The sequence below is a fragment of the Cynocephalus volans genome, chromosome 11 (genome assembly GCF_027409185.1).
Source record: "Cynocephalus volans isolate mCynVol1 chromosome 11, mCynVol1.pri, whole genome shotgun sequence".
Taxonomy (NCBI): Eukaryota; Metazoa; Chordata; class Mammalia; order Dermoptera; family Cynocephalidae; genus Cynocephalus; species Cynocephalus volans.
The window spans coordinates 93,869,679-94,158,036 of NC_084470.1; the positions used below are offsets into that span (position 1 = coordinate 93,869,679).

General features: G+C 40.8%; 2 protein-coding genes and 1 non-coding gene across 4 annotated transcripts; 2 read left to right on the forward strand and 1 right to left on the reverse strand.

The window, feature by feature from the left end:
* Positions 1-61,348: 61,348 nt before the first annotated feature.
* Positions 61,349-237,667, forward strand: SYN2 (synapsin II). The gene is made up of 13 exons (XM_063114500.1): positions 61,349-61,716; positions 186,692-186,749; positions 188,118-188,209; positions 190,437-190,593; positions 195,415-195,504; positions 213,228-213,290; positions 213,693-213,835; positions 216,869-216,943; positions 217,365-217,467; positions 218,686-218,835; positions 230,543-230,603; positions 234,637-234,889; positions 237,532-237,667. The coding sequence occupies exons 1-13, from the start codon at positions 61,349-61,351 to the stop codon at positions 237,665-237,667; spliced, it is 1,749 nt and encodes a 582-aa protein (XP_062970570.1).
* On the reverse strand, positions 197,093-202,943 carry TIMP4 (TIMP metallopeptidase inhibitor 4). Of its 2 annotated transcripts, none has more exons than XM_063115090.1 (5): positions 202,724-202,943; positions 201,415-201,512; positions 200,859-200,973; positions 198,454-198,578; positions 197,093-197,796 (listed from the first exon to the last, which is right to left on the reverse strand). In XM_063115090.1, exons 1-5 carry the CDS (start codon positions 202,860-202,862, stop codon positions 197,599-197,601), a joined length of 675 nt encoding a protein of 224 aa, XP_062971160.1. In that variant the 5' UTR covers positions 202,863-202,943; the 3' UTR covers positions 197,093-197,598. The 2 variants fall into 2 exon arrangements, with proteins under 2 accessions (XP_062971160.1, XP_062971161.1); XM_063115091.1 differs by having other exon boundaries at positions 197,709-197,796; positions 198,454-198,739.
* On the forward strand, positions 203,707-203,811 carry LOC134391449 (small nucleolar RNA U13). The gene has a single exon (XR_010024984.1). It is a non-coding gene; the product is annotated as a small nucleolar RNA U13 (small nucleolar RNA).
* Positions 237,668-288,358: the final 50,691 nt, after the last annotated feature.

Genomic DNA, 288,358 nt, shown 5'->3' on the forward strand with positions numbered 1-288,358 from the left:
TGATTCTTTGCAATGGAGAGAAGGAGAGAGACAGGGCATGAGGAGGTGGAGAGTTTATGGATTTGGATCTGAAGGGACCACATGGACAGGAGCTAAGCCAGCTTCTGCATGTCATTCAGCTTCTACCTGCACGATTACTGTTCCCACCTACAACCAAGAGAAAGGAGTCAGTGTTTGTGGGTTTCCTAGCCTGTTTTAAGGGCTCTGCTGTCCCCTCTTGTCGGTGAGAAGTGAGAACTTCCTTTGGCAGTACCCAGAAAAGTCCTTTGGAATTAATGCCCACCTGTACCCCAAGATAGCAAAGTGTCTGTCCAGTTGCATCATCCAGGGCACAGGGTAAATACACCAACAACTACCCTTTCTACATCCAAGACATCTATAATCCTTCTGAGACAAAGATCTAATCTTTGATCTGAGCACCCAACATCCGGATGTAACCCCATATATTTTTCTCCTTAGATTTCTTCTCCCCAGCCTTGAACATGGACAGGTGCTAAGATGATCTCACTCCAGTCCAAACACCTCAACAGGTGCTGCTGATTTGAACCCCCCATTGCAGATAAACAAGCATAAATATCATGACCACTTGCTCATGGGTGACTTGAGCTTTGGGGAGGCAGGTACTGTGAAATGGAAGGGAGAGAAAGGTTACATTTTATTGAGCATCTGCATGGACCTCCTTGTGCTAGGTGCTGCAGCATACGTAACTCATTAAATTCCTGCCACAGCTCCCACAGGCATGCATAATAAACCCCATCTAATAGAGGAGGGAACTGAGGTTCAAAAACTGGAAGTAACTCATTCAAGGTCGCACTCCAAATAATAGAAAAGCCTGCATTCTCTGAAGATTCTTTACCTGCCAGGATGCTTTTAAACTCCAGCCACCTCCTTACCCTCAGAGCAGTAATAGCACCTCCTCCTTTGCATGCTGACGTCACACCGTGTCACACCCAGCTTAGGCCTGGGAGAAAGGGTATGTGCCATGCTTGGCAACTTGACCTGGCCCAGTTAGCAGTGACAAGACTGGACTTCAGCTGTAGGAGTTAGTCACTTAATAGCTTTGTGTGTCCTCAGGCAAGGGACAACTCCTCAGTTTCCACAACTTTAAAATGGGGGTAAAACTATGTGACTTACAGGGTTGTTGTGAAGGCCAAAGGAGGTAACATTGGGAAAACACAGTTTCTGACACCTGGGGAAGGAATGGGTGGACTCAGAAAAATGTGCAACCTGTCAACTCCTTTTCCTGGCTGGGAAACCTGATATTTCTGAGTCTCAGTTTCTCCATGGAGCTGTGAAGATTAAATGAGAAACTTTAAGTGGAAGTGTTTTCCACCGTACCAGTGGACACTGAGTAAAGTGAGTTTCCTGGTCTTTGCTTTAATCCCTAAGTGACAGCAGAGGATGGCTGGATAAAATGACACAACACCTACCCTATGGTTCTTCCCAAGACACTGTGCCTTCCTTTCTTTGTGTTATCTTTTTTATAATTTACAGAAAATTTCAGAAAGATGGATATGATTATCTCTAGTCTACAGATAAGGAAACCCAGAAACCAAGGCTCAGTGAGGCTGAGTGATTTGCCCAGGATTCGTTTGCTGGGAAGCAGCAGAGCAAGTTTCAAACCGAAATCTGTTTTAGTCTGAGAGAAGAGAGTGATAGATAACAGCCAGAAGAGCAAAAAAAATGACATTCTCAGTGGATTTCCAGAGGTAGAAAACAGAAATGAACAGAACTGAATTTACCATACATCACCCTCTGCATTCTTTACATTCACGTTATTGTTAAAGATTTCTGCATAGTACAAACTTTTTCATTAAAAAAAATTAAAGTATAATTTACATATAGTAAAATGCAATCTTTTTAGCTTATAGTTCAGCAAGTTTTGACAAATGTATAAGTACCATCACAATCAAGGTATAGAACAGTTCTGTCTTCTCCCCAAATTTCCCAACCCCTCAACCCTGGCAATTGCTAATCTGCTTTCTGACCATTTCTGCCTCTGCAAGAATGTCATGTAAATGGAATCATATGAAATTTGGCCTTTGGAGTCTGGCTTCTTTCACTTGGCATATCTTCAAATGTTTCCTAGGTACAAACCCTTGATTATAATTCTTTAAGCTCTTTCTTTTTCTCTTTGGGATGCAGGAAAAAAACAGTCTCTGTAATTTTCCAAAGGCAATTTCTCTTTAAACAGTGGACAAGAGGGGAGGAGGGAAAGGAAGATTTAAGTTGTTTCTCTTTAAATCCTCTATGCCCTAGGAAACACCGCAGAGCCTGGTTAACTTTCCATGATGTCAAAAATGAAAACCCACATAATCCTAGGTGGTCTGCCATTTCTGATTAAACCTTCAGGAGACTCTTCAGAGTTGGGGCAGCAAATTAAAGAGAAATGAGTCTTGATTTTAAGCAATGTACAGACTAATTCCCAGAGATAAGGCATTTGCTTAGAAGACAAGTGAGGTGGTGAATAGGTTAGAGGTGAGCAGATGGGAGATGACAAGGATAATGAATGATGTGGCCTTTCGTTGGCTGGCAGACATGGAGCCCAAGGAGCAACTTCTGAATACTTCTATCCACGTATCTATCCACCCATTTATCATCCATCCACAAATGCAACCAATATTTTCTGAGCACATATGTTATACAAGAGTGAACAATACACAGTCCTCCTGCTCCTCAAGGGGGTCACAGTTAGGGCTTCCTGTACAGTTGTGTGTGGTGCACACTGCATAACTCTAGAGACCACTCTTGACATCTCCCTTGTGAGTTGCGCAAGGTATAACCCATACTGTTATGCCACAGCCTAGAGAGGAAGACGAACAAGTAAACAGGCAATTATGGTACAGAATTTAAGTCAGGTAAGAAGGGAGACTGTGAGCAGAGAGGAGGGGACTTAATCAAGTTGTTGGACATGAGGGTGGATTTAAAATAAGGCTTCCTGGAGGAAGTGATACCTAAGCTGAGCCCTGTGGATAAATAGGAGTTAGCCAGGTGAAGATGTGGGGAAAAGAGCTACAAACAGAGGAAACAGCATTTGAAAAGCCCTGAAGGCAAGAAAAAAATTATTTGTGAGCAGTTTATATGATTAGAATGAGGAGGAAGGGGTGGGCGAGGACTAAGGCAAATGAGTCTTGAGAGCTCAGCAGGGGTCACATCATAAGGGGTCTTGCAGGCTAAGTTGCATGAACTATCCTGAGGCTGAGGGCCAATTAAAGGGTCTTAAGGAGGGATGTGACATGGTCAGAATTGCTCTTTAGAAAGTTCACTTTGGCTGCTGTGCCAAAGTGGAAAGAGATGTATTGGAAGAGGACCAGATGGGAAGCATGGAGTTTAGTTAGGAGGCTGAGGCAATAATCCAGGTGCAAGATGAGAGTGGTCCAGAGCAATAATGGCAGTGGGTTTGGAAAAATGGGGTTGGAGATGAAATATATTAGGAGGTAGAATTGTCAAGATTTGGTGATTGGTTAGATGCTAGAGGCAATAGGGAGACTAGGAAAGAAGGGTGACCCCCAGGTTGCTGGCTTGACCCTTGGGTAGATAGCGGGGGCATTCACTGAGCTGAACAATGGAGGTGAGGTTTGTGGGTAAGGTGATGAGCTCTGTTTGGGATATGTTGAGTTCAAGGTGCCCACGGTACCCACGGTCGGAGATGAAAGTTGCGTATATAGCTCTGACACTCAGGGGGTGACATGGAGGTCCTCATATGCCCACAGTCATGGGAGGTGATCACCCAGAGACCTTGTGAGTAGACGAAAAGAACACCTGGAGTAGATCTCCAGGAAGCATCAACACTTAAGGGACAGGCTGAGGTCAAGGAGAGGAGATTGAGAAGGAGAGCTATACCATATTCTTTCTGTGGTTTCTCGGTTGCCAAGTTTGGCCTTGGCCAAAGTGGAACAGGGTCAGGTTGATCTATGAGCTCTTAAAATATTCATCTCTGCACTCCCAGCTATTGGCATAGAGCCTGGCAAATAGAGGTACTCGTCAGATATTGGTTGAAAACAAAAAAGATTAAATGAATAAATTTAAAAGTGTGAACATAAAGCACCGAGACTTTAAAAACAATATACCCGTGTTTATACATCTAAAAATATGTTGTTCCCTGCAAAGCAGTCACCTTAGGGAATATTTAACTCCATGTAGGAAAGGCCTTTTAAAGTATACAAGCAAAGACAGTTACCATAAAAAAAAGATCGGTATATCTGACTTCATGAAAGTAAAAAAATACAGTTTTTAAAAAATCATTAATGATTGAAAATCAAATAACAAAACTAGGGAAAGCAAAATATATGACATGTAAAGATTTGGTTTCTTTAGTATATAAGCAGTCCTTACAAAAAAAAATTAAAGAGATAAAGACTTCAATATGAAAATAAGCAAAAGTCATGAATAGGCAACCCATACACAAACAAATTCAAATAACAAACATATAAAAAAAGTTCCATCTTATTAACAGCCAAAAAAATCTCTTTAAAATAAGATAATATTTTTCATTTATCAACTTGGCAATGAATTTTAAAAGCTTAAAAAATATATGAACTCTTTGACCCAAAATACTAATTTTAGAAATTTGCATTAAGGAAATAATCAGTCATGTGCAAAAAATGTATAAATACAAAAATATTCATTTTGGCATAATTTTAATAGCAACAAAATTGGAAACAACAAAAACAATGACAGGAGATTACAAATTGGTGTTTTGGCGTTTTCTATTTTCTCCTTTCTGTAGTAAAGATAAATAGCCTTTGCAACTCAGTAAACAAACAAATCCTGCTTTTTTTTTTAAAGGAAAAAAAATCATTTTAACTACAAATATTCTCCTGGAGGGCTGTTACTGTTCAAAATCTTCCAGGACCCCCTCTTTAGCAGTCTTAAGAGCTAGTTTTTGAGGCGTGTAGGAAATTGGTCTCATTACTCTGCAACCATCGTTACATAAATACAGCCATGATTCAGGTCCATTGCCCATCTTATTCATCTGCTTCTGTTACAAAACGACTTTAGGGTCTTGTGAAAAATAACTCTCTCAAAGAATGAAAATTTCTCCTTCGCTGAAGAACTGCGAAAGAATTCTGTTTGATTTTTAGTGTATACATATACAGTATATGCTTATCATGGTGCACAGCATATGGAGCTCAATAAATAGTAGCAGTTGTTATTCTCATTTTCTTATTTGGTTTTATTTATTTCTGCAGTTGTGAGGAGGCCAGATTGCTGAAGCCAGATGGGTGAATTCTCCAGCCAATGGTTCTGATAAAATACGGACTCATTTCATCAGTTATTTTGGGTGGACACTCTGTAGCCTCCCACCTTAAAACGTCAAGATTCCAGGACCTAGGGAGGCAGATGAATCCTGTCAATGAAATGCCTTAGCAACACTTACGGACTGGGAGAGTGGACAGTGTAATTCTCAATGCACATCAATACGAGTATATGATCTTCCAGGTTGAAGACTGAGTTTGGGGATAAGCCCTGGCCTGCCCTCCACCGCCATCTAGGGGTGGGGAGGAGAAAAGCGCCTGTCCTGTCTGGTAGCACCATCTGGAGAGGACGGACTGTGGATTGCACAGTGTCACCTCTAGAGGGAGCTCAGGCTTGTCATTCCCACCTGTAACGCTGCGTCTGGATGCAGATGAGAAGATAAAGCGAATCAAAGGACAGACCTTGGAATACGACGACAGGCCTCCGTTTAAATACAAGCTCCATCCCTTACAGCCGCATGACCTTGAGCAGTTATTTTTCCTCTCTGAGTTTCATCCTCTGTTAAAAGGGGGTTATAATAATGGCTGTTTCATAGGGGAGTTATGTGATGAATTGAGATAGCAAAAATAATCACCTAAAATAAGGCCTGGTACCTCGCAAGTGCTTCACAGATGGTATCTCTTCTAAAAGATTCAAAGCATATGATGAGAGCCATACTGCTAGGGGGATGTTAAGAGATCATAAATAGAACTGGATGGGGGAAATGTCTCTCAGCCTTTTCTTTCCTTGAAATTCCAGAATTGCACTTCTCTCTCTTCTCTCCAATGAATCTACTGCTGGGGCTACCTTCCCCATAGGCAGGCTCTGGTCTCTTGGAAGACAGATCCAGTTTGGATGAGTGGGACGGATGGCCCAGGTCAGAGGTTCTACACTGTCAGAAGAGCCAGGATCAGAGAGTGGGGCTGGACAAAAGGAACCAGGGATACCAAATAGTTTTCACATGCATACCTAGTCTGATTTGTGGCCTGGCAAAGTGCTGTTCAATCGTGGTCTGTGGACCAGTGCTGGTTTGTAAACCATTTGAAACTTGTCTGTGACAAGGTAAGGGCTGAAACTGAGTGTTTAGAAATTTTTATGGCAATTTGACAGAGTAATCTGATGTCTATTGAATCTAATAATAAAAGCTTTGGGCTTCTTTTCTTATTTTCTTCTCATAAATTTTCATTTATCAGTCCATGACAAATTGGAAAAAAAAAAATTGTCCTTTACTAGAGACTTTAAGGAGCACTGGCTGAGAGCTTAGGCAAGAAGGGCAAAAGAAGTCTTTTCTACTCCAACATGGACCATCAAGCTTATTAGAATAGGAGATGAGGGCTGGCTGGTTAGCTCAGTTGGTTAGCACGTGGTGCTGATGACACCAAGGTCAAGGGTTCAGATCCCTATACTGGCCAGCTGCCCAAAACAAAAAAAGAAAACAGGAGATGAGAAAGTTGGGTAGTGCTTGTATTTCTATAAATTTCCCTCAGGAACCCACAGTAGTCAGTGACGGGGGAGAGTTTAGAATTCTGTGATCTTGGTTGCCTTTTCCTCAGAGAATGGCCAATAAACTGAATACTCTCATATGTCTTTTGTCTTTGTCCTCCCAAAGGCTGATCGCTTTTGGGAAAACTGAGGCAGCTCAACAAATAAGATGTAAATTCTCACAGAAAGGTTCCAAGTGTAAATGTTAATGTCAGGATGTGCATGTAATCTCCCTTGGAGACTATGGGAAGAGAATGTACAGACTTGGGTCTGTGTATAGGCCTGCTTTGTGGCAGGCTCTGAATGAATGATGCAGAGGGCAAGCGTGGTGGGCACCTTCTATCTCAGTTCTGATGCTTAGAGTAGGGGTACTCATCCTTCCTCTATTCAATTCAGCTGTAGATTTGAGCAATCTGCTTTCTATAGCAGGATGAGCAGTCTAGGGAATGACAATTCCCATAAATTATTTATATTGAAATCATAAAATAACTGTTTCACACACACACAAAAAATATGAAGTGCATGACAGGGAAAAGCAGAAAAAAGATGAAGGCTTAGCAGAAAATTGTAATCTTGTAGGCAGACAATCCACAGGAAGGATGGGAGGGTGGATGACAGCCCTGCCCCTCACCTGGGAGCTCTTTCAACTCTATACAGAAGTAAGAACATCTCTGCAGCTGAGGCTCTGCATGGCTAGCTTCAGGAGCTGCATTCTCAGGGAGTGTGGGACCAGTATTGTAGAGGCCACATGTCATGGTAGTCCATAAGCTGGGTTGGAGTCAGACAGACCTGGGTTCAACTCCTGGACCCACTGCTTACTAGCTATGCCACCTTAGGCAAGTTGATTTACCTTTCTAACTCATAGTTTCCTTACCTTTAATATAAGGATAATATTAGGACCTCCTCCTAGGGTACTCAGGATCTAAGCTGACAAATACTGAGGGCCTACTTGGGCATTTCCTCAGCACGTTTTCAAGGGGCGTGCTCTAAAAAGAGTTGAGCTGAGTTGAGCATGACAGACAATCTAGTCCAACTCTCTGAAGTCAAGTAAAGGGAGTTCAGTGACCTTAGATTAATTAGCCAGTTAGTGCCAGTATTGGGTCTAGACCCCACGTTTCTTGATTTGCCAGCTAGCTAAAAAATTCAAAACTGCTTTGTCATCCAAGTCCGAAAGTACTCTGAAACCAAGATTTTTTTTAGTTTTTAGCTTGCTTATGTTTGAGTGGGGATTCAGATCAGAATCCCAGCTCCCTAGAACAACAGTGCCTCCTGGGCAAGAAGTCATCCTAAGGAAAGATGGTGCTTTTCATAGCTAGCTTGACTCAGTAATAATTCTGGTCTTCAGAGAGAGCAGTGCATGCACAGGGTGGAGGTTCTCACTTGGCTCTGGGCTCAGCTCCAGACACTTTTGTAGAGGTCCTAGCAAAGGAGAGGACTGTCAGTGAACTGTTTTACAAGAAAATCTATAATGTTGGAGCACAAGCAGCACCGTTATGTGACAATTCTAACAGAGGGTAGCAGAAAAGGAGGTGGGAACCATTTGCTCATTTTGGCCACTACATCACAGGGCAACTTGACCACCTGGAGGCTCCTCCAGCTGTGGCAGAGGTGGTATGTTCCAAGGGGTACACAGAGACACCCATCGATGCAAGAGAGTATGCAGAGCCTGTTGGGGCGGAGGTATTTGACTTGTTGTAGGCAAAGCTAGTTGCCTACCCAATGCCATTCCCCCTTCTTTGCTAACTGAACTACCATCTTGTTCAAAGAGGCAATGTGTCTGGCCCAGATTATGGGTCTCTGAGCCAATTGGGATAATTCCACACCCTACTTTTCCAGTCTCCCTTAAAGCTAGGAGAGACCATGTGACCTAGTTCTAGTCACATGATCTGCAGTCCACTCTAGGGACTTCTAGGAAATATTCAGGGCATAAACTTGGGGGTCCTTGCTTCCTTCCTTTTCCTTCCTGCCTTGAATGTAGATGGGATGTCTGGAGCTGCCACAGCCATTTATTTGGACTCTCCTTTAGGTGACTCCTCAGGCAAACAAACCAACAAACAGAAACTTCTTATTTGTTCACACCACTATAGTCAGATTTTCTGCTCTTTGGAAAAGAAAGGCTTCCTAATTTGATAATGAACATTTGTAAAGAATACCTGCTGCAGGATCCCAGGAATTGTTGGCCTTGGGAGGGGAGAGGGTTCTACAGAGAGCTCTGATGTTCTGCATAGCAATTTGGATTATAGCACAATATTCAAGAAAAGAGCTGCAAAGCAAAAAAGGTTAATAAAAGGCATAGTTATTGGAAAGGGAGCAACACACATTTTATCATTTATAGGTATTATGATTATGTATGTAAAAAATCCAAAAGAATCTACACAAAAACTATTAATAAGTGAATTTAGTAACATCACTGGATACAAGGAAAAAAAGAAAAGAAAAACCCTGTTAATCAGCCACAATGTATATCGACAAAATAAAATTAAAAAACAAACAAACAAACAAACAAACAAACAAAAAACCCTGTAAAACATTATTGAAAAAAATTAAAGAAGGTCTGAAAAAGAGGGGGAAATTCCATTTCAAAGACCTACCGTTATAAAGGTGACAACTTTCACTGAATTTAGTCATTGTTTTAATTCAATCTCAATTTTAAAAATCCCAGCAGGTATTTTGGTGGAGATTGACAAGCCTGGCAAAGAGCTAAGAATAGCCAAAGCAATCCTGAAAAAGAACAAGGCTGGAAGAATGGCACTATTGGATATGAAGATATAACATAAAGCTATAGTAGTTAAGACAGTGTAGTACTTGTCTAAGGATGGACAGTCCAATGGAATGTGATAGAGAGGCCAAAAACAGACCTTTGTATATACAGTCCACTTGATTTATTTTCAAGTGACATTATCTGATTATGGGCCAATTGGATATCCACAAAAGTTAACTTCAGATGGATTATAGATCTAAATGTGAGAGCTAAGGGGCAGGCCATTTACTCAGTTGGTTAGAGTGTGGTGCTGATAACACCAAGGTCCACGGTACAATCCCTGTACCAGCCGTCCACCAAAAAAAAAAAAAAAAAAACCCACAAAAAGAAACAAAAAAATTAAATGAGAGGTAAAATCATGATAGTCTTATAAGAAAACATAAGAGAATATCTTCATGACCTTGGAGAAAGCAAAGATTTTAAAAATAGATCACAAAATGTACTAACTCTAAGGGAAAAAATTAATATTATACTACATTAACAAAAAAACCTGAGACAGAAAGTAGATTAGGGTTGGCCGGAGGGGACTGGAGGGAAAGGGAAATTGACTGCTAATGGGAATGGAATTTCTTTTTGGAGTGATGAAAATATTCTAAAATTGTGGTGATGATTGCACACTATGATCACACTAAAGCCGTTGAGTTGTACAATTTACATGGGTGATTTATATAGTATGTGAATTATATCTCAATAAAGCTGTCAAAAAAAAACACTCTTCAGTTCATTAAAAACCAACATTAGGGGGCTGACTGGTTAGCTCATAACACCAAGGTCAAGGGTTCAGATCGCCATACCAGCCAGCTGCCAAAAATTAATTAATTAATTAAAAAAATAATAATAACCACCATTAACAGAGTGAAAAGGCCATCCACAAAGTAGAAGAAGATGGTCGCAACACATATATCCAATGAAGGATTTGTACCCAGAGTATTTAAAGCATTTCTACAAATCCATTTAAAAAAAGCACAAAACTCAACAGAAAAATGAGGAAAAGTCTTGAACAAAAACTTTACCAAAGAAGATATGAAATTGAGCAATAACCTCAAAAGAAGATGCTCAACCTCATTAGTCTTTGGGGGAACAAAGTTAAAAAGTCCAATATAATGCTACTTTCCACTTTACTTGCATGGCTTAAATTAAAAAAAAAAAAAAAAAAAAACCAGACAGCTAAGAGTTGGCAAAGACATGGAGCAATTGGAATCCTTACATACTGTTGGTGGAAAATTGGCAGTATTTCCTAAAGTTGAACATATTGAAAATAAACCTGGTGGAGCTAATTCCTTGAGATTGATCCTGAGTGACTAATTGGGTCTAATTTTGAGTGGAGTCAAGTAGTCATTTGCTGACTAGAGGTTACACACATACCTTGTCTGAAGTTTTTCATGAGTTGCCTTCCTCCTGCCTGTGCCTCCAGTAACTGCTGTGAGGGAGTTTTACTCTGTCACCTGTACTTAATCAACAGACTGAAACCTGGCAAGTGTTAACTGGCCAGGACACAGCAAGGCAGAATCCCCTCTTTTGCATAATGGACCAAACCAATCAGAACCGAACGAGCTTGGACCCTTCTTCTGTATAGATAAACCAAAATGGGAACCTGGGGGGACCTTTTGGTATATAAGACAATCACTCTCTTTGTTCTGGGAAAGAGTAATTGAAGGCCGTGTCTTCCAGGTTTGCAAACTGTTTTCCAAATGAAGTCTCTATCCCCAAATTCCTTTTCAGTGAAACTCTGTTAATAATACATATAACATATAACCCAGCAATTCTGCTCCTGGGTATATGCCCAATGGAAATGCACATGTATATTCACAAAAAGGCAAATAACAGTACTATTTGAAACAGTGCCCAGCAGGAAATAACCCAAATGTCCATCAAAAGTAGAGTGGAGAAAGTGTGGGATAGTCATACAATGGAATACTGTACAGCAATAAGAAAGTACATTACCGCTACTTGCAACTACATGGGTGAATCTCACAAACATTATGAGGGGTGAAAGAAGCTAGACACAGAAGGCTACACATTATATGATTAGATTTTACATAGAGTTCAAAAAAGGGCAAAGTGATCTGTGGTATTAGAAGTCATGAGAGAATCACTGTGCAGTATATGCATGTATTGAAAAAACACACTGTCCCCCACAAAAATATATATAAATAAAAATTGAAAAAGAAGAAGACATGACAGTGTTACCCTGGATGGGGGCTAGGAACTGCAACTGAGCAGGAGGGGACTTCTGGGGTTTGATAATGCTGTTTCTTGGTATGAGCCCGGGTACCAGGTTATGTTCACTTTGTGAAGATTCTTTGAGCTCTACACTTATGACTTGTGCATATTTTTGTATGTTTGTTATCATTCCACTAGATATTTATAATGAAAATTTATAAAGAGTGTGGGCTCTGGAATCAGACTCCTTGGGTTCAAATCCTGAGATGGCCTCTTATTGTCTGTCTCGGTTTCTTCATATGTAAATTGGGAAGGAAAATAGTCCCTACTTCATAGAACTGTTGCAAGGAGCAAATGAGTTAATACATGTAAAACCCTTAAAACTGTCAAATACTAAGCACTCTATCAAGTTTGGCTATTATTCCTCTTACCTGACTGCAGCGCTATGCTAATATCGGAATCCTGCCAACATTGCCAGTTGTCGGGATCTTTTATCTGCCCACAATCCTGCACCAACTGGGCCAATTGTCGAGCTAGGGCTGAGTCTGGCGCTCACAGACCCCTCAAGCCCATTGTCCAGACTCGGTCACAAACCCTTCACACACAGGTCTATGAGCTAGGTAACCAGCCAAAAGGTCCTCGGAGTCATAGGTCCGAGAGCATGGCTGTGCAGGCGGCTGCCCAAGGCACTAGATGCCAGCCAGGGTGGCGGCGCTGAGCAGGTGCACTAACTCCACCCGCACACAACTTATTTAAAAGGATGTGCTGCACCACCCCCAACTGGACCGAGGCGGGGGGTGGGGTGGGGGGGGCTTATTAAACTATTCTATTTTCCCAACACTGACCAATCTGCAACCCAATCTTGGTAAGAAACAAAGTTTATACCTGATACTTAGGGCAAAACTGGGAAGAGATTAGTGTCTGGGTTTTGTAGCCAACATGATAAAAAAACAAAAACTAAAATAACTAACAAAAAAACAAGATGGTCTCCCAAATGATCTGCTTGTAAGTTTGCTAGCTAAATAGCTTCCAGACCAAGATGGGTTCAAGCCAACAAAAGAGCTTCAAGTGTACCTCGGAGTCCAGTTATTAACCAGCTTTTTAGCTAGCTCTGAACTTGAGAGAAGAGATTTCCTTGTTAGCATGCAAGTTAAAAAAAAAAAAGGAACTTCAAATTCTTGGCTCACTAATTTTTTAGCTAGCTAAAAACCTGAAATCGAAGAATGCTCTCAGCTTCTTGCTTACTGTTGTCCTGGCTGAGACATTCCTAGTTGTGAGTTGTTAAAGGGCAGACTTAGGATTCATGATGATTCTGGGTCTTTGCTGACTCATAGGCTGGGAAGACCTCCCCATGCCTTCCTGGTGGCTATTTGCCTTCAAGCATTGTCTCTAATTATGGAATGAAACCTTTTGTCCTCTCATGAAAGGGTTTTCAGGCTTCAGAGATCAGGTGGGGGAGACAGACAATGTTGGATACTTGGAGTCACCTTGGCGGAGCACACAGAACCACAGTATGCCCTGGGGTGGAGGGATAAAATAAGAACTAGTGACAATCCTGCTGTTTAGAACAAAAATCTGCCAGCTGGTCCAAAATGTCACCTGTTCCTTTTTTTTTTTTTTAAGATAGGAAATGAAATGTCCACACCTGTAGTTGTTTCTGCATGAATCCTTTGGAACAGAGGGCTTGTCTTTCCAAATCCCTGAGGCAAATTAAAACAGCATAAAGCTCTGATGAAAAACCAAAGACAAGCAGTTCAGAACAACTCACCCTCCCTGGTGTTGAACCCTTCAAAGCTGAGTATATTCATTAATTTCTTTCTTTGGGGCCCTCCAGCCACCTCAAAGTTAGTCCCTCTCGTGGCCGCAAAGCAGGAACTTGGAGAAACGGATGTGAGTACCGAGCTGTGCTGTTTCTCCTCAACTCAGCAGGAGCAGATCATCACACTCCATAGTCAGAGGAAGAATATTTCTTTCTTTTTTTAAAGGCCAAAGTAAGCAGAGATGTATGAAGCTTGGCTACACAGAGCAAGAAGCAAAATATAAAGTGGTTAAAAGCTAGGGCTGAGTTCAAACCCCAGCTCTGCCACTTTCTAGCTCTGTGACCTTTAGACTTCTCCCATGAACTTGAATCCCCTCACCTATTCAGAGGGGCTAAGAGCACCCACTTCATAGGGTGTGGTGAGAACTAAATGAGGTAATGCATGGAAAGTACTTAGCGTGGAGGCTGGCCCATGGCAGGCTCTCGATAAATGACAGCTTTTATTTTTATTATTTGTGCTAGGCAGTGCCACTCTGGCTTAAATTACAGCCTGTCCTCTTTGATATCCCTTTTCTGCTTTGAATCTTCCAGATGAATTTTGTGGTTGAAATGTTCGTCTGTCTCCGGAGGTCTGGTGTTTTACTTAATCAGGCCACAGACCTCGTCCCTTGGAGACATTTCTCCGGGATAATTGCTAAGAAATTGAGTTAGGGGCTGCTACAGTTTTCTTAAGGTTGTCCAATTGTGCTTCTCTCATTTCGGGGCTGGGACGGCCTGGCTTTTGTCTCTATCTTCAAAAAGCTGTAAGCATGGGTGTGAGGTGAGCTCAGGCCTCAGCAGCTGCTCATGCTGTTTGGAGAGTTGCCAGTGGCACACCCACGTCTGTCTGCTTTTGTCTGCTTTTGTCTGCCTGCAGCTAGGAGAGACTGGGGATCTCTCCTAGACTGTATCCTTCCTGGACTGCTGGCCCGGCCCAGTTCATGCTGGCCAATTCCAGATTCCGACCCCAGTCTTATGTACATTTTGCATTATTTATGAAGTCTCCCCCTGCCCTTCCTCATCAATAATGATAATACTAGTGATACAGGAGGTGCTCAGTTTACCTGGGTTCCAGTTTCAGGACATGTCTCTGGGTTCCAAGCCACTCCCTGAGGTCTCCCCTGGAGAAAAGTTACTGTTGCCAGTTAGACCTATTTTTAGCACCAACATGGGGAAAATGAGACCACAGGGGGCTGGCTTATGCAATCCAGTGACTGGGCATGCTCAATAGAGAGTACAGAACATTCTGGTGCATACAACTGGGAACCACCCCCTTAATTGAATATTCATGAGATAGAGAAACTATAAAAGTGCATTCCAACTGAAGGTAGGGTTGTTGCTCACTTTCCTGGGGCCGACCTGTACTTTCCTGGCTGAGGTGTGTATATTTTACTTTGTATCTAACTTACTTTCAGGGAGCAGCTGCTCATTCTCTTGCTTTTGTGTTAGATTTGATGTCTGTGCTGAACTTAGTTTTGTGTTAAACTTGGAGTAGGCCTTGCTCAGTCTCTGGAGCATGCTGCATTCTCTGTGGAACCTGTATTATCTATTAAACTTATTCTCACTTTCTCTTGTGACTCTGCTCTTGAATTCTTTCCTGTGGCACAGTCAAGAACCTGGTAAGAGAACTGGGTAGGTTGAGGCCAACTGTCAGGCCCCCTGGGCCCTACCTCTGACATCACTAGTAATAATATCAGTATATACTCTCACAAGAATCTTAGCTATGGGGTCAGATAAGGATAGTTTTAAATCCTGGTGTGGCCATTTATCAGCTATATGAATTGGACTACATGACTTTGACCTAAAATAGTGGTTCTCAAACTTTGCTGTACAGTAGCATTATTAGAGTGAGCAGGACTGAAGCCCTGTTGGGACCCAAAATCTCAGGAGCTCTAAAAGATTTTAAAAGGACACTATTTTTTTTTTTTTTTTTTTGGTGCCCTGTAACAGAATCACCTGGGGAGATTTTAAAAGTTCAATGCCCAAGCCATACCCCTACTAATTACATCAGAATCTCTGGGGGTAGGACTCTGGCATCAGCATCTGTAGCTGACACCAATGTGCAACTACCTGAGGACCAGTGAACTAACTCTTAAAGCTAGCCCCATGGCTCAGTGTGCTCCTCAGACCAGCTGCATTGACATCACCTAGGAGCTTGTTAGAAATTCTGACCTCAGGCCCCACCACAGATTACCGAATCAGAATGTCCCAGTGATTCTCCTGCACATTAATGTGCATGGGAGAAGCATTGGTCTAAGAATCGCTCTCCTTATCAGTAAAGTAGGATAATAATAGTGCCCAAACTTACCTGCTCATAAGGTGAACTCAAACATGATACCAGGGGCACTCAGCTCCTGGCTGAGGCTCTCCAAAATTTGTTACCAGGTACAGGTCCAGCTATGTGCCCCCTTTCAAAAACAAACCACTAGGTCAACTAACCATTGGGTTAATCCATCCCTCTGGTAAACCTGAAGGAACATGGCCAGGCTAAAGCCATTTCAAAGACTCAGATTTACTGAGGGGGGTTTTGAAAGGAAAAGCCCTGGCCTGAGCATGAAAATGAAACACACCAGGAGACAAGGACTCAACCAAAGTGTATTAGGCAGACAAAATGAACAAGCCGGCTGCCCTCTGGAGAGTGGGAGCAGCAGCAGGGAGAGTCGGGGTGGGCCTTTTATATCCAGTTAGGCTGAGCTGGACTGTTCCTATTGGCTAAGAAGGAAGGGGAGGGAAGTGAGCGGGGTTTAAGCTGAGTTGGGACTTTTCTATAGGTGGAGAAATTCGAGCACACGGGAAGGGGATGTGGTGGTGAGGAAGAAGGGGGATGAGTTTTTTTGTGATTCTTGGAAAACGTGCTGTTCTAGGGACCTGAAAGTCTCTGCAGCCATTTTGGGTGTTCCTCCCGTCCACCCACCGCCATCTTAGACATTGGCTAAAACATAATTGCCTAACAGGTTTTACAGAGGGGGCTGAGGGAAATGAATGGGGGAAATGACGAGGAGGGAGGGGGACATGCGGGGGGCCAGGTGCAAAGTCTCACCAAGACTCATTTCTGCTCCCGTCCTTGTGTTGTTAGAGTCTTGCTGGAGGGGGTTTCCCAGGGTCTGGATAGTAAGAGCACATCTGCAAGTTTACAGCTGCAGGTTGGCTGGGGAAAACAACTTTACATTCATGTACGTATGTCATCTTGCCCCATAAGCAAGGTTCACAATATCAAATAACCATTGGTGATAGAGTTTGGATATGTTGTCCCCACCAAAACTCATGTGGAAATCTGATCACCAAGAGGCAGTGTTGGGAGCTGTTTGAGTCATGGGGGCGGATCCCTCATGAATGGATTAATGCTCTCCCTGGGGGAGGGGGACCTGAGTGCGTTCTCACTCTATTAGTTCGTGCTCTCTCTCTCCCCCCCACCCCTCCCCATCCCTCTTGCCAGGAGATCTGCTCATGCCCACCAGCTGCTTGCTACTTTCCGCCATGAGTAGAAGCAGCCTGAAACCCACACCAGCTGCAGCTGTCCCAGAATCATAAGCCAAATAAACCTCTACTCTTTATAAATTACCCAGTCTCAGATATTCTGTTACAGCAACACAAAATGGACTAATAAACATGGGAAAAGAGGGAACTCTGTAGGGAAAGTGAAGATAAATGGTGAGGGTCCCTCGGGGGGGTTTGGAGTCTTGCCGAGCATTTTATGTAAATATGTACATGCACCCAGATGTTCCTTGGTTATTGTCTAATGTAATCGTGCATGGCATGTGCACCCAGATGGTGTTTGGTTGTCTGACTCGCACCCAGGTGTCCTGGGTTATTGGACTTGAGTATAAAGGACAAATGGCTCTGATCCACAGTGCCCACCTCCATGGCCTGGGGGGGTGGGCACAGGGAGGCCCCTACTGCTGCTGGAGGCTGTTGCTGCCAAAGCCCCCAGGATGTTCTGGGAGGCTGCCACCACCACTGCTGCTGGAGACTATTGCTGTAAGCTGCTGCTGCTGAGGAAGCTGAGGACTGAGCTTGTGTTCTCTGCTAACGGCTCCCAGGATCTTTCCCCATTACCTAGCTTGTGGACCTGTGTGTAAGGGGTCTGGGTGACCCAGTCTGTACAACGGGTTTGAAGGGTGTGTGGGCCCTAACCCTAACAATACAATTGGCTACGTCAGCAGGATTCCAACAATTGTCATAACTTTAGTGGAGCCAAACTCAGAGAAATGCATGCCAAGCAAAAAACTGTGTCATTTAAAAATCTTTTAGAGCCCGTGCACTTTTAGGTCCCAACACAGCTTCAGTCCTGCTCACTCCAACAAACTTACCTGCTCAGTAAGAGTCACCTGGAATGCCTGATGAAACAATGGATTCTTTAGGCCTCAGCCCAGTCCTGCTGAATTGAGATGTCCAGGGTGAGTATTTGGAATCTGTATTTATACTATGTTCCCCCAGGTGATTCTTATAAACAGGCAAATTTGGGAAACTGAGTTATAATCCTCAAATGATTATTGTTCAGATTAAATGGGAAAATAGAGCTCTTATTTTTGTTATCGTCATATTGAGGGTTTACTATTGTGTGATACAATGCTAGCTGCTTTGTGTACACTCTGAGATAAATATTGTCTCCATTTTACAGAGAAACTGAGTTTCAGAGGAGGAAAGTGACATGCTCAAGGTTGCACAGCTGGGGCATGACTGGGCCAGGCTGATTTCAAAGCATGTGCTCTTAAAAATTCCTGCTATCATGGAAGTTTGGTTCATGCTTTTCTTTGCCTTCAGAAGAAATTCCACCGTTAAGCCAGCTATTAAAATCCCAAATTAAGGGCTGGCTGGTTAGCTTATTTGGTTAGAGTGTGGTTTTGATAACACCAAGGTCCAGAGTTTGATCCCTGTTACTGGCCAGCCGCCAAAAATTTTAAAAAATCCCAGATTCATATACCAATTCACCTACCCACCCACTTGGCATATATTCATTAAATGTTTATTGAGCACCTGCGATGGGCCAGACACTGCTAGGCAGTGAGGATGCAGCAGCGAACAAGACAATCACGGGTCTTCAGAGCTTACAGTGCAGTGAGGGAGACAGACAATGCATGAGGCATCTTGCCAGTGGTTAATTAAGTACACTCGTCTCCCCTCATCCTCGGGGGACATGTATCAAGACCCCAGCAGATGCCTGAAATCAAGGATGGTACTGAACCCTATTATAATATATTTTTCTTACACATATGTACATATGACATAGGTTAATTCACAAATTAGGCACAGGAAGAGATGAACGATAACTAATAATGAAATGGAACAATTGTAACAATATGCTAGCATCACTCCTCTTGTGCTTTGGGGCCATTATCAAGTAAAATAAGGGTGAACTTGAACGTAAGCACTGTGATCCCCCAATAGTCAATCTGATAACCCAGACTGGTGCTAAGTAACTACAATTGGGAAGGTAGACAGTGTGAATAAGCTGGATGAGAGTTCACCACTGGGGGACGCAGTGGAACAGCTTGAGGTTTCATCACACCACTCAGAACAGGGCACAACCTAAAACTTATGGATTGGAGGAGGAGCCTGAGACGTTGGGGAGTGGCTTGAAACTCAGAGGGGTGTCCTGAAACCCAAACCCATGGAAACTGAGCACCTCCTATCTCACATGCATGCATCCACCCATCCATCACTTTCTGGGGAGAAGGGAGCTGTTCTGTTCATTATCCAGTGCAGAGCTCAAATGTTACTTCTTCCACCATTCACCAGGCGGGGTTAGTTGACCCCTGATCTGTGCTCCCACAGTATCTAGTATCTTATTTATGCTTTATTATAGGCAAGGCTATGTGGATATATAGGCACCTTGGGCAGCATTTTATCTAGGATAGACCAGATAATACTACAGTAGTAACAAATTAGCCCTGAAATCTCAGTGGCTGAACACAACAAAAATTTATTTTTTTTAATCACTATGTTAGGTAAAATTCACATATCATAAAATTCACTCATTGAAATTGCACAATTCAATGGCTTTTAGTATATTCACAGAGTTGTGCAACCATCACCACTATCTAATTTTAGAATATTTTCATCTTCCAAAAAAGAAACCCTGTACCCATTAGCAGTCATCCCCTATTATTTCTCCCATCCCAGCCCTAGGCAATCTCTAATCTTTTCTGTCTCTGCCTTTGCTTATTCTGGATATTTCTTGTAAATTGAATCATATAATATATGGTCCTTTGAGTCTGGCTTCTTTTCTTATCATAATGTTTTCAAGGTTTATCCATGGTATAGTAAGTACCAGTAGTTCTTTCCTTTTTATGATGAATAATATTCCATTGTATGTATATACCACATTTTGTTTGTTCACTTATCAGTTGATGGACAACATTTGTGTTACTTTTAGGCAATTATATAAATGTTATTTCTTGAGTGGTTAAAGTCCACTGAGGCCCCCATCTGACACTCTGAGGCAGCAGTCCTCCATGTACTGACACGCGGGGACCTAGGCTGCTCCAGTTTTGTGGGTTCACCATCTCAACACAAGACTCCACATTCCCCATGGCAGGGAATAGAGAACTCACATTTGCTCTTGACTTCCTACTCCTGGAAGTGAAATAAGTCACCTCTGCTTACATCCTGTTGGCCAGAACTAGCCACAAAGTCTTGTAATTTGCAAGAGGGCTGGGTAGTGTACTCTTCCTATGTGGAAAGAGGAAAAGGAGAACCAGATATTAAAAAGCACAAGTAATTATCCCAGGCAGCCTAATAATTTGGCATCCCTTCAAATCATTATTCTTCAAATATTTGTTAAAATGGTATTTGGAGAAGAGGATGAATGTTGTTGGGTGTTAAGAATGAAAACAAACAGGACTCTTGGCGGTATTTAGTCTCTCTGTTGTCCAAGCAAAACAGCTCTGGATTCAAATTTATATCTCCATTCAGCAACACAAAAGGCCTGCAGCTATTGGAGCCCTCCTCCCTAAAAGAAGACTTAGGGTCCCATAAATCTTGGACCATGCTTCTAGGGTGCCTTGTCTTCTACCCGAGTGGTTCCTCAAAGAATTCTTCCCAACTACACACAGCGCTCTCTTCAGAAGAAATTCTAAGGACGGTGTAGTAGAGGCAGCTTGCTGCCCACCCAACATCCATTCTCCTTTTCTTCTTTCTGAAGGTGGTATAGTAAAAAGAGCTAGCAGCTTACCCAGTAGCCATTCCCCTTCTTTTACCTTAATAACAGTACTCTGATTTTAGTTGGGTGTAACAATGTGCCCACATGAAAAACTATATTTCTCAACTATATTTCCAGTAAAGCTCTTAAATAGCACCAGCTATGCAGATCGCCTCTTGTAAAATTGCTCCTTCCTACTACCTGGAATGTAGACGTGATGGCTAGAAATGCAGCATCAATCTTGTCACCATGAGGTGACTTTGGGGATAGAAGCCATGATATAAGCAAGACTGCTTGATGATGAGGCTACCACACCTGCCCTGAACTATCCACTTCTAGACTTCTTTTATGTAAGAGGAAAATAAAATAAAATAAAATAAAATAAAAATGTGTTTAAGCCATTGTAGTTGGGTCTCTGATATAACTGGTGTTACAGTCAGTCCTTAGCTCCAGGGTCATGGCAGAGGTGAAAAGATAGAGAAGAAGTGAAGAGAAAGGATGGACAAGGATGAAACAAGGAAGTGCATTGCAGGAACATGAAGGAGGGGTTGGGTTTTTAAGTGGAGGGGAAGCAACTGGAGGGGAGAAGGTAGTTAGAGATGATGGATGAAGGCAGGTTGGTGGTTAGGAGTGCTGATTTAGAATTAGCAGTGTTGAGTTTAACTCCTGGCTGTACCCATTACTAGCTTTATGACCTTGGGCATGTATCAGGTGTTTCAATACCATAATTAACAGTAATAATAATGCAGAGTTATGTAAAACGTCTGATATGTCAGGCCCTGTCCTAAGGGCTTTACATATATTAACTTAAGCCTCACAGTTATTATCCCCATTTTCTAAATAAACAAATTGTGACATAGATTTTAAGTAACCTAGGTCACAGCTAATGTGTCAGAGCCATGATTTCAACCATTCATGCTCAAAACTACATGCTGTTATATACTTGGCAAACTGATTAGGTTTTCTAAGTCTATTTGTAAATTCACTTGCTTTGAGTCCACAGTGACACTGTACATTGCTCTGTTGACAGAGGGCAGAGTTGTGACCTTCTGCTCTGGCTTATTGTTTGCCTGAGTTCACAATAATGCAAGGTTATAGGTTGGAATCTTACAAGTTGTTGAGTTTCTGTACTATGATAGTAATTACTATTATTGTGATTAATTGAGCATATACTAAGCATTGGATACCATATAAGAAGCTTTCACTTATGCTTGTTTGCAAATTACTAAGTTAGTTTTGTGAGGTAAGTCACAGTATTTTCATTTCACAGATGAAGAGTTTGAGGCCCAGAGAGTTGAAGCAACTTGTTGAAATTATCATGGATTGTAAGCGGTACAATCAGAAATCATTCTCCAGTGTAAGTGAAGAAAAAGCTGAAGCTCTTTCCACTGAGTGACACTTTCCTGGGGACAGCAAGAGGGAAAAGCTGGGCAGAGAGTGTGAGGAGGGTGGACAGAAGAGACTGGAGGGACACAGAGAGGTATGGACAGTTAGTATAGGCTTAATGAACTTAACTCAATGTTGTTTGAAACATGGGAATTGGGTCTTTTGTATTTGTGTTTAATTAACCTTTGCTAACCTCTCTATCCACATAACTGAAATTTTATTTATGTTTCCTGATATTTAACACCAAATCAATATAGTAGAAAAATTAGGGGATTTTTTGTTCAGCATTGTCAATAATTTGCCATGTGTTCTTGGAAAAGTCATTTGACGGGCCGGCCCGTGGCTCACTCAGGAGAGTGTGGTGCTGATAACACCAAGGCCACGGGTTCGGATCCCATATAGGGATGGCCGGTTAGCTCACTGGGTGAGTGTGGTGCTGACAACACCAAGTCAAGGTTAAGATCCCCTTACCGGTCATCTTTAAAAAAAAAAGAAAGAAAGGAAAGGAAAAGTCATTTGACTTCTGAGCTTTACCTTCTCTTAATACAAGGGTGAGATCATAGAGGGCAAGGAGTTGGGAGAATCAAATGAGGCAGTGTATTTGATTTCTAAGTAGTATTTATTTGTATTTAATTAAATACAGCACTTATAAATAAAACTTGTCAATAGTGGAAAAATTAGAAGATACAGAGAAACAAGAAGAAAACAATGTAAATATCCTTTGTGGTGGGCACCATTGGCTATCTAACCCAAGGCCAACCTGCCCCCTGGTTTTCCCAGCCTTCCTTGCAGCTGGGGTGGCCATGTGACCCAATTCTGGCCAATGAAATGGAAGTGTAAGGCTTTTGCCTTTCTGGATCAAATGAAGAGATGGGGTTTATGCTATTCCTTCTCCGTCAAATGTGGGATGTAATGTGTGGGGTCGCAGCCATCCTGAAACCACAGGGAAAGGCCAACTGCACTGTGCAGATGCTGGCCCTGACAACGTTGTACTGCTGAGCCAGTGCCAGCAGCTGCCTGCCTCAAGACTTCTTATTTTGTGAGAATAAACCCTTGTTATTTTAAGCCCCTGCTAGTTGTGCCCTCTGTAACTTCCACCTTAACTATTACACTAACTATCCCATCATCCAGGGATTGTTAACTACTAACACTTCAGCATGTATTTGTTCAGGTCTTTTCCAATGCACACACATCAGGAAAATATTTTGAATTATTAAGAGGTTGTTCTCTCCTAACACATGTTACCTTCTGTCTTTTGTGTTTAATGCACCATCCAGGCCTTTTACAGGTATTACCCATGAGGGACAATAAGTAGTCTAGAAAAACAAAAACCCAAATTCTTGGTTACTCATAAAGTGACTTAAATTTATAGCAGGGATATTTCAAACTTTTTTTTCAAAAGTTTGAAAGCCAAAGTACTTTTTATTCACAAGATCCAGGATTTTTTTTGACAGAAAAAAATGTTTATCTCCAGATTTACAACAGCTTGATTTTGTATATAAAAGAGCAAACATGGAAAACTCAGGGCACAGTGTTTGTAAGGTAAACCCCAGAATGAAGAAGAATGCAGGTCCAAAAAAAGAGATAAGAGTTGGAATATCTGGAGAGAAAAGGGAGGATTAGATGAGACCAGAGCTGACACATTGTGTAGGTTCTGAGTAGGTCCCCGCACCACTGAGATTGGGAGTAGACATTAGAATCCTAATTAGAAATCCTAGATTTAGTGAGAATATGAAAGCAGAAGGCACTTGAACCTCTCTTCCCAGGATGCAAGTTGTTAAAGCCTCTCTGTGTCAAACTTGGCACCTTGAAGGGTAAAGTAGTTATTGCTTGGGTAAGTCTGAGAGCATCCTTTCAGATGTGGGAAAGCATCTAAGAATTTCCTGTGGGCCCCTGTGATGGATGCCAAATGGGCTGAGAATAAATTGCAACAGGGTAAACCAGGAGTGCATAGACCTCCCTCTGAACTGGCAGCCTGAGCAGGACCACAGACATTAGCTTCATGATGGGGACTAGATAAGATGAACTTCAGAAGCCAGGGACAAACAGAGGGTAATATGGAGACCAGATGCTGCTCCTCTGGATTCCAGGACAATGCATCTATCTATTGAAGAATTAAAATCACCCCCGGAAAGCAGAGAATAGGAGCAATCTTGAACTGATCACTTTAAATCAGAAATTGTCTGAATTAGTTTAAATTGCAAGATTAAATTTTCTACAATCGTCAGGAATGCAGGATAGTAGCCTAAGATTGAGTTCAGTTTAAAGAAATAAATAAAGCTGTTTTTTTTTTTTTTTTGGACACCGAAGTATGTATTCTGTAAATTTTAGTTTACTACCACATATGCATGTATTTATAACATATATTCAACTTTTCCAATATGGAAGAATATTGCACGAATTGTTTTGTAAATTTCTGTTCCCCCAATATATTGTGAACATCTTTCTGTGTCTACAAATATTAAGTTCTAATAATGATTCTTAAACCTTGTTTGAAACCCTTGTGAATCTGATAAGAATTATATGCCTAGAAAAAGTCACATATGTACTCACACAAAATTGTCTGTATGTAATTTAAGGACACTTATTTAAGAACACAAGGTTAAGAATCCCTTTTATGCCATACAGTTTTCAATAATTGAATGGTGTGCGATATATGGCCACCCCACAATGTATTTCACCAACCTCTTATTGTTGGACATTTAGACTGTTTATAGTTTTCCTTTATTATAGATGGTCTCTATGATAAATTCCTAGAACTAGAATTGCGAGTTGTTTTAGGAATGTTTCCACTATGGGTAGCAAGATACCCAAATAACAGTGGTTTATATTTCTCATATAACAAAAAATTTAGAGGAAGCAGCCCAGTGCAAACTCAATAATACCATCAAGGACCTATACGTTTGCTGTCTTTTATCATGTCGCCTCATGGTTACAAAATAGTTGCTGTCACACCAGGTATCACATCCTTGTTTAAGGCATCCTTGTTTAATGGAGGGAAAGGCAGTACTTTTTATCAAAAAAGCAGACTTTTGCTTAAGTTTCAATAGCTAGAATTAGATCACATGTCTGTTGGTCGATAAGGGAGTCTGCAAAAGTTCAGTTTTTCCAGGTTAAATATTCTGTTTTTCCAGGTTATTTTAGTGGAAACAATTAAGGGAAAACAGTGTTGGTGTTGGGTTTTGGATTAATCAGTCTGCCATACAGGGACCAAGTTTCTAAGCATTTTAAAGGAGTTAATCTACTGAGGCGACATACTTGTTAGGCCTTTATAAACAAAACAATTCTGTACAAATTGGAGGTATATAATTTATTAGAGACAATGCTGTGTTTTCTCAGCAGATCAAATATGTAGTATTATTGCTAATCCCTAGGCAACTGCCTTGCTAATTGGCCACCTCTGTTCAGAAAGACATTGTTAAAACACTCTTTTTACAGAAACAGCTTTTCCATACCCAGTGACCAAATTGCTTGTTTACACCCTGTTTTGGTATTCCAGTCATCTCCCACAGGCTGTCAGGGAAACAACATCAGGCATGGGGTCCAAAGACCTGAGTTTATTTCTTAGCTCTGCCACCTGAGCAAAAGGAAGACATTTCTCTAGGCTTTGGATTTCTTACCTGCAGGATGTGAGCAATCATTCCTACTTCACAGTATTGCTGGAGGGGCAAGATGAGATTATGAATGAGAAAGTGCTATGAAGTAGAGTATAGATATCGGTGGTAGTTGTTTAGCAGTCATTCTTGCTGGCCATTTTGGGACCTGTTGAACCAAGGTCAGGGTCCATGATTTTATGGTAAACTGACTCTCCAGTGGGGGGGAAAATGCCTTGATCTGTAGTGTTAGGCACTGTACTCTGGGCCACTGATGCATGGGACCAGCTTGTACTAGCTAATAAGATAATTTGTTAAATTTTGTGATTTTTGTGGCTTGTTGTTAAACCATTGGTAGCTTTAAATCAGTCACAGTCAGAGTATTTATACCATGGATATTGCCTAACACTACAGAATCAGCATCAGAATATACCTGGCAGGTGGAGTTATCAGTCAAACCTCATTTTGTCTCCTCCCTACCTCCAATATCTATTTCTCACACCTACCCCCTCCCCCAGTTCGTGAAAGGGATCCACAAACTCCACAGGGCCATACTCATGCAAGTTGTTTGATGAATGAATTGATATTTAGTAGTGAATATTTCTAGGTCCACGTAGAAAGCATTAGACCCACATGTGGAGAAAAGTCATGGAGAACTAATCCCATAGGTGCTATTTGTTTGGCTGTAAGTGACAGAAAACCCAACTCAAACCTATATAAGACATAGGAAGTTTTATTGGCTCACATAACCAAGATGTTCAGGGCTAGGTCTAGCTTCATGCAAGGCTGGATCCAGGTGCTCAAACAACATAACTAGAAACTCAGGCATGCTTTCCTCTCACAGTGGCAAAATGGCCACTAGTAGTTCCAGTTTAGCAACCATGGTGAAAAAAAAAAAGCACTTCTTTCCTGATGGTGCTAGTAAAACGCCAAGAAATTGCTCTGATTGGCTCAGCTGGTATCATATGCTAATCTCTGAGCCAACCATAGTAAACCCAAAATATAGTGCTCACCATGACCAGGTCTGAGCTATGTGCTCATTCCTGGAGCTGGAGTCATGGTCTGCCCAGCTAAATCACATGGGCCAAGAATGAATGAGGCTGGTTCCCCAATGAGTGGGATTCTGTTACTAGAAGAAGGGAGATTGGCACATTAATCTTATATGTCAACTTGACTGGGCCAGGGGATGCTCAGATAGCTGGTAAAACATTATTTTTGGGTGTGTCTGTGAGGGTATTAATGGAAGAGATTAGCATTTGAATTGGTAGACTGGATATGGGCGAGCATCTTCTAATCCATTGAGGGCCTGAATGGAACAAAAAGGCAGAAGAAGGGCAATTTTGTTCTCTGTCTCTCTGCTTGGGCTGAGACATCCATCTTCTTCTGCCCTCAGACATCAGTGCTCTTGGTCCTCGGGCTTTCAAACTCAGACTGGGACTTATACAACTGGCCCCCCATTCTCAGGCCTTCAGACTTGCACTGAGTCATACCATCAGTTTTTCTGGTTCTCCAGCTTTCAGACAACAGATTGTGGGCCTTCTTAACTACATAAGCATGTGAGCCAATTCCTGTAATAGATCTCCTTTTATGTATATCTATATTTATCCTATTGGTTCTGTTTCTCTGGAGAACCTTAGCTAATACAGGGATCAATGCTTCACAGATCAAAACAGCAGACGTCCACTACAAATCTGGGATTTGATGATCAGGTCTTCCCATTTTTAGTCTAGTACTCCTTTACATCTCCCTGTCTACCTTCTGGCCAGAATCAAATCTAATTCAATCTGGTATTGGCCCCAACCCTAAAACTGTCCTTCCTTCACAAGAGATGCTCAATTAAGTATGAATGTAAGAATCTGTACATGTTCCTCAGAGGGTCATTGGTCTGAAGGGGCCGAGTTCATTGGTGTAGGACAATATTATGGGCTGAACTGCGTTCCCCCAAAATTCATGTTGAAGTCCTAACCCCCAGTCCCTCAGTATTTGGAGATAGGGTCCTTAAAGAGATAATTAAGTTAAAATGAGGCCATTAGAGTAGACCCTAATCCAATAGGACTGGAGTCCTTATGAAAAGGAAATCTGGGTACGGGCACACACAGAAGGAAGGTGATATGAAGGTACAGGGAGAAGATGCTGTCTACAAGCCAAGAGAGTCCTCAGAAGGAACCAGCCCTGTTGACACTTTGATCTTGTACTTTTGGCCCCCAGAATTGTGAGAAAATAAATTTTTATTGTTTAAGTTACCCAGTCTGTGGTACTTTGTTATGGCAGCCCTAGCAAACTAATACAGCCAGGAAGTATTGGAGGAAGAATGTCTTTTGTTGAATTTAAGACCCACTGGGTATAACAAAGTAATGCATCCAAAAGGCATAAAGTCTCCCTCCTACTCTGCCCCACCCAGTTTCCCTCCCAGGAGGCAAATGGTTTCCTTCCCTAGATACGCATTCTTCCTCCACCAGCACAAATGTATATTTAAATTATTTTTCTCACCCTACACACACTGTTCTGCTCCTTGCTTTTTCATTTAATAAAACATCCTGAAGATTCTGCAAGAGTGACTTTACCAAAGCACGTTTGGAAAGTCAGAGAAGTACCCTGGTGAATCAGCAACACTATTGAAAAATAAAAGCAATGCATTAAAACACCACCACCAGCCTGTCAGATATTTTAAGCCTGCTGCATTCTGAAGAGCAGGGAGGAGAAGCATCACAAGGAGGTGAGATGGACATCGACTGACCGTTCACACACTGGAGAGGAGCCCGGCTCTCTCAGGAGCGCAAACGTTGGTTATTGGCTCCCTTCTCAGTGGCTGCTCTGCCCTTCTCTCCCCCACACAAAGTAGGTCAGTGTGAGAGATCTGCCTCCAGCAAGCAGGAGGGAGATGGTCCATGCTGAGTGGGAGGGCACGATTCTGGGCCCATATTGGGATGCCATCTGTAATTGCAGACTCTCAGAGCTGTAAAAGATCTTAAAGATCATCTTGTCTAATTCCCTCATTTTACAGATGGAGAAGCTAAGGTCATATAGCTGGGTGGGGACAGAGCTGGGAATAGAGTGTGGGCGTCCTACCTCTTGGCCAGTGCTCTTCTCATGATACCACAGTGTCTCTGCTGGTTCTGAAATCTTTGTCTAGTTGTCCACGTTTTTCTTGGACTTCTTTGTCAGGGCCCTGCATATCTCCCCTCTGCAGTTAAAAATAAGAACAGACCTGAAGTCAGATAGCCTGGGTTTCACTACTGGTTCTGCTCACTAGCTTTGTGATGTGGAGAAGTCAATTAGCCTCTCTGTGCCTCACTTTTCTTATTTATAAAATGAAGAATATGAGAATATCTACCCCTTAGGGTTGTTGACAGGCAGCTATGCTGTACGGCTCCAAGGGGCACCATTCACTGTACAATTTGTAATGTGGTTGATATATTATTAGTGGGGTCCCCTGGAGTTGTGCAGTGCACAGTGACTCCTCTGGCTGCAAAGAGTTAATGAGATCATACTTGTCAGTCCATTAACATGCTAAGAGCTCGTTAAATGCTGGCTATTATTATCATCATCGTTTTTATTGTCATCATGAAGAACCAATTGTCTTTAGAAGCTGCGAGGAATGAGAGAGCTGAGAAAAGTCATCTTTTCATGTTTCATCTCTACAATTAAAGGTAATAAGCATTCAGTACAGAAAACCTGGAAAACTCATATAATAACAAACAAAATAACAAAAATAACAACCCCACCAACCAGAAATAACCTCCTCTGACATATGGCGTATTCTTCCTGGCTTTTTTTTTTTTCCCCTTGCCTCCTTTTTTCATTACTAATACATCGGAAATGCTTTCCCATGTCAACAAATTTGTATCAGCTTCCATGAGAGGACTACAGCATAGTGATTAAGAATATGGACTTCGTGTCTAGGTGGCCTGGTTCCAAATGTCAGCTCTACCACTGGTAAGTTGTGTGACCTTTAGCAAGACATACCATTTCTGTGCTTCTGTTTCCCACCTGTAAAATGGGGTTAATAATAATATTTACCTTGTAGGATTGTTGTGAGGATTAAATGAGTTAAAATATATAAAGTTCCTACAGAAGTATTTGGTACGGTGTGGTTGGCATATTATTGTTACTAGATCACTCCATGTTTTGGATATGTTATCAGTTGTGAAGCTGGTCCCCTATTGTTGGCCCATTTTTGGCCCTTTAAGTGGTTTCCAGTTTTTCTCTATCATAAATAATGTGGCTGTAATTATTCTCAGCCATGTATTTTTGAGCACATGCATGGTTATTTTATTAAAATAAATAAAAATAGCAATTCCTAGAAATGGAATTGCTGGTTTATAAAAGATATATCTGCCAAATTACCCAAAGGTTGTGCCGGTTTACATTCTGGCAGCATTTGAAAGGATGGGAGAGCAGCAGAACAGGGGAGCATAGGGATGCAATTTAGGACTAGGAAATGTGTTTTACTTGATGGGAGATGTTATCCATGTCTCTACCCTTTGCAGCCTAACTGCAAATTTCAGTTGTTTGAATATCACCTTTGTGATTTTTATCCAAGAACCATCTATACCATAATATATTATTTTGAAATAGATTTACTTTTTAAAAACACAAATACGTTAACTTAAAAAAAAAAAAAAAGACACTTTAAATCACTGCCATAAATGGAAAGCCAGAATCACCTGCCATAAAAGGAAAGAAATTGTGAAAATAAACATAGCAAAAGCAAAATGTTATTAAATTGAAGCTAGATACTGTGACCTGGAGAAGCTCTGAGCTACCAGACCTGTGCTCTGCATTGTTGGAAGGGGGGATTAGCAAATTAGCAAGTGCCAGAGAGGTGTTAAAGACTTACTAGCACCAAGCTGACACTTTCTTCTTGGTATAGTCAGAAGGATCAGAAGAAAAATAAAGAGAATTTTTTTTTTTGAGGCAGGGGGAGGGTGAGGTGGAGGAGACATGTGATTTTACATTGAAGGATCTGTGAATTTACCTCCTAAAATTGTCCTTATAACCATTATTTTCCTTACTTTGGGAAACATCAGCCAGAGTTGCCTCACTGTAGGACAGCTTTGTAGGTATGAAAGAACCTTACTGCACAAGCTCATGTAATCTTCACAATTTGACCTTCCTTTGGCCTTGACCTTACTTTGTTACCTGGAGTAGTGACTTTGAGACTGAAACCCTCTGCTGGTACTGATGGCTGAAGGTCTTCTTGCACCAGGGATGCTCAGGTCTAGACGTGAGTATTACACTTGCATGAGGCTTATGGGGGCTACTATGGAAAGGGGAGTGACTTTGCCAAGGATTACAGAGTGAGTTACCATCAAAGTCTGGACTAGCACCCAGCTCTGCTGACTCCTCCTTGGATGCCCTGTCCATCATACCCTTGACCTTCATAACAATTGCTTTATTTGCTTTTTCCTGCAGTCTTGGGAGATTTATAGATATTATTGTGAGGGCTTTATAAATGAGGAAACTGAGGCTATGTCCAAGATCACCTAGCTAGTAAATAGCAGAACCTCTTGCAGATGTAACAGAGGAAATTCTGTCAGAAAGGGACATGATTAGCACCAGAACCCAGTCCTGTCCAACTTCTAGTCCACCTCTCTTCCCACAAAGTACCCCACATCCATTTCTGCCTTTTTGATTTCCTAGGTTTTAATGCTATCTTCCATTTCCTAGGACTTTTAACCTTACCTCTTTTGGGAAGGGATGGGGGAGTGGTGCCAAGCATGAGTGATGCGTACTAAGGTGTGAATGACTGTGCACAGCCTCATGTGTTTCCCTATCTGGGTCTGCTTGCATTTAGAGAGTTTTCTCTCTAGTGCAACTGAGGGATTCATTCTTGTATTAGTAAACTATTGCTACATAGCAAATCACCCCCAAAACTTAGTGGTTTGAAACAACAATAATCACTTATTTTCTCTCACAGTTTCTGTGAGTCTAACTCAGGGCAGAGAGGAGAAGTCATGACACTCCTCCACAGTGTCTTGGTCCTCCCCTGTGAGACTCGAAGACTGGATGCAGGACTCATCTGAAGGCTCACTCACTTGCACATCTGGTGGTGATGCTGGCTGTAGGCTGGAACACCCACTGTGGCATTCCCACGTGGCCTGAACTTCCTCTCAACCTGGTGACTGGGTTCCAAGGGCAAGTATTCCAACAGAGCCAGGCAGAACTCATGTTGCCTTTATGACCTAGTCTCTGAGTTTATGGAGTATCATTTCTGCCAGATCTCATTGGCTGAAGCAGTACCAAAGGTCCATCCAGTTTCGAGGGGAGGTAACAGAGACCCCCATCTCTCAGTGGGGGATGTTGATGTCACATTATGAGAAGAACATGTGGGATGGACATATATTTGTGTAGCCATCTTTGGAAAATACAATCCAGTGTGACTCTCTAATTATGGGATTTCATGCACAAGTCATGAACAGAGTTTTGGGCAGTGGGCGTCCTCTTTGTTTGGCTCTGATCAGATCCCATTGCTCCCAGGGTCAGGTTGCTTTGCTCCAGCTGCCTACATTCATGTTCTGTTTTTCTCTGCATTGATGCTACAGTTAGTTTATGTTCCATTTTTCTCAGAAGGCTCAAACAGCCCTCACCACTGATAGGCAGGGGCATGATCCTGCCTGCCAAGAGGACCTGACATTGACAATAAACAGAAATAGAAAGTGCTGATCTGCTTCTGTGCCATCAGATGGAGCCCAGCCAGCCATGATTAGAAAGTTTCCTTCATTTGAAGTAGGCCTTCCCTGGGCCCAAGAGGAAGCGTAAAGACAGAAGGTGGGTTAGGCACTGGGTCAGGGAGTGTGTGTTGGGGTGAGAAGATATCAAGATCTGTCTAGCAATGTAGTGGCAGTTCTGGAATTCCTGTGTGGTGCTTTATGGGCAGCGAACTGGTTGGAGGAAGGGATTGGAAGTTTCATTTACATAACACTTTACGCCCGCCCCCGGTGGCCTAATGGATAAGGCATTGGCCTCCTACATAACACTTTACATATGTTTGAGAAAGCATTTGTGTCTCTTTCAAAGATGTGGGAGTGTGGGCTCTCTTAATTTGGATTTGACCAGAAGACCCAGAGATAAAAGTTTAAGAGTGGGGAAGCAAGACACACAAGGGAAAGCAGGCAATGAAGGGCCCACTATTATGCCAGCTACCATTGTGGGAGTGAATCTCATTGCTCTGGGGAAGCTATGGGACCAGTGTAAAACTCTCACCTCAAAGTTATCCCACCCTAGAGGTGAAAGAGCTCAGGTATTTGTACTCCAGCTGCCGTCAGAGCTGCTCTTGTAAAGCTGGGTTAATTCCAGCCTGCTGTTCTGAGTAGAGAAGCCTTCTGTGGCTTTGGAGAAAGCCATTAGACAAAGAGATACAGGTGCTTGGTAGTGAGAAGGCCGATGGTACTCACCTAAGTGATAAGGAATATGGGCAGGGCATTGACAATGTATTCTACAGACAACAACTCTCTCAGCAGGCCCAGAACTAAGGGGGTTCCTGGGAAGTGGGACTTTTAGTTTTAAAACCAGAAAGGTCTAAGACAAACTAGGATGAGGTAGTCACTCTAAATACAAGAGCAAAGCAACTAAAGCCCATCCATCACCTTAAACTACTGTCTGAAAAGGAAGGATCAAAAAAATATTTATGGATGACAAAAATGTTCTGGGCTTAGATAGTGGTGATGGTTGCATGTTGCACGATTTTGTGATTATACTAAAAACCACTGAATTGTATACTTTAAAAGGATGAATTTTGTGGTATGTGAATTATATCTAAATAAAAATGATTCACATAAGGATAGACGTATAGGTCAATGGAGCAGAATTGGGAATCTAGAAATAAATCCTTGTGTTTATGGTCAATTGATTTTGACACTTGTCATTGGAATTAGGGCCTACTGGGAAATCCAGGATGATTCCATCCTAAAATCCTTAACTTAATTACACCTCTGAAAACCCCATTTTCAAATAAGATTACCTTCACAGATTCTGGGGATCAGGACATGGACATATCTTTTTGAGGGCCCAATTCGGTCCACTAGAGCACTCATTTCACAGGTGAGGAAACTAAGTAATTTGCTAAAGCAACACAGCTAGTAATAGAAGAGCACAGACGTAAATGTAGGGAGCCCATATTCTTAACCACTGAGAAATGAAGGGACAAGACCAGGTAAGATTCTCTAGCTGCATGGTGAAAAATGGATGGGAGAGGAGGAAACAGGTTGCACACAGACCAACTAGGATCCTAGAAGGACACTGAAGGAGGCCTGGACTAAGACCGTGACAAAATGAATGGAAAGCAGGGCAAGAAACTCTACATTCCATCCCAGTAATTGTCCACCCGGCCTTCCATGGGGTAGACCAAATGGTCTGTCCACCTGGGCTTCCGACCACAAAACTTGTTTCCTTGGGGGCTGGATCATGCCTTTCTTGCCCACCATGATGGAAATGGAATAGAGGGATATGACCTGACCCTAGAGATGCAGTAGCAAATCTCTTATCTTCTTGCCCCTCCCTATACACGCATTTAAGTAAACTGTAAAAATTAACCTCCAAAGATGGTCTGGGCTTGGGTATGTGTCTTAGTCAGCTCAGGCTGCCATAACAAAAATACCATAGATTGGGTGACTTAAACAACAGAAATTTATTTCTCACAGTTCTGGAGGCTGGAAGCCCAAGATCTGCAGTTGACAAGCTGGAGACCCAGAAGAGCTGATGATATAGTCCAACTCTAAAGGTCTGAGAATCAGGAGAATCAGTTGTAGTATAAGTCCAAGTCCAAAGGCAGGAGACTGATGTCCCAGCTAGAAGACAGTCAGGGAGAGAGAAAGAATTCTTTCTTAAGGTTTTATTCTATTTAGAGGCCCATTCACATTGGAGAGAGCAATCTGCTTTACTCAATGTACCCATTCAAATGTTAATCTCATCCAGAAATAACCTCACAGACCCCAGAAGTAACTTTTAACCAAGTATCTGGATACTCTGTGACCCAGTCAAGTTAACCCATAAAATTAACCATCACAAGTCAAAATCTGTCTTAGCTCAGGCTGCCATAACAAAATATCATGGATTTGGTGGCTTAAACAGCTAAAATTTATTTTCTCGCAGTTCTTGAACCTAGAAGTTCAAGATCATGATGCCACGTAGTCAGATTCTGGTGATGCTCTCTTCCTTGTTTGCAGATGGCCTCCTCCTTGCTGAGTCCTCACATGGTGGAGGGAGAGAGAGAGAGCTCTGGTGTCTCTTATAAGGGCACTAATTCCACTGTGAGGACCCTACCCTCATGACCTTATCTAAACCTAATTATCTCCCAAACGCCCCATTTTCAAATACCATCACATTGGGGGTTAAGGCTTCATCATATGAATTTTGGAGAGACACAATTCAGTCCATAGCAGTAGATAAGAAGGGAGAGTTGTCTTTTAGCATGACTCCCTTCCAAGCACTTCGGCAGCTCTGACTATACAGCCTAAAGGCCAACTCCTTGAATTCAATACCTGCCTACTTTCCTGAACTTATTTCCTGTTTCCAATTTCCTCATAATTACCCTCTGCTCCATCAGATGATCTGTGGCCTGTACCAGTTATTTGAGAAGGGAGACTAATGGCTATGGTCACAAAAGTAATGGATTTTGTTTAGACAGTGAGACTGATAGGTGAATCTTGAAACTGTAGAATTAGGCAAGGTATGACCCAATAGAAAACAAGTGGGATTGGAGTCCAGCAGATCTGGGTTCATATTACGGCTTTGCCACTTACTTGCTCTGAGACCTCGGCCAAGTTACTTAACTCTTTTGAGTCTCTGTGTTCTCATTTGTTTAAAAAAAAAAAAAAGGAAGAATAATAATACCTACATCTAAGGGGGTTGTTGCGAGGATTCAGTGAGATAGTGCTTCAGATACTACCATTATGAGTCTTTATGAATTCTCCGCTTGCTGGTTTAGCAAGCCTGAGGGAAAACCAGGTGATAGGGCTGAGCTTATTGATAATTTCTCTGAAAACAGCAACATCAGTTTGGGGGAGAAGAGCTTATTTCAAAGAGCCTCTCTTAGCCAGAGAGAGAAATGTTTTGGCCGAATATCAGACATTCTCTCTCTCTTTCAGTACACACAGAGGCTGCTTCCTGGGTGGAATCGTGTATCACTGCAACCACCTGCCTGGCTGCCTGCCTCTATATCCTTCTCCTAGCCATAGCTGAGAGCCCCTTCACTCATCCCCTGTAGCCTCAACACCACCCCCGACATCAGGCAGAATTTAAGGAGACCAAAGACAGAAGTATTTTTACCTTGCTCACATTTGTTTGGTATTTACTACACACCAGGTGCTATAAGAGTTTTATATGGACATTCTCCTTTAATCCTCCCAACAAACTTATAAGGGAGGTCCTATTATTCTCCACATTTTACTGATAAAGAAACTGAGATCCAAGAAAGTTATATAGACTGCCAAAGCTCCTACACCCTAGCTGAATGGGTCAAGATTGGACAGCTGACCCAAGCTAGATCACTCAGATTCTCTCTCCCAGAAATTTGGAATTGGATTTGAGAGACAGATAGTCTCTGCTGGTCACTCAAAAGGAAGACATAAACTTGGAAGCTGTGGGGGGGTCATTAATGGCATATACATACACAAAGGCAGAAAAGTCATTCTGTAGAGAGAACAGAATGAGGCAGACATGGGGAAAGAAACAGATGAATGGGCCTCTGGAGAAAGAGAATGTGAGAAAGAGACTGACTGAATTCCCCAGTTATACTTGTTGCCTCTATTAGTTGAGACCCTAGAAAGTAAATGATAGAAATAGAACTCCTACTGGCTTAAATGAAAGGGAACCCATTGGCTCTAAAAATAACACGGGCTTCAACCGTGGCTGGATCCAACGCTCAGTATTGTCAGGAACCTGTCTCTATTCCTTGGATATTCTGTGTTAGCATCAGCTTCAGGCTGGCTCTTCCTTCATGATAGAAAGATGGCTGCTGGAAGTCCCAGGCATAGATTTTCATACTTTCATCCCCAGCAGAAAGTATCTTTCCCAAAAGTTCCAAGAAAGGTCTGACCATCGAGCCCTTTGGCTGGCTTGGGTCACATGCCCAGCTCCGGCTATTACTGTGTTCAAGGAAATGGAATGCCTAACTGGCCTGATGAGATTCCAGAGGTTGAGATCAGTTCCACTCAAATCACATGAACTAAGAGTAGGGCAGGGTGGTTCCCCAAAGGAAAGCAATGGTGTTGTCATCAGAGAAAGGGGGCCTGGGTATAAGACTGTAAATACAATAGGTTTTCATCACACACTGCTCTAACAATAAATGTCCTTTCTTTTCTTTAGCTGGCTAAAGATGGTTTTGAGGGGGATTCTGTTATTTGTAACTTCAAGAATCCTTGACCGAGATAGCTAGATTTCTACCATATGCTTCTAGATCTCCTATCCTACCTTCTGAAATCATTTTCCACCCCGCAATCAGTCCCAACGACCTGTCCCACCTGTTCTTATACCTAATTGTAATCACAGTTAAATATTGCTACATTCTTTCCCCTTCCACCAACCTGGTGCACACCAGCATCTTGGAGGCTATACTGAAAATGGCAGAGCCTAGAGGTAGAAAGAGCTTGGGTTCTTGAACCACTACTTAAAGAAGAACCACCTGCAATGAGGAACACACATGTTGGATCAAATATACACAAGAAATAATCTTTTGTGTTAAACTTCTGAAATTTAAGAGTCATTATTTTAACTAATACAAAAATAAAGAGGGGCTTTGTAGGCAAGGTTAAGGAGTTTAGATGTTTTCATAGATAGTTAGCCTTACCGGTCAAGGGTCTTAGTTGCAATCAACAGAAACCGACTCTGGATTATATAAGCAATACAGGAATTAATTGAAAGGACATTGGGTAGCTCACTGAATTGCTAGCGAGGCTAGGGATTCAGGATTAGAAAACAGGCAGGAGTGAAAGGAAAATACAGAAACAAAGGTAAAAATCAACCTCAGAACAAGACTTTTGAGGATACCACCACTGTCACTGCTGAATGTTGGATGTTCCAATTTAGACAGCCTACATCTCCAGCCCTGGACACCTCTGTCACTACCATCCCTGGAAATTGGGTGTTGTGACTGTTCCTTTGTGGTTGTTTCTTTTCATCACTGACTACAGATTCAAAATCCCAAGAGAGTGCATCAGCTTAGCCAATCGTAGCTCAGTGTCCAGGCTCTGGTTGCCTGAAGATCTGAGAAAGAGAGTGTATCTGGGCTTTTCAGCTTCTACGTTGGGAGGCCACCTTTGCCCTCCATTAAGAGTTGGTGAGTGGGGGATTTCCTAAACTAGGAAGAGGGTCAACCAAACTGCCTCTCCAAAACAACGAAAACTCAAAGCAGCTGCAACAATAACAACAACAACAACTACTACGACTACTATTACCACTAGTAGTAAAACATATGCCCACCCCAGGGACAGCTGTAGGGTTTTAATCAGGGAAGAAACATTATAAAACATACTTTATTTTTTTGTTGGCAAATTGTAGATTGGATTGGAAGAAGGCTAGGCTGTTATCAGGGAAACAAACGGGAGCCACTCAAAACATGTCTGTAGAAGAGCCACATCAGTCATCACATGGAAGGTTGTTAGAAGTGCACAGTCTGGGGCCCCATTCCTGACCTGCAGTATATTTCAATCTTTAAGGTACATATGAATCACCCAGTGATCTTGTTAAAATGCAAATTCTGATTCAGCAGGTCTAGGGCAGGGCTTGCAATTTTGCATTACTAATAGATGCCAATGCTGCTGCTGGTCCATGGGTCACATTTTGAGTAGCAAGGATCTAGATCAGACAGGAGAAGAGCTTGACCTAGGTTAGTGGCCATGGGATAAAGAGATTCCAGATTCCAGTGCTATTAATAGCACTGGTGGAATTGCACTGGTGGAACTGACAAGACCAGGTGATTGCTCTGATATGCAGAGAAATCTGCATATCATGCCTTCCACATGTCTGGTTTGGGTAAATAGATGGCAGAGTTTGGGGGATTTTCTTTTCTTTGTGCTCGTCTGTATTTCTTATAAAGAACGCACATGTACTTGTGCATTAACGAAAGGGGATACAAAAGAAATCAATGACACTGTAAGAAACTCAAATGAGTGAAGACATGTTTTAAAATGAGAAAACATTTTAACTTTTGATGGACAAAGCATATGATTTTTATTTACTTTCTTGGGTGTGGTCCATGATGAACTGGGGGGGAGACTGGAATTGTCACAAACTATGGAACTGCTAGAATCCTCCTTCGTCAAGAAAGAAAACAGTAAAATATGGTTTTTCTCCTTGTTAATTTAAGAACTAATCATGTTATAATGCTGACCAGGTGTGACATACTTATTTCTCTTTTAAAATACCTTCCAGAAAGCTGATTTTGAAAACTTAAGGGGAATAATGTGCTTCTTTCAATATTAAACCCAGTTAATTTCAATGACTCATAAATGATAGGGTAAAAAATTAAATATTAAAGCTTCATTTGCTTAAGAAAGAAATCATCTTTTTTTCTCAAAAGACTTCCTGTTGTTTTGGACATAAATTTCTCTCTGAAGTTAGGTTAGAGAATCCAGTAAAACTAATGAAAGATTCATCCCCAAACTTTATGGAAATACTGTTCACCTAAGAGGTGACAGTCTACTGCTTGAGGAAGAGCTGATCACTTTTAACAGGAGGCAATAACTATAAGAAATACTTAATGAGCCTTTTTATGGACCACACATCTTGCTGAATTTCTTATAATACTCCATAGTAGGTACTTTTATTTCCCATTATACAGATGGGGAAGATAAGGCTTAGCAAGGGTCAGTGACTTGCCGAATTCTCCCTGATGGTAAGTGACAGATGTGGCACCCTAATCCAGATCTGACTGCTTGCAGAGTCATGCTCCTTAAAAATCCACCACCATTTTCTACACTGTTAAGTCTGAGATTGTAAAGTACACCCTCCGATGCTTACATATGAGGAAAACACACTTCAGATGATTCCTGGTCCAGTGTGGCTTCTGATGCACCACACTTTCCCTTACCCAAACTGATCCAGACCCATAAAGTTGGTGAAATTGATCTGGTGTTTTTTGTTGGTATGACTTTAGGAGCCCTAGGAAGATTTTGTTTTCCCAATATATGCTTTTCCCCCATTAAATAGTCTCTGGAATTCTACCATTAAATATTAACTCTTCTTAGTCCATTCTTATCTCCTCTTTAAAATGCAGTCGCTCAAGCATTCTGATTTGGATATGCACACCCTTCCCTGAGAGTGGGTTTTAATTGGAAGGAGAGAATGAAGGAAAACAGCAGATTGAGAGGAGTTTTAGGGCAGGAGGAAGAGGAAAAAGTAAAAAGGTGAAAAATGGGGGACCTGAGGACCTGAATGACAAATTACCTATTTAACTACTTTGCTGAAGAACTGATTTAGGCTAAAGGGAGACTCAGTGTTAATGATAATCTTTTGTTTTGAATTGAGAAAAAGATGACATCAAGCAGATCTGATTTATCTCTTTAAGATCACCTACAAATACCATCTGGATTTGGAGCATAGCTACAAACAACTTGGAGAATAAGCCCCAAACCTGTCACCTCCTTGTTCTGTGACCTTAAGCAAGTCATCTTTTATTCTTCCCTGGGTCTGAGCTTTTAACGTGAATTGCTGTCTGATGGGGCAAGACAGAAAGAGCTAGAACTGAGAATTGACTTGGGGCTGCTGGGCAGATGATATTTTTGAAACACTCTGAATCTCTCCTAGCTTTAAATCCTCCTAGAGCTTATCCAGGCTGCACATGCTTCACACAAGGTTGACATTAAACATCCTTCTGGAGTGGCTTTTCTGTTTCATATCCTTCTCCTGTTTGTCATTACAGGATGATCATTAGCGGAACAGCCTCGGTTGTCCATTTTAGCATTCTTGTTTGGCCAGAGAGGTCTCTGCCATGCTCCTTCTAAAGGGGTCTTTTCTCACCTCTGGAAGAAGCAGAAGGAGGAAGAAACAGCTTACATAATGGTGAGAGCTCAGGGATGCCTCAAACCCATTTTTTTTCTCCAATTACCACATTTTCTGACAGCTAGTTTAGAAGTTGTTACCAATCTTTTTTTTTTTTTTTTCAGCCAGGGAGCTTTCAGTTATATATCCAAGTTTATCAGAGCATAACTTTAAAGAACACATTTAAATAGAACTCCACGTTTTAAAGCAGAGGTGAGTGCTTTTTCACCCAATGGCACAGAATGGGAAGAGGGTAATTCCTCCTCTATGAAAACTAGTAAAAGATGTTAATATTTGGGAATTTCCCCAATTAATCTCATCAGTGAAATCCTTCTTAAAACAGCTTACGTTAGATTGTGGCTCAGCTTGGGGAGCAACAACAGATCTATCAACATAGTTGATCATGGAGAAAAACCTGCAAAAACAAGCAGGGCCCTGACTGTGAGCTGGTATTTGTGTAGATGGTGAAAATACAATCCCTCAAATCTTGGAGATAGCCAGCCCTTTGCCATCACATGGCCATGAATGATAGGAAAAAAGAATAAGTTGATTAAAATAAAAACTGGAGGGTTCAGTTGGTTAGAATATGGTGCTGATTACACCAAGGTCCTGAGGTCGATCCCTGTACCAACCACTCAAAAAATAAATAAAACTAATGTGAGAGAGAAGTAGTTTTCTGCTGTAAAATGAACATAGGTTTAAGAGTCAGAAACACCTGTATTAGAATCCTTGCTTTGCTACTAACTGGTCAAATGACCTTCAGCAAGACCTTGCCCTTCTCTGAGCTTCAGAATCCTCACATCTGATGGGATTGTAGACAGGGGACTGGACAAGAGGATGCGATAGAAGTGCTGAACACCAAGCCTGGTGTACAATAAGTCCTCCATATTTATGTGGGAGAGTGACTTTTAAGATCATTTCCTGCCATCTACCCCCAAACTCATTCCTGATGGATTTGGCCTCTCCCATTCAATGTTGTCATGTCACTCTGGCCATATCTCAGCTCACTTCTGAAACTCTGCCTACCAGAGAGGTGGAGAAAGGGGTCATAGATGCAGTGCCACTTGAGGGCGTCACACAGGTCCTAAATGGCTCTGATGGTTTCCCATGGCCTCAGAATCAAGTTAGTCCTCTTTAGCAAGGGAGGCAGTATTGTGGTCTGGAGCACCCTGCCTCTGGAATTAGCTATACCTGGATCTGAATTCCATCCTTCTTGTTGGACTTTGATGAAGCTTGCTGAGCAACAGTATTTTTCAGCTATAAAAACAAGGGATTATCTTAGTGCCTAACTCACAGGAATGTTGAAAGGATCAAATGAGATAATGCACGTAAAGTTTTCAGCACAGGCTGTGGCATACAGCAAGCACTTACTTAGTGTTTGCTATTGTTGATACTATTTATTATTATTATTATATTATTAATTTTAATTTTTAAAATTATTATCCCCATTTGGTTCTAACTTGTTCGTTCAGCCTGATCTCCCTTCCCTGTCTTCACACACCACCATGCTTCAGCTACTTTCTATTGAGAACCTACTATGTTCCAGGACCTTTGCTAAGTACTGGATACCCACTAAATAAGATTCAGTTTATAAGACATAGGAGCTCATGGTCTAGCTAAATTCTGTTTGCGGTTTCTGAGATTTCCTCATACTTTTACATCCTATCTTTATAGATGCTTTCTGCTGCTTAACAAGAATTTTTTTCTTCTGTCATTGGTATAGTCTTATTTTTCCCTTATAGTCCAACTTGGTTGTAAAAGATTTTCTGAACCCTCAAGGTAAAATTAAATGCACCTTGCTCTTTGATTCTACAGCACCCTGCATATAATTATATTATGGTGCTTACTGTATTGAGGTTTTTATACACCTGTTTCTGCTACTAGGCTGGGAGCTCACTGAGGGCAGAGACTCAGTCTTACTTATCCAGTACCTATTTATTGAGCCTTGTGTGCTAGGTAGGCACCATTACACATGCTGGAGATATGAGAGATACAATACATGGCTTCTGCTCTTAAGGAATTCATAGTTTGGTAAAGAAGCAGCCATTTATCCATCAAATTAAATTCAAATTGACTGCTGTTACAGGAAACACTCATATCAGTTCTCATTTGTCTGTGTATTCCTAGTACCTAGGTGTTGGGAAAATAGAACAATTTAATCAGGCCCTCTCACCTCAGGGCCGGTTGGGGGTGGTTCAGTAAACAAATTGTGTGTGGGGGTGGGTGGAGTTAGTGTACACATGTGGCACTGTGATTTAGCTGGTGAGTGTCTTGGGCAGCCGCCACTGTGCACAGTCAGGCTTTCCAACCTATGGCTTCCAAGGACCTGTTTGCTGGTCACCTATCTCATAGACCCGCATGTGGAAAGTCTAGTGACCCAGCCTAGTGTATGAAGGGTGTGTGACCCAGTCTAGTGAATGGGCTTGAGGGGTCTGTGAGCTACAGACCCAGCCCTAGCTTTACAATTGGCTATGTTGGCAGGATTCCGACATTAGCCTAGCATTACAATTGGCGTACTCGGCAGGATTATGGGCAGGCAAAAGAGGCCAACAACTGGCATAGTTGTGTAGCTTTACAATTGGTGCTGTGAGCAAGATTCCAACATTTGCCTTAGTGCCACAATTGGCGTAGCCTGTGACAGGATTCTGAGCAGGTATAGGAGCCAAAAAGCCCTTGGAAGAAGGAGGAAATGTGGCTACTTTTGAATATGCTCTGCCCTGTGGCCACCTTCTTGTTGACTGGGATCTGGTTGCTGCTCACTGTACTGCAAGGGAGCATAGACCACATACTACAACACAAAATCCCTTGAGAGGGGGAGGAAATGTGGCTATCCTTGAGCATGTGGTGCCCGGTGGCCACTTCTCTGCTGACCGGAGCCTGGCTGCTGATCAGTATGCTGCAAACTGATCGAGATTTGTGGCAGAAAGCAGAGTTGTTGAAAGCATGGATAAATGTCCTGGAGGATGACCTGCAGCGACTGGCCACTCCTGCCTCTCACACCAGGGAAGACGACCAACCCAGTGGTGAGTTGGGGGAAACCGTGCATCTCCAGGCATGACCTGTTGTGCATGAGAAACTGAGGCACAAGCAGCCTATGGGATCAGATGGACAACTGGTGGGTGATTCACTGGTGACCCAGTTCACCACCTATGTCCTGTATACCCAGGCTGAACTGGTTGACTTGGGGAGACAGTAAAGGAGCAGAAACAGGGAGAGCCCCTCGCTGCTACAGTTATGGGACCTAGGGGTGGATGGTGTAACGTGCTGTAGAGACTATGTAGTAAATGCATGTTGCGTTTGTCTGAAGCCAAGAGACTCAGAGGGTGCCACTTAAACTCAATGGCCAGCTGGGTGCTGTATGAACCGAGAAAAGAGTGCCACATGCAGATGAGCAGATGACCCGAGGACTGGTGCCCCTGCAGAATTTCAAGTATGTTTTCACTTGGTGAAAAGGTGGAAAAGTTAGTCTCTGTTACTATGCACCTGTCTTGGTGGCAGCAGTGATAGGAGAGGCCCAGGGGCAGGGCAGCCACTCCTTGATGGACTAGGAAAATGCAGCTGTTTGAACTGTGGGCAAACACTGCAGAACTGCCTGAGACTGAGTGAATAGCCGGTGTAAGCCGAGCTGATTGAAGTCATTCAGAAGCTGGGGTTGGGGCAGCCAGATGCTAAGAACCAGGACAATGGGGAAAAAAGCCCTAAAGGTATTTGAGAAGTCTGGAAGGGTGCCCCACCCATCACAGACCTTGAGGGCTAGGAGAACTGAGTTTTTCTGGAGGGCAGACCTGAGGTGTCATTGCCGTTGGCAAATTGCTCCACACATCCCAGCCACTCTGGCTGGAGCAATCCTGCCTCAGCACCTCCAAAGAGCAAAAGCTGAAAACCTTGGTGGCATTCATATTGTGTTAAGGTTGCAGGCCAGCAGTATGTGAGAGCAGTGGAGGCGTGGCAGCCTCCACCTAGATTTCAGAAGATGTATGAAAAAGCCAAGGACTCAGGTGGAGACCTGCTGCAGGAGTGGAGCCGCTGCGGAGGTCATCCATGGAGCAATGTGGAGCAGAAAAGTGGGGCCGGAACCCTCACAAAGAACCCCACTGAGGAAAAGTCTAGTGGAGCCAGGTTGGTGGGACTGCCACCAGGAGCCCACAACTGTGGGGCTACTGGCAGTCCAGCCTGGAAAAGCCACAGACACAGGGCAGCTCAATGGGCTGCACTTGGCAGAGCTGTAGGAGCACGGTTGCCCAACATTTTAGGGGTCCAGGTGCCCCAGTGTACTTAACGTTTGCCCTGTTTGGGTTTTGGATTTGTTTGGGGCCTGTTTTTCCTTTCTATTCCTCTCTTCTGGAATGGGAATGTGTACCCAATGTCTGTCCCACTGTATCTTGGAAGTAGATAAACTTGTTCTGACTCTTTACAGCTTCACGGCTGGAAGGACTTTTGCCTTTGTCTCAGATGAGATTTTGGACTTTTGAGTTGGTGCTGCAACAAGCTAAAGACTTTTGGGACTGGGATGGTATGTGTAATATGTGAATGTGAGGGTCATTTATCCTCGCTGAGGGAACAACACGGAAGATTCTGAATGCATAGATTGTACAGTGAGAGACCCTGAAGGGGTGGATTGTTGGGAAAATAGAACAATTTTCATCAGGCCTCTCACCTCAGGGCCGGTTGGGGGTGGTTCAGTAAACAAATTGTGTGTGTGTGTGTGGGTGGAGTTAGTGCGCATGTGCAAGCGCCATGGTTTGGCTGGTGAGTGCCTCGGGCGGCTGCCGCTGCACACAGTCATACTTTCCAACCTACAGCTTCCAAGCACCTGTTTGCCGGTCACCTAGCTCATAGACGTGCATGTGGGAAGTCTGGTGAACCAGCCTAGCATATGAAGGGTGTGTGACCCAGTCTGGTAAATGGGCTTGAGGGGTCTATGAGCTCAAGACCCAGCCCTAGCTTTACAATTGGCATAGTTGTCAGGATTATGGGCAGGTAAAAGAGCCCGACAACTGGCGTAGTCATGTAGCTTTACAGTTGGTGCTATGAGCAAGATTCTGACATTTGCCGTAGTGCCACACTAGGACCTGTAAGTTGGCTTTTTTTTTCCCCCTGTAAGTTGATTTGATTTGAATTCCCAGACCAAAAATATTTCCCATGATGGCTGGCCACAATGCTGAAATTTCACCATTCAAGTTTGTTTCCTTTAGGTCTGTATTAATCAGGATTCTTTTGGTTGCAGGTGACAGAAACCCTACTCAAACTGGTATAAGCAGAATGAGGAATTCATTGGCTCAGCAAGGAAAATTTGAACAGCTAAATTATATGAAAGGCAGAGAAAGCTGGATTTCAGGAAGAGGTGGCATCAGGGGCTTAGTGCTCTATCCTTTCTCTCAGTATGTTGTCATCATTCTTAAGGCAGGCTTGCTTTCTCTCTGTATGATGATGTTGGAGGCTTATTTAAATGTACCACTCACATCTCCTTGAGGTGGCCATGAGAATGTGCTTGAAAGAACTGCAGCTACAGAGAGCTTCATTGACCCCCAGCTGCTGAGAGTCACTGCCTGTGTATGTTTCTGTAGCTAGACCCTTAAAAGATGTAACCTCCAACTACTCTAGGAGCTTGGGTTGGGCTGTGAGACTACCTTGCTCCTGGCTTGCCCAATCCAATAAACTCCTTTCTGTTAGAGGCTCAAATCACTGTCTTTGTGTTTGCATTGTCACACACAATAGACCCTGTGGGTGCTTACCCACAAGAACATAGTTATTCTTTATTCTAGTTAAAAAAAAAAAAAACACTCCCAGGGAAAGATTCTGATTGGCTTGGCCTGGCTCAGGTGAACCAACCAGCTGCAATCAAGAGAGTGAGCCATGTCAAAACATGGCAGCCATGTGGATGGAGTATGAGAGAAACTACCCAAGAAAAGGTTGGGGAGGAGAATGCTAGACAGATAATACAATAAAACTTTTCCACAGGGTCTTGGAAGCATCGCAGGCTCCCAGAACCCTTGGAAAATCCATAACTTTAAGAAGATCATTCTTAAACCTTATCAGCTGGTGCCTTAAGGGTAATGACGAGCATCAACTGGGAGCAAAGCACTGTGGGTAGTGCCCAGGGGAGAGCAGCAGCAGCAGGTCTGGGCCAGGAGCCCTGAAATGGGGTGGGAAGACAGTAGAGGCAAACTAGTGTCTTCTTCACAATTATATTGGGGGTTGGCTTTATCTGAGTCCCCTTTTATGGGAGAACAATTACATAGTACTTAACTACTACAATGGTTATGCAAATCAAAAGTTATTCAGAAGCCCTGAGCTCCAAATGCCAGGAAGAAAGACAAGATACAAAAATCCAGAAGGGGTCAGAGGTCAAAGTCAGGGAGTGGAGCCAGGAGTTCAACCAGGGAGAGGATCAATTGGGATGGGTTGGGATCAGATAGCAGTGGGGATCACTGGCCTTGAGGGATTGCCCAGGGTATCAGCAACCATTTATAGCTTGCTTTTAAGGTCCGGCAGAAATGTCATGAATGAACAGATTGGCCTTGTTGACAGGTCCAGGGGTGGATCAGCCATGGCACAATGCAAAATGCACACATTGAACTCTTACTGCAAGCCCAGTTGAGCCACAATTATAGATTAGTTTATCTGGAACCTTAATGGAATTTTCCAGGAGAATTCAGGGCTGGAGAGCCCTGTGCAAGTCAATAAAAATCTGTTAATTCTTGGATATTGGAAGCTTTGGGAAATAAAGAGAAAAACAGCAAAAAAGGATTTGAGGTATTTATTTCTTAGGGATCTTCTGAGATAAAGGAGATGCCTTTGTGGCTGCCAGAAAGGAAGTGCAGATGCAGCCTCACAGTCAAGCTGGGGAAGACAGCTAGGACCCTGTGTCTGTCCTGCACAGCCACTAAATTGTCATGCCCACTCTCTTATGAGCTCCTGCAAGGTGCCCTTCAAGTACTTACTACGTTTCAGACATTGTGTTAAGCACTTTTTGTGCATCACTGCTTTAACCTCAGAAAAGCCCTGTGAGGTTATTCCTATGATTATTCCCATTTCACAGATGAGGACATTGAGAGTCACAGAAGTGAAGACAATGGCCAAAGGCACACAGCTAGTGCAAAGTGGATCTGAAACTTGAACACCAAAGCCTGTGTGATTATTTCCCCACTTACATGCCCTCCTACCCCTCCTACCCCCACCCCCCACCTTTTAACTCTTTTAACTCTGTTACCAACTTTTACTACTTGTTTTTCCACATATGCCTTGGATGCGTACATTTGTCCTTCCTGCTAGTACCCTGCATCTTATTGATTATTATTAAAAATCATTTTTTGTTCTTTTTCTTTTTTTGAACTTTTTTTTTTTTAAAACTAGGTAGTATAGTCAAATGGTACAAAATTTAGAGATACAAAAGGGCTTACAGGAATTTCTCCCAGTCACCCAGTTTTCTTATTATGAGTGAGGTTATATGATTGTTGTTTTTTTCCTTCTTATTGATATGTAGAAGTGTTGGGAAAATAGAATAGTTTAATCAGGCCCCCTCGCCTTAGGTCCAGTTGGGTGTGGTGCAGCACATTCTTTGTAAACAAATTGTGTGTGTGGGTGGAGTTAGTGTGCATGCATGCCAATGTATCTTTTTAGTTTTGTTGCTAGTATGTGTTTGAGGGTGTGTGGAGCAGCAGCCCTGAACTGCTCATTTCTAAAAATAGAGCATGTTTACTTTGTTGGCAGCTGCTCAGTTTTTCTTGGGACTTTGCCAGTAGCAGTGGAGTTTCTGAGTTTCTCTTTGGACTGCCTAGCTCTCAGACATGTGTGTGCTGAATAAAGACTACTCTTTCTTCACCTATGGCTCCAAGGACCTTTTTCTTCCAGTTACCTTGCTCATAGACCTGCATGTGAAGGGATTGTGACCCAGTCTGGACAACGGGCTTGAGGAGTCTGTAAACTCCAGACCCAGCCCTAGCTTGATAAGAGGCTTCGAACTTATTAAGGAAATTTGTCCTATGACAGTGATAAGGATTGCAAGTATTTTTCCAATTTGTCTTTTGCCTTTTGAACTTGTGAAGGATTTTTCCATGGAGAAACTTCATAGTAAAAATTTATCAGTTTTTAAATTTTTTGACTTCTTAGTGATATGTCATTCTTAGACAGCTATTCCTTACTCCAGGATTATAAAACAAAATTCCTTATATCTTCTTCTGTTACTACTATTTTGGTTTTGATCCATCTGGAAGTTTTTTAATGTAATGTGTGAGATAAGGACCTAACTTAAGCATTCTTTCAAGAGTGATATATTACTTTTATTTATTCATTTTTGGCAGCTGGCTGGTACAGAAATCTGAACCCTTGACTTCGTGTTATTAGCACCATGCTCTAAATGGAGTGAGCTAACCTGCCAGCCATGGACCTAACTGACATTTTTCCCAAGATAACTATCCATTTATTCCAACATTCATTGATTGAATAATCTTTTTCCCTATGATTTGACATGCTTCATATTCTATACTAGATTTCTGGATACATTTAGGTTTATATCTGAGCTTTCTATTTATTGATCTACTGATCTCTTGATGCACAAGCACCACACTTTATTGCAGCTTAATGCAAGTTTTAATACTGGTAGAGTCAGTCTCTCTTTCTACTGTTCCTTTTCAGAATTCCCCTTGCTATTCCTGCTTATTTATTTTTCCATGTGGATTACATAGCCAATTTGTCTAGCTCCCCCCCTAAAATCTCTCGTTTTTTCTACTCGAATTGCATTACAGTTCCAGATTAATTTAGGGAGAGAGATGACATCTTTATGTTGCGTCTTCCTATCCAAGAACATTATATGCCTTTTTTTGGTTCAAGTGTTCTTTGGTATCCTTTAGTAATGTTTATTTTTTTTCAAAAAGAATCTGCACACATCTTGTTAAGTTGATTGATAGATAATCCATCTTTTTTATTGCTACTATAATTTTTTTCTGTCATATTTCCTAATTGGATGTTATTTTGGCAATAATTTAAAATCTCCACTTCTGGCTATCCTGCCTCAGGCTTTCTTGGGAAACTTCACATCTGATTTGACTTGGATTCCGGTTCCTGCCCCAGCTTTCAGGCAAGTCCCAGACCCCTTGAGACAGAGATGGCCTGGGAATGCCCTTTCTATATACCTCTAGGATGGCTGCATGGATACTAAAACAGGTTGATGATGATATATACATTATAAACAACTACAAATCTGTATGAATCTAATGCCTTTTAATCCATGGTGAGGTGTCTACAGTAGGGCAGAGATGGCAAATTAAATCTTATGTTGCTTCATTCACTCCAAGACTCTTTGAATAGACTTATCTTTGGTGTCCTGATGATTGATGACCTTGAAGAAATTGAAATAGCCTTCAATATCATACTTTTTAAAGATGTGACATTATTTTCTCCTCAAATCATGGAAGGCAATAAGGTGTTCAGTGTCCTCCCAGAAAAATGGAATCTTGGATCTCCAAGAAAGCCCTTCAAACTGCTTCTGCAGCCAGTATTAAGATTATTAGTCAATGTTTATTAGCGTTCTCAAACATCACTAATATTTAATGAGCGCCTACTAGCTATGTACCATCCTGTGCTGAGAGTAGAACACAGAAATGAATAAAGTCACACTTTCTCCCCTAGAGGAGTTCATGGTCCAGTGGAGAAGATAAGCAGAACGTCACTATGAGGGGTCTTCAAAAAGTTCACGGAAAGATTTGTATTACCTTTTAATTCCATTTTTCCACAAACTTCTTGAAATACCTTTGTAAAATGCACCAGGATAAATACTCTATAGAGTTGTGTTCAACATGCCCTGTGAATGCAGAGAAGGGGGCTGTGAAATTTGTTTGGGGTTAGAGGTATTGACTTTTGAGCTGAGACTTGAAAGATGAGGAGTAGTTAGCTAGATTGGCAAGGGTAGCAGATGGTAGTAGTGCCTTGTAACTCTCTAGCTGAGAATTTGTTCTGGTGAAGGGGTGTGCCTGGCTCTTGCACGGGGCAGCTGCTTGGGGGAGTTAACACTCCCAGGAACAGTATTCAATCAATCTCACATGGGATTTGGTGAATAAATGCCCTAGCTTTCCCACCCCTCGAGCGAGACATCTCTAAGATGTGTTCTATGGTGTCTACAAGAGTTCTTCAGTGGAATTGGATCCCAGTTGTCAAAGAAGTCACCTGCTTGCTAACGCACATTTTCCTGGCTTCCTTCCCTTGTCTCCCTTGCCTATGCCCCCACTGGTGATTCCTAGGATTGCCTCTTAATCAAACTATTTGTACTCAAATCCTAGTCTCAAGGTCTGCTTCTGGGAAATTGAACTTGGCACAGCAGTGCATGGGCAGATGCATCCCTGGAAGAGGGAACAGCATCACCAAAGGCACAGAGGCATGACAGAGCATGCCTTGTTTGGTGAACAGTTTAAGGAATGCTAGGAGATGAGCTAGAAAGGTAATATAAAGACTCATGAATGCCTTACAAGGAAGTGACTTTATCCTCTATGGAGGAAGGGTGGTGGATTAACATGGAATTTTTAAAATGTCCCTCAAATGGTTCAGTGATGGCAGAGGCACTATCTGGGGAGCTAGGAGGAAAAAGGCCTTTTTCTCCTCTTCCTCCTCCTCCTCGTGCTTTAGCCCAAGGTTCGGGGCTTCAAGCTCCAGCTCTGTAGAGCTCTGGGACTCAGGCCCCCACCTCAGCGAGCCACCTGCCTTCATCACCTGCCAAGCTGAGCTGTTGCTGGGGCTGCAGCCACAGTTGCTGGAGGTGGGCGGAGCTCGGTCGGCCAACAGCCTGCACACACTGTTACTAGGCCTGGGGCTGCAGTCTATCCCCATCGGCTGCACAGACGGAATTTTCCTTTCTGCAGCTGTGCCTACCACTCATCACTTGCCTGTTTTCACTCTGGGTGCAGGGCTCATCTGAGACTTCCTATTTGGGCGGTCATTGATATTCCTATCTTGTCGGCTCCTGTCAATGGAGGAATTGGGAGGCGTTTGCAGAGGAAGCTGGGCAAGGACCAGGTGCTTTTCCCGTTTGCCTGGATACAACAACGTGGTATTTTTTTGGATCAGGTTTTCATAAGCAGTTCTGTGTCTTGTTTTCTCTTCCTTCTGTCTTTTCTTTACTTTTATTCTTTCTTCTTTCTTTTTTCTTTCTCTCCTCCTTCCTCCTGTCAGGCCCTGGATGAGTCATTCAGGATTCAGAGATGAAAAATTCTCTGCCCTCAGACAGATCCCAGTATAAAGAGGGAAACAGAACACGATCCATTAATTACAACGTTGTGTGCTGAGTGCTACGATTGAGTTACTTATGTATTTTAAACATTTGCTAAATGAAGAAAGATAAAAATGAATGAATATCAGGTCACAGAGGAGGAAGGCACAATTAGGGAGGGCTTCACAGAGGTGATGGTATCTGAGCTGCTTTTGGCATGACGGTTATAATCATGAGCACCTGCTAGTTGTCAGGCAGCATGCTACACCCTTTGAGCTTGACTCCTCATGACAACACTGTGAGGTAGACAGCCCTATTTTACAAAGGAAGAAAACCTCAGGGAGATTAGATAAACGGCCTGAGATGATAAAGCTGCAGGTGGTACAATCAGGATTCCGAAACAGCTCTGTCTACCACAAAGCCTGCAGTTGTTCCACTGCACCGTGCTGCAAGGCATAGGGAAGGGCATCCTAAGCAGAGGGAACAGCCTGGGCAAAGGCACACTAGAGATGATATAGGGGCTAGTTTTCTGGGACTCTTGGCTCCCATGCTCTCTAAACACCAGTATGTTCCAAGAGCTCATCATGACCTGTAGAAAATGCAAGTGTCCAGAGAGTGTTCAGCTCTTCCTCCTAAAGTTGGAATCTTAGCCCTTTTATAACAGGTTGTGTGACCTTGGGGCAGTCTCTTTCCCTCTTTAAGCATCTGCTTCCTCCTTTGTTTAAATGAGAGTATGATTCCTACCTAGTAGAATTGATGTAAGACTTCAAGGCAACGTATATTACCATCATTACTGTCCATCTGTTCAAGGTGACATTAGGATACCCAGGACTGGCTCACAATGGAGCGGTTGGCTGAATCATCAGGCAAGGGGACTTTTAGATAATTGGATGGGGGATGCCTTCCATCCGCCAAGAAGTGAGGGTGCTGGCAGACAGCCTACTTCGAATGGACCAGATGCTATTTTGGAAATGAGAAAAGACATTCTCTTGACACTGGCAGTGTAGGGAGAAGATAAAAACCAGGAAATAGGAATACTGACTTACTCCTGATAAGGAAGTGGCAGGCAAGTCAGTCAGGTGTCTCCATCCCTCCATTGTGCGTGCTGGCAGATCTTGCAAACTTGCAGGGTAAAGGGGAGGGGATCTAGACAAAGTGCTGATGGGCTTTCAGGCAGAATCATACTCATTAAGACAACAGGCTAGTGTGAGACCTTGGACTATGACTCTGTTTTCTCAGATCCCTGGAGCTGGCTGTTTTCAAGAGAAGAAATGGGGCCATCTGCTCAGAGCTGGCCCTGGCACTAAGGAACCTTTCCCTGGGGACAGCCATGCAGGAACTCATACAATGTGGTGTCGTGGGGTGGCAGTGGAAGAAAATTTCTTCTCGATGTACAGATAGAGTAAGTGCTAGGTTAGGATTTGTTCATTTTTATTTTGCAACTTATGAACAGGTTGCCCATCTTCCTCTTCTACTGCAAATTTTCAGAAATGATTCCTGCCTCATCGGATTGTTGCCAGGATTAAATGAGAGAGTGAATGTATAGCATCTGTTACAGCATTTAGCACATAAACAGTGCTCAATAAAAGTGGCTATTATGATCTTATGCCATTTCACCAATAAAGAAGAGGGTGCCTTTTTCTTTTCTTTTTAGTTCACATCCTCAGATTCCCAGCAGAGATATTACAGCCATACATTCAAAATAAAATCTTCATATAGAATCTCACAGGTCATCCCAACCTCTTCATTTTATATATGAGGAAACTGAGATTCAAAAGAAAATGACTCTGGAATACTGCATAGCTATTAGACTATTAAATGACAAACCAGTGATTCACACAGATATCTGCCTATTTCCAAATCAGAACATATGTTTAATTATGTTTCTTTCTTTAAAATAATTGCTATCATGAATATGTGTCTACCATGTGTCAGGCTCTGTATTGGGAACTATTTATACATGATCTCATTTGATTTTCTTTGACAACTCTTCAAAGAATGATTACCCCCACTTTACAGATAAATAAACTGAGTCTCACTAAAGAAATTGCACAAGGTTGCCTTGCTAATAAGTGGCTGAGGCAGGAGATAAACCCAGATTGCTCTGATTCTAAAGATCTAGTTGGTCCATAATCTGGGAGTGGCCTAGCAGGACTGGAGTGATAGTGGCTGCCCATTGACTCTGTAAACACAACAGCTTATTCACTGGTATCTTGTGAGTATCTCTTCCTACCACTTGGAAAGCACTTCCCTGAACAGGAGCCGTTCCAGAAGTAGAGGAAGGGGGCTGCCTTCTGCAAGGATTTGGTACAGAAAGCTCAGCCCTGTCCTTAGGGTGGGTTGAATGTTACATGGAAGTGTTGCTCTTTCATGTATTCTTGAAGTGGTGTGAGGATGTGTTGCTAGAAAACAACCTCTGATGAATCCTCTGAGTTTCGCAGGCAGGGAAACCTACTCTGTGTTGCTCATGCGTTCATGACAGAGATGCTTCTCCATCACCATGGCAACAGCCAATACACCCGCATCCCCGTAACAGGCCAGAGCTTCTCTGTGGGGAGCTGTGGTCCTAGCTGGGTGGGAGTAGGAGGCGGGTATAATGAGGGGGAGAGATGTCTCATCTGCTAGATTCTTCTTGCTTGTTCCTTGGGCAGGAATGTTTATACGAGGTCCTTGCTGCATCAAGCCTCCTATGTCTGTGGGACACTGGGCAAAGGGAAATGGTAGGGAAGCTTTCAAGAAGAGTACATGTTATTTCTCCTACAGCTTCTGATAAATGTGTTTATTAGGCTGCCAATGGATGGCACCTTTCTTAAGCGCTCATCAATATATCCTAATGGGCAATCTCATGGACTTTGTAGGCAGCCAGACCTGCCTTCCAGCTCTGCAACTTTTTAGTCCAAAAATCTTATGCTAGTTGGTGTAACCTCTCTGGGTCGAAATTTCTTCAGTGGAAAAAGGGGATATTTAACACCTTCCTTGTGGGAGATTAAATAAGATAACACATGGGCAGTTTCTGGCATGTGGTCATCATCTGAGCAATGGTAGTTATTATTGTGTCCCCAACATTGTTGGAGACTTGGCAAGGGGACCATCTCTGACTCCCTTAAGTCAGGGCAGATTTGGAATTAGAATTCATGTTACCTGTGCTTCTTCCAGGAGCCCCACCCCTCTCTGTCTTCCTAAAACCATCTGCTAGTGTTCAGTGTTTGCTCCCCAGATCTGGTCCCTGTATTCCCTGGCTCAGCCTGGTGGCATCAGGTGCTCCTTTCATCCTATGGGGCTTCGCCCGGAGAATCTCACATTAGACCCTGGGGATCACCTAGCTCAGCTCCCTCTCCCTCATTTTCCAGGCCAGGAAATAAAAGCCTGTAGAGAAAAGTGAAGTGCTTTGTTAAAGGTCACCAGGAAGGTAGAAGCCATTAGTTGAAGCGGTTGTTGAGTTTATTTTAGCTGGTATTACTAAGCCTGAGAGTTGCTGCAAGAGGGACAACCTCACGCCTGCCTGAATTCTGAGTGTTTAACATTGAGATAAATACATGTGGGGAGAGTCCCTTTTTGTACAAGGGTACTTCAAAAAGTTCATAGAAAAATTCATATTATCTCTTAATTCTATTTTCCTACAAACTTTTTTTGGAAGTACACTTGTATTTGAGTTGTAGTGCTGGTGGGCTCTGTGGTTCCCCAGGCATTAGAAAAGTTAATAGCTAACATTTACACAGTGTTTTACAGCTTATAAAATATACTCATAACTGATCTTATTTAGTCCTCCGAATAGTCCTTCAAGGTAGTTATAATTGTCACCATTCTTTTACGGATGAGGAAACTGAGGCTGACAGTGACTTGCTCAAAGTTACATAGTTAACATAAGGCAGATTTAGGAATTTAACTTATATTTGTGTGATCCCTAATTATAGTAGACTGGTCCAGCTGACATGTCCACCTTTGGAGAATTTAATGTCAGGGGCATAGCTGTCCTCTACTGACTGGATGTAGAGGTAGAAGAGGAAGGCTTCCACAGGGCTGCTATCAGCATTGTAAAGAAGTCCCACTTGGACGGAGAAGATGAACTCTCATCATTGAAGACGAAGTCTCATCAGAACAGGTAACAAGATGGCATGGAAGGCAACAGTGATTCCTCTTCTGGTAAAATTTTGTCCCTTTCAAAGTGCTTCCCAGGTTATCTCATGAGGGTCCCAAAGCAGGCAGACACTATCACTCCTTGTGAATCTGAGGCCCAGAGACCTGAGTGGCTTGTCAGAAATCACAAAGCCAAACAGTAATGAAGCAAGACTAGTGTATTAGTCTGTTTCTGTTGCTTATAACAGAATACCTGAAACTGGGTAATTTATAAGAAAATGAAATTTATTGCTTGCAGTTTCAGAGGCTGGGAAGTCCAAAGTCCAGGGAACACATTTGGTGAAGGCCTTGGTGGTGGCAACAGTGATCCAGGGGTCTCATATGGCATAAAATGGCGGAGGAGAACGGAAGCAAGAGAGACAGAGGGGGGCGTATCAGGGTCCTTTAAACAACCTGCTCTCGCCAAGAGAACTCACTCACTACCCCCTCCCAGGGCATTAATCTATTTATGAGGGATCTGCCCCCATGACCCAAACTGCTCCCAACATGGCCAAGTTGGGGATCAGATTTTGACATGAGCTTTGGGGGGGACGACCTATCAACTCTGTCAACTAGGATGCACAATTTCTGAATCCCAAACTCTTTTTACTTCTCTTTAGAGCAGGTGGGTCTGAATGAGGTCTCTGATTCTGCAAAGTAAGCAAGAGCCAAGGATGGCATGGTTCCAGCAAACTTCCTTGTTTTGGGGGAAACCCAGACAACAAACATTTTGCAAAGTGGGTTGATGCACCAGGTTTTCCTATAAGCTAGGTTTTTGAGCTCTACCTGCAGAAGGCACTTCAGTTGCTCCTCAGTCATGTGCCCAGCCTTTCTCCCCATGAGCCTTCTCTGCTGCATTGTTGCTCAGGGGAAGAGAGAAATCAGAGAGGCAATAAAGCATTTAAATTGGTTCTTGATTTTAGCAGGATTTTTTCATCTGCCGTTGCCGTATGTTTACTTGTGTTTACAATTCAGTGGGGAGATAAAGATTACACAAGGAAGGACCTCGAAGAATCCAGGTCTTCTAGAACTGGAAGAGACCACTGAGATTCTGACAGTTGTCTTAATCAGTCACCGAGGGATTAAGAAAAGTGGAGAGACCCTTCCACCAATTGTTCCAGGAGAAATGCCTTCCACATGGAGATGGGGAAAGGTTGGTTGGACTCAGAGGGAGATAGAAAAGGTCCTAAATGTGAATTTTAAATTTTGTAGAATTCCCTAAATCTAAATCTGGTTCTCCTTTCAAATCCAGGTACAAGGTAGGACATAAGATAGACTAATAGTGCTATACCCTACCTGCATCTGGAACCTAGATCCAATGGTAAGGATAAAGGAAAGATTTTCATTACGGCTCATTAAAACCCAAGCCCATTTATAACAAATCTTGCAAGATGCAAAGACACTTCTTGGCAAGGACTCACTGGAACACGGAGGAGGATATCAGTTTAAGCAGTTATTTACAGTTACACTAACTAATGAAAAACTTCTGATCATGCACAACTGATTAATGACCATCCATGCCCAAAGATAAGAAAACAGTCTGTTCTTCCATAAGAATAATATTTTTATTAAAACCTACCAGAAAATAACATAACAAATTAATGGAATATTTGATAAACATTGTTTCATGATCTTGGAGGCCTTCATTATTTCAATGAACGAATCTAAAGTAAAGCAGTTTCCTGGGAACATTCTGATCTAGCTCCCACTATTGGGATACTTACTGTGTGTTAGTTGTTATATCAGGTTTCGTAGATCATTATGAGAGGAGTAGAAGACAGAATCTCTCACCTCGAAGTGCTTGCAATCTTAAGAGAAGCTGGATAGACTCTGACAACACAAACATAAACACAAGTGCAGCCTCTCAGAGCCTCCTCTACAAATACCGAAGTGCATACTATAAGCCAGGTGCTATGCCAAGGCTCAAGGAATATAGTGATAAACAACACAGACCAGGTTTTTGCCTTCGAGGAATAGATCTACACATTCATCAGTCCAGCCTCCCTGACTCTGCTCTTGCTATCAATTCTATCTTGGTTGCCTTCTCCACTCTTTCCTGCCAATCTGAATTCTACCCATTTTTACATGGCCGAACCCATAATCCCCTGTAGAATCTTCTTTCCCTGAGATCTCTTCTTTCTCTGGCTCTTTTAATACTCACTGCCTACCCCACTTTCTGGTCACTCATAGACTGCTCTGTATTGCTAGTTATGTGCTCACATGTTTATTATGAACTGTCTTCTTAAGGTAAGAACATGGGTTTTATTCATCCTCGAATCGCCTTGTCTTGCATGTATTAGGCACTCAAAAATGTGTCTGTTAATTGGTTGATTAAAAAAAATATTATACAGGGCTGGCTGGTTAGCTCAGTTAGTTAGAGTACAGCCTTATGACCCCAAGGTCACTGGTTTGGATCTCCGTACTGGCCATCCACTGAAAATTAAAACAAAAAGAAAACAAAATATTATACATATACCACAAGCTTAATAATTAAGGGGAAATACTTAGTGAAATTTTTTTTAAAAAGATAACCCAATCACCCCCAAAATTGAAGTGACACAGTGTCTGAAATGTCACCATTGGAGATACATGCCTATGGAAGAGACTCTGATTTTCTAAAAAAATACTTCTAGGAAGAAATTACATTAAGTTTATTTACATTATTAGTGACTTAGTTTTATTCTCCAGTAGACACAAGAACTGAGTTGGGAAAGAATACAGTTCAATTCTCAAATAACTGAGTCCTTACTGTGTGCCAGGTACTGTGCTTAGTCAAAGATGACTAAGACACAATCCTATCCTTGAAAAGCTTACGTTCTAGTCACCAGAATATATTATAATTTCTTTGGGGCCTATGGCAAAGCCAAGCACAAAATATGAACCACTTAGTCCACCCTTGAGGATTGAGGGAAGGCTTCCTGGAGGAGTCATCAACTAGCATACCTCTGTGCCTTCTCTGCCTGAATGCCTTCTCCACTTCTCTTCTGGTAAACACTTAGGGCTGCCTGAAGACCCATTTCAAATGTCACCCTCTCTGAGAGGCTTTTCTTAAGCCTCTCTTTGGTGCTTCTAAACCTCCTTGCCCAACTGTATATATAGCATTTCTCACATCTTATTGTGGTTAATTGTTCCTATGTCTATCCTCCCCCCAAGATCCCCCAGCCCACATAGATTGTGAACTTTCCACAGACGAGGGCCACTTCCCATTCATATTGGTCCTTCCAGCTTTTAACCACTGTTCCTGGCTCATGATAGATGTGAAGACCACTGAATTATTAGTTGACTGGAGACTTCTCTGATGTCACTGGCTCAGAGATGGATTGTGCATCTCCAGGCCCCAGGTTGAGTGCCAGCTGGGAAGTAGGAAGCAAGAACTGCCGGCACATATTAGTGACAATTCAGCCTGGTAAATACTGAGAACCAATTCAAATAAGAATTCAACCACTACTGGAATACCTACTGTGTACCAGATATTTTACATACATGATGTCATTTACCCTATGTAACAACTTCAAAAAGTGTTATTTATCCCATTTTATCAAAAGCTGAGGAAAGAGGTTTGTAGGAGTAATTTGTCCAAGGTTACATATCACCCAGGGTGGTCTGACTGCAAAGAATACCTGCTACATCCTGCTCCAGTACCACGGAAGGGATAAATACATCTCATGAGAGGTGAAAATGAAGGTCCAAGGGTCACACAAGATTTAGGGAGAGCACATGGGAAGGTGGCAATTAGAAAAGACTTTGGGGAGGTCAGGACAGGTCTGACCAATGAATGAACTGGAAAAACAAATACAGTTAAAAGGTCTTGAGGAGATGATGCAGCATTGGATGCACCAGTGCATGTCAGGGAAGCAAATACAGAAGGGGTGGGGGAGCCTCAGATATCCCTCTTGAGAGTCCCGCAGGGAAGTCTCCAGTCTTCACATGATTTCCTCTCTCTGGTCAGGGACAGAAGTAGGTGCAGTTAGGTGAGCCATCCTTGAAGTGCAGGTGCGGAAAATGTTCCCCACATCTCCTTCCAACACAGGATGGAGAGGACCTGTTTCTCCTCCTTCCACCCCAAAATAGAGTCAGCCCTTTAGTTCCCTGCTGTAGAATTGTCTCTGCGTCTTGGATGGGGTAGAGGGATGTCTTCCTCTCTCAGCATTGAGGAAGGGGCAGTGCCTTTTTGTTTTGCCACAGCATGTATGTGTGTGTGTGTGCGCGCGTGCCTCTCCCACACCTGTGGGCTGGGGTGTGTGTGTACGCACGTGCATGTCTCTTCCTCACCTGTAGGCTGGGGTGTGTGTGTGTGTGCATGTGCACCTCTCCCTCACCTGTGGGCTGGTGTGTGTGTGTGTGTGTGTGTGTACCTCTCCATCACCTGTGGGCTGGGGTGTGTGTGTGTGCACCTCTCCCTCACCTGTTGGCTGGGGTGTGTGTGTGTGTGTGTGTGTGTGTGTGTGTGTGTGTGTGTGTGTACCTCTCCATCACCTGTGGGCTGGGGTGTGTGTGTGCACACCTCTCCCTCACCTGTGGGCTGGGGTGTGTGTGTGTGTGCACCTCTCACCTGTGGGCTGGGGTGTGTGAATGTGTGTGTGCGTGTGCACCTCTCCCTCCACTTTGGGCTGGTGTGTGTGAGTGTGTGTGTGTGTGTGTGTGTGTGTGCGCGCACCTCTCCATCACCTGTGGGCTGGGGTGTGTGTGTGTGTGCACCTCTAACCTGTGGGCTGGGGTGTGTGAATGTGTTTGTGTGCGTGTGCACCTCTCCCTCCACTTTGGGCTGGTGTGTGTGAGTGTGTGTGTGTGTGTGTGTGTGTGTGTGTGTGTGCGCGCGCGCGCGCGCGCGCACCTCTCCATCACCTGTGGGCTGGGGTGTGAGTGTGTGTGCACGCACCTCTTCCTCACCTGTGGGTTGGGGTGGAAACTTTCTCCCCAGCTTTGGAAAAGAGGTGGTTCTTTTCTTTCTCACTACAGGGTGTGTGCGTGTGTGTGTTAATGGGGGCGTATTATGTACTCCTTTCTCTCTCACCTCGGTAGGGAGGCTGACATCTCTGTTCCCTCCTAACGGAGTGGGGATGGTTTCCTTCATCTGCGTCTCCATGACTCTTCTCTCCAACCAAAAAGGTGTTGGCGACTCTCAGCCCCCTCATGCCTCCCCTGGGGGAGTAGGATGAGCTTCCCCGCCCTCCCCGCCAGTCGCGCTCGGGTACAGGAGGTCGGCTTGCCCCGACCCCCGAGGGGGGGACCGGACTGGGCGGGGCGGCGGGGGCGGTGCTGGCTCTGCGGCGCGGGGCGGGGCTGTCCGTGGTCCCGCCCTTGCCCCCGCCCACTGCCTCGCGCCGCCGGGCCCGCCCGGCCCAGTCCGCCGCGGCTGTCCGCTGGGCTCGCGCGCCGCTCTCAGAACCTCGGTCCCTCAGCCGCCGCCTCAGCCTCTCCCTCCGTCCCTCGCCCGCCCTCAGCGCCGCCCGGCCGCGCCGCCCCGCGCGCCCCCAGCCCCTCAAGCCAGATGATGAACTTCTTGCGGCGCCGGCTGTCGGACAGCAGCTTCATCGCCAACCTGCCCAATGGCTACATGACCGACCTGCAGCGGCCCGAGCCCCAGCAGCCGCCGCCGCCGCCCCCCGGCCCGGGCGCGGCCTCGGCCTCGTCGGCGCCCCCGGCCGCCTCGCCCGGCCCCGAGCGGAGGCCGCCGGCCGCCCCCGCGCCGCAGCCCGCGGCGGCGCCGTCGGTGGGCAGCAGCTTCTTCAGCTCGCTGTCCCAAGCCGTGAAGCAGACGGCCGCCTCGGCCGGCCTGGTGGACGCGCCCACGCCCGCGCCCGCCGCCGCCAGGAAGGCCAAGGTGCTGCTGGTGGTCGACGAGCCGCACACCGACTGGTAGGTGCCTGGGCGCCGCCGCAGCTCGGGGCTCCGGGGGTCTGCTGCGGGCGGCTCCAGGCCGAGCCGAGGATGGTCCCAGGGCGCCGAGGAAGCATCCGAGACCAGTAAAAAGGAGGGTCCGCGCTGTCCCGCAGGGAGAGGGGGGATGAGCGTGTGCGTGCGCGCGGTGTGTGTGTGTGTTTGGGGGCGAGGGACGGCTTTGATCGGCCCGGAAAGGTGAGTCCTGAGGTAAAATACTTCCTCAATTGCCTCGAATCCCCCAGACACATACAAGAAGGAGCTACATTATGCAACAGGGAAGGGTTAGTGGGGGAAGGGGGGGAGGTTGAGGGGCGCAAGGAGAGGAGGCCGACTTGTCAGTTTAGACACATTAAACTGAAGTGAAAACGGTCCCAGACCGCCTAAGGGACATTTAGGGCCAATTAGAAAGATTATGCTTCATGAGGCTCAGCGTGAATTTGGAATGGAAATTGGTATTTGGGGGGCGAGGGTGATGGTGGGCTTTTTTTTTTAACCTGACCCGTGAAGGCTGATGTCAAGCATTACGGACATCAAGGTTGATGAGATCACAGATGTAATAGCCCAGATGTGTACACGGGCTTGTTCCCTCGGATCATGGCTGAACTCCATTTAAGAATAATAAAATTATTGTATTTTGTGCTGCAGGGAGGGGATTTGTGGATTTTTGTTTGTTTTTTTGATATGGGCGGGGGTGTATAGGAGTGGAAGCGATGGTGGCTTTTTCCAGCTGAAAGATGAAGACCTAGGTAAAATATTCTGGATCATTACAGGAGCAGAAATAAACAGATCTGCCTTAATGAAGCCGATGGGAAACTTAAGTAATCTTTTTCTTTCCTTTTTTTAAAAGGGCTGTGTGGCATTTTTCCAACTTAGAATGGTGAAAGCTGGGGGGAAATGTTACCTCTAGTTGGTAAAAGCATGAATGAGGTCCATTTAAGACAAATTAATTAAAAGAGGTTCTATTTTACGTAGCAGAAAGTTGACCTAGGGGATGGTGGGATGGCAGACTTGACTGGGGAAGGGCTTGAAGAAATGAAGAGGCCAGGAATCGGGGGTGCTTTTTCTTCAGTAATATGAGGAAGAGTTTTGTGTTGTTTTGTTTTGTTTTTTCTCACAGGGGTTAAGGTTGGAGACTGGACCTGAGTGTTCCTCCCAAGAGGGAGGCACAGACAGACCACAGAGCTGTTTATCTCCGTTTCCTCTTTTGGCTGCTTCACCGCTTTTCTCTATCATCCTTTCATTGGAAGACCCAAGGGAGGGAGTGCTGGCGTGGGTGTGATGGAAATGTGATGTAGATGTGGAGATGCTACTGGCCACTAATGTGACCATTCTGAGTAGTCGGTGGGGTGACTCGTGTGGGTGGCTTTTGCTCTTCAAGACAGATTACCCTAGTAGAAAATCTGAAGGGACCTTTGCCAGGAAATGACAAAGGCACATGCAATAGTGTGATGGGGAAAGTGCAAGAGAATATTATAGTGCCATTGGCAGCCCCCCAGGGAAAATTACTGTAATTCAGTTCAGATCAACGAGTGCTTATTAAGGGGAAAGGGAAGGTAACTAAACTTTATTGAGCATCCATTATGTGCCAAACTCTGTACTAAGTGCTCTCAATGTGATATCTCATTGAATTCTCACCATAAAAATGATACTTAGAAAAGGTAAGTAATGTGTTCTCAGCCATACAGCCAGCAAATTGTAGAAACAGCATATGAACTTAGGCCTGTTTGACTCCACTGTTGTAGCTCTGCTATGTTATGTTGCCTCACTTGTTATTATTATATGATTAGCAATATTAATAATAAACTCCCTCTAGGGGCCAGGCAGTGTGCAGGCCTTGCGGATAACTCACAGTCAAACTTGGGAGACAAAATGCGTACATGAAACAATTAACAAAAAGGAATCTAGAATTATTAGATAATACTAGTGTTTCAGGCGTTCAATAAATGGAGTGATTAGTGAGGGCCAGAGTTATTGCAAAAAGCTTCACAAAAGATGAGTCTTGAAGAAAGGCCAGGAAAAGGAGGGTGGGGGGAAGGAGAACAACATTGGTGCTTCATTTTCCTATGCAAGAATCTGACCCTCCTGCATCTTGTCCTGATCTCCCATCCTGTTGAAGGCCCTTGTTTTGGGTCTAATTACCAATTAGGTACCCACAGGTAGGTAGATACTCATTTGTATGGGTATGGTGAGGCTGCTGCAGATTTCTTGTTTAGTTATAAATGCTCCAGTGGCTTGATATTTGAAACTCTCCTTGGATAGAATTATTCTCTAGGAAGACTGTCTGGCATAAACCAGAGAATTTGCCTTGCCCCAGAGACTAGACTTTGATGGAAGTAATAGAAGCCACTTTTTTATGGGCTGACTCCCAACTGTTTTTTCATTTTCTGTGATGTAATAGCATTGACTTATTGAAAGTCATAAGCACAGTTTGAGTCTAGCGCTTGACAGCAGTTCTATGCTTCTGTGTTTCTGTGCTTAACAGCAATTCCCAGAATTGCAGCTTGTCTTCTTCTAATATGTGTCTAAATTTGTTAAAAACATCTCAGTTAAATATTGACAAGTGGTTTTATTGAAAGGACTCTATGAGTTAAGGACCAGGTGCCTGCTTATGACAAACAGTGACATACAAAGGTGTTTTTGCTATAAAGGCTGATTTTAGTAAGTTTGTCTCACAGTGTAAGCTACCTACATAGTATTCAGTGAGCAGGTGTCATATGTGCCCAATATTATTTTCCTGGTACTTGAATAGAAAGTCAGAGTATAGTCTCCCAGTAGAACTTAAGAATATTGGTCGCATCTGAATTATAGAATGCTAAAATAAAGGGGGTTTTAACAAGCATTTAAATAATTGGAGATTTAAAAGAAGGGCTTATAATAGTCACCCTCTCAGAGCATCCTTAATACACAGCAGATTCCTTTGAATTTCAACCAGTGAAATTGTGGGTGATGGAATTTGAAGACCTTACCACTGACCAAGTTGATGGGAAAATTGGAGGGTGTTTCTCTTTCTTTGGCTTGAACTCTTTTCATTGGTTTCCTGAGATCTTTAGATTGAACATTAAAGGATCATTGAAAAAAAATGTATCTGTGCCAATAAAAAAGTGAGATCAAGCTTATTATATACCTTGTTAGTTATTATAGTGTTTTTTTTTTTTAATATTCCAGGAAATGCATATCTTCTTTTAAGGTTCATACAACATAGCAAGGCATATCTCCTATTATCTGGAGACTGCAGATATATTGAGTCAACAGATGTTATATTGAGTGCCTTGTCTGTATAGAGTACATTTACCAAAAAAACGAGACATAGTATCTTCCTTCTAAGAGCTTACTGTCTAGCTAGGTAGATAAGATTAATAGATGTATTTTTAAAAGGCTTACTAAAGACTACCCCTTGTATTCAAAGTATGGTCCTTGGATCGACAGCATTGGCATCAACTAGGAGCTTTTTGAACTATAGAGTCTCAGGTCCCACCTCACACCGACTGAATCAGGATTTATGTTCATAATCACATTAAATTTGAGATGACTGAAGTAAATGACATATAATTAGTGCTAAAGGTGTGGGAACACCACCAACTACTGTCATTTATTGAGCAACTACTAAATGCCAGCTCTTTACAAATCTCATTAACTTTTTATAATGGCAATGTAGTATTATAGAAGTTTAAAAGAATGAGATATACTGACTGGCCAGCCACCAGGAAAAAAAAAAGGTGATATATGGATGTGGACTATAGTGGGAATGGAAGACTTCATGGAAGAAGTGAGATTTGAACTGAACCTTGAAGAATTTGAATCAAAAGAGGTAAGTTTGGCTCAATTCAGACAGTGCACAGTGTAAGGAAAGTATAGTGGCAGAAAAAAGGGAGACAGTGAAGAGACTGGATTGGTACGTTTTCTAGGTAGCATCCATTTACATTGCTTTCTGGCGAGCCTTTGGGCATTTCATCAAGAATAGGGGAATTCAAAATAGAGTAGTCCTGTTGGGCCAGTGCTTGCTTGTAAGTGGATCTAGAAAAATACTCAGATTGGAACTTGGGGAAAAGCTCAAATGAAGTTTGGGGCTTTTCTGCTAAATATTTATCTATGTGTCTTATTTCTGACTAGTACATGTATACTGATTTTGTAGAATTTCATTGTTCATAGAAGCAGTAGCCTGTACTTGAGAATTCTGGTGTGTAAGAGCTGAAAGATCATCTCTGTTACTTTACAAATGGGGAAATCTTGGTCTGAAGAGGGGAAGTGTCTTGTTCAAGATTACTTAGCTAGTTGGTGGCAGAACCAAAACTAGAATCTAGACCTTCAGTCTCTTTACCAAACTTTTTTGTACCTCTATACCACAGTATCCCTCCATTTTACTGTCTTTCTACCTTTCTGACTTTTCTTTTTTTCTATCCTGGACTCTCTCAAGGACTAATGGGGACTTTTGATCTTATAATTATAGCATTTAAACTTGAAGGAAATGGAATGATCCTCTAGCCCAGAGAAACGGTATGATTTGCCTAAGGTCAAATAAGAAGTTAGTGAGAGGATGCAACTGGAACTCACATATTCTGACTCCAACTCAGGTTTCTTTCTACTGTTAAGTCGCTCTTTGAGAAGATTCCCTCAAATTTAATCCTTTTTTTCTTTAATAATACTGTTTGTGTTTGTTTCTTTTAAAGACTCATTGTAGAGTTGTTAGTAAATGCTTAAAAAAGAACCATGGGAGCACATCACACTACAGCCACCGCAGCAATTACACTGTTTATTTGCGTTATTGTTGTTTCAGCATAAGTCATTGTAAAATGGTTGAAAGAGACTCTTGGAGACCTAGTTATCAAAATCTAACAATCTAAACAAGTTAGTAGAACCTATGCTATGATGATGGCCTTCCTTTCAGGAACTCATTTTTACCTTAGTGTCCCTGTCTACCTAAGATTGCTTACTGTCTTTCTCTCTTACTGAAATGTTCTTTAGTAGCATTATCCTTTATAATACCTTGCTAAGCAAAAAGGAATGGAAACCTAAATAGGAAGTTTTCCAGAAGTGTATACCTTCTCCTCAAATTTACCAATCAATTTTAACTGGGATATGGTTTGGTGCAGTGAAACATCCAACAGGCCAAGTGGTGGGGATATGAGGATTAGTTGAGCACAGACCTTGTCAATTGGGATCTTTCAGTCCATTGGGGAGAGGACAAGCATTTAAACAAGATTTTAATATCATATGGTAATTAGAATGCATAGGGTGCTATGGCAACAGAGATATGGGTTATCCTGGGGGATTAAAACTTGTGGTTAGAAATGTCCAATAAAAATGTGCCAACATGTGTTGTTAGGTAAATCACTTTGTGTCTCTAAAATCCATCGAATGAGGGTATTGAAACAGACATTCTCCAAGATCCTTTCCAGCCCTACATTATTTCTATGATACAGTTTTTGTGCCGTTTTCTTTCAAAAGCTTTAGCCCTGTGTTTTTTGTTTGTGCTGTGATACCTGTAAATCTTTGGAAGAAGAGGCATATGTCAATTAATGACTAAGCATTTTCTTGAATGAAAAGCTCACCTTTGAGTACTCTTCATTCAGTAACTCCTTCTTAGAGTATTGCTACAGTGTGGTTGCTTGGGAAAAAGGGGCTAATCCTGAAATGCCTGTTGTATGTGTTTCTTCATCAGTCATGGGAACTGGGGACTTGTGGTTGAATTCCCCTCTCTTTGATAGACCTAAGAACTTTTGGATACATACATTGAATTGTTGGCAAATGGTATTTATTTCTTGATCCTTGGCATGTGTGCTATGCTTTACAGTTTATACAACGTATTCACACCTCGTCTCATTTTTATCTTTACAGTGATCCTGAGCAGTAGGTAGAATATCCATTTCATGGCTGAACACTTTCAGAAAAGTAGTCACTTACCCAAGATTATATAGGTATTAAGCTAAAGTGCCCAGATCTAAACCCAGATTGATTGATCTACAAAAAAATGCCAAAATTTTCAGCAGAAAAATTAAGTGACAATTTTTTTCTCATAAAAAAGTTGTTCTCTTGCAAAAGTATTTACCACATGATTTATTTAAATAGTAAGCACCCCACTGCTTTTGAAATTAATCAGTTTGCAGAAACTTGATATACACAGTTTTTTCAGGATCATAACCATCCTATGGAGTGAGGGTGTGGTTGAACGTTGCATCCTGGGTTTTCTTGTGTGTGCTTAATGGCATTCCCATTGTACCTCTTGTGTACAAAGTGTACTTGTGTACCTCTAAATCTTGTGAGTGAAACCTTCTGCATGCTCTTTGGGTGGTATGACAGTACCTTTGTTTTAGTTTCCCACATATGACATCTTTTGTTTTAGCTTCCCAATTGGGTTTAATAATATCTCTTTAGAGAGAGGAGAGAATGATCTAGAGGGCTTTCCTGTTCTGCAGACCCTACTTCAGTACAACAGGAAGAAGTAGCTTAGAATAAGGCAAGCGACCAATGGACAGAATAAAGTGAGCAAGTGCCACAGGTCCCTGAGCTCTAAGGATGCTCTTGCAGCATGACTAAGAATAGGAGGAAGTGTACTGGCCTTAGTGTTTATTGCTTGAGAGCAGGCATTTCTGAAATTTTAACCAGTTCATATAAAATTCTAAAGTGGATTAAGGTTATATTTAATCACCCTTTTCTCCTCTTTTTTAAAAGCAGCATGAAACAATGTGAAGATATAGGATTGAGGGTCAAAAGACCTAGGATTGAGATCTGGCTCCACCATTAACCATATGACCTTATCAGAGTTACATAATTCTCTAAGCCTTTTTTCTCCCCTTTTGGCACATTTTCATTGGGGGTCTACTGTATGCCAGACACTGTTCTAGGTTCTGGAATAACAGACAAAAATTAGTTTCCTTACCTATAAAATGGAGATAACAATTTGTATATTCATACATATACTGTTATTTGAATAAAATAAAATAACTTTCTGAAAAAGCACTTTAAAAGCTAAAGAAATATACTAGTTATTTTTGCCTCCTTCCCTGCGGGTACCCAACTTATCTTGGACCTGTTTTTTTGTTTTTTTTTTGTTTTTTTTTGAGTTCCCCAAATTTTGTTGTGCAGGTGATTTTTATTCTGCACATTTCAAGGATGGGGAATTTTTTTTTAATATTATTTTTTAATTGGGTCACTGGCTGAAAGACAATATCATTGAAGACTTTCATATTTTTTAAAAGGTGATATAATTTAGGTTTGTTTGTTTGTTTTGTAAAAGAGAAACATTACCCATTTAACTCAGCTATATTTAACAATTAGAGACAGGACCACAGAAATCTTTAATTTATTTAATAAATTAAATGAATTCTAAAATAACTTTACTTCAGTTTTACTTGTGACTGGTTAAAGAAGGGTGGCTACAGAGGAAAATGAAGGAGGAGAGAAACATACAGAATGCCTTTAAAAGGTGGTATCTGTATTCTTTTATCTATCCAATCTGTCTATCACATTGCTTTCAGAGTATTTTTAAATAATGGACATAAAAAATGATTAAATTTTGCAATGGTGAATATGCAGTTATTCTGATTTGATTATCAAATATTGTACATAAATATTGATAGTCAACTCTGTACCCCACAAATATGTATAATCAGTTATGTTTCAAAAAAAAAAAACAATAAAAGCATTCACAGATCTTATGAGGTTAATTTCCTTCTTAAATTCTTCTCTAACACACAGTTGTTCATGATGTTTATTCACAAGCTCCAGCTTATCTTTTCACATTCATTTCTCACTGCTCCCTCAATCCAAAACTTCTGCTATATTCTGGATTACCCTCTCCCTGCACATATACTGGACTTTCAAGGTTCTGTGCTGTTATTGCACAGTTGCCTTTGTTGGGAATGCTCTTGTTCTGCTTCTCTCTTACCTTAACACTCGTTTTCTTTATTCCATCCTCAGAGTATGAGGGCACTGCCTATTGTTGAAAAAAGACCCATTCCCTCCTGCCTTCTTCATGACCTTGTTCCAAATTTCATCCCTTCTTTTTCCATCTGTTCATATTCTCATTTTCTTCTGGTTCCTTCTTCTTCTGGTTGGTCCATTTTTGTAAATAAACAAGCAAAAAATTGCTCTTCACCTTCTTACTCACTCTTCAAAACATGAAAGAGAAATCTCACTCATCTCTACTTTTGTTTCCCATATTTGCCATTGTCCACTGACATTGGGCTTCTGCCTTCTTTGTAATACTGAAATTGTTCTTGCTAGGGAACCTAATTGCTAAATCCAGAGGAAGGTGTCAATCTGTATCTTCACTGATGTGTTTGACACTGTTTACCTTCCCTTTTGAAGTCCCTTGGCTTCTGAATACTCCATTCTTTGTTCTCTGCATACCTGTCTTTTTGAAGTTTCTTCTCATTCTTCTTGTTTTCTTCTGTCACCCACCTCATTAAATGTAGATGTTCTTCGGAGCCCCATTTTCTGCCACTTCTTTTTTCATTCTACGTATTGTCCATGGCCCATCTACTCTCAAGATGTCAGTTACCTTCTACATGCAGTCAGTTCCCAAATCTTTACCTTTAGCCCAGAACTTTGTCCTGATCTTTAGATGTATGTTTAGTTGCCTGATGGACATATCCATATGGGTGGTTAAAGGAACTTAAGGTCATTTAATCCGATATTGAATTCTTTATTTTTCCTCCCTATTCCAGCTCTTTTTATGTGCTCTATCTCAATTGGGGACACTGATGGTCATCTATTTCAAGTTCTTGTGAGCTTTTATGTAGAACTTCTGTAAGTCTCTTTATGATTTCCACTCAATAACTGGAATGAACTACCTCTATTTAAAAATACAAATATGTTGGGCCTAGCTGGTTAGCTCACTTGGGAGAGCATGGTGCTGGTAACACCAAGATCACAGGCTCAGATCCCTCTACCAGCCAGCCGCCAAAAAAAAAAAAAAAAAAAATCAAATATGACCTTTTTACTCCTTTGCTTAAATCTTTTCAGTGGCTTCCTGTGTTCTATAGGTAAAGCTCATGACCCTCCTGTGATTTGACCCCTGCTTTCTTCCTCAGCCTCCTCCTAACCATTTCAGTGGCAGGGAGCTGGTGGCGGGTACAAGCAGATCACATGGTGAGAGGAAGCAAGAGAGAGAGAGGAGGTGCCAGGTCCTATAAACAACCAGCTCTCACAGGAACTAATAGAGTGAGATCTCACTTAGGACCCCCCCAACCCTCAGAGAGAGCATTAATCCATTCTTGAGGGATCTGCCCCCATGACTAAAACAGCTTCCAGCACTGCCACATTGGGGATCAGATTTCCACTTGAGTTTTGGGAAGACAACACATCCAAACTCTTATCAATCCCTAAACTTTATTTTTCAGAATACTAAACTGTTTGAGGTTTCATACACACATTATGGCATTCTTCCTCCTTTCTTGCTTATGCTGTCTACTATGACTGCAATTACCTTTCTACCTCTTTTCTTCCTTTTCCCAGCTAAACTCATATTCATCTTTTAAGACTGAGATGAGTACTTCCTTTTTCAGAAATCCTTCTGTAACTCCCTAGATTGTATTGGGCACCTGTGCCCTTCCATGCCCTCTTTCAATCCTGTGGATATCTTTATCTTTTGACTCAACACAATGATCTGTTTGTGTGTCTGCCTTCCCCTTCTAGATAGTTCTCTGAGGACTGGCTTAATGTTTTATTCATTTTTGCATCCTTAGCATTCAGCAGAGTTCCTGACACATAGTTTGAGGTCAGTAAATCTTTGCAATATTGAGTTGAGCAGAGAGATCTGGAGAATAAGAAAAGGGATAGAAAGGAAAGATGGAGAGAGAGAAGTATTCTAGGATTAGACGTAAATGTTATTCTGTGGGATGTCATCCTTGCTCTTTTCAAATACAAGGGTACTTCAAAAGGTTCATGGAAAATGGAATTAAAAGAATCTTTCCATGAACATTTTGAAGACCCCTTATATAAGCTTTAGAATATAAGCTTTCACTCATACTCATGTTCTATGAAATATAAATTAACATAATTACTAATTTTCAATCATTCCAAATCGTAAATCTTTAGAGATTTAGTTCTGAATGAGAGAGCATAGCAGCTCACAGTACAGGAAAGTGCTGCCTGGTCCACAGCTGCTCTCAGTAGAGCAGAGGCAAATGGAGTGCATCGAGGACCGAGTTTCTCCTCCCTAACCCACAGCAGCACTTGGCTCCACAGAACCATTTTTCTGAAGTTAATCCTACTTTCTTGGCATAGCCATTTAATTTTTTCTTCAGTGTAAAACTCAAGTCTTGGGCCACCCAGGCTACTTGTTTCTTTCTCTTAGTGAAAAAGTTCCTCTGCGTTATTGCTTTCCCCATATCCTTGTCAAAGTTTTGTGTGCTTTCTTCCACACAGCTGTTATGGGCTTACTGTTTCCTCAACTGCAAAGTGGGAATGTGGGAATGATTTAATTGCTGATCTCTAAGAAGGGCTCTTCAAAATGATCACAAACACTGTATTTGTTTTCTTGGAAAGAAAACAACTTTATCCATTGTAAACAGTATAATGGTAGAATAGAGTTTTGGAGAGCCAAAGCAGCATTGTGATTGAAAAATGTTGAAAGAAAGTACACAGCAATCCTTCATGATCTGTCGCTGCTTATCTCTGCAATCTTACCTTTCTTTGATTTCCCACCCACTTTGATATAGCCGTGACGGAGTTAACTGAATGCTACATGTGTCTGTCTTTATTTATGCTACCCCTACTACCTTAAAGGCTTTTCTTCTGTGTCTTTGCCTGGATAATTCTGGATAATCTTCAAGACTCAGTTCAGTGGTTGACTCTTTGAGTCAGGACTAGACTTAATCCTTCCTTAAATTCTTTCAGTTTATGTTAGAAACCATGATGCACTTGCTTACCTCTCATAGTGATTAACTCACTATATTATAATCAGGTTTTATTTGTCTGTCTTTCCCATCTCCCCACATTCAACAACTCTGAGATCCTCTTGAGGGAAATGACTGTAACTTATTTCAGTGTCCTCAGCATTTGGTAGGACAAAGAAGATTTTCAGTAATTATTTGTTGAACCAGTCAGTGACTCATGAGGGAAATTATGAAAATATCAATGGTAAGCAAAAGCAACTCTTCAGTTCCTTGTAAATATAAACAAGTGACAGCTGCATTAGACAAGAAGCTGCATTAGTCAACAAGAAGTGGTATGTATAAAAATTTTTTTATAAACTGTAAAGTGCAGCATTAATTATTGTTACTAGATTAGAATTTCGTACACCCTCCCTTATATGAGGCTGATGTGATGTATCTGCTACACCTCTCTCTAATTCACCCTTCTCTAATGTGCACAAACACCTCATGCTTTCTTGGTCCTTCTGGGGAACAGCTGCTGTGCTCTCTGTTTCTTCTTTCTCAGTCTAGGCACTGAGATGTCTTTACTTACTTGAGTCTTTCTCAGGTTTTAGGGGTTGTTCGTTCTTTTCTTCTTGTCTAGGACCATCCTTCCATTCCAGTCCTCCCAAGCACAGCTATAATTCTTTTTCCAGGATATATACCTCTTATCTATTTGTAAGAACCCAAATGCCCCAAGGGATCACACCGAGGAATGTAAGAACCCAAATGCCCCAAGGGATCACACCCTGATCACATAAGTCCTTCTCGGCCACACCCCATCATGGCGCTGGTTGCCCTTCTCTTCCGTACTCTCCTCCCTGCTGGCGCGAATCGCACACCAATCAGCTCACCCCAAGCCCCATGCGGTATGCTAAGTAGGGATTGTATTTTAAGCCAATCAGCCTTCCCTAAAAGCCCTATATATATGTGTGTGTGCCACCTAATAAACGAACTCTCTCCGGTGGATCGTCAACTGGTGTCAACTCGTCCTTTCATTTGGTGCCGAAACCCGGGAAACACTTTTCGGATCGCAGCGGCAGCACTTTCCAAGTCGCCCCTCGGGAACTCCGTCCCGCCAGGACCAGCCTCCCTTCCACCGGTCACCATTGACGGTCCACCCTCGTCCATTCTTTTTGGCACTGGCTCCTTCCACTCACCACCGGCTCATCATTAGGTAAGCCCCCTTTCCTAAAGGGCACCAGCCCTTTTTCAGGCTACCACAGGGAGTCTAGATCGTCTGGTAGCCCCTAACGCCCATACCCCACCCCACCACGGTCTTCACGACCACCATAAATTCCCAAACTATAACAAGTTCCAAAGCCCCGGTAAACTTTTACTTTCATTTTTGGGGATTAAGAGCCCCATTCTGTTCTCTCCTTCACCCTCCTGTCCACCACTCTCTTCTCTCCACTTCCCGGGTCCGGGACCGACCAGAAAATCCTGGCGCTAGGTTCCTTCAGGCACCGGGCTTTTGCCCTAGAGAAGTGGAGTTCTGAGTGACGACCCACACCTCCCTTCTCTCCTCCTGGTTCGTACATGAACCTGCCGGGACTGACGTGACCTACTGGGGAGGCCCTCTAGGATCCTGCCTTTCCCAGCCGGCTGAAGGATCTGTCCTATCACTAAATCTCTGTCCGATTTCTGTCTAAATTCCCATTAAGAGACCAGAATGGGCGCTTCCTCCTCCTCCCTAGGGGAGTCCTTCTGAAAAACCTCACCAACCTTTCCCTCAGGCCGGATATTGAGCCCAAACTCCTCACCAAATTCTGTACACAGATTGGCCTTATTATCCTTTAGATAATCAAAACACATGGCCCCCTGAGGGCACACTAGATCCTAACATTCTACGAGACCTCTTTAACTACTGCCAGTGCCTAAAATAATGGAAGGAGATCCCCTACATCGAGGCTTTTCGCCTCTTGGCTCAGAACCCCACCCTCTGCTCCTCCTGTGGTCCCTCTCAAGTCCTTTTAGCCTGTAAACCCTCTTCACAGTCACCCCTCGATTCTTCCACCTTCAACCCTGCTGATGAATCCCCACCCTACCGACCTCCTCCTCCCCCAGTGCCTCCGGCGTCCGCTCCTCCTCCCCCGTCATCCGCGTCACCTTCTGCACCTCCTGCGCCATCCACTCCCCTCTCTTTACCCTCACCTACTCCTGACCCACTAAGCCCCCCTTTCACCCGTTCCCGAGGACCTCCCCCCGCCCCTTTAACAATCGCCCCACTATGTGAGGTAGCTGGGGCTGAAGGAGTAGTTAGGGTCCATGTTCCCTTTTCCCTAGCTGACCTTACAGAATTAGAAAAAAGAATAGGCTCTTTCTCTACCGACCCTACCACCTACATTAAAGAATTCCAATGGATCCTGCAGGCCTACAGCCTCACACATCATGACATCTTCATGCTCCTAGCCAATACCCTCCTCCCCGAGGAACGCCACAGGGTCTGGGATACAGCCCAAACCCGTGCCACTGACACCCATCATACCAATCCGAATCACCTGCCAGGCCCCCAAGCAGTCCCAGAACAGGAACCTAATTGGGATTATAACACAGCCCAGGGAATCCAGGCTCGAGACTGTTTTGCCTCTTGCTTAATAACTGGCCTCAAAAAATCGGCTTGCAAGGTCGTCAATTTCCAAAATATTCAAGAAATTGTCCAAAAATAGGAGGAAACTCCCTCCGAGTTCCTCAATAGATTAACTCAGGCCTTTCAACAGTACACTAACTTAGACCCCAACTCAGAAGATGGCCAGCATGTCCTTATGACCTATTTCCTGGCCCAATCCTACCCCGACATTAAAACTAAACTTAAAAAATTAGAGCAGGGTCCTGCAACCCCTCAGACCAAAATCCTGTCAGTGGCCTTCAAGGTTTTTTATAATCGGGAGGAGGAAAAAGAATGTCGAAAACAAAAGGCCGACCACGCCAACTTCCAGATGTTGGCCCGGCTTATCAAACCCCCTGGGCGCACTCCCACAGCCTCCACCTCTAAGCCTCCACCTGGAGCCTGCTTTAAATGTGGAAAGGAAGGGCATTGGGCAAAGGCTTGCCCCACCCCCAGGCCACCCACCACTCCTTGTCCAAAATGCAAAAAGAAGGGACATTGGGGATCTGATTGCCCCCTTGCCCGAAGGGGTGAGGGACCAACTGCCCCACAGTCCCCCGAACCATGGACACCACCTATGGTGGGCCTCGCTGAGGAAGACTGAAGGAGCCTTGGGCCCTTCCCGACCATCTCTATAACAAAGCAAGAGCCCAGGGTATCCATGGTTGTGGACGGCCACCCAATATCTTTCCTCCTGGACACTGGAGCCACCTTTTTGGTCTTAAGGGAATATAAAGGCCCCACCACCTCCAGCAGCTCTCCTATAGTCGGGGTAGGAGGTAAACCTTTCCCCAAAAAAGCCCTCTTTTAACCTGCTGCCTTCAAGGCACTCAATCCGTTTTCTCCCATTCCTTTCTAGTCATGCCACAATGCCCCATCCCCTTGTTGGGTCGGGACATTCTATCACGGCTTCAAGTCTCCATTACTTTGCCCCTGTCCTCTTCCTCTTCCCCCGTTTCCTTCCTCCTAGCTCTAGTTCAAGCCCAAGATCCTACTAATTCCACCCCTCCAAAGAAGTCCTTACCCATCTTAACGCACCCTGTTAACCCCACAGTTTGGGACACTGCCAGTCCCGCTCTGGCCCAGTGTTCCCCTGTACACATAAAACTAAAAGACCCCTCCAAATATATTTGTCAGGCTCAGTATCCATTAACCACACAGCCCTCAGGACCTATTAAAAAAGGGGTATCTCCGTCCCACTCGCTCCCCTTTCAATACTCCCATACTCGCTGTAAAAAAACCTAATGGCGCCTTTCGTCTCGTCCAAGATCTCCGCCTTGTTAACGCCGCTGTCATTCCCATTCACCCCCTTGTACCTATCAAAACAGTTGGACCCCACTGTACGAGGCTGGGCACCCTGTCTAAGAGCCCTAGCAGCGGGGCAGTTACTGCATAAGGAGGCATCCAAATTAACATTTGGGGCACCTCTCACCATTCTCTCACCACATCACCTCAAAGATCTCCTTACCTATAAGGCTCTCCAATCCCTCCCACCTTCCAGAATCCTAACCCTCCTATCCTTGTTTCTGGAAAATCCTGCCCTATCCTTCAATACTTGCCCACCCCTAAACCCGGCTACCCTACTGCCTATACCAGATTCCCCCAACACCCCTTTGCACAGCTGCGTAGAAAGCCTTCAGAATTTCATACCTTACCGCTCTTCCATCACAGAGGGGCCCCTGTCTCACGCTGATCTCGCATGGTTCACGGATGGGTCCTCATTCAAGGAAGGAAACACTCATTACGCAGGTTATGCCATAGTCTCCCTTGATTCGGTTATAGAAGCCCAACCTTTACCCAAGGGTACTACCAACTAGCAGGCTGAACTTATCGCTGCCACGCGAGCCTGCGTTCTAGCTGAAGGAAAAACTCTTATCTTATACACTGACTCCAAATATGTCTTTCATATACTTCTCTCTCATGCCGCCATATGGAAAGAATGCAGTCTGCTTAACACCAAGGGTAGCACAATCACCAACTCAGCTTTAATCTCCACATTAATTGAGGCATCCCATTTACCTTGTAAATTAGGAGTCATTCATTGCAGATTCCACCAAAGGGACCAATCACTCGCAGAAATTGTAAGGCTGACCTCGCCGCACGCACTGCGGCAGTGCACCCACAGACACAAAACCAACTTCCTATTTTTCCATACGGCTCCCAAGGTTCACAGACACCCTCTCAGCCTCAACCGCCTAATGATGATAAGTCCTCTCTCTTTCACTTGCTCCATGACCTGTTTCATTCTAGCCCTCAAGCTTTATCCCAGTTTTTACAAGCCTTCTTCTCAGTCACCCCATCTGACAAAGCCCTCTTACAAAAAATTTCCTCCTCATGCACAATCTGCCAGCGTACCAATCCTAACACCCCTCTCAAACCTAGGCCATACCCCTCCCACCAGGCCAGAGGTCTCACACCCCCGGCCCACTGGCAAGTCGATTTTACACACATGCCTTCTGTCCGGCGCCTCAAATACCTCTTGGTGTTTGTTGATACCTTTTCAGGATGGGTAGAGGCATTCCCATCATCCAATAAAAAGGCCTCCACCGTAGCCCAGACTCTCCTTTCCCAAATCATCCCACGATTTGGGATGCCCACTTCCATTCAATCTGACAATGGACCTGAATTTACCACCCAGGTAATACAGAAACTCTCCCAGTCACTCTCTCTCCCCTGGCACTTATATTGCCCTTACCGACCTCAGGCATCCGGAAAGGTAGAGAGAACCAACAGAACCTTAAAGTACATACTAACTAAATTGTCTCTGGAATTACACCTTGATTGGGTCCGTCTTCTACCTCTCGCTCTACTCAAGACCAGGGCTCTCCCAAAAAGGCCCTCCAATCTTTTCCCTTTCGAAGTCATGTATGGTAGGCCCCTCCTACCCCCGGGGATCACAGTGACTGAAGGACCCATACCACCCACCATGGCCTTACCCTTGCTCTCCCACCTTCGCACCGAGCTATGGAAGTACCAGGATTGGGTACTTCCAGATCCGTCACTTTCCAAAAATAACCTTTCACTCAGCCCAGGCCAATTAGTATTCTACACTTCCCCGGAACCTAAAACCCCCCTAACCCCTAAGTGGGAAGGCCCATGTCCTGTCATCCTTGGCCTTCTCCTGTTCTTTTCATTTCACCCAGGGAGCTTTCAGGGCCCTCTGCTAGCTCCCCAGGGTCACCCATTTACACCTGGCAACAGATCTCTCATGCGACCGCTCCTGGCGGCCGTCCCCTTAAACGCTTCCCTTCCTCAACCATTTATAACCACACCTTCGCCCCACCAGGCTCTTTCTTCTGGTGCAATGGAACCCTCTCTACCTCCATCCTGTCCAATCTTACTGTCCCATGCCTTCTCGTCACCATCGTCCCTCAACTCACCCTGTACTCCAATTCAGAACTGTTCTTCACCCACCCTCAAGACAAAAAAGGGCCGCCTTCCTCCCAATCATGGTCGGTATTTCCCTAACAACATCAGCGGTCGGAGCCGGCCTGTCGGGAGGAGCCTTAGGATGGGCGGTCAAAGACATCAATGCTAAACTTGAAGGGGCTCTGCCACTGCCGAATCTCTTTCCTACAGAGACAGATCTCAGGTCACCCTCCAAAACCACAGAGCACTAGACCTCCTCACTGCAAAAAAAGGAGGTACTTGCATCTTCCTTAGGGAAGAATGCTGTTATTATATCAATGAATCTGGTCTAGTAGAAACAAACATCATCAAACTCACCGACTTAGCTTCCAGCCTACGGACCACATCCAGTTCTAACCCCTTTTCCTCCTTTATCTTAAACCCTATCCTAACTTGGATTTGGCCCATTTTGGGACCTCTAATCATTATCCTCATAACCTGCCTTTTCTTGCCCTGCATCATTAGGTTTCTTCAAACCCAAGTGGGAAAAATCTCTAATCAGGCCTTTAACCAGCTTTTGCTTAGAAACTACCAGCTTCTAGGTACCGATAAACCCCCCGCCTCATCTCGTGAGCGCCTCAGCCATGCTGAAGAGACACCACCTTACAGAGGAAACGCATTCCTACACGCCCTTGCCACTGACGCCTGGCTGCTCCCTCCAGTCTCCAACTACTAACAATGGAACCGGTGCATATTCGACTTGTGGCTTCAAGGAACGTTTATGGACTTTTCCCCTTTTGAAATTACTTGTTTCTCCACCCTCCTTTGGGGTTTCATAATGGGTATTTATGTACCTTCCTCCCTTTGCCCCCCCCCACAATGCCCCAGTTCAGCAGGAAGTAGCTCGATGACTTCAATGTCCCCTTTCCTAAAACAAGAAAAAGGGAGGAATGTAAGAACCCAAATGCCCCAAGGGATCACACCCTGATCACATAAGTCCTTCTCGGCCACACCCCATCATGGCGCTGGTTGCCCTTCTCTTCCGTACTCTCCTTCCCGCCGGCGCGAATCGCACACCAATCAGCTCACCCCAAGCCCCATGCGGTATGCTAAGTAGGGATTGTATTTTAAGCCAATCAGCCTTCCCTAAAAGCCCTATATATATGTGTGTGTGCCACCTAATAAACGAGCTCTCTCCGGTGGATCGTCAACTGGTGTCGACTCGTCCTTTCACTATTTCCCTGTTCGAGGGGCCTAACAACCTTGAGGTCCTCTTTTTCTATCATGGACTTGAATCCTGAGAGGATGCCCATATTAAAATAATGATAACACAGCTGAAAACTGTTTCTTTTCTACTTCTAGGTTTCAGTGACTGGAATGAGTTCTTTTTTTGTTGGACCTTGTGATATGAGTGGGGATACATATGAATATATTTCCCTCTTCTGTCCCTGTCTCCTCCTGATGAGTAGCTGATGGTGAGAATTTAAGTTCTAGAGTTCTGTGTTCATTAACATTTTCACTGTTAGATAAAACGGCACCAATCAGCAAACAGCTACTAACTCCAATGTGTTAGTTACCATGAAGGCTACAAAACCAGTGAAATACTTAGAATCAGATACTTATAGAATATGTGCTTTCAGTTTGGAGAACTCATATGGAATCTTAAGGAAGACAAAATTAGGATAGCATAGTGGAAAGAGCATTACGAACACTTAAATAATCTGGATTCAAGTCTCTAATCTGCCAACTAATTTTTTTATGTCTGTATTAGTTCATTTTGTGTTGCTATAACAATTCCTGAAACTGGGTGATTTATAAAGAAAAATGATATTTATTTCTTACAGTTTCTGAGGCTGGGAAGTCCAAAGGCCATCTGGTGGTGGCAACAGTGACTCAGAGATCTCACACTGCAAGATGGTGGAAGCAGAGAGATCAGAGAGAGGGAAAGACAGACTCTCCTCTTCTTTTTAAAGCCCTTAGAACCACACCCCTGACTACCATTTTAATCCATTCACTATTGGGTGGTCCTACAATCCAATCACCTCTTCAGGGCTCCACCTTTCAATTACCATAATAGAATTTCTCACCCTCTTAACAGTCACAGTGAGGGCTAAGTTTCTAATACATAAAACTTAAGGGACACAATTCAAGCTTAAATGAGTTTTGGGGGGACATAATTCACTACAGTGTCACTATAGGCAATTTAACTCTTTAAGCTTCAATTTCTGCTTCAAAAATTGGGGATATGAGCTAAATTATGTATCTTCAGAGGCCCTTATAAAATTAAGTGATTTCTAAGTATCAAGTGATTTCTACATGTTGGATTGTTTGACAGTATAAAGAGTTGTTCAGAATAGGAAGAAATCACTGTGGACTGGAGAAGTCAGAAAGTGCTTCACAGAAACGGTAGATCTCAGCTGTGCTTTGAACAATGAGTGGGATTTAGATTAGTGAGGAAGGAGAGAGGCATTTCAGTCAAAAGGAAGAGAAAGAGCTAAAGCTTAATAACAGTAACGACTAAGATGTGTGTAGAGCAGATTTAGGCTAGTTGGCATAAAGGCAAGGAAAAGAGGGAGAGAAATTTGGATAAAGAGGGTGAGAGATGGTGATGATATGTAATGTATTGGGTGACAGGTAGGCGCTGTTCCAAGTAGCTTTACTAGGTTATAAAGTAGATTACTATTATTAACATAATTTTAGAAATGAGGAAGCTAAAGCTCACAGTGAATCCAGGATTTGAACTCGGGGAGTCTGGCTCGAGAGTCGGTGCTCCTAATCATCATGCTCTGTAATCACCAGATAATAACATTCCAAATTTCTCCTTATCACTAAACACCTTGGTGTTTCTTTTCCTCAATGACACAGACACATGTTTGACCTTGGGCAATTTCTTATTCTCTCTGAACTTCAGTTTCTTCATCTATCAAGAGGAGAGATAGATTATAATTCAAAGGGTTCTTGTGAGAATCAATTGAAATAAACTTTGCAAATTATCATGATTGGCACATGAGAGATGTTCAGTAAATGTTCCTCCATGACAAGCAGATTTCCATGGCAGCTTTAAGACAACAGCTTACCAAGTGAGTATTATAGGATTTCAAGTCAAGTAAAATCATTTGTGAACAAGTTTCCATGATGCTTAAAAATAATTTTGAAAAATAGAACAAATCTACACAAATACTTCTTCATTTTGGTTGGAGTAGTTTGCACATAGTTTAGAAAACAGAGATTACCAGTGTTTTCAAATAGTCTCCAAGGAAGATGTTTTTGAGATGGCTTATTTGTGGAAACCTTATACTTTGGGCACTGTCACATCTGTCTCATTTAATCCTCCACACAATAGTATCCGTGGTGCAGTAATATTATTCTTATTTTACATATGAAAGAATTAAGATTTGAGGAGGTTAAGCTGATTACCCAAGCACAAGTAGCCAGGAAGTGATAGCATTAGGACTAGAAAGCAGGTCTTTGACTTTGGATCCTGTGTGCACTTCTACAGGCTTCCTAGACTGAATCTCAGGTGCCATAGAGCTAGGTGGTTAGCTAATCTGGTTGGAAATGTATTAAATGGGCAAAAATATCAATTTTTCCATCAGTTTAACAGACTTCTTTGTTTTCCAAGGGCATTGAGATTAATGATTTCTCTTTGATGATAGTTTGGAATTCTCTTGCAGAAGCTGCTAGATTCTGACACAAAAAGCCAGTGAACAGAACAGTGCCATGGAAGGTTGAGACCAGTTTAATTCAAGCCATAGTGAGTTGCTATTCTTCTTCTATGAATCTCAATTTCTTCATTCTTAAAATTGGAGTTATAGCACCTGCCCTACTTCCTTCATGAGATAATGTCTATGATAGGACTTTGCAAACTGTAACACACACACATAGATTTCAATATATGAGGGTACTTCAAAAAGTTTGTGGAAAGATTTGTATTATCTTTTAATTCTAATTTTCCACGAACTTTTTGAAGTAACGTGTATATGGATTGAAACTGTAGGAACAGATGGGATAGAGAGTAAATATGAGGAATAATTCTTTATTTGATTTCCTTTTGAGTATTGTCATGGGTAGTTTTTCTAGTCATTGGGAGTAAGAATTTAAGGGAGAAAATAGGTTTTCCTTGGTATCAGGGCTGCCGATTCTAGTCAGAATTGTGGAGGTAGTGAATTTTGTTTTCTTACTTTTGTCTTCTCTACCCACCAGTGCCTCTTATTCTCTGTCCCTGGACATATATCTATGACCTGGGATCCATTCCAGAGGTGAACATTTTTTCTGAACAAAATTGGGACATGAGGTCTTATTTTCCAATGCAAGAAATAGTCTGGGAGATTTTTAGATGCTGAAATTTGGGCATTTGGGGGAGATTTTTGGTGGTTTGAGATTATGAGACTGAAACCTTGAAATCAACAGTTTATTGGGAAATGTAGGCCAAATTGTTGTTAGCATCGCTATTTCCTAACCCTTAGTTTTCAGCAGGCTGAGTTAATCCTAGTTCAACTGTGAGTTGTTAATGGTTATTGGCAATCCTTTTTCAGGTTTTTGCATTTTCATAGAAGGGGCTGGAAAACAGAAAACTTCTCTAATACTAAGTCATGAATAGTGGAATTTTTAGCACTAAGATCAGGGGAAAAAGGGAATCATTCTTTATTGCCACCTACCTACGTGAAATGTCTACTCTTGAAAGAATGAACCATCAGTTGGCTTGGCAAAGTGGCATGAGACTGATTTTCCTGCAGCCTCCAGATGACTTATGCAGTCAGATTTGGTTAGGGAAAAAAAAAAAAAAACATGACCCTAGAAGGAAATTGTCGCGTTTGTGGTTCTGTTATAAGGTCATATATTTAAGTAAAACTTTACAATTTGTTATGTACTTGTACCTGTGAGTATCATCACATTTAATTGTCACCTTCACCTTCTGAGGTAAATTGGTATAACTTCCTGTTTAGATTAGGAAACCAAAGTTCAGAGAGATTGTGTTTTGTTTAAAGTCACAACACTGAAGTAGGTAGAGCTGCATCTAAAATCTAGACTCTTCTTACTCTGTATCCTTTTCTCCTTACTTAGTGCCCCTTTTCTCTGTGCAGCTAAACTCCTTTCTGAGCTCTGCATTAGTGAATTGACGATGCTTTTGCATAGAAGCACCAAGGATAGATAAAGAATTGCATAAGCTGGAAAGAGCCTGTATGGTTTGTGACAGGTGTTGCGTAGGTTGGTTGAAAAATAACTTAAAGATGGTCTCGTTTCCCTATGTGTTTTTGTTAATGCTTATAATACTTTTATGACTTAGAGTTCTTGTGGTGTCTCTGATATAGTTCAGACTGATTTTAAGTCATCAGGAAAGGGGATTTTCACTCCAGAGCTCAATTCCTTTAAAGCTTCTTATTTTTCTTTGTATCTGGAAATTTATTTCTTAGCCAGAGCTCAGGGTGGCGTCAGACATGTTTCTACTAAAGAGACTGTTCTCTGCTGATCTATTTTTTTCTGCCCTCCTTTTTCCACGTAATCAGTCCTTCTTATTACATCCTCCTCCTTTCCTGTCCCTCCAATTAATTTCAGCTATAGTTAAATGGAAGGTTCTGGGAGTCAAAGGTTAGTAGGTTTTGGAGTAGGGGAAGAATAGGAAGCTCCTATCTTTTCTGGTTTCCTGAAAATCTTGGTATTTCCCTGCAGATATGGCCACTTCCCAGGGTCTGTGCTTTTCTCAAGAACCTTTAGGAGCAAAGATCTGGGCAGTAGCTGTGATGGAAGACTCCCCAGAGAATCTTCAATGGGGTGATTTGGTTTTTCCCATAGTTAGATCTTAGAAACAGGCACATCAAGGTGAGCCTTTTGTTTGTTTTTAATGATCCCCTTCTCCCTTTCCTGGGGATATTTATTTTGAGGTTTCCCATGTACTTCATTCATTCTTTCATGAATTACTCAATAGGAACTGGTTCTGTAATGCTGAGAGTGAGAGACATTGTCCTGTCTCCACAAACCATATAGTTCATTGGGGAAGACAGGCAGTTAAATAAGCAATGTAATAAAGTGTGACTTGTTATATCAACATGATTAAAAGAAGTTTTAAATAGAAAATGTTTCTATCATAATTTCACCATAGCAATAGAACAGCTGCTTTCACATTTTTCTGTATTCTCTTCCAATATTTGTTCATATACAAACATTTTTACCTAATTGTGATTGTAGTCTAGATATAATTTCATATTTTTTCCACTTATAAATAATTTTTACATATTTTTACATAGTCTTAATAATTGTATTCTCCATGGTTGATGTACCATGATTTCTTCAATTATATTTCTATTAGAGAGCTGTGTTGACTTCCAGTTTTCACCATTATTACGTAGTACAATGATAGCATTCTCAATTTTCAGGAGATGAATTACTTGATCAAAGATTGTTATGATATGTGTAACATTTGATAGACGTTACTGTATTGAAATGTCTATAACAGGTTCTATAAAAGGTTTTTTCAATTTGCAGTTCATCAACTATTTTTACCTATCCTTCCAGCTCATGATATTATTATTTCAAATATTAATAAAATCTGTATAAAGCAGCATTTGACTATTTTAACATGTATTTTTATGAGTACAAGTAAGGTTGAATGTTTTTCCCAATGTTTGTTTAAAAATATGTGAAACGCCTTGTCTTTTGGTGCTTTACTTGATTTGTTTACAGAACAGGACTGTATTAGCCTGTTTCTGTTGCTTATAACAGAAATACCTGAAACTGGGTAATTTATAAAGAAACAATATTTATTGTTTACAGTTTTGGAGACTGGGAAGTCCAAAGTCCAGAAGATACATCTGGTGAAGGCCTTGGTGGTGACAGTGACACCGTGGTCTTGTGGCGGAATAGTGGAGCAGAGAGAGGGTTTCTCATGTGTTCTCCTTTTAAAGCCAACAGAACCATGCCCCTGACCACCATCAAACCATCATCTTAATCCATTTATTAGGGTATGGTCCTCACAATCCAATCACCTCTTCAAGGCCCCACGTTTCAATTACCATAATAGGATTTCCCACTCTCTCAGCACTGTCACAGTGGGGGTTAAGTTTCTAATTCATGGTCTTTGGGGGACACAATTCAGTCCACCCTAGGGACATTCATTGTCAGTGACCAGGAATGGATGGCAGTGGCTAGAGTGCCTTCTTGTGTATTTGTTCCAACTTGGCAAAACCATCTGTGATTGTGGAGTCAAGAACCAGATTCTTTAAAGTCAGTGCCATGTGTAGAACTGAAACCTGTGGGGTCTACACTATGCTGTGGGTTCCCTCAGGGCAAAGGCCATGTTTTATTCTTTGCCTCAGCATTTTGCAACCTGGGTGATAGTAGGCCTCAAAAAATTGTTGAAGGAATATGAAGTTTTTGGGGCACCAAATAGTCTCCTTTTCCAAATATCACTCCACATCTTCTTAAATTACCTAAAATTTCACTATTTAAGTTTCATTCTTTGGATCTTAAACACTTTCTAATCTTGGAGGGCTTTGGGAAATTATTGGTACCTGTGGGAGGAAGAGTACAGTGGTCTCAGGCAACATATTAGAGATTATAACCACAACATGAGAAGGATACTTTGCATGGGTGGAATATAGAATACACACCTAATGGTGGAAGAGTGGAGATCAGGTGAGAGAGATGTTCAGAAGAGTAATAGGAAGCTTTCAGAAATAAACTTTAGCTATTGCAGAGAATCCCAGGAATACGAGAATTGGCAAGTAATCTTAATGTCCACCTGAGCCTTGGTGTATTTAGGTGTGTACTTAAATGTGGATGAGAATGTCTATTTTCCAGGGTTATCATGAGACTTAATTAGAATAAAGTAGGTTATGAAAGTGCTCTGTAAACTCTAAAGTGCTATATAAATAAAAAATCATTGTTATCATCACCTTCATGTAGGAAACCAAGACATTAGAAGGGTAAAATTACTTTTATTATTTGTCAGAAGCTAGACTTATTGCATTTTGCGGCCAATCTTTATCATTTGAAAATGAAACTGAAGTTTCTAAAGTACTATTTCCTCCCCCCAAAAGGTCCCCACCCCCAAGGAAATAGTGAGGAAGGATGGAGGTTGGGGCGGTAGCTTTGGGGGCTGTACAGACTTCGTTAGCTTTTTATCACATTAGCAAATGAATAGCTTCTTTCTGCCCAAGTCCTTTTCCTATGGGACAGTGAGAAGAGGAAGACAAAGTGTGGGGGGTGTTCAGAAGCAGTAAGTGTGTGATTTGAAGGAGTGGTCAAGATAAGCAGGAATCATGAGCTGATCCTGGAATAGTAGACTGGGTCTAATTAGGAAAGCCTTGAATACAAAGCTCAGAGAGTGTTTGTTTATCTTGTAGTCAGTGGAAAGTAGTAAAGGTTTTGGTCAGGGGAGCAACTTGATCAGTGAGGTGCTTAGGAAGGTTTATCTGGAGACAGTGTAGAAAATGGGGAGGAGGAAGAACTTGTGCAGCCCTGGAGACCATTTAGGAGTGTGTTTTGGTTGTCCATCTATGAGGTACCAGAAGCTTGAAATAGAACTAATGCAGTGGAGAAGAAGGAATAGATACAAGGGCATCGGAGAGTGTAGTGATAGGCTAAAGGAGCTCTGGGACCTCATGACCCACAATCTGTTATCTCCACCAGAGGTTTGTTTTACCCGTAAAATTTTTAAAAATTGAAGTTTAAAACTAATATATGTGAAAGTGCACAAATAATAAGGATATAGCTCAATAAGTTTTTACAAATTATAAAGTATGACCCAAGTTAAGATATACAAAATTACCAGCACATTGTTAAGCTTCTATAATACCCCTTTCAATCATTACTTCTCTTCCCCCACCATATATTAATTTTGTCTGGTTTTGAGCTTTATATAAATAGAGTCATACAGTATTAACTCTTTTGTGTCTGGTGTCTTTTGTTTGACATTATGTTTATGAGATTTATCTGTTTTCTTTTATGTAGCATTTGTTCATTCTTTCTCATTGCTGGCTTGTATTCTGTTGTATAAATATATCACGATGTATTTATCCATTAAGCTGTCGATGGGCACTTTAGTTGTTCCTAGTTTAGGGCTATTACAGATAATGGTGCCATAAGCAAGTCTTGTACATGTCTTTTGGTGAATATAAGCTCTCATTTTTGTTGTGTAGGCACCCAGGAGTAGAATTTGCTGCGTTATAGGGCATATGTATGTTCGGCTTTAGTAGATACTACTAAACAATTTAACAGAGTGATTATACCAGTTTAAACTCCCATTAGCAGTGTATGAGAATTCCTTACCAACACTTTCTTAGTCAACATGGACTGCTACAACAAAGACCTAAGACTAGGTGGCTTAAACAACAGAAATTTATTTCTCCTAGTTCTGGAGGCTGGAAGTCTGAAATCAGAGCATCAGCATGATTGGGTGCTGGTGAGGGCCATCTTTCTGGTTTGTAGGCAGTGCTTTCTTGCTGTATCCTCACATGGTGGAGAGTGAGAGCTTTGGTCTCTTCATCCCCTTATAAGGGCACCCATCTCATCATGGGGGCTCTGCCTTCATGACTTCATCTAATAACTTACAAAAGACCCACCTCCAAGTATCATCACAACTGGGGATAGGGCCCTAATATATGTATTTGGGAGTGGCATAAACATTCAGTCCGTAGTAACTTGGTATTGTCAGTATTTAAAATTTTAAAGGCTTTTATTTATAAGAAACTTAAACAGAGAGGGCTGAACCTATCACAAAGGAAGAAGGGACTACTGGTTATTGAATGCCTGTTATAAACCAGGTACTGCCTAAGTGCTTTTACTTACATTGTCTCATTAAATCGAGATAATACTCATGTAAACTGTGAGATCAGTGTTATTGTGGGGATTTTATGGGCCAGAAAATTCAGACTATAGTTCAGTCAGGCAGTTTGTAATTGCTATCTAAAAGCTATCTAGATCTGCTTTATTCCAAACCAATCACATCACATAGAAACTGCAGTTGTCAGTGAGAGAGAGAGAGAGAGAGAGTGTGTGTGTGTATTTGTTTTTTGTTTTGGTGGGAGGAGGGGGCTCTTCCTGATGACCCTGAAAGCTCATCACATGAGTGATCCCTTTCTGAGACACAGTGCTTATCTGGCCCTGCAAACAGCAGCCTCCCAATCAGGCATCTCCTCCAACCCTGGCCCTCTCTCCCTCCCTACTGAATCTCTTAGCAGCCAGTTATTAAGACTATCTCAAGGTAGATATTATACTGACACATCCTCTGCTCCAGCTGGCAAGCTGACGGAAGAAGTTCTCATTGAATTTTTAAGACTAGCCAAGCCTCTTATTTCTTTCACCAGTTTTCTTCATGTAGCTCTTTTTTCTCCGAAGAGTAGGAAGGCGGGAATGACATGTGATAAAAAGAGCTACAAGACAGGAGACCTAGGTCCTGGCCCTATTATTAAATTGTTGTACAACCTTGAATACCACCTTTCCATTTGCTTGATCCAGGTTTCCTAGTTTATAAAATGAGGGTGTTGCATTGGGGTCATTGGTTCCATGCAACTTCCTCAGGGCCTACTGTGGGAAGACTCAAGTAGGAAATATTTGGATCCTCTGTATATTAGTGCAACCAGGGTAGCTCTAGTTTTATTTGTTATATATGTATTGAGCTTTCTCCAGTAGGTGGATTAAGAGATTGGGAGAATAAGGCATTTCAGGTAGAGGAACAAAAGGAAGGGATGAAAAGACATTGCTATTTTGGAAATATTATATTCTTAGTGTGTACATTGTGTATGATGGGAAGGAGAAGATTGAGGAATGCTAGGAGATGAGGTTGGGAGGGTCACTGGGTCACTTTGTGAGAAGGTCTTGAATGTTACAGTGCTGGGGACTAATAAAGAATTATAAATATCAATTGGATTAACACCGCCTAATGAATTTCAAGCTCCTATGGACTCAGGATCCCTGATCCATGCAGCAATATTTGGATGTTAACTAAGGCAGTGGCAATGCTCACAAACTCGAAAGTGATTCTGATTAGACAGAGCCTTGGTGACCTGAGTCTACACTAATTTCTTCTTCTTAATTGGCTCAGGGTATTGGGTATGTGTGTAATGGTCGTATAAAACAAAAGGGTAGGGAAGTGGGGGAGGCTCAGCTGATGGGCAGGAAGCATCACACTGTAATCAACTCGGTGTCCTTGCCATTTAAACTCATCATCAGAGGTGAAAATGGCAAGATTGTAATTTTACCTCCTATGTGAAAAATTAGAGTCAGCCTCCCTGCTCAGCCTTCCCAGCTCTTCCCCATAAAGGATCTCTGCATTCTGTCCCTGAAAACACATGGTTATTTGTAATGCATTCCATTTGTGGTAACTGGAGCAGCAAGCCTTTTCATTCTCCTGTTAAATACCCATCTCCCTCCCTGGAGAGCTTCAGAGCCTGATATAATGGGTCTGTGAGTTACATTAGGTTGGGAATCCTTCCCAATTAAACATGTATGAAAGATGTCTCACCTTTGCCTTATCATCTGTGATCTTGAGATGCCCCTAGATCCCAAGAGATTCCTGTCCTGGTTGAGGAAGTGTTTCAGATTGGGGCTCAGTACCTGGTTAGTTGGAGCCAATGTCGGCTTCATCCATTAAAACAGTGAGAAGGAATGAACTGATGTTGATTGAAAAGTTACTGAGACCAGGCACTTTACATACATTATCTCATTGAATCCTTATACATTCAAGGAGATATTATCACCATTTTACGTATGGGCACATGGTTGAGTAACTTCCCCAAAGTTGCATACAGCTAGGAAGTGGTGAGTGAAAATTTAAATTTTTGTTGGAATTCAAAACCTATGTTTCTTCCAATTCATCACTCTGAGAGCAGAATAATTGTGCTATCAAGAAGCAATTTCATAGCTCGTTGGAAAAAAGTTTAGGGGGAGGACTTTAGGCATCTATGTCAGAAAAGGTGTTTTGGAGAATTAACATTTAATTAGAAAAGTAACCTTCATGAAGTATTCAGAATAAAGAGTTATAAGCAATTCTAGAACTTTCTTCATTTTGGGATTGAAACAGACAATGCTGTGCCCATTGGTGAGTTTAGATAATTTCCAGGTGTGATGTAGAGTAGGGTGCAAGAGACTGATGTAATATGTAGCTGGGGCTTTTTAAAAAAAATTAAGATATTATTTGCATAACGTAAAACTCACCCTTTTAAGGTGTATAATTTATTGGTTTTAGTATATTCATGAGGTTGTATAACTATAACCACTATATAATTACAGAACATCTTCATCATCCCAGAAAGAAATTATGTACCCATGAGCAGTCATTTTTCATTTCCCCTTCCTCTAGTTTCAGGCTAATCTACTTTCTTATCTACTTCCTGTCTCGGTGGATTTACCTATTTTAGACATTTCATTTAAATGGAATCATACAATATGTGGCCTTTTATATTTGGCTTCTTTCACCTTAGTGTAACGTTTTCAAGTTTCACCCACATTGTAGCATGTATTAGTATGTTATTTCTTTGTATGGAATTTTATTCCTTTTAATACAATGTTCCGTTGAGTAGATGGTACCACATTTTACTTATCCATTCATCAGTTGATAGACATTTGGGTTGCTTCCACTTCTGTGCAATTATGAATAATGCAGCTATGAATATTTTTGTGCAAATTGTTGTGTGAACATGTTTTCAGTTCTCTTAGGTATATACCCAGGAGTGGAATTGCTGAGTCATATAGAAACTCTACATTTATCTTTTTGCGATACTGCCAGGCTTTTTTTCCGAAGTAGCTGCACCATTTTACATTCCCACCAGCAATTTCTGACTGTTCCACTTTCTTTCTTTTCTTTTCTTTTTTTTGGTGGCTGTCCGGTATGGGGATCAAACTGTTCTACTTTCTTAACATCCTTGATGACTCTTGTTATTGTCTGTTTTTTCTTTAATACTCATCCTAGTGTGTGTGAAGTGGTATCCCATTGTGGTTTTGGTTTGCCTTTCCCTAGTGATTAATGATATTGAGCAGCTTTTCATGTGCTTATTGACTGCAGTATCTTCTTTGGAGAAATGTCTATTCAATGTCTCTTCCCATTTTTCAGTAGGGCTAATTGGCTTGGTTTAATTGGGTCTTTTTGTTGTTGAGTTATGAATTTTTTATATGTTCTAGATACAAATACCTTACCATATATGTGATTTGCAAATATATTCTCCCATTCTGTGGGTTGTCTTTTCATTTTTAGTAGTGTTCTTTGAAGCACAAGTTTTTAATTTGGATGAAGTCCAATTTATGTTTTTTTCTTTTGTTGCTTGTGTTTTTCATGTATATCTAAGAAACCATTGCCTAATCCAAGATCACAAAGATTTACACCTATGTTTTCTTCTAAGAGTTTTATAGTTTTATCTCTTACATTTAGGTCTTTGATCCAATTTGCTTTGAGTTTTGTACTATATATGGTATGAAGTAGGAGTCCAACTTCATTCTTTAGCATGTGGATATCTATTTTTCCCAACCACCATTTGTAGACAAAAACTCTTCTTTCCCCATTAAAATGTCTTGACACCCTTGTCAAAAATCAATTTACCATAGTGTTATGGGCTCATTTTAAAATTCTCAATTCTGTTCCACTGATCCAATGGATTGCAATTATCCATTGTTATCCTTATATCAGTACCACACTGTCTTCATTACTGTTGCTTTGTAGTAAGTTTTTTTGTTTTTTTGTTTTTGTTTTTGGTCACTGGCTGGTTTAAGGATCAAACCCTGGACTTTGGTGTTATCAACACCACACTCTTACCAACTGAGCCAGTTGGCCAGCCCTGTAGTAAGTTTTGAAATTGCAAAGTGAGTCATCCGACTGTTGTTTTTCAAGATTTTTTTTTGCTATTGTGGGTCACTTAAATTTCATGTGGATTTTAGGACCAGCTTGTCAATTTGCAAAAAAGAAAGCAGCTAGAATTTTAATAAGGATTGCATATATAGATTAATTGAATATATAGATTAATTTGGAGATTATTGGCATCTGTTAAGTCTTCCAATCCATGAACTCAGGTTTTTTTCCACTTATTTTGGTCATCTTTAATTTCAACTATGTTTTGTAGTTTTCAGCATACAAGTCTTGTCCTTTTTAAAATTTTATTCCCAATAATTTTATTCTTTTTTATGCTATTGTAAATAGAATTGCTCTCTTAATTTTATTTTTGGATTATTCATTGTTAATACAGTCATCCCTTGGTATCCACGGGGGATTGGTTCCAGGACCCTCTGTGGATACCACATCCTTATATGGATGCTCAAATCCTTATATGAAATGGTGTAGTAGTTGCATATAACCTGCACTTATCCTCCTGTACACTTTAAGTCATCTCTAGATTACTTATAATACTTAATACAGTGTAAATGTTGTGTAAATACTGTAGTTGTTATACTGTATTTATTTGTTTATTTTTTTAACTGTTTTTTTCCTAAATATTTTTGATCTGTGGTAGGTTGAATCTATGGGTGAGAAACCTATATTGATTGTCTGTCCTGTAACCTTGATGAATTTGTTTATTAGCTCTACTAGCATGTGTGTGTATTCCTTACAATTTTCTGTATATGAGATCATGTCATCTACAAATAGAGATCGTACTTTTCCTTCCTTTCCAATTTGGATGCCTTTTGTTTCTTTCTCTTAACTAATTGTGCTGGCTAGAACTCCAGTACAATGTTGAGAAGAAGTGGAGGGAGCAGACATCCTTGTTTTATTCCTGATTTGGGGGGAAAACTTTCAGTCTTTCATTAGTATAATGTTAATTATGTTTTTTTCATAGATGCCCTTTATTAGCTTAAGGAAGTTCCCTTTGACTCCTAGGCTGCTGAGTGTTTTTGTGATGAAAGGGTATTGGATTTTGTCAGATGGTTTTCCTTTGCCTCTTGAGATGATCATATGGTTTCTGTCTTTTATTCTATTAATACGATATATTGCATTGACCAACATTCATATGTTGAACCAACCTTTTACTCCTGGGATGAATGGGACGAATCTTACTTAGTCATGGTATATAATCCTTTTTATGTACTGTCAGATTTTGTTTGCTAGCATTTTGTTTGTAGCTGGGGCTTTTTGTGAAGTGTGTATAGTAGATTTTCTGACATTATGCAAAGGGAAATGGAAGGTGCCCCATATTATTTCACCAACTGATATGTGCCACCAGCATGCTAAAGGCCTTACATATGTTATCTTATTTAAACTTTACCTTTGTGCTAGGTAGAGGTTACTTAATCTTTCACTGTACTAGATTGTGTTGTCCCCATCTTGCAGATGAGAAAATAAAGAAGCAAAGTTTTTTTTTTTGTTTTTTGTTTTTTGGTTGTTCAGCATTTATCCTGTTTCATATCCTGCACTTATGCAGGGATTGATGCTACAAGGAGAAGAAGGGAGATACAGCCAAATAAAGTAATGGAATTTTTGAAGGTGCAACATGAATTCTTTCTGATAAAGTTAGCTTTATGTATGCGTAATAGAACTGGTTCTGTCATGGGTATGATCATAGATTAGAGATCTTGTGTTAGGGCAGGGGTTGAGGATGGGGGCAAGAAACTCAATTTTTTCTTAGCTGTTTCAGCACGCTTTTTTGAGATAAGGTAGAATGAGGCTTTAATCCCTAACTCAGAGCCTCTTTAAGACATGTTCTTTGCCTTTAAGTAGTTGGTGGTCTAGCGTGAATGACATGCAAGCTGTACAGGGAGATTCTGGGCCTCTAGCAATGGCCCACATTAGCCAAGTGAGCACTGGTGTTGGGGGTGCCTGGAATACTCATTGTATACTTAGTAATAATAAAGTAGAGAGGGATTAGGTATAAAGTATGATGATTTGGGACACAAGTTTATGATTTATGTCCATGTTTGATGAGGAGAGACTGTGGGTGTTCAAAAGTTGTATTATCATGAAGTAGGATTTGGTGGGGATTTAGCTTCCCAAAGATGATGAGAATTTAATAAGAGAGGGACTGGCAAGGGTGTAGGTGCAGACAGAACAAGCAGTGAAAGTGTACTGTAGAGTGGAACAATAGGAGGTAGGAGGTCTTTGGATTAGCAAGTTAATCTAGTTCTGATGAATAGGAAAGAAGAGTGGAAAACACAAAGTAACCACATAGTCATTACTTCTGGTGGAAGCCTGGGTGAGGCAGGAGGGTATGGTGGAGAGCTTTAGTGGTATTGGCAAGTTCTTTTTTTTTTTTAATTTGCATAAATTCCATGAATGTTCTTTTTATTACTAGGCTTTATTACTTCCATATACATCACATTTAAAAAATATATTCAATATTTCATTCAAAAAAGAATGGGCTAAAAGAAAGAAAGGTGGAGGGATAAAGATGAGGAAAGATGGGGCCGAGCCCGTGGCGCACTCGGTAGAGTGCTGCGCTGGGAGCGCGGCGACGCTCCCGCCACGGTTCGGATCCTATATGGGAATGACTGGTGCACTCACTGGCTGAGTGCCGGTCACGAAAAAATGACAAAAAAAATAAAAAAATAAAAAGATGAGGAAAGATGGAGGAATCCAGTCTCAGCAAGGAACTAATGTGTTAGTGATAGAAAAGCCTTTGCTAAATGTAGGTTGTATTATAGTCATTTTGCCTGTTTGGAGTTATTAGAGGAATGTGTGCTTCTCCATTCTCATCTATTACCTGTAACTGAGAGGTAATTTCTTAAAGCTGGAGTTTGGGAAGAGAAAAAATGAAGCTTTGAAACAGATTTGTTTCTACTTCTCAGAGGAGAAAGGGGTGGGTGTGGGAGTGGGAGCTCATGTGTCCAGGCGTCAAACTTGGCAGACAGCTCCCTCAGAGCAGATGGAGTGAGGATTTCATTGCCTGACAGACTGACTCAGACCTGCCTCCCTGCAGTCAGCCACTACTGGGTGTGGCTTGAATCTCTGTCAAAAGCTGCAGGATCATGGTATCTCTCCTTCTACTCTAGCAGTATTGAACTCTATCCTTGCCAAAGGAAGAGCTGCCCAGGACCCAGGCAGACCAAGTATTCCCATAAGGAACTGATGTGTTTGATCCCAGTTGTTTGCAGAGATGGTGGCTTTCATGAAATGGGCATTTGTTAGGTTGCAGAGTTTAAGCAGAAGCTGTATGACTCCCCCAAATCTATGTTGATTTACAGAGAATTTTTATATTGGATTGGAGCTTGCCTATTTGTCTGTTTGTCCTCTAAGCTGTTCTTCTGCCCTGAGACTATGAAAAATGTGAAATGGAAGCTTCTATACAACCCAGTGATTGGTTTAGTGAGGTCAGCACACACACAAAAAAGACCCTGGGAAAGGCTTAGAATTATTGTCTAAGAAGTAAGCAGCTTCCAAAAACTACAGATCTTGCTGCCAGTCACGATTTTAGCAACCAATGAAGATGAGCGTGTTTTGGGTTAGAGCCACAGCCTTTTAGTTCGTGTCCTTGTCTTTAATCTCTCCCCTGCCACTCTAGGCTGCAAATGCTGCTAGGCTTTTTTCCTTAAAACTCTGCTTTCATCATGGCACTCTCCATTCAGGTACCTCTAGTAGCTACTGCTCTGCATCAAGTCTAGACCTGCTGTCTAGCTTTGAAATTTGTCTGGCCTTATGTCTTCATCTTCCTCCCCATCATTCACTATCTGCACCTAGTAAGCTGGTCTTCTCTCTGTCCCCCAAGACATAGTATTCATTTCCACTTATGTCCCTTTCTCAACACTTTCCTTTTTTCTCTAGCTAAATCCCATGTGTCCTGTAAGACTTAGCTCAATTTCTTCTTCCTTCAAGCTAGTATTGATCACTTTCTTTTCTGATCTATCAAACATATATAGTAATTCCCAAGTAATTTAGTGGTAAATTGTTTTATATATTTATTGTGTATTAGTATTGGACTGTAAGCCTTTTGAAGTCGTGGAACATGTTTCCTTCTCCTATCTCCCTGTGGTATTTAAGATGGTACCTGGCATATATCAGTACATTTTGTTAAATAATTAAACATTGAAAGTTTTGCAAATAATAACTAGTATTTCATATAATTTTAGAGTTCACAAAATACATTTACATTTATTCTTTCTTAATTTTCCCCCAAACTTTGTGACGGAAGAAATTGAATCTTAAAGAGTTTAAATAATTTACCCAAGGTCTTATAGTTGGTACCTGGTATCAATAGGACTGGAGCCCAAGTTTTGGATCTGCTGAAAATGCTTACTTGCCTTGGGTTTTCTTAAAATCCCAGTTTTTGTTAAAGGATTTGTAGATGTTGTTCAGTACCATAGAAATAACCTGGGCGCTCAGTGAAAAGGTAATGTTGACTTCCCGTCAAGGTAGCAGAATAGATGGTCTCCAGCATCACTCTCTCCCACAAATCAACCAATTTACAACTATAAAAAAGCAATGACAGCCAAGCTGGGGCCGCTAGAGCTCAGGGGAAGAGGAGGAGAGGCCTACAGAGTGCATGAAGGTGGGAGAAGCCATGATGAGAGAAAGAAAAAACCTCTCCAACCGTTTCAAATCCTGGCTGTTTCCAGGCTGCAGATGCTGAGTGCATGGAGCAGGAGCTGGCAAAAGCCTCTGCTGTGCCTTTCAGATGAAGTTGCTTGGAGGTGGTAGGGTGAGAAGAGGGCCTTGGTGGCCCCCAGGCCAGCAATACCACTAATAGGGTTCCTATGGACCCACATAAGACCAAGGAGCCACAACAACTGACAAAAAGGAGCCACTCAGAGGACGATGAGTCATCACAAGGGACCAGAGCATGGCCCATCCCATGGGAAGTGTTTTGAGCCTGGGCAGTGGGGGAGACGGGCCCACCAGGGGAACACTGGGGCAAAGTAAGGACAGCTGATCTGTCCCCCCAATCAGCATGGGACCACTCAGAGGACACTGGTCAGGAATATAGAATTGCATCGTTGCAGTTTGATGGAAGGACTCAGGCCCAGACCAGTGTTTCTACAAAATCCAGGTGCGCTGGATTTCATTAGAATTGGAAGTACCTATAAAGTCAACCATTAAAACCTGAGCTGCACAAAAAGGCTTTCTTAGGGAATCAGCAGCAAAGCAGCAATTTAGCCCAACCACAGAGCTCATATACTGGTTCTCACAGGAAGTTCCCCCATTTTAGAAGTAAGCAAAGGACAGCAAATTAGTTACAGCAGAGTTTGAGTGGTGGGAACAGCAAATAATTCAACACAAAAGTGAAAGAAGAGACAATACCCACAACCAGAGACAAAGTTTGATACTAACTGGTAAAGGTCTCATTTCACCGAAGAACACCTATAACACCTAGAATGACCAGAAGTCCCCTGGGCTACCAAACCAGAAAGGGGGGTAGGGCCGGGGGCCTCAACCATGCCCCCCGACACCTGCAACTAGTCCTGAGGGTGGGGGCCTCAGGCCTCAGCCACACAGCCCCCCCCACCACAAGTGCAACCACCCCAGCAATGACCACTGAGCCGCTGCTGGAAGTGCCCCAGGCTCTCCTGACCTGGGGTGGTGTGGGGCCAGGGGCCTCAACCACAGCCCCCCGACACCTGCAGCCAGCCCAGTGATGACCACTGAGCCACTGCAGGAAGTGCCCCAGGCTCTCCAGAGCTGGGGTGGTGGGGGGCCTCAGGCCTCAGGCCTTGGTCATGCCCCCCCCCAACACAAGCAACCAGCCCAGTGTTGAGCACCAAGCCGCCGCAGGAAGCGCCCTGGGTTCTCCTGAGCCAGAGCGCTGTGGGGCTGAGGGCCTTGGCCACACCCCTCCCACACCTGCAGCCAGCCCAGTGACTACCACCGAGCCACAGCAAGAAGGGCCCCAGATTCCTGAGCTGGGGTGGTGGGGGGCAAAGGCCTGTGCCAAACCCCCCTGAAATCTGCACCCAGCCCACAATGACCAACCCACCACTGGAAGCCCCCTGGTCTCCCCTGTGGGAATGAGGGGGACTCCACAGGCCTCATTCCCACTCCTCCTCCCTCCTTCTTCCATCACATTTCCTTCCCCTATCCCCTCTCCCCCTCCCTCCCAACTGCTCTGCAATAACATCATAGAATGTAAAAAAAAATAGTAATAAAAATTTTTTTAAAAAAAAGGTAATGTCTTCCTATGAACTATACAGTTATAAGAGGACTATGAATGTTTCAGGTGCAAAGGCATCTGAAGAACGAAGATGTAGTGGGTTGAATTGAGTCTCTTCCCCTATTCAGTCCACCCCTATGATAAGAATGTGACCTTATTTGGAAATAAGGTCTTTTGCAGATATAATTAGCTAAGGATCTTGAGATGAAGTCATCCTATATTTAAGATAGGCCCTAAATCCAATGACTAGTGTCCTTAGAAGAGGAAGATAGGACACAGAAACACAGAGAGGAGAAGGCCATGTGACAGTGGAGGCAGAGACTGCAGCTTTGCAGCCATGAGCCGGGGAATGGCAACGTTGCTGATAGCCACAAGAAGCTGGAAGAAGCAAGAAATGGATGGTTCCTTACAGCCTTCAGAGAGAATGTAGCCCTACCACACCGTAATTTCAGACTTCTGGCCTCCAAAACTTTAAGAGAATAAATACATTTCACTTGTTTTAAGCCACCAACTTTGTAATAATTTGTTATGGCAGGCTTAGGATACTAATATAGAGGGAAGAAAAATTAACATCTTCTAAAAGGTCTCCTATATGCTAGGCATATTCTAGGCACTTTAATATGTTCTTTCATTTTATATCCCAACAGCCCTATGTGGGTAGGGGTTATTTATCCATATTTTATGGGTCAGAAAAATAAAGCTCAGAAAGAGAATAGAAAGCTTGTGTTTTAGGAAGATGCTCTTATTCTGTTTTCAGCTGTGTACCTTCTTCTGCTGCTGATTGCTGAGGTATATGTGGCCCCCAGAGTGAATGGGCACTGAATTATGATGGTTCATAGCCTACAGTGTTGGTTAAAGATGTGAAAGGTAGATTAGTCAAAGAAGGACCAGAGGTGTCATGTGACCTTTCTTCTGTGGTTGTCGTTCAGCACATCTTCACCTATTCCTCACCCCCGACATAATCCACATAGTCACACCTCCTGCATGAAACTTTCCTAGATTCCTCTTTACGTAATATTCTCTCAGTCTCTGTTTCTCTATCTCTTGTCCGAAACTCCATGGCAGTTTATCTGGTTCAATTTTATTGCCTATCTTTTACTATGTGATTTCTGTCTTGTTTGCCCAGATATATTGTAGGTCTCTTGAGGATGGAGATCTTGTCTTGTTCATTTTTATATCTTCCATATTACCTACCAGGAATCCTTACTCATAACATGTGTTAATTAATTGTTGAGTTTCTATTTTCCTCTTCCCCTTCTTCCATGCTTTCGAGGTTCCAGTGCCAACGTTTAGAAGGCAAAGTTCATCTTTGGTTTCTTTCTATCTTCCTTTTTTAGTGACATCATTTTTCCTCATGGTGTACCCCACACCCTCTCTTGTACTCTGACTGTCCCTTAATTCTGTTCTGAAGTGTTTGCTATGCTCTATTCCATATCACTTAATAAGAGCTGTCATAGCTCTTTCACAATGCATTATGATCGTGTTACATGTCTGCCTCCCAAACTGCAAACTCCTCCAAAGGAAGGGTTCTTCTTGCTCATTTTTATACTTAAAATGCCTAGCTTTTTGCTTCACATTCATTAAATGTTGGTTGAATAAGTAGATTAAAGGTATTTTCTTCCTACGATGTCTGTATTTTTCTAGGAAAACTGGTAGCCCAATAGGTCTTCCAAATCTGATTGAAGTTGATGGTAGAGTTAAAAAATAAATTGACAAGTAGTGAGGTAGAGATCTCAGTTGGGAGCCTTTTGATTCCCCTAACATTCATCCTTATAGGTTACCCTCTATTTTGTATTCCTGGTCCTGCCAGTTATAGATAAGAAGTAGATCAGAAGCCCAAGATCACATCTTGAATAGTGATGCTGAAACTCTCCACATGGAGCAAAATTATTTCCTGGAGAGTTTTGTGAAGATGTCTTTTCATGAAAATTGCTTTTAAGAAGCAAAGCAAAACATTTTAAGCTTCAGAGAATTCAAGGCTTAGAGCTGATTGAGATCCTCTTTTACAGTTTGTTCCTCCAGGGAAGTAGCATGGTATAATAGAAACAACACTGAATTGGGAGTCAGAACACTGAATTGTTCCTTAACTTTCAATCCAGTGTCATTCCATGTACCACCACCAGGGGGCTGTATGTGTGGTGTTCCATGAAAGTGACGTTTACTACATTCAGTATTTTAGTGGTTTTTTTTTTTTTTAACTTCAGTGACTGCTTAATGACTGAGCTGTGATTATAAAAAATGAGAACTGTCAGACTTATAAGGTTCTTCTGATGCAATAAAAGGGAATGGATGAAAAGTAAAATACATAAATTGATTTGTCCTTTGCTGCACGTAATAATTTTGTTTGTAAAATGGGTTAAAATGGTGAGGATAAATATATTTCACTTTTTAAAAATGGGTTAAATAAGTAAATGGATCTACTGTTTTTCAATTTGAATAGATGATTTTTTGTCCTTGGGGGATTTCATTGCTTAAAGAGACCACCAGCACTACTGTTATCACTAATAAGTCATTTGAGTAGTGCCTTACACATTACAGAGTGCTTTCATTTATTTTATCGCCTCCAGACAATTAATCTTCTTAGTCCTCTGCACATACCCCTGCACTGTACTAAATTCCTACCCCACTACAATCTCCCAGAACAGAGTTCATTGTGAGCTGATTTGTGGGCCCTGTGGAGTTGGAGTACTGCAGTGTTGAGCGGTGGGAGTTCAGGAATGCCTCCCAGAAGCACAGGAGAAAAATACGTAGAATTTGGATCTGGTGGTGTTAAGAAGAAAAAGTTAAAACCAGTTATGTTTAGAAATAAAAATGAAGCTTGAATTTACAGCATAGAGTATTGGAGGAAAAGCATGGGATTTGGAGTCAGCAGACCTGAATTTGCATTACTTCCCATATTTACCAGACATTCATTCATTGTCAAAGCACCCTATACTTCTCCTCTGTAGTGTTTATTACAACTGTAGTTAAATGATTATTTGTTTAATGATTATACTTTCTACTAGGACATGAGTTGAATCGGGAAAGAGACTATATGTATTGTTCCCAGTTATATTCTCTGCACCAAGCACAGCAATTGGTACAGTTTAGGTGCTCAATAAGTATTTGTTGGATAAATTAATGAATGAATGTCTGATAAGTTGGGTGAGTGGTTGGGTGGAAATAAAATGAGATTGATTGAATCTGAGGGGTTGGAAAAGTTTTCACTGGTATTACATTTAAATTGAGACCTAAAGGATGAAGAGGAGTAGCTAGGCAAATGAGAACAACAATATTCTGGGGGAAAGAATATGAAGCTTCTGAAAGGGAAAGAGCATAGTTAGTTTGGAGAAATACATTCCTGTGGGACTGGAATGTAAAGAGTGGGAGAGTGACGAAAAAGAGGCTGGATTAAAGAGGTTAGATTGTGCAGATGCTGACAGGCTTTGCTAAGGATTGTGCACTTTATTCTAATAGAAGCAGGAAACTATCAGTTTGATAGAGGCCCCGATTGGATGTTCCTTTTGAGATAACTGCTCTGGCTGCAATCTGTTGGAGACTGGGGTGGAGGAGGGTAAGAGTGGATGCTGGAAATCATTAAAACGCTATTGCAGAAGCTGGGTGAGAAATGATGGTGGCCTGGGCAAAGATAATGAAAGTGGAGATGGAGAGAGGGGAATAATGTAAGAAATATTTAATAGAGAAGTTTGTTAGGACTTGATGGGAGATGTAGGTGAGGGGGAGTTATCACAGTATGTCAACTAGGTTTCTGACTGCACAGCTGGGTGGATGGAGGTGCCATTTACTGAGATGAGGAACATTGTGGCACTTGAAGGAACAGATTTTAGGGGGAGATGAATATCGTTTTAGACATGTTGTGTTTGAAGTGCCTATGAGACATTTAAGTTGAGGATGACTATGGGCAGTTAGATATATGGGACTGAACTTCAGGAGAGCATATTGTGCTCCATGACTGTTCCATATCAGGACAGAAAGAACTACCTTATTCTTTTTTTCATGACTGAATGGTATTTCTTTGTATATACTAAGGTACCAATTATATGCTATAATTAAGTAAAAGGTAAATGTGGAAAGAGAACAATAATTGATACTGTGAGTTTCCTTTAAGAGAAGGATATGAGATTTAGGTGGTATTGGCCTTAGATTAAAGGAAGGCCACCCGATTTATTATTTTAACAGAAGGTATGGAGGAGAATATGGGTGAAGATACAGAAGGTTGTATAGATTAGATGGTGGGAAATTGAGGACATATCCATCTGGTGGCTTCTATTTTCTCTGTTAAGTAGGAGGCTAGGTCATCTATTGAGAAGGAGGAAGGATGATGGAAGGGATGCTATCTGAAGGGAATGAATATGATTTGAAATCATCATTGTGTTTTTTTTTACCAAACACATGGTTTATTGTCAGTTGAAGGCCTTGTTGAAGTGACAATCTGCTCTATTGTGTTATTTTTTTCTGGCATTCTTCAGCAGCTTGGGGACACAGAAAGTGGATACTTGACCTCATCAAAGATTTTTGAGGTTTTTCTCAGATGATGAGGATGAGAGGGGAAGGAAATTTAGGTTACTGAAATACTAGATTATGGAATCTAAGTTGCATAGAGAGGCAAGTGATGGGCTAGAAGAGTGATTCTCAAACTTTAGTGCACTTCAGACTCATCTGGAGGGTTTATTGAAACAGATCACTTTCATTTGTAAAACAGGGGAAAAAGTTCTGAAGCCTTTCTCATTTGGTTGTTGTGGGTATTGAGGAGGCAGCCTGTGAATGTTCTCATCGATTTGAAGAAAGCAGTTAACATGCTTTTTGCTCTAAAACATTCAAATGGTGGTTCAATAAATTAGCAAGTTAACTCCAGTGTGAGAGTATTTTGGTTTCTTTGGTACCTGATTGTGAGACCCTCTGCGTGTTACTTACTTTATGTATTCCAACCTTTTGCTTCTGACTTACAGGCAAAATGCCCATTATTTGTTTCTAGTTGATTAAGCATTCTCTATAACCCCAAGTGTAAGATTTAGCATCTTTGTGCCCTTTTAACATGAGGTGATCCATGTTTGCTGCATTTTACTTTTCCAAGGGGATGTTGTGAGATTTATTTTTTTTTAAACTACAAAATTCTTTTAATTCTTTTGAGACTGGAAGTTATAAAATCTTCATTTTAGTGGTATACCCCAGTGATTTATTATAAAGTTGATGACAATAGCTAACATTTCCTGAGTACTTGTGTGCCAGACATTGTGCCAGGGACATAGTGGATAAGACAATCTAAGGAATGTGTACTAGTAAGTGCTTTTAGTGTAGTATCTCATTTAACCCTCTCTGCAGTCTTATGAGAGTATATACTATATTTTCCCCATTTAAAAAATATGTGAAGTGAGGCCTAGGAATGGTAAATATGCTCAAGTCATGCAGGTAGTAAACTTGGTTCAAATCCAGGTTTGTCCAATTCCAGACTGTCAAGGTACACAACTACGCCAGTTGTCAGGTTAGTGCAATAGCTACGCTAATTGTATTGTTAAATCACTTTTTACTGAGTTTCAATTTGTATAGTCAGGGCTAGGGCTCAGATCCTTCAAACCAATTGTACAGACAGGGTCACAAACCCCTCACATGGCAGGCTGGGTCATATGCCCCTCACATACAGGTCCACACTAGATAATTGGGAAAGATCCTGGGAGCCATTGGAAGACAACATGAGCTCAGTCCTAAGCAACAGCAGCAGCAGCTTGCAGGTCCAAAAGCTTACAGGTCTGGCGGTGGCGGCAGCCTCTCAGAGGGTCCCAGGGGCACTGGCAGCAACAGCTTGCAGCAACAGCAGTGGCCTCCCCATGGCCCCCCTGGGGGCACCCCGGGGGAGGGGGACCCCATGGATCAGAGCCATTCATCCTTTATACTTAATTCCATAACCCAGGACACCTGGGCACACACGCGCAATTACATTAGATAATAACCAAGGAACACCTGGGCACATGTACATATTTACATCAAATGCTCAGCAAGATTCTGAACATCTGAGGATCCCTGACCATTTTCCTATATTTTCCCAACATAGACCCCTGCTCATAATCACTATGCTGGATTTGCAGCAGTCAATATAGTAGTGTCTACTTTGGGCAATTATATCAGCTGGTTTATGAATTTTGCAATTACATGCAGACCTAAACCCTAGGAACCTGTGTGTCAGTCTTTTGAGTTCTGTGTGCGATAGGATTGTCCATGTTTTGTGAATATACAGGTGAGACATCGTGAAATTAGAGACAGTAGAGGTTTAGGAATCCGTACAGACCCATCCTTCTCATTCATTGAACAAACATTTATTGAATACTTAGGGAATGCCAGATCATCATGCTAGGTGTATAGTAAGTAAGACGGTCTGAATGCTTACTGATTTAGCATAACTTTGGTAAAGTTAACACAGTAAGTTTCTGTAAAATGGCTGGTACATGTTGAATGAAAACCATGGTTTGGAGCTTACTTTGTTTTGTAGTCTTATGATGTTTTCTGCTATGACATTCTTCTCTTTTGTTCATTCATATATTCATTAGGCGATGCATTATGATTGTGCCACATCTCTGCCTGTATGGTTGATAGATTTGGAAACATGCTTCCGCCCAAAGGAGCAGAAGGGCGGAAACCAGCAGGAGATGGAATCAGTACCCTGGAGAGCTCCAAAGCCTGCACTAGAACTGTGCAACACACACCAATCTCAGTAGTTCTTAGGCTGTTAAAGATAAATCTCCGCAAGAATCTTAGAATGTTAGGGTTTATCAGAGTAGATCCTTAAGTTAACCCCTTCATTTAGCATGGATTCCTTGACAGGGTTGGCTAGAGTTTCAAATGATTTTTATAGGCTCGTAGGCTTAGAACTTTATCTTATCTAATTTCTTCATTTTGAATACACAGAAAACAGAGACCTAGAGTAGAATAGCAAAAGGATAAGTACCTTGCCAAAGGAAGTACAGCAAGCCATTAGTGAAGTGTAGACAAGAATCCAAGTCTTTTGATTCACAGGCCAATACTTAGTGTATGACAATGGACCTACTGTTCTCTGATTCTTTTGCTGTCCTCTCAATAAAGGTGGTTCAGATTAGGAGGATAAAAAAACAAGTCCTGCACAATATTCCTAGCAAAAAATTATAGATGTCTGGATAAACAAGATTTCAAGATGACCTTATAAGACTTCGGCAAGGGAAAATATAGTGTCAATTTCTTTACGTCCTATTCGTGGCTTTCAGTGGAGAATATTCTTTATTATTCATAGATAAGCAGAGGATATTGTGCTCAGAGATGAGTTGCTATGGTGTTCTACATCTCTGTCAGGGCTGCAGGGACTGATAACTTCTCCAGAGCTACTGCTAGACTTCTAGTTTGGGGTGATAGTGGTCTGTTCCTCAAATTGCTGCTGCCCCAATAAGTTTTTGTAATACAGATGAGTCCTTAAATGTCAGAACTGTAAGCACTTAGAGATCCTGTGGTTTACCCCCTTCATTTTATGGAGTACTTTTAGTTCTGAGCTATTCTTCAAACATTAAATGGATCTCGGGTCTCTGAAACTAAACACTCAGGCTTGTTCCTGCATCAGCCCACTTGAAAGTGGCTTAACAAAATATCCATGGGTTCCACATCCATGGATTCAACTGACTGCAGATCAAAAACATTTGGGGAAAAAAATGGATGGTTGCATCTGTACTGAACATGTACACACCTTTTCTTGTCATTTTTTTCTTAACAATACAGTATAACAACTATTTACATAGCATTTACATTGATTGGGAATTATAATCTAGAGATGATTTAAGGAGGACATGTAAATTATGTGCAAATACTACATCATTTTATATATAGGACTTGAGCATCTGTGGATTTTGGTATCTGCGAGAGGCCCTGTAACCAATCCCCCGTGGATACCGAGGGATGACTGTATTCCTTAAAAGGGCGAATTGCAGAGAATGGCCTTTGGAGCATACTCTATAACAGCATCTGCTTTAAGGCCTTGTGTGTGCCTGAGGTGTTAGGATCTCACCCCTTTAGGCAAAAACTTTCTCAGGTATTCATTCTCAGAGGCCAGAAATCCTATTAAATGCACTGTATAGTTCCCATGTGGGTTACTGCTTCTGAGTTGGCTCCCGGCTAGTTTCCTCTTCCATTCTGTTTATTTTGTACTTTTTAATGACAATATTCACCTTAGACAAATGTTTTAGTTTTAGGGTATGTTGACACATCCTTATTAGTCCTCATACCAATTGCATGGGATATTATCTACATTTTAGTATTTAGATTTAACAAACATTTATTGAATGCTAGCTACATGCTCGCTGTGCTAGATTCATATATATCATTTTCTGAAGTCTCACAGTATTTTTATATAAGGTCCACATTTTACAGAAGAGAAATGAGAAGTTTGAAGAGGTTAAGTAACTTCTGTTCTATTCATTTGTTTTTTCATATGTACCACCTGATAGAACTGTGCTTAGCTCTTAGGAGAAGTAAAAGATAAGTTTGCTATTCTCTAGAATTCACGCAATGCATGAAGAAGTCAAGATTTGTAAATATAGGGTAGAATTTAACCAAGTGTTAAGACTTAATTGTTGGTTATACTCCCAAGGAGAAAAAGTTAAATTGACTGTTGGAAGAGGGTAAGAAGAATCCAAATTTGGATGGACCAGAAAAATTAATACAAATTTATAGAGAGGGGGTAGAACCTAAATTGAGGAATCTGGAGCCATTGTAGATCCCTGATCTGTGAATAATGTGATAAAGAGTTAGGTTAGGAATGTTAAGCTAGCCAGATGGATGGGTGGGAGGAGAGATTAGAGGCAGGAAAACAAGTTAGGAGTTTGTTGTAATCAAGATTACTCATAGGAGCCAGGTTTGGTTTCCTCCTTTGGGAAAAGATTTTTTTTTTTTTAAATGACAGAGGATTATAATATTCTTGAAATTCTTAGCATTGCCCCTGCAGTCTAGCCTTCATAGAAGTTGTAAGTCAGGGGATTTGAACTCACATCCTACTTCTCTTGCTTTGACCCAAAAATGCTACTTTGAACTTGCTGCTAGTTTCCATGTGTCTTCTGAAAGATAACCTTTCTGTTTTTCAACATACTTCCATGCACACTGGTTCATTTTACTTCTACAACAACCCTGCCACAAAAGGCATGGTACGTATTATTCCCATTTGATAAATGAGGAGACTGAGACAAAGGTAAATTAGACTTGTTTAAGATCATACATTGAATTACTTTAGAGCTGGGAATAAGATTCTGATTGAGTGATCCTTCCTTCTCATTACCTGGTAGATGTAAACTTAGCTCTCACACTTCTCTACATCCCATCCATCAAATTTAACTATTCCACAATTTATAGTTATATCAGTGTTTACATTATTATAATTATGAAAATATTGCTTTCTGCAGAGCTAGATGATACACTGTTCACAATGTTTACCTTACAGAACTTTTTTTCCTTGGAGTTAATAGCATTCTCATATATTTTATTTGAATAATTTTTGGGAACCTCAATTAAAATTTTTTGTACTGGTTCATCAGAATCCATTATACACCTGTGACATGGTCCATGTTCCCTAGATACAGTGCCTGAGGTAAGCATTAAATGCTAACCCTTTATTGGAAAGCACAATCCCAGGGCAGCAGGAACGATGGTGAGGGAACTGTGGCAGGAAAGATGGGAAGAAAATGCGTTACCACTTGGCCACTGCTTCACAATAGACCATGAAGAGGTAACAGTTGGTCATTTGACAGGTACACCTACTCACCGTTCAGGGCATTTCCACATGGCTGTACTGAAAACTGTTAGAATAGTCCATTGGAAAGAGGGAGAGGGACTTTATCTGTTGACTCCCTCCTATATTGGCTCCTACTGGTTAAAATTTGCCCATGAAGAATAACGTCTCTGTATATCGACAAAATAAAATTAAAAAAAAAAAAAAGAATAACGTCTCTCCTCGTGTTTCCCAGTTGCATCATCAAATTTGTCTTTGGCAGTTTTGAAGGAAGCAAGATCCTATGTTCTGCAGTGTGGCACTTCATCTGAATCCTGAAATTGAGGAGCCAGAGACTCAGGGTGTATAGCTGGTTGGCCTCAGGAGATGGCACTGTATGAGCTCACACAGAATCACTATGGCGGCACCTGAAGGCAGAGTGAGTGAAGCAGGGGAGCCCAAGGAGGAGCAAAAGATGTGTGTAATACAAGCAATTACTTACAGTATCTGAAAAATCTACCAATTCTTCCCTCTTCTACCCCCTTCCCAGAGATCTCCCTTCCAGAACCCTCTATTCTGTATCTATCTGGACAATTTGCTATCTAGGCCTACTGCATCTTGGGGTTTTTTTGGCTTTTTTAAACTACTTTCCTGGGGAGTAGCTACTGTTTCATGGATATCACTTTTTCTTTTTTTTTTTGCCTTACTTTAACTCCTTCATTCTACAAAAGCATATCTTTCAGGAGTTTTTCAAGAAAAGGTGCCTAAAAGAAGAATCTTCTGAGAAATTTTATGTTCAAAATTCTTCACCCATACCTTTGGTTGACAGTTTAATAGAATTCTAGGTTGAAAATAATGTGTTTCTTTAAAATTTGGAAAATTATTGCTTTTGTTTTCTAGCATTCAGTATTACTATTGAGAAATTTAATATTGATAGGTCAAGAAGGCAGAAAACCAACAATATAGAAGATCTGAACACCAAAATTGAAAAGCTTGATGCTTGACCTTTTGGACATACACATTTTTATAGTTAACAATTTATGAATACACATTTTCTCAAACATACATGGAACATTATTAAAAATTAATATAAATAAGTTATAGAGAACACTTAAGCAAATTTCAAAAAATAGATATTATAAAGAATGATCTTTGACTACAACGCCATGAACTTAGAAGTTAATACAAAAATATACATTTAAAAAATTCTCTATGTATTTTGAAAATTTAAAAACACACTGTTAAATAATAAGTGCAAATTTAAAATACCTAGAACTGAATGATAATAAAAACACTACATAGCAATAGTGGTGTTTTGAAGAAAATTTATATTTAAATACTTATACTGGATAAGAAAGCTTTAAAATAAATGAGCTAAGTGACCATTTTGTGAAGTAAAAAATGAAGAGAATAAACTCAAAGAAAAAAGAAATACATTTAAAAAAAAAAAAAAAGGATTTCCATGCACACAGAAAAGACCTGCTGGTATTTTGTGATTGTGTTGAGTCTATGGATAAATTTTGGAAGAAATGACATCTTTGCAATAATTAATTTTCTAGCTCATACCATGAGCATGGTATATTTTACCATTTATTTGATGCTTTTTAACTTTCTCTCAATTATGTTTTGTGGTTTATCAGTGTGGAAGTTCTTTCACGTATTTTATTGCCTTTATTCCTAGGTGTTTGGTGATTCTTTTGAAGCTATTACAAATGTTATTACTCTATGAATTTCATTTTCTATTTATTGGTTGCTGGCACATAGAAGTAAAATTTTTTTTGCGTAAAAATGATAAGAGTATTGCCTTTTTGCAACTCCAGGTAGACTAATGCATATAGGCATTGAACATCAACAGCTATTAATATCACAAAAAGAAAGACAAGCAGACATTATGAGCTCCCGATAAAAAAACATATAGGGATCTAACATGAGTCTCATCAAACCTCTGGATCCAGTCGTCCGTTTGTGGGAAACACAAAGGACCAAGAAACATGTTGATCTTCCCAGTGATAATGCAGTCAGCAAAACCCAGACTGTGGGCAATTCTACACATGGGTCAAATGCTCCAGGTTCTTCAGCAGATCAACTCTTGAGAAAAAGAAATGAATGGAGGGGGAGACCCTTTAAAAAAGTTATATGCTTTGTGTATATTCAAAATTCTATGCAAACATGTATATTAAATTCTCCCTCCTCCACCTGATCTACTATATTTGTATTACTTATTCTAACAGGAAAAAAACCTGATAGTTCTAAGAAAATAATATGAGATATGAAAATATAGTGGTATCTTTAAATTTAGGGAATTGTTTTTCTAATGAGGCATGGACAAAGACATTTGAAATGAATTTCAAATATAGTCCAGTAATTGAGCAGTACCAGAATAATCTTAAACACAGAAATATGATGCTGGCCAGTTGGCTCAATTGGTTAGAGGACAGTGTTATAACACCTAAAGGGTTCAGATCCCTGCCATCAAACAACAAAAAAATGGAAATATAGGCTACAGGGAGGGGTTTTACTTTCAGTTCTTTTATGTGGTATTGACTTTAGCCCTGAACACTATATAAACTTGGGTTAGTCATGTCTATAGGTTGACTAAGATATAAACTTATTTCTTTGGTTGCAGCTTGATTTTAGAAAGTTGCCTTTTTTTTTTTTTTTTTTTTTTTTTTTGTGGCTGGCCTGTATGAGGATTATGAACCCTTGACATTGGTGTTGTAACCCCATACTCTAAACAACTAAGCTAACCAGCCTGCCTATATTTAATAGTTTTAATTTTGACTTAAATTCATGTCTTGTAGCATTTTAACCAGTCTGATAACTTCACTTGTACTCTTAATTTACAAGGAACTGTCCTCTTCTGCTCTCTGTCTGACTTTCTCTTTTTCTACTCCCTTGGTGTGCTTTTACTATGAGACAGTCAGGGAAGATTTTATTTTATTTATTTATTATTATTATTATTTTTTTTTTTTTGTCTTTTTCGTGACCTGCACTCAGCCAGTGAGTGCACCGGCCATTCCTACATAGGATCTGAACCCGCAGCGGGAGCGTCGCTGCGCTCCCAGTGCTGCACTCTCCCGAGTGCGCCACGGGCTCGGCCCTGGTCAGGGAAGATTTTATGAAGAAATATAGTGAAAATACTTAAAATAAGTATGTAAGTTGAGTTGGTCCTATAATTTTAAAAGAGTGTTAAAACTAAAAAATAATTACTAGGCTGGCTGGTTAGCTCTGTTGGTTAGAGCATGGTGTTATAACACCAAGGTCAACGGTTCTGATCCCCAAACGAGCCAGCTGCCCCCCAACAAAAAAGCGTATTCTATAGGTCCCATCCAACCCTTCTGAATCAGGGTATCTACATTTTTTAATTAGTGCACATGCCTAGAATTTGATCTTTATTCCTTTTAAATTTTCCTGTTTCTTCACTTTTTTGAATTTCTTATCTACAGTATCTATAAGGACGTTGTAGACCTCACTAGGCCATCTGGAGGTTGATTTGGTAGACCATTTGCATGTTTGAGAGAACAAATTTCTGATGTAAGTTTGAGATTTTGACAGTTTAGCATGTATACATTTTCTTCCCCACGAATTAATGATCCCTTTAATGATAGTAAATGATTTCTGAATGATTCCCAGCTGCATTGTCAAAGACATTAAGCCATTCTTTTATGCTGTGAGTATATATAGGACTAAAAAAAGTAATCAGAACTTAGATTTTTTTTTTCCAGAATGAGTGTCATTTATTCCAGTCATTAACCTTTATACGTTTATGTGGTGTCAGATAATAGTAATTTACTTCTTTTCCTGACAAGTGATTGTTTGTTTCGTCTCTAAAAAAAGTGTTGCCTTCCAGTGCTGGACAATTTGCTTCTATTATTTCCTCTTATCCCAGTATCAGCCCTTCTGATAACAAGCACTAGCATATCAAAGTAGACCCAGTGGGTAAGTCAAGATAAAAGCATTGCAGAAGGGGATTATGAAGGCAGTGCTGGAAGACAGGAGAGACATAGGCAGAGAAAAATCCAGAAAGGAGCATGGGTGCTGGAGATGTATTTGATATTTTGCTTTTTTTGACCTAATCAGAGGATTCTGTTGGAATGTCACATCCGTGCTGAGAAGGGCTTCGAAAAGGAGAACTCACCCTTACCATTCCCTCCCCCTTCCCCATCTCCTGAGAATCCCGAAGGCCTGGAAAAAGAACCTGAGGCCCTGATAAAATATCAGACAGTTTATTTGAGCCAATATATGTAACTGCAGCCCAGGAAACACGGCCAAGTTGCCTTGGGTGTGCTCTGAAGGGCCAGTGGAGCATTAGCATTTTTTATAATCACAGAAAAGTGAAGAACAACAGGGAGGAAAGGGGACCACCCTTTAACCAGCATATCAGTTTTTCTGTTGGTTACATCGCATTACATAGGTTAGGGATTGGTTCTTTTTTATCAGATTTATAAGTAAGGGTCACAAGATGCATTCTTAGCATTCTTAATTTACAACTTTTTAAGGAATCAGCAAGTCTGATTTTATGTTAAATATAGTCTTGTGGAAATAGTTCTAGGATGTGTGGACATGACTTTTACTCCATTCCAAGTCTCCCAAGGCTTTTAAGAATTTAGTTTACCTCACTCAGAGCAGATTTGTGGCTTATCATTCCCTTCTCATTCCAGTTTAATGCTTGTTCCAACTACTTTCTCATATTAGAAAACTATCTTCTTGTGATAGCACTTGAGCCCCACATTTGTACTGTAGAGCTTGGGCTCACAAACTCCTTGAGCCCACTGCACAGACTGGTTCACAAACCCTCCATATGCAGTCTATGAGCTAGGTAATAGGAAAAGGCCCTGGGAGCCATGGGTAAAAAATTAATAGGCTTTATTCAGAGCTAGGGGCTTCTCGCAGTGTTCTGAGAAGCAGAATATAGCAGAGCTGTTAGTCCTTTATACTTAGATCCATAACCCAGGACACATGGGTGCCCATATGCAATTACATTTGTAAGACTGGCCTGAAAGTGTGAATCTTACTTGTTGGCAAGGCTCATCTCGCAAAGACCAGGAGATAGAGATCGTTGCAATCAAGCAAGAGGTTTTTTTATTCCAGCATGCTGGGGTCGCTCCGTCTTCAGGACAGAAGCGGCCCCGAGCCCTTAACACAGGTGCTTTTTATACAGTTTTTAGACAGACTTTGGCAACAGGATAAGTTGTACATAGCTTATTGGTCATCTGAGGTGACCTTTTAATTCATTGGTAGCTTTTTGGCGGGTTGGCACGCTAACAAGGAACAGTGTATTGCTTAATCATCTTCCCCTCTGGGTCAGACCTAGTGGCCCCTAGATAAGGAACTGGTCAGTCCTTCCTGGAACTGGGTGTACTTTTGGTGGTTACTCCCTTCCTGGAATCTACCATGCCTGGGCCTGCCTTGACTATGCTTATCCTCTACATGACCCCTTAGAAGCTGCCTTACTTAAAATGGCTGATGTACTTAAAATGGTGCTAATTATGTTCCCTGTCACAAGCAAGCAGTAGTACAGAAGCAAATTGCGTATGTTAGAGTAATAAAATTTCCTTTACACATTAAGTAGTAACCAAGGAACACCTGAGGATATTTACAGCAAATGCTCGGCAAGATTCTGACTATCTGAGGGGCCCTGACCATTTTCCTATATTTTCCCAACACGTACCAATTTGGATGAAGTATCCTTAGTATAGTATTTTTTTTTTTTTTTTTTTGTCTTTTTCGTGACCGGCACTCAGCCAGTGAGTGCACCGGCCATTCCTATATAGGATCCGAACCCGCGGCGGGAGCGTCGCCGCGCTCCCAGTGCCGCACTCTCCCGAGTGCGCCACGGGCTTGGCCCGTATCCTTAGTATTTGACCAAGAGCTGGATCCCACCACTGAAGCATATCTAAATCTACCTCCCTGGTTACATGCATCCCAAGCAATATGTTGCCAAAGTGATTCCTCAAGAGATCAACTGATTAAACCATAAGGATGAAAATGTAAGCAGCAGATTATTAGCTGGGATATTTAAAGAGTTTGGAAGTCACCATTCCTATCTTGATATAAGAAATAGCTGAACAAAACGAAAATCATTAACTCTTCTTGAACCCATCAGAGAACTAAGATTGCAGAACAAACTGCTACCCTGAAATATAGAAAGGCAAATCCAGAAAGTCACAGCTGAGATCTGCTTACTTGGAGCAGAAGCTGCTGGAGTCATAAACTGGTAGGAACACTTAAATGGTAATTTTGACGAATTGCTGGAGGCTGAGCATGGAATAGTTTGAAAGTGAGAAACTCCTGGGGCTGCATGCAATCTTAAGATCAGTCTCATGCTTTCATGGATTTATTTCCAGGAACTCGCACCAGGTTCTCACTGTGAAAAACCAGCAAAGATCCTATCTTGGTTCTGGCAGGAAGAGGGGAAGAGAAACCATTGTGAAATATACCCAGAGTCTTCTCCATAACAAAGACCTACTCTCCAGGGGAAAAGACTCTGGCAGAGCCTTGTCCCACCTGGGGAAAAGCATTTCTCTGTCAGCCGACTCTAGTCTTACAGTCTTACCTAAAGGGGGGAAGGGAAGAAACTGAAAAACAATTGTGAAGGTCATAGGCCAGGGACACAGACTTACTTAAAGACTGAGATTTAATTATAAGATTATAGAAGGCTTTCTTTCCCTAACAATTTTTTTTTTTTTTTTTTTTTTTTTTTGGTGGCTGGCCGGCACAGGGATTGAACCCTGGACCTTGGTGTTACCAGCATGCTCTAACCAACTGAGCTAACTGGCCAGCCCCTCCCTCACATCTTACCACCACACCAACAACACAGACTGTCTGAGGGGGAGTTCTCAGGGAAGCCCAAAGACAACAGGAAAGACACAAACAGGGACACTAGAGGAATTTGCCAGGGGAAGTGGGCGGGGAAGGGAGGGGACTTGAGTAAGGTGAAACAGAGGAGGTTTTGGGGTGGTGAAACTATTCTATATGATACTGAAATAGTGGATATATGACACTGTACATTTGTCAAAAATCTATAGAACTCAACAGCACCAAGAGTGAACCATAATGTATGCAAACTTAAAAAAATCATTTAGGAGGTCAGGTGATCCCAGGATGGAATGCAGAATGTGACATAATTACAAATATGTGAAACAACCTCATTAAAATGAGTGAGGGGGAAATGTGCTGACTTAATTGACTCTGGAAATGAGTAGCATCTGTAAGAATAAAGGTAAAAGAAATTATATAAGTACAGGACTCCAGTTAATAATGTTATGTCCCATGGGGGTGTGGATTAACAATTCTGGTATTTCTATACATATATACTGAAACTGAGCAATCAAGTTAATAAATGGCAGGTGGTGGGAACCAGATTTCTCACTGTTACAATGGGAGTTTACAGATAAGCATGGAAAAGAGGCTAGAACAATCCATGTAGTAATGAATTAGAATTGGAGACATCAGTATGAACTCATGTTTACCTTAGTATAAGTAGACATAGTTGCATATAGAAATGTTTATAGACATATATAAAAGGCATTGATGGGGCTGTGTCAAAGTAATACAGGAGCCAAGTGAAAGGGCTCCCAATGGCAAAAGCTGGAACAATTTGAGCAACAAAATAAAGTAGTAGTGGGTTATAATCCAAAACATTTAATAAATATCCATGAGTCCATACTGATATAAATAAATGATTAAATTATTAAATGGGGGAGAAGAGAAAAATCTCTCATGCAGAACAATTACCAATACTTTATGTAGATACTCTTCATCAAGAAGGTGGAACATAGGGCCGAGCCCGTGGCGCACTTGGTAGAGTGCGTCGCTGGGAGCGCTGCGACACTCCCGCCGTGGGTTCGGATCCTATATAGGACTGGCCGGTGCACTCACTGGCTGAGTGCCGGTCACGAAAAGGACAAAAAAAAAAAAAAAAAAAAAAAAAAAAGAAGGTGGAACATAAATCCCCACGCCTTAAGTGTGAGCTGTTTATAGTGACTTTCTTCCAATGAGTACAGTGTCAAAGTGGGGGGAGAAAAGGAGTAACTCTACAGTGGAGAAACCTGACAAACTACCTCAGTCAGGTGATTGAGGTCATCATCAACAGTGATAAGTCATGATGGTGGTATGTACCCTTAACACTATGTGACTAAAAGGGTACTTTACCTCTGTGGTTGGTCCTCCTTCCCCAAACCCATAACCCTAAGTCTAATCTTGAGAAAAATATTAGATAAAGCCCAGCTGAGAGACATTCTACAAAATACCTGGCCAGTATTCATCAACACTGTCAAGATTATCAAAAACAAGGAAAGTCTGAGAAACTATCAATAGGAGAGCTTAAGGAGACATTATGACTAAATGTAATGTGGTATGGGATCCAGAAACAGAAACTGGTCATTAGGTAAAAATGAAGGAAATCTACACTTAAACAACTAAAGAAAATATAAATAACTTGAACCTCACCAAAATGAAAAACAAGTGTTTCAAATGACACTGTAAATAAAGTGAATAGAATCCACAGAATGGGGGAGGGAGTAAATCTCATACCTGAGAAGGTTATCCAGAGTTTATAAAGATCTCTTACAATTCAACAATAAAAAGACAACCCGGTTTTTAAAAGAGCAAGATTTGAATAGACATTTTTCCAAAGAACATATACAAATGGTCAATAGTACACAAAAAGATGCTCAACATCATTAGTCATAAGGGAAATGTAAACCAAAGCCACAATGAGATACAACTTTAAATTCACTATGACGACTATGATCAAAAAGACAGACAAAACAAGTGTTGATGTGGAGAAATTGGAGCCCTCACACCTCTGGTAGGAATATAAAATGGTGCATTGGAAAAAAACTTTGGGAGTTTCTCAAAAGGTTAAACAGAGTTACCATATGAGCCAGGAATTCCACTCCCAGGTATACACAAGAAAATTTAAAACACATATTCACACAGCAACTTGTACACAAATGTTCATAACAGCATTATTCTTATAGCCAAAAAGTGGAAACAACTCAAATGTCCACCAGCTAATGAATGGATAAACAAAATGTGGTATAGTTATATAATGGCATGTTGTCTGAAGGTGGAGGCAAGGTGAAATAGTCTCTGAACTGAGAAGGAACTTAGAAAAAAGGAAGCAGGCAACCCATGCAGTTTAATAAAGAGTTTATTAATGGGTAACTTATATGCAGGAAGGATCCGGAAGGTAGCGATCCAGACATTAGCGTAGCTGCTCTCTGCACTGTCTGGAAGGGAGTAGGGGTTTATAGAGTAATTTAGAGACAAAATGCCTTAGAGTGCGGCGCTGGGAGTGCGGCGACGCTCCCGCCGCGGGTTCGGATCCTATATAGGACTGACCGGTGCACTCACTGGCTGAGTGCCGGTCACGAAAAAAACGACAAAAAAAAAAAAAAAAAAAAAGTTAGGTACAATAGAGACAAAATGCCTATAATATGTTGATGTGGTCAGCTTCTGGATGTCTTGTGCCTATGATATATCTAAAATCTTGTGATCAGTGAGTGTCTAACTAAGGGTACCACCTGCATCAACAGGAAAGCTTTAATTCTCATTTCAAGTTAGTCTAGCATTTCTGTCATTGTCAACTATGTTTGCCTTGCTTCAGAATGATGGATAACTTGCTAGTGAAAAGCTTATGAAGGGGGGTCATAAAAAGGGCAAATGGAGCTAACAGGACCTAAACACGGAATTGGTATGATCTGCATCCCCACAAATGTGATTCTGCAATAAGATAGAATGAAGTACTGACACATGCTACGACATGGATGAACCTTGAAATCATTATGTCAAGTAAAGGACACCAGTCACAAGAGATCACATATTGTATAATTTCATTTATATGAAGTGTCCAGAATAGGCAACTTTGTAGAGACAGAAAGCAGATTAGCGGTTGCCTAGGGCTGGAGGTGGGGATGGAGCATTGAGGGGTGACTGCTAATGGGTACATGGTTTCTGTTTTGGGTAACAAAAATGTTCTAGAATTAGATAATGGTGAATATACTGAAACCCACTGAACTGTATACTTTGAAAGGGTAAATTTTATGGTATATGAATTATATATCAATAAAGAAGAAAAAAACTAAGGAAATCTTGCTAAAGTATTCACTTTAGTTAATAGTAATGAATCAATACTGGTTCATTAATTTTAATAAATGTATCACACTAATGTAAGAAGTTAATAGGGGAAGCTGGGTTGGGGTTATGAAAACTCTCTGTGGTATCTTCACTATTTTTCTGTTAATCTAAAACTATCCTAAAAAATAAAGTTTAGTTTTTAAAAATGAAAGCAGCTGTTGCAACATAAGAAGTGAAAACAAAATCTCGTTTATGAAAACACAGGGGTAATTGGAGCCAGTTGTTTTAGAAAAGAGGTTCAGAGGAGAAAAAAAATTGAATCAAACTGCAAGGCATCAGTTGAATGTTCACCAAAACTCTTGGAGTCATTGGTAGAAAATCTGGCTGACTCTTATGAGAACTGGATATCAAATTTGCATAGCTACTGAGTTTTTCAGCCCAAGTAATTCCCCTTACCATCCTACCATCCCAACAACATTTGTGTACTTATGTTAGAATGTTTGTAGTATGTAGGATATGAGAATAAATATGCTGGAGTCCTACCATCACAGAGGGTGGCTTGGTAGTCACATTCAGAATGTAGAGCAGTTTCTGTTCAGGAATCTCTTCACAAGCTTTGTTAAAGTCTGTTTCATATCTCTCTCGGGAAGAAAAGACAGAAGCAGATTTTAGCAAGGAAAAAGAAACAGAATAAGTTTATATAAAGATTTTAACCCAAGTTTTTGGTAATAAAAAGGGAAGGTTATTTCTCTTATTGTTTCAACTGTATCTGACCTTTTCTGTCTTTGTGAAATTCCTCCAAGGCCAAGTCTTCTATGAAACCTCTGTTTCTCTCTAGCCCATATTATTTCCCTTGTTGGACTGCTCTAATAAAAAATGTACTTGGCCTTACAACACCAATTCTTAAAGACGAGTCTGTGTGGTTATAGCTGTTGTGATAAGAGTGGTAATTAGGAAGTCAGGAGACTTGGGTTCTAGTGTGAGCTGGGTCACTAACTAGCCATTTGCTTTTCCAAGCCTCAGTTTCCCCACTTGCAAAATGATGGAATTATCTTATATAATTTCTAACGTCTTTTTCTGACATAAAGTAAATATATGTGTCAGTTTTATCCCGTTAATTATTTGAAAACTCCCTAACAGCAGAAATTGTCCTCAGTTTCATATCTTGCAGAGCATTTTACACATGACTGAGTACCTGTTAGGATCTTAATTAATTTTCTTTTAATTGAATATTTTCCAGGCCCTTGTTCCTGTATGTGGATTTTTATTGAGATTTTCAAGTTGAGATCAGACTGTCATTTTTATCAAAAGATGGGAAGGTAGATTTATTTCTCATAACACTGAAGAATGTAGACTTTTCTATGCTGCGGGCATTGTGAGTTGTTTGCACATATCCTGGGACTTTCTGTAGGGCCTTGGCAAATAATTGACTGTGCTTGCGCCAAAATCATTGGAGTTTTATTTGGCCCACTTATCATCTGATTGACTGTAACCTCTATAGTATACAATGATATGGTAATATAGCATGTCAGGTGTTCATGGAAGAGGTAGCAAATGTAAAATGTGTTATCATTGATGAAAGGCAGGGTAGGACAAAATGCACAAGAACTGAATTTGGAGTTCTAAGTTCTGGTCTGACTCTGCCTCAGGGTGTTTTTGTTTTTGTTTTAAACAATAAAAGTATTGTTTTTAACAAATCTGATCTCAACAGTATTGATTCCAAACCCTTTAAACAGAAGTTATGATCTTTTTTAACCTCAGGAAAATCACTATGCCTCTCAGGTCTTTAGATTCTTTATCTTCACACTGAGAATTTTGGACAAGATGACTGGTACAGTCCTTTCCACAGCTAACATTTAAGAGTTTTTAGTAGGTTGAAGATGATAGGCTTTGCTTGGAGCACCTCATGTGTGATGAAAGTATCAAGAATCACAAACACATTCACAGCTTGAGCCTAGAGCACTTACAGAATCAATATTTCCCCCCAGACAATACTTCTGCAGTGATTGCCTCTTCTCTTAGCCCTTGGAGCCCTATCAACAGTATTACCTAGCAGATAGATTCACTTTCATGGTTTAGAACAGCAAAGTTCGTATGAAGTCACACAGATCCAGCCTAAGGACCTGATTGCAGTTGGTGCTGATGGTGTTCAGAAAATTGTCAAAGATTCAGTGGGTTTCTGCTTAGCTCCTTAGGAAGCTTTATGCTGCTATAAAAGAAGCCTGGCAGAGCTGATAGGGGTGGTATTCCAAGTAGCATCAGTCTCTCCTCTGCCGAATTATTCCTATCTGTATTTTATAAGCTCCAGACTCCTTTATCTTAGACAACCAAAAATAAATAAATATTTTAAAAGAAAATGCTTCCTTGACTCCCATAAAATCCCTCAATAGCTACCACCCAATTTCCTTGTTCCTTTCCTAGAAAAACTTCTCAAACTCTTTCTGTCTTCTGCTCTTCACCTCTCAAGCATTTTAAAATTTATTTTAAATTAAAATTTAAACTCACACGTAATAAGCATATTTAGTATGTACCTACCACTTCATAAATAAACATCTTTTTATATCGAAACATTTAAAGTTCTACCTTTCATGTCTGAAAATATCTTTATAGTACCCTTGAACTTAATTGAAAGTTTGCTGGCTTTAGCATTTTGGATTGGAATCATTTTCCCTTAGGATGTCAAAGGCATTTCTCAGTTTTCTGGCTTCCAGTGTCGCCCTGGGAAGTTGGAAGCCACTATGATTCCTTATCTTTTGAACGGGATCTGTTCCCACTCTCTTCCCCGAAAGCATTTAGAATTTTCTCTTTGGATTGCTCTTCTGAAATTAATAATGATAAACCTTGGTGATAATCTGTGTTCATTTGTTGTGCTCGGCTCTCTGGAGCCCTTTCAGTCTGGAAAACAAGTCCTTCAGTTCTAGGACATTTTCTTGAATTCTTTCATTACTGATTTCTAATCCATGTTTTTCTGTTCTCTCAGGAACTACTATTATTTGGATGTTGAGGCTTCTGAACTGATCAGCTAATTTTCTTCTTCTTCTTCTTCTTCTTTTTTTTCTCTCTTCTGTTTTCCATCTCTGAGTTTTTTCTGTATTTTTAGGAAGATTTCCTCAACTTTTCTTCCAACCATCCTATTGAGTTTTCTTTCCATGATATAATTTTTTCTCTTTAAAACTTTTTCCCATTTAAAGTGTACAATCCAATGATTTTTAATGTATCTGCAGAGTTGTGCAGCCACCACCACAATTGATTTTAGAATATTTTCATCACTCCAAAATAAAGTCCTATACCCATAAGCTACACCTACACCCCCAATTCCTCCCACCTTCTCTGCCTTAGGCAACTACTAATCTGCTTCCTGTCTATAGTTGCCTTCTGTATATGTCATATAAGTGGAATTATATAAGAGTACTTCAAAAAGCTCATAAAAAGAACTTTATAAGAAGTTCATAAAAGAAAGATTTGTATTACCTTTTAATTACATTTTTCCACCAACTTTTTGAGCTACCCTCATACAATATGTGGAATCTTGTTTATTACTGGCTTCTTTCACTTAGCATAATGTTTTCAGGGTTCATGTTATAGCATGTATCATTACTTCATTCCATTTTATTGCTGAATGACATTCCATTGTATGGCTAATACCACGTTTTTATCTATTCATCAGTTAATGGACATTTGGCTTGCTTCCACTTTTTGGCTATATGAATCTTGCTACTATGAACATTTATGTACAAGTTGTTGTGTGCACATGTGTTTTAAACTCTCTTGTGTATACCTAGGAGTGGAATTGCTGGCTCATATGGTAACTCTATGTTAACCTTTTGAGGAACTGCCGAACTGTTTCTCCAAGTGCACCATTTTATATTCCCACCAGCTGTGTATATAGGGGTTTCAATTTCTCAATGCCTTCACTGACATTTATTATCATCCATCTTTCTTGTTATATTTATCCCAGTGAGTGTGAATTGGTACCTCAGTTTTTATTTGTATTTCCTTGATGGTTGATGATGTTGAATATTTTTTCATGTGATATTGGCTTTTTGTATATGTTTGGAGACATGTCTTTTCAAATCTTTTGACCATTTTTAATTGGGTTATTTGTCTTTTCACTATTGAATTATGGTGGATCCTAAGATGGCGGTGGCTGTGGCGGTTGGCGCGGAGTAGCTGAGGTGGAAAAGGCGGCCACTGGACCTTAGGCAGCCGGGAAACTTGTGGACCTTCCTCTTGCTGTCTCTTAAGGGAGGATCGCTGCTGGTGGCCGGTCGTGGGGGCTGACCGCCACCTTGCCCTTGGCAGGAGAGGCTGCCTCATCTACAGGCAACAGCTTTGAAGTATGGAGCAGGAAAAGAACTGTTTCTTAGCTGCAAAAGTGAGTCTCTAAACAGGGAACACAGCGCCGGGGATGCTGTTGACGCTGCCAGGATCCCGGAGGCCGGGGCCACGCTGAAGGCAGCCAGCTGCCCTATTCAGGATTCAAGGTTTCAGGCCGGCATAAAAGAAGATTCCTGGGAGCGCCCAAGCCGTGCCGCGGGACCGAGTGAGCAGCCCGAGGCAGCGGCAGCCGAGAACGGGGACGGTGACGTTGCAGAGGCAGAGAGGGAGGCGCCCAACCCGGCACAGCCCTGTGAGTGACCCCCGGCCTGGCCCTGCTCGGAGGGCGGATGCTGCCCGGCTTCCGCCTGCCCCACCGGGCCACTCACCGGCCCTGGGGCTGCTTCCATTTTCTCAGGTGGTGGCGGCTCCAGCCCGGCTTGGCCAAGCCTGTCCTCCTTGCCCGGCTTGGCTCCTCACTGAGCCTTCCCACTTGCTTGCCCCGGTGCGGGGCTTCCTGGGGTCTGCCGGCCGGCCTCCCCTCCCACTCGCTCCACGGTTCTCTGGCGGGGCTGGTGGCGTGGGGCGTCCCGGCCAGCGTCAGGAGGGCAAGGAAGTACGGGCTGGGCCGACTGTCACTCCACCGCACCCTGGGCTCCGGCCCCCAGTAAACTTCCTGTTACCGGGAGGCAGATACCATCTCTGCGGCCACCAGTTTGGAAAAACGCCTAACCGATTTCTGGTTAGGAATAGGGTGGTCGGAGAGTTCCCGAGTTCGCTTGAACCTGCTGGAGAGCTGACTGCAGGCAGGCACCGGACTCGGTCTGCGCCGGGGGGATTCAAAGGTGAACTGTGTGCTACAGGCTCCTCCCCCAAGGAGCTCATGCTCTGGTGTGGGAGATAAGACAAGTACACAAATAACCGTGATACCAGGAGGAAGGTGATAAGTCCCGAGAAAGATCTACACAGTGCTACAAAGGCACCCAGAGCGACCGGTCATCTGCGCCTAGCAGAAACCTGGTAGACTTCCTGGGCGAGGCGGTGCTGAGCAGGGTCTTGAAGGCCCAGCTGATAGACGAGGGCTGCAGAAGACACGTCCCAGGCCAGCCCAGTGCGCACAGAGTGGGGAGACGTCCGGCTAGGGAGGCGGAGACTCGACAGAAACCACACACCCTGTGGGGTCGCCACGGCATGATCCAACAGCCCGGGCCAGAGCGCACGGAACAGGGAGAAGTCCTGCACAGGAAGTGGAAGCTCAGCAGAGACCACACACCCTGCAGTACCGCCCTGTGATCCAGCAGCCCGGCAGAGTCCAAGCTGACCAGAGAGGTGGCTCCCCAGAGAGGCCCAAGACCTAAGGCAACCACACACACAAGGCACTAGAGGCCAACTGAGCAGTCATGGAGGTAGCCATACCAAATTGGCAACCACAGCAACATCTTAGTTAGTCAATAGTCTCAAACTGGTGGACTGTGAAACCCCCTGCCACAATGAATAAACATCAAAAAAAAGATACCAGAAATACAAAAAATCAAGAAAGTACACCACCAAAAATTAAAAATCTCAAACTCTAGATCCTATAGAACAAGAAGCCCTTGAAATGACTGACAAGGAATTTCGAGTGATAATTCTAAGGAAACTGAATGAGATACAAGAAAACTCAGCTAGACATCATGATGAAACGAGGAAAAGTATACAGGACCTGAAAGAGGAAATGTACAAGGAAATCAATGTCCTGAAAAAAAACGTAGCAGAACTTGCTGAACTGAAGAAATTATTCAGCGAAATAAAAAACACAACAGAGAGTTTAACCAGCAGGCTTGTCGAAGTTGAAGAGAGAATCTCTGAACTTGAAGATGGGCTGTTTGAAATAACACAAGCAGACTATTGAATTATAAGAGTTCTTTATATATTCTGGATACTAAACCTGTATCAGATATCTGATTCAAAAATATTTCTGCCATTCTATGAGTTGAAATTTCACTTTATTGATAGTGTCTTTTAAAGCATAAAAGTTTTTAATTTTGATAAAGTCCAATTTATTTTTTCTCCTTGTTAATTGTGGTCTTGAGATCATATCTGTTGTCCAATGCAAAGTCACAAAGATTTATGACTATGTTTTCTTTAAAGAATTTTACTGATTTAGCTCTTACGTTTAGGATTTGATCCACTTTGAGTTTATTTCTGTATACAGTATGAAGTAGTGGTCTAAATTCATTCTCTTGTATATGAATATATAGTTGTCCCAGTACCATTTGTTGAAAATACTCTTTTTTCTTCATTGTCTTGTCTTGGCATCCTTGTCAAAAATCAGTTGACCATAAATGTGAGGGTGTATTTCTGGGCTTCTCTTGTTACTGGCAGCCAGGCTTGGCTTGCCTTCTCACATTAAACAGATGACCCAAAAATCCAAAAGTTAGTGCAAAGACTGGAAGCTTTATTCAGATAACCAGCATCTGGGGGATGACGAGGCTAAAATCATCCTGCCTTCTGATGCCTGTTCTAGGGTTTATAAAGGAGAAGAGGCAGGAAGGTGAGGTAACGGTTTTGTCCTGCAGGAAAAGGAAGAGGATGGTCACAGGTTCAGCAGACGGTCTGAGTTGGATATTAGGGTCCCATGATGGACTGGGTGCCTTGGTGTCATGTAGTCTGCAGCTGGTGGATTGGTTAGCTTCAAGACCTTGATGTTATTATGGGATTGGAATCCTTATAGGGAGAGCTCAAAGACAATAACTTCAGTGAAGCATCAGTGGAACATAAAAATACCTGACTTGTACTTCTAACTAATGTGGATGCAATTTTCCTTTAAGTGAGATTGTGAGTTAATCATCAGCTAGGGAGCTTTGCCTTTCTCTTTGATTTTCTCTGTTTGCAGTTGATTAGGGAGGTAAGAAAAACAAGAAAACTTAGTTTCAATCAGTAATCATAGGTGTACAACATCTAGAGTAAATCAGCATAAGAGGGTGTAATGGGAGATAAACAGAAGTAAACTTTTTAGAAGGATCCTTTTGGGGCATGATTTCATCTCCAGGCAGTTTCAGCCACATGGTCAGTTTTTCATTTCCTCTGCTAACCTCAAGGAATTGCCAATTATCAGTTCCCAAGTTAATGGCTAACTGAAATTTTCTGCTTGGTCCTATTTACCGCAAAGTTGGCCATGTTCTGGCTAAGGTCCCTTTCACTCCTATTTATATTTTTAACTTGCAAGAACCCTTTATGTTTCTCTGATTGTTTCCCTATTAATGGGTTTGATCTGTGTGTTTCTTTTTGTAGTGTCCACTAAAATGTATATTATTCCCAATTGTCTGCTCAAGTGTAAAGTCAGGGCTCTAAAGGCCAATTGAAAGTTCTGTGCATTTGCTTGGAGCTTATCTATAGTGGGCCTCACTGGTGATCCAGTAGACGTTATCAATATGTCAATATCTTAATTTTTTTTTTCTTCAACAGCTCAGAAGGCTCTCTCACTTCTCTTCATGGGAGGGTATAATCGTGGCTCCCCACATTCTAGAATTTCAATGTGGTACAGGCTGGGGCTTCCCAACAGTTAGAAAGTGAACTTTCCCTTAGTCCCCCCTTTTTTTCAGCTGAATAGCCCTACCCTCGAATGTGCCTAGTGGCTCCTAGGCCAAAAAACTCTTTAAACTCTTCAGAGAATAAACTATGGTTTCTTGCATGGATTAAGGGCTGGGGGGCCAGGGAAATGAGTACCCAACCAAGTGCAGCAGTGGAGAGGATATTCTTAATATGCAATTGACCTGCTTGCCTGTGCCTGTAACACCACTCCAAACATTTTTGGGTGTTCCATAGTATAAGTCAGACTACTTCTCTACTTTCCTCATTCCAGTTTAGGATTCAGCTTTCTCCAATTTGCTATCAGTCATCACTCCATCTTCTATTTTTTCAGTATCCACAACTTTGTGGCTGTCATTCCTTCTTCTATTCTTTGTCCTTGGAATTTATTCCTTAAAAAGAAGACCAAAAATAAACAACCCTTTACATTTATTACAGTTGGATTTCTGGAGGTAACAGAGTTAAATATTTGTGTTAATTCTGTCATCTTTAATCAAAAGACAAAATATTAAACAATATTTTTGTTATTGACTTCTAATTTAGTGCATTGGAGCCAAGGATTGAATCTTTGAAATTTGTTAAGGCTTGCTTTATAGCCTTAGATAGATTGATTTTTAGAAATGTTCCACATGAGCTTAAGAAGAATGTATTCTTTAATTGTTGGTATCTAAATCATTTGTTGGATCAAGCTTGCTAATTATCATATAAATATTCATGTTCTCATTAATTTTCTTCTTCTTAATCTGTCAATTATCTAGGGAGATTTGTTAAGATCAGCCACTTCAATTGTAGATTTGTCAGATTCTCCTTGCCAGTCTGTCAAATTTTGCTTCATATATTTAGAAGCTATGAATTAGGGCCATACATGTTTCCAAGTAGTTACATAGTCTTGCTAGATTGCTCCTATTAATTATATATAATGAGCCTATTTATTCCTCCATCAATGCCTTTTTTTTTGCCTTTAGTTCTGTTTTATCTATTATATAATTTTGTCTAATATATATATAGCCAATATATCTTTTTCCATCCCTTTACTTTCAAACTTTCTGTGTTTAAATATTTTAGGTGTGTCTCTTGTAAATAGCATATAAATGAATTAAAAAATCAATCTGACAATATTTGTCTTATTTTGAAATTTTAACATTTATTATAATTACTGATATGTTGCATTGATTTCTACCATTTGTATAATGTTCTTTCCTGCCTCCTGCCAGATTGCAAGCTCCCTTCCCCCCACCTTCTCTTTTTTTAATCCATTAGCTTGGAAGTTAAACATTCTGTTTGCATACATTTAGTGAATACCCTTAACATTTTAAAGTTGTAGTTGACTTAAAGTCTAAATTCAATTCAATCAATTTCTCTATCCTCCTCCAGAACAATTCCAACGTCTTGTTCTGATCACTCTCTTCCAACTTATGTGTTATTGTCATCCACTTTTTATACTTCACTTGCTTTTATATTCAAATTAGTCACTATTATTATTATTTTTGTTCTGTGGCCTGGCTTTATATAGGAGTCTTAGTTCCAGTGTCTTCTTCGTGCAGGCCTAAGGTTTATTTCTGGCTCTTGGTTGGGCATCAACGTCCAAGTTCATATTATTTGTAATACTGACACATCCAATAAAGCCCCAAATATCCATTATAATGATACATCCATCCACTGGTATGCTATACAATCATGAAAAGGTATGAGGACTTATCTCCCAGATATAAGAAGTGAAAAAAGCAAGGTACAGAATGGTGTATATATTGTGCTTTTATTTAAGAAATGGAAGAATATGAATAGGAATTTATGTTTTCAAAAAGAAACACTGGAAGGATAAATGAAAAATTAATAAAAATGATCAACTGTGGGGGATGTGGTTGGTAGAAAATAGTATGAACATGACAGGACTGAACATAAGACTTCTTTGAATATACCTGTACTTTTTTATTCAGGACCAGTCCATGAGGAACTCTAATGTTTAGGGACTGGACAAAAGTGACTGAGAAGGAGCAAAAGTGACTGAGACAGATAGGAAGAAAGGCACTGTCCTGGTGAGGGGTCCTGCATTTCTCATCTTCTCTCTTTATTCCTTCTCTAGTTAATCTCACACCATCCATGCTTGGCAAAGCTTGTTTCCTTCATAGCACTTATCAGTATCAGCAATTATTTATTTGTGTATTTGTTTATTCTTTCTCTTTCTCTACTAGAGTAGAGTATAAACTCCATGAGGGCTTCTGTAGTGATTAGAATAATGTTTGGGACACAGTAGGTGCTCAAGTAATATTTGTTGAATGAATGAGTAAAGAAAAAGGTGTAAGAACATGAAAATGCATGACATATTTGGGGCACATAAGCAGTTCAATGGGATGGAATAAAATTAGTGTGTATTGGAAGGAGGGCAGGTAGTTGGGTAAGACAAGGCTGGGAATTACTTAATGTTCAGAGTCCTAAGCTTTAAAATCTGGATTCATCTCTTCTACTCTTAGGATAGTAAGAGGGTTAGACTAGGCTTAAATTAATGGTATAAATAATTTGCCTTTAAATATGCTTACATTTCCCTTACTCCCACCTACTTTGTTCATACTACAATAATGATCTTGAACCTGGAAGAAAAATGTATATAAATCCTTGCCCTTGGGTTTTACTGTTTAAACTCTTTCTTATTTGCCTATGGTAGAAAACTTCGAGGTGTTTGTCTAGCTCATGATGCTCTTCTCTTTCTGATAAGTATTCCTATTTCCTCTACTCATTTAACTGGCCCAGCGGTGGACCCTGGAACCAAGCTAGGCTGATCCCTGGAAACCTGAAATTGGGCCTAGGAGACACCCGTCTGAAGCAGAGAAAAGCCAGAGACAAGAGAGAGAATTTGGTTCCTGATTATTTTGCAGTTTCTGATTCCAGTTCCTGAAAAGGTGCAGCTCTTGAGTTCTCTGAGATATTCCTGTATCCTTACAATAAATTCTCCTATTTTGTTAAAGTAATTTACAGCAGGTTTCTTTCTTGTCACCAAAAAAACTTGAAGATGCCATTCTCCTTTCCAGATTTACTCATTTTAAATTAATTATATTACTACACATCCATTTAATACTTCATGGTTTACTATGTACTGTCATTAATTATTCCATTCTTCTTATGATGCAAAGGTTAGATAATGTTGTCTCAATTTGACAAATGAGGAAAATGAAGCCTAGACTGATGAAGTGACTTCCCCAGGTTCTCGAAGATATGGTTGATGAGCTCAGATAAAAGCCCAGTTCTTATTTTTAGTCCAGTAGTTTTCTATGCATCATCCTACATCTAAATTAGCCTAAGGATGTCACAAAGGTTGTTTTCACAATGTAGAGTTTTATCTCCTCCAAAGAAGTAGAATTGAGATCACAGGGAAAAGTTTTTACATTAAATGATTAGATAATATAGTGATAAGTCTGTTATTCTATTCGGAGGAAAATTACTTTGGGTACTATTGATGTGATGTCATTGACGTGATATATGTTTTTATACCTAACACAGGTGGAGGCTTATAATGGAAGAAAGCCTTACCATTGTAATAGGAGAGTGAAATAACCTGCAGTCTGCAGTTACCTGTGGATGCTGCTCAGTTTCTTTTCTTCTTAGCCTTGCAGTCTTCTTTAAATTAAAAAATTAATTCTTCCTGGTCACTATTTGAAAAGATATTCTGTTCTTCCTTTTTTCCCTGACAACAGATTTCTTATATACTAAGGATTACTGAGGCAATATTTTCCCCTGTATTTGGGCAGTTATTTAAAGAGATGCTTTCTTTCTTTTTTTTAAGAGATGACTGGTAAGGGGATCTTAACCCTTGACTTGGTGTTGTCAGCACCACGCTCTCTCAATTGAGCTAACTGGCCATCCCCTATACATAGGGATCCAAACCTGTGGCCTTGGTGTTATCAGCACCACACTCTCCCAAGTGAGCCACGGGCTGGCCCTAAAGAGATGCTTTCCATTTCTGAAATTTCAATGGGAGTAAGTAAATGCTTTTCAAAAGTTATTCATTTATTAAGAAAAGCAAGTATAATGCCTGTTATTTGCAACACTAGGTCACATGAGATTTTTAAAACAATGAGTTAGTCAGTCACTGTCTTTAAAGAGCCTATAGCTGAAAATGTTAATAGCCAGCATTCCTTAAGTACTTAGTATTTGCCAGGCACTGTTGTAAACACTTTCAAACATGTATGTATTCATTTAATCTTCATAACAATCCTATGAGGTAGGTACTGTTATTAGTCCCATTTTATAGATGAGGATATTGAGGTACAGAGGGGTGTGTAACAAGCTCAAGTCACATAGCTAGTAAGTTGTGCATCCAGGACTAGAATACATGTCTGACTCTCTTCAGAGTTCTTGCTTTTCTCATTATGCCGTGCTGCCTGTAGAGGTAGGGGAGAAAGAGGGATAGTAAGGGGGCTAGTGGAATAATGCGTTTGAGGTATGAGCTTGGACTAAGTACAGTTGTGTTACCACATTTCTTGAATTTTCTCAGTACTGATTTCAAATAGTCTCCTTGTCCCCATGCACCATGAAAATGTTAGGCAAATTCAGTGTTTTGGTATGTGAAGTATTTCTCCCAGGTTGCTTTTTGAGCCTAGAAGTAAAAATATCTTTTTAATCAGATCATGTGTACTAAATTTTGATTATAGTAACATGATCACCATGGGAAGTGAGACTGGAGAAAAATATAATTTCTAGGGAGTAATGCTAATAATACCTACCCTTTCTATCCATCATTACTAGGTGCCAGACACTATGCCAAGTGTTTCACCTGTTTATTCCTCACAACAGTCCTATTAAGTAAGTATTATTACCCACCAAAGCTAAGAAAGGTTAAGTAGCTTGTCTAATATTTCATGGCTTGTCAGGTGGTAAAACTGTGCTTTGAACACAGGTCTGTGTCATTACAAAGCTCTTGAACCTCCTGTTACACTGCTCTGGAAACAAACTGGTGTCACCATTATAGCCCAGAGATGCTAAGATTACAACATGTCACATGCATGTTTAGTTGCAGATTGCTTGAAGAAACAAAATTGATCAAAGTTAACTGACCTAGGAAATTGTGTGGTTTTAGACGGTAAGACAAAGGAGGAAGGGGCATTGAGGGAAGGCTGAGCTGAGCCAGCTGCTGACCAATGGAATGGAATTTGATAGAGAGAGGTGTTGGAAGTAGAGTTATGGTTTCATCTCTGATTTTTTTCCTGATTAATTTTACTGCATAATGCAGGTTTGCAAACAGGGGACAATCTTCTTACAATATCTCATCCATAATCTGGTCTGCAGAGCTGCATAGGTTAGTAGGTAAAATTAAATATTGAGCTTGATGCCAGTGACCCAATTAAGATGGATTCACCCCCATGAAATTTCATGTAAGAATAACTCTAAGCCTGGCCAAAGATTTCAATTAAACCTCACATAGAATTTTTTAGAGTATTTGTTGTTCCAGTTGTGGTGGAAGAAAAATTTTCATCTTTAAGAATCTGAAGGCAGATAGTTTAGAAAATAGATAATTTTGTTATGTAGTATGAAGAAAGTAAGTAGCATCATCTATTAATGTATTTTCACTGATAAGAGGATTTTAGCACATCTGAATTTTAGATTTCAGAGCTTTTTTAGACCACAAGCAACTAATTCTAGTCAAGGGTTAATCTGCACTGTTAGCCTGCTAAAGTACTTGGCATGTAAATGCTTGAAAAATGCTTATTGAGTAAACAAGTGAAAATCTGCCTTTTATTTATGCACACACAATTGTCTTTTCTAAAACAATGCAATATGTCCATAATATCAAATCATAAAGAAAGCTACTTTAAAGGAAAATAGAATATGTAATATTACCTTCTGTTGGTTTTTGAAGGAGCTATTGTTCCAGATATTTTGCATTTCTACAGTAAAAAGGTAGCTGAAAGATGATTTGCCTTTTTGGCATTCCTTATTTAGTGCACATTATTAGGTTGTTCATTTTAGACATCTGTGCTTTTAGCTCCTTCCCTTTTCTTTTCTTTTCTTTTCTTTTCTTTTTTTTTTTTTTTGTTACCAATGCAAATTGCAAATGTTCCAGAAGAATACTTGAGAAGGCAATTCAGACAGAGATCAGTCCTCTCTAGTAGACCCAGAGAATATGTTCTGTACATTTCTGGGATTAGAAAGATTCTGTAATTGAATTGATGATTTCTAACTGTGCTTGAAAATTAGAGAATCAGGATCTCAGAAGTATTTTTCTCTTAGTCGTTTAATCCATCCTTCTGCCACATATGTTCCCTCTCCCACCAATTCCCAGCTTTTTTTTAATGTTCAAACTGCTATACTTGAATATCTAAATGGATTACTTTATAATCTCTTTTTCCACTTGTCTGTATGCCACTCTTTCTTCAAGGCCCAACTCAAGTATGATTTCCTCTAGTGAGCTTTCCTATAGCTCACACTGTTCTTTCTTCATGTACTTACTGGTTTGTCATTAACTTAGCATTTTTTCTAAAGTATAGAATTGAAGGACCAATGGGCAGAAGCCAAGGAAGACAGAATTGGGCTCAGTATGTGTGTTGGGGATCCCTAAGACCACCCCCAGGTTTAATGATTCACTAGGAGGACATCCAGGACTCAGCATATAGTCATACTCATAACTAAGATTTTTTATAGTGAAAGGAGATACAAAACAAAATTAGCAAAGGGAAGAGGCACACTGTGAAGTCTAAAGGAAACCAAGCCTGAGCTTCCAAGAGTACTCTTCTGGTGGAGTCACACAGGATGTACTTAATTCCTCCAGCACCAAGTTGTGACAAGTGTGAAATGTTGTCTACCAGGAAAGCTCATTAGAGACACAGTGCCCAGAGTTTTTACTGGTACCCTCTGCCTACACATACCAAAATCCCCCAGAACTAAAAACAGGTGTTCACCATAAACCACATTGTTTGTTTAAACAGTTTAGGCACAGTGAACCACTGTGAGTTCTAAGAATGGTAAACCCTCTTGAAATCCAAGTTCCCAGATGCCAGCCAAGGGCCAACTTTCTAAGCAGGACTTTCGTAGTCTCAGGCCTGCTATGTTAACTCTTTTCCACAAACTATGGTATTAGGAAGACCTTTCTGAAGTGCTATCAGAAGGTGAAATAGGCTAACTTAGGAAGTAAATATTACTTTGTTACTAAACGGTAGCTATAAATAAATTGGACAAAAACCTGTGTGAGAAGTTTTAGAAGAGATATATCCATTGCTACTATCCAACTCTGGAACTTTTATAGTCCTGTGATTTTTTAAAAAATAATTTATCTTTTCACGTGTTAGTCCTTTATTATGCAGGAGAATGACACTGGGTTAGAAGTCAGGATACCTGAGTTTTGACTTAGTGCTGTCACTCTTCACCTATCTGCTTAATTTCTCTTATCCTTTTATAAAGGACTTGAACTTTCTTTAATCTCAAAGGTTCTTCCTAGCTCTCATATTTCTGCCTCTTGAGAGAGTCCATTGGTTTACCTGGATTGTTAAAAAGTTTTAATGATAGTGAGGTAAAAATCTAATTTCCTGTAATGTCTAACCATTTCTATTGTTCTTAATTATATCTTTTGGACAAATGTACATTTTTCACGTAGGATGCCTGTGACTAAAGTCCCATTACTCTTAGAGTTGGTGCTAACAAATTTTGCAGACTAAAATTTGAGTTTAGCTTCTTATCCTAGGTTGGTGGAACTGGGGCAGTAAGGAATGGGAAAACTCTAGGGGAGATCTAAGGACAATAGAAATGTTTATTCCTTCCTCCTAAAATTCCCTCTTAGACCTAGACTTCTCCCTATAGGTTCAGGAAAATATTTAGAAAATATTAGAAGTTCTTGAATGTTCCTAAAACTCATTGTGATTCTCTAGAGAATAAAGAGCCTACACTGCTCCCACTGAAAATGGCCCTTTATTATCTCTTCCACCCAGTAGTCTCTGGGGAGGATGGTGCAGAGACCAACCCTCTGCTACCATTAATCTTTCTGGAAACAGGAGCCCACTGGGGTTGAAGAAAACATAATCCCTCCATCTACACAGCAGAATCACCACCACATCTCCATTTCCCCCACTATGCCAGCACTCTACCAAGTAGAAAATGACCAAAAACTAGGGAGAAGAGAAATCTTTAGAGCCCATGTAATGTGTCTCACAGGTTGGAATAGCGAGAGGGGAATGCTGAGATAGTCCCTTGTCTGGACATGTCCCTCCTCATTCATATAATTAAGAAATCCTGTTTATAACATCCCTGTTAAGTAGCCATCTAGGTTTTAATTAAAACTCTTCATTGATCATGAGTTTATTTCTGCCCCTTGAATTAATCCATTAGATCACTTTGAATATTCTTTATAATGTGGAGGTGAAAATGGCTTCCCTATAATATCTAACCATTTCTAATTTTTCTAATTATATCCTTTGGTGCCATTCAAACTGCTCCATTTTTCTCTGAGGAGAATTAGAGTATTAGAGAGTTTTATTTTCTTTTTGTTAAACGGTATTTTCTTATACCCTGCAGATACCCTGGGAAGTCCATTAAATCCATGTACAAATTAGTTAATCAGGTTCTTTCCTCCTGGACAGTGGATCAGCTAAGACTCTTGAAGGAAAACTATACCTAGCAATATTGTCCTTCAAAAATGAAGGGGAGATAAATGCTATCTCAGACAAACAAAAGTTGAGGGAATTTATTACCACTCAACCTGCCTTACAAGAAATGCTAATAGGAGCACTTCAAACTAAAGAAAAAGACTGCTAAGTAGTAACATGAAAGTATACGAAAATATAAAACTCACTAATAAAAGTAAATACATAGTCAAATTTAGAGTAATATTGTAATAGTAGTGTGAAAATCAATTATATCTCTACTATGAAGGTTGAAAGACAAAACTATTAAAAATAACTAGCTGCAATAATTTATTAAGGAATATGAATTATAAAAAGATGTAAAATATGACACCAAAAACATGAAATAGGGGGGGTTAAAAGTGTAGAGTTTGTGTAGGGTGTCAAAGTTAAGTTGTTAGCTTAAAATAGTCTGTTATATGGATAAGATGTTTTATGTAAACCTTATGGTAACCATAAGGTAAAATCCCTTAGTACATACACAAAAGATGAAAAGAAAGGATTCAAAGTTTACCACTGCAGAAAAACCATCAAATCACAAAGGAAGACAAAAAGAGAGAAAAAGAGGAACAAAGTTTCTACAAATCAACTAGAAAACAATGAACAAAAGGGCAGTAGTAAGTCCTTACCTATCAATAATTACTTTGAATATAAATGGATTAAATTATCCAATCAAAAGGCTTAGAGCGGCTGAATGGATAAAAGAACAAGACCCAATCATATTTTGCCTACAAGAGACTCCCTTCACCTTTAAGGACACATAGACTGAAAGTGAAGAAATGTAAAAAGATTTGTCATGCAAGTAGAAACCAAAAGAGAGCAGGGGTAGCTATACTTGTATCAGACAAAATAGACTTTAGGTCAAAAACTGTAAAAAGAGACAAAGAAGGTTATTATATAAAGATAAAGGGTCAGTTCATCAAGAGGATATAACAATTCTAACTATATATGCATACCTGATCAGAGCATCTAGATATATAAGGAAAATATTAAAAGATCTGAAGGGAGAGATAAACTGCAATACAATAGTAGTAGGGGACTTGAATACCCTACTTTGAACAATTGACAGATCATCTAGACAGCAAATCAGTAAGGGAACATCAGACTTATTTATTTATTTTTAAATTTTTATTTATTTATTTTTTTGATGGCTGGTTGGTATGGGAATCTGAACTCTTGTTCTTGATGTTATAACACTGTGCTCTGACCAGCTGGGTTAACCAGGAGCCCTGGAAACATTGAATTTAAACTAGACTTTAGACTAAATGGACCTAACAGATATATGAGAAGGGGGGGGTCTTCAAAAAGTTCATGGAAAGATTCATATTATCTTTCAATTCCATTTTTACATGGGCTTCTTGAAGTACCCTTGTATGTAGAACATTCTGTCCAACAGCAATACACATTCTTCCTAAGTGCACATGGAATATTCTCCAGGATAGATAATATGCCACAAAACAAGTCTTAACAAATTGAAGATTGAAATCATATCAAGTATCTTTTTTGACCACAATGGTATAAAATTAGAAATCAATCACAGGGGGAGTCTTGGAAAAAGTCACAAATATGTGGCAATTAAACAACATGCACCTGAACAATCAATGGGTCAAAGAAGAAATTAAAGGGGAAAATAAAAAATATCTTGAGACAAAAATGGAAGCACAACATACCAGAACTTATGGGATGCAGCAAAAGCAGTCCTTAGAGGGAAATTTATAGCAATTAATATCTAAATCAAAAAAGAAGAAAGATCTTAAATAAAAAACCTAACATTATACCTCAAGGAACTACAAAAAGAACAAATTTTGCACACATGTAGCAGAAGGATGGAAATAACAAAGATCAGAGCAGAAATAATTAAATAGAGATTAGAAAAACAGAAAAGCTCAACAAAACTAAAAGTTAGCTTTTTGAAAAGATAAACAAAATAGACAAACCTTTAGCTAAACTAACAAAGAAAAAAAGAGAGAAGACTCAAATAATATAAGAAATGAAAAAGGAGACATTACAACTGATACCACAGAAATACAAAGCAACATAAGAGATTGCTATGAATACTTATATACCAACAAATTGGATAACCTAGAAGAAATGGATAAATTCCTGGAAACATACAAACTACCAAGACTGAAGCAGGAAGAAACAGAAAATCTGAATAGACCAATAACGAGTGAGAAGATTGAATCAAATAAAAAGTTTCCTGCAAGTTAATACACCCATTTTGGAAAACAGTTTGGAGGTTCCTCAAAAAACTAAATAGAATTACTGTATGATCTGGCAATCCCAATATTGGATATATATCCAAAGGGATTAAAATCAGTGTGTTGAAGAAATGTCTGCACTCCTATTTTCATTTTAGCATTATTCACAGTAGCCAAGATATAGAAACTACCTAAGTGTCTGTCAACAGATAGATGGATAAAGGAAATGTGGAATACATAAACAATGGAAGACAGCCATTAAAAAGAAGGAAATTCTGTTATTTGTGACCACATGGCCACAAAGGTGAACCTGGAGGACATTATGCTAAGTGAAATAATCCAGGCACAGAAAGACAAATACTACATGATCTCACTTATATGTGGAATCTAAAAAAGTCAAACTCATTGAAGGAGAGAGTAGAATGGCGGTTACTAGAAGCTGGGGTAGGTGTGGGAGAGGGGCGATGTTGGTCAAGGGTACAAAGTTTCAGTTAGATAGGAGAAATAAGTTTTAGTGATCTATTGCACAGCATGGTGACCATAGTTAATAATGTATCATAAATTTCAAAATTGCTGAAAGAGTAGATTTTAAATGTTCTCACCACAAAAGAATGATAAGGAGGTGAGGTGACAGATATGTTAATTACCTTGATTTAATCTCTACAATGTATACATATATCAAAATGTATTATCGTACCCAGTAAATATATACAGTTATTTGTCAATTAAAAAACTAAAAAAAAAAAAAAAAGAATCTAGAAGGAATAGTTAATTTTGGAGCAATCCTGGGTGAATTGTGTTATAGCAGCCTGTAGGGAGCCTAAAGGCATTAAGTGTATAGGGGGAGTCAGGGGAAGATAACTGGAGAGTGGTAGAGAGTACAGAAATGTAAATAAGATGTCCTGGAAGTTCCTGTTACCTAACGGTTAGTGGAGTGCAGGGGCAAAATCCTGAGCTCAATTCAAGAGTCCTTGGTTTTAATCTTGCCTTTGTTTCTGATGAGCTCTATAATTCTGGACAGTCCCTTCTGGTGGCTAGTTGTCTTATCTTTAATGTGAGGGAGTTAGATTGGAGAATTGAATAGGCACTAGGTAGCCCCGAAAGGTCTACAGGCTGTAATTACCAGGAAATCATCTAAAAGCATTTAAAAAGGATTTCTGTCTCGATGTATGAGTTGGCGTCCGGGAGACACATGTCTTTGAGACTACCAAATTTAATTCTGAACGTTTTTTTCTTTTGATGGGTCCGTTGGCCCTCATGAGTCATTAAATCAATAGCTCCTTAAGAAATCTATATACAGTGCTGATGAAGAGAGAAAGTTTCTGGGGCTGTGATCTTCAGCTATTTTCCTGCAAATGTGTTGTTATTTACAAAGGAGCATTAGGGAACTTTAGCCTGTTTCTGAATAGCCAAGCAGGACTTGCCAGGTTTGTGGTAGACTTTATGACCATGTAAATGAAACAGGACATACCCAGGATCTCATGGAAGCATCAAATACAAACACTAAGTTCATGTAAGTTAGAGCAGCCTCAGAAGAGAGATAACACAATGTAGTGAACTGAGAGTCTAAACTGAGAGTCTGAAAACTGAAGTTTAAGTCCTAGCTCTGCAACTTTCTTGCCAATAATATCTTGAACTAGTGAGTTTACTTCTCTGTGCCTAGGGATCTTCAGCTATAAAATAAGGGAGTTGGGCTAACTTTCTAGTTTTAGTAACAGACTTGGCAAACCAGGAGTGAGGGAATGGAGGTAGAAGCCCATGGACAGAAAATGACCTAGGATGGCATCAAGGATAACAGGATATTTCTGGCCGAGAGCCTGATAATGAAGCTTTACTTCCTGTTGTACCTTGGCCTAATAGAAATCATGGTGTGACATCCATTTGTGCCACTGACAGACCGGCTAGGGAGTGCTTTTCTAACTTTCCCCCCACAAATATCCCAAATGAAAGAGAAAGGTAAACCCCAATGTTTTGTGGGAGAGGGGGACAGCATAGCACTAAATGGTTTAAGTTGAATGATAGATATACTTAAAATGTTATACTCAAACAAACTCATGTAAATTTGGCATTCTGTTCCTTAGTATTTTATTCTCTCCCATAACATGGTTGTGTTTGTTTTAATATCATCATGTTTAAAATTATTTTTAGGGAAAAGAAAATTCAAAACTTCCTTTTTCTCTTCCTCTTATAATCTTGGTAGATTGAAGGATTAAATCTGGAAGAATAATAAACACTAAACTGTTTGTAGTAGTTTATTTTCAGAGGTGGGATTGAAGAGAACATCCATTTAAGTTTATATTTTTATATTACTTGGAAGTATTACAAGTATATACTAAGAAAGAGTGGGAATTAGAAAACACCCACCTTTCCTCCAAAATATCATTGTGTAAAGTTGGTACTGCAGGAAGAGTGTCTGTGTATATTACATGGGGATATGTACTTTTTGACTCATTACTCCAATTTAGGGATTGTGGAGCTAGGAGAAGAAAACAGCCTTAACCTAATCTTTTCTCAGAAATATTTTGACAGTTCATAGGCTGAGTGATGGCTTTTAATGTGAGTGCATTCCAAGGATTTGTTGTGACCTATATGGGCAAATTTGATTAATCAACTATGGAGGAATGGAGAGGAAGTCTGATTGTTACAGTTTTACTGAGAGGTAAAATGATGTAGTAGGTAAAGAACTGGATTTGGGAGTAAAAAAAATATGTAAAAAGCTAAAAGCAAAACAACTTGAGTTCTATTTTCAAGTTATGAGGCCTTGGCGATATAGCTAATTTCTCTGACTTTCAATTATTTTATTCAGAAATAATCTCTACCTCCTTTTAGGGTTGGTATGAAAATTAAGTGAGATATATATATAAGTGCCCAGCATAACACTTGGTACATAACTTCTTACTAAGTGTCCCTTTCCTTGCTTCTTTCTTCTTGTTGAGGAAGCAATTTATTCCTTTCATATTCAAGGTCTGTTTGATCTTCACAGCTCATGTGATCCTTATAAGTGAGACCCAGACAGGGAAGGTGACTTATTTGAGATCACATCCAATACTAGCAGAAGACCTAGGACTTGAAGCCAGATCTTTTGACTTGTCTCAGGGCTGTTATTCCATACTTAATTGGGGGGATTTTTTTGTGTGTATTTACATTAGATTGTAGGTATTGTTTATGCTAAGAATTTATTTCTGTCAAAATAGTTGAGCTTCAGGACTTAGAACATAACAGTAGCATGGGCTCTATACCTTGTTCATTAGTCAACATTTCTGCAGGCTGTCTTCTGCAATAGAGGGTTTGACCATCATGAATCTAAGGCAACAGCCTATGTACAATTGTTTACTCTAAAGTCTTTAAAGGTTGAAAGGCAGGTGTGGTTATTGCAAAATGAACATTATGTCTTCTAATAAAAATTTCTGGAATTGAATTCAGAATTACTTTGGCCAACTCAGAAAATAATTGCACAGAATAGGTATTAACTATCAACAGAAGGAGATGTCACTGTAACATGTTGATAATTAAGGCAACTTACTGCAGATTAGTTGTTATTCTTTTTCCTAAAGAAAGTTCTTTTTTTTTTTTTTTTTTTTTTGTCATTTTTTCGTGACCGGCACTCAGCCAGTGAGTGCACTGGTCATTCCTATATAGGATCCGAACCCGCGGCGGGAGCATCGCCACGCTCCCAGCGCAGCACTCTACCGAGTGCGCCACGGGCTCGGCCCGAAAGTTCATTTTTTTTTAAAAAAAAGGTGTGGTTTACCCCAAATATGCTGTCTTTAAATCTTCTGTTTCTAAGATCATATATCAGAAGCTTCTTGGAATTTGAACTTCTTAGGATCACCTATGAGAAAATAATGAAAAAAAAAATTAACTCCTTCACTGTTAAATAGAGCACCAAATGTTCAGACTTTTCCTCACTATACCTTCAAGCACCATTTCTAAAGATAATTAGGATGTAGGTCCACGTATAGAAAAAACTATGTGCTCTTCTTTCAAGAGGTGGTTAAGACCGTCATTGCTTTCCATGAGCATGTATCAATAGGGAATACAGATGAGAGCAATTAACCATAATAAGTGACAGAAACGCTGTCACTGAGGAAGCTCAGAGGAAGAAGTCAGTCAGTCTACCTGGAGGGATCACATCCGAGTAGCTTTGAAGGATGAGCAGAATTTCTCTAGACAGATGAGAGACGATGCTGGGGTGGGGCAGGAGATTGATTATTCCAGGAAGAGAGAATAGCATATATAAAAGTGCAGAAGCATGAAAGTGCATGTGTTTAAATGGTAAACGTTATGGCATGACTTGAGTATACGCTGCATAGAGTAGAGCTGGCAAAGGATGAGTTCCGAAAACTAAGCTGGGCCTAAGTTGTAAAAATCATTGAAAGCCAGGCAGAGCTTGACTTGAAGATTTGTTTTTGTCCTGAAAAGAGACATGACCATAAAGAGTTTTTAAAAGATCAGGTAATATGGCTGTCCGGGCCTCAATTTCTTGAGTCTTTGAAGCCCTAGACTTTAGGGAAAGTACTTCAGATCTTCAGAGTTATCTGCTTGCTTGGAATCAGAAATTTTTAGGATTGCAAGGGACCTTAAGGGTTATCTAGTCTAGCAGTTATCAGGTCTTCCTGTGCATCAAAAATACATGCAGAACTTTGTTTAAAAAATTAAAATATCACCTCACCACAATCAGACTGGCTATTATAAAAAAGACAGAGAATAACAAATGCTGGCAAGGATATGGAGAGAGAGGAACCCTCCTGCACTGTTGCTGGAACTGTAAATTAGTGCAGCCATTATGGAGAACAGTATGGAGGTTCCTTACACAACTACAGATAGAACTTCCATATGATCCAGCAATCCCACTACTGGAGATATATCCAGAGGATTGGAAAACATCAGGTCGAAAGGATACCTACACTCCCATGTTTATTGCAGCTCTACGTACAATAGCTAGGCGATGAAACCAATCTAAAGATCCACTGATAGATGACTGGATAAGGAAATTGTGGTATATATACACAGTGGAATACTACTTGGCCATAAAAAAGAATGAAATTCTACCATTTACAGCTACGTGGATGAGCCTGAAGAAAATTATTCTAAGTGAAACAACCCAGGTACATAAAGAGAAATACTGCATGTTCTTACTCATAACTAGGAGCTGAATCCATACATAAACAAGTGAACAATAAAGAGACACACAGAGAAAGAAAGAAACAACAATCACAGTAATACATTAAATTTTAGAAAACTAGAGGTGGAAAAGGGGAGGGGAGGAGGAGAGGGAAGGGGGCTAATGAAGAATTGGTCAACGGACACAAAGAATGATTGCATATTGTAATGACGAATAAGCTAACTATGCTGATCTAACCATCACACGTTGTACACAATTATTGAAAATCAACATTGAACTGCACATGTATGTATAATAAAATAAAATAAAATAAAAAACATTTCCAGTTTCCACTTCATATCTCTTTAATCAGACAGTCAGTATTGGGATCCCAGATTTTTCCTTTAATAAGCTTTCCAGCCAAGAGGTGATTAAACAGCTCAGTTTCTAAAAAAAAAAAAAAAAAAAGCTTTCCAGGTGATTGCCATGTAACAGTCAGCACTGTGGACCTGTGTCCGAGAACCATGGATCTACACCAATCTTTCTCATCCAGTCCCCTCCAGTGCTTCAAGATGGAAATTTTGTTTCTTGTTTCTTACTGCATTATGTTCAGGACTTAATTCACTTCATTATCACTTACTTCTCCAACATTTTATTGACCCAGAACTTCCCTTCACACACCTAATTTCAAACACAAACCAAAACAAAATTAACAACAACAACAGCAAAAATACCCAACCATTTATTGTCCGCTACTATATCACTAGTGCCATTCTAGGTACTTACCCGTATTTACTTTATAATTCTTACAGTAACTCTGTGTGGAAGGTATTATTCCCATTTCTAGAGACTAAGTAACTTGCTCAAAGCCACGTAACTAGTAGGTGGCAACACTAAGTATTGAAACTGAGTTTGACTCTGTGCAGTTGTTTCTTAATGTTCCAATCTCATCTGCTGTTGTGCTTCCTCTGAGTGGATCGCCTCTCATCCAATGACAAGATATACAAATTTAAGTCCTCGATCCAGTCAGGCTTTATGGGTTCAACCGTCTTCTCTCTTAGCCATATCCTTATTCTAGCCAATCCAAGTCCCTCCATGAAGTCTTCTATCTATTGAGATCTTTCCAGTTCTCCTGCCTGTTGAGATCTTTCCAAGCTTCTCTGAATTCAGACATTTATTAGCTATACCCATGATCACTGATATTATTTCATTTATCATGTATTATTTATTCTGTCCTCATACAGATATTTCTTCTGATATTATTTCATTTATCATGCATTATCTCTTCTGTCCTCAGCCAGACCCAGGCTTCTTGGGGTCAGGGACTACATTTCATATATTATTGCATTCTATATCCTACAATGTTTCAAAATGTTTTACAGTGTTGGTGTACAATAAATGCTTATTGATTGACCACCTGGAACGTTTGGGAGCTGTGAAAGGGACTGTTGAGCCAGAGTTTGAGGTGACTTAATCTTTTAGGTTTCTTGATCAGTATCAAAGAGCCATTGGAGCTCTAAGAGTAGCTCTATAATATTTTTCTTTTTTCTCCGTGTTCATTACTACTCTCACCAGGGGTCCTCTGTGACTCCTCTTCTCCAGGGTCTTTTAGCCATCCCGATGACCTTTCCTTTCCTGCAAGGTCTCTTTAACCTTGAAATTATTACTTTCCCTCTTTGGGCCTCTGTGTCCTCATTAGTAAAATAACATCAAAGTAATCTTTAAGTTTCTTTCCAGCTCTAATATTCTGTGCAGCTGTTGTCCAAAATCTCTGCTGAATGATGGAGCAAATTACATATCACATTTCTTTGTCATGAAAGCCAAATTGGTTTATTGAACAGGTTCTAGAGAATAAAACCTTCTTTATCTAAGCCTCAGGCTTAATGCGCCTATTAGTATTGGTGGTCTCTGTGAGTTTTTAATCAAAGGAAGCTTTGGACATAGGAATTGTGATGTTTGTCAGTGTTAGCAGCTGCAACTGAGAAATGCAAGTTAGGAGAGGTGACTGATGTTATTAGATCCATTTTGACAATATTGATGATATTCTCAAAGCACATCACAGCATCTGAGTTATTTTTGTCTCATGTGGGTCAGAGTCTGGGGCTTGTTCCCCTCCCCTGGAAAGGTAGGTAGACCGTTTAATGATGGCTTTGCCATCATGAAAGGACATTTGGTCTTAATGATGAGCTCAAATTTTCCTTTGTTTTCACTGGGAACTTCAACTGTAACAAGGAATAGTAGTTAGTCTAATATTTTTTAGTAGTAAAAAAGTCTTCAGTGTGGGAAAAAATAAGCACCTTTTGCTAAAATCGAGTTGCTCTCATCACTTACTCTGAGTGTGTTATTCTTTTCCACATCAGTGTCTTTTTTCTGAGTGTCCTGCTGCTCTTTGCTGATATCCTTACTATATATCCTAATTATTCTAATAGGTTTTATTCAAAAGCCCATCTCCTGAGTGCCCTTTCTCCTTTCTCTGAAATTCTAAGAAGTCTCTGCCATTCAAATTAATGCTTAGTTCTCTACTGTCTTATACTATTATCTCATTGTTTTATGTGTATTCAGTTTGTCCCCTTAAATAGATTATCTGCTTCTTGAGGGCAAGTAGCAATCTTTGTTCATTCCTGTAATCCTAATATCACTGGGCTGGGCCCAGAAACAGTATAGAGGAGGGAATGAGAGTGTGTAAGGGATATGACATTTATTGAATTCATACCCTTAACTAGGCACTGTGATATGTAACTTATAGTTTATTTTAAAAGTTTTATAACAGCCTAAGTATAGAAAATATTAGGTCCATTCTACTTCTGAGGAGACTTGGCCTCAGAAAGGTGAAGTAGGGGGTCAGAGTCAGTTTCAAGATGAGGATAATACCTACCCTACTGGATACCTGTGACCCTTAATGAGAAAGTTAATGTATAAACAGGTGTGGCAGGGGAATGTTGAGTTTAATTTTGAGATGTTGAATAGGCAATTGAATATACAAGTCTGGAGCACAGAGGAGAGATCTGAGACAAAGATACAGTGTAAAATCTGGGAGTTGTTGGCCTGCATATGATAACTGATACCCTTAGGTAGGAGAAAGAGAGAAAACAGAGTAAGATGACCTAAGTTCTGAAGAACTTCAACACCAGCAAGGTGATTGCAAAGGGCAGCCAGACAGGTTGGAGAACTGGAAAGTATAGTGTTGATAAAGCCAATGGAAGAAAACATTTCAAGAAAGACTTGTCTATACATTATGTCTTTGTTTTTACCTTCGATTCACTCTTCAACTCACTGAAGTCTGGCTTCTATACCATCCTCCTCAATTGCACTGAAATGGATGGATGTTCTTAAAGGACCATCACTTGCAACTGGAAAAATTCAGTGGGCATGTCTGTATCATCCTCGAACATCTTTTCTCAGCAGCATTCAGCTCAGTTGGCCATTCCCTCCTTTCTGTACCTCAGTGGCTGCTCTTTTTTAGTACCCTTTCCTGGTTTTCTCCTTCCTGATCTCTAAATGTTGGAGTTCCTCAGGGCTCAGAACTAAGGCCTTATCTCCTCTCTCTGTAAATTCTTCTTCTTCTTCTCTCTCTCTCTCTCTCTCTCTCTCTCTCTCTCTCTCTCTCTCATTTTGGCAGCTGGCTGGTGTGGAGATCTGAATCCCTGACTTTGGTGTTATAACACTATGCTCTAGCCAACTGAGCTAACCAGCCAGCCTGTAAATTCTTTTCTTTAGGTAATCTCAACCTTCACCATAGATTTCACACCATCTTGATCTTATGACTTTCAAATTTTTATCTCCAGTAAGATGTATCCTTTGAGTTTTAATCATTTTTATGATATCTCCACTTGCATGTCCTATATACATGTCCAAAACAGAACTCTTGAATTTTTCCTCCTTCGAATCTGTCTCCTCCCCAACACTTTTTTTCTTTCTTAATAAATAGTACTGCTATCCACCTAGTCATGCTAGAACTTTGAGGTCACTTTTACTCTTTCATGACATCTAATGTAAGTTGAATCTATTATACTTCCAGAGTTTATCTCAAATCATCCCATTTCTCTCTAGTCCATGCCCCAATTTTCACCTAGACTCTTGAAGTAGCTTCCCATCTACTCTCCCTGCTTTCAGTCTTGCCTTCCTATAAACCTTTTTCCATACGGCAGGGAAAAAGATCTCCTAAAAATATAAATTTGGCAGGGCACATATGAGTTAAAGATGAAATTAAGCCTTTTCATGTTAAAGGACAGATTCCTGTTGGCTCTTTCAGAATCCTACAGCAGGTCATGGGGTGGCTTGGAAGAGAACCCAGGTGTCCTGAGAACCAGTCTAGAATTCCAGAAGGACATTCTCACTAATCAGATTCCAAGTGACATTACCTCAAAGTAAAATGAAAAGAAAATACAGGGTTTTTCTGTTATTCTGTTAATTATAATTATGCTACTAGATTGTATTATAAAATTCATTTGTTATTATCAGCTTCTGCTTATGTTTGTAACTTTAATCAGCTGTTTTAAATATGTTCAAACTACTATTTACCTGACAGAAATAAAAAGGACTACAGGAGAACATTATGAACTTGTATGCAAATAAATTAGACAACCTAGTTAAAATAGACAAATTCCCAGAAAGACACTGAGTGCTGTAACTGACTCAAGAAGAAATAGGAAATCTAAAGAGATCCATAAAATTAAAGAGATTGAATTAGCAATTAAAAAAAAAAAACCCATAAAGAAAAGCCCAGGTACCAAATGGCATCACTGGTAATTTCTACCAGACAGTTAAAGCCCTGATACTAAAACTAGACAACACATTATAAGAAAACTACAGACCAGTATCCCTTATGAACATGGACACAAAAATTCTCAGCAAAACAATTGAAAATTTAATTCAGCACCACATAAAAAGGATTATACATTGTAATGAAGTGAGATTTATCCCAGGAATGTAAGGTTGGTTCAGCATATGAATATCACTCAATATACTACACCATATTAATAGAATAAAAGAAAAAATATCACATGGTCATCTCAGCAGACACTAAAAAACACTTGACAAAATCCAGCACCGTTTGATGATAAAAACACTCAACAACTGGGGAATCAATGAGACCTTCCTCAGCTTGGTAAAGGGCATCTACAAAAATTCCACAACTAACATCATACTAAAAGTGAAAGACTGGAAGTTTTCTTCCTAAGATTAGGAACATGACAAGGACGTTTATTCCCACCACTCAACATTTTACTGGAGATTGTAGCAAGGGCAATTAGGCAAGAAAAAGAAATAAAATTCATCCAGGTTGAAAAGGAAAAATTCAGTTATATTTCTATATGCTAATAATAGAAATTGAATAGATATAGAATAATCTGAAAATAAAATTTAGAGAAAAATTCCATTTATAATAGCATCAAAAGGAATAAAATACTCAGGAATAAACTTAAAAGAAATGTGAGGCTCGTATACTGAAAACTACAAAACATCATGGAAAGAAATTCAAGGAGAAATAAATGGAAAGACTTTTCATATTCATGAATTGGATGACATTGTTAAGATGGCATTACTCTCCAAATTGGTATGCAGAGTCATTAAATCCATGCTTTTTAAAAATTATTATTGCAAGAATTGATAAGCTGATTTTAAAGTCATATAGAAATCCAAGGGATTCAGAATAGCCAAAACAATCTGAAAAGGGATAGTTGGAGGACTCATACTTCCTGATTTCAAAACTCACTACAAAGCTTGATTATACAGCTACTGTAATCAAAACAGTATGGTATTGGCATAATAATAGACATATAGATCAATGAAATAGAATTGGCATTCCAGAAATAAAACCATACATCTGTGGTCACTTGATACTTTACAAAGGTACCAAGATAATTCAATGGAGAAAGGAATCTTTTCAACAAATGATGCTGGAGCAACTGAATATCCACATGCAAAAGAACTAGATTGGACCCCTATCTCACACTATATACAAAAACTTAACTCAAAATGAATCACAGACTGAGTGTAAGAGCTAAAACTCTAAGTCACCCCAGAAGAAAGTCTAGTTTTTATTCTTTGTGACCTTGAATAAGACAATGATTTCTTATATATGACACCAAAAGCAAAAATAAGTTCTAGTGATCTACAGTAATCCTGGACATCTTTAATTAACAATAATTTATTGCATGTTCTCAAATGGCTAGGAAGAGAGGAGCTCAAATGCTCTCATCACAAAGGAATGATAAGTTTTTAAGGTGATAAATATGCTAATTACTCTGATTTGATCATCACACATTATGTACATGTATTGAAATATAACTCTGTACCCCATAAATATGTACTATCAATATATGTCAATTAAAAAATAAATTTTAAAAAGGACAAGCAATAAAAGAAAACAGAAAAATTGTATTTTATCAAAATTTAAAACTTTTGTGCTTCCATAAGGTACTATCAATAAAGTGAAAAGACAGTCCACAGAATGGGATAAAATATTTGCAAATCATATATATGATATATGTAAACAGTAAACAGCATGTATGTAAAGAACTCTTACAACTCAATAACGAAAAAAAAAAAAAAAAAAAACTCAATGAAAATATAGCCAAAGGATTTGAATAGGCATTTCTCTAAAGGACATGTACACGTGGCCAATAAGTAGATGAAAGATGCTTAACATCATTTACCATCAGGAAGATGCAAATCAAAACCACAGTGAGATAACATTTCACACCCCCTAGGATTATTATAATAAAAAAGATGGACAATAACAAGTGTTGGCAAGGAAGTAGAGAAATGGGAGCCCTTATGCCCTTATACACTGCTGCAGGTAATGTAAAATGGTGAACCCACATTGTAAAACAGTTTGTCAGTTCCTTAGAAGATTAAACATAGAGTTACCGTATGACCCAGAAATTCCACTTCTCAGAATACACCAAGAGAACTAAAGATATATATCCACACAAAACTTGCACATGAAAAATGCTCATAGCAGCATTATTCATATTAGCCAAAGTGGAATAAAGCCAAATGTTTATCAGTTGATGAATGAATAAACAAAATATTGTATATCATACAAGAAATGTTATTCAGCCGTAAAAAGGAATGAGGACCTGATACGTACTACAACATGGACAAACCCTTTAAACATTATGCTAAGAAGCCTGGCACAAAAGGCCACACATTGATTCCATTTATATGAAATATCCAGGATAGGCAAATCCAGAGAGACAGAAAGTAAGTTAGTGATTGTCAGGGGCTGGGTGAAGCAGAGAATGGGTTATGACTGTTAATGGGTATGTAGTCTCTATTTGGGGTGATTAAAATGTTCTGCAATTACATAGTGATGGTGATTGCACAACTTTGTGAATATGCTAAAAAGCAACAGAAAGATTCATAGTATCTTTTAGTCTGTTTTCCATGAACTTTTTGAAGTACCGTCATACACTCTTAAAGGGTGAATTTTATGGTATGTGAGTTATATTTAAATATTAAAAAAAAAAAGAAACAAAGAAGCAGATTGCAGAGATCTGAGGAAAAAATGCAGGCAAATTACTTGTATGGCCCTTAAGAATGTTAGAGTATGGTGTAATAATCTCTTATAGAGGAGATGGGACTGAATTTAAGTGTTATTGGGACAGTATCTCTGTGGAGATATATTAATTCCTTTTAGGACACTGGCAAAATCACTGTGACGACAACAGCGATGTTTAAGTGCCTGGGGGATACAGAGATGAGTCAGAGATGATAATCTGAAATTTAGTTTAGCAGCTCATTGTTAAGATAGAATCTGCAAGGCCAGATGTGATTAGAGGTATCAAATGAATGATGCAGGTGGTAAGAGGTAAAGGAAAAAATGAAAAATCATGTATGATTGAACAATCAGGGAAATCTTTTTAGAGGAGGACATAGGCTTTTAGTTTAACCTTGAAGAGTAGGGCATATGAAAATGGTGCAGGAAGGGGCTTTCTGATCAGGAAGAGCAATGGTTTTGTTTCAGAAATACCACCAGCAACCAAATTCCCAGTCACAGTTCCAGACTGGTTTAAAGCTGATTATTGCTGATTAATTAGCCATTCCTAGGTCCATTAAGAATAGTAGATATCGTTTGGAGATGTTGGTAGTATTCAATATGGATTTCACAAGGATCTGGAAATCCCATGGACATTTTCCTATGTTTTCAGTGAGTCAGAGAATAACAAAATAACTGAATAAATGTGTGGATAAATTTTAACAATGTTTCATGAGATGAAGATTATTATTATCCAATTTGAGGGCTGTCTATTAAAAAATAGAGGAAAAGAAAAAAGAATACCAATAAATCTCATTCTCTTCTTTTCTGACTGCCCCAAACTTAAACTGATCTTCGTTTCTGTCATTCATTCCTGATTTTTAGCCCCCCAACCTCCATTCCTTTTCCAGGTTAGGCCCTCGACCACTGTTTTACTGTATCTTAATGCAGGGTCTTGGGAATAATGTGATACAGTTAGGTCATATTCCTTGTTTTATTGTTTCTTCTTCCTAGAGTGATGGCTGAGTTGTTAACTTTGAGATTTTTTAAATGAGTAAGTCATGAAACTCAGATGGCTTTATGCTCTACTTGATACTGTGAGAACTTGAAGTGGCAGCTAGAGTACAATGTTTATGCAGGTTAAACTCAGGAGATGGGGTGAGAGTAATGTTAGAAGACAGACAGAAGCAGAGGCCACACTGAACTCTAACAGATAGGATGAGGAGAGCAGTCTTGTGAAAACATGGTCCTGAAGGAGTAAAGAGCATTTAGGGAACAGGTGAAATTTCAGATGGCACATACTAAGGAATAAAATGAAACCATAAAGAAGATGAGGAAGCTCTTTATGTACCGATATGGAACAATTTCCAAGATATCTTTTCCAATTAAAAAAGAGATGAAATACAAAGCAATGAATATGATATGTTACTTTTTGCATAAAAAGTAAAATTTATGAATGTAGTTACTAAATAAGCATAGACTATCTCTGGAAAGTGGTAAAGAAACTGAACACATTTGTTGCCTTTTGGGGTGGCTGGGACAGAGGTGGGAGTGAGTGTAAGAAAATAATGTAAGTGATTCATTTTCAGAAATGATTTACCTGAGGGTGTTTTAACTGATTCAGGCCCAGCACAAAAGTTGCCTGACTGGTCCAGCCCATTCCCGGAGGGTCTTTGAACAGATAGAGCTCTCCTTGACATGGTAATTAGTTACTAGCCCCCATTATTTTCTTCATTCCCTGGTGTTTCTCCTTTCACAGGTCCTAAGTGGGCCTTTTTCACGGGCTTCTCCTGAGCCCATTGACAAAGGAATTCCTTGCAAGGGGCTAATAAATTTTAGGCATCATCCAGGAAGATTGTGCACCCCATAGTACTCAGCCAGTGAGGGAGTGTGGGGAGGGACTTGCGTACTAGGAAATAAATTGCTTGCTACAGCCCTTCTCTGTGTGCCTGTCCCATTCACAGACACCCAGACTTGCAAGGCCATTCTCACTTCACTGTACCTTGTGTCTCCGTGTCCATCCTTTGGCATTGGACAGGTGAGGGCATTCTCACAGTGAGGGAGACTTTTTACTTTAATAAACTGTCAGCATGGTGGAGTAGAGATTTTGAAGACTCTTCCCATTATAATATAATTAGATCCTACTTGATAACCTACAGTAAAAAAATTATTTTTAACTATTACTGGACTCTCAAGAACATAAAATCTCCAAACTCCCCTCCTCTCCATCCCGCCTTGGACTCAAAAAAAAAAAAAAAGAATAAAAGTAAATGCAAACTGAGTTGAGAATTGTAAACAATAAACAACCCAAAAGTTGAATTATGGGAAATTCAGCCCTGGGAAAAATGCTGAAATCAATACTGGAATCCACAGACTAAGCCTTGTGTCTTCCAAGACGGATGATTGCTGACCCTGCAACTTTTACATTAAGATAATACCTCAGAGGAGGCTAAAATGGTAACAGGTTGGTAACGGCTCCCTGACTCCTAAAAGCCATAAATGCAAGATTTCTTCTGGAGAAAAACACCCCTAATTTAGATTTTTGGGATTTCCACAAATTAAGTTCAACCAAATAGGAGTTCCAATTAAAGATCACCAAACACATGAGGAAACGGCACCATGAATGAGCGAGATGAGTCACAAATAACAAACCACAGATTTAGACTCCTGAGGAATTCAGATTCTAGAACTTTGAAGTAAAGAAAGTAAAATCTTTATGAAAGATATATATAAGAAAATATAATTTGAAATTACCAAGAAGATTTGAAAAAGAACCAAATATAACTTTTAAAAATAAAAATTATTACCATTGAAAAAAGAAACGCAATAGATTGAATTGAACAGCAGATTAAATACAGCTGTGGAGAGGATTATTGATCTAAATAAATTGCCCAGGATACAACACACACAGAGAGACAAATAGATGGAAAATATAAAAGTGAAGTTATGTGATATAGAGAATAGAACTAAAAGGTCTAAACTACATCTAAACTGTTATTCCAGAAATGAGGAAGTAACAGAGAGGCAGTATCCAAAAAGAAAATGATAATCATTTGAGCTGATAAAAAACAGAATCTCCAGAGGAAGCACAGGACAGGATTTAAAGAAAATACAAAAAAACAAAACAAAACAAAAAAAACCCCACAAAAAACCTTACACCTATATACCTTGTAGTGAAACTAGAGCAGCTGAGAAAAAGAGAACATCTTAAAAACAATCAGAAGAAAAAGACCACCTATGAAAGAACTACAGGTAGACTGTGGGAGTCAACAGTGCCGACACGAGTACTTTTTTCTTTGAGGCATGTAGTAGAATTGCATTTCCCATTCCTTGCAGTTAGGCATGTTCTTTGGCCAGTGAAATGTGAACAAAAATGACTTGTCACTTCCTAGAGGACCTGTAGGTGATTGGTCATTTCCCTTTTTCCTGTCTAAGTCATTATGAAAGCATATGTCAACACTGAGCCTTTGAAAGCCTGAGTCTTTGGGTGACTATGGGAGACACAGCCCTCTGCAACTTGTGCAGAAAATGTAGAGTGAGCAAGAAACAAACTTTTTTGTTTTAAACCACAGAGATTTAGAGGATTGTTTATTACTGAAGCGTAACCTAGCCTATTCTGATTGATACAGACACATAACAGACTTCTCAATAGTGATAACAGGAGCCAGAAGAACTGAAATATTTCCAAAGAATTATGTAATAATAATGATTAACACTTGTTTAGAACTTACAATGGACCGGATACAATTCTACTAGTTTTACTTTTATTAATTCAGTTAATCCTCACAGCAACCCTTCAAGGTAGGTACTATTATTGTCCTCATTTTACAAATGAGAAAACTAAGGACTAGAGAAGTTGTATGAATTTATTGAGGTCCACATTTAGTAAGTGGTAGAACAGGGATTCAAACTCAGTCATTCTGTCCCAGACCACTAATGTAATACTGTCTTTCAAGAATGAGGGTGCAGTAAAATTTACCATCTAGCAGAGCTTTAAGGAACTTCAAGAATAAGGAAAATAATCTCAGAAGAAAAGTCTGAGATATAAGAAAGTGAGCAAAGGAATCAATAAACTTTTCTGTAAGTAGAAATAAAGGTTGTATAAAATAATAATGTATAATTTTAAAAGACAGAATTAAAATCTTGAGTTTTAACAATAACATGTCAGTGTAAAGGGAGTTGATTGAAGTAAAGTATTCTAAGGCCTTGCTTGTTAGTAGCATTGTATCACTTGAGAGCTTAGATATGCAGAATGTCAGGATCGCCTCATCCTTACTGACTTGGAATCTGCATTTTAACATACTCCCCGGGTGATTCATATGTACAGTAAAGATTGAGAGGCACTATTCCAAGGTCCTGAATTGTTTGGGATGGGAATTATGGTATCAGTTCACTTCAAATTTGGTCAAGAATATAATTTCAGGAAAAACCACTGAAAGAAAAGAAATAGCATGTATAAAACTTCCAAATCAGCAAGGGAAAAATTGGACTGAGAAAATTAACAAATAAAAAAGAGGGCAGAAAAAGAGAAAAAAGACATACAAGGCAAATGAAAAGCACAGTCACGTTCAAGCCTAACAGTAATCCCAATAAATGTGAGTAGACAACATTTGCCAGTTAAAAGAGAGACACTGTCATGTCAAACAGCATTTTAAAATAATCCAACTATATTATTTTCACAAGAAACATACCCCAAACATGAGGGCATGGAGATGAAAATATCAAAAAAGATATCCCAAGCAAACACTAAATATATGAACATTGGGGTAGCAGTAATAACTCAATAAAGCTTACAAAAAAATGAAAAAGAATGATAGGGCAGCCATATTAATATCAGACAAAATATGTTTTAAGGCAAAAATGTTCAACTCGGAAGATTTAATCATTTTAAAATAGCCTTAAAATATATAAAACAAAATTGATAGGACCCCTCCTCCAACAACCAGGCACATCCAGGATCCTGAGGTATGGAGCTAGGAGCCGCCACCCCGCCCTCAACCAGGCAAGCAGCATGCCAAAAACACCATTTCCATGTGGGTGGCCCACCACAGCCACCACAGTAGCCACAGCCACCGTGCATGTGGCCCACCAGCCACTTGACTGCATTGACACAAGGAGAGTCACTAGCAGAGACCAAAAAAAGGAAGAGGACGCCTCTCTCCACAAAGCCCATTCCACAGTAATAGAAGAAGCAACTGCTCTACAATAATAGTGGGGGACCTGAACACCCTCTCTCAGCACTGGACAGATCATCTAGGCAACAAATCAACGGAGTAACCATTAATCTTTTAGAAGGAGAGAATAAATCTAGGATTATTAGTGGTGGGTGAGGGGAAGGAGAGGGGGATAGGGGAGATTGGATAAGGTTCATAAAGAATAAGTACGATTTGTGATGATGAATATGCTAATAATATTGATTTGATCAATATACATTGTACACAGGTGATAGTAGTCAATGTTGAACCCCCAAAGTATGTATATCAATTATGTTTAAAAAATAAACATAATAAAAGAAATTGATAGGACTGCAGGGAGAAATTTACAAATGCAATATATTTGCTAGGAGATTTCAATACATTTTTCTTAATTATGTGAAGCTCAAGCATCAAAAAATCAGTAAAGATACAGAACATTTGAACAACACAATTAACCTGCATGAACTAATGGGCACATATACAGATCCTGTACCCAACAATTAGAGAGCATACACCTTTTTAAGTATATGTGAAACATTTTTCAAAACAAGATAACAAAACCTAAAACAAAACAGCAAAGAAGGAATAGATAGAACTCAAACAAATAGGAAGGAAGAGATGATGGTGATATAGATAAGCATTGACTTGATTCTCCTTTTAAATCTTTTCTTGATTTTGAGCATTACTTGCACTAAGTGAGCACAAAACATGTAATCACTGTTTCTGAAGCCTTGATCTTCCCTTTGAAACTCATCCATTTTTTCCATTTGCAGACCCTGCAGTGAATTGAGAGGGAACTACTTGTGTCTTTGATAACATAATTGAATTGTATGAGCAATCTGATTTCAGCTGTTCATCAAGTTTAAATTAGGAGAAAGCCAACTCATGAAGTGGCTGCAGTGTTAGACAAGGACATTGCATCTAGTCACTGGAGTAAGAGGAATAGAGATTTTGGAATTCTGGGACAGAACCCTTCCTTCTGCATTCTTGACCCCTAAACTCAGACATCTTTGCATATCCAAAGTCCTGATGAAGTAATTTTTGCTTCATTTGGAAAAATGTCATTTTCCAAACATACCTCACCCCCACATAGCCAGAAGTAACCCCCACCTTCTCTGAGTCACTAGCATCTTTTATCTATGCATAATATTTGGCACATGGTAGACATCTAACAAATGTTTGAATGATGGAATAGGAAGGAAACAGGGAAAAAGAGAAGATCCATGCCTTCTAAGGGTATTGTCCGAGGTAGCCTTAGGAAAGGAAAGAAAACCTGACATGAGAAGATGGCCTTGCTCTAGGACAACTCTGTTGCTTTGTGAAGAAGGAAAACATCAGAAGCTCCCAGAGAAACAATCCATAATATTCCCAAAGAATTCACATAGCCTCACCTGTAGATTTTCTCTCGAGATTTCAGGAGAACACATGGACTCTTATAGTATAGGGAAGATTTTTCTAGCCTGGCTTGAAGGGAGACCATGTGTTACCCCAGACCCACCTTGGCCCCTTAGTAGACATTATGAGTTCGTACAATTCCTATAATCCCAACGCTGGAAATGGTTTGTTATATTAGTTTTCTTTTTTAAAAAAATTTATTTATTTTCTTTTTGCTGGCTGGCTGATACCGGGATCTGAACCTTTGACTTTGATGTTATCAGCACCAGGCTCTCTTAAGTGAGCCACCAGGCAGCCCCCTGTTGTGTTAGTTTTCTATTGCTATACAACAACGCCTATTCATTAGCTCACAGTTCTGTAGATCAGTAGTCTGATACAGTGTGGTTGAGTTCTCTGCTTATGATCTCACAAGGTCGAGATCAAGGTATCAGCTGGGCTGAATTATCATCTAGAAACACTGGAAAAAAATCTGCTTCCAAGCTCATTCTTGTCAGAATTCAGTTCCTTGTGGTTATCAGCAGGGGTCACTCCCAGCTCCCAGAGCTTGCCTGCTTTCCTTGACATGCGGCCTCCTCAATCTTCAACCCAGATGTGGCACATCGAATCCTCTGTGCTTCAGACCTCTGACTTCTGCCACCAACAAGAGAAAACTCTCGGCCTTTAAAGGGCAGATGGGATTGTGTTAGGCCACCTGGATAATCTCTCTTAAAGTCAGCTATGTCATATTATAACCTATTCATGGGAGTAAAATTCATTGTATTCAACAATCCTGGGATTAGGGTGGGAAATCTGGGGCTATCTTAGAATTCTACCTACCTCATTTGTATGTGTTTTATCTCATTTACCAGATCCTAAGAATCTTGAGGCAAGTTAATGCCTGGCACATTATAACACTTAGTAAATACTGATATTTAGATTATCAGTGAGTAAAAATTAATGTGGTTGGAGTTATGTATGAGGATTATAATCTTATTCATGGTTAAATCCCTTGTATATAGCATAGTATATCATTTATAAAATAGCTTTAGTAAATATTTAGATAAAAAATGAAAGAATGAATAATTATATAATTCAGGTCTGTTGCCATTCTGGCTATTATGTAGCATGACCTATTTTTCATAAATCATGTGTAATTCAGTTTGCAATTTCTTTGTAGTTTTAATAAAATTATAGAGCACAGATAGGGTTTTCTGGTACTTTTTTTTGTTTGTTTTAATTGCTGCTTTAAAAGCAAAATTTTGCAGGTTGCTTATTCATATAAATGTCTTTTATATTTTTTTCCTGTTATAAAGAAAGAAGCACTGGAATAGGAGATGAAAGCTGGATTCAGATCTTGCCTCTTCCACTAACTACCTGGGGGTGTGTTCGTATTTGTGTTTTAGAAATGAGGACAAGTTGGATTAGATAATCTTTTACATTCCAGTGTATGTGCTACTATTTCACATACTATTCAACTATTCAAACATACTATTTCATATAATCATGTGCCTTACACATTTTGATTTTAGATATCCAGCAGAAATATTTCAACTAAAAGAAAAAATACCTGAAGATAGGCATCAGAGAGATTAACCATTTTCTCCTAGCATCCAAATGGATGCCAACAATAACTTCCAAGACAAATTTATCTTTCGAATTGAAAGTCTATTACCCTGGGACTATCTAATGCTAATTTTTTCCTTCCTGCCTGAATAGCTTTTTAACCTGTAGTTTTGAATGATGGGTGATGTTGCAGTATAATGGCATTGGCTCAGCCCTTATTGATGATCTGCTCAAAAAATAGATTAGCAGATACTTATCCCATCAGAGAGCTTATTGGTATAATGATGTCACTGTAATCAGGCTGGGTAATGTAATTCTCTGCTTAGTTCAGTTGCTAATAGTCATCCAGAGAGGTAATTTCCTCCCAGATGACTCATGTGGAGGCTTCTGAAATATGGTACTGTATTTTAAAGAATGCCATGTAAGGAGGAGCAGTGTGTGTGTGTGTGTGTGTGTGTGTGTGTGTGTGTGTGTGTGCGCGCGCGCGCGCGCGTGTGCACGCGTGCGCACCTTGGCATTATAACATCATGCTCTAATCAACTGAGCTAACTGGCCAGCCCCCTGGAGGAGGAGCAATATTGTTTATTCATTATTTCTGACTTTTCAGTACAGAATGAGTTTTAACCCAAACATTTCTTAAAATCATTTGACTATAGCAGCCCTACCTCATAGCCAGTATGAGTCAATAAATCTCATAGAACAGTATGGGAAAGGCTGATTACTTCTAATCTGAGAAAGTAAGACCAATTCTTAGGAAATTTAGTGTTTTTATTAAAAGTAATTTTAGACATCATCTAAAACTACCTTGTAACAACTGGAGAGGCCCTTGGGGATTGAAGAGACTTACCCAAGATAGTGAGTTGGCAGCAGATCTTGGATAGAATAATCCAGATGTCTTGTCTTTCACTTCTGTGCTTTTCTAGCTATCATGCAGTTCTTAACAAACTGATAAAATCACCTAGCTACTATGAGCCACAAACCCTTTTTTGCTGAAGATGGCCCTATCTTTCATATTGACTGGGTTTCAGTTTAGAGACAGGAGTGGGAAGAGGGCTTTGACTTCAAGTATATACTGCTTTTTTGTTTAAAGAATGTTGCAATAGTTAGCTTTTTCCAACTCCAGTTCCATTCTTTTTGAACACAGAGTCTCTCTTTTAAGTAAAGTCTCTTCTTACCTCCCCTTCCTCAGGAGTAGAAGCTATTACTAACTCATCACACTCCAGCATGAACTAATCAGCCGTGTTCTTTTCTAACACCTGGGGTATAGAAATGGGCATTCCAAGAGGGATCCTGTGTCCATAAATTATTTAGTGGTTGGTTTGTTTTTGGGGGGTAGAGGGAGTTAGACATAATCAGTTTGGGAACTAGTTTTCTCAGAGCTTTTCCTGACCATCTCTTAAAAGAGAGAAAGAGGGAGGAAAGAGAGGGAAAGTTTGGGGAAGGGGGATTGTATGGAGAAAATTCAAATACCTATTCCTAACGTCCAATGAAAAAAATGTGGTCATCAAGACCAAGGTGAGGTTTGCAGTTTGCCCCTGCTGACAGGCTATAATTCCATCCCTAAATACCTATTTCCTTACATGTTGAAGGTTTTTTATTTTTGCTTTCTCTTACCAGAAGGTGCCATTATCAGAGATCATTTTAAGGGAGTATTTTATAGGAAATTGAAATAAAGTGGGTTCAGGATAGAAACACAATTGGAGGTCTGGAGAGGTGTGAGGCAAGAAACAGAAAGAAAATCACAGAAGACACAGCCACCAAAGGCACCAAAGTGGATGGAGAAAGCCTGGACTTCGAAGTCAACAGACTTCCTAATTTTTAGCTATGTCATCATCAAGGTTTTTAATCTCTCTGGGCTCATTATCAGATCTCTAAACTGAGGATTACATAAATCAAAGCATGGGTGGTTATTATAATATTATGTTATATTTATCAAACCAATTAAAGTTTGCCTTTGGGATGTGAGATTGACAATGTTTTTTACTTTCTCCTTTTTGTCTGAATGTTTAGTCTAATTGTGTAGTATCAGAAAACTGGTATACATATTTTTGCTTTAATATAAAAAGGAAATGTGTGATGAGCCTGACATTTACTAAGTGCTCAGTAAACGTTAGTTCTCTTTTCACCCTTCCTTCCTTCCCCAACACACCCTCTACTTCCAAGCTTCCTTGATTTTTTCCTCTTGATACCAACTCTTTCCTCTGTAAGAAAGAGAATAAGACCCAACTATACAGTCATCTTTCCTGGGTTTGGGATGAGGATAGGATGAGAGGAGGGAATTCTGCCTGTCTAGACACTCTGTAAGAGGAAGAAGAGTATATAGATTAAAGACGTAGGCTTGGGAGAAATTAAGATCCTAATTCATATCCTGGCTTCTACTGTTTACTAGCTGAGTAGCCTACAGCAGGTTTTTTGATGAAACTTATGTTTTTTCCTTTTTAAAATGGCAATAATTATAATATTTACCTAATGGGGTGTGGTGTGTGTATACGAGTACTTAGCATAGTATCTGGCACATTGTGACACTCAATAAATGTTGGTTATTATCATCATCATCATCATCATCATAGTATTTTCATCATCTCCGCCTATCTGGACCCTCTTCAGGTCTTCAGGCAATGCTAAATGAATTTTTTAAGAACCAGTAATTCCTAAGCAGTCCTATTTAGGACTTAAACCAATTTAGAGGTTTAGAGGAAGTGGTCTTCATCTTTTAGCAGGTCTTCCTTTTTAGATCTTCCTCTTCTTTATCTTAAATGGGACTTCTGACTCAAAAGCTTTGAATTTGCTTTTGGTGTCGATATGTTGTCCACTCTACCAGCATACCAAGTGGTTCTGGTTAGTGAGCTGTTTTTTAAGGAAGAGAAATCTGGCACTCCTTAGCCATCAGTTCACTGCATTAGGCCATTCATCTCTGGCAATATTGACTAATGGTCCATGCTGAAGAATGAGAGAATCCTTGGCCAGTGTACTGTGATGTATCGTTTTGGGATCCCCATGCATTACATGGCAGGGAGAGGGAATCTTCATGCCTAATAAAGTGAGATGGAGTCTGTGTCATGGCATCACTGTTATGTTGGGCAGGCTTCTGGGAAGACAACGTTCAGAAACTACTTAGGGCATTGGGAGAGACTATCAGATAAGACCCCTGGGTGATTGTCGGTATGGTTTGTTTCCCTGGAGTTGCCAATAAGAGGAGGAGCAATGTTTAATGCTAAAAAACATGAGGGTGGTGTAACTTAAGGAGGGGCTTGCCAGCGGAGCTTCGAGTCTAGAAAAGAGGTCCAGCCTTCTGCTTGGGTCCTGAAAGTACAGCACTTGTGTGTGAGTAAAATCTCATGCTGCAGGCTCCACTTTTTGGATCCCTTCTATTCTCTTTGAAGGCATTCTGGCAACTTCACAGTCAGATTAAGTTAATTTATTTTATTCCTTTATTCAGTATTGTTTAACTGTGTCTGTCAACTGAATTGTGACATGGGCTACTTAGGTTTGGTTTTAATTCAGTTCACTATCTGCAGGTGCCTTTCTTGTGCTCAGACCCAGCTTGCAGCTGTGGAGGACACAGACATATAGGCTGTGCTTTCAAAAATTTTACAGTGAAGTTCCAAGGCTGTCAACCCTTGGAATATAAGTACTAAAAATCTCACATTTGTATAGTATTTGGAAGTTTGCAAAATATTACACATAATTCTCTCTTGGTTATCACAGTGACCCCTATAATCCTTGTTAGTTACAGATTTTGTAGATAGGGCTCTAAAGCCAGAAGAGGAGAGTCTAGCTAGGGTCACAGATACCACTAGTGAATGGCAGATTAAAACATGAATCCATTTTTTCTGCCTCCAGGTGAAAGTTCATTACACTATGCCTCAGCTGCCTCCATGGATACCTTGCAATGCACTTAAAATAATAATAATAAATGCTTTAAGAGTTAAGTCATATCAAGTGAGTATATGGTATGTACTTGTGGTACAAATAATAAGTTCTGTGGTAGTCCAGACAGGAATGATCGTCATGGGCTGTAATGACCAGGGAAGGCTTTGTAAAGCAGCTAAGATTTGAGTTGGGCCTTAAATGAAAGGAGGAACTGTCAAGGAGGTATTTAGTGCCCTTTCTTCTGAGTGACAAGAGTTTTCTTGTGCAGAGGACTTTGTGAAATTTCTAAGCTCAGTGATGGTGATCTTAGTCTGTCTGTTATCATGCTAATGAAGCATTTCACCCTCCTCTCTATTCCACTCTCTAGGAATGATTGTGGCCCAGATTGACATCCTAGTTCTGTGCATTGATATCTTCATGCAGTATTTTTTAAGGAGAGGGGAGAACAATTGTAACATATATGGCCTTAACTTGAAATATTTTGAAGTCTTATGTTTTGATTTTAAATATATATAAAACTTGCTACTTCATAATATTTGTAACTGTTTGATGTAAAAACCTTTTAAAAAAAAGAAAAAGAAAATTAAAAAAAAAAAAAGAAAAAGAAAAAAAAACCCTTTTGAGTAAAAATGATGCTTTAGGGAGACAGACCATATTTATACCTCCCCATTTTTAAAATCAAGGAATTTTAACCATTTTAAATTGTACAATTCAGTGACATTTAGTACATTCACAATGTGGCAACCAGCACCACTATCTAATTCTAGAACATTTTCATCATCACTAAAGAAAACCCTGTGCCCAATTACTGTTTCTTTCCCTCTCCCCCAACCCTGGTAACCACTAATCTGCTTTCTGTTTCTATGAATTTGCTTTTTCTGGATATTTAATATAAATGAAATTACACAATGTACTCTTTTGTGTCTGATTTCTTTCATTTAGCATAATGTTTTCAAGGTTCATTCATGTTGTAGCATGTATCCATACTTCCTTGTTTTTTATGGCTGAATAATATTCCATTATATGGATATACCACATTTTGCTTATTTATTCATCAGTTGATGGATATTTGAGCTATTTCCATCTTTTCTCTATTGGAAATAGTACTCCTATGAACATTGTATAGAAGTTTTTGTTTGAACAACTATTTTCAATTCTTTTGGGTATATACCAAGGAATGGAATTGCTAGGTCATATGGCAACTTACGTTTAACTTTTTGAAAAACTGCCAAACTGTTTTCCACAGGGCTATACCATTTTACATTCCCACCAATAATATATGAGAGTTTCCATTTCTCCACAAGTTCACCAACACTTGTTACTGTCCTTTTTTTTTTTAAAATTATAGACATCCTATTATGTGTGAAGTGATATCTCATTGTGGTTTTGCTTTGCATTCTTCTAATGGCTAATGATGTTGAATATCTTTTCATGTGCTTGTTGTTCAATTATATGTGTTCTTTTAAGAAATGTCTATTTAATCCTTTTGTCCATTTTTTAATTGTGTTGTTTGTCTTTTTGTTGTTGAGTTTTAAGTGTTCTTTATATATTCTAGATACTAGACCTTTATCAGATATATGATTTGCAATATTTTCTCCCATTTTGTGGGTTGTCTTTTCAATTTCTTGATAGTACAGAAGTTTTCACTCTCGATGAATTCCTATTTATTTATTTATTTGTTTTATTTATTTATTTTGACTATTTGTGCTTTTGGTGTATATCTAAGAAACCACTGCCTAATCCAAGGTCATAAAGATTTATCCCTGTGTTTTTTTTCTGACAGTCTTATAGTTTGACCCTTTGGTCTATGTTCCATTTTGAGTTAATTTTTGTGTAATGCTACAATGTTAAAATTAACAGTAGAATCTACATGGTGGGTTCTCTAAAATTCTTTCAACTCTCAACTTTGCTGTATGTTTGAAATTTTCCATTATTTAATTTTCCATTGTTGAAAAGGGAAGGAAACCAAATTTAGAACCCTATAGTTCCTCTTTGAACACCCTCTCCTACCTATTTTCTCCACAGCTTCATAAGATGGGCATGATATGAGAAAAGGCAAATGCTGGGCAAGATGTGTGTAGCAGGAGTTCACTTACCAGGCTCTTAGCTGGCATGACAAATTTCTGGAAACTCTAACTCCTCTGTTTGCCTGTGACTCTTTCTATTTGGTCACCCAGGATATTTCCTCTATATTATTCCCCCAAGAGGTTTGCCTCTCAGTCCCCAATTTTATCTCTAATTACTATTGCTGTTGGAGAAATGTCTTATTACTCTGAAATGATCTTACCTATGTCATTCCAAAGAATGATCTAATTTTCATCTGAATGAAGGCATTTTTGCTGAAAGAGAGAGGCAGGAGACTTATATTCTAGAGTAGGTTCAGTCAGGTGAGTGACTCGTGCAGGTCAAACAATTGATATTGGTAGAGCCAAAATGTGGACCGAAGGCACCTTATTCCAATTATACTGCTGCTCTTTAGGACCTAAACGAATATATAGTGGAGTTTCAAAGGCAAGAATATTATATTTCACCACTCTAATCCTGCTACACAGACAGCTACCTACTTTAGAACGTAGCCCTGGAGGTAAAATCAACTTTGAGGGGAAGAGAGCCCACAGCCAGTTCTCATTGGCTGCATGAACACAGCTTCAACCCTCACATGTTTAGATTGTTTTTCTACTTAACCTACAATGAGCATCAAGAAAATGGGCTGGGAAAAACATGAATTTTTGTGCCGTATGTTAGATGAAATCTTCCAGGGTTCAGGAGTACCCTATAATCCTTTATTCATTCTGTATTTTTAATAACCCATTCTAAGTTCCTTCTGGGTTTTTTTTTTTTTTTGACCAGAAAGGGGATCGCAACCCTTGGCTCGGTGTCATCTGCACCATGCTCAGCCAGTGAGCTCACAGGCCATCCCTATATAGGATCCAAACCCACGGTCTCAGCGCTATCAGCACCACACTTTCCCGAGTGAGCCACGGGGCCAGACCCTAAGGTCCTTCTTAAACAGCCAGTTCCTGGGATAAGGTGTGCAAAAGACCTAGAGTTCCAATTTACCTAAGAATGTAAATCCTGAGGGATTCTGGCTGACAGTCTTTGATTTTTGCCTCTCTAATTTTACATTAGGGTGAGAGATTATGTTTTTGGAGTACTATTTTGTTCCCCAGTGTTTTAGTCCATTTTGTGTTGCTATAACAGAAATACCTGAGACTGGGTAATTTATAAAGGAAAGAGTTTTATTTGGCTTATGATTCTGGGACAGCCGCATCTGGCATGGGCCTCAGGCTGCTTCTACTCATGGTGGAAAAGCAGCAGGCAGCTGGCGGGTACAAGCAGATCACATGGCAAGAGAGGAAGCAAGAGAGAGAGAGAGAGAGAGAGGAGGTGCCAGGGTCCTTTAAGCAACGAGCTCTTGAGGGAACTAATAGAGCGAGAACTCACTCATTAATCCCCCCTCCCCCAGGGACAGCATTAGTCCATTCATGAGGGATCCGCCCCCATGACTCAATCAGTTTCCAACACTGCTACATTGGAGATCAAATTTCCACATGAGTTTTGGAGGGCACAACACATCCAAACCCCATCATTCAGCATTTCTCAGCCAAAAGTGTCAGAGCCCTTAATGAGTCATTGAGTCAGGATCAGAGGGTTAATGATAGCCCAGAAAAGATAGACTGAGCTTATTAGCTGATTCATGGGGCTACATGTCAGCTCTTTTTGGGGAGATGTCCTAGATAAATCAAAGACTGGCAATAATGGACTCATAGCCCCCCACACAGCAAAAATTGTGGACTTTGCTAAACTCCTGGGAAAGGAAATGAAAAACTCCTCCTTAATCAGATTTCTGGACTTGAAACTAGGGATGTTTATGAGGATGCTGTATTTCAGATTGCTGACATGACAAGGAGAAACATGATCAGAGAAAGGTTGAGAGAAGAGGGAAAGAGAATGGGAATGCAGCTGGGAAAGGGAAAAGGAAAAAAGTAGCTGGGAATGCAGAGGGAGAGAGAGATGACCTGAAAGAATAGTGGCTATGGCCTCATCCTGATTTTGTGGTTGGTCAACAATCTGGTGGCAACTGAACTTTTTGCTGGATTGCTACTTTTCTCAGAGTGGCCAGAATATCCACTCTCTTAGGTTTGACTTCAGTAGTTAACCATTCTCACACCCTTTTCTAGTCTTGTAGGACCTTGCAATCCAAAGTGAGCTTCATGTGTTTTGTGGAGAAAGAGGGAAACTGGCATTAAATAACAGCCATCCTCCTCCACAATAAAGATTCTCAGAGGAGATTCTGACATTTTGGAGAGGGTCCCTCTTGTTGATTACAAATGTTGCTGGAAGCTCTAGAATCTGGGGCATTCTTGGTTGGAGTTTAACCTCAAGGGGAAGCAAAGGTCATTGCAGAGTCAATGTCATCCAAGAATTGTCTGTAGATATGTTAGGTGGAAATTACATAAAATCAGTGCAGTTAATTACAACTCCATGTCCCTTTTCCCACCTTCATGTACATGTAAAAAGACTCACTTAAGATGCACCATCACTTTGATTTCTCTTTGCTCACAAATGCTTAAATATAGGACCATTGGATCCAGTTTTTATTCCTAGAGAAAATGATGAGGCAGTTTCTTCCATTAATGCCTAAGTCATTTGGTATATATTTATTGAGTGAAAACTTTGCTAGGTAATTTGGATTCAACGTTGAGATAGATGGATTTAGTCCCTAACAACAGTACCTTACCAAGGTACAATCCTTACGAAAAGAGATACTCTATCTTCTTTAAATCTGGTATCAAAATCTACAAAGAAATGCTGGAAATTGTTTCAGATGTACTGCTCTGGATTTTGTACCACTCATTGCTGGCTCATGTAAGATCTCACCTTTCATTGTTTACAAAGGCCCTGGGAGACAGAGAACTAACTCTATCCTAGCTCATCCTCCCAAATAACACTGGGAACTGGGAACAACAGCACTCTGGATGATATGAGTGGGTAGTGCCAGAATCTGTTATATAACCTGCTAAAAATTCTGCCTTTAGGTTGTAACTAGAGTTATATTTTAAATCCTCTCCCCTGTATCTAAATGTTTTCTGACTTTTGCTCTTCTGGGAAATGACAGAATTTCCTCCCTGAAGTTAGTGACATCTTTCTCAAGGACAGGAGTCAGCCTTTCTGGAGTGAGCTGGAAAACAAGGATTCCCATGTTTTCCTATCTTGGCTGTCTGTGCCAAGCTCTACTTGGTCTTAATTCTGGGTTCCTACTACAAGGAGAGTGTTAGACGATTTAGTCATTACAGAGATGAATACGACATGTATATTGCACTCAGAGAACTTAGTCTGGTGAGGGAGATGGGATATATACAGTGAAAACTAAATAAAGAGCATGAGAAAGTCTCAGACGAGTGATGTTTGTGCAGTGAGAGGTAGCGAGGAGTAACGGAAAGAGCAGTGGCCTTCCAATTAGAAAACCCAGGTGCAAAGTCTCAGTTTTATGTTCATGAGCAAATGAACCTCTTCTGCCTTAGTTTACTCATCTGTAAAGTGGGGATAATGATCTTGACCCTGCCTAACTCTCAAGTCTTCGTGAGAGTTCAAGTGTAATATTACATGTGAAACTTTAGAAAACACAAATTAAAATACAGACACAGATGGAAAGTGATCTTATCCCATTTTACAGATGAGGAAACAGGAATGGAGCCATGAAAAAGCTTACTGAAAGTCCCCCATGGTTATGATGAAATAGCCATTTGTAATTTAGGGACAAAATAAAATGACTTTCTTCCCTTTTCTTTCTCCTTGATAAAACTTGTCTGCTGCAAGACTGTTAAGTAGCCATTATGCTGTTGGCCCCATGTAAGTTGTATTCTGGTAGAATGTGAAGAAGTTTAAGGGTCCATATTTGATTCTAAGGATGTTGGTTATAGGAATATACTGTCACCTTACTCATTGGGCTTGGCAAAGGTTTAACACAGCACTGTCCAACAAAAATATAATGCAAATTGCAAATGTGAAATTTTAAATTTTCTAGTAGCCACAGTAAAAAGAAAAAGTGAAAGGAAACAGATGAAGTTATAATAATATATTTCATTTAACATACTATGTCCAAAATATTCTCACATAAACATGATATCAATATAAAACAAAATAACAAAATATTTTGAAGTATAATGCCCTCTTTTCTAAGAGCAGGACCGATGCCACTTAAGATAGCCCCTCCATTGTGTAAAAGTTAGGTGGGAAAGTGGGAATGGGATGGGAGGAGCTCCGCTAACTGCAAAATTAGCTTGTGTATTGTTAGCTTGCTTGCATTGGCTACTAACTCCCAGCGCGGGGGGTCAGGACGGGACAGAGTTGCCGCACTTGTAGCTTTAAAAACCAAGAACAAAGGCGACCCCCCACCCCCACCCCCGGCCGCATTTTGAATTGGCTGGTGCAGTCCAGCTGCTGGAAATAAAAATCTTTTTCTCTATCGGTCTCCAAGGGTGTTTTTTCTCCCGACGCCTCTAATAATTTTACATTCTTTTCTTCATGCTAAATCTTTGAAATTGGACATGTATTTCCCCTCACAGTACATTCTCATTTGCTCTAGCCACTTTTCAGGTGCTTGGTGGCCACATGTGGCTGGTGGCTACCGTATTGGAAAGTGTAGCTTTTCATGATCTCCATTTTCCCACCTTTCAGTTCTGACTTTCTAAGCTTCACTCCTGTCCTCACTATTTTCTTTTAATGAATCTGCCTATTTTCTCCTTCCTTAGTTCCTAGAGAAGCAGGCTTCTTTTCTGCCTAAGTGACGGGTATCCTTCCTTCGTCAGATTTTTTTAAAAAATCTCTTCTAGCTGCCAGTGTTCCCTGAACTATGCCTTTGCTTCTCTGTGAGCATTCAGCCCTTTTGAACTGAACTTCCCATCTCACTTTATTTCTGTTTGTCTCTTACACGAAATTTTGTTCTCCTTGAGGACAAGGAGTGTTTTATTCATTTCTGCAGTGCCAGCAGCCTGACACAGTCTCTGGCTCCTAGCAGGAATTCCATAAATTTTTAAAGACTGAACAAAGAAATAAGCTTTTCCTGGATATTTTGCCAACTCTTTCTTCCATCCCGAGTAGTGATTTTTCTCTTTTCTAACAATATTTTTGCTATACAGTGCTATGCTGTGGCACATACAGGCAACTTTTGTTAATTTGTGGTTTTAATTATTTGCAGGATAACACATAGCCGGAATTTTAGACACATTCCACAGTTCTTTCCAGAAGCCCTTCCTTTAGACATCTTTCAGGTTGCCTGATTTTACCTGTGTCGGGAAAGCGTTTGCAGTCTGTTTGGAGGTTGGCTCCTTACCTGTCTACTTCTTGATTCCTGATGTTTTTCCCAGGTTCATTTTCTCTCTTCTCCCCTTTATAACTTCCTTCGCGCTCTCTGTCTGGACCTTCCCTTGACCTTGGGTTTCTTATGCAGTCGGCCCCAATTGACCTCGAAGAGGGAACTCCCTAATGGTGACTTATCATGAAACCATAAAGTCATAGACCACTAAAGTTAGAAAGTGTCTTAGAGATTCAAGTCCAGCGGTTTTCACATTTTTTAAAGTATCTTTTTTTTTTTCTTTTTTTTTTTTCCAAACAAAACTTTTGGCAGAATCCTATATACAGAAGTGATAAAAACAAAGCTGCTTTTGTTGAAATGAGGGTGGGGATTCCCATAGATATTCTGGGGTTCCACAAAACATGGTTTGAGAACCACTAGTTTAGTTCAACTCCCTCACAGTACAAATGGGGAAACAGAGACCTGGAGAAGTGAAACAACTTGCCTAATGCTCAGTAGGCAAGCAACAGGATCTGGACTAGAACCCAGGTTTCCTTTCCAAATCAGTGCTCTTTTAACCACAATTTTTTTCTGTTTAGAGCTTCATTTCCCAAGGGGAGGAAACAGTAACAATGAGTCTTTTATTTTTTTCCCCTTGATGAAATCTGACAGGGTCCACCTCTCCTTCCCCAGTAGTAAATCAGGTTGGCCCCCTCTTATTGTTTTTCTCTGGAACCCAGGCTGGGGCTTGCCTTAGCCTTTGTTCTGTTCTCAGTCTCTGTGGTGCCAAAAAGGATAGGGAGAGAGCGGATTCAGGCAGGTCATGGTGGCACAGATGTTTCCTGTTCCTTGGCCAGTCTGGTTGTGTCTTTCAGAGGAAGCCAAATGCCATGGCCAGGTGTGTTTTCAGGGCCTTCCAAGCCCTTGGAGATGGTGGGTGTTTATAACCACAATTTCCTCACTAGCTTCTGTTTTTCACAGGCCTCTAGCCACTACCTGAGGGAATACATCTCAGCATCTACTCTGGGAGTCATCAATCATGCAAAGCTCTCTGTGGTCTGGCCATTCTTATCTCCCAGTGCCTTCTTCATGTATCCAACATTTTCTCCCAGGGTACTGTGTTTCCTCCCCTTCCTCCTCATGTTCACCTATTAAAATCTTACTCAGCTTTCCAGATGAAGCTTAAGTGCCATCTTCTTCAAGAAGCCTTTCTCAATTTCCAACCTTATGCAGTCTTCCTCTTCTGTAGCGTTAACTTTTTAAACTTTTTGGCCTCACCTCCCATCAATTCCTGCCTCATATTATTTTATGTACAGCAACTTTGCACATACTATGTTGTTTCTCACTTTCATGCCTCTGTGTGTGCTGTCCATTTGCCCAGAATTCCCTGCCCTAACCTTTTACTTCACTTGTGTTTGGGTAGCTCCTACCTAAATTTAGGATGAGCTCAGGCATCACTTTTTTCAGGATGTCTTCCCTGACCCCTCCAAGCTGTGTTTGGTTCCTCTCATAATAGAGTGTACCTATCTCATTCTACTAACACACTATATTTTATCTGTTTGTATCTGAATCCCACACTAGACAGTGTTCCTAGAGAGAGAACATCTTCCTATTTCTAGCATCCAGCAGCATCTCACCCATAGTAGATGCTTAATAAATATTTGTGGAATGAGTGAATAATAATTTTATACTAGTTTTTTGTTATAGTTTTCTACATTTTTTATACTTATTTGTATACCACTAGACTACAAGTTCTGCGATGACAGGGAAAGGGATATATCTCACTCTTCTCTTTGTCCTCCATAGAGACTTATTCATAGTAGGTACATCAGTCAGGATTCTCCAGAGAAACAGAAACAATAGGAGGGAGAGATACGTAGGTAGATAGATAGATATGATAGATAGATGAATAGATAGATAGCTAGATATGATAGACATATAGACAGACAGACAGACAGATATATAGACATAGATTTATTTTAGGAATCGGCTTACATGATTGTGGGGTCTGGTAAGTCCAAATATGTAGAGCAAGCTGCAGGCTGGAAATTCGGGCAAGAGCTGATATTAAGACTTGAGTCTGAAATATGTAGGGCAGGCCAGCAATCTGGAAACCCAGGCAGCGTTTCTGTGTTACAGTCTCAAGGCAGAATTCCTTCTTCTCTGGGAAACTGCAGTTGTTTGCTCTTAAGACCTTCAACTGATGAGGTGAGGCCCACACACATTTTCCAGGGTAACTTCCTTTACTTTAAGTCAACTGACTAATCACATCTACGAAATACCTTCACAGCAACATCTAGACTAGTGTTTGACCAAACAACTGGGCAGCATAGCACAGACAAGCTGACACACAAAATTTAATTATCAAAGTAACTGGCCAATAAATGTTTGCTTGCTAAATTGAAGTATGCTTTTGAGCTTCTTATCTGAAGCTCAGAAAAAGAAAATAATCTTACTTCTCTTCCCAGCATAATTAGAACTCAACCTGAAAACCCTCCACCACTAACATCTAAAATCTCTGAATAAAGAATAATATTCTTTGAAATACATGACTTAGCTTTCAGGAAGGTAAGGGAATCTCCAGAGGCTGAAAATGAAGACAGTCTGAGTACTAAGCCTATAAGAGGATGTTGTATCAGGCCTGTTGGAATATCTGTCTTGGTAACCTTGGGCTTAGATTTTAATATCCACATAGGAACAGGACATGATGACTTGAGTCTTCACTAGACAGGAGTTAAAGCCGATACCCACAAGTGAGCTTAAATGTGGATAGAAAAAAAAAATTCTTATTTATACACAGACACAAGAAAGTTATCTATCTCAGCCTATGTTCTGGATTGAAAAAAAAATTCTCCCTTTGAGAATGCATAACCACATGTCTACCTTCACTTGGGTTTGGAGTTTGGATTTATATTACCTGTGTGATCTGAGATACCGCAAATTGATTAATTAACATAAAAAGTATGCCCACCCAGTGATACCCTAGGGTACTTAACAGAAGAAAACACAAACCCTCTTAAGATGATAAGAGATGTAAAACTATAAAATGATAAAAAGATCTATACTATAAAATTAATATATTTAAAATTATTAAGGACAAGAAAAAATTAAAAACATGAAGAAAGAACAAGATACCATAAATATAATAAGGCAGATCTGACAAATAGAATTTCTAGAACTAAAAAAAAAAATAGTCATTGCAATTAAAAATGCAGTGGTCTGATTAAAATTCATAACTTTAAAGAAATAAACAGACTTGCATTTCTCTAAGATTATGTTTTCCCTAAGTGGTATTTTGCCAAGAGAAAGCTACATTTAATAAAATCTCAGATTTGTTCAACTTCCAATACTTTCTGCTTTACTCAGATCTGTTCTGACCATCCAGAAGAATTTCATTAAGTTCTAATTATCGTGCTATAAGAACATAAGTGGAGCATTTTCAAAGAGGAGCCTTCAGGATGAGGCTGAAAACCTTATCATATGAGGGTACCTCAAAAAGTTCATGGAAAGATTTGTCTAATCTTTTAATTCTGTTTTTTCAAAAATTTTTGGAAGTCCCCTTGTATGAGGAGTGTTTGAGAAAATAGGGTTACTATAGCATGAAGAAGTGAAGAAGTCTTAAGGGGGACTGTTCACTGACCCCCTTGGAGTGGACATGAACAAGAAAGAAGCAGGGTGGTTTTATGTGGGCAGAGCCAGAACCAAACAGCAAGTCTCATGATGGCAAATTTCAGCCCAATTTGAAAATCAGCTGTCTGAAAATGAAAAACAAAAAAACACACTAAAAAACAAAACTCTGAGATGTTTCTGATGGCCCTTTGTTATAAATATTGTAGAGTAGATTCTTGTATTGGGGTGTGAGGTGGGATTTGATGGCCTAGTTTTACGTTTCCTACATGTGAATGACACTGACTAGTGAGATTTTAAGCTATTCAGGTGAAGATAACCACATACCAGCATTGTTGACACAAAAGAGGAAGTTACTCTTGGTCTCAGGGTTTTGGCTGTGTTTTAGGAAAATTCCTGAGGTACAGAATCTGGAACCCAGGAAATAACATTCAAGTGGAAATCTCCCTTCTAGAGAGTACTGTCAAGGTTTCTGCTTCATCATTCTTCTGATTTCAAATTATTTGCTTCCTAGGTCTGCAGAGGCCTCTCTCCAGGTCACTGGCAAACCAAGAAGCAAGGAATTGGCTCCATCCTACCTTTCAACCTTGTCTCCACTGCCCTGTCAATTCCTCTCTGCCATATGCATAACCTATATTATGCCATAACTCACCACCATTTAGCAGGGCTTTGAGATTACACTTTCATATTGCAATACTTTTGTTAAAGCCACTTGAAAAGCTCTTTCCACATTGCTTATTGAAGCTAACTGTTTAACTGCTGTTTAACTCTTATACTTTCAGAGTCTGAAAATGCCTTTAGAAGCCATGTGAGTAAATCCCCTCACTTACAAATGAAGAAAATGCAGTTGAGATGAATTCCTAAGGTACATAAATTTCCCCCCATTCACCCTATAGTCAGAATTTAACACTTCCTTCTCTATACTATAACACAAACAGAAGTCATATGTGTAGCGTGTCTGGGACCTTACCTATTCTAGATTAATAATATTTTTGAAGTTTAAGTATCCTAATTCTAAAAGGACACAAGGAATTTTTATCTATTTATTTATTTATTGGTGACTGGCTGGTACAGAGATCTGAACCCTTGGCCTTGGTGTTACAACACTGTGCTCTAACCAACTGAGCTAACTGGCCAGGCTTGGAATTTTTATTTTTAATTTTGGTAAAATATATAATACATATTTACCATCTTAATCATCTTTATCTGTCCAGTTTAATAGTGTTAAGTACATTCACATTGTTGTGCAACCAATCTCCAGAACTCTTCATCTTACAAAACTGAAATCTCTATACCCATTAAACAACAGCTCTCCATTAAGCACAAGGAATTTTAAGGAGATATTTTATCATGTAAGGTGTGATAAAATAAATAAAGGAATAATTTTTAAAGTATATATGTCTTAGCTGGAAAGGAACTTGAAAGATTTAATTTGAAGAGTTGCATAGTTATTTTGAAGCCTGGTGAAGAAAAGGTTTTAAAGATTTTTCTCTTGAAAGCCACCATGGGAAAAAAGAGAATTAATATTTATAATGTTGATTATTTTTAAAGTATCAAATTGTATTAAAGGTGTTGGTTGTCTTCACTATCTTGCATAAGTATCCATTTTTAAACCTATATCTTATTACAGATGTTATACTTCCTTGGAAGCATTAGTTTTTAAATAATGATAGAAATTATGCTGAATTGTTTTTTATTCCAAAATTTTATTTAATCTAAAAAGTCAAATATATATAATAGAAAAGCACGCATAAAAGTGAATATTTTAGAAAATTATTAGTAAACTGTTTTATTAATGGATACTTTTAAAAAATTCTTTTTGAATAATGCCATATTTTAAAAGTAGTGTGAAGTGGTTAATAAGATCTCTTCCGGAGTCAGTTTGCCTAGTTTCAAATCATGAGTCCACTACTTCGTAGTTGTATGACCTTTAACAAATTACTTAATCTCTCTGTGCCTTAGTTGTCTCTAAAATTGGGAGATAAGGCTACTTACCTTATTTGACTGATATGAGGATTAATTGAATGAAGTGTGTAAAGTGTTTAGCACAGTACAGTAACTAGTACTTACTAAGTACTTAATAAATATTAGCTATTATTAATTTTATTATAGTTAATATAATTCTGGTGCTTGTACTTCGATAATCTACTGTACTTGTTAACATTAATTTATTTTTATTCTTCTTTATGTTAGAGCTGGGTGAGTTCTTTCCTTTCCCTTCCCCTACTCAGTGCCTTGCATACAGCTGGATGAATAATAGTTACCTAAGCTAATGAATCTTTGTTGAAGGAGTAAATGTATGAGAATTATAATATTTGTAAAAATTATAATATTTGTAATAGACACCATTTCAAAGGAATGTGTCTAAGTACTAGGGATAAAACAAACTAGCTTTTCAGGCTAATCAATTTGGGTGTTTTTAAAATTACTCTTTAGAATTTGTTGAATGTGAGGACTATTTCAGTGGGTTGTTAAAGGTGGCTAAAAGGATGCACAAATTCACCGAAGAGGAGAAAGACAGAATAGCATAAGGGATTAACTTCCTGCACTGGTGTAACAAAAAGAATATTGGATTGAAAAGACATCATTGTTCCCACAGGGCTCCCACTGCATGATCTTGGGTCACTTTTCCTCTTTAAGCCTCAGTTTCTTCACCTATAAAAATGAGAGGATAGCATCTAAAGTCCATTTCTCCATTCAGAACCTGTGGTGGTTCCATGTTGCTAAACTCGGGTGTATCTGGGAACCTGTGGCATGACTCTCCAGGACAGTGCCAGTTCTCCTCCCAGCCTGCCAAATTTCAGTCATTAGAACCTATTTTGATTAATAATATGTCCCCCTGAATTGGTGCCAGTTGGAAAATTGTGGAATGGAATGTGCCACCTGGGTTTGGATTTGGAAATCCAAAGTGTTATTGCCTTGAGGTATAAGAATGTTTCTGCTGAGCTATGGCAGCGAGTAGGCTGATAATACCAGCCATGGCAGTTTGCACTTGGACCAAAAAAGAGGTCTTCTTTGCTAATGAGAGCAGAATGTGGGGAGAGCTCATTCATCTCCTTGCAGCAATTTGCTCTATGAACCTGTGCACTGGTGATGCAGTATCACAAACAGAATCAGTGCATCAGAAAAGTGATAAAAAATAAAACTTCTTTATGCTTCTGTAGTATTAAGCTGTTTATATTCTTTATCATACTTGATCTCACAGTACTCAGAATGGAAATCAGGTCTTTAGTTCCTACATCCTATTATATCATTTAGGGATCTCTGTTGAACTCCAGTGTACTTTCATTTTGGGGAGAGTTGCCTTTCTTGCTCTGAGAAGACATGGTGGAATGGAAAGGGAACATGGTCTGCCTCTAACTGTTGTCTGATCTTGAAATAGTTGAATATTTCCTCTCTCTGGGCTTCTGTTTCCTCATAAGTAAAATAAGTAAAAGGCCTCTAAGCAACATTTTCCTCTTGGAAGCCTGAGAGAATATTGTGCTGTTAATTTCTCATATTGTGATGAGAATAAAATGTATAAACACTTCAATAACTGGAAGTGTTATTGATTTGTACCTAAAATATAATGTTAATATGGAGGATGGTTCCATCATACATTGGAATAAAGGACCATATTTTTGTCTCTGTCTACAAATACCTGATCAGCATTCAAACAGTGAATTCATTTTGTTAAAATGCCCTCTATTTCAAGGGACTCACACAGGCACATTGTTTAACTCTGTGATTTTTACTTTAAAAAGAGGGAAGAAAGGGACCTAAAGTGTGTGGCTATTGTGTTCCAGACACTTTACATACTCATTTACTCATTCAGCAAATACTAGGGTACCTAACATGTACCTGGCACTGTAACAGAGCTGGGCATGGGACTGTTAGAGCAGCTACCACAACAGTGTGGTCCCTACTGTCATGGAACACATTGGTTGGAGAGATGGATAATAAACAAACAGTCAAGAAAATTTCAAAATAGAGATAATGTTTATGAAGATAAAATAGAAGGAATGACTGGGAGGGGTGGGGAACACAGAGAGAAGGTGGCTGTCTGCAAGCCAGGAAGAGGGCCCTCATCAGGAACCAAACTGGTCAGTACCTTGATCTGAACTTCCCAGCCTCTAGAACTGTGAGAAATAAGTGTCTGCTGTTTAAGCTAGTCTATGGTATTTTGTTAAAGCAGCCCAAGTGTGTTATAAGGAGTTGGCTCATGCAGTTATGGAGGCTGAGAAATCCCAAGATCTATTGTTGGCAAACTGGAGACTTCAGGAGAGCCAATGATATTGTTCCAATACAAGTCTGAATTGCTGAGAACCAGGAGAGCCAATGGTATAGTTTCAGTCTGAGTCCAAAGGCAGGAGAAGACTGAGACTGATGTCCCAGCTTGAAGACAGTAAGTCAGAGACACTGAATTCTCCCTAACTCCATTTTTTTTTGTTCTGTTCAGGCCTTCAATGGGTTAGATGATGTCCAACCACATTGGGGAGAAAGATCTGCTTTACTCAGTCCACTGATTCAAATGTTCGTCTTATCCAGAAACACCCTCACAGACACAACCAGAAAAATGTTCAATCAAATGTCTGGGCACCGTGTGCCTAGTCAAATTGACACATAAACTAAACCATCATAGTTGTGCTTTGTATAAGGCAACGCTGAGTGTGAGGCTGAGTTGTTGGGGAATAGGAGGGAAATACACGACACAGTGTGCACCCTCAGAGGGCTACTGATACAGTAAGGAAGAGAAACACAAATAATAAAAAATTAGATAATGATACTAGGTGGTGTCTAAAGTGACAAGTCAATGGGTTTCAGACTAAGTTTCCAGAAAAGGAGCAACTACTGCAAGTGGGGAGGACAGGGAAGATTTCATAAGGAAGGCAGAACCCGTTATGGACATCGATGAGAGGGGTGACTGATTTCACAGTGGACCAAGGCACAGGGGTGGTGGTTTAACAAGAAGTAGTTGGCAAATGGTGTCTGAATGGTGGATGGAGTAGGACCTGCCCATGCTCGTGCAGTTTGCTTACTGCACAAGGACATCTGACTGAGGAGACAAGTGGGGCCTGGAAGGCAGCCCCACATTCTGCTCACCTAGCCAAGTGCCCTGGTGCTGGAGTGCGTCCTATGCAGGCACCCAGAGGAAAGGGTGCTTTTTGCTAATTCACATGGAGACTCTGCAGCAGACCTTCAGGAGGGAAATAGTAAGATAAGTTTGAAATAGATGGGAGGGGCCAGATCACGGAGGACATTTCCTTGTATGAAGAATGCTACAAAAGGATAGAAATGTGCAGCTTTGGTGATAGAGGTGATCGTTGTGTGACTTGTGACCCTACACTGTATGTAATCCTCGACCTTTTTCAATGCCAGGAGGCTTATCTGTCTGGCATAAAATAGATCCGTAGCTTTTAAAAATTATATTTACCTGATCTTTCTCCAAAGCAAACTTTATAACTGACCCTCTTTGTTCCAATATCAAATCAGCCTTATTTAATTTTATAAGCCAGTCATGGAACAAGAATCTGTCCTATGATTCCAAAGTGTTCTGTTCTGTAGCTCCACTATAATTACAGACAAATGCATCTAATCATCCCATCATGTGTTCCCCTGAGTTACAGAATTCTTTTTTTCCTTTATTTTATAATCTTGTTATCTTGTGATACTGCATCATTTAATTATTCCCCAAAATAGAAATCTTCAGAAAATCTGCTCAGAAAAAAGTGATTTGCTGTTCCCAGCTGGAGTCACAGCTGGGGTGTTTACTCAGAAATTAGTTATTTTCAGAGCTTTGGGATTGCTGTTTTTCTTAAGGGGTCTCATCTGCTACCTAGGGCTATTGAAGCCCTCCTGCATATCACCTGAGGGAATTTCATAAACTCCAGAAAAGGACTAAGTGAGTGTCCTCAGAGGTCTGGAAGCCCAGGGCTCTGTGTAAGGTTGAGTCTGGTTGCCCTCTCTGATATTAGCCATCGAATGTCTAGCTGTATTCATTCAGTAACTCTGTAAACATTTCCTGAGCATCTACTACATGTCAAACAATAGGACAGGCATTGGGAGCACATAAGTGAGTAGAGCACAGTCCCCATTTAAAGAAGTATACAATCTCTAAACTTGATCATCAGAAGAGCTGGAATTTAATTTTACTAGCTCTGCCACCTACTAACTGCCATCTTTAAGCCAGCCAATTAGTTCACTGGAACCTCATTTTCCTAAAAAACCAGTAACAGTGGTTGATGTTCCTGTAAGAGGCATGAGATATTGTAAAGATTAATTCAGGTTATCTGAGAGGAGTGACACTGTGTAGTTGGTCACTTGGCGTTCTCTTTCCCTCTTCCTCAACATATATGTGTCTCCTTTGGATCTTTACCTTTACAGACTAAAGAAGACTCATTATTTTAGCTTTCCTAAAATCAGAGCCATTTCATTTTGTCCTGCTCTTCTCTGGATGCCTTCTACTCTGACTGTCATTTGTGTTTAGGTGAGTGGACCTGACACGTTATGTCACAAATATGAAAGTACTATGGCTCACACAAGATGAGGTCCACCTTTATGTTGGGTTTCCAATAAACTTTCTAAAGATAACTAACATTTTTTCACCACCCACTCTCTCAGTCTTTTTGTTTTTGCCTGTGATAGCTCACAAGACTGTCTTCAGGAAATAATTTTCTGTCTTTCCAGGTTCTTTTACTGGGTTGTAGTTGAGCACTCCAGTTTATGATCCTCTGATAGGATTATTTCCCCCGAATGTGTTGTCTTAAACTTAGTCACATTAAAACTCCTCTACCACGTTTCTGCCCACGTCCGCATCTTCTTTCAGTTTATCCCTAATCAGCCTGGCATTTTAATCCCTGGAAGAGCTGAATACCATCTGCAAACCTGGCAATTTCCCCATGCACTCTCTTCCAGATCATTTATATGAATGTTAGCTAAGACACCACACAGCTTGCTCTCCATCTAAGAAGTGCCTTAGTTGCAGAGCATTTGATTTAACAGCTTAATCACTGAATTAATAATATCAAGGACCAGCCACAGACTCTTACCTTTATCCAGAAAAGTATTCATGTCTTCCTATTCTTTGTTTCTTATTCCTAAACCAATTATCCATAACAGAAATTTCTCCATGTAGTGAAAGAAAGTTTTATGATCCATGACTTAGAAAACAAGTCCAAATTTGAGTTAAGAACCCCTTCACCAATATAAGGCCCTACCTGACTATTTTAGGTGTCATTTATTTCTCTGTTCCAGAACATTTACAGTGGGAGTCCTATACCACTTTCTATCATTTTATTGAATCCTAGTTTTTAATGTCACTCTCATTTCCCAGCTAGCTTCTAAGTTCCTAGGCCTAATCAATCAAGTGATTGATTGAGTTGTCATGTGAGTGCTGTGCAACAGCTTTTGACTTGCAAAGTACCAGTAAAATAGCAAATCCCCAAGTCTAGTTACTGTACTGGTTTACCAAATGATCTCTGAGCCCTGATTCATTCCCTCCAGTCTCCTTCACATTGCAGACAAAGTGGTTTCTCAGATATTAGGTACATGTGACCACGTCACCTCTCTGCTTAAAACCTTTCAGAATATTTTTGGAAACAGTTGGGACAATTTGAATATAGACACAGTAAATATGTTAATAAAAATTGTTAATTTTGCTTGGTGAGATAATGTTATGGTGCTTATATTTAGTTATTACCCTAGAAAAGGCAAATTCGTAGAGATAGAAAGTAGATTAGAGGTTAGCAGGGACTGAGGGGAGAGAGGAATGGGCAGTTTATTACCTAATAGCTACAGAGTTTCTGTTTGGGATGATGAAAGAGTTTTGAAAATAAATAGAGTGGTGATGGTTGCACAACATTGTGAATGTACTTAATGCCACTGAATTGTACACTTAAAAAATGGTTAAAATGGCAAATTTTGTTATGTATATTCTGCCACAATCAAAAGATAAGAATTAGAAGTCATTTAATTACCAGTTAGAAATAATATGTAAAAATTTGCGAGAGAAATGCCATAATGTCTGGGATTTGCTTTAACATACTCAAACGATAGTCCCAACAACAAAAACAGTGAGAGTGATCAATGAAAAATGCTGATAATTCCCTGAGGATAAAATTTTCCACAATAAAAAGCTTTTAAGAAATCTTTTGGAGGATAGCCATTCCATCCCAAACTACTCATCCTGGCATTTGAAGCCCTTTAGTCTGCTTCAGGAGCCTCAGCTCTCACTGCTCGGCCAACAGTGAGCAGATAGATCCCTTGCAGTGCCCTGATCAATCGCTTGAGGCCCTGTGCCTTTGCCCTCACCTTTCAATTCTCCTTGCTCCTCCTCATGTGGCAAGTTTCTACTCATTTTTTAAGATTCTGCTCAGTGTCTGTGGAACCTTTCTGGACTTCTCCAGGTAGAGAGAGCTCCTCCCTCCTTTGGGTCCCCTTAGTATTGTGCTCATACTTCTGCTACAGTGTATACTCTGTATTATGATATTTTATTTATGTTTCTGTCTCCCCACTAACCTGTGAGGTAGAGGAAAATTACTTTTTTCTACCTTGAGGATAAAGGAAATGTAATTTCCACTGTACATCTTTCTGAGCTATATGAAACTATTGTTACTGTTGTATAGTTGTGTGCTTTAAATTTTCTTTTAAAGGAAAAAACTGAAGGTGGGAATGTGAATACGGGTTCTAAATCTTAAGACTTGAAAGGGATCTTAGCAATTACTCCTATGGATATCAGTCTCCTTTTCCAGACTGTGCTTTACTTGACAACTACTAACACATTTTTATATTTCCAGCACCTACCACTGGGTGCTCAGAAAATCTTTGCTGAATTTACTGACAAATCAGCCTTTCTTGCTACAGGTTGCAAAAAGCCAGCTATCCAGCTTGGGGTGTGTGTGGAAGCACACTTTTTAGAAGAGGCAGTTAACCTTTGGGCATGGTTTCTCAGAGCAACAAAGGCACCAGGAAGGATATCCCTGGATTGGTGGAGTGTGTGGTTATCCGGCCAGTTCCGTGGGTGGGTGAGCTGGACTGCAGTGTGCCTGCAGTACCCATCTTGCCAGTGGATGGCAGTAGGTGCTCACAAACTCACCAAGACTGATTGGCAGGCCTGATTTTACCCTTGTAGTGTAGATTAGGAAGTAGGAATCCCCTACTATTTCTAATTTATTTTCTAATTTCTTTAAGCCTTGATGTTTGGTTGAAATAACGAGGCCTGAATGAAAACCAGAAATGAAGTACCTTGTCTAGACCAGTGCTAGGCATTTACTAGATGCTGGACTATTTCCAGAGCTCTAAGAAAGTCCTCTTCTCCCTAAATGCTTTCTAGAGCCTGCAGATGCATCAGTAGTGCTGTCATCTTCTAGCTTGAGGTTTGATCCTTCTGTACATTTCAGTCATCTAGGGAGGATTTACACTCTAGGCTGTTGCCTGGTCCTTTAGCTCCAGTGTAGATGGAGATTAAGAACTGATATTCATGTGGAGAAGGATAGGGAGGAAAAAGCGTGACACCTCGGGAATGGTGCATGGGAGGAGAGAGGAGAAGATGGCTGCGTGGGCAAAAACAGCCTCAGGCCACTCAGTCCTGAGGGTGACCTCCTCTGGTTTTCTACATTGGTCCAGCCTAGACCACCACTCCTAACATCTCTAGTTGATAAGCAGGTCCTGATTGTGAACCTACTGAGTACCCAGCTCTGTGAAGGATTTGGAAATTTAGATACAATGATTGTATGTGTACAGGCCTAAGCTCAGAGCATATAATCAAACAAGAGGATATAATCAATATTTTAAATCCAAAATGTTCTGGAAAATCCAGGACTCACATATGGGATGGTCCTTACTCATAATCCGGTGGTCTGAGCGTGGAGGTGAGGGAGGGGTGTCAGATTATTACACAACTGATTTTGAAAGGTGATACCAGATGGTGATGCTGTGAGCCACATATCATGAGCAGACAATCAAAGTAATGAAAGTTCAGAAGAGGAAGAAGCCATGCCAGCTGTGATAACAGTAAAACAGCATAAATGTTTGCTGTATTTTGCTAATAGCACTTTACATTTTGCATAGCATTTCAGAGTTTCCAGAACACTTTCTTGTCATCTCATTTCAGTAAGTCTTCACAACAACCTGTGAGCTAGATAGTATTAAATGAGGTAAAATACATAAAACACTTAGATTAGTGTTTATTGCATAGTTAGTGTTCACTATTATTATTATTATTGGAATTATCTTATAATGAGGAAACTAAGGCTTAAAGAGGCAGTTACTTGAGAAGTGGTAGAAGTAGGTCTGAACTCAGCTCCTCTAGCTGCTATTTCTAGAACACTTTTTCCATTATCTCATGCATAAAAGAGGGAGTACTTAAGCTGGGCCCGCCTGGGTGGGGCCAAGTTGTGATGTGGCAGAGAAATCTCTGAAATCATGCTCCTCAGCCTCAGAAGCTGGAGCTGGTAGGTGGATGGGAATTCATGAAGGTATTCACTTCCCTGAGTAACAAGAGTTAAATCTAGAAGCCTTTACTCATTTTAGTATTAAGGGGAGATGGTTCATTACCTGGCCCATCAAGGAAGCTGCAAGCCATTAAACTCACATAGATCCTCAGCTGTTAGGCTTGTTAAGAAAATGTTACAATAGGGGGAAATTGACAACACAGGCACCACAGATATTTTTAGTCAGTGTTTCAAGGTTGTACATCTTGAGTTCTGTTTAGGATTGAGCACAAGGGAATGAATTTGGGTTTATTTGACAAGACTGCCAATCAGAAAATCCATACTGAGTACTTTCTCTGTTCTCATTTTATGCAAGGGACTGTATAGGGAATCTAAGGGAGGTGAAGTAACTTTCCCAAACTTTCAAATACTGGTGAGAGTGGTATAATCTTTTTCTTGGGCAGGGGTAGTTTGGCAATATTAGTAAAAACTGTAACTGCCTCTATTTCTTGCACCAACAATTCTGCAATAAATTATTAATCCTATGGGTATATTTTTAAATGTATGTCATTGTAGCACTATTTGTAATAGTTTGCTTGTATAACAAACAAGAAACTAGAAATCTAAAAGCTCACCGATGAATATTGGATAAATAACTACATGCCCTTCGAGTGGAATTTTACGCAACTATTAAGAAGAATGAGGTCCATCAGTATGTGCTGAAATCATATCACTAAGATTTTTAAGGGAAAAATAATTAAGGTTCAAATGAAAGGGTTTATGTAACATGATGCCATGGGTATATGTTTGAAGTGTGTATGTATGTAGATGTATCCACATGATTCCCTTGTCCCCCGCCCCCACGCTGGAAGGATATGCTTGCAACTGATAATGCGGAGTATGTGTGATAAGAGAGGAATGGGGAAAAAAAAATTTTATTTTTCATTTTATCCTTTTATGTACCTTTGAAGATAGATAGATTGCTTGGTTTAGCTGTATGATGTATTATTTTTAAAACATTTAAGTTTGTGGTCACACAGCCAGGAGATGTTATAGCTAGGATTCACACCCCAGACTGTGATTGCAGAGTGCATCCTTTGGATTCTAGCATACTGCCTCCTAAGTAGTGCTCTTTTTACTATCAGGAAGCCCTTCTGTCATTTGCTAACAAGTTGCAAAATTTTTTCATGAAAATACCTGGAACCAAAATGTCCAAGGGCCAGGAGCTGTGAGAAGGTGCTCATTCTCCAGAAGAGGGCCCTGTGCCCCTTCTGCCTACCATCTTGGCTCCTTTTCTATAAGATTGTGGCTCAGCCAAAGGGGTCAGTGACCCAGGACCAGGAAACAAAGATTTTCAGCAGGACAAATTACCTTAAGGAAAAGGCATTAGGATAGCTGGAGAGGTAGGGGTGGAGAGAAGGCATGAAAACAGTTTCATTAGCCAACTTGGTCAATGGGCAAGTGCAGGAAGTGGCAAATAAACCCGGCCAGAATCTATAAATATACTTCAGTATACTCCAGTGTGTGTTCAAAACCCACAAACCAAATGAGTGAATAGAAAACTTGGCAGCATGAAAGCACCTAGATGTAAACTTTTAGTTCTAGGCTTAACTCCTCTGAACTTTACTGTGATTTAGGCATATTAAGATTAATATACTCTGAGTTTCAGTTTCCCCATCAGTTAGATGGACAGCACTAAATCTCCTGGCTTCCTCACAGAGTAGTGAAGAACAAATAAGACAAGGAATGTGCTTTGAAAATGCAAGGCATCACACAGAATGAGAGGTTATTGTAATGCCTCTGAGGCTTACCTCACAGAAGGAGAGCTGTTTTGACACAGGAAGATACATAGGAGGAAGCATCAAAAAAGCATTGCTGGTAACAAGGCAGACATATCTCCCCAATGAAAGTAAGGGACCTCATGGGTTCTTTATTACAGCTCCTCCTTTTTATAGTCATGGACAAAGACCTACAAGAGTTCAAAATCTGCAGAGCAGTGATAGTGCTATGCATAGACTCTATTAGTTAAACGCATAAATACGATGTGTTAGTAGCCAAAGGGACGGCATATGCTACAGGCCCCCTGCCGGAGGGCCTTACTGAGCTGTGAATGTTGATCAGTGTTCTGGAAGCAAGCTGAAGGGAAGCTTAGTAAGGAATTGGGGCAGAGGTGGGGGGATGGACTTGAGTGATCCAGATCCAGGATGGCTGAGTGCCTCAGAGGAGCAATCTGAGGGTGGCCAGGGACTTGGAGAGGACAAGTGACAACTTCCTAGAACAGGCTGTTCCAGAACCCGTAGAGAAAAGGAAATAGCGTGGCCTCATCCTGGGTAGCTGAACAGGAACCAGAGTAGGAAGTATTTGTAGTAGGACTAGCACTCACAACATCATTATGTCCCTTTTGAGTGGAAGAAGGAAAATGGAAAAAGAAATGCAGTGCAGCACACATGGCAAGTCAGTTTATGCAGTGACAGGAAAGATGGGAAGAATAAGTCAGCAGAGGGAGACAGTGCTGTGCAGCGCAAAGGGCACTGGACTCAGAGTCCTACAGATCTGGGTGTGAATACTGGCCCTGTCATTCACCTGCTGTATGACCTTAAACATGCCATTTTCCTCTTCTGAATCTTGGTTTCCTTGTCTCTAAAAAGACTTTTCTCCCTATCTGTAAGTTGTTATGAGGATTAAATATGATGTTCCTGAAAGCAACTAGCATGTAATTCCTAGAACATGATGCCCAATATATATTGATTTATTCCTTCATTTTGGGGAGAGACTCCCAGAAAACCTCCAACGAAATATGCCGATTGGAAATGTTAAGCCCTGGAAACCGAGCCCAACTTAGATAACAGGCAGTGTGGAAAGGCCCTTTTTACAGATGGAGACCCAGCCTAAATGGGCAGATAAGAAAATCTTATGGTGAGAAGGTAGGTTAGAGGCAAGGTAGGAATGAATATAAATATAAGCATAAACATAGTCTACTTACAAGGAGCTATGATGCCATTAGTGCATTAATGTGAGGTTCCTCTAGATCCATGGCAAACTGGGAAGATGCCATGTACTGTATAACTCAGCTTGCATCATTTTCTTGACTTGCTCAGAAATACAGGATAAGTTTTATATTCAGTTGTAGTGACTTTCCTCAGTCTCCTCTCTTTTTATTTATTTATATATATATTTTGGTATAATTAATTCCCTCTCATTCATTGGTTGTTTCTTAATCCTTGTTTTGTTGGTTCTATTTTTAAATTACTAATTGCCTCAGATCCTTTTCATATGGGTATGAAGCAATAAAGTGATAATAACAGTTTCTCTAAAAACTAAAAACCCAATGGTGGAAACCAACCAGAAAATCAAAGTGAAACATAGGATCAGGGAAGATAAGGGAACTATAGAGACATACAGGATTGACTTAGTCTTTACCAAGAATAACACCAGGGAAATTCCTACTTCTAGAATTTTTTTGTAGCCGAACACCAGGAATGTTATCATAAAATTACAAAACCTGAGAGTGAAAGGGTACTTTGGGTGATTATGCAAATCGGTAAATTGAGGCAAAAAGAGAGGAAATGTTTTGAGGTCTCATGGTGATCCCATAGTGATCACCATGAGCGAGGGTCAGTACCCTTGACTCTCATTCTGGGGTTTTATCTGCTGCAGTCTTCTTCTTTGTGCTAGTAAATATCTGACTTCAAGCACCTGTACAAAACTAATTTGTGTGGGTTTTTTCCTTTCTCCAGGGCCAAGTGCTTTCGGGGCAAAAAAGTCCTTGGAGATTATGATATCAAGGTGGAACAGGTAATCAGCCTGAAGCCCAGAGTGGCATCTGTGTCAGCACCATTCCCACTTGGCACCCTGGAGTGAGCTGTCTAGTTCTGCTGAGTGGAGCACAGCGTCCACCACTGGGTGCTGGGCTCTCCGTCTTCTCTCTCCCACCCTATCCCCAGGACTTTTCTCTCTGTGAGGCTGCATCTTTTCATTTGCCTGATGTCTTTTCATGATTCCGGGGTCTGTAGATAGGCGGTGTGGCTCTTAGGGCCCTCTTGCACTGCAGGGTTCCCAGGCTGAGAAAAACCTTAGAAGAATGTCTTCCTAGGACACTGGCAACACTTCTGCATTGTTGATGGCAAGGCATTTCTGGGGAAGCACATATTTGCCGATCAGGTGTATTGCTTTCAGCAATGCCTACCCTGGGCCTGAAGCTACACTTCAGAGGGAACTTAGAAAAGAACACCTCCTTGGGCTGGCCCCGTGGCTCACTTGGGCGAGTGCGGTGCTGGTAGCGCCAAGGCTGCGGGTTCGGATCCTATATAGGGATGGCTGGTAAGCTCACTGGCTGAGCGTAGTACGGATGACACCGAGCCAAGGGTTGCGATCCCCTTACCGGTCAAAAAAAAAAAAGAACACCTCCTTGTTTTAATGCAGTGAAGTCCTGAAAGGCCCATTTTTTTTTTAACCTTCCTCTATCCCTTGCTTCTTGATAAATGGAGGATTAGGTCCATCTGGGGAGGAGGAAGATGTCAAATTTAAACAATGCATGTATTTTCCATGTAGTAATAGAAGTTGCTTGTTATTCATTACAGTATTATGATTTACAGTGTACTTTCCTATCCATTATTCATTCGGTTCTTAAAACATCTTGTTAGAAAGACAGGGTTCATAAAAATTTCCATTTTCTAGATTGAAATCCAGAGAGAACAAGTAACTTGCTTAATGCCTTATGGAGCTAGTTGGGGGCAGAGCAGAACTAAAATCCAGTTGCCTAAACTAAAACCTAGTGCTTTTATGTTGAAACTGATAAAGGGGACATTTGTCCCAGTTTGCATTCTCAATCTGTAGAGAATCAGCACAAAAGATGCTGGGCTGAGAGTCAGAAGACCCAAGTTTTGCTCTTGTCTCTGCCAACAATAAGTTTAGTTTGTCCAGAAAAGTCACTTAACTGCTCTGCGGCTCAGTTTCTCTTTGGTAAATGGGGATAATTATCTCTGTTCCACCTGCCTCATACATAGGGTTGCTATGAGAATTAGATAAAATCAGTATGTGAAAATGCTTTGAAAACTGTAAATAAATGTTTGGTAGTATGAATGCTGTGTGCTGCTGCTGCCTCTATGTGGAGGACTTGGCAACTTGGTGTTGTGGACTTATTCCCCTACTGTTATTTTCCAGGCGGAATTTTCAGAGCTCAACCTGGTGGCCCATGCAGATGGGACATATGCTGTGGATATGCAGGTGCTCCGGAATGGCACGAAAGTTGTCCGGTAAGGGTCTTTATGTCCTCAGGGTCACTGTCACTGTCTTTAGAGTTACTACCTCTGGCTTGAAGAGGTGGTTTCAAAGTCAAATGTGGATGAGATAGCAGTGCTATGGATAGTGTACAGAACTTAATGATGTATGATGCATGGAGGTGGCAGAGAAGGCAGAGAAAGCCAGCTCCTTCCTTCACAGAGCTCTTAGTCCAATGGTGGAGAAGACAACCTTAAGCTTCACAGACTCAGAGCTCACTTAGAGGGAACTGGATTCCTTCTAGGACTCTGGCTCCTCTCTCCCTTCAGCCAGTGCAGCTCTGTGCTTTTATCTCTTCATTCATTTCCCCTGGAAAACAGGGTTCCATTGCTTTTTTTTAAAGTTTGAAAATGACTAATTTTCCATTTCATGTTGGTTTTCTTGGATTTACCCAGTGAGCCCTGCGCTCTGTGTGAGTGCTCTTGCCACCAGCCCCATGTTCTTTCTATATACCTCATTCCCAGGAACTTAGAAGTCTGCTAGGAAAACTAGGGTTGGAGGAGACATTGTGGGTGGAAGAAAATGAGCAATTATTGAGCACTCACATGCCAGGTGGTGTGCTGGGTGCCTACAGATGTGATGTTGTCATACTCACAACAGTTCTGTGAGTGAGATAATGAGGATTCCAGACAGGTGGAAGTGATTTCCAAAATGTTATTCTTCCCAGGAGCTCAGCAAGGCTTCAGATTTTTAGACATCAGTCTTGCTCCAGAAAGAGTCTTCATCTTACCCTCTTCCATACCTCAACCTGTAGTAACCTGACACTGAGGCTTACAGTTCCAATAGGAACTGGGTCAGTGACAGGCAAGGCCAGACTGGGGGTGCCTGAGACCTAACAACAGGAAATGTGAGCTTATTCATCCTGGAGACTGAAGAGGAAGACAGAAAAAGAAATGTCCAACCAGGTGAGAAGTGAGCTCAGGTAGATCTTTCAAAAGAGAATGGATGAGCTCCTCCATCTGCAGGTAGAACAAATCATGGGCGTGCGTGCACACAAGCAGGGGGCAATAGGAATGTCCAGTAACTGGGATCTGACTAGAATAAGGCAGGCCCTCTCAGTGCCAATGTAGGCACCCAGGAGCTGGCCACTAGCATAAAGCTCCATCCCTATACCTGGGATAGAAGGTTGGAGTTTGATCTCAGGCATACTGGAGCCACCTTCCGAGAACTGGAGCACAAGGAGGTCAGAGCAGTTCCAACAGATGACATTATGACAGTGCTAAGTCCCCTGAGCCACTGAGGAGGGCTTTCTCAATCCCCACTTTAAAAGACTGATCTCTGAGCCTGAGTGGGGCTGGGTGTGTAGTTGGGGGTTGGATGGGTGCCTGGGCAGAAAACCAGGCAGGTCATTGCACATGGTATGAACCTGCAGAGCCTTAGAGCCATGGGGGTGGATGCTGTCACAGCACTAACTCTCTGGGAAGGTGGGGCTCCTCTGCAGCTCGGGCACAAAGACAGGGGCCCTGGTCCTGTGGAGCAGCTGTGGCTAGGAGCTTTGCTGGCTAGAAGTGAAACGCAGGGAGCTTTCCCATGCATGGGAACATTCTATGCTCTCAATGCTTCCTGTAGCCGTTGCTCAACCTTAGTTCTGCGAAAAATATTTGAACTCCTCCCTCGCGTCTGCTTTGGAAGAATAACATTGGGAAGTCTGGCATCTGTTCTCAGCTAGCCTGGCCCCTTGCTTTCCTGAGGGCCTGCTGAGGGCATTACCTATTTTAAGGAGCAGCTTTCAGGAGCCAGAACAGGACACTGAGATCAGGGCCTCTGTGGCAGTGTGGTGAAGACAGCCAAGTATGCTGTCTTTGGAGTCTTTCGGGACCTGCCTAGAGGACCAACTCTGGAGCCACAAGGAGCTTCGGGCTCTTATACTGCTTCATGATGATGGGGAAAAATCTTTTTCGCTTAAGTCATAAGGGTCTAGAAAGATTTCTTCCCTACTGAAGATATTTGTACCTTAGAAAAAGGCAATGCTCAGCCCAGAGAAATAAGGGAATTTCAGAAATCTGTACCTCAAATCTCCTTTGGAAACTGCCATTATACCTCATTTCTTAGTCCACAAAGGAATAACATTAATAAAATGAGGGCTTGGACCAGGTGGTCCCTAAGACCTCTTCTCTGTGTTGGGCTTTGGAAATGGGAGACAAGATGCTGTATGGCCAGCGGTGCTGCTTAATGACAAACCTGCCTCTACCTTCTCACCAGGTCCTTCCGGCCAGACTTCGTGCTCATCCGGCAGCATGCATTCGGCATGGCAGAGAACGAAGACTTCCGCCACCTGATCATTGGCATGCAGTACGCAGGCCTCCCCAGCATCAACTCACTGGAATCTATTTACAACTTCTGTGACAAGCCATGGGTGGTGAGTAAGGCCCTCTTTTTCCTCCAAGTAAAAGGGTAGGATCTGGGCTCTGTATCTCTCAACCTCCTAGGAGGGACCACTGGTACTCAAGAAATAGTAGGAACCAGCGAGTGGATGCTCAAGGAGCTTCAGCTGGGACATGGGGTATGGGGGGCTGTCACCAAGCACATTATCACATGTCATGGACTGGGCACCTTTGCTGCAGAGCAGACCTCTGGCCTCATGGCAAAGTCAAACAAAGGTTCTGTGAAGAAGCCCTTACAGGTCCATAGGCTCTGCCATTGGCCATGGGCTGCGATGTTAAAAGGCCTCTTTCTTGCCTCTTAGAATGATTTAACTATTGGAATGATCTAACTACTGGAAAGGCCTGAGGGAGGCCAGTGGGTACAAAGAAGATGGTCCAGCTGAGAGGGGTGTTAGGAGTCCTACCATGTATTTCAATAACCTTAAAATGAAATTGATTCACATACATATGAATCAGACACATATGTGAGCTGGAAGTACCCTGGGAGATCATCACACCTCACCCCTCAATGGTAGAGATATAAGAATTAAAGAAGGAAAGTAAGGAATATAAAACCACTTACTGTACATGCCAACTTTGAGATTTTCCTGCATCAATTTCATTTAATCCTTACAATAACCTTACAAAGAAGATATTATTATTATATTATCGTTATTATCACTTTTTACAGAGAAATGAGACCCTGAAAGGATTAAGTAACTTGCCAAAGTTATAGAGCCAAGATTTCTCCAGAACACACTGCCTATCACATAGATTGGGCTAGCACATGAGTAAGAAGCTGGCCTGATTTTCTCTTCCTTGGCTGGTCTGGAAATGTGAGAGGGCAGTAGAAACTTTGAGGCAGAGAGCAAGAATGGGGCTAGGAGGGAGAGTGACCTCTGATGGCTACTGGGGCACCCTGGCCTCCCCTCTGACAGCTGAGGGGACCCAGCTCCTCTGCTAACTCTGCTGCTCCAGGCTGGCCCTCTCGGAAGGAAACGCCTGCCCCTAGTCACATCCTCTTCATCTTCTTGTTCTGCAAAAATCAAAATCAAGTTTCATACAAAATGGATTGCCAGGATTCCTGGCACTGGTGGCTTATTGTGAAGTTTCACAAACATCCCCACCCCTCAGGGAGCTGGAGGGGGCATATTTTTTAAAACAAACAGATTCATCCCCTCTACTCTTGATCTTTTCTTCATACCTGAACTAACAGCTTCCCTATTCCTTTGAAAGCCAGGGAGACCAGGGAGAATAAGAGAACAATGGGCAAGGACTCAGAAGGTCTGGGAGCTGCCATGGTTGAGGAGGAGGCTGGGTTCCCAAGCTCTACTTGTTCAGCCTGTCCCTCTGTGTGACCTGAGGTACCAGGAATCCTAGAGTTCTACAGAAAAGAGAGTTCTGCTAAAAGAGTAGTGTGATTTCAGAGTGTTGCCAATCACAGAAGAGCACATGTGAGGCCTTCACCAAGTGTCTTTTCTGGAGACCTCCTCTTTCTCCTCAGTCACATGGCCTTCCCACTGCGCATATGCCCTAGCCCACCCCCAGCCCCAGTACTGGTCATAATTTGGCTTTCCTATAGCCACACAGGGTGACTCTACTACTATCAGCTTTTTCTAGGTGATTTTATGAATTATCAGCTCTCTAACTAATCTTCTCTGTGCCTGGTTTCTTTAGCTATAAACTGGGAATAATGGTAGTACCTGTCATCACTTTGCCAGCCTGCTCGTTACTGTCCCTTAGTATCCGGGATCTCTAAAAGAAACCAGTTCCTGTTTTCTATTCCTAAACTGTGCCATAGGCCGGGGAGGAGAGGAGCAGAGAGAGCCTGTGCCTGGGGCTTTGCCCCTCCTGGGATCTGGGATCTGGTGAGGGGTCACACTCTCACCCATTCACAATCTCAGAACTTTGCCTTTGGCATCGCATGAGAACAGCAGGGTTCCCTGGCCAGACACCGAGTTTTCCCACCAGTTTCACTAAGCAGCTGCTGCACAAGTAACATTTTACATATTGTTCTCTGCCTGTTCATGGGAATGGACAAATTTGGTGACTGTGAGGGAAGGGTCCCTCTAAGATGTTGACTTTGGCTCATGTTTCTAATTCACTGTGACCTTGCACCACTGTGCTTCTGAACACATCTGCTATCTCTGAAACTGGTCAGGACAGGCCACTGGGCTTTCAGGAGCAGAAGTGGACCTGTCAGTGAAAGCAGAATTCCAGAGAAAGCAAGATTGCCACCATCCCTTATTGCTGCAGATTTATCTGAAATTCCTATAACTCATTCTGGGTTTACTGGAGATAGATTTACCAGGGTTTAATTAAAGCATTTAATTTCCAGAGGGATAGGAATAACATATTATTCAAGCTGCTCCTGAAATCCCATTTCTTCCCAGAAATCTTTTCTGATCAATTGGATAAGTGGTTATAATAAACATATCTTCCTATTCATTGCCAACAGCAGCACCCCCAGCTCCCAAATTCATTATTTTGTCTATGCACAGAGGAAATAGCCCTTATCAGATATTACATTTGTTTAGTTGGCGACTGTGTACTGGAGACAATCTAAGTTTCCAGAGAGGCAGGGGTTAGATGCCAAGCCCAGTACCTTGAGCAGACAGGGACCACTGGAGATCAGGTGGAGGAGGGTGGGGTAAGCTTTCCAGAACCCAACTAGAGGCTGGGAACTGACTGCTGTTTTAGTCTTGGCTGTCCCAGGGCTCTGGGAGTCTGCCATGGGCCTTCCTGGCATCTGCATGGTGTCTGTGTAACTCTCCCACATGATGGGAAGATAGGGCCCCACATGCCCTGGTGCCCTGCCAGGGCGTGGGCTGCAGCAGGACAGAGGTTGTTAGGCAGAGCTGGCATCAGCTCCCCAGAGATGCTGGAGAGCCTTGAGAGCTCAGGCAGGTATCCAGAGGCAGAGCTGGAGTCCAGCCAGGCCCAGATGGGCAGATACGACTTAAAGGTCAGACGAGGTGGTGGAGAGAATCAGAGAAGGCAGGGAAGGTCTGAGGAGCCGATTTTGACAGTCAGAGCAAATCAAAGAACCAAAGAATGGCAATGACAGCAGGGTCCAATGGAGAATGCACTGGGCGACGAGAAGAGAGACCTGGGTGCTCTCCCAGTGCAGCCCAACTCCAGGTGTGATCTGGGAGCCTACACTTTCCTACACTTCTCTAGCCTCATTCTCATCACTTGTTAAATGAGAGACCTGGTCCAGAGACTCTCTAAAGTTTCTTTCAACAATACAATCTTAGGGGCTTGGGAGTAGTCCACAAACCAGACTTTCCATCCTGGAGGAGGCCTTAGAGCTCTAGTCACCACTTGTGTGTCACTAAAGGGAGGGGCCCAGGAATTCCAATGTTTTCCAGCATTTCAAAAATAACAAAATCATATCTTTACCCACAAAAGGACCACAACAGATGACCACTTAAGCTGCAGTTTGATAATGGAGTTTGGGAGGAAATATAATAAAGGAATTTTTTTTGTGGTGCAAAGTTTGAGGAACTGATCAAATTCAACCCTCTCAATATATATATAAAGAAAAGGAGGCCTGGAGAGGAGAAATCATTTGTCCAAGGACACCTAGCAAGTTAAGAGGCAGAACGAGAACCAGAAGACTCCAGTTTTCTAATAACCCAGTTCTGAGCTTTCACTACTCCAATCCTCTTTCCCCACACTGGCTCATGTGCCAACATTCCTTATACAGAATAGGACCTGAGCTTCTGCAGAATGTTCTAGCTTTCCTTTCTCTGATAAATAGAAGGCAGAGTTGACTTGATAACTTTCCCTTCTGGTAGTTCCAGATATGCATGGCTTGGGTATGAACTAGTCCAGTAGCTAGAGAGAAGATGCTAGACTTTCCCTGCTGCTAGTGCACTGGGTATGGGTGTGCAGATGGATTGAGCAGGAAAGTCCTCTGTTTCCAGTGGGAGAGCATGGTCTCTGCCGAGCCTAAAAGCAGCTACTTGAAGGAATAGGGAGAATTATGCATTGGGAATGAAGGGGCCTGGCTATGAATCTGGCTCAACCATGGTGTGAAATTGGGCAAGTGATCTCTCTGGGCCTCAGTTTCCTCATTTATTAAATGGGGGGTAGATGTGCACCAAAAGCCTTTCAACCCTGACACTGTAAGTTTGTATACTTTGCCTCTTCCCCATGGAACTATTCCAGTTTCTCATAGGTGAAGGGCACAGCAAGATCAGTCCTTGCGTGAGTATTAAGTCCCAGAAAGACTGGGCCTTTCTATCCTTCATACCATGAGCATCCAAATCTTGAAGAACAGCATTGTTCAATGCACCCCGTGCTCAAACGCTGGTGACTCAATACTACACACAGGAAAAAGCTACCATTCCTTTGCTGGCATTTGAACTTCCACGACTTGGCCCATGTTACCTATCCAGCTTCATGTCTTGCCTTTGCTCAGAGATGCAGGTGTTTAGAGTTAAGAGACCCAAGTTTCAATCCCAGCTTCACCTCTTTGCAGCTCTATGACTTTAGGCAAGTTCTTATCCTCTCTGGGCCTCATATGTAAAATGAAGATGATGAAGTACCTAGTTCATCGATTTGATATGAGGATTGAATGAAATATCATTAGAATTGAGTAGGTACTCAATGAATTTTAGCTCACTCTTTCCCTTCCCCAACTAAAGCAAATGTTCCTTAAAGACAGGAATTGTATGCTTCTTTTATATCCTCGAAGTGCTTAGCACAAAGCCCTCAACAGAGCAAATGCTCAATATTTGTTTGATGGGTTGATATTTTGTCTGTTCCAGAGTTGCCTTAGAAAAGCTGAAACATTTGCTTCTCTTTTTCAGTTTGCCCAGCTGGTGGCCATCTACAAGATACTGGGAGGAGAAAAGTTCCCCCTCATTGAGCAGACATACTACCCCAACCACAAAGAAATGGTAGGTGGCTGAGTGGGGACTTTAGTCTCTCTGCTGTTTCCAGTCTGACCTTAGCCATACGGTGATTGTAGGGCTCTGACAAGGGCCTCAGCATCTCAACCCCTAAGACTCCATTGGGGTGGAACTATGGAGCTACTTTATGGGCTGGAGTGGCTGGATTTTAGCTGACAGCCTCTTGTCTTCAAATTCTGGAGAAAGAATAAGGAAGAGCAGAAACAAGGGCAGGTTAATCAAGCCAAGAAAGTAACAAACCTCTGGACCAACAATGAGAAGATCTCACTGCTTTGGGTTCCAGCCCTAGCTCTGCCACACGTCATTGGACAAGTTACATTCCCTCACTGTGTGTCAGTTGCTCCAGTCATTATTCACCTGACTCTTTCATTCCCTTGGCTTCCTCAGGCTCGTGGTAAGGCTGGGTTAACATGGTGCCTTCTCTGAGGCCATCCTAGGATGTCAGAAGGAGCAGAGGGATGGGATGGTAGCTTGATAAGGAGGCTATTGCTGATGTTTTTCCTCCATGGCAACCTGGAGCTTGAACTCCCTTCTTTCCTATCCCCACACCCCCTGCCCCAGGCCAGTGCAATTGGTTGGTGATCCTGCTTCCACCAATGGAAATTCTCTGCCAAAGCATTGCAAGTGTTGCGCTCTGGGACAGAGATCATGTTTGTTCCCTCACCCACTCCTTTCTTCAAAGGGGAGCTCCATTTGCAGCATTTCTGTGAATCAAGAGCCTTCTTCTGGCACATTGCACATGGCTTGCTCACCAGCAGACCACACAAAGAAAAACAACCTTGGGCCTTGAAAAGAATTACTTCTGTCATCTTTGCCAGAGCTTCCCCAGGAAGAGGCTCTGGAATTTTAAGCCCTTGTTCTTAATAAATCCTTGGGGCCAGTATCGGGGCTCTTTCTTTCTGTATAGGCCAGGAAGGCTTGCAGAGGCTGAGGAACCCTAAGGGGCCTGTGGTTAGAAATCTCAGGGAGTCCAAGACACAGTGGTGAGGGGACTGAACTGAAGGTGGAGGGGCTCTCTGGGGATCAAAGCTGGCTTTTCCTGCTGGAACATCTAGCAGTGCTAACCACTGAAAAAACTGCAATAGTTGCAAAGTATATTCCTCATCTATCATCCTTTTCCCTCAAGGACCCTTGTAGTATTTCTCTGCTGTCCTCTGTCCTGAAATTTACCCTCAGGAGAGGATCACATCTCTGAGGTGTCAAAAGCTGACAAATGGGGGATTTCAACTCTACAACAGAAAGGCTTTTTTGGCTTAAAAATAAAAAGTTCTGAAGTAATGAAGACATTTCTAATCCAAAAGAGGCGGAAGAGAAGCCTTATGGATATCAGCTGAGGGTATTAGGAGAGACAATACCCATCTTAAACAATAAGAGTATTCTTGTCCAAAGAGGTGTGCTGATTGGGCCAGACCCCTGCCAGGAATGGTAGAGAGAGGATCACAGGATGGGAAGGTTAGGCTGTTCTAGCTGTCACACAGTAATTCCGTGTCCCTCAAGTCGCTCCCCCAGACAGATGAAAGCGTATCAGAAGATAGGATGAGTCGAGACAGGAGTAGAGGATACACAGCCATCATACATTGTTCTTTTCACTCCTGCCAATCGGCTTGTTTATGACACTGTCAACCCATCTTCTGATATTGTACATCACAAAGCTATGCCACTTCGTATGTATAACATTCACCATTTCTCCCCAAGCAGATCAGTGAAGGCAAAGGAGAATACTTTTTCCTGGAAAGAAAACGCAATAGTCCTGGCTTTGGAAAACAAACTAAGCCAAAATCAAAACTTTCAGTAACAGGTACAAGCTAGACTAATGGAGTTTGGAAGGCAGATGAGAAGGGCTGAGGGCAGAACAGAACAGTCATGTTATCTTCCCTAGTTCCTGACAGGTTCTGGGCTGGGGTCTTAGACACAAGGTGTAACATGTCCCATCCCTGCCCTGATGCTGGCCAGACCGCCTGCTTGGCACTTCCCACTGGCTGGCAGCAATGGAGCAAGTGGTGATGGCCAGAGCTACACAGGGAAGGAGAACCAGCTTGATCTTCAGGACTCTTGAAGGGATGTGATGGTCACTGGTCCCTTCTAGGGCTGGATGATGTCAATAAACTCCTTCCTACGGGGCAGGTGGCCCTGGTACCAGCTGCAGGTGCCATCAACATGCTTCATGCAGACATAATGCCGGGCCTGTTTCCCGTAGAGCTTCCGTTCCAACAGCCAGTCTGTCCAGAGGCACTCGTTGGGGGCCGAGATGGTACAGGGCACTGTATAGCAGGTGGTGATCTAGAGTCATGGCCATACAACACCAAAGTGAGTACAGGGTCTTTTTTTTCCATTGCTGCCTTTCAGACTCCTACATACCCTGACAGCCCATCTCAAATGCCTCCTGCCTTATAGAGCCTTTTCTAGTCCCCAAACTTCCCCCTGAATTCTCCTTCCCCTATGCTCTCCGCATACAGTATTGCCTCTCCAGTGGCATGTCTGGAGTCAGACAGCCCTGAGGGTCCTTACTCCACTACCCACCTTGAGCAAGTCACTTCACTTCCCTAAACTTTCATTGCTTCACCCTAAAATGAAAATCTTAATTCTTCCTAAGTTTGTTATAAAGACTAAATTAAACATCTAAAATAAATTGACTATTACAGGGCCTGGCAAACAGCAGAGTCTGTTTAAGCGGTGGCTGTATTACTGTCATCTCAGTCTGCCTTATATGATGGCCACCTTCCCAGCCAAAATTAAATACTTTGAGATCAGGGACTGTAGACACTGTTGCTTTCCCATCCCCAACTTCATACAGTGCCCGAGCCACAGCATTCTCAAGTATGGTATAGTAAGTGAAGAAATGCACTCATGAGGGAAGGAATACATGAAGGGTGAGGCCTCAAGGCTCGAGACCCTTCCTTCAACCCCAAAAGACCTTGGAAATGGACACTCCCTTACTTGGCATCCGCAGTTCAGATGGTAGTGATGATTCAGACTCTCCCTCTGCAACAAGGACAGGTCGTCCCAGGGCTCAATGTAGTTGCACAGATGGACAAAGACTTTTCCATCATTGAGGACCTGGCCTTCAAGGGTAGATGAGGAGAGAGTCTAGCATCAGGAATCTGCTCCTGGAGCTCCAGGGGCCCAGATCCGTGAAGAACCCAGAACTGCAGCCTCTCCAATGGCTTTTTGGTGGCAGTGGCAACATGGGGCTCAATGAAGGGACCAGAAAACCTCCGATAATCTTAATAGCAAAGAGATTAACAGATTATGTTTGTATGAGGCAGAGTTCTGGGACCTTTAGCATATTTCAGAGAGAAGAACATGGATTTTAAAGTCAGACTTGGGTGGGACCTCCTTCTTTTCTATCATTTATTAGCCTTGTGATCTTAAGAAAGTCACATAACCTGTCAGCTGGAAGATGAGAATAATAAAGTTGTTTTCAGGATCAAATGAGAGAATGTCTATAGAGTTCCCAGCATAGCTGTGGACCCACCGAAGATGTTCAGTAAATAATAGGTCCCTTCCCAATATCTACACAGGCCAGTCTCTGCCCCACGGACCTATCTTGGTGAGTCTTTTCCCTTCCCTGTAGGTAAGTTCCCCTTCCTCCCTTATGAAACTCCTTCCCATCTTTCAAAGACCCTTTTCAATGCCACCTCATCATAAAGCCGTCCCTGACCTTGCCGTCCCACACCTGTCTCAGAACTTCACTTGATCATCTCCTCACTAAGCAACTACTATGACCTAGTACCAGAAATACAGAACTAAATATGACAGGATCTCTCTGCCTCCAAGGAGCTTAAACATGAGGAGGGTAGACAAATAAGTAGGCAAAAATGACACTATTGTGTCATTATACACAAAATGCAATATAAGAACAAAAGAAAGCACAGTTATCTTCATCCATGGGAGGGCTGTGGGGCAAGGAAGGTGTCACAGAGGAGATGCTTGTATTGGGCCTTGAAGGGATGAGTAGGAGTTCATCTGCCAAACAAGTTGGAGAAAGAGTTCCTGGACACTGGGACTATCTTGTGCAAAGGCAGAGAGACACAGCCCAGCAGCACACCTTCTGCAACTGAAAGTAGTTTACTTCAGCTGTGGGGGAAGTGAGAGCCTGGAAACTGTCACTGACAAGTGGCAGAAGACAGACTTAGAGAGGTCAGCAGTGTTCAACATCAGGCAAAAGAGCTTGTCCCTTCTCCTGAAGGGAATGGGCACCACTGATAACTTTTCGGTAGAGTTGTGTTTTGTCATTTATTGCTATCCTCAGTTAGACGACTTGTCTGCCTCCTTGAGGGCAGACAGCATGTCTCCTACTTCCACTGATGTACCCCAGTGCCTAGCAGAGAGCTAGACACAGAGAGAATAGGTGCTTAGGAAGGAGGTGGGATAACAGCTTGAAAAGGCCTGGTCTGCTAGTCCTGGGAATGGGGGGATGCTCAATGGCATGCCCTACCCCTGCATCTCCCATCCAGGAGCTCCCCAGGTCAGCACAACTCCACATCAGTCAAGCTGGGAAGCCCCTATCATTGCAGCCTCCAGCACCTCTGACTGCTCAAGAGCCATGTCTGGTCTACAAACTCATTGAGGACTGTGACTTGTCACTGCATCTCCACTGTCTTGCCCCAGGCTTGGCAGTGAGTAGGTGGCCACTCATTGCTGAATGAATAGATAGACGGTGGAATTCTTCCACCTGTTCTCCCTACCTGCTGTGCCTTTTCTTTTCCTTGCTTTCTTTCTAAATAGTTTTCATCTTTTCGGGACAGTTTAGATCCCACTTACACAGTGAGCTTCCCTGATTGTTCATAACCACGAAAATACTTCCTTTCCCTGAACTTCAAAATAATTTAGTGTTGTATTCATTCACTATGCAGTCATGTTCTTGTGTGCTTTTTAACTGTTCTACCTTAACCAATTCAGTATGGAGTAGTGCTGCCTGGACTCAAGTTCTTGGAGACAGAACTGTGTTAGATTCAAGGCTCTTGTGGGGCCTATGCAAGGGCAGAGCTGAACCCACAATAGGCAGTCTCAAAGGGGCAGATTTGGGCTCAAGATATTAAAAATTTTATACCATAAAAACTGTTTGAAAATGGAACCAGCTGCCTTGGACTGGGAGAGCAACCTGTCTTTAAAATAGTGAAGCAGTGGAAAGGGTCACTGTAATGAAGACATTTGCATTGAAAGAGAGGTTACCACGGCTCCTCCCAACTCAGAAGTTGTCTGTCACTAACAGGGCCCAGTTTTATGCCTAAGAAGATGCCACCTGACTCAGCCTGCTGCCCAAGGAAGGCCCTGGCTCCTCCCTCACTGCCTTCCTTAGGACAGAATCTATTAAGGCAAGTTGTTGGCCTTTAACTTACCAGTCAAGAGATACTGCTTCTGGCTGTTGGCTTCTAGTTTCACACCACAGAGGGAAGAGTCAAAAGGTGTATAGATATACTGAACATCCTTGACTTTCTCAAATCCTTTAAACATCTGAAAGGCAATCACACAAAAGCAATATCGATTGGATCAATGAGTGTTCTTTGTATGTAAACAGGCAAAAATTTCTCATTTCTCAGTCTGAAAAATTAAGCAGAAGTCTATTTCAGGATTTGGTGCACACAGATGGTCCTACTGAGTTATTCCTGTCTTTGAAAAGATCTAAAACTTGGTTTATTCCAGGGAGAGAGGAGATATTCCGGTGGCCCCATGCACAGGCAGTTGTGGGACTGATGGACACCGAGGCCCCACCGTGCACTGTCGCTCAGATCCTGTGGGCCTTGCCCCCAGTCTCATCCAGTTCCACCTCAGCATCTAGACCCAAGGTCACTGAGCCAGGTGGCCTGAAACATACCAGCCCCACCCCTCCCAGAACACACCTCCCACTCCCTCCATCAGCCCAAGGGGGTAAACCCCAGTCCTGCTCCCATGTACCTTTATCTGTTTGATTTCATACCGGATCATTTTTTGAGTGTCAGCAGGGTCTGCACTGGCAGGAACTACTTTTTCACTGGAGACTTTGACCCGGATCACTGCATAGGAAAAGAAGGAATCTGCAGCAACCTGTGGGGGCAATCCACCTGAGATGTGGATGATCTGGGGCCCCTGGAGAACTGTGTAGGAGAATTCTTGGTGTAGGTGTTTTAGGATGGTGAGCAATGTGGTGTGTGAGAATGGGGACCTGCAAACTCCTCCTCTGCAGTTGCTGCAAGTTCCAAGCCCGTCAGGTCTATTAGTCCTACAGCCTCTAGGTCCTTTCTCCTTTCTGAACCTGTTCCTTTGGAGAGCTCTAGTTCTCCATAGTCCTGGGTGCAGCGGGGAGGAGGGTGGGAGATGGGGTAGAGAACGGAGGAGGAGCCCCTTGAAGGCAGTTGGTGCAGAGTTCATCTGTTGATGTAGCTCAAGGCCTCAGAGCCCACCCAGAGTTGGTATTAGTTAATGTTTGTTCAGTTCATAAATGTTCTGACCCTGCACTGAGGTAGTCTATCTCTTGCCCATTTGGGCATTAATCAAAACTGTTTATGAAATTGTTCCTCTGTGCCTGGCCTTGCACTGGGCAGTCAGCACCAGGCCCATAGATGTGACTGAGACAGGGTGGCCCCCATCCTGGAGAACTCTTGGTCTAGGGGAGAACACTTATAAAGAACATGGCACAGCATAGTAGGAACACAAAGGTGTTAGAGAAGCCTTCAGAGGAGAGGAGAGACCTGAGTTAGACCTTGAAGGATAAATAAGAGTTTGCCAGGAATTTAAAGATACGGGGGAAGGGCATTCCAGGCAGAGGGAGAAAAGAGCAAAAGGTGTGTGTGTTGGGGTGTGGCATGGTGGCAACCTCAGTTATAGGCCTGAACAGAGACAGGTATTTATAATGCAAGTCCTCTCTCCTCCCTGCCTCCCTGATCCCCCACCCCAATCCAGTAGTTTCAGAATAATCGCCTGATACCTCCGGTGACACCTTTTTCAATGACATTCCATAATTGCTGTATGGCCGAGGTGAGGGGGTCGCTATGGAGGCCCCGACACAATCTTTATTTCCTTACAAATCAGCCTCAGCGCTTGCAAGGTTGCTATGGCGCCGGGCTCCTCCCCGACCCACCAGCCTCAGCAGGAGGCAATGGGTGTAAGATTTGAGCTCCTCCCTACCCCCGACCCCCCGCCCCGCCGACTCCTGGTCCGCTGCTCGGCCCCATAGCTATCCCGCACAACCACCCGCTGCTGTGGATCTCGTGGACCTGGGACTCACCAAGCGCGGAGTGGCAGACGTGCTGCTGGGGGTGCGCGGGGGCGCAGCTGCACGCCTCGCCCAGCCCCGGGGGCCGCAGCAGTGCCAGCAGCCGCAGCAACAGCACCCAGCTGGGCGCGGTGCGGGTGCTCCCGGGCATGACGCCGCAGAGCCCCAACTGAGCCTGTGGGGTCTATCGGACCAAATAGCCCCTCCAGGGCTTCTTTAGAACGTGTCGTGCCCCTCGCCCCGGGCTTTATGAGGTGGCCCTAGGGCCAATCCCGCCCCCATAAGCTCCGCCCTCCTTTGGTTGTAGGCCACCCGCGGCTGCAGGACCCGAGGCCCTCCTGACGGGCAGACTCAGTAAGATGAAAAGGGAAGCCAGGAAAGAGGCCCCAGCCTCTATTTCCCTGCCTGAGTAATTAAGCCGTCTGGAAGTAGAGGGAAGGCACTGGGAGAGGGGATGGTATCATGGTCATAAAGACCGAAAGAGCAACAAAGATAAATGCATGAGGCCAGAAAGACAGAGGGACTGTGATTCAGTCAGAAGAAACAAGAATGAGGAGAGGCACAGACAGAAGGACTGAGACAGGCAGAGTTGGAGAGAGGCAGACGGAATTACACCAGGCAAAAGAGACAGTGACAGAGAAGGACGGACCCCTTGCTGAGCTGCACACTGAGAATGAGACAAGCTACTCAGGGCTTCTTTCAGCTTCAGGAAGTGTTTTCAATGCCCTATTTATTAGGCTCCAAAGCAACAGCAAACAGTAATGGAATAGGACAGAGAAAGTTGGGGGGTGTGTGTGTGTGTCTTGGCTCTGTCGGCTGGGGGGTAGGGAAAAATGTCAGAGAAAGCAGCCAGTGCTTTAGAAACCCTTTCCCATACCCAGATCCTAGACTCTGCAGATAGCTGGGGACTGTGCACTTGGGGAGGGCTCAAAACACAGGGTGTCTCATTACTTAAGGCAGACCTTGGACCTCTTGACCCACAAAAGAAACGGAGGATCCTTTTTTGGTTCATAAGCATGATGATTGTGTTTGCACGCTATTGTGTGACACGTGCCTCCCTCTAAACTTTGTTAGGACATCAGCACATTACCCGTCTGATGTAGGGGGAGAAAAAAAAACAACAAGCCAAATATATAGTTTATTTGGAAATAGAACATTGCATGCCATAGTAAACCACGCGTATTCAGGGAGGCAAAGGAAGACAAAGGTTTTTAAAGGCAAAAGAGAAAAGTACACAGTAATTTGTAGGGAAACAGAGAACATTGGTTACAGGGCCTATCAGAGGAGCTGACACCAGTTCATTAGTGGAGACAATGTCAGGCAAATGTTCTTGTACATAGGCTAGCTGTCCTTGTGACTCATGTAGCAAGTTGCAGTTTGAAAAGACCTTGGCAAAGTTTTTGTTACAGGCATCTTGTGCTGTATGAGTCTGTTTTCTGTTGCTTATTACAGAATACCTGAAACTGGGTAATGTTTAAGGAAAAGAGGTGTATTTCTTCAGTTTGGGAAGCTGGGAAGTCCAAAGTCTAGAGGGCACATCTGGTTAGGGCCTTCTTTGTGGGGAGTCCCCACAGAGTCCAGTGGCAACCAGAGCATCACATGGAGAGAATGGCATGAGTGCTTTCATGTGCTCACCTTGTAAAATCACCAGTCCATACCCACGGTTAACCATTAAGCCCTTAACCTATTATTCTATGAATGGATGAATCCATTCATGAGGACATAATCCTCATGATCCAATCACCTCTTAAAGGCTCCACATTTCAAACACCATAATTGGATTTCCCACTTTCTTAACACTGTTACAATGGGGATCAGGTTTCCAACCCACAGACTTTTGGGGGAGCACATTCAACATATAACATGTGCATAGGAGTCTTTGTAATGGTTCTCATCAGCAGCATGTTAGCGTGAGTGTCCTCCCTTCACAGCCTCCCAGCTTTATTATCTTTGTTAGATTTTGACACACATGACTCCATTTTGACTTTGACATATCCCTCCTCCTTTTTCTTTTTCACATATCCCCCTTTTGGTCAAGATCTTTTTCCAAAAGCATCACTGATCAGTCATTTTGTGGTTATGTTTTAACTGTCCCTCAGTGCTAGGATGGACCTGTCCTATTTTTTGGTCTGGTCCCACGTTGGGAGGATGGCCAGCAATTCTGAGTCATTGTCAAAACTCCTTTTAGCCACATTTGAGCACAAGGAGGGTTTGAAGGGGCGGGTCTCAGGCTAAGTCTGCCTGGAGTTCATTGTTAAGTTCAATTTTGTTAGTTCCAAAGGTGTTAGATATCATTTTGAAGTACTAGGCCAGCATTACTCTGTCAGGAGTTGTACTTCTGCAAAAATTTAACAAATGACAGGTGCAAAGTTTTAAATGGAAAAATACAAAGTGAAATTAATAGTAATTTGACAATCCCCGTTTGTATAATGGTTTTGAGTCATGAACCTAGGCTTAAGGGTAACCAACTGAATAAATTACATTAATACTCTGTCAAGTGATAAAGGTAGATATTAAGAGGAGTAAGAGTCTCATTATGGCATGGAGTTTTGTTCTGACATTTTAGGAAATGATGTCTACAGTGTCAAACTATCCTTCTCATCCTGGTTTGCAATTTGAATGTCTCCTTATGGCACTGGGCAGTTTGGTGAACTTTTCTCTGCAGTCCATACATCAGGCATGAGACTTGTCCCTTAAAATTCATTTAATTTTAGCTTATAGAGTTTCAGGAAAATAGCACCTTCCAATTTTAGTAATTCTATGGAAGAAAGATGGATTGGCGGAATGCAGAAGAACTTAGGATCCAGTCCAGTCTACAAAAAATTTAGCTGCAATCACAAGGCTATGTTTAATCTAATAACAGGTGTATGATAGATTCTTTAGAAACATAACTTTTTCTCTCTACATTGATCATAGAGGAATCTCAGATTTTAAAATCTCTTGAGGCTAGGAAGTCAAAACAAAGCAGATTTTAGATTTTACTCACTGTCTTAAGGTTTTGGGGCCTGCGAGTCAGTGACAGTTTTTATTTACTCACTGTAATGCTGAGAACCTTGAAGTCAAGCATTTTATACACACTTTTGAATATGATATTTCAGTCATAGTCTTGCTAATATAACCAGTGTTTTCAGTTGTATCCTGTTAGAGAGTAAATTTCTTATTGAATTTATGTAAACAACCATTTTGTCATAAAAATTACAAGAATAGTTTTCAAATTTTGGAGGAATAAACTAGGGAGAAAAAGCAAATGCTTCTATCTTTGTTCACAAAGTATATTTTACCAAATTGTTATTATAGATAACTTAAGAGAGAAAGTTTCTTTAAATTTGGAAAACAAAGCATTTAAGTAAAGAACCAATAATGTTTTAAATACAAGTCACAGAAACATTACCTTTTTCAGTTATTTAACTTCAGGTAATTCATTTTGATCTTGATTAGCAGTTTTATGAGCCCATTAGTTTCTTTAACATTATGGAAAATTTTTATTTTGTTCATTGATCTTTGTATTAGTCCATTTTTGTTGCTTATAACAAAATAGTTGCAATTGTGTAATTTATTTAAAAAACTGAAATTTATTGTTTACAGTTTCTGAGGCTAAGTCCAAAGTCCAGGGAACACATCTGGTGATAGCAACAGTGACCCAGGGATCTCACATGGCAGAAAATGGTGAAGCAGAGAGAGAGACAGACTCTTCATGCTCCCCTTTTATTTATTTATTTATTTATTATTTTTTTCATGCTCCCCTTTTAAAATCCTCAGAACCACACCCCTGACCACCATTATTAATCAATTCACTATGGCTTGGTCATACAAATCTAATCACCTCTTCAAGGCCCCACCTTTCAATTACCATAATAGGATTTCCCACTCTCTTAACACTGTCACAGTGGGAGCCAAGTTTCTAATACATAAAAATCGGGGTACACAAGTAAAGCTTAAGTGAATTTGGAGAGACATTCAATCCACAATAATCTTAAAGTTATTAGAAACCTATGTTTATGTCTTTTTACATGAATCTGATTGCAGATGTCTTTAGAGAAAAATCAAAACTGTGGACACCAGAGACTTAGAATAGCCATAGTTAAGATCTAATGAAAGCTCACTATAATCAGCAATTGACCAGGAAGTTTCATTATTTCTATTGTATACAGCAGCATCACATCAGGAACATCAGATTTTATAAATTTTATATAATCTTTAGAATACTTACATTAATAACATATTTATATAAATATAACTTTAAAGACAATTTAACAAACCAAAATTATGACTGATAAAATATTAGATTTTTAAGAATTTTATATAATTTTGTAACATTAATATCAATAGCATATTCATAAATGTAAACTGAAACATATTCATAAGTGTAAAATAAAAGATCTAAAATACCACTTATCATTTGACAATGCTTTTCATTCAATTTGCCTAGTAAGCCTAATCAGTTAATATCTCTACAAGATGAGAGATACTTTCTTTGAGGCTTTCCAGGGGCCCAGCTGGAAAATCCCAAAGACTTAGTTTAGAATTTTAATATTGGAGAAGCCTGTCAAGGATGCGAAAAGGTTTAAAATACTGAATCATAATAGAATCACAGGTCACTGTGAAATAATAGTCATCCATTTAACCAGAGTGATAATTTAAAAGTTTTGAAAACAATAAAGTTACATGGATAAAAAACCTTAACCCTTTCAAATCTCAGTTTTCCCAAGTAATCAAAAACCTAATAAAGACAACAGGGAAATTATCTTGATAAAACGCAAAATCTTTGTTTCTCAGGCCAGTTACCAAAAAGGCAAAGAAAAACCTGCAGTGTGATTGTTTCTCCTTATGGGAAGCCCATTTAAATAACATGAAATTTGAACCTGATGAAAAGGTATTTTGAATTTAATCAGACACAGGAAGAATGTGTCCAAGGTTATAAGAGTACACTATATTATAGAAGAATAATATAAGCAAGAAAAACAATACCTTGAGCAGGGGAATGTATGGCTTTTAGAAAACATGGGAAGTTTCCTGGTTATATGGAACCATTTAGGCATATCAAGAAATGCCAACAGTACAGAATCAAATTATACCGGAAGAAAGCATTACTTTTTAGGCCTTCAAGACGGAACATTCCAGTGTCAGATGATAACAGCAGAGTTAGCTGATGAAAAAGTTAAAGAGAGAGTTATCACCCAAGACCTTCTCAAGGGAGAGAGAAGGAGAGCTGCAGGCAGTGACGTGTGACCTGCAAATCACGTATGTACACTGAGATACAGCAAAAGATGAACTTCTGAGATACGAATCTACGAAGCTTCAGGAGGAAAACTGTTCCTCAAGAAATGAAATCACCATTCTAAATGAAGAAGACAGCACTTCCAACCTGAAAACAGGGAGATTAAATGAATTTCAGGGAGAAATGTAGCAGAAATTAAAACTGTTAAGAAGATGGCAGACTTCAGAATTAAAAATCAAAACCTCCCTCGGTTTTACTAAGAGTCAAGGAAACCTTGTTCTAACATAGGGGGGAAAGTCCTCTATCGGTGTATTTTTAATATCAAAGCTCAGTCTTTAGAAGGACATAAATAATTCCCTTCTAATTATAGCCAACTTAATCACAAGCAATATTCTTTCACAAATTCACCCTTCATGAACCATGATTACAACTAACTCAGACATTTCCATGACATTTTAGACTTTCTGTTTTGTCCTATACTTCCTCTTCGCTAAATAATGAGTCATTTCACTTTAGGACAAAAGTTTACTACACGAGATTCTTTTTCATACAAGTTATTCTCTTTTCTTTTTAACCTTTCTTACCAAAAGTACATCTTTATACCCACAACTTTCTTCATATTTCCCCCTTCTTTACTTACTGATCCCTTTCTATCATGTTTCTATTTCCTTCTTAAATTTACTTTGTTGAACCAACCTTAAATAACCTCTGAATTTAAACAAAATAAAGAACACATTTTTATATCTTATAATTTTTCTAATAAAAAAATATACTTTGTATACAGAATTACATACATTAATTAGGCTTTTAACTCTTAGTAATCTTAATCTAGGAAGCAAGCAATTTTGAACTATCTGTTACAAATAAGTATTTTATAGATGAGAACCGTTTTATAATTTTAAAAACACATTTTCCCATAACCTTAATTTTTCATATATGTTAATAGACCCAAATATGTTTACCCTTTTTATAAAATTTAAAAGCCAAGAACAAATTTATATTTATATTAAGCCTATTTATGTTTTAATTTTTTTATCTTATTTGGAAATGACTCAGACATTTAATGAGTATCTGTCATTCAATTAATGAACTTAACTTTAAGATTTTAAATTACATGAAAAGTTTATTTGTAAACATTTATTCCATTTACATTTACCTAATTTATGTATTTTTTATCAATTATACCTAGATTATTTACAAAAACTGAGATGTCAGACAAGTCTACTCATCATTTTAAGTTATTTCCCAGTTAACCATTTTTCATAGCCTTTGAATATCAAGTGTTCACTTTAAAGTTAAAAATACGGGCTTTTTGCTGATAACTCAGAAGCTACAGCAATTTTCATTAAGCCAACAATATTAAATTAGTCTCACTTATCAAAGAATTACATAATCAAAGATAATTTTGTTTTAAGCTAAGTTTATAGTTTTATGACCTGAAAACCTCTAGCAGAGACAAATATTGTTCTGTCTGACCAATAAACCCAGGCACAAATGTAGTTGATAGTTTTGAAGACATTTCTATTTTTACTTTATCAACAAATTTAAAACGAGCTTATTTATTAAAGATGTACTTAAGTCACATTAACTAAAAAGTCTTTGGGGTTAATTACTACATAATTTAGCAAAGAAAAAGATTTTTTTTCTTCAATTGAGCACTCATTTTCCTTCAGGGATTTCTGGCTGACTATACAGGAGTTTACCGTGTACACACAACATACAACATAATACATCTACATATGTGTAAACCTACCTAAGCACGTATACATACACACAAATAAGACCTTATTGCTCTTATTTTTTAGTCATGAGATAGGAATACAAACTCACCAGTTTATAAAAGATACTTAGATCTCAATTTTTTTTAGAACAAAATGGGACCTTTTCACATGGCTACACTTTATTTGCCCCAATAGAGAACCTAATGAAGACAGTTGAACTGGATTTTGGGTAAGCCAGTTTTTATAGCAGTTTGATTTTTAAAGAAAAACATTTTTACCTTCTTTTTTTTTTTTTTTTCCCTTTACTTTTAAGTGAGTTTAGGGTTAAATTTTCAATGTTTACATTTTAGCTAGAACTGGCTGAACAAGTTTTTCTTTTGTTTGATGGTCTGGTTTGTTTGACCATCAATGCGGGTGGGTCACTTTTTAAAAAGCTATCATGATTATTATTATTTCCTTAGGCTCTTTCTAGCCCATGTGTGGCAACCAAAGCAATTCTTATGTTGGACAGAGATACCTTATATTATTGCTCAGAGCTCAAGATTTTTACCTGTTGGAACTGAGAACTCAACTTTTGTAGATAGTTATCTAGTAATTTTTTTTTTTCTCATTTTGTCTGAAATATCACAAACAGTGAATTTTATCTGAACACCTGCAGAAGAGTCAGCATTCAAAGTAGGAAAAAAAAATTGAGAGAGAACTTAACCCTACTTTATATATTTGGCCTCTGATTTTTTTTAGGTCAATATTCCTGGTGACCACAAAGGGTTAATCCTATAGTTGCAGTCTCTTAATTTGGTACTAAGAAAAAAAGAAAAACTTGGAAAGTTTGAATGATTCTCGTGGTGGCCATCAATCTAAAACCATGCATGAGGAAACTTGGTAGGCCTTAGGGAATATCATTGCGTCTAGTTCTAAACCCAGCTTTTTTAAAAAAAAAATAATGCACACAAGTATACTAATTTAGGAATTTTTAAAGACCCCAGTTTTGACCATAGGCAGATCCAAAATTGCAGTTGACAAAAGACAGCTGTAACTTTAAAGCATGCTGTGGAATTCTTGGCCAAAAAGTGCAACTACTAGTACCTGCCCTGCCAACTGCAACCCAAATCTCCTGCTGTGCAGGAGGAGTGGAGAGGCAAAAAAATAAATAAAAATAAAAACCCTACTTTGCTGATACCCATGACCCAAGCCTCCTGCTGTGTAGAGGAGGCAAAGCAGAAAAGAAGGACTTTGAGAGGAATTCCTCCTACCCAAGAACAGAAATAGCGGAGCTGCCAAACCCATAACCTGAATCTCCCGCCATAGCAGAAGTGGAAATGACAATTACCTTCACTGGAGTCTCCTGTGGGTGGAGATAGAAAACCCTTGCTTTTAAAAGGGTCAAAACAGCCCAAGTAAAGTCCAGCAGACATCAGCCAAAACAAGGGAGGTCTGAAATCCAGGGCAGACTCAATCTTTGCACCCAGCGAAGCCTCTAGAGTTGGAGGACTCAAAGGACCCTTTGCCAGAACCTAGTGCCAAATTCAAGAGGAACTCAGGGTGGTCAGGGGAGGCACTCTGGATACTTTCATGGTCACCAGGAATGTTGACCTAAAAAATAAATTGAGGCCAAATATATAAAGTAGAGTTTATTTGGGAACAGAACATTGCAATGGGAATATGTGTACCATAGTAAACTATGTGCATATAAAAATATGTGCATTTAAAGGCGAAAGAAAAAACTAATTTGTTTTGAAACAAACAGAGCATTTGTTACAGGGGCTTACCCAAGGAATTGACACCAGTTCTTTAGTGGAGACAATGTCAGGCAAAAGCATTCTTGTACATAGACTAGGTGTCCTTGTGACTCACGTAGCAAGTTGCAATTTGAAAAATCCTTGGGGAAGGTTTTTGTTATAGGCATATGTGTGTAAGAATCTTTGTAATGGTTCTTATCATAGGCATGTAGGTGTGAGTGCCCTCCCTTCTCAGCCTCCTAGCTTCATTTATTTATTTTTGTTAGAGTTTAACACACATGACTCCATTCTGGTTCTGACAACTTTCACAGATCTCAAAGACCAGGCCCTCGGCTATACTGATTCTCACTGGAGACTGTCAGTTATACAATGAGGGTCAGCTGAGAAAACAAAGAAGCAAGGCACACCGGAACCTTGTCTGCTGACAGAACATAGTGCTCCAAGGCTCCAAATCACAAATCTCTATAAGATTATTGCTGTGTGACGTTTCCACACAGTGCTGGACTGGAAAGTAGGAGGCTGGGTTCTGATTCTGATTGTCACTAGGTAGCTTTGTGACCTTTGCCTCCTCAGGCTTCAATTTCTTCTCCATAAAATAGGGTTGCACTACATGATTTCTAAAACCCTTTGAAGCTCTTTCCCCAGCCTTAAGTGGCCTCATCCAGAAATGCTGAAATCCTCAGGCCAGATATTCCCAGTATCTGGTTGCACCTATGTTCCCATGGGATCTGACTTTTCATCAGGGTCAACATTATTGCCGTCAAAGGACGTATTTTCATTTTGATGGTGCTAGTGATATTTGAAAAGAAGGATACTGAAAGAGAGCTGAGTCTGACTGAGGAAGATGATAATGTCCAGGTTGGTGTCCAAGTTGGTTCTTCATAGACGGTCCAGACCAAGATAGAGTCTGATGTATCATTTGAAGGGATCTGGGAAAGCATCCAGTTTGATCTCTTCATTTGACAGATGTGAATGTTGAAGCTCAGTGAGGAAAAGTGACTTGCAGAAAGTTAGTGGCAGAGAGCACCAGAACATGAGTCTCCTGAGTCTAGTCTAGTCTCCCTTCCCCTCCACCACATTACTTCTTCCATCTGCATTTTGTAATAACTTGAAACCTACCTTTAGGCTAATTCTTTAGCTTTTAAGTTTTTATTGCTCCTCTGTTAAAATATGGCTACCTCAAGGTAGAGTTTACTATCTTAAGGATCTCTTTCCAATGATAAACATGTTGAATTCTTGTAATAGCTCACTTCCAAGCACCAAACTGGGCAGAAATAGGCCGTCGCATACTAAGCTGTGTTTGGCAGTCAGTTTGGGGGTGTTAGTGAGCAGGGAAGATTATGAAAGGAGAGGACAGCCAGGATTATTACAGGAAAGCTGGACCTTTGAAGAGGAGTAGGTACTAAGAGGCACATGACAAAAAGGGACATAAAGATCTCAAAGATGCATTTTTTTTAAAAAGTTGGGTTTATTAAGCTATAATTGACATACAGTAAAATTCACCCTTTCAGAGATACATTTTTAAAAAAAATTCTGTTTGGCTGAGGGCCAGTCCTGCCCTGGGTTGTCTAATGCAGAGAAGTTTGAAGCAATGAGTTTTAAAGATATAGAGAATACCAGATAGGAGAACAACATTTTGTAGCTCTGCCACTAATATGCTATGTGACCTTGGGAAAGTCACTGTCATTCTATGGGCCTCAGTTTTATAATTTGTAAAGCCAGTAGGTTGGACTAGTTCTTTAAAGGATCCTCCCAAGGGTGTTCCCAAGAAAAATATTTGTAGGATTCCAGAGAGAGGCACATTCTGACCAGTTTGTTCCTTTTTCCTCTGCTTTCAGCTCACACTGCCCACATTCCCTGTGGTGGTGAAGATTGGCCACGCTCACTCGGGCATGGGCAAGGTAAGGCAGAGGGCCTGCTATGCTTTGGGGTAGAGGCCGAGAAGGGCATTTTTCAGAGAACCCATTTGTGGACTGCTCTTCTGCCTCTGTTCCTGATGAATTCTTTCCAAGGAGAAGATTTAGCCCCTCTGAAGCCATGAGTGTTTACCCAACCAGACCTCTTTCAACAAGCAGAGTCCAGGCCACCTGCTTGGTCCCTCGGGCCCTTTGCAACAAGTATGGCCTCTGAGCCTGGAAAGGGAAGCTAGAGAGAAGGGGCCTCCTGGGGAGGTGTGGCACACAGGTTTGCATCTAGACTGGAAACATCTTGATGAGTTTGGAGGCTCATAGCCCTTGTGACTTTCCAGCATGTATGAGTGTGTATGTCTCCCTTTCTCCCTCCCTGCCTTGTTCCAACATTAGGTCAAAGTAGAAAACCACTATGACTTCCAGGACATTGCTAGTGTGGTGGCTCTTACCCAGACCTATGCCACAGCAGAGCCTTTCATTGATGCCAAGTATGACATCCGGGTCCAGAAGATTGGCAGCAACTACAAGGCTTACATGTGAGTGGGATGTGGGGTCCCAGCAGATACTCTCCACTTTCTCCTCAGCCACAATAGAAAGTTTGAGCCTCCAGGTAGCAACCAACTCCTAGTTTAACCTCATCTGGCCCAGAGGGCCGATAACAGAGAGAGGGTGCCATGGATTCTTAATCTGGGTTCCTTTTAAGTCAGAGGAGGGGCCTATGAACTAAGAGGAGAAATAGAATTACTATTCATTTTCACTAGCCTCTAAGTGAAGTTGAGCTTTCTTTTCAGCTGTGAACAGAGACAAAAGACAACAGTGGTAATAACAGTATATAGGACTTTCTCATTAAAGGTTATCACAGATATCCTTATATCACACTACAGTTGTAACAGTTATCTCTAAATATCAATTATTCGCATCACTACTTAAAAATCTTGGTAGTTATCAGCCCTGCCACTACATCCTGTTATTTAGAAAGAGAAGTATATTTTACTAATTACAGATTTGGTTTTTTAAATATTTTTGATAAATCTAATTGGGTACCTTTGTGATCCTGTCTACTTCATTTTATACATTTATACATCTTATATATTTTATACATTGAAAAGAATCCAGAGGCTTCACCAGACTGCCAGAAAAAGCACAGAAACAGGAGTTAAGAAACTCCTGTTATAAATATCCAGCCCTGAAAATGCTGCAGAGTGTTAAAAGCCTAGTGGTTATGAGAGTAAATGACTCATCCACATAACTGTGTCCATTTGCCAGAATGGAAAAGTTAAAGGTTTCCTCCATTACAATTTAGTAAAAGAAAAGATTTTAAGACTACCTGACTTTCCATAATATATATAAAAATGTAAATGGTTTATAATTCCAATTTTGCAAATGTTAACCTCCCACTTTTTTTTTTTTTTTAATTTAAGGTGGTATTTTCTTTACAAAGGAAGAACATTATTAATATATGAATTTTATCTTTACCACTCAGGACTTCAGCAGACTTCAAGGTTGAGCAGCCTTCCTGTACCCACCTGTTTCCATTTTCCTTCCCTCATCCCTCTTTCAGTATTTACACTCCCTAGCCCTGGAGTTGGATAGGCGTGCATTCCCTACATTCCTTTCCCATGCCTCATACACCTCTAGTTTAGCCCCTTCCACGCATGTGTGTTTGGTGTCACTCTCCTGTGACCCTGAGCTCCTGTGGGAGAGAACAGTGGAAGTAGCAGGCACACAGTAGGCACCTATAAGTATTCAGGGAAGAGCCCTTGTAGAAAACTGAGGCACAGAATTTTCTTTATCCCTTTATTGACTTAGATTTCTACTTTTAAAATGTTTTTAATTTTATACTTGCAGTGTTCCTGCTTCCGGAAAGGAATTTAGGGTTACTTTAAAAATATGCACAATGTAAGGCAGAATAATTTAAAAGACCATTATAAAAACTAGCTAAAAGAAGCAGAAGAATGGATATTTGCAGGCGCCTAGGAAAGCAGATTTCCTATCTTTTAATTTTAAAATCCTCTAAACACAAAATATTTATTCATGATGACAGTGGAGCAAAAACATCTTGATTCTTAAAAGGAGACACAAATGTTTAAGGGTTAGGGTTTCCAGAAACGGTTTAAAATGAAGCATAAGAAAAGAGAATTGCCAAACACTGATGAAGGGTGGGCGACCAGAGAAGCTTTAAATAACATCTACATACTTTCTTATTTGCAAGGGGCCATCAGTTATGTGGAAGAATGTGCAGGCCCTCTTAGCTCCTCTTCCACATGCCTCTTCCCCAAACTTGGTTATATCTCTGCTCTCAGAAGGAGGAACTGACTTAGCAATAGCCAAGATAAGGTTTGGAATTTCGCTCTCCCCCAGCTTGCACCCTAGAGATCCAGAGACAGCAATGCTTGGTGAAAAGAAGGTGCTATTCTGCCTCCACCCTCAGGAGGCAATAACATGGGTCCCTCTGCAGAGGTCAGATGACCTATGAGTCCACAGAGGCAGTCGAGCTGGCACTGAATGGCCTCTCAGTGTCCCCTCTGCTCCCACATGCCCCGGGTAGCCAAACAGTATTGAGTGATAAGGGCAGCACATGACAAGCAGGGCTTTTCTGTCCCCAAGGCCATCCCCTTCCTCTTGACTGTGTCTGGGTAAAGACTAATAATTAAAAAGATATATTTTGGGTTTATACAGTTTATTTAAACCTGTACCAATTTGGTCCTCCTGACCAATTGATCTGTATTTACAGATAAGGGAGGCTTAGAGAACTGAAGTGACTTTCCCAAGGTCACCAAGCTAGTCAAAAGCAAATCCAGAACCAGAAACCAAGTCATCTGCTTCCTATTTAATCTAAGACTAACTGACTCTAACACATGCTCGTGGATGGAGGGTGCAGTTGGCACAGTAGAGAAGAGGTTGCTGGTGTGATGCTGGTCAGCTCCACTTGACGGATGAAGCAACTGAAGCCCAAAGAGTTCACTGACTTGCCCAGAGTCACATGGCTGATAGTGTAGTGGACCTTCGAAGTTAAATGTTGAATGAATAAATGTATGAGCCAGGGAGGAAGACATTGGGAGATATTCATAAGAACATGAGGAAGTTCCCAGGATCAATGGAATTCAGTTTGTGTATGCCAAGTCATCCCAGATACTGAGTGGTAGACTGCTGAGGATTCAAGACACAATCTACACCTCAGGTGGTTACAGACTTGTGGACAAGTCTTAGCTTAAGACTCAGCTCAAATAGCTAAAGTAAAAAGTAGATGCAGGATTGTAAGTGGGCTACAGGTGAAGTCCTATAGAGGTTCTCAGGAGGACAAGGGCTCATCTGGTAGAAAAGATCAGGGCAGGCCCCATGCAGCCAGAGCCACCTGGGCTTGACCCTTGCAGAGAGGTGTACAGGGTGTTGTAGGTGGGGGTTTGGCAGAGGCAGCAGGCTGTAGGCTCAGTAGACAGACCCCTGGGTAATTTGTGGGAGAAGAAGGTAGGGAAAGCAGCAGTGAGCTAAAATACTGGACGGTTTCATGCCCTCCTCCTTCTGGAGTGGCTCACTGCCTGTTCTGTCCTGGTGCAACCTTGTTGCAGGAGGACCTCAATCTCAGGGAACTGGAAGACGAACACTGGTTCTGCAATGCTGGAGCAAATTGCCATGTCAGACAGGTGAGTGGAAGGAGGAGTCGGGTCTCTAGCCCTGTGAGAGGAAGGCCTCCATGGATGAAGAGGTATAAGAAATGAGCCCTGCGCAAGGGAAGCCTCTGACCAAACAGGACAGATAAAACACAAAGGCCCAAGTGACCAGTTAATAGATCAGGCAGGACTGGCTCTTGTGCTAAATTATGGAGATAAAGACTGTACATACCACAGAAGCTCCAAGAAAGGAGTAGCTACATGGACTGGGATAGCCAAGGAAGCCCTCCAAGAGGTGGAAAGATGGGGAGGGTCTGGAGAGCAGAGGGGAGGGCATCGTAGATATGGGAATGTGCTTGATGGGGTTGGGGGAGGCCGCAAGGAGAGCCTGGCTAGCAGGAAGTCCTGATGTGAGCCAGTGCCCAGCCTCAGGACATCTTCCCATCCCATCCAGGTACAAACTGTGGGTGGACACCTGCTCTGAGATGTTTGGTGGCCTGGATATCTGTGCTGTCAAAGCTGTACATGGCAAAGATGGGAAAGACTACATTTTTGAGGTATGTCTGGCCCAAGAAGTATCTCAGTAAGAGACAATCCCTAAGGCTGGAGGCCAAGCTCTTGGCTTGAAAACTAGGTGGGAAGCCCAGACGGCACTTAGGTTAGAGTTTCCTGAGCCATGGGAATGTTCCAGACAACAAATGAGTGGATCTGTGTAGCAAGACACCTCTGACAGTGGGGAGCTATTGTTTCCAACCTGCTAGGCTGACCTACACCATGGGTAAGAGATGCTGGGTCTGGGTTCCTGGTGTCCTAGACTAATGCCATTCCTCTGGGAAGACTGTAGTGATTTTACCATTCCTGGTCTCAGAAAGCTGCCCTTACGAGTCATTTGACCCAATCTGTTCATTTGACAGGTGAGAAAACTGAGACCTAGTGTCATGAGCATGTGCCCAAGGCCACAGGGTAAATCGGGGTTGCAACCTGGGCACCTAGATGCAGGAGATTCTCCTCAGCCTCTCCCTGAGCCTTGGAGACACTTTACTCAGCCTGGTCCTCTAACACGACTTTCTGACTCCCTTTTCCTGTATTAAAGGAAGAGTCAGTGGGCTTTAGACTCAGAATCTACCCCAAGGCCTGCTTGGCATGTAACCTTCTGTATGGTCACACCTCCCCTCTCTGGGTGGGCCTCAGTTTTCTCATCCATAAATGTAAGAGTTGGACTACAGAGTCTATGATCCCAGTAAGACAGGTATTTCCTAAAGGAAGAAAACATTGAGCTGGGCTTAAAGGTAAAGGAATATCAGCATTGATTGTATATGGAGAAGGCATCCCATTTCAGGAGTAAAGGCAGGAATCTGGTCATTCAATGAGCAGAGCATGTTTGCAGACAGAGATTGTGTGGGTGAAAAGTCAGAGATGAAAACTGCCTGCTTCTAACCAGAGACTTAAGGGAAAGTCTGAAAACTTCTGAGCCCTGGGGCTGTAGCCTCTCCTTGCTCTCTACCTCTTCCCACTACCTTCAGCCAGCAGTCTTTCAGTCCCACTGAGCCCTGGCCTGGGTGAAGGTTAGGGGGATGGCCTGAGGCACAGGTTCACAGGAGGAGGGGATAAAAAAGTCCTGTTTCTGCAAAGGAACATACTTTCAGCTGAAGACAAGAACACCTGCTTTATCTCCATCCCATCTCTGCTGGCTTACATCCTACCCATTCTGAAAGACCGTACCAGGCCTTTTATGTTTCCAGACCCTTTCCTCACCTGGGCACATCTTCCACCAGGTCATGGACTGTAGTATGCCACTGATTGGGGAGCACCAGGTAGAAGACAGACAATTCATCACCGAACTAGTCATCAGCAAGATGAACCAGCTGCTGTCCAGGACTCCTGTCCTATCCCCTCAGAGACCCTTAACCACCCAGCAACCACAGGTAAGCAGCTGGGAGGAGACTGAAGGGAGCTGGGAACCATTCTCAAGCCCAGAGGCTAGTTGAGAAGAGGTCAGATACCCACAGGGCTGAAGAAGATCTAACGAGTCTTTACCTCTTCTTTCCCTTCCCTTTCCTCACTTCTGGAGGCCTGATTATCTCCCACCACCCCTTATTGGGGGCCTTATCATTAGCAATCTGCAGTAGCAGCTACAGGACTGTCTAGACATGGAATACTGGATCTCTGCCATCTGAATTTGAAGTTTCTGGGGAATCAGAGCCAGTTTCCCCAGGGACTAAGGATTCTCCCATTTTTAAACTGAGAGGTCTCTGAGGAAGAACTGGGTCAAATTGCCACCAGCTGTTCATTGTGATGGGTCTGCCACATTTGTAAAGAAGAAGGGTCTCACTGAGAAATTTGCTGGTCTGGAAAGGGGAGAGTCAAGTCCCTCATTCTGGGAAAGAGTGACAAGGCAAACCTCAAATTAGAAACCTGCTTTCCTTCCAAAGGGAAACAAGGTGGCCTTTTTCAGTTGACTGTGATGCACGACAGGCCCATCACATCCATAGTGACAGTATCCCAGCTGAAATTGAAGTTTTTATGGAACAGCAGGCCCTGTGGCTCCAGAAGGAGCCAAAGACAGGCAGGGTCTTCAGTCCCCCAAAGGAGGTATCTCATTTTTCAAAAATATACCCAAACTCTTCTCTCCACTGAACTTTTGTGTAAGGAAGTGGTGAGAACTTGGGACAATGAATCAGAGGACTGAGTCTTAGTCTGGTTCTTCCCCTAAACAGCTTGTGTAACCCAAAAAAGGGCTCAAGATTTATCATTTGTAAGTGAGAAGTCTCAGAAATCTTACTTTCAAAACCCAACTTCAAACAGGGAGGTAGAATAGAATAGTGATTCAGAGTGTGAGTTTTGAAGTGAGAACTTCCCCCAGTTTGAATCCTGGACCCTCCCTTTACTGGCTTTGTGACCCTAAATAATGTTATCTGGAACTCAGGAGAGATAAGCACAATACCTGTCTCAGAGTGTTACTATGCATATTAAATGAAGTAAGGAACCTAAAATACAGCATAGCACATACTAAGCACCCAATAAAGATTAACCGTTGTTATTATATAAGTAAGCAGCCTCTGGGCTTGGATTCCCTACAGCCTTCCTAAAGATCAGTGCCTCACTGGGATTATACTGCAATCAGAAGCAAAGTAACTGGATTCTAGAAATTCTTCAGCAAGAAAGAAGAAAAGGCTGTCAGCCTTATGAGGAGGAAAAACACAATATAAAGTCGTCTGGATTATTTAGGTTAGAAGCAAATTACTGTACATTTCTCTTCTTGTCATTTGAATATCACAGAATCATAACATAGAAATGTTGTTGATATTCATATAATGAACCTGAATCATCAAGAAAGGGTTATATTTTAGTCAGTATTCCATACTGTATTTAAGAAAGCTAGAAGCACAATGTACAAGAACTATTTCCCCAGAAAATGACTAAAATAAAATACTATGACAACTGGTAAGTCAGTTCCCTCTCTGGATATCAGTTTCCCCGCCTATAAATATGACACACTATCTAAATACATTTTGTACTCTAAAAATTTCTTTCTTCCTCACTGATGCTTTGTGGGATGTTATCATATTAGCTCTTATGAGTGTTTCACATCTTCTTTATCTGATTCACGCTGTGTCCATCCTCTGACCAAGTGTGAGAATCTATTCCCGTACATGTTAGTTACTAGAGAATCAGAGTAATTAGGAAAACAAAACTTGATTGCTTGTTAGAGAAACAAGCCTATTATTTAAATATTGTAGTGAACTAGAGGTGATAAAAAGATTTTCATGGTTAAAAAACATCAGGCCTGTGGTTAGATTTTATGATTTTGTAAAGGTGGTGGAATCAAGATGTTTGGGTCCTAGTCCTGCCTTTTGATCTATACTACCTCTCAGTGGATAGTGGGAGGTAATCTGCTAATCAGATGATTGCTCATCCCTGTTCTAGAGTAAGTGACAGATTACTACTTGTCCCTGCTCTAGAGGAAGTAGACCCTTCTTCCCTTTAACTCTGAAAAATACAGAGTACATCTGGTTGTCTCTTAAAGAATTTATGACAGCGTCAGAGGGCCTGATACTGTCCAGACAAAATGGGCTGCTCTGGGATTCTGTGAGGGGCCCTCAAGTACTTCTGTAAATGTGTGCGACACTCTCTTGGCCTTCTACAAGGGAAATCATTCTGAACTAGAAGGAAGGCTGTGCTGAGAGTCAGGAGACCTGAGTTTAACCCTGTCCTTGCCACTGACTTACCAGGTGACCTTGGGTAGGTTTCTTCCCATTTATGTGCATCTTTGTATGTAAAATTAAGGGGTGAACAAAAATAAAATTGCCAAGATCCCTGCTGGCAATAAAATCTAGGTTACACAGAAATGATATCCGTAGCATAAAAGTCCAGTAGCAGAGAGATAATTCACACACACAAAAGAATTTCCACCCCACAGGAAGCATGGCTCTTCTTTGGTACAAGCCCCTTATTTATAAATATTGCAGCTTAAACTTTTTAAGAGAAAACTAATAAAGGGCCACAAAAAATAATGACATTGTATAATGACAAATATAGTAATTATTACTAAAAAAACAAAACAAAACTATAATGTGTCATAGTCAAGGCAGGAAACATAGTAAGGAATAAGCTTCCCTAAATATAGGGGCTTACACAGAAATCCCTTAACGAAGTCAGTCTGACACCAGGATAAGCTTTTCTCCACTCAGCCTTCAAAGTCAGTACAGAGTATTTTGGAAAGTCTACCATGCTGGGAGTCAGGACACTCAAGGGCTAGTCCCCACTCTGCTGTAATATTATGTGACCTTGAGCAAGTTACTTTTCCTCTCTAGACTTCTATTTCCTCACTTAGAAAATTGAGTTGAATTAGAAGATCTCTAGATCCCTTTCAATTCTTTTTTTATTTTATTTTTTTTTTTAAATTTTATTTTGTCGATATACATTGTAGCTGATTAATGCTCCCCATCACCAAAACCTCCCTCCCTTCTCCCTCCCCCCCTCCCTTTCAATTCTAATTCACATTCTAATTCTAATTCACATAATACAGATGGTCCCTGACTTATGATTGACTTACAGTTTTTCAACTTTAAGATGGTGCAAAGGCAATATGCATTCACTAGAAACTATATCGAGCACCCACACAACCATTCTGTTCTTCACTTTCAGTATTTAATAAATTACATGAGATGTTCAACACTTTATTATAAAATAGGCTTTGTGTTAGATAATTTTGCCCTTCTGTAGGCTAATGTAAGTTTCTGAGCATGTTTGAGGTAGGCTAGGCTAAGCCATGATGTTCAGTAGGTTAGGTGTATTAAATGCGTTTTCAACTTAAGATATTTTTCAACTTACGATAAGAGGAGAAGTATCTGTACCTGGAATCAGCCAAACTACACAGTCTGAGGGCACAATCCTCCACTTCCAATATCAACCAGAAGTTCAGGAGTTCCCAAAACCACTCTCATGTTTGATCTCCTGCCCTGACCACTCCTTTGAACTCCAGATGCACATTTTAAACTCCTGCTTGACATCTTTACTTGCGTATCTAAAAGACATCCTAAATATAACACAGCCAAAGCAGACCTCTTGGTTTTTTCCCTTAAACCAGCCCTTCTGCCCAGTTTTCCCCACGCAATTCATGCAGGCCCCTACCTGCCTATTTGCCCTTGTACTATTCTAGCTCTTGCTTACTGTGCCATAGCCACCCTGATAAGGGCCTTTGTATAAGCTATGCCCTCCCTCTGAAATGTTATTCCCCTTAGTTTTGTACAGATAGCTCTTTCATGAAAGTATAACTGATATTTCCTCAAGCATCTAATCCAAAGTTGCCACCTACTCACTGGCAACCACCTCTCCCTTCTTTAATTATCTGCATAGCACTTATTATCAGCTAAGATTATTCTTGTCTGTTTATGTCTTTGTCTCTTCCTGTAGAGTATAAGCTCCTCAAGAGTAGAAGCTTGTTCACTGATATATCTCTAGGACCTAGCAAAGTATCTAGCATCTGGTAGCAGCTTAATACAGCAAAGGTGTACCAAGGGGGTTGGTGGGGGTGGTGAGAGTGGTTTGCCCAGATGCAGCCAATTATCTGTAGAAACTTTAAACGATGTAATAAGACTAAGTCTGTCTGCTTTTTAGTTCACCATGTGATAGCAATTCTATGCAAATGACAATGATAAAATACTCCTCCCACCTAGGCAAACCCCTCCTACTGCCCCCCTCTCCTAGGCATGACATTGTGATAGTTATCTGTTGCAGAAGTTCCCATTCAGAGTAAGTATGTTTAGCAGCCCTGTCAGCCTATTGCAGTTGCTGTCTTGGCAGTGTGCAAGTGGAAGGCATGTGAACCAAGGATCATTACCTGGGCCCCAGCCAGGACTTTGCATGGCCAGCTAAGCCCTTAGGTGCTGTCATTAACTCACGTGCCATTCCTCACAGTCACGCCCCTCTTGCTGGCCTCTTTCTTCTGTGGCTATAGAGGCTGAAGCTTGAAGAGCTTCTAGCCTAAGTCATAAGCCCTAGGAGCTGCTTCTTGCCCAGAATTCTAGGTCAAATCTAGGACAGACTTGTGACTGGCCACTTGTCTACCTTTCTCTCTTTCTCTCCTTGCCTGTGGCTCCACCATGGGAGCTTTCTTTTCTTTAATTCTTAAAGAACACCTGAAGGAGGCTGGCAGGGGTGGTGGTGAGGATGATGTGTAGAGGGCACACCTTGCCTTGCTGCCAGCAGCCCCTAGACTGGGATGGATGCATATGGGAAAAAAAAGAGCAAAGACATGGGAGTGGGCCCTAGCTAGATGCTGTGCACAGTTCAGAGGAATAACGACATTGCCAAAAGCAGGGAGGTGAGTGGCACAGCCTGATTTGACCAATGACAGCTTGGACCCAGCTTGGCTGGACTGCCACCTTTGTGGTTGCCCTGAGAGTCGGCAGGGGCAACTGGCCCTCTACACATGGACTCTGCAGTGCTTTAGAGAAACTGTTCTCAAGGCGATAGTGACACCTGGTGGCCAGTGATGGCCAAAGCCTCCAGGCTATGTATCTACAGAGCCTTCTTTCAGTACCCCCTGCTTTCTGCCCCTCCGCCCCCAACAAACACACATTTGCTGACCCTTGGGGGTGTGTTGTCTGGAATCTGAGCTGGGCCTTGCATCCTGGGCCTCTGGAGAGATGTGGGCTGCTCCTCAGACTCCCAGGAACCAGGGAGAAAACCTCAGGTGGACAAAGCTTTCAGGTCATGCCAGTAGAGATGGCATCCTGGTCCTCTCCTTCAGGTGGCTCATCTTTTTTCATTTCCCATTACACTGTTTCTACTCTTTATTTTGCTATAAAATCTTCCAGACCCAAAAGGCTGAATTGCTAAGGCAGGAATTTTAGATACCGATGGGATGAGGTGGGGACTGCTCTCTTCCGTGCCCCTCAATTATGCCATGGAGCTGGCTTTCTATCTGGCTTGTGGTTAGGCCCCTGAGGAGTGATGCTAAGACTCAGGCTTTGAAGCATTAAGGCACATTTCGTGTCCAGGATGAAGATGAGCCTCTTCCTCTACCCTGAGCTGATCTGACCACACCTGGAATGTTGTTTGCGGTCTGAGCATTGCAGTATAACAAGTACAAACTCAAATTCTAACTGGAATGCACTCAGAGGAGAAAGGCCAGGAGGTTGAGGCATTTGGCAAATCTATTCTATCAGTAAAAGTTAAAGGAACTGCTGTTGAATAGCAACCATCTCAAGGAACCCATGACTTAATATCTTCAGCTTTCTGGTGCTGTCATGAGAGAGAACCAGTTCCAAAAGGTAAACCCGCTGGAAGACAGATTTTGACCCAGTGTAAGGAGTTAATGGATCTAACACTGAGAGAGGAAGTGGCTGCTCTGGGAAGTGGCATGTACCTGCCCCATCATCACTCATGTTCAAGTAGGGGCAGGATGTGTTTCTTGTCAGGGACGTAGTAAAAGGGTGGGCCAGGGGCTCAGGCTGTTGGAGGTCACTTTTAAAGTCTCCCTTCAGACTTGAGATGCTGTAATCTAGGTGTGTGCGGCCATGGGATCTGGGAAAGGCTGGGGTGAGAGCTGAAGACTGAAGGACTGAGGCCAAGTAACCTCTGGCGTCTGGTGGGACATTCTGCCAATCCTTTTTTACTGGCTCTGTGGTCTAAAGAGATTCCAGCCAGGGCTTTCCAGCCATGAAAGTTCTAAAAGATGAGATCTCTTGAGTGCAAGGAGACCACAACTGAGAAAGGGTTTCTCCACCCCGAGAAGTGGAATCTAGAGGGCGGTGCAGTTAGGGAGGGAACACAACAGTCCCTCAGATCCCAAACATGGGCCTAAGAGGGCTTCACTTGAGCTTAGCAGAGGTAAATTTAGGACAAATGAAAGGCCTTCCTGCTTCCCACAGCAGGACTGGCTTTAGGGAATGTGTTCCCCAGTGAGTATAAGCTGAGAATGTGAGGAGATTTGGGGCAGGTTCAGATAAAGCCACTAGTGACTAGATCCCTTAACAGACTATTAAGAGAAACTGACTATTTTGGGACTGTCTTAACTTGTCAGGGACATCTTTAATCACTTGAAGCTGACATTCTGACTTTGGGTGACCGGACCTTCGGTGCCCCCCCAGGACTGGTGGACTGCCCACATGGGACATTTCTTATGTTCTTAGGTTATGAGAGGGCCCCAGTCTGGGAGATGAATTCTGCCCACAGCGTGGCAGTTCGTCTCAGGAAGGAAGGAGAAGCAGCTCATCCTCAGGCACCTTTTATAATCTTTCAGAGGAAAGAAGGTGGGTACTGGTGACTGCAGGAGTGGGCCCAGAAGATCTCAAAGTGCCTGAAGACACACTGTCCCCTTTGCTGTGATTAAACCTACAACCTCCCAACCACACTCCTTCCTGCTGCCTCATTCTCCCTGGGGTCCTAGACTGGGGGAGCAGGGCCTGCGGGAGCTGATCAGAATAGTTCTGTGGCGTGTCCGGCCAGGAGCTTGGCCTGGCCTCTTTCCTGGGGCCAGACCCTGGGACCCTTTCCCAATTTCCTGTCTCATATATGCTGAGCAAGCACAGGCCTTCCTCCTTGGTGGGGGCAGCTGGTCTCAGGCCAACAACTCTCAAGAGTTGAGTCACTCAATGCCTTTCCTTCCTCAGCTAGGAGCTCCTCTCTTCCAGCTTGCCTACTGAAAGCCACAGGGTGGCAAATTAAAGGTGCTTTTGACAAAAACCCACAAACCCTCTTCCACAGGCTTGGTTTCTCTCCCAGGCCAGTGATTTCCTTTCCAGGCACCTCAAGAGCTAATATTTACTGTTTCTGAACTGACTTTTCTGCAACTACAGGGACTTTGCTGGAACTGACTTTGATATACAGAGGGCATGGTATAGCCCAGCCCAGAATCCCACCCCCCTCCCCCCACAAAACTACTATGAACCAGGTGACAGGAAGCCACCCAACAATATCTTCTCCACTGATGCATGAAACTCTGACATTTAGAGCTTCTTCCCTTTGGATTGATATTTATTATCACTCAAGTAATAGTAGTGGTACTCACTTACATCATTACTTTGCCTAGCACTTTACAGTTTACAAAGCACATTCATTATAAAACCTCATAACCCTTATGTGAGATGGTTTGGGCTCATGATTCTGTCTTGCCAATTGTTTCACATATTGGCAGAGAACGCAAATGACTTTCCCAAGGTCACACAGCTGCTAAGCAGGAGACCTGGATCTTCTGGTTCCTAGTTCAAGGAGTTCTCCACAGTCCTGTGACCATGCCCTTTTGATGCTCCCAGCGGAGTACAAGGGAAGGTACGAATGGAGAGAACTGAGCATTTGTGATCCTGGGAAACCCTTACCCTCCTCCCTTGACAACCAAATGCTGGACCTACCAGTCTGGGGGGCTGGGGGGATGGGGTGTCTGAGGTTCACCAACTTTCTCCTCCCTCCCTGGCTTCTCTGAACATGAAGGCCCAGTGGATTCAGCATAGCAGGATATCAGCCCAATTAGCTTTGATGGAGGGCAGCAGCATACCATGTCCCTCAAAGCCTGTTGCCTGCAGGACAGCTCTGCTCAGGCCCAATAGCCCTGGGGTCGTGCTTGGTTTGAGACTCTGAAGCTAAGAAGGGCTTGTCTCACATCTCAGAAAAGTGAATGAAAAAATTCATGGAATCCCAGAGCCAGAAGTGCCCATAGAATTCATCTGCCTGAAACTACACAAGCCCCTCTATGGCAGCATCTCTGATCAGAATTTGTCCAGGTCAAGCTTATAAACACCTCTTATGCCAGGAGGCTCACTACCACCCAAGCCAGCCCTTGACGTTATTCAGATTTACATCTCACTAATTCTAGTCTTCTACTAAGCCCTGGGTGATTCTGCAGTAACCTCATTTAATCCTTACAATCTGCCCATTTGGGAAATTGAGATTCAGATTAAGTAATTTCACAAAGTCACATGAGGAAAGATATCATTTCCAGACTTCTCACCATCCTATCTGCTCCATGTACCCATTTTATTCTGCCAGCACCTCCCTTAAAAGAGGTGCCTAAAATTGGTAGCCCTGGGCTCTCATGAGGCCACCAGCTACATCAGATTTTTGGCAGCAGTATCACACACTGACACCTTCTGAACCTGTTGTCATTTCATAAGCCCAGGGTCATTTCGGGTTTTTTCCCTTATGCTGCTATCAGGCCATTTATTCCCCTTTCTTTTTGTGTGCAGCTGGGCATAAGCACTGGTCTTCACATTCTTACCTGTTTGAGTCAGTCCAACTTCCTGAGGGAAACTCTGCCGCTCAGTCTGGCCACGAATTCCTGCTGTGAGCTGGCTACGGGCCAGACTTTGGCAGTGACGCCAGAGTGGCCAGACTTCTGTGGAATTCTGTATCCCAAGAGGCTCCTGGTGGCTGGAGTCAGATCCCATGGTAGCCAAACCCCTCAGGGAATAGGCCCTCAGCCCTAGCAGACAGTAGGCTTGTGGGCGGAGCCAAAGTATCTCAGTTTGGCAAGGGACAGTCCTTAGGGACTCTCCTCCCTGCCTCCCATAGCCCCTGAGAAGTCTTCAGTCCACAACGTCCGTGGAGCTGGGGACAGAAGAAACTTCCTAGGCGCCATCAAGGGTGTCCAAGGCACATTCCCAGGCTCCAGCCCAAAGGACTGCTTCTGAGACCTGTTCCTCTGAAGCTTTGGGAAGGGCACTTTGGGCTGTTTATCCTTGGGTGTCTCACATGTATATTTCTGTGGCCGAGAAGAGCCAGGGCCAGCCTGCACGGTATGTTCACCCCTATGAGTTCATCCTGTGAGTGTCTAGAGTTCTACTATTAAAGCTTAATCTATGGAATTTTTAAAGTTTTTCCTGAAATCATATGTTCACAGGGTTGGAAGGAGCCTTAGCATTCATCTAATCTATCTCATATTTAGTGAAGGAAAATTCTCTACAATTATCTTTGTCAGGTAATTCTCTAGTGTATGCATGAACACATCCACCTCTCAAGACAGCCTATCCCACTGTTTTTACAATAGAAATTTCTTCCTATAAGTGCAAGTCTGCCTTTCTGGAGCTTTTGCCCCTGGCCCTGCCTGGCTCTTCTCTCCTGCTACGTGGTCTTCCATAACCTGCTTTGAAAATACCAGTTTTCTAGGAGGAGAACATTGTAAGCTTTTCTTGACCAACATCTGAGGCAATTTGCTGGCAGCCATCAGTGGTGCCTGGGGTGAGGCCCTGGGGGAGGGCACTAGCAAGAGCCAGGCTAGTGGCTCCACAGACTCTGTGACTCTTGCTGTCCTTCACCTGAGCATCCATCTCAGGCAGTGAGAGGTTGTGATATTGATGTTGTGGCCTGAACTACAGAATGAACAGTAAGGGGTCAGGCCTGGTAGGAGCAGGTGTGTTTAGGACATAAAGGAGACTAGAAAGCTTGGTTCCCACCATGCTGAAGCAATTAGGGATGCTGATCAAATAATACTCACCTCATAGAGCTATTATGAGTTAAAGGGAGATGTGTATCGAAGTGTCCACTGTGTTACCTGGCACACAGGAAGCAGCAAGGGCTAGCTCTAAGTTATTTAGAGAAGTTAAGTGACACAACTAGGGAAAGGGTTTAGGAGGATAACAGGTGGCCGTGGAGAAGACAGGTTCGAGGAGAAGCAATGGATGAATTAGGAGACTATGCTAGTCCAAGCAAGAAATGGTTCAGGCCTGGCCACAGCTGGCCCAGAGAAGAAGGTAAATCTTAGATCCCAAGAGGGAAAATTGAGGAGTCCTGATGTCTGACTGAATGGAGTGGTCTCCAGCAGGCTTACTGGGTGTGGGTACTGCAGTGCTAGGCTCAGACCAAGGCTCACAGACACCATGAATATGCATAGAAGAAGGGAAAGGAAGGGTTAGAGCTCTTGCTGGGATTTGTGAGTGGTTGGGGGTTATAGAAGTATGGGCAATCTCTGATGTGGGGGCACAAAGGTGGGGGGACCAATTACTATCCCAGATCCTCTTAGTAGAACAGCTTGATACTGGGAAGGGTAACACTTCTACTTTCCTGGTAGTGGAGGTAAAAATAGGCCATCATAAGCAGGAGGGGAGAGAGATGGCCAGAATGGGAGGCCCAGGGGAAAGGGGGAACAGGAGGAGAAGCAGCTTTATTGTTGGAGCAGGGCTGGGGGCATGTTACAAGGGGTGAGGGTGCGGGGAGAGCGCTGAAAGAGGAAGTGGGAAAATGCTGAAGACATACTTAGCTCACTTCTCAGCCTTGCCTCGGGAGCCCCCTCTTCGACATTACCATCAGAACACCTGGCAGGCTTTTTTAGGCTTTATAGAGCATTTCCCTTGTGCTGAACTTGAGCTCCAAATGCTTGTTGTCTTTAATACAAATGTTAGAAAAACAAAGTCACATGTGCCTTTGATCCTGTCAGGGCATAATCCGAATCACAGCTGGGAGGAGAGGAAGCATGGGAGTGGAGCCATGTTGTTGGGTAAAATGTAATTATGCTGTTTCAGAGGGAAAAACAACTTGGCCTTGAGTACTTTTTGCGAACATTAACGTCTTATTTCTTTCCTCTGGGTAAAGAGGGTTCTGGGAACAAATGACTGCCCCTCCTTCAAGGCCCTCCCTGTGGGAGCTCCTGCCCAGCCCCGAGAGTGGCTCTGACCCCCTGAGTCAGCCTCAGGACTGATCCCACATTGCAGTCAACTCCAGATGAGAAGTGAGCCAAGTCTAGTCACCTGGTCCAGCACCCGCCCTCCTTCCCTGGGAGCCACCTACAGCCCAATCCAATCTCTGGAGTTTGGTGTTGAACTTCCCTTTCCTTTAGGAAGCCAGGCCTGTAAGTACAAGTGGGAGCTGGACATCAAGCAGGCACCAGAGAAGAAGCCAGCTGGTGTTAGAAGACTCAAAGCTACTAAAAAGAACAAGTCTAAAAGGGAGTGGAATGGAAAAGGGGTTGAGGGGTCTCAGGCATTATATGTCAGAATGATCGCGAGCCCCAAACTGTCCACACTGTTCCCTGGCAAAAGGCCAGGGCTGAGGATCCTTTCGAGGGGTTTCTGTAGTAGCAGAAGTCTCTGGCCAGATCCCACTAGATTGCACTGCAGCTTTGCCACAGAGACAGCCTTTCTCTTTGGAATTCTCTTGGCGTTTTGGTTTTATCTCTTTTGCATTTTTGTCTTCCAGAGTGGAACACTTAAGGATCCAGACTCGAGCAAGACCCCGCCTCAGCGACCACCCCCCCAAGGTTGTTTACAGTATATTCTCGACTGTAATGGCATTGCAGTAGGGCCAAAACAAGTCCAAGCTTCTTAAAGTGATTGGTAGTTAATTTTTCAAAGGGGAAGTTTTAAGCCAAAAACAAACAAAACAAAAAGAAAGAAAAAGAAAAGAAAGGGGAGCAGGGAGGGGTGCAGCAGCCCCCTTTGGTGCTGCTGCTGCGCTCTTTCCATGCTGGCTGGACTGTGTTTTTCCTATGCAGTGTCAGCTCCTCTGTCTGGTGGTTTACCTGTTCCTGTTCGTGCTTGTAATGCTCACTTCTGTTTTCTCTGTATAACTTGTGATTCCAGGGCTGTTTGTCAACAGTGTACAAAAGAATTGTGCCTCTCCCATGTCCAGTGTGACTATCTTCTGGGTGGTTTGATAGTATTTTTTAAAGTATTACATAATGTGGGTGAAATAAGAGTAGGGGGGTGGACAGGAGAGAAAAAGAAACAACAAAAATAAAACCCAATTCCTCTCCTTCTCCCCCCAGGCTCTGCTTAACACCCCCACCCCCCACTTTACCTCCATGAGTGTGCTTGGGATCTTCAATGAACTGTGCTTTTTGCTTCCTTTCTGCATGACTAGGGTAAATAGGTAGAACTTTAAGAGATTTTCAAGATCTAATTTCCATAGCTTCATCCTTTGAATTTGAAGGCATCCACCTTTTTTCTCCATTGGTAAAATTTGGTGCAGTTTAAGTTTATGTGAATAGGCTGGCTGTGCCTGTAGAGCTCTTGTGTTTTTAATGATGACATGAAATACAGAGAACAAGCTGTTTCCAGGAATGTGTTCTGTATTTCACATCCTCGTGTACCCTTCGTTTTTATTAACTAATTAGATATGAGATTAAACAAGCAAATAAAATCAGGGCCGCTGATGTGCAATATCATAGTGAACCTGTGAGTATTTCCTGTGTGTTGATCTCAGTCCCTCTAAGTTGTTTCCTCCTCGTTGCTGTTCCTGAATCAGCCATATGTGTGCTTCTATGGAGCCGAAGCTGCTTTGTATTCCCCAAAGCTTGACTTATGTACAGAGATGATTCTTTAGTGATGTTGGAAATAGAATGCAGGGAGCTACTGAAAGTCTGGGAAGGATTTGACCCTTCTGTTCTTAGCCTCTCTTGAGGCATCATAACTTGAGACCAAATAATAATGTCCCATGTCACTCAAGTGGGTACACTGCCTACAGAACTCTGAGGCTGCCTCCTGCTTTAGTCCTCAGCTATTAGTCCAGAGAACAAGGAGCTTTATCTTTCCTGGCAAGAGCTTGTGTGTGTTTTGGACAGAGGCTCCACAGCCATTGCTCTTAAAGAACCTTCTCTGGAGAGTTTGTCCTCTGTCCTCCGAGGGGCAGCACCTGGGCAGATGGTGAGACATTTAATTAAACCAGGCCTCGGGTTCGGTGCCTCATCTTGCCATCTCCTGGTGAGGGTGGGAAAAGGCACCACGTGGCCTCCTCCAATACCATGGCCGTGGGAGTTCACACCAGCAGTTTGCCTTTAGAAGAAGTGCTTCTGGCTCTACTCTTACATTCCCTCCCACCTCTGCCCTGACGTGTCACCGTTCTGGACTACCAGATCTGAGGAGTAGCCAGTGTTGGTAGTAATGTGAGTTAGGTGTCAAGGGTACATGCCCTGGTTTCTCCCTTGGTTACTGGCAAATTCCAAGGCCACGGAGAAAGGCACTGAGTGTGAATGTTCTTGTCTGTGGATCCCTCCCTTAGATGATGACAGTAGTCAGTCTGTTGTAAATATATACATATATGTATATATGCACTTCCAGGTGGGTTGCATAAGAATCAGGTCCTTAAATACCTCCCAATCTGATGAAATGATAGAAAGAAATAAAGTAACATTTCCTAGAATGGAGGAATACATTTTATTTATTTATTTATCTATTTTTGTCCAAGTGGTGAGCTGATGGTGGTGTTGCTTCTCTGCATGTTATCAGTGTGTACATCCAGGTGCTTTTCGTGTGACATTTGTGAGACACGATACAGAGTTGCCATTTGAATTCAGTCAGGCCACAGGGTGGTGTTAGCCAAGGCCTCTCAGGTGGTGGAGAAGCTGATCAGGGTTCCCACCGCCAAATGCAAGCAGATAGCATAACCTGACTGTCCTGTGCCCTCAGGCAACATGCTAAAGGACAACTCTGTGGCCTGGGGGACATCTGTGTCCCAGTATAGGATTGCTGTTCAGGTGTTTTGTACCCATTTCTTTTCTGATGTTGTCCCCTTTTTTTGTACTGATCCAGCTGGGAGAACCTCAGCCAATGCTGGAAGTGTGAAGTACCTCTCTTTTGTGACTCTCTTGTACAGCTTATTGTGCAATAAAGGAAAAGTTATATCTGTCTTCAGTCTTAAGTTGTAAAGTTTCTGGCTATTCAAGTATCCTTGTGCAAGTGGGAAAGCACTCAGGTTTCTGGTACAAGAGGCCAAGCTATCAACCTGCATTCCTTTACAAGAAAATGCTAATACAAATGATGACAAACTTTGGAAAAGGCATGAAACGATTAACACAAAATAATCTGCTAATCCATCCTCTCCAGTAGTTACTTTATTTGAACTTGGAACTTCTTAAATATGCAGAATTCTATTTATGTATGTATGTATTTATGTGTAACTAAACCTGGTATTAATTAGTTGCCAATGATAAACGGGAGCCCATGCCCTGTAGTGGGGAAACAGGCTGACAGTCATGGCTGCACAGTGGCACAGACATACAGTTCTGCCTCTCCAGAGGACACAGGTATTCTGGTGTTTCTAGAAAACTAAATGATAACACAACTCGTAGTTGCTGTTGAGTCTCTGTAAGCCACCCTTTCCAGTAGAACCATGGATGTGGACTCTCGGATTGAGGCTGAGAAATTGGATCTCTCAGGCCAATTGTGCATCATTTGCACTAGTCACAGTATGTGCTGATGGGGACATCGTTTGACTTCTGAGAGTAGGGACAGCCCCTCAGCAAAATCTGAGCAATCTGGTACCATAGTTACTGCCTATAAGCCCCCAGAGGAAGGAGGGCATTTTTTCTCTCCACGCCACCAGATGATTTTGTGTCTCATGCTAGAGAAGGGTATGCAGGTCCTTTTTAGGGGGGCCCTTCTTTGCCAGATGGTACCCACAACATCCCCAGGGGAGAACGGGGTTTGGATGTCTAGAGGATTTCAGCACACATGCCTGAGAGGTACATCACGCTGGAGCCCCTGAGGACAGTACTAAGAGGCAAAAGAGCGCCTGGGAAGAAAGATTTATCCTGATGGTGAGCATGAGCTTAATGCTAAGAGGAAGCCCTGGTGGGGCATGAGTGGCCATCAGACACATGCAGATTCAGAGCAAGACAAAGGGCAGCTCCATAAAAACAATGCCAGTCGGTGATCGTTGATGATAATTGTAAAGCATGGGATACTTTCTGAAGAACTTTCCCGTCCATTATCATCTTTGAAACACTACCGTCTTAAAAGATAACTAAGACTAGGAATTACTTTTTTAAATTTTACGTTTGGAAAAACCAAGGCCTGGAGGAGTTTGGTCATGTGCTCAGGGAGTCACTGATAGACTATTTCTTGGGTGTCCTGACTCCTGTCCAGTGCTCTTCCCACCGCCCCCTACTGCATCTGCTGTGTAGAATCTGGGACTTCCTAGCAAATCCTGGAGCAGAGTGGCCTGCACCTGAGCAACCTCTACGGAATGGGAAAGGGGGTGTCCCTGTAGGCCTCCTGGGGTCCTTCTGTTGGAGAGTGCACCTTGGATTGGGGCCTGCTCATCCCCTGGTTTCTTCCCTGTCCTGACCTGCTGCAGCTGAGTTGTGTGTCTCTGAGAAGCAAATAGTGAGGAAGGATGAGGGTAACCAGGGACACTCTTTGGAGGACTTTGGAGCCCTTCAGAGCCGCAGTGGCTTCTTGTAATAGAGATTATCCTTTTGGTAATTAACTAAACACACCCTTTGAGATGTAGATTCTAATAAGGAAACCCTTTGATACAGTTAAATTATGAAGTTTTTCTTGTACTGAACCTAGGGGGCACTGGGCAACCCCAAGGAATGCAGCCCCCAGGCAAGGTGCTGCCTCCACGCCGGCTCCCCCCTGGACCATCACTGCCACCTTCTTCCTCTTCTTCCTCCTCCTCTTCTTCCTCCTCCTCCTCGGCTCCTCCACGGCTGGGCGGCCCTACCACCCACGGAGACGCACCCTCCAGCAGCAGCTCCCTGGCCGAGGCCCAGCCACCTCCAGCTGCTCCACCACAGAAGCCCCAGCCTCACCCACAGCTCAAGTAAGAGACTGCTCAGCAGCTCCTCCCTCCCTCCGCCTGCCCTCCTCGGGGCCTGGGGCTCCAGAGCTGCTAGGAAGCACCTCCAGTCAGGCCACCTCCTAGAGATATTATGTGGTGGGGTTTCGGGGGCTTTTTTTGTTTTGTTTTTTGTTTTGTGTTGTGTGGGATTTTTTTGGTGAGGGGGGTGGTTGGGTTGACTGGGGAGGGGAGGGAAGACGGAAGTGGAAGTCCAAGGTTTAGCTAGAAGCTCAACCCCCCTTCCTTCCTGCAGAATGGCACCACGGCAGAGTGACAGTCCCATCTCTAGTCTTGCACTAGCTTAGGGGGTTTTTTGGTGTTTTTTTTTTTTTTAAACCTCATCTCCCACTCTTTTTTCCATTCCTTTTCTCTCTGTCTCTCCCCTTCTAAAAATTAAAAATAAATAAATAAAACCTTCCCTGCCTCTGACTCACAGCTCAGCGTGTGCAATCAGCAAGGCTGCCGAGAAGGAAAAGGGGAAGTAGTTAAATCCATTTCAACTTGTTACCTTCAGCTCTGTCTTCAGGACATCAGTCTCTGGTGTGGGCAGCCAAGGAGCTCCGGACAGAGACCCCGAGGAACTCCGTCCTCTTGGGTTCCCTCATTCCCAGCAGTCATTCTAGTACTTTTTTTTTTGTTGGCAGTTGGCCAGTGTGGGGAACCAAACCCTTAGACCTTGGTGTTATAAAGCCACACTCTAACCAACTGAGCTAACCGGCCAGCTCCACCAGCAGTCCTTCGAGAAGCCCCCACCACACTGTCCTGCTGCACAGGAAAGCACTGAGGACTCCTGAAAAACAGCAGAGCTGTCCTCAGAGGGGCAGCACCTGGGTGTGGATGGTGGTCAGTTCCACCTTCTCTCCCAGAACGAGAGATGCCTCTGACTGCCTCCAATGTCCCCAAGCAGACTTCTGTCCCTGCCATCAGCAGAGACCGCTGTAGCGTTAGGGGGATGGGAGTGGTCCACCCATGCTTCTGAGACTGAGGGGATGGACAATCAATGAATCTTCAGGGAAGGAGAAAGGGGAGCTATAGAATTCTGGAGTTTAAATGAGCCACTTGGAGATCATCTAGTCATTGCACAGATGAGAAAACTTTGCTCAGAGAGATTTGATTGATTTTCTTTTTCAAAGCAACTCCTGTAGTTGTGGCAAATCCAGGGTTGGGGCTCGGGGGTCCAGATGGTCACTTCCTCCGGGTCTCCAGTCCTCTGTGATGGGGGGGTTATCACCCACTCCTACTCCCCAGCTCTGGCCAGTGGCACCTCTCACTGCTTACCTGCCCCCAACCCAGTTTTCTGCATGGTGACTTTTCATTTCTCCTCCCTTCTCATTAGCTGACTGTAGCCCCAGTCTGAGGGCAGATCTTTGGGCCGTCACTGCCTCTGGGCTGAAGCTGTTGAATAGAGCGAGCCTCTGATGACAAGCTAGAGGCTTGTACCCAGTGCCCTCTGCCTTTGCGTGCAGAGGAGTCCCCCCTCCAGGGGCCAGCGAGTTGGGGCTCGTCCCCAGACCTAATGAAAGGCGGGGCGTCATCCATTCAGTCACTGCAGAAGGGAGTTTCCTGGGCTGTGTCCAGTGTTCAGGGGAGGGCTGGGAGGTCCAGGACACTAGGAGAAGAGTTCTGGAGCCAGAAACCAGTGGGAAGGAGACCCAGTGGGAGTCAAGAAAGAGACAGGTCAGGCCAGTGGAGAAGCTGGATCTCGTGTCCGCTCCCGAGGGCCAGCTGGCCTCCCTCCCGTCTCTTGCCTTCACAATTTTTCTCTCTTAATCACCAGTCTCTGAAGGGAAAAATAGGTCCCTAGAATGTGTGTGATATGGGTTTTTTTCATTAGAAAACTGCCTAATAACCACGTATAGGCACATACTTATCTCTTTTGCCCCTGGACACCCCGATCCCCACAGACCTCATATGAGGCTTCCTCTGAGGAAAGCTGCAAAGTGACTACATCCTCTTAAGAACAGGGGAGTGGAGGCATCAGAGCCTTGGGCAAAGCTGAAAGGTTCTTTCAGAACTAGAGAAAAGAGCAGAATAGAAAGAGCCGAAAGGGCCTAGAGATCATCATTTTACCAAATATCTTCATGTCCCAGATGAGAAGCCGAGTCCCAGAGAGGTATGTGGCTTGCCCTAGGTCAGGAGTGAGTGAGCGGCAGAGCCAAGACTCTGAGCCAGGTCTTCTGATGCTTGGTCCACCACTTGACAACTGATGGAAAAGAGAGCGCAAGAGTCCACAGGCCCTGGCTGCTCCCTTTCATCAGGGGAGAGGCTGTGAGATTCCTAGATTAGTACTTACCAGGATGGTTAGCCCTTGGGCATTTTAGCATTAAATAAGAGAAACAGCCTTTGAGTCTTCCCTTTTTTCTCTTTTCCTTCTCTCTTTTTTCCCCTTCTCCCTTGTTCTCACGTGGCCCCATCCTTTTCTGTTTTAGCAGCACTAAAGGTGAGGACACAGTGGAGGGGACTCCCTGTGTCCCACAGCATGGCCACTTGTGGCTTCTTCCTCTGTCACCCTGGTCTCCCTGGGGTGGGACTGGGGGTTCCAGCTGTGTATCCTCATGTCACCATCCTTCCCTGCCTCGTGGGAACATCACCCTCTCACATTCTCTCTGGTTTTTATCTTCAAGCAAGTCGCAGTCCCTGACAAATGCCTTCAGCTTCTCTGAGTCCTCCTTCTTCCGGTCTTCAACCAGTGAAGATGAAGCCAAAGCGGAGACCATCCGGAGCTTGAGGAAGTCCTTTGCCAGCCTCTTTTCAGATTAGCTCTTCAGACTCACAGGGGCAACCAGCCCAACCAGGAAAGGCATCTAAGACATTCACCAACAACAGTTAGCCACGCTTGGTGGTGATGTCCCATGACCTTGACGTGCGTGGCCCCTTCCTCTACTCCGTTGTGCTAAGTGATGTTGTGTAACCCAGAAAGGACAATGTGACGGTCTCAGGGCAGGTGTCTACCTAGAGAGGGGCACCTGACATCAGAGAGGAAAGAGCTGCTTCCCTGTAGTCATGAGAGCTTCCTTCTGAAGTCATCGTACACTGTGAGTTTAGTGGCCTTATTGTAACGGCGCCATCATGTCTTATTCTTCCCTGTGAAACCAGGAATTCTTTAGTTGAAGACTCCTTGCAGCCTAACCTAGCTCAGATGCAGTACTAAGCATGCCCCCCACCTTTAGGCAGTGTGATGTATTTGGGAAGAATATACTTAACTGAAAGTATGCTTGGCTGTAAGTTTTAGGAACTTTTCCAAACCTGGACCCCTTGTCATACCTGTTTTACTGTTGAGAGTATACCCACCCAGCCCACAAGATCCCTAAACTGTCGTGGTAGTAAAGACTGTGAGTCTGCTGGTACTGGAGTGAACAAGGGTCTGCAGTTTCCTCTTTCTTCCCCTATGAGAGTGGTTCTCCTGTGTGAGCTGCAGTGACCTGGAAACTCGGAAGCCACACTGTAGAGGTGTCACAATATGCATGCCACTATAACAGCAGTATGCCAAGTTCTGTGTTCATCCCCTAATAAATGTTAAGACCTTTGGTGTAATAAAAGCAGCAGCGTTAAACAGCATCTGATTCAACCATGAGGTCTCCCCTCGGCCACCTTCTAGGCTGAGAGAATGTACATGAGACGTGTGTGTGTTTGCAAGCACAAAGAATGAAAAGTCTACGAGGGTGGAGATGCTTGTGTCAGTGTGTGTGAGTGTGAGTGTACGTGTGCATCTGTGTTTGCAAGTGGTTGAGAATGTGTCTATCCTTTACATGCCACTTATCTGGGCCTCCTGGCACCTCCCCAGTGACTGTCTCCTCCAGGACAGCTGGCCTTCCTTCAGCAACTCAGCATTTCCACCTATTTACTGAATCTGTAGCCTTTTGAATAAATGGCACCCTTGCTTCCGTAGCAGCCAAGGTGTAAACCCACTTCTTTGCTCTATCATCAAGCTCCTCACCTAAAGCCCAATGGTGGTGCCAACAAGGCTGGATTGACCCACTCTGATGAAAGGGGTCCCGTATGCCCAGCCCAGGCATTGTGAAGAGGCTTGCAATTGAGGGTGGGCTCTGAGGGATTTCACTCTTGACTTCTTTGCGACTCCCTGATACTCAAGAGTATGTCCCCAGAGACCACAAATGCTGTGAAGATAGGTACCACATCTGTACTGATAAAAAGAAATCAATATGTTAACATTTTATGTAAATAATTTCCCATACATAATATGCATTCTACTAACTCAACAAGATAACACTCTTCCAAATGCCACTGTCTTCCTAGATCTGGAGAGATCAGAGAATGAATTTCTCTGGTACCAGGGTCTCCTTTCTAACTCATTCATCCCATGTTTTCAGGGTGCAAGGATTGAGAACTCTACCTTCTGCTTACACTTGAAAACCCAGAAGAGGAACTCCCATTGGGTGACACCTGGGGGGTGGTAGCCCTCCTCCCACATGACACATGATTAGGCAACAAAGCAACCAAACAAAAGAGGGGGTGGGGAATAACTAAGCTAAAGGTAATTGATCCTTAGGGTTCCTTCTGTTTCCAGCTGAAGGGGAGGCAAAGCTTCCTTCTACCCTCTTATGTTCTGTGGCTGGGCCTGAGAATTAAACTAACATAAAACAGATTAACAGAACAAAAGCATACACATTTTATTTAATGTTTTTATGTATACGCAGAAGTCTTAATAAGGAAAACAAAGACCCAAAGAAGCTGTTAAACCCAAAACTTATATACCATTTTAAACAAAGAATCATCAATTGTAACAATGTGACAAGACAAAAGGGTCTGAGCAAGAGTTGGTAAATTATGGGAAAGTGACTAGGAAATAGTGAGGGAAACTAATGGAAGAGAAGGGTTACAAGTTTTAGTAAGGTTTTTTGTACGGATTAATCTTGGTGGCAACCCTGGAGATAAGAACATTCTCTTCTTCCTGGTGCAGGAGTGCATCTTTCACATGAGAAGTTGTAGGTCCTGCTTCAGGCAAAACGGGGAGGTCAGAGAACCCTTCCTGCATCCATTGCCTTCTGCTCAAAATAATCAATGTGCCAAAGTGACATATTTTGAGGTGCCATGCTCTGAACCCCTTCACAACCAAGAGTCTACCCCTTGTGGTTGCTTCTCTCTCTCATTCCAAATGTATTTTAAGAGAATGCATTCATTTAGTCAAAAAGCATATTTCAAGCACTTAGGATAAGCATAAACATTATGATGCATTCAAAGGAATATTTACTAACACTTCCATAGTACATATTAGTTCCAGTCACTAGTTAATATATATCAACTTATTTACTCCTTACAACAAGTCTATATGATAGGTACTATTATTAGTTTACAAATGAGAAATAGAGGTACATCAAGGTTCAATAACTTGCTCAAGGTCACCAATCTGGTCAAGTGGAGCTGAGGTTTGTACCCAAGCAGTGCAGCAGCAGAACTCACAGCCTTAACTACTTTGCCATATGTTATTCAATCTAGCAGAGGCAGTAAGATAAAGTTTTATTTACTTAATGTGGTCACAAAATAAGAGGTGTACCCCAAAATTCTTTGCACCCACATCCACAACTTTTTTCACTTTTTCTCTATCCCTGAGCTACAGGGAAAGAAGGGATGGGAGGTTAGGGAACTTGTTACTAGTGTTGACCCCCTGTCCTAAAACCATGAGTAACATACACAACGTATCTTATTCTGATCAAATATAATTCTCGTTCTTAAAAAATTACTCATTCTTCCACATGTGATGTCAGACCAAAAGCCACAAGTGGCTTATTTAGAAAATGAGTCAGCCTGGAACTGCTGGGGTAACAAAAAGGAGAGGCATTTACCATAGTTCATGTAGCACCCCAGTCCAAAGGACACACAGATTCTCTCCAGCCCTTAGTAATGGGGCGAGACTGGGGGTGGGGGAGTTCCATTCAGAAACAGTCCTCTTGGCACTTAATTAAGATGGCTCCAGGGACTAGGAAATTGGCTATTCACGGTAATCGATAAATATTCAATGAATACTGTGATAAAAAATGATGTAAAGCTGGGATCCCCAAAATGGTGGTCACAGTCCTCTGTAGATCTTGAAGCCTTTGGTCTACAGGCTGGTTGTGACCACTGTGCAACTACCTCAGCAGTTTATGGGGCTCCCCTACCCACATCTTCACCCCAGATTAATAGAGAAAGCAAGCCTCATCCTTGCCTCATGGAACTCACCATCTCCTTGGGTCAAGATGAATTAATTCTGATCATTATTTATTTGTTCACAACTCTTTACTGTGTACTTAACTAAGCTCAATAAATTTTGTGGGATGAATATAAAAATGAGTTATGCAAGGATTCTGCCCTTATGAGATTTACAGCCCAGTAGGGGAGATAAGCAAATATGAGTGTAAAGAAGAAAGTGTAATGTTGTGAGACAAATGCAGCCAAAATGTTAGTCTGGAAAAAAAAAATTAAGCTCAATAGGTATTGCTGAGGATATGGGAAAGGGAACTGTTACACATTGCTAGTGGGGGCACATGTTGTTACTACCACTTAGGGGAACAATTTGGCAACATCTAATACACAGACTGTATGATTCAGCCATTCTATCTTTGGACACTCACTCTAGAGAATCTGTTGCAAGTAAAAGAGTATTGGTCACAGTACTGTTTGTAAAAAAAAAAAAAATGGAAACAAACAACTGCCTCTCATGGGGGAATTAAAACATATATTGTGGTTTATTCATAAATTGGAATACAGGTAGTATTTAAAAATATATGAGGAATTCAGATGAGACATGGAGAGAGAATGAGTAGGCTGAGCCAGGCAAGAGTACAGTGGACAACGAGCAGCAGGGGTGGCTGCAGTGGGACGCTCTTCCCGCTCTGGGTGGTCAGCAAAGGCTGCACAATGGGGACATGCCAGCTGGGGATACGGGTGGAGGCACAGAAAACAGTTGCTGAATTGTACAGCTGGAAATTGCATCTAGTTCTGTCCCCTTGTTTTACAGATGAGGAAATCAAGGCCCAGGCAACTTAGGAGTTAGTTAAGGACACAAAGGGAGTCAGTAATAGAAGCAAATGGGTCTCAATCCTAGGCGTCTTATGGGCCATTTGGGAAATTGTCCTTCGTGAGGTAAATGAAATGGTTTTCATTTCCAGGGGCCCTCCAGGGAGGGAGAGGCTTATGGGACCATTTCACAGAGTCCAGGAGGAACTGGGAAGAGACAGTGTTTGGCAGTGGAAAGAAACTGGATTTTGGAATCAAATTTGAGTTTAAATCCTGGCTCTGCTAATTATTAGCTAATTGACTTTAATTATAAGCTGTTTAGCTTTTCTCTGTCTCCATTTTCTCATCTATGAAATGAGAAAAATACTGCCTTTCCAAGGAAACAATTCTTGTTTTAAGAATTAAATGAGCTAATAAAGTCTGCTCCTAAAGTGCCTGGTATGTGAAAGGATCACAAGAAATGCTCCCTGTCTCCTAGACAGAACAGCAGTGTAAGCCCCAACCCCCTCCCCAGGAGCAGCCAAACGAATGCCAATCACACCTTTCTTCAGCTCTTGCAACCTAGTGGGGCCTCTGGGGCAATTTCAGCCCATATGATGCCTTTTCCTAGGGCTGTGGCTCTTTTAAGTTGAATTGGCTAAATTGAGTTGAGAGTGGACACCTGGGGAAGCAAATGCTACTGCCAAGACATCCCACTAGCAGTGCACACACACACACATAGAGACACACACACACAAAACCACTGTAGCTATAGAAGTGACAACACAAACCCGGTGTGACTATCATAAACTCATTTTTAAACACTCATACCATACCATCACTCCTACAGTGGTGTGGTTTCCTTCAACTAAACATTTATTCCAACAAGGCTGCTGCTTATGCTCAGAAAATAATTATCCTCAGATCTGTAACATTATTTTAATTTCTATAACTCTTGGAAGATGAGGAGTTCTTTACCTGTGATTCCAGTGATTTTCATGTAAACTGTTGGTGTGTATTCTCTGTATTCTGTGTATTGTGCATTTGGCAGATCCTCTAAAACAAACAAAAAGCAAACAAACATAAAAACCATTGCTTTAGGGAGTGAATTTTGATATTTAAAAAACCCCCAAAATCTTAAAATTCTTTTGAGTCAAGTCTAATGATTAAGCTTGATAATATGTAAGGTCTAAAACACAATGTGACTATAAATTAATGAGATAATGTTGTGTGGCTTATAAACTGGCTTGGAAGAAAATTAATCTGAGAAAAGGAGACTCAGATTCAGGTATATTTGAATAGTTTCTCTTTGAAATAAATGCCTAGCCCCATCAAGGTTCTAAACTTTGAAAGAGAGAAGATGCATTCCAACAGGCAAATTCTACTTTGTCAAAAATAAACAATTGTATTACTGTATAATTTGCAGGTTATAGGCTTCATCCAGAATGTTTTTCTCCCCAAATAATCATCATCACTAACCCTTACATTTATATAGAATTTTACAGTTTATATAGCATCTTGCAGTTTAAAGGTACATTACAGTTTGCAAAGCACTGATTCATCTATTATTTTGTTTGATTCTCACAATAGCCTCATGAGGCTATCCCTCATTAGAGGTGACTTTTGAGTGTCTAAGCTTTGGGCTCACACTTGAATGGTAACTTTCCCCCTATAAATCTCCTTGGACTTTAAGCCTGTTGATTGTAAACATGAAAAAATAATGCAACTAGTCATTCCCTCTGATTTACCCTTTAACACCCTATGACTCTGAGAACGTGCTTTCTATTTCACTTGGGTATTGATATAGTCACACACACACACACACACACACACACACACACACACACACACACACACACACACACACTTGTGCTCGTCCACTGGTCTATATTTTCAGGACTCTTCTTCTCTTGTTTCATGGGCCCCACTCCCCTGCCTGCCACCTTTATCAGGGAGATAACCTGAGAGAGAGAGGAGGAGAGAACACCAGAGAGCTGTCACAGGGACCCAACCCCACACGTAAATGAATGCTCCCCAGGGAACACTGCTCCTCTGGTCATTTTCAGCCTCTTCCATATCCACACACATTTCTTCTGATAGGAATCTCCACCCTTCAGCTAACTCCTCCAGGTAGTTCACAGCAGAAAGCCATAGCCACTCCAGTGGATCAGGTTAAGTTCAGTGACTGCCTAACAAACCCTAGATCCAGTTCCTAGGGAAGGGAGATTAGCTCTATCCGATTACTGCTGGAACAGCACAGGTTTCGACTTCTTGGATCCACTCTGCAGCTTACTGGTAATGATAGAATATTGCAAGACTGGGCCCAGAGCGGCTCCAGAGATGACTCAGCAAATCCTGATCTACATAGTATATATCCTGAAGATCTCAAGTCAGTTCTGAGCCCTGAGTAGCTTGGGGAGTGGACTGGAATGAATTCAGGCTGCTCATTTGTCTTTTGGGGTTTTGCTGAGCTGACATACTATAACTCTTGGGATCCAAAGACACTTCTGGTGTAAATATTTAAGACCAAAGCAGTGGATTGTTCAATCTATTTCAATATATTAGTAGAAAGAGAAGGCCAGTAGATTGTTTCTTCTTAAGGACTATTCCTTTATTCTGTCTCCATAGCTATTGTTCTGGATTATTTTATTTATTCATACCTCTTATTGTGATAGCCACCTAACTGGGCTTCCTGGCTTCAGAAATGGAAATGAGAGTCTTAAAAAAAAAACCAACCTGGATTTCTAACATTAACTGGGTCACTATTTTGGACCTTTGATGCTGCCGTTTTCAAAAGCAAATACTGTCTTTGTTCAAGTCCCCTAACTATATCCTCTTAATGTTCTTGCTGCTCCCAGACCTGCTTCCCCCATCTTTTATAAAAAGTTAGGCCAGATAAAGTCTAAAGGACCAGTTTCATCATAACACATCCCTGACTCACGTACCCGGAATAGCTCCTGCTCCCTAGAGCATAAAAACCAACCTATAGCTTACCATCAAGGCTCTCTGTAAACAAACCCAATGTGTGGTTTTAGCTTCCTACTATACAAATCCTCTACTCCAAACTAATAGTCTACTCACTGTTCCCCAAACATAACTAACTTGTGCTTTCCTGCCTGTTTTACCTCTGCTCATGAGGTTGGAGATGTCCTTTCTCCTTCTCTTCTGCTTATCCAAATTTTCCCCACTCTTCAAGCCCCACTCTCAGGATTCACAAGTGAAGCTATCTCTGACCACACAGTTTAAAGGGATTTGGGTCCTACTGCTATCACAATCAACATGGGACCAATATTCCATTGTTGGAACCCAACATTGCCTTACTTAAAGAATTCAAAGAACAATATTTTTATAACTTCTTAGGGGCTAAATATCTTGAGCAGAAAGGCAAAAAGATAAACATTGCATTCAAGTCTATTCTATAAGGCCAGATTCTGCTTCCAAAGTGCTAAGCTGCCATTAATTTAGTTAGAATTTAGGAACAAATACAAACACCAAAATCACCTTTCTAAAGTAATGGGTACTGCTCAACATTTCTTTCAGAACCTGGAAATCCTTTGAAGATTGTGGGTTCTCAGGACAGATGGAGAGTAAGTCTTAAAAGGCAGGGCAACCTGTATATTACCCAGGAAATCTATAAACCACAAATATTCTTTTTAATCCAGTAGTTTTCAAATTTTATTTTTGGTAACTGAACAGTATTTAAAAAAAATTTTTTTTTTTACATGGAATCTTAATGTGTAATGCAGGTTGTAGTAAATTTACTCTGATTAAATCAGGGCAACAGGTCAGGCACACCACTGGGTTAGTGTCGCTATTGTCCCTTTACCCCAAGGTGATTTTTGCATCCTTTCCCTGGAAAGCTGAGTCTCTAAAAAGCATTTTATTGCTGGTCTAGTCCAACCCTGCTACCCAGTCTACATCTCTGATGACTGTTCACCCAGCATGTATTTAAAAATAAGATTTTAGATATCCTGCTTAGCTGAGTCTGTGCTGATGTTACATTATAACCATCATCAAAATGAAGAACTAGAGGCTGTGCAAATGGAAATCCACCTGGGATGCTCAGAGCAGGAACCTTCAACAGATAGAAACATTGGCCATGTGTGCCAAAGTACTGGGAGAGCAGTGAGGGGTGCGGCCCTGTGGAAGCTTTGGGTCAGAGCCACCAGCCGGGTTAAGGCGGGCGGGAGGAGTTCTACAGAGAGCACCCCAGAAAATGGGATTGGACTCTTTGGCAGCACTTTATTCCTTACAATTGCTTCAAGCCTCAGGGCTGCTGGCTGCTTGAACTATTGTTTTAATTAAAACATTTACCTTAAGTGACAGGATCAATATAATGAAAAGTTATGAAGTCAAAGGGTATAGAATACTAAAATGTGTTTCATATATTACCATCTTGTCACCAACACCCCTCCCAGGTCTCTCTCTTCTGTAATGAAGTCCAAGACTTCAATAGGTGAGACAGTCCAGGATCACAAAATATGTGTGTTGTTCCTTGCATGGCAAAGGGAGCTTAGGAGGGAATACATGTTTAAATGCCAACGTGAGAAGAGGATTCCTTGTGCCAGGTTCCACATCCAAATGAACCGAGGAAAGTGGTACATGACAGCTAACCACGGAGGTAGCCTAGTGGGAAAACTTAACTTCCTCCTTATTGTTTTCCAGAGCCTCTTGCTGTAACCACAGGCAGGGTTCAACTACTGTCCCACTCCCACCCCTGAGTTAGGTGTTACTGCCTTCCAATAAGCCCTCAAAGGCCCCAAGGCTGTGAGATAGAAGGATAGAGAGGAAGGCAACTCTTTATAATAAAAAGGGATTCACTTAAAAATGTACTGCATTTAAATACAATATGTAAGGAAGTATAAGATTCTATACTTTATTGAAAGAATGTGGCTGCTGGAGCTGAATTAGGAAAAACAACAAAGTTGGATTTTTGTAGACACGGGTAAAAAGCTACAGGGTGCCAAATGGGAGCTGTGTATTAGAAATCACGGAAGAAAATGGTGCTTCTGAGAAAACTCCTGGCAAACCCTCAGAACACAGAATTCAGGCAGTCAAACTGAACCGTGAAACAAATACATCCACCTATAACCACTTTCCTTCTTCTGAATTATGCTGAAAGTGGTAGCATTGTTCCAAGTATGGATGGTCTGTTATTTAATGGGCAGCAACAAGGGGCCAGCCTAGGTGGTTTCACTTCGTCAGGGCATGAATAGGAGGCATTTGGGCACCTTGCTACATAATCTCCTCGCTGGACATAAACAGTGTGCAATTTCTGTCCCCAACAGAACACAGTGTAATGTGTCTTTAGTGGGATGAAGTCACACCAGCGGTGGCCCTGAAAGCAGGGGGCTCTGGTTGGTAATGATCAGAATCGTATTTAGTCTCCCCCACTTTTGCCACTTCTACGTTATCCTAAACTCACCTCCTTTAAGAAGTTTTCTGGTTCAATCTCGGGTTTCGGCCCCCCAAAACACCCAACGCAAAAAACAAAAACAGAAAAAGAAGACGTTTTCTACCCAATGACTGAAGTCACTCCAATCTGCCCTGCAGTCTGTCTAGGTGTGAAGCTCAGAAGGAAGACATTTGCTTTCTCTCTCTCTCTTTTTTTTTCCAATAGCAAATATTTATTTTTTTATATGTACAAAAATATTTTACCAGGAGTATATAATCTCACAGATCGAACATTTCAATAATATCATGTAAAAGATGCTTTCTCTTCAAGAGCCATAAAATCTTTCTGAGGAGAGAAACAATTAAAAAAAATTTTTTTAAATTTGCATGTACATTTAGGATAATGGAATCTTAGAATTGGAAGGAATTTCAGAAGGCATTTAGACCACCACCTATCACAAACTTGGCATTGAACTATACATGAGGCTTGTGAAGTACCAACAGATAAATGGTAAAACTTCATGCCTTCAAATCCTATTATTTCAAATTTTGCAATATTGCATAAGAGACACAGAGGATAAAAAGAAACATAAGCCCATGCTATTTATAATATTGAAAATAAATATATAATCAAAGAGCTCTGGGATCAAAGGAGAAATGCAAAATCATTGCATAATTTCTAGAAAATTCTGATATTGAAAATAGACATGTCAGAACCTTAGGGATATAGGTAAGCAGCGTTCAAAGGAAGTTAATAGTATTAAATACCTATGTTAATAAATGTTTTTTTTTTTTTTTTTCTTTTTTTTTGTGACCGGCACTCAGCCAGTGAGTGCACTGGTCAGTCTTATATAGGATCCGAACCCGCGGCAGGAGCGTCGCCGCGCTGCCGGCGCAGCACTCTACCAAGTGCGCCACGGGCTCGGCCCATAAATGTTAAAATAAATGAATTAAATATGCAACTAAGAAGTAGGAAAATAACAACATGAATGGAAAGAAAGCAGAAGAAAGAAATTGATAAATAACAATTCTATAAAAAATAATTATATTTTCCTAAAAAAAAAATTACTGAGAGGAGTGGCTTTTTTATACTTTTTCAGATCTCTTTGATATCTGGCTTAATAGAGGACAGTTGGATTTTCACCTGCTTCTGCATTTAATCTCTTATGATGCCACACACACTATGGCCTGTGGAAAATACCACTGTTTATTTGTGAGAGAAACTAAGTGAATGAAGTAAGTAATTTCTCAGTATTATTAATGAAAATAAATTTAATCTTGTTTAACTCCTTGAGAGGATCTCAAAAAAGGGGGACTCTAGGACCACACTATGAGACTTGATGTTCTAGGAAAACATAATTTACATAAAAAAATAGAATCTACCAACAAAAACAACTGCAGACCAATCTCACTTATGAATATCGGTGCAAAAACCTTAAATAGAATTTTAGGAAATAGGACCCAACAGCATATTAAGCAAACCTCATGATCAAGTGAGATTCATTCCAGAATGCAAGCATGTAGCAATATTAGGAAATCTATTAATGTATTTCATCATATTAATAGATCTAAGCATGCAACAAAATTAAAAACCCATTCCTGATAGAAGCACTCAATAAAATAGCAACCAATGTAGATCTAGTGTTCTAGAGCAATATGGGGAGACTACAGTCAACAACAAATTACTGTATAACTTCAAGTAGCTGGTTGAAAGGATTTTGAATGTTCCCAACACTTCAAATTTTTGAGGCAATGAACATGCTAAGTACCCTGATAAGATCATTGTACAATGTATAAATGTACTCAAATAGCACATCATACTCCATAAATATATACAATTATCATGGGTCAATTAAGAAAAAATAAATTGAAAAAAAATAGGAACCAATGGATACTTCCTTAAAATGATAAAATACAAAAATTATGATGTTATTTCCTTAAGATGAATTTCTGTACCTAAATTTTATATATAATATAGATATAGATATATCTTAACCCCCAGACCAGCATCTTACTTAATGGGAACACTTAAAGACTTTCCCACTAAAATCGGATATAAGACAAGGGAGACCACAATCACCATTATGATTTAACTTGATAGTGGAGGCGTTAAGTCAATGCTGTTAGACAAGAGAAAGCAACTAGAGGCATAAGCATGGGAAAAGAGGGATAAACCATCTCAAATTGGTACAATCCAAGAGAATTGACAGAAAAGCTAGAAATAATTAGAGAATTTAGCTAAGAAGCAGGTAATTCTGTCTTTTCCCACCACTTATTTGACATGCCACGTTTGTTTGTTCTTTGTTTCCATTAGTCTATTTTCTGTTTGTAGACCAGTATCACACAGTGTTAATTACACAGCTTTACAATATGTTTTGATTGGGTTAGGGTAATCTTAGCCTTTTCTTCCTTTTCCAAATTGTCTTGATTATTTTCTCTTGCACATTTTCTCTTTGATATGAAACTTAGGACCAAATTGTCAAGTTCCACTAAGAAAAGCCTTTTGACATTTTAATCAGGAAGGCACTGAATTTATGTATTTATTTGCCAGGAGAATTGACATCTCTACAACATAAGACTTCCTATTGTGTAGACTGCACCATCCCTGACCACCCTATTTTATTTTTTTGATTTTTTTTTATTGATTATACATATTCATACGTCAGCACCTGTGCGCAAGATGTGATGATCAGATCAATACTATCAGCATGCCCACCACCTCCGACTGCAGTTATTCCGTGTCCTCCACCCAACCTCTCCCCACCCCCTCCCCGAACCCCACCCCAGCAACCCTAGTTTGAATGGCAACCCCCCCATACTCCCCATTCCCCTCTCCTGCTTTATTTTTCTGCACAGCACTTGTCTCCCTCTAACACACTTTATATATTACTTATGTATTTTGTTTATTGTCTGCTTGCCTTTACTAGCAGCAGGTACCTTTATCTGTTTTGTTTACTGCTGTAAATAGCACTTCATAGGCAATCAACAAATGTTTGATGATGAATTAATGAATACACTTGGGTCTTATTTCATTCCTTAAATAATATTATGGTTTTCTCCCTGTAAGATTTTTTAATTTCTTGAAGATTTGTTCCTACTTATGTTTGTCGTTGCTACTGTAAAGAGAATTTTTTTCCATTTAACTTTCTAATTGATTGAAATTAGAAAATCTAATAGTTTCTCACTTGATTTTCTTGGATTTTCTAGAAAGGCAACCACATAATTTGCAAATGTTGTATTTTTCTTTTTAATATTTATACCTGAAATCTTTCCTTATTTTGTATTTGTATTCAAAATGGCTGGGACCTTCAGTAAAATGTCAAAATTATGAGTAAGAAGCATCCTTGTTTTGTTTCTGACTTTTAGAAGATGCTTGTCATACTGAATTATTAAATATGACTAAATATGGTAGATACCGTTTATCAGGTTAAGAAAGTTTCCTTTTGTTCCTAGGAAACAGAAAGCACAAAAGTTTTAAATTTTAATGTACTCAAATTATTAATGTTTTTCTCTATGATTTGTACTTTTTTAAAATCTTGTTTGAGAAATCTTTCTGACCTCAAGATCATAAGATATTTTCTTCTATATATTTGCCACTACTACTTAGATCTTTAATATACCTGGAATTGATATTTGTGATATTTGTGAGGAAGGAATACAATTTCATTTTTTCCGACATAAATAACCAGTGATCCCTGGTTTTTCCTACATAAATAACCAGCATCACTTCTGGAAGAGTCAATTTTTTTCCTCATTGACTTATAGTGATACTTCTGTCATACATCAGTGTTTAGGTCTCTTTCTATCTCCTCAGATTTGTTCCATTAATTTATTCATCTATCCTTGCATAAATACTGCACTATCTTACTATGGTTATGTAATAATCTTAATATCTGATGGGAAAAGTCCCTCATCACGTTCTCCTTCAAAATTGTCTCTGTGATTCTTGGCCCTCTACCCTCTGTAAAAAGTTTATAATCAGTTTGTCAGGTTTACAAATTAAGCCTGTTGAGATTTTTATTGTAATTGTATTAAATATATGGTTTAATTTGGAAGAGAATTGCCATTTTTACAATACTTAGTCTTTTAGCCCATAAATGTGATATATCTCTTCATTTCTTTAGGACTTCTTTTATGTTCTTGATGCTTTTTAAATTATCTTCACACAATTATCTTACCTGAGCTTTCTTAGATTTATTCCTAGATAGCTTATGTTTTCTTAAATTATGAAAGAGGTTCCTTATTCTATTACATTTTCTCATTTATTTATTACTGGTGCATAGGAATGCTATTGTTTTTTCTTATGTTAATCTTCTCTTCAGGAACCTTGCCGAATTCTCTCATTAGCTGTCTGTTTAGAATCTGGGGGTTTTCTATGTAGACATTCATATTGCCTGACAAGAGAAAGTGCTTTCTATCTCCCTTTACAATTTTTTAGATTCTCATTTCCTTTCCTTATCTGCTGATAAACGGAGTTCTTAATTTTAATTAAGTCCTAATTATCAATCTTTTCCTTCATGGTTATAGTCTTCTGTTCCAGAGAAATTCTTATTTATTCCCCTATTTTCTCTTCTAAAAGTTTTATTGCTTTTCTTTTAATATTTAGATCTACAAATCATCTGGAATTGATTGGTGTGTATGGTGGAGGTAGGAGTCAAGATTTATCTATTTTTCCATATAGACATCAAATTGATTCAGCATCATTAACTGAAAAGACCACTTATTACTAAATTACAGTGACAACTTTGTCATAAATAGCTGGTAGTCAGTTTCTGAACTCTCTATTATGTTCTATTGGTCTGTTCTATGTAAATAGCACATTGCCTGACTTAACTGTAGCTTTATAGTAAGCCTTATTATCAAGGAGCTTTGCCCTCCAACATTCATCTTCAGGATTGTCTTTGCTATTTTTCATCTTGTCAATTTTGATTAGAACTGCAGTTAATCTAAATGCAAGAATTTAATCTAAAGGGAAAGAATTGGGATCTTTGTAATATACCAATCCATGAATATGGTATATCCCATTTATTTAGGTCTTCTTTAATTCCTCTAAGTAATGTTTTGTAGTTTTCTGTGTAGAAGTCTTCCACATCTTTTGCTAGATTTTTTCTATAAGTATTCATTGTTTTTTTTCTTTTCTTTTCTTTTCTTTTTTTTTTTTTTTGTGGCTGGCCAGTATAGGGATCTGAACTCTTGACCTTGGTGTTACAAGGCGGCATTCTAACCAACTGAGCTAACCAGCCAGCCCTTGATGGTTTTTTCTACTGTAAATATTATCATTTTAAAATTTGCATTGTCTTGTTTATTTCTGGTGTATAGAAATACAACTGATGTTTTTGTACATTTACCCGATACTTAGCAATCTTACTAACTTCACTTATTATTTGTAATAGTTTGTCTGTAGATTCTTTTGAATTCTGTGTACACAGTCATGTCATCTCTGGATGATGACAGTTTCATTTCTTCTTTTCCAAGACTTAAACCTTTTTTTCTTTCTGGCCTTATTGTACTGGCTAGGACTTCAGTATAATGTTGACTGAAGTGGTGATAAATATCCTTGTCTTGTTTCTGATTTTAGGAGGAAAGTTTTCAGTATTTTACCATTCAATATAATATCTGCTGGGATGTGTGGTTGGTTGGTTTTTAAGATACCCTTTATCAAATTAAGGAAGATTCCTTATATTCTTAGTTTATTAAAAGGTTTTTAAATCAAGAATGTATGTTGAATTTTATCAAATGATTTTTTTCTATCTATTAGATCATTATATGGGTTTTCTTCTCTATTCTGTTAATGTGTGAATTACATTGTTTGGTTTTCGAATTTTAAATCACCCTTGTATTCCTGGAATAAATCAGACTTGCTCATAATGTATTATCCTTTTTATATTACACTGGATTCGATTTGCTTAGGTTCTTAATATCTGTATTTATGAGAGAGAGTGACTTATAATTTTCTTTTACTATAATGTCCTTGCCAAATTTTGGTGTCATTATTAGATTGGACCTCATAAAATGAGTTGGAAAATTATTCCTCTTTTTTTTCTCTTTGGGAAGGGTTTTTGTTAGAATGATGTTATTTATTCCTTAAATATTTATAAAAATTCACTAGTGAAACCATCTGAGCCTGAAATTTTCTTTGTGGGAAAATTTTTAATTACAATTCAATTTCTTTAGTAAATATAAGGTAATTCACATTTTCTGTGTCTCCTTGTGTCAGTATTGGTGGGATGTGTTCTACTAGGAATTTGACGATTTCATTTAAGATTTCAAATTTACTGGCATAAAGTTTTTCATGGTATCTTGTCTGTAACAGCTTGTAGTTATGTCCCTTTTTCACTCTAATTATTGGTAATTCTACTTTGTCTGGTATTATTATAGCTACAACAGCCTTTTTGATTATTTTTAGCATGGTCTATCTTTTTCCTTCTTTTACTTGCAAACTTTCTGTGTCATTATAATGAAGGTGGATATCTTAAGCAACATGTAATTGGATTATTTTTAATTTACTTAGACAATCTCTATCTTTTGAATAGAATTTTTAGTCTATCTATAGTTAATGTAATTCCAGTATATTTGGATTCAAATCTGTTATATATTTTTTTCTATTTGTCCCATATGTCTTTTGTCTTTTTTTTCCTGCTTTCATGATTTCTTTTGAACCAATTAAAAAATGTTTATTATTTCATCTTACTTCTTCTCTTAACTTGTATTTATCCTATTTTTAATTTTTCTTTTATTGTTAGTCTAGAGATTATAACATGAACTTATTACCAGCTTTACTGAGATATAATTCAAACACCATACAATTCACTCATTTGAAGTGTCCAATTCAGTATTTTTTTTAGTATATTCACAGAGTTGTGCAACCATCACCACATTCTAAGTTTAGAACATTTTCATGACCCCAGAAAGAAACTGTATATTAGCAATTACTCACCACTCCTCCCCCAGCCCTAGGCAACCACTAATCCACCTTATGTATCTATGGATTTGCCTATTAGACATTTTATACAAATGGAGTCATACAAGAAGTGGTTTTCTGTAGCTGACTTCTTTTACTCATCATAATATTTTCAAGGTTCATCCATGTTATAACACATATCATTACTTTATTCCTTTGCATTGTATAACCATACCACATTTTACTTATCTATTCATCAGTTAATAGACATTTGGGTTGTTTCTACTTTGAGACTATTATAAATAATGCTACTATGAATACTTATGTATAAGTTTTTTTGTGTAGACATATGTTTTCACTTCTCTTGGGCATGTACATAGAATTGGAATTGCTGGGTCATATGGTAACTCTGTGCTTAACATTTTAAGGAACTAAAAAACTGTTTCCAAAATAGCTGCACCATTTTACATTCCCACTAGCCATATATGAGGCTTCCACTTTCTCCACCCACACCTCTGTCAATACTTATTATGTGTCTTTTCTAATACAGCCATCCTAGTGAGTGTGAAGTGGTATTTCATTGTGCTTTTGATTTTTATTTCCCTAATGGATAATGTTATTCAGCATCTTTTCATGTGCTTATTGGCCATCTGTATATCTTCTTTGGAGAAATGTCCATTCGGATTCTTTGCCCATTTAAAAATTGGATTATTTGTCTTTTTATTGTTGAATTATGAGAGTTCTTTATATAATCTGGATACTAGGTCCCTATCAGATATTCAACAGTGAATTATACCAGACATTTAAAGAAGAACTAACACCAATCCTCTCAAACTATTTTTTTTTTAATGAAGAAGGAACACTTTTTAACTCACTCTATGAAGCCAGCATTATACTAAAGAAGAAAGCCAGCTCTGATACTAAAGCCAAAACGCTCAGCTGGTAAGAGAGCACCCTTATAACACCAAGGTCACAGATTCAGATCCCCATAACAGCCAGCCACCAAATAAACAAATAAGTAAATAAAGCTAAAAAGACACTACAAAACAAACAAAAAATTAAAAAACTACAGACCTTATGGATATAGATGCAAAAATACTCAACAAAATACTAGCAAGCTGAATTCAGCAGTATTTTTAAAGGATTATATACCCTGACCAAGTAGGATTTATTCTAAGATTGCAAGGTGATTTCATGTAAGAAAATCAATCAATGTAACATACTATATTATAGAATGAAGGGAGGAAAAACTATATGATCATCTCAATTGACACAGAAAAGGTACTTGACAAAATTCCTTTCCTGATTAAAAAAAAACCAAAACACTCAAAAACTAGTAATAGAAATGGATCTTCCTCAACATGATAAAGGTCATATATGAAAAATCCACAGCAAACATTATATTCAACAGTGAAAGACTGAAAGCTATTCTACTAAGATCAGAAATAAGACAAGAATGACCACTTTTGCCACTTCTTTTCAAGGGAAGTCTAGCCAGCTAAATTCAGCAAGAAAAAGAAATAAAAGGCATCCAAATTGGAAAGAAAGAAATAAAATGATCTCTGCAAATGACATGATCTTATACATAGACTCTTATATTTAATTTTGTTTAAATTAAAACTTAATTTTGTTAAGATGACAATAGTACCCAAAGTGATATACAGATTTAATGCAATCCCTATCCAAATCCCAATTGTGTTTTAGGCAGAAATGGAAAAATCTCTCCTAAAATTCATATAGAATTTCAGGGAACCCCCAAATAGTCAAAACAATCTTGAAAAAGAACAAATTTGGAGACTTACACTTCCTGATTTTAAAACTTACTACAAAGGTACAAAATCAAAACAGTGTGGTACTGGCATAAGGATAGACATAGAAATCAATGGAATATTTCTGCACTCAGAAACATTCATAAACATGTCTATGGTCAACTGATTTTTTACAAGAGTGTCAAGACTATTTAACAGGAAAAGGACAGTCTTTTCAACAAATGGTGCTGGGAAAACTGGATATAAACATGCAGAAATGAAGTTGGACCCTTCCCTTGCTTAAATTTAAGTGCTAAAACTATAAAAAAATCTTAGAAGAAAATATAGGGCAAATCTTCATGACCTTGGGTTTGACAATGTTTTGTTAAATGGCACCAAAAGCACAAGCAACAAAAAAAAATGAATAAATTGGACTTCATAAAGATTAAAAACTTTTATGCATCCAAAGATACTATCAAGAGAGTGAAAAGACAACCCACAGAATGAGGAAAAATATTGCAAATCACATATATGATAAGATTTAATATTCAGAATATATAAAGAACCCCCACAACTCAACAACAAAAATAACCCAATTAAAAACTGAGCAAGGGAGTTGAATAGACATTCTCCAAAGAAGATATACAAATGGCAAATAAGCATATGAAAAGATGCTCAACATCTTTAGTCATTAGGGAAATGCTAATTGAAACCACAATGAGATGCTACTTTATACCTACCACGATGAATGTTATCAAAAAAAGAGAGAGGGAAGACTTTCCTTAATTTTCATTTTTGATCCCTGTTGCTAAGAAGAGCTATTGAAAAGGTTGTAATACTGCAGTTCAGAAGAAAGGAACAGAGCTAAATAATCAAGAAAATGCCTCCTATTGAAACAGATATCGTTTCGGAAATAAAAGCTATGGAAGCTATAGAAAGGTTTAAGAATCATTTAATACAGGGGTTTAACAACTTATCCATACCAATTAAAAAGGGATGGGCAGAGAGCTTGAAAATTATCAGGGAGTTGAGAGAGTTAATAGAAAGAAGGTACAAGCCAGATTGTCCACAAAATCAAATTACTGAAGTAAATGCAAAACAAGAGAAGGTCTCACAGAATGTAGAGAAAAAGGGAAAAGAAATCAAGAAAAGAAAAGAGGAGAAAAAGAGAGGCCTAGAGGGCCAGTCCAGGAGATACAATCTATGCATAATAGGATTACCTGAAACAGAGGACAAATCAAACGGAGCTGAAACAGTAATTAAGGAACTAATTGAAGGAAATTTTCCAGAATTGAAGAGTGAACTAGTTCTACAAATGGAAAAAGTGCACAGGGTACCTTTAAAATTTGACAAAAAGAAAGTAACACGTAGACATATTCTGGTGACATTTTTAAATTCCAAGGATAAAGAAAAAAATTCTACAAGTATCCAGAGAAAGCAAGTTACCTATAAAGGGGCCAAAGTCAGGCTGACCTCAGATTTTTATCTTGCATCTCTAAATGCCAGAAGACAATGGAACAATATCTACAGAATATCTACAAAACAAAACAATTTCTACAAAATAATTTTAAGGGTAAGGGAAAATAATTTCGAACAAGAATTATATACGCTGCCATGTTATCATTTCTGTACAAAGGCAACTGGAAGACATTCTCAAATATGCAAGAGATAGAAAGTATGTCAATCAAGAACCTTCCTTGAAAAACTTCCTGAATGATTTGCTGCAGCAAACAGAGAACATGAACTAAAGTAACTTAAGAGTAAGGAAGCAACCATATGAAAGAATTAATACTGTTCTTCAGTAAGCCTGGAGTTGCAAACTTGCCATGAGACATATACTATCCAGACTCTGAGAAACGAGTAAAGAAGACATCAGTAAAGCTATACTGATTCCACCCTGAAGTACATCAAAATCCAGCAGTACCCTAAGATAACATCAAGGATGGGAACAGAAACCAGATGGAGCCTCGGCAAGACCTTGCACCTGGCTCCTGGCACAGTGCCCCACAGCTCAGGCCCCCCCTCCCTCCTGCTCTTCACTTCCCACATTCTGTTCCCTCAACCCCCTCTTTAAAATCTCTCCAGTAGATCTGAGTCTTTGAGATGGTTTTAGCCTGGCCATTCTCCTTCAGGTTTACCAGAGAGATGGGTTAGCCTAACATCTCTCCTCAGGTCACCAGTATTCCTGAATAAAAGCTGACTTTCTATTCCACCAACAAAAAAAGAGAGAGAGAACAAATGTTGGTGAGGATGTGGAGACATGGAGACATTGGAACCTGGGTATGTTACTGGTAGGAATGTGGGAATGCAAAATGGTGTGGCCTCTTTGTGGGGTTTTATGTTTGTTTTTTATTTTGCCTCCCTTGCTTTGGTGGGAGAGCGAGGTGGAAATGGTTAATAAAAACAGTAATATAATAACAATAATAATGACTGTGATCAATAATAAAATGCCTCCTAAGTTCCCTAATACACAGTTGGTTGAAGTTTCAAAAAAAAGTAGCCCCCTTTCTAGGAAGGGCCAGAGTGTGCCTGGAGACCCTCTTGTGCTCCCCCAACCCACCAAGCTGGGTGCCCATCTCCCACGAAGAAGACCTTATAAATACCCTCCCTATCCCATCCCTGCCTAGGAATTATCTTCCTCTGGAAGCCAACAGTGTCAGTCCTGCTCACTGAGCCCATCCCAGTTCCCAATCTCACCAAGGCCTTTCCCAGAGAAAAGACTCCTGGGTCTGCTCCCCTCCCGGCTCGCTCTTCCCCCACCCCACTCCTCTGTCTCTTCCTCCTCCTCCTCTTCGCCAGTCCTCCTTATCCCTCTCTGCTCCTCTGGATAGCTTCTGTCTTCTCCCAGTTCCTATCATCTCCTCTTCCACCTCCTTCTCCCGCCCCCTTGCCTCTTTCACCTCCTTCACCTACATTCTTCCTCTCCTGTCTCCTCCTTCCCTCTGGATTGGAGCTTGTCTTTCCCATCCCTCACAGTCCCCATCTTGGCCTCAGCTGAGGGCCACACAGTCCACAGACAAGACCCTCAACCTGCTCCCTGGAACCCAGTCCTTCTCCATCTCTCATACCGACTCTTACAAGCGTCCTGGAGCTTGGCACTGAAAACAAGGGCTTTGGCACAATCACCCCTGGATACCAGGACAAATGAGGGGCTACGCTATTCCCAGGGGCTAGCTCAGGCTGGGGCTGGAGGCAGAGGGAAAGGCGGGGTGAGGGCTGGCAGTCAGGCCTCCCAAGTCTGGGAACCCAGGCAAGCCTCCCAGTCACTGCCCAGCCAGGCCCTCCCTGAGTCCGAATTTCCGCATGCTCCGAACCAGCTGGAGTGTGGCACTCCTCAAGCTCAGGTCTCTCTGTTCTGGGATGGGGGGACCCTGCCAGAGGGCGTCAAGGGGGACTCCCGATTCAGGGGCTGGGGGCGGGGAGGGCTCGGGGTGCTTCAGAGACCTGCCCTAGAGAGGCTGCGGGGCTCAGAGGTCCTCGGGGACAGGGCACGGACTCACTGGGCGCAGATGTCATGGGGTGTGCTTCTGCGGCGAGGCCACGCCACCATGGAGACCTCCGAGAAGCTGTGGGCCGCGGCGGGCCGGGCTGTGGGCACCTCTGCCCTTCTCTTCCGGAGCCTGCCGGCGCCGGCCTCGGGGTGGTGGACCCGTGTGCGCCGGCCGGTCGAAGCCAGGGGGGTGGGGGGCGGTGAGACGGCAGGGGGCGCACGGAAAGCCGCTGCTCGCGTGCGGGGTCGCCGACGTCGGGGACGTGCGTCTCGTCCTCTCGGCGAGCTGGCTCCTGAGGCGGGGCCGGCGGACCTCCTCGGTGCCACAGCGGCACGGGGAGCCCTCGGGACTCACGGCCGCCCCTGCTTGAGCGGCATCCTGGACCCGCTTGCTCGCCTCACGTCAGGCGCGATGGGTCCTCGCCGAACCCCGGCAGGTAGACGCGGCGCAGCTCCAGCCCGCGGGCGCCCCGGCCACCGCAGCCGCGGCCTCGAGAGGGCGGCGTCCCCGTAGGCACCCGCGTGGGTGACGAGCAGCTGAGCCCCACTGCACCCAGCGCCTCGCCTAGGCCCCAGGGGACCTCGGCGGCTCCCCAGGCACCGGAGCGGCTGCGTCCTGAGGGCGCGGCTTGGAGAGGGCGGGAGAGCGCCAAGGCTCCTCCGCAGCCGTCGCGGTGCAGCCACTTCGGAAAACGTTCTGGCCTGTCCTTGAAAATCGAAAAATAGAATGAGCATATGATTAAGCAGTTCCACTCCTAGGTATATAACCCAAAGAATTAAAAACAGGGCCTCAAACAGATACTCGCAGGCCAGAGTTCATAGCAGCATTACCCCCGGTAGCCAAAAGGTGAAAACGACTCGAGGATCCACCAACGGATGGGTGGATAAACAAAATACGCTCTATACTACAAGGGAATATTATTCAGTCGTGAAAAGGAATGGAGTTCTGATATGTGCCCCAACATGGATGAACCCTGAAAACGTTGGGTTAGATGAACTGATGCATACACAAAAGGGCAGATATTATGTGATCCCACTTACATGAAATAACTGGAATAGGCAAATTCATGGAGACAGAAAGTAGGAAAGAAGTAACTATGATTGGGGGTGGATGATAGGGAGTTATTGTTTAAGGGGCACAGAGTTTCTATTTGGGATGATGACAGAAATTTGGAAATAGTGGCGATGGGTACACAGCACTGTGGATTACTTTATTTCACTGAATTGCACATTTAAAAGGGCTAAAATGGAAAATTTTATATTTATATATTACCATATTTTGATTGTAAAATTAAAATGCAAAAGTCTATTTCTCCCTCCTGCTTTTCTGTTGTTTTGTACTTTTTAATTCTATACATATTATAAGCCCCTCAATACATTCTTATCATTTTTGCTTCAAACAGTAAATTATCTTTTAAAGATTATCAGTAAATTATCTTTTTTTGTTGCTGCTATTTTTTTTTTTTTTTTTTTACTGTTTTTTGGATGGGTTTTTTGTTGTTGTTGTTGGCTGGCCTGTGCAGGGATACAAACCCTTGACCTTGGTGTTATATCACCACACTCTCATCAACTGAGCAACCAGCAAGCCCTTAGTAAATTATCTTTTAAAGACATAAAAAAAAAGTTCAGTAGATCCAGATTTTCCTCTGATATCATTGTCCTTCTGCCTGAATAACTTTCCTTAGTATTTCTTGCAGTGTTGGTCGGCTGCTGATGAACTCTCCCAGTGTTTGTTTGTCTGATAATGTCTTTATTTTACCTTTATTTGGGGGGAGATATTTTCACTGGATATTTTTTCCTTTCAGCATTTAATAATCATGTGGTTTGCATAGTTTCTGAAGAGAAGTCAGAAGTCATTCTTATCTTTGTTTCCTCTGTATTGTAATGTTTCTTTTTCTGTCTGGCTACATTTAAGATATTCTCTTTATAACTTGTTTTCAGTAAATTGATTATGATGTGTGTACCTTGATGTAGTTTCCTTTGTTTTTATCTTGCTTGGGATTCATTGAGCTTCTTGGATTTGTGGGTTTATAGGTGGATTGTTGTGGGTTTTTTTCAGATTTGGGGGGAAACTGGCTTTTATTTCTTCATATATTTCTTTTCTGTGTTTTCTCCTTCTTAGATGTTAGACCATTTAATATTAGACCACTTAATATTCATGTTAGACCACTTAATATTTTCACACATCACAAAGGCTCTGTTATTTTCCAATCTTTTTCTTCTGTTTAGACTACATAGTTTCTGTGGCTATGGGCGTAAGTTCTCTGATCTTATTTTGCATTGTCTAAAGTACTGTTAAACTGATCCAGTGAATTTTTCATTTCAGATATTGTATTTTTCAGCTCTCCAATGCCCGTTCAGCTCTTTTACATATCTTCAATTTCATCCTCATTGTATTTATATTTTTATTTAAACCTTTGAATTCATTTACAGTGTATTTATATTTTTATTTAAACCTTTGAATTCATTTACAGTAGTTTTTAAAGTTCTTATCTAATAATTCTATCATCTCTGTCATTTTTAGGGCTGTCTCTATTGACTAATTTTTGTTATAGTATGGGCCACATTTCCTGCTTCTTCACAGGTCGAACAATTTTTTATTAGAATCTAGCCATTGTGATATTTTATGCTGAGTTTTTGGATTTTGTTATCTTCTTTCAAAGAGTATTGTGGGCTTTTTTGGCAGGCAGTTAAAATACTTGGGGATCAGTTTAGTTCTTTCAAAGCTTCATTTTAAGTTTTGTTACATAGGTATAGAATAATCTTTACCTATGGTTAGATTAGCCCTGCTTCCAAGGCTTGGTCTTTCTGGGATCTCAACTGAATGCCCCAGATGTTTCAAGAGATCTATACTTGAACGTCTGAGGATTGTGTGAGCTCTATAAGTGGCTTAGTTTACAGCTCCCTGATAGGTTTTCCCCAGTAGTTATTAGCCCTGCCTTCTGTGGTCTCATTCTATGGAAACTCAGTTGAGTATTCAGCCACAGACTAAAAGGGAACTCATGCAGATTTCTGGAGCTTTTTCTCTGTGTTAACTCCTTCCTCACCATTACTCTATCCCATAAACACTACCTCCTCGGCCTCCCAGAACTCTAATCTCTGTGCCCTCACTTAGCAACACCTTCCATATTCTGCTCAAGTTCCCCCTTCCTGGACTGTAGTCCAAAAAGTGCCTCCAACAGAAAGCTGGCTGATCATAGATCTTATTTCATTTGTTTCTCTTCTCTTAAGGATCACAGTCCTGTGCTTTCTGTTGCCTGATGTCTGAAACTGTTGTTTCATGCATTTTGTCCAGTTTTCTGATTGTTTACAGTGGGAAGACAAGTATGGTGCCAGTTATTTCATCATGCCTGGAAGCAGAAGAACTATAATCTGTTCTCTAGTCTCACAAAACAATGATAGCTTGTGACCATGTTTGAACTCTAGGTAAAGTAGCAATGAATGAATAAATGAATGAAATATAGTAAAATAAATTGCCAGTGGTGTAATCAGATCTCCTATAGCTTGGAGAAGATTTAAATTGTCGCCTTACACAAGAATATTTTGTCATGTTGCCAGTTTAATTTAAAGCCCATTCTTCCTCACAGGCCATGCATATTCCAAAAATTATCCCTTCATAATGGGCCTTTAATTAATCATTAACACCACTGGAATTCCACCTCCAATAACATTAGCTGTTTATTGTGATTCCCTCCAACATAAGCTTAGGAACACTTAGTATGTTCCAAATATGCCTTATCTCACTAAGGTACAAATAATAAACTCCAGCTTGCTCCAGTAATATTGAAAATAAATCATCCAACCATGTTTTCAAGGTCAGGCATACTAAATTTTGTTTATCATTTCATAAAGAAAAGAAGGTCTTTCTTTATAAGACATGAAAGCGTAAGATTCTGCTTTTGAGATTATGGCCAGTTTTCTCAATTTGTGTGCAGTGTTTGGATTTTGTTAATCATGGAGACATGGTTTATAGTCTGAGTCGGTCTCACATATTTTCATGCATATTTTCTGATAGATGACCTACTCTTCAAGGCTTGTAATATACTAGATATTTTATCTGAGTAAAAAATTAGCCATTAAGACACATATGAAGCTGAGTGTCTTTCTTAGGTATAAAAATCTGTGATTTGAATTAGCTTGTGTTATGTCTGGTGAACACTACACGAGATATTAAGCATCTTAATGCAAAAAAGTAAGTAAAGGAGACACAATTATTTTCACTATTTAATATTTATTCAAGTGCCCAGAGCATTCCTGGTGTGTCACCTGGAAAATGAGGGTGGATTTAGTTAGCAGGGAGGTTGCCAAGGTCTAGAGTGTGTTATGCTTTTCACATTATGAAAACACAGCAATCTATGTATATGTCAAAAATGCCATATAAGCCAGGAGGCTTGATTAAGGGCAGAGAATGTTTGGTGAGGGGAGGAGAGAGGCAGATTTTTATGTATTTAAGTTAGAGGATTCCTAATTGTTCTTATGGCATAAGGATCTTATAGAAATGTTAAAAAGATTTCAAGGTAAAAAAAATAAATAAATAAAGTCTAGTCCTTTAGTGACTTTCAGGTTTTCAGCATATCCTAGCTCTTTGACTTTATGAATGGAAAAAAGTGGCATGTATCCACTGGCTTACTCTAAGGTGTCAACAATCCCTCTCTGAAGCTATTCAAATACGAGGAGTGCCCACAATTACTAAAGATCTTCCGGTGATAAAAGAGGAATTGCATAAACTTCTGGCTGCACGCATTAGAATGATTCAGCGTTTCACCAAAAAATTTACCTCCATTGACTTTCCAGTTAGGTAAACTTTCAGGAATACTTTCTCCTCTTACTTAGGTGAGTCAATTGAAGGGCAAGGGCTGTTCACTCCTGCAGCAGTCATAGCTTCTAGAAGCTGGTCAGAGATCTGCTTTTACTATGCCTTCTTCATATCCACTTTCCCTGAATACTTACTTGTGACTGAATGGATGACTTAGCCATAGCAGAATTCTACCTGCTGGCAGAAAGTTCTTTGTTTTTCCCTTTTATTGTAACAAAGTTGATTGCACATATCTGTGTAGTACGGAGTTGAACATGAACACCTACGTGCAATACGTGATGCTCACATCAGAATAATTATTATATCCAATAATATACACTATCATTGCTATTCGTGGCCCTTTACCCATTCTTCCCTCCCCACTCCCTTCCCGCTTCTAGTAGCCCCAGTTGTCCTTTTGCAAGTTTAATAGTAACCTCTATTATTGGGAATGTTGTATCTTTCTTTCTTTCTTTCTTTCTTTTATATGTTTATAATTTTGGCTCCCACTTATGAGTGAGAACATACTGTATATTTCTTTCTGTGCCTGGCTTATTTCACTTAATATGATTTTCTCTAAGTTCATCCATGTTGCTGCAAATTGCAATATTTCATTCTTTTTTTATAGCCGAGTAATATTCCATTGTGTATATGTACCACGTTTTCCTTATCCAGTCATCTGATGATGGACATTTAGGTTGGTTCCAACTCTTGGCTATGGAAATAGAGCTGAGATAAACAGGGGGGTGCAGATATCTCTTTGACGTGAAGCTTTCCATTCCTTTGGGTATATACCCAGCAGTGGAATTGCTGGATCATATGGCAGTTCTATCTGAAGTTGTTTAAGGAATCTCCATACCGTTTTCCATAATGGCTGCACCAATTTACAGTCCCACCAATAATCTAGGAGGGTTCCCTTTTCTCTACGTCCTCGCCAGCATTTGTTGTTGTTCGTCTTTTTGATGATAGTGTAGCTGGGGTGAGATGGTATCTTAATGTGGTTTAATTTGCATTTCCCTGATGCTGAGTGATGTTGGACATTTTTTCATGAGTTTGTTGCCCATTTACATATCTTCCTTTGAGAAATGATTATTCAGTTCCTTTGCCCATTTTTTAATTGTTTTTTTTTTTTTTTTTTTTTTTTTTTTTTTTTTTTACTGTTAAGTTGTTTGAGTTGCTTGTACATTCTGGATATTAATCCTTTGTCAGTTGCATAGTTTGCAAATATTTTCTCCCACTCTATAGATTGTCTTTTTGCTCTGTGAATTGTTTCTTAACCCACATTAGCAAATGTGAGAGAGCTGGTGAGCATGCACCGAACTCCTTGCAGTTGAACTGTCTAATTAACCTGAGAGAATCTGTGCCTCTCCCTTGCTTATCAAGTGTGCTCCCTAGGGGACCTTATTAAGGAAGGAAAGAAATAGGATATAGAGCCGCTGCCACAGATCTGCAGTGTGAACATCTACCCAGTAAAGCCTTTGTTGAAGCCATGCCCATTAACCTTTAACTTCCATGTCTATGCATAAAGTAAAAACTCGGCACACAGAAACTTCAGAGAATGGAGTACTGCTAAACTGGATAGCCAAGTTTTCTGGATGGCTATAAATAAGCAATCAGACTTTTAAAAAATTAAGTATTCTGAAAGCAGACCATTCCAAACTTTGTTTTTCCCTTATAAATAAAATGTATAGAATAACTATAAATATCAATCACAGTAGTGAGCTGTAATGCAATGATGCCCTTAGGCACACTGAAATGCTAGGACATATTTTTTTCCTACACTGTTTGCAGACTCCTCTGCCCTTTAAATTTTGGGGGGTTCTACCTCATTTTCTTTGGCTCCTCCCTCACAGATACATTGTTAATGGTCACATATTCCTGTTATTAAGAGGCTTTTTTTTAATAGTTCTCTTAATTTGTTAATTTTAGTTGGATGTATGTGTAGAAATTATTATTGCCAGGTTTCTTGTGCTGAGACTCTCCTGTGAATAAAGGTTTGGTGCATAGACTTGGTGACCTCTATTTTATCTGATCAAATATATTTTTTACTCACTTTCTTTTTGGAAGGATGTATTCCCAATGGGTGATGTTGCTTGAGAACTGAGCTCTTATAAGTTGAGTTTTGTTTCTATATTATATAGTTTTTTGTGCATTCAGGAGTTAATTCCCATACCAACAAGCAGAGTAGTGGAAGCTATGGTGCGAGTCCCCGAGTGTCCCCCTTCAGGACTGGGGAATTCTTTGACCCAGTGGCTGGCAGTATTGGCTCCTTAAATCTCACAGCTGAATTGCTGTGTGGGATTTGCCCTTAGCCACAGGGAGCTGCTTGCCCAAGGTTATGTGCCCTCCCCAGGTGCAGCTTCATATCCAATGACCAGTTGATGTGGGTATACAAAGGCCCAGCCTCCCTGCCCTGACTTGAGATCACTTTGATAGGCCATCCCAGCTCCAGGACTTTCTGTGGGATTGGCTGAAGGCTCTGTTGCAACTGTATTGCTTTTCTCACTCCTTTATGGGTATTGCTCCTGAGAACAGTCCCCGTGAACCTCCTGCAAACCAATCGCCATCTCAGAGTCTGTTCCACAGAGAACCCACCCCAAGAGAGACAGGAATGAGCTCCTCGGCCGACTTAGACTTCACATTTCCATGACATGAATATTTATGCTTTATGATAGTGCCTGTGTCTTGACCCTCTTCTGCTCCAACTTCTTGATTTCCATATTTTCTGTAGAATTCCTTCTTTGAGTGGACATTTTGAAGTTTACTAGTTGAGGTCATAAAAACGAGGTTTCCAAAGATAGATTATAGGCTAACCTTTATTCAGATAACTACCTTTATTGAAGAGGTTTTATGTCTTTGCTTATAGCCTATGAAGTATCAAGGATTTTTTTATGGTATATTATTGCTTCGGTGTTAGAAATGTTCATTTTGATTATCCTCTGTTTTCTTTATTCTTTTAAAATAAAGTTTATTCTCCAAAAGAAAAAAGTATTTATGAACATATGTTTTTCTGCGCTGGCTTCATCAAATTCTCAAGCCTTGACATTGTTGCTCCTAAAACTTAGACAAATATTATATTCCTTCATTCTTTTCTTTGATTTAAGGTCTCCATCCTACTATTTTGACAGTTGGTTCCAATAATATCCCTACTGCATTAATTCTTCCTGGAAATTTCTAGTCCTAAACTACTTACATAGACTAATTTAATGAAAAACCATTCAAAAAATTCCAATCATTCTCATGTAGTACAAATTTTAATTTAGTTAAGTCACTTATAAACAAAAAAATGTATCACTGATCAAAACCAGCATAGCCTTAGCTAATGTAATCTATTTCACATACTAACAGTCATGGAAGGATCTTAGAAATCATCTAATCCAAGCACCTCATCCTACAGATAAGCCAGAGAAGAGAAGTGAATTCTCCAGTCACACAACTAGGCAGTATAGTGACAAAAGTTGGAACCTGCAGCTAGATCTCTTGACTATTGATTCAGAAATCTTTCTACTCTACCACATAACCACTGAATTCCTTTTACTTTCTCTCCAAATCACTCCATGAACCCAGAGAATTTTCTTGACTCAATACTTTGGTGACCACAGTTATTTTAACTTCATTGTTCTTTCAACCTCAAGTGGGTTTCTGGCATTCCTAGTTCCTAATTCAGTTATGCAATCCATCAGCATAGTTTAGCCAACACAAGTTAGCCTGGGTGAGAAAAATCTTTAGGTACTTTCATCAATGTCGGTTTTTGAAAGAATAACCTGATAAGACCTTATCAGCTTCAGTTGGACCCAGTGTACTAAAATAATTATTAGAAAATGTGTATGTTCCTTATACAGAGTGCCCCACATAATATGCTTCGTTGTGTGAATTTTAGCCTCAGTTGTGGTAGGACGAAACTTTTTCTGATCAAAAAATACATGCAAATTGGTTTACCTCCCATATACTTAGGCTCCATATAAAATAAACTGGTTAACTAAGCGAGTACTAATTGAACATCCAGTTATACAAATATTCCTTGTGGAAAGTCATCAGGGTGAGCTTTCAACTTGAATAAGAACCTTAGAGTTACTCAAAAAAGATAAGAGTAGTGCCAAGTAGATGGGGCAGGGACTCTGGTTCTATTTTACAAATATTTTCCTTTCATATCTCTGGTCTTTGTCAATCTCTTTGGAGTCACCAAGGTAGACAAGCAATCGACAGTTTCTTGCAGTAAATTATTTTGCCTGGAAATCCTGCATAGCAGGTATTGCCTGACTTAGCTGGAAATGATAAACTAACAATGCTGTTATTCCAGTTAGGAGGACCTGAAGGAGCATAAAGCTACCTGCTATATTGTCGTGATATCTCCTTAAGACAGTGATAAAAAAAAAAAAAAAAAAACCCTTCAGTTTAATAGAGGGAGTCAGGGGGGTGAGGGGAGCAACGTTTCTTTTGGCCTTCAGCATGACAAAAAGAACTAGAATTCTCCAGAGCCTTACATTTGGGTTAAACTACCCAAAAAAGAAGCCAAACCCAGCCTTAACCTTACCTATAACTCCATTCTCTAACAACATCTCCAAAGATATCACAGATCTACAAAGGTTTTAGTTATAAAAATGTTTCTTTGGCTTGTTGTGAAATTTTTTTAATTGGCCTCTTATAAAGTGATCTCACATGTCTGGTGTGGGTGAATCTGACCTTGCTTCTTCTATTTGCCTGAAGTGAGTGGACTACACCAGAATCAACCATATCCCTACCATGGGTTGGGCAGGTGCTGATACCTGTGGCACTGTGGGCATTTCAGTGTCATGCTGCTTCTCTGAGCCCAGCTGTCTCATTTAGAAATTCTGGAGCCTCCTTCTGCACCAACCCCACCAGCACCACCACCAACATCACCACCACCACCACCACACCACCAACAATAACCTCCTGGCATTCTTTCCCAGGGCACTGAGATTCAGGCTGAGACCTGCTTTCTTGCAAAGGTGTTTCCTTCCTATCTGGCATATCCCAGGTAGAAATCACGTTTCATAATGTTTTTCTCCTTTTGTTCTCAGATGTTCTAAGTCGGCTCCCTGCTGCACATGTCAACATTGGAACACCTGGGGCAGAGCTGGCTCCCAGAACAACAGGAGAGACCTGCCAACAAACCTGCTTAGGATTTCTCTGCAGTGGAAATCTTGGGACTAGGGCCTGTTTAGAAATACCAGAGATAACGTGGAGGGGATCGGGGGAAAGATGTGTCAATGCTTCCTATTAGAACAAGGCAGAAAACCACATAAGTTCTAAACAAGCCAAGCTTTTTACTGGACGTGAGGGAACACAGCTTAGGAGAGGTCATAGGTCACTGCCCACTTCTTGTTGAATGCACTTTGACCTGGTTTCCTTAGTCATGATTGTAGCAAGTTCTATGGCTCACCTTTTAAGATGCTCACTCCACACTGTGGGGTCCAATATCAATTCTTGGGGGAAGTGAACAGGCTACTGACTGTATGTAGGACAGGAAGTCCTTCCCTTGGCTCCATCTGTTCAGTCACTAAGAATGTTGATTCACTAAGGTCCAAACTTTTGCTGGCACCAACATGGCCTGTCATGCCTTCCCTTGGTCTCTCACGGTCACTTCCATAAAAGCTACGGTGAGTCAGCTGAAATGGGAAAAAAGAAAGGTGTGTTTCTGGCTCCTACTCACATGACTCTGACTGAGCAAGGAACAACTGCAAACAAAGCCCTTAAACCTGAAACTCTGAAGGGCAGGGTGTGGGGAGGTTTGCAGCAAGGTCCCAGCAAGGTTGAAGTAGCGTGTTCAGCAGGTTGGACATGTGTACTTCCCTTCCATTTAATAACTGGAAAGGAATTAACTCCCCGCTGAACTGCGGTCCAGCTTCGGGTGCTCCTTGTGGAAAATACTGCTAAGACAAAACCAAGCTTCAAAACCCTTGCATTTCCTGGCCAGGGATAATGAGTTCCCTCTTTCCCTGCAGTGATTTTTTTCCCCCTTGTTATTCATGTTCTAAAATGTTAATTAAATTTGGCTTCTCTGTCTAAGTTTGTAGAAAGATTTTTTTCACAATTTGAAATCAAGCATCTGCACACATGTTGGTTGACTGTCCATTTCCAGCAAAGGACACGGACAGAAAAATTCTTTGACTCCAAGCTGTGTTGTGTTCTACCTTTACTGCAATTCCCCAAGTTCTTCAAAACTAGAGGAAGTTATTTGTATTGTTAACAGAGAAAATAATATCACTTCCCTCATAACTCTGAGGAATGTTGCTAGGTAAGAAATGAGAATTGTTCATCCAAAGCCTGGAGAGTCGTGTTCTCATGAAAGACCAGCAGGTATTTCTTTAGGAATCTTGGATTGTTTTCATTGATCTGAGGCTTAAACATCTAGAAAAACATGAAATGTGATTTCTATCTATCTGGCAGTAAGGGACAGTGTGGTGTTAGATTTTAAAACACACACACACAACTGTGTGCAGACAAGTTTTAGCCTGTGTCTTGGAACCCCTGTCTAAACCGTGGGAGACAAAGTGAGACAGTAGAGTAGGTTTCAGTGGGCTCGAGTCAGACTGCCCAGGTTCAAATCCTAACTTCCTTACTTACTAAGTGTGAGGTGATGGGCAAGTTTCCTAATCTCTTGAGCTTTGGTTACCCCATCTGTAAAATGGGAACAATAGCAGTCCCTGACTCATAGGGTTTTTACAAGGATTAAATTATACTTGTAAAGTGCTTAGAAGTGTGCCCGGCACTTAGTAAGCTCTATCTATATGTTTGTTAAATAAATAAATGTATGTATGTATGTATGTATGTATGTATTACAACTATAATAGTTTGCAAGGGCCACCCGAACCAAGAACAACAGACCAGGGGGGACGTAAACAACAGCAATACATTGTTCCACGGTTCTGGAAGCTACAAGTGTGAGGTCAAGGTGTAGGCAGGGTTGGTTCTTTCTGAGGCCTTTCTCCTTGGCTTGTAGATGGCTGCCTGCTCTCTGTGTCCTCACATGGTCTTCCTTCTGTACATGGCTATGTCCAAATTTCTTCTTCACATAAAGACACCAGTAATATTAGATTGTGTTCTGCTCCAAAGACCTTATTTTAATTTCATCACTCCCGTAGAGACCTTATCTGCAAATATGGTCACATTCTGAAGTAATGGGCGTTAGGGCTTAAATGTATCAATTTTGGAGGGTAGGCAATTCAGCCCCTAACGATGATTTTAACATGAGTTCCTCTGATTCCAGAGGGACTTCATGGAGCTGAAGAAGTCACGTGTAATAGCAGCTACCAAACCACATGCAAAGGGGCTCTTTGATTGGTATGTATCTCCTTTAAGTCCTGTTGTATTCATTTATCAAACTCTTATTTAAAACTATAATTATAGGCTGTGCCTCTCCCAAGGATTTCATGAGCACATTTCTTAAGTGTAAATTATTGGTTGAGTCTCATTTTTAAGTACTATTGGATTCTCCTTAGTTATAGTGTCTTTTCATTAAAATCTCTTAATGTGTATTAGACTTCCATCATATCATTTATTAATCCTTTATCTTTCCAGAGTAAGAGTCTTGATCCTTTAAGACTGCCTGTACACAGACTTAACATGCTTTTGGAATGATTTTAATGTTTCATTTCTAATTCTTCATGATATGCCTTCATGGGTGAAATACAGAGCACTCTGTATCATGCCATACATGCAAGTACATTAACTTATGACTGACTAGATGTGTGTTAGTGTCTCCCAGACTCCCCAAAAATGCTCTGAATGGAGAAGAAAACCCAAAGAAATATCAAGGAATCGATCAAATTTAGAAATAGTAATAAAGATAAAATCCAAGTATAAGTTAGGATGAATTGAAAGGAAATTGAAAACATCAATAATCCCCCCAAACCCAGAGACACAGTGATTAGTTTTTGAGCTTCATGGGATCAGTACCATTATCTTATACTGCTCTTTTTATTTTTTTAATCCTTCATGGTGACTATCATAGTTCTGAACATATTAATGTGTGTTCAATGAGTAAGTGTTCATACGTGCTCAATAAATATTTATGCATTAAAAAATTTGATTGAGACTAACATTTAAAAGAGAAGATCTTAGAGTTTATCTACAAAAAAACTTATGAAACTCATTACATGTAAGAGGCAGTAAAACTTGAGCATATGAACAGACTCATAGGAACTCAGAAGTAGAGGGCTTTTCTCCTACAGTATCACTTACTCAAAGGGAAGAAAATTCAAAATATTTTCATACAAATGAGGAACAATCTACTTGACTTGAGATAACAATTTAAACCTCCTGCTTTAACATAAGAAGAGAGAACAAGAAATCACAGACCGTGGAAGGACATTGGCCTAACTCACCTAGACCAAATCCCTCAACTGAGGCTCAGAGAAATTAACCGTCCAAGATAGTTCCAGGCTCTTAACCTGATTTCCATATGTCATGCTTCCTCCCTTTCTCTTGATGATTGATTTAGTAGACAAATAGGTTAAAATATACTTCAGTTTCCTGATATGTACAATGGGGGAAGAGGGAAAAGAACAGCTAGAGAGGGAAAGTGTGCACAGTAGCCAAGAGGCAGGCGCAACCCAAGCGTCTATTGACAGCTGAGTGGGTAAGCACAATGTGGTCTGTGCGTACAATGGAGTATTATTCAGCCTTAAAAAAGAAGGAGATTCTGACTTGCTACAACATGGATGAACCTTGAGGACATTATGCTAAGTGAAATAAGCCAGTCACAAAAGGACAAATAGTATATGATTCCACTTATACAAGGTTCCTAGGGCAGTAAAATTCATAGAGACAGAAAGTAGAATGGTGGCTGTCAGTCAGGGGCTGGGGAGTTGTTTAATGGAGACAGAGTTTCAGTTGGAGAAGATAAGAGTTTTGGAGATTGGTTGTACAACAGTGTAAATATACTTAACATTACTGAACTATATACTTAGAAGTGATTAAGAAGGTACATGTTATGTTTTTTTTTTAATTTCACTGTTTTTTTTTTTTTTAATTGAAACATAATGGATTGTATGTATCTGTGGAGTACACTGTTGAATATCAATACCTGTGTGCAATATGTGATCCTCAAATCAGGATAATTACTGTGTTTATCATTATACAAAGTATTATTTTTTTGTGGCCTTTTACCAATCTCTCACTAACTCCCTTCCCCCTCCCCCTTTCCTACCCCTGGTAGCCTCAGTTCTGTTCTCTCCTTTTGAAACTTCAGTGAATTATTGTGATTGTTGTATCTTTCTTTTTCAATTTTTTAAATCTTTTTTTTATTTTTATTTTTTTTTTTAGCTCCCACTTAAGAGTGAGGACATGCAATATTTCTCTTTTTTGTGCCTGGCGTATTTCACTTAACATAATTTTTTCTAAGTTCATTCATGTTGCTGCAAATGGCAGAATTTCATTCTTTTTTATGGCACAGTAGTATTCCATTGTGTAAATATACCACAGTTTTCCTTATCCAGTCATCCCTCAATGGACATTTAGGTTAATTCCAACTCTTGGCTATGGTAAATAGAGCCACGATAAACATGGGAGTGCAGGTATCCCTTTGACATGATGATTTCCATTCCTTTGGGTATACACTCAGCAGTGAGATGGCTGGATCATAAGGTAGTTCTATCTGTAGTTGTCTGAGGAACCTCCCTACCATTTTCCATAATGGCTGCACTAATTTACAGTCCCACCAACAGTGTAGGAGGTTTCCCCTTTCTCGGCATCCTCGCCAGCATTTGTTATTCTCTGTCTTTTTGATAATGACAAATTTAACATGCATGAGATGATATCTCAAAGTGGTTTTGATTTGCATTTCCTGAATGCTGAGTGATGTTGAGCATTTTTTCATGTGTCTGTTGGCTGTTCGTATGTCTTCCTTTGAGAAATGCCTATTCAGCTCCTTTATCTATTTTTTAACCAGGTTGCTTGTTTGTTTACTGTTGTTCGAGTTGATTGTATATTCTGGATATTAATCCTTTATTGGATGCATAACTTGCAAATATTTTCTCCCACTCTGTAGGTTGTCTTTTGGCTCTGTTAACTGTTTCTTTTGCTGTGCAGAAGCTTTTTAATTTTATATAATCCAATTTGTTTATTTTGCTGTTGTTGCCTGTGCTTTTAGAGACTTATTCATAAAGTTTTTGTCCAGTCCTACTTTCTGAAGTGTTTCCTTATGTTTCCTTTTAATAGTTTTATGGTTTCAAGTCTTATATAAGTTTTTAATCCATTTTGAATTGATTTGGGTATATGGCGAGAGGTACAGGTCTAATTTTCTTCTTCTACATATGGATGTCTGGTTTTCCCAGCACCACTTACTGAAGAGGCAGTCCTTTCCCCCATGTATGTTCCTATTGTCCATGTCAATATCAGTTGGCTGTAAGTTTGTGGGTTGATTTCTGGGTTCTCTATTCTGTTCCATTGGTCCAAGTGTCTGTTTTTATTCCAGTACCATGCTATTTTGCTTGCTATAGCTCTGTAGCATAATTTGAAGTCAAGTAGTGTTATGCCTTTGGCTGTTCTGGGCCTTTTGTTGTTCCATATAAATGTTAGGATTTTTTTTTTTTTTTCTATTTCTGTGAAGAATGTCATTGGCATTTTGATGAGGATTGCATTGAATCTGTTGATCACTTTGGGTAGTATGGAAATTTTCACAATGTTAATTCTTCCAATCCAAGGAATGTCTTCCCATCTTCTTGTGTCTTCTTTAATTTCTTTCAGCAGTGATTTGTAGTTCTCATTGTAGAGATCTTACATACACCTCCTTGGTTAAATTGATTCCTAGGTTTTTTGGGGTTTGTCTTTTTTTTTTTTTTTTTTTTGGTGACTATTGTAGATAGGCTTGCTTTCTTGATTTCTTTTTCTGCTAGTTTGTTATTGGAGTATTAAAACGCTACAGATTTTTGCATGTTGATTTTGTATCCTGCAACATTACGGAAATGGTTTATCAGCTCTAAGAGTTTTTGGTAGAGTCTTTAGGTTTGTCTATATAGGACCATGTTGTCTGCAATATGTTATGTGGGTTTTTTTTGCCACTATTAAAATGAACAAACAAATAAAAAGAAAGCATGGGAGAAAAGACAAACACAAAAAGCTGAGAGGGAAAAGCAAAGAGGGCACAATGCCAAAAAAGAGAGAAAGGGAAGAGCAAAGATCAACAGTTTTTCCCAGCTATGGAGCTCCCCACCATGGCACACTCCTCTCCTGCCCCCATACAGACTTCTGTTCTGATACTTACTTCCCCTTACTGTACTTATCCATCTGCTCACTACAGTCACTCTGCTGTTCACACCAGAAGTCCCTGCTCTACGGCCAAATGCCTGATCCCAATTTTGACATACACACACACACACACACACACACACACACACACATACACACACACAACGGTAGATCAAAACCCTCCTCCAGTTCTGCCTACCCTTCCTCGCCAGGGTTATGCTGTCACCAAAGCCAGAGCCCCTGTCATCCTTCCTACTCTCTAGGTGGCCAAAGTCTAGAACCAAACAAAACTGTGCAGATTATTTCCATTTATTTATTTAGCATTTATTTCCAGAGCCTTCCTCCTCTTGTCTGGCTGCCGAGCACCTCGTGCAGCTAGCTCACTGGCAGACAAGAGGCACTCACTGTGCTCACCCAAGAGATTCTTGGTCTTCCTGGGCTGTCGCCCTTACTTTGCATATGTTCCCTACTTGGTTCCTGCACCATCTCCTTCCTTCCCTCGCTCTCTATGCACCCTGCTCCCTACTCAAGTCACCTCCACTCCTACACATTGTTCAAATTTGCTCTCAGACAGCTGTCACGCTAAAAATAGAATCAGACTACAGAAATCATACTGTAGCAATATGGAAAGATAACATTTTATTAATATGTGATAATCTCTCAGGGAATATTTGCATTTTAGTAGGTGACGATTCAAATGGTTGTCTCTTGGCTCCATGGTCAAAGAGTTCAAACGGCAAAGCCCCTGCTTTTGAGTAGTTTATAATCCACTGTTGCTTGCCTGGCTTAAAACTGTTGTTTCTTCAAGGGGTCAACTCTGAAAAACTCTCATTGGGAAACTTCAAAAGAATGGCCAGTTGAAATGTATTTCTTAAATCTGTCTTCCTTATGGAAAAATTTCCAAGTTTCAGCTTCTTTCTCGTGGAAGATTTTCTAAACTTGCTGCTTTTACATAGGATAAAATTCCTGTTTGAGATTCATCTTTTAAAATTTCCTCTGTGTTTTGTTGGAGAAGCTAGTGAACAGTGAAATGGTCAAAAATTTCAGGGAAGGTGGAAGAGAAATGAAGAGTATCAGTGGTACGGAATCATCAGCTCCTCGTTTTACTGAGGGCTGATGTGGCAGAATGACTTTTTTTTAAAGAAAACCATGTTGCTAGTATGACTGAGTACACATGTATTACAGAGGTGAACCCTTGAAAATAAATTCTTCACTAAAAAGCATTTTAATGAACGGCACAAATATCCTTCTAAATTATCCAAAACAGTTCAAGCACAGGGGTCAATTCATAGCTGGCATTATGGTTGATGAGGAGATTTGCTAGTCATTCTGAATGCAGTAATATAAAAGTGAGCAGCTCCCTGTATGCCTTTTTAATGATAGCTCACCTTTTGTTCTCAAGTGAGACACCCAGATATCCAAGTGTCAGTCTTCCTCCTAATGAATGGACCTTCTGTTCTGGCTCATGTCGAGTTGTGAGAGTAAAAGATCAGATAATGTTAATTGTTTTCCATTGCACTTGGCATAAGGGTCTCTCCCACTCCCATCTTTCCTTTTATTGCTCTTTCCTTGAAGTGTTATGCCAAATAAAGCAAGCATCTCTCCTGACTTTTTTGGCAGTCAGCCTGTACAGAGATCAAACCCTAGACCTGGGTGTTATCAGCACCACACTCTAACCATCTGAGCTAACTGGCCAGCCTCCTATAGTGTATTTAAAACCACCTCAGTTTCTGTAACACCACTCTCAAGCAGGACAAAGTTGAAAATGGGCATCTGTTTTCTAAGGAAAAATTATGCAGATAAGCCAGTTCTCACACACAGGCTGAAAACAAGCAAAAAAGATATAATCACCAATAAATAATGCAGCTACATAGCCATAGCTAGAATTTCTTCAAAAGGCAAATGCAATTCTACAATAAGTGGAGCTGAGCTAAGACTCCTGGGAAATCCAATAAAGCTTCTAATAATTCTGCTTTTTCTCTACTCAGTCATTTTGTTGTTGTTGTTGTTCTTTGCTTATCGTTTGGAATGATGACTCATATTTGCTATTGGGCAGTTACCTTTGGCTACTCAACTTCCATTTTAGACATATGGCACACTGCAGCTTTTAGAATCATGTGGAATTCTTTTTCTAATGAACATGTTGTGACAAATCCTAGATACCATAAACCTAAGGGAGTCTTATTTATAAACAAGTTATCTCCTTTCATCTCCTAAAAAGTATTTTTTCTTTTAAATATGCTTAAAATACATTCTTCCCAAGGACTAAAATCTTAGCCTCTATTTCAACTATATCTTTATTCGCTTCAATTTTAATATTTTTATGAATGGACTGAGTAAAACCTGGCTCATAGGAACAGGAAAGAAAGATGATTCTGCTAGGATTTTCCCTAAACTTAATTAACTAACATTTTGGTTAAGGATTGACCTTAAGAGATTTAAATAATGTTCTTCCACCAAAACCAATGTTTTAATCTTGATCTTTCAAAGAAAAGTAAAACAACAACAACAACAACAAAAAATAGAGAGGTTTTTATAAAGGTTTTTAAATGTCCGGCATTAGAATGTCTGCGTTTGCACTATATTTTATAAGTGTTGTCATCATCACATTGAAAAGTACTTATTAAGCCACTCAGTCTGTATGGTGCTGTGGTAAGCAATGTACAAGGAGAACTGTAGAGAGACAATTCCCATTTCAGTGGGGGAAAAGGGAAGCTAAGACTGAGGCACAGCATGAAGAATACAGATTTGTTCTAGTGGGTAAGAAGTTATGAAGATTACAAAAAAATGGGGGTTTTTGTTTGTCTTCACAGTTAAATTTGTTAAAAAGCAAAATAATCATACAACTATAAAAGTAGAAGAGACCTTAAAGATCATCCTGACCAACTCTCATTTTATAGATCAGAAAACTGACACTAGACTAGGGGCGAGGTAACTTGCCCTAAGTTATAGAAAATCGAAAATAAACTTGGGCATACAAACTAGGTTCCCCAAATCCAAACTTGTTATTCTTTCCATTGTACTATTTTGCCTCAGTGTTTTCTAAAATGCAGTAATAGGTTGTGTATGGATGCTATCTCAGCAAAGATTCAAAAAATTTAAGGCTAAAAACTGCAGGATTAGTTTATGAAGAGAAAAGGAAAAGATGAGAGGCAAGAGAAGAGCACGTCTGGGGGTAAGACAAGTTTAAGAGGCAAGTTGGGGATGCGGGACTAAATTAACACTTAGTCCCTCCTACCATGAGAACACAGCATAGGGTGACAAGATGCCTGGGTTCTGCCTCTCATTAGCTTTGGGACTATGGATCAGTTATTTCACACCTTTGTATCTTAGTTCCTTCATAGATGAAACAAAAGAGTTGAGCTGAATTCCCTGTGAAGTGTTCTTTCCTGCTGTCTCGTGTTGTTATTCTGTTCTTTGACAGTCACTAAAACACTGGGTAGTCATGGAAAGGGAATCTCATGTTGTCATGGAAGCATGTGGAAGCTTCTGTCTTAGTCCATTTTCTGCTGCTGTAACAGAATACTCTGAGTAATTTATAAAGAACAGGAGTTTATGTGGGTCACAATTATGGAGGCTGGGGAGTCCAAGAGCATTGCACCAGCATCTGGTGAGAGTCATCCCATGGCAGAAGGGTGGAAGCCAGTGCATGAGACAGAGAGAAAATGGGGCCGAACTTATCCTTTTATCAGGAGCCCACTCCTACAATAACTGCATTAATTCATGACCTAATTACCTCTTAAAGTTCCCACTTCTTACCACTATTACAATGGCAATTAAATTTCAACATGAGTTTTGGAGGGGACATTCAAACCATAGCAGCTTCCCTCAGGGTCACCTGTGAAAATGTAGTTAGTGTCAAGAAGAATTGTCTCTTTCCCTAAAGACCTCAGCAACCCAGAAGATCAGGAGGTGTTTTTGTTTGTTTCATTCTCAGTTACTTCTTTACCACACAGGATGATTTGGGTTTGGTCTTTATTCACTTATATGTTAGAACTATGAGGGCCAGATTTTTTTATTGTTGGCTCTAGGGTCCATATATATGTATGAAACATGCATATTAATAACCGTAGTAGTTATTCATAAGGGAAGTGTTTCTTTTTTTACTCATTTGGTTAAATTCTCCTCACTCTCCTAAATTCCAAATTTGGAGTACTAGGTGAGTTTGGGGGAATGTTCATCCGGTATGGAGTGGGTGACGAGGCTGGTCTCTGCTGCTCACTCTTGAATTGCTCCAGGGTAGGGCTGTGGTCATAGAGGACACTCATTCTTGCATTGTCCTCAGTTTAAAACAAAATGACAACTAGGTCACACTGGCTGCTTTCTATTATGTTAAAAAATGCAGGTACCAGGTGTCCACCAGAGATACAGTTAACCACTACAATAAATTTAACAAATTCCTGATCCCTGTTTGGAAACCCCAGAGTATAAATCTCTTCTTTTTCTTGATGTGCTAAACAAAACTTACAAACTTATGCTTATGATTATTAAGGTAAAGAGTCGCAATCGTAATTCATATCAGCAAAAAGCCAAGTTAGCTTAAGGCAGATTTAAGCAAAGCCACGTACTATGCACCACCCATTTCCCGAGGCCCAAGAGAGGTGCGATAGGCATCCAACCATCCCATCCCAAATATTTGAACACAACCTGCAAGGTTCTATGAAATGTCTGTGTGTTTGGGGTTAGGGCATTTGGATGTTTTGTCTACATGGCACTCAAGATCCAGATGTTTGGAAACATCCAGATGTTGGACTTTAAAATTTTTGTTTTGTGGGATATTTGGTGTTATAACCAGGAAGCATTTCCCATCAGTAAATCAACATCACCAGCCTTCAAGAAAGTATGTGCTTCATTTTACTTTAGATGGACAAGAAAGCCTAAAAACCTTCGTAACTGTAATATTTTAGCTCAAAGTTTTGGATATTGACTTTCCATTTGCAAGAGTTAAAAAGTACCGCAAACTAAAAAGCAATTAAAATGTCCCTAAAGTTGTTAAACTTTAACATTCTCATTCATTGTCTGCCAATTTTTTTTACATTAAAATTTGATCTTTGCCTTATTGGAACTATGAAGAAATCTAAATCTGAATAGCCCTTTTTATAATACACAGTCATTGTTTATACTTGCAAAACTGGATTAAGAAATCACTGGTATTCTTACACGTTTTTTTGCCAAAGAAAATTCAGCGTATGTCTGCTTACAGACAGATTGTGTACCTCCTACACTCTCCTCCTTGGCTTCCCCAGGTCCCCAGGGAAAACTCAGCTCGAAGCCCGTGTAACATGTACAAAGTCCTCTTTTGCCTTGTGCTGTTACACCTGTCCTACAGGTGAAATAATTCTCCAACTATACCACATTATGAGGTCCAGTACTTAATTTGTTAAAATCAAACAAACATCCTTTCTGTGTTTCCCCCTTTCCATTCTGTCCTATATCAAAAATTATTGACAACATCCTTGTCTTTGATGAGAACGCCTTTTTTCATGTGTCGCCTTATTTTCAGGCATCACAGTCGCTGGGTCATAATGATGTTCTTCAGCGTGGGCATATTACAGGGCATGTATTGAATACAGCTTCCTTCTTCAGTTCTGAAAATATTTGAATTATTCAAACCCCAAACCCTTCCCTTTCCTCTCCTTCTTAAAACCAAAACACACACACACACACACACACACACACACACACACACGAGTGTAAGTGTATATGTACTAAAGATATTTTTTTCTGAGCCATTTCATTTGAAACTAAGTTCTACACATCTTGTCCTTTATTCCTAAATGCTTCAATAGATATTTCATAAGAATAAAGATATTATCTTACATATCCATAGTTCCATTAACAACTTTGATACATTTAACATTAATACAATACTTTAATCTACCAGTCATATTTCAATTTTGTCAGTTGATCCAAAAATGAGTTTATGTTTTTCCCTCAAGTGCAGAATCCAGTCTAGGATCAGATATTGTATTTAGCTGTCATGTCTCTTTAGTCTCTTTTACTCTGGAACATTTCCACAGCCTATCTTTGTCTTTTATGACACTTTTTTTTTTTAAAAGAATAACCCCTCTATCTTTTTATTTTAAATCATTTTGATTTCCTGATATTTCCTTATGGTTAGATTCAGATTATACATTTCCCAGTCAGAATACCACATAAGTGTTGTTGTGTCCTTTTTAGGCATCACTTTTGGGAGACACCCTATGCCCATTTGCCCTCATTAGTGATGTTAATTTTGGTCACCTGGTCAAAGTGCTATTCAACTTCTCCATGTATAGTTTTTCCCCCGCCTTGCAATAAGCAATTTTTGGAAAGACACTTTAATACCATACTAATAGCTTCTTAACCATTGGAACTTCCCCCTAGATTTAGCATCCATTAATGATTCCTGCCTGAATCAATCATTACTATAATTGTTGCAAATAATGATTTAATTTTTGCACTCCCTTCACACTTATCAGTAAGCCCTCAGCGTTCCACCAAAAGCAAGAGCCCTCCCTTCCCTTCCCATCCCTCCAAACACCTACCCTTCCACCTGCTATCTATCAATGCAACTATCTATACATCTGTCTATCTATCTATCCTTGAGATGGACTCGTGGATTTCTATTTTTTCCAATAGTTTATAATTCATTACTGTCTCTCTCTCTCCTTCTAGAATTCCTATATTTCAGATTCTAGCATGATTCTCTAATTCTCTTTTCTCTCCTGTTTTTCCCCTCTTGGTCTTTATAGATGTACTTTCTGGGACAGTTTCTCAACTTTATCTTCAAATCCTTGTATTGATTATTTTTATCTTTAGCTGTTATATTTTTAATTTTTAAGAGCCCTTACTTGTTTCTGATTGCTCTTAAACCTGTTTTGTGCTCCCTGCATTGTTTGTTTTTTTCTGGGTTCTTTTCTCTTTTTATTTATTTTTTCCAGATTATTGTTTTGCTTTTTTGATTTTGTGTGGACCTTTTTACGTTGGAGGTGTTTCTCAAATGTTTAGTCATATTTGACAGTTAATGTTTAAGAGTGAGGCATGGGCAGTGTTTGCTGACTAGTGATGTGATTCAGTAGGGCCCATTTGTTTCATTCAGATGCCCCTAAGTGTTAGTATCTGTATATTTTTTGTTTCTCTTGAGCTAGTTCCTCCAGGGGAGAATCATCCCATCTTCTATTTGGGGAAAGTGGGGGTGAAGGGGTGGGTGGAAGGAATGGCTGGGGAAGAGGGAGATAAACTTAGATGTTGGAGAGCAAAGGAAGGGCTTTTGTCACAGTGCTCTACCACACCGCCACTAGCCTAGTCCCTGTGCCCACAACCTCTCTCCCTTTCAATTTTTCCAGAGAATAAACCTCCATTCTTTTATAGGGTTAGGGAGGAGTAGTCACTTAGCTGGATGGTGTAATGGGGTAGATGTGGAAAACTAATTGTTCCTGATAAAGAGTTTCAACCAATCCCCAATCTCCCCCATCCCAAGGTTCACCTGATGCCTCCAAGTCCTGAACTTTCTAGGGTTCTGTGGACCGAATCCCCCCACTTCTTATCTCCCTCTGCACCTGTAGACTTAGGTTCTAGCTTTCTCCACCCTACTATGACAGTTACCACTGGTCTTTCCACTCCCATCTCCTAAAAATGTGAAGAATCTTCCATCCACCAGTGTCTTCTCTCTGATTCCCTTTGTACTGGCAAGTTTGTGCCATTATACATTCCTATTCTGTCACTTTGATGGTGGTTCAAAGGAGAACAGAGGTAGAGATATGTATTTGATCCACCTTGTTTAACTGGAATGTGAACAAAAATTTGAATCTGGATAAGAGAAGCAAAGTCCAAGATGACAATTAGCATTCTGGCTGTCTGCACTTACTCCTTTCCAAATCACATGTAAATGGCTCCTGGTTTTGTGTGCTATGCATGTAAGTTTGTTTTATGATCCATGGGAAAGACATGATCCTGGAGGATTGGTATAGAGGGAAAATGTGATGTAGCTGCTCAGGCGAGACTGTGAAGTGAAACAACTTACATCCTTTTATATATATACTATATATATTTTATATATATGTTATATATATTATATGTATACTATATATATTTTATATTTTATATAAATATGTAATATTGCATCTCATCTGCACTGACCCCACATGCCTTTGCAAAGTGGATCTAGAAAAATGGAGCAACTTCTATAAAACCCAGAAAGGGAGATCATCATATGTGTATGATGCAAAGGATCTACATTTTACCATTTAAAACGGTAATTCAAATATGATCGAGGATACAGGGATGGATTTAATGGGAAATTCAGGCAGGAAACAGAATTTAATTTTTACTTTCAATGACTCATGTTTAATGCCATACTAGGTGTTTATTTCCTAGGTTTTTCTTGCTAGGTTACCATTAATATCCTCAGCAAGAAAATGTGTGTTTTTGACATGAATGCAGGCAAACCCAAGTTACTGTGATGAAATAGGAAAACTGGTTGACTCTGTACAGGAATAAAACTGGAGAGTGCCTGTGAAATATAACCTGCCTACAGTACAGTTTCACTTATTCTTAGGGATTTGCTAGTTTTACCGCATTTGCACAATAAAATATTACTTAGGTATCTGAGGGAACTATATTTTATAATTCCATAACTAAATGGAAATTAAGCAATTTGGCTAAATTGATTATTTATTTATAAATGTTCACTTTTTATGTGTGGAAACCACAGCCAGTGTGCAGGTAAAGTTTATTTCTTTGTTCAAACAGTGACACAGTACAGGAAAAGGAAGACCCATTAATGATCCACCAGACCAAGGGGAAAGAATCCAGTACTCTATTAAAACTTTTCTGAGTTTTAGGTAAAGTAAGTGATAAAGTGGGTCTGGCTGTTAGCTCAGTCAGTCAGAGCAACTAAAAGGTTGATGGTTCGAGCCCTGTGCTGACCAGCTGCCAAAAACAAAACAAACAAACAACAGTGAAAATGTGTGACAAAGGAAGAAAGGTATATTTTCATGCACAACTCCTTCACAGAGTTTATTGGTGGCAGGAAGGACGAGGGAGGGGAGATTGTGGAACCCTCCACAATATATTGTCAATGAAAAAAGGAGATCTTGATACATATTGTAATATCCAGTCTGTGTTTAAAATGGGGGAGATATTTATAGAGAGGGTCTAGAATTACTTTTAAAATTGTTTCCAATCTGATGGACACAAAATGGTATCTCATTACTGTTTTAATTTTCATTTTTTTGAAGTGAAGCCCCAAATGGCCCTTCAAAATGTTTGTACCAATAGTCACGACCATTAGCAGTGTGTCAGCATTTACTTTGCTCCCTATCGTTGCCCTCACTTGATACTTGGGGAATGAAGGTGGTCATCAGACGGTCGAGTGCATCCTGTAAGTTTGCTACCACCTCTCTTAAGGAACAAGATAAGGATGCCCACTCTCACCACTTCTATTTGACATAGTCCTTAAAGTCCTAACCAGAGCAATTAGGCAAGAAAAAGAAATAAAAGTCATCCAAATAAGAAAGGACAAAGTGAAATTTTCTTTCCTGTTGACATGACTTTATACGAAATGTAGAAAACCTAAAGGCTCCACCAAAAAACTGTTAGAACTGATAAACAAATCCAGTAAAGTTGCAGGATACAAAATCAATATACAAATATCAGCATTGTTTCTATATACCAACAATGAGCTATCCGAAAAAGAAATTAATGGGTTTGGATCCCTGTACTGGCCAGCCACCAAAAAAAAAAAAAAAAAAAGAAAGAAAGAAAGAAAGAAAGAAAGAAAATAAAGAAATTAAGGAAACAATCCCATTTACAATAACATAATAATAGAATAAATTACTTAAAATTTACCAAGGAGGTAAAAGACCTATAAGAAATTGAAGAAGATACAAATAAATGGAAATACATCCTGTGTTCATGGATTGGAACAATTAATGTTGTTAAAATAGCCATACTACTCAAAGTGATCTACAGATTCAGTGCAACCCCTATCAAAATTCTAATGTCATTTTTTCATGGAAATAGATGAAATATTCCTAAAATTTGCATGGAACTACAAAAGTCCCTGAATAACCAAAGCAATATTGAGCAAAAAGAACAAATATGGAGGCAAGACACTACCTGATTTCAAAATATATCACATAGCTATAGTAATCAAAAGAGCATAACACTGGCATTAAAAACAGACACATGGACTACCGGAATAAGATAGAAAGCCCAGAATAAACCCCTGCATATATGGTCAATTGAGTTTTGACAAAGATGCCAAGAACACAGAATGGGGAAAGGACAGTCTCTTCAATAAATGGTGTTGGGAAAACTGGATATCCACAACAGAAGAATGAAATTGGGCCCTTATCTCACATCATATACAAAAATCAACTCAAATGCATTAAAAACTTAAATGTAAGACCTGAAACTGTAAAACTACTAGAAGAGAACATAGGGAAAACCTGCATGATATTGGTCTGAGCAATGAGTTCTTGGGTAGGACCCCAAAGCACAGACAACAAAAGCAAAAATAAATGGGATGGCATCAAACTAAAAAGCTTCTGCACAACCAAGGAAACAACGGAGTGAAGAGGCAGCCTACAAAATGGGAGAAAAATTTGCAAATCTGATAAGGGGCTAATATCCAAAATATGTAAGGAACTCAAACACCTCAATAGCAAGAAAACATATAACCCAATTTTTATTTATTTATTTATTTATTTATTTTTTAAATTATTATTATTATTATTTTTTTGTCTTTTTCGTGACTGGCACTCAGCCAGTGAGTGCACCGGCCAGTCCTATATAGGATCCCAACCCACGGCAGGAGCGTCGCCGCGCTCCCAGCACCGCACTCTCCCGAGTGTGCCACGGGCTCGGCCTATAACCCAATTTTTAAAATGGGCAAAGGACCTAAACAGACATTTCTCAAAAGAATACATATGAATGGCCAACATTTCATGAAAAAATGCTCAATATCACTGATCAACAGGGAAATACAAATTAAAGCCACAATGAGATATCACTTCATACCTGTTGAAATGGCTATTATCAAAAAGACAAAAGATGAGTGTTGGCAAGGATGTAGAGAAATAGGAACACTGGTACACTGCTGTTGGAAGTGTAAATTAGTACAGCTGTTATGGAAAACAGTATGGAGGTTCTTCAAAAAATTAAAGATAGAACTACCATATAATTCAGCAATCCCACTACTGGGTATATATCCAAAGGAAATGAAATCAGCATGTCGAAGTAATATCTGTACTTTCATCTTTTCTGCAGCACTATTCACTATAGCCAACGTATGGAATCAACCTGAAGTGCCCATCAACAGATGTATGGATAATGAAAATGTGGTAAAGATACACAATGGAATACTATACAGCCTTTTAAAAGAAGGAAGTTCTGTCATTTGCAAAAACAGATGAACTGGGAAAACATTGTGCTAAGAGAAATAAGCCAGGCATAAAAAGACAAATACTGCATGCTCTCACTTATATTGGGAATTTTATGTCAAACTCACAGAAGTAGAATGTAGGATAGTGGCTCCCAGGATTCGATCGTAGAAGGTGGGGGTGATGGGAAAAGGGTGGATGTTAGGGGTACAAAGTTTCAGTCAGAAAGAAAGAATAACTTTCAGTGATGTAGCACAGCATGATGACCATAGGCAATAATAATGTATTTCAAAATAATGTGTATTTCAAAATTGCTAAAAGAGTAGATTTTACATGTTCTTACCACAAAAAGATAAGTAGGTGAGGTGATTGATATGTTTATTAGCTTGATTTAGTCTTTCTACAATGTACACATATATCAAAAATCATATTGTACCCCATAAATATATACAATTATTATTTGTCAATAAATAAATATATAAATAAATAAAAGAAGATACCATTATTTGCTTGTCAAATTAGCAAAGATAAAAAAAGACTTAATTCTAAATGTTGGGGAGAATGTGAGACACTGATAAAAATGAATACAACCTTGACAGAATGTAATTTAAAAATTCTTAGAAGGAAGAATTTAAGGTTTTTGCTCTTTGACCTAGACATTCTACTGCCAGAAAACCATCTCACGAAAATAATCAGAGAAGAATATAAGAATTATGTACAAGAACACTTATTGCAGTTTTTAAGAAGAAAAAAATTCAAAACTTAATGTCAAGTATTAAGGAAATTCCTAAATAAACCATACTATTTAAGATAATATATTATGCAATCATTAAAATTGGGTTTTGGAAGAATTTCAGCAGCATGGGAAAAGTGCAAAAGGTAACATTAAATGATAGAAGTAGACCACTCTACTTATGTTAAATAATGATATATCATATACATAAAATAAATCTGAAAATACACCAAAATATCAGGGATGCTATCTGGGTAATAAGATCACAGATGATATTTATCTTTTTCTTTAAATTTCTTCATATTTTCCAAGTGTTCTATAATGGTCATACATTGTTTTATAATAAAGTACATTTTAGAATATGTAGTATATTTATATATGCTACACAATATCTATACATCCACAATATGTGCTCAGCAGGATAAGAGCATGGTCTGCGTCCTTAAGATGACATATAAGGTCTTTCACGATTTCTTCCCGGCTTACCTTTCTAGTTTTACCACTTACCTTCCCAGATCTTTCCATTTCATTTCAGTCATGTTAAGCTACTTGTAATCTCTCTGAACGTGCCATGTTTGTTCTTGTCTCAGCATCTCTACAGATGCTATTTTTTGCTTCCTGGAATGCCTGGGGCTTGCTTTCAGGAGAAATGAAGTTCATTCCTTTGGAGGAAAGACTCAGAGGAACAAGTTTTAGGGTTCTAGGGTATCAGGCAAAATACAGAGGCAGGAACTCAGGCAGAAGGGAATAAGAAGGAACCCCAGTTATGAGAGTCGAGATATTAAGAAACACATTAAACTAGTTAGTAGCTAGAGCTACTAGTAGCTGAGATCTCTAATGCTGGGCTAAAACCTTCAATTGCCAGTTATCAGATATC

Excerpts from the sequence above, each read along its gene's own strand:
- SYN2 (XM_063114500.1), top strand. The coding sequence starts at position 61,349 with ATGATGAACTTCTTGCGGCGCCGGCTGTCGGACAGCAGCTTCATCGCC. Across the intron at positions 195,505-213,227 it reads ACCCCAACCACAAAGAAATG|CTCACACTGCCCACATTCCC; the intron begins GTAGGTGGCTGA and ends CTCTGCTTTCAG. Across the intron at positions 217,468-218,685 it reads GGAAAGACTACATTTTTGAG|GTCATGGACTGTAGTATGCC; the intron begins GTATGTCTGGCC and ends ATCTTCCACCAG.
- TIMP4 (XM_063115090.1), bottom strand. The coding sequence starts at position 202,862 with ATGCCCGGGAGCACCCGCACCGCGCCCAGCTGGGTGCTGTTGCTGCGG. Across the intron at positions 200,974-201,414 it reads ATGAAATCAAACAGATAAAG|ATGTTTAAAGGATTTGAGAA; the intron begins GTACATGGGAGC and ends ATTGCCTTTCAG. Across the intron at positions 197,797-198,453 it reads ATCTGAACTGCGGATGCCAA|ATCACCACCTGCTATACAGT; the intron begins GTAAGGGAGTGT and ends CCATGACTCTAG.